Raw genomic sequence first — 288,358 nt, forward strand, 5'->3', positions numbered from 1 at the left:
CACCTGGGAAGCCCTGAATAAAGGTAGATTGAACAAGTAAATAGATGATGAAATTCTGTCTTTTAATATGCTGTGGAAGGATATTTAACATGGGAAAGGAGTCATAAACATATTATTGGGTGAAAAAACAAGGTTATGAAATAGTGAATACAGTCCAGTTATTAGGAAAAAATATTGTTATGCACAGAAAGAAGTGGGGGGGTACTTTCCTGGTGGTCCAGTGACTAAGACTCAACTCCTAAAGCAAGGGGCCTGGGTTCAATCCCTGGCCAGGGAACTAGATACCACAAGCTGCAATTAAAGATACTGCTTGCTCCAACTAAGACCCAGCACAGCCAAATAAATAATAAACACATAAATATTTTTTACAAGATTTGTATGTAAATGCCAGTTTACGAATAATTTATTTAAAAAGAAAGAAGTGGGGATGGATTTACTTATATAAACACTTATTTTTAAAAAAATATTTATTTTTATACCAAAACATTAAGAATAATAAGGTCAGGATGATAGATTAACTAGCAATTTTTAGTTTCTTTTTTTGTTTATATACATAAGGTTGTTTTTTTTTAATCACAGTGAATATGTGTTAATAATTTTTGGAATAAGACAAAAAGCCCTACAAAGTTTGTTACCTTCTTATAGTTATGAGCTTGACAGACCAAAACATCAAGCTGGAAAAACAGGCTTGCATTCAGAGTCAAACTGTGATTTTTCAGTAATGAAACAAACTAACTGAATATCAGTCCTTGGGTTTCAGGTGATGATAATCTCACCTAGAGCCAACAGTACAATATGACTGCTAAAAAAGTTAATATAATCTTTTAACCCTTATGTCTCTTGCATTGGCAGACAGGTTCTTTACCACTATGGCCAGCTGGGAAGCCTGTTATATCAGTTACATTGCTGCTAAACTTTTATAAAACACAGAACTCTTCTACACATCAAATTGGGTTCCAAAGTGGTTTCATTTTCAAACCCAAAAGAGATTGTTTAATTTTATATTTTGTTAGTGACACCTTTGGGTTTATTGTTTAAAATCATTTTTACATGTTATCTCATTTGATCCTCATAACAACAAACTTTGGGGAAGATAAGGTATATTTGCTATTTTCATTTCACAGATGAGAAAATTGAGGCTTAGAGAGTATATGTGACTTGTCATGAGTCAGAAATCCAGTTAGCAAACATGAGAATGGAAACCTAGATCCCCAAACTCCCAGAAGAAAGCTCTATGCTGTGAAAGTAATGAATATAGTAGGCACCATTTCACATTCATTTTAGCAACTTCAAAGTTTATATTTTGGTAAAAATCACAATTTCACGAGGAAGCAAATTTATCTATTAACCGTGAGAACCACGTCTCTTGGAATTATCAGTTTGGGGACCATGAGAAATAACCAAAACACTGGGTTCCACTGGTAGCAGTATAATTTAATCTGGTCAAGGTCAAGGACACTTCACAAACAAGCTTTAGTAAAGTGATGGCTAATTTATCCTCCCTTCTCACAGTATAGAAGGTCAGATCTGGGAGTCTGGGTCTGGGCTTTGTCCTTTTGGGTCTGGATCACAGCAGACAGGAATGAAGTTGAAGGTCCTGATGGGGAAAGAAACCTGAGTGGCCATCCCCAGTGTGGCCTTGAGGCTACCCTCATTCTCTATGCTGAGTGTCTCTATCTCAAATGCTTTTTTTTTTTTTTTTAATTTATCATAGTTGATTTACAGTGTTGTGTTAGTTTTAGGAGTACAGCCAAGTGATTCTGTTATACATATATTCATTTTCAGATTCTTTTCTCACATAAGTTATCACAGAAGACTGAGTAGGTTCCCCTGTGCTCTACAGTAGGTCCTTGTAGATTATCTACCTTATATACAGTAGAGTGTGTATATTAATCCCAAGCTCCTGATTTATCCCTCCCTCCCACCCTACCATTTCCCTTTGGTAACCATAAATTTGTTTTTGATAACTATAAGTCTGTTTCTGTTCTGTAAACAAGTTCATTTGTGTCATTTTTTCCAATTAGATTCCACATAGGAGTGAGGTCAGATGATATTTATCCTTCTCAATCTGAGTTACTTCTCTCTGTATGCTGCTGCTGCTAAGTCGCTTCAGTTGTGTCTGACTCTGTGCGACCCCTTAGACGGCAGCCCACCACGCTCCCCCATCCCTGGGATTCTCCAGGCAAGAACACTGGAGTGGGTTGCCATTTCCCTCTCCAATGCATGAAAGTGAAAAATGAAAGTGAAGTCGCTCAGTCATGCCCGACTCTTAGCGACCCCGTGGACTGCAGCGCACCAGGCTCCTCCATCCATGGGATTCTCCAGGCAAGAGTACTGGAGTGGGTTGCCATTGTGATCTCTAAATTCACCCAAATGCTTCTGAACTAGCATTTTTCCCACTCCCTCCCAGTTGTAATCTGATTAGAATGGAGAATGTCATCCTCTGTCCATCTCTGCCCCGTCAGCAGGTAAAGAAGATGACAATGGAACCATCATCATTATGGTGATGCTTTAAACATACATTCCCTTCTGTTAAAACAATATTAAAAATGTCAACATTAATGTAGCAAGATAGACATACCCTGTCTAATGAGAAAGCAAGCAAAGTTGGTTTTGTGCGACTTTTAAAAGTGTTGGTGTTCTCTGAATCAGAAACATGGGAGTTTAAAAGGTATTAGGCATAGTTTTGGATAAAGAAAGTGAGACAAAACTAATTTTCAGACTTACTGCTGTTGAGGTAATGAAAACAAAGTCCTTTTGAACTTGTTTGTTGACTGCCACATTTTTCAGAAGCTTCCATTTACAACCTGCCCACAAATTTTAAACCTGCCCACAAACCTGTTAGTTTTGCTCCCAATAATTTCAAGTTCTTTCAGGACTGGTTTTGTTTGAGACTAAAGTAAACTGACACTGTTTCCACTGTTTCCTCATCTATTTCCCATGAAGTGACCCAACCAGTCCATCCTAAAGGAGATCAGTCCTGGGTGTTCATTGGAAGGACTGATGCTAAAGCTGAAACTCCAATACTTTGGCCACCTGATGCGAAGAGTTGATTCATTGGAAAAGACTCTGAAGCTGGGAGGGATTGGGGGCAGGAGGAGAAGGGGACGACAGAGGATGAGGTGGCTGGATGGCATCACTGACTCGATGGACATGAGTTTGGGTGAACTCCAGGAGTTGGTGATGGACAGAGAGGCCTGGTGTGCTGTGATTCATGGGGTTGCAAAGAGTTGGACACGACTGAGCGACCGAACTGAACTGAACTGAAGGTAAACTGTCTGGATGCGCACCGAAAGTTTTAAACAGAAGAGGGCACTAAGTCAGAGAGTTTCCAACACCAAGCTCACGAGAAATGTGAGAGAAAGAGAGAGCGAGAGGGAGGAGAGGGCAGCGCTGGCAGGGGGCAAACACGTGGAGGAGGAGGAGGAGAAAATTGAAGCAGAAGAAGAGAGGCACGATGGATTGATGAGGATGCAGAATCAAACCCAACTGCAACTGCAAGTCAGGAAGGACGTAAATATTCATGCGACTTCTCTCAGGCTGCAAAGCAACTGGGATTTGGTGCAAGGCATGCAGCTTGAGATTTTGTGTGTAGCACTCTGAAGAAAAGAGTGTAGCTTGAGAGGAATGAAAAGAGATAGTGTGCTGCATCTAAATGCTACATGTGAACAAAGGAAATAAATCACTGAAAAGATTCTGTCAGTGTATTCCCTGTGTTTACATGGAAAAAGGCCAGGTGATGATGAAACACATAGTTTTTGGTCTTACTGCCAGTATTAAAAAAATTTTTTTAACATGGAAGTATTTCTGTAAATTTTATTAAGTTCTATCCTAGAAGGAAAAGTACTATACTGTTTTTTGTCCACGCTGGAACATTCCTTTACAAATGTTTTGGGTAAATTATTGACAGAAGTGTCAGAGGATTTCACTTTTCTGGTTGAACCTAAAAAGAAAAACTTCACAAAATGATGGCTTTGGAACAGATTTGGGACTAATACAGTTCAAGACAAATATTCCAGTATTCCATCATAAGAATAATTTCTTATTTTTTAGATTGGAAACTTTCCCTTCCTGGGAGAATTGCCCACATTGTCCCTCCCCTCCCTCTCTCCGGGATGTGCAGACAAGGGTTAACCAAGCTCTTCCTGCTGTAAGAAAAGCCGTCCATCAAAAACATAGTGCCAGTTATGAGTACAATTTTCAGTGTTTCAGAAGCCACGGGGAAAAAAGCAAAAAAGACAGGTGAAACTATCTTGGTATATTTAACTCAATATATCCAAAATATTATCAAGTCAATATGTTGTCAATTAAAAAAACTGTTATTGAGCTATTTTACTTTTTTGGCATGTCTTTGAAATCCAGAGTGGTTTACACTTACAGCATGTGTCGATTTTGACAAGCCACAACGAAAGTGCTCAAAGGCCTCAGGTGGCTAGTGGCTACTAGACCGAATAGTGCAGATCTGGAACATATTAGGTTTTGGTCATGAAAAAAAGAAAACAACAACGAATCAGTGAAGCGGCAAATCTAATAATGCATCTAAAAGATGCACTGCCATCTATAATTTTAAGCATAATTTAAAATTTAACATTTTTTACATGTACCACTTAACTATTAAAATAATTTGTTGAACAGTTTTAAAATACCAAATATCCTTTTCACTCAGAATGTTTACATAATGTTTCCCCTCCTGTGGGTATTAAGAACAGAAAGGAAAATTTCAATGTGAAAGTTTTTTTTTTTTCATTTTCAACAAAATTATTAAACTACTTAAAAATATATTTATTATTTTTAAATCATGAATTAATTAATTTAATTAATTAATTTTTGGCTGAGCAGGGTTTCCGTTGTGGCCGCGGGCTTTCACCAGTTGCTGCAAGCAGAGGCTGCTCTCCCTTGCGCTGCACAGGTCTCTCGCAATATAGTGGGGTCTCTTGTTATGGAGCAAAAGCTGGAGGGCTTACTGGTGTCAGTAGTTGCAGCTCCTGGACTCCAGAGCATGGGCTCGGGAGCGGCACACAGGCTTAGCAGCTCCACAGCACATGGGATATTCCCAGACCAGGGGTAGAACCTGTGTCCTCTGCATTGGCAAGCAGGTTCTTATCCACTGGACCACCAGGGAAGTCTTATTTATTTTCATTTGTTTGGCTGTGCTGCGTCTCAGTCTTGGCATGCAGGATCTTTAGTTGTAGCATGTGGGATCTAGTTCCCCGACCAGGAATGTAACCCAGGTCTCCTGCATTGGGAGCATGGAGTCTTAGCCACTGGACCACCAGGGAAGTCCCCGAAACCAATTTTGAAACACAAACTTGAGGAGCCATTTCCCCACCACCTAAGAATCTCATAGACACAAAACTCAAAAACACTAAAGGCAAAGTCTAAGAGACTGGCATCTGAGGAACAGTAGCTGCTTTTTTTTTTTTTTTTTTAGTAGCTGCTTTGTAGCCTAAACACAGAAGTCAAGGGGAAAATTTATAAGCAATTTATGTTAGTTTTGTAAATACTATAATAATATTTTAGTTATATTGATGATGCTATTATGGATCTTACATTTCTCCATAAAGATCAACAGAATGCTGCAAATTTTCTTTCACTGAGATGGTTTCCTCTATTTTTCTTAAGTAATGAAATACAAATGGAACTAGGATATTCAAAATAAAATAACTCAATCCAGGAAATACATATTTTTTAAATTTTATTTTTCATTTCATCTACAATTTTACATTCAGAATTGTATATGAATAATGTGGTATTGATTTTAATTGGAAAAACTTTTTAACTTAACTTTCCTAAAACTTTAATCTGTCTGAATCCTCTCTACAGTTGTGGCGCATGGGCTTAGCTCCTCTGTGGCATGTGGGATAATTTTTGCTGCCTCATGTTGCTCTGTGCAGAAGACTATGTTTTTAATGAATTCTTTTAACTTATAATAGTGAAGTAAAATAAGAAATTATTTAGCATGCTTGTTTACTGAGGACACTTTGGTAGCTGCTTCCTCCACCCCAACCCCAATCCTTTACTTCGGGTACAAACTCAGGTCAGCATCAGAGTCTTCTCCCATAGTTATTCCACAGGTGGGATCCCTGGGTTAAATATGGTCTCCCACTGTCTCAGTTGGCTTAGAATAACCAACATCTAAATACCAAAAAGGTCAACTAAAAAACCAAATGTTCATCTATCTGCTTGTCTTTGCTGCCATTTTAACATGGGTCTTTTTTTTTTTTTTAAAAAAAAGATGTTCTTTAGATACTGGCTAGTTCATGGATTTACTTTCTTTGTCACTATTCATTTTTATATTTGTTACTTCACAGAGTTAAAGATGTTTTATTTTCACTAAAAATTCCCCTCAAAAAAAGAGAGAAGGGCATCCTACTCTCCCTTTAGGAGTTTCTTTACCTTCCACTCAGATCTACTTGCATAAATCCCACATTCAGTGAAACAATAAGGTGTAAATGTCTACTACAAAAGATAGCAAGTGCTTCTTTCCTTTTGCAGGTCTTTCCTCCCTCCTTTTTCTTTTAAAAATTTATTCTGTATTTTTTTCCAGTTTTATTGAAATATAATTGACATATATTATTGTTGTTCAGTTGCCCAGTTGTGTCCAACTCTTGGTGACCCCACGTGCTGCAGCATACATATAACCCTGTATAATTTTATTTATTTACGTATGTATCTATTTGGCTGTGCCGGGTCTTTGTTGCGGCATGCAGGACCTTCAGTCTTCATTGTGGCACGCCCAAATTTCTAGTTGCTGCCTGTGTGATCTAATTACCTGACCAGAGATGGAATCTGGGCCCCCTGGGCCTGGAATCTTAGCCACTGGACCACCAGGGAAGTCCCTAACATTGTATAATTTTAAGATGTATTAAATAACGATGTATACATGTATCAAATCATTATTAGGCACCCTCATCCATCCTGATCATGAATTGACATAAAGATCCTGGAGCTGGGACAGGGATACGGGCGGCTGCATCGTGCTTTGTTGTTGTTCAGTCATTAAGTCGTGTCCAACTCTCTGCCACCCCATGGACTGCACCACACCAGGCTTCCCTGTCCTCCACTATCTCCCAGAGTTTGCTCAAACTCATGTCCACTGAGTCAGCGATGCCATCCAACCATCTCATCCTCTGCCGCCCCTTCTCCTTTTGTCTTCAGTATTTCCCAGCAAGCATCAGGGTCTTTTCCAATGTGTCAACTCTTCACACCAGGTGGCCAAAGTACTGGAGCTTCAGCTTCTGCAACAGTCCTTCCAATGAAGATTCTGGTTGATTATTAGTGGCTAGACAAGGGCATTTTTGGAATTTTATGTATGGGAAGAAGACTGTAATAGCATAGAGGTGGGAGAGGCAGCAGTCAAAGAATATAGTGAACAATTTTTTCCTTTCAACTTTTTTTTTATTCTTCTGGAAATAGCACTCAAGTTATTTATTCGTCTACTTTCTATCTATGAGGCCCATGGATATGTGAGGATGTGAGCCTGAAGCCCATAGTATTTCTCATGTAGCAGATAACTTGAGAGAATAAACCCAGACAAGAGAAGCAGAGAAGCAAGATGGAGAGGGAGCATCCTGAAAGTGAGAAGTTTTGTTCCTGTTGTCCTTCCCTGTCCTACGGTTTAGATATGTGAGCCAATAAATTCATTGCCATATTTGGCTAAGCTGGTTCAAGTTAGTTTCTGTCATGTGTCATTGGTAGCCTAGCTAATTCAATGGGTGAAATGAAAAGTTTTTTCTCCTTATGCCTTTTTTCCCCAAAGCTGCAATGATAGTTCTACAACTTTCACCTCTGATTCACTCTCAGCACAGGCTATTCATACCATACTGAGAATGATCTTCACAATCCATGGAGGCTGCAGTCCATGGGGTCGCTGAGGGTTGGACACAACTGAGTGACTTCACTTTCACTTTTCACTTTCGTGCATTGGAGAAGGAAATGGCAACCCACTCCAGTGTTCTTGTCTGGAGAATCCCAGGGACGGGGGAGCCTGGTGGGCTGCCGTCTATGGGGTCACACAGAGTTGGACATGACTGAAGTGACTTAGCAGCAGGAGCAGCAGAAGTCAATTTACTTTATAATTTTAAAAGGCATGGATTTATCCTCTTAGTGTTTTAAAATTTTTAAAATGGTCATGTGTTATTTTTATAATAAGAAAAATGGTTAACTTTGTTCTAAAAAATTAAGTCTTCAGATAAGAAATGATAAAATCCGTATTTCTGTTTGAGGACCCCTAATTTCTGGATAAGTGTTACAGTAAAGCAATCTCCATTTTAAAGTATTTTCCCACATTTGGGTCAAAATTGTTAACACAGAAAGGAAGTTCCCTTATCATTTATTTTGGCTCTCATAGTGAAGGTGGTCTGCCTGGTTTTGTAGGCAAAATGCTCTACTGTTTTACTTAAAAGTACTTAAAAATGTTTAGCTCTTATTTTCCCTTTGCTTAAAATTTTTGTTTAAAGATTCATAATTTTGTAAATAAGCTACCTTTATCTTACTACTAGTAATGTAAACCAGGTGGGATTGGGGCCTCCCTACCCTAGTGCTAGCACTCTCATAATTTATAGACTGTGAGAGTCTGGATCCTGCCTTGAGAGTTCTGTGAATCCCAGGAAGCTCTTGCTCCCTCAGGGTTCCTTGGGTTTCTACCTTAGGTAAAGATGGCTATTAGGAGCACTCTCTTCAGTTTTCCTGGTGGTGCAGAGGTTAAAGCGTCTGCCTGCAATGTGGGAGATCTGGGTTCAATCCCTGGGTCAGAAAGATCCTCTGGAGAAGAAAATGGCAACCTACTCCAGTATTCTTGCCTGGAGAATCCCATGGACGGAGGAGCTTGGTGGGCTACAGTGCACGGGTCGCAAAGAGTCGGACACGACTGAGCGACTCTAATCGTTCATCTTATTATCTCCAGTTTTCCAATCAGTCCCTTAGCTGACAAGTACTTTGTGATGTTAATAACTTTTCCCAGGATGTGTGAGACTGCTGGAAGGATGAATTTCAGAGGGCGGGGCTAGCTTTCCATCTTCCTCAACAGCTCCACCTCCCCTCTCCTCCCCCTCCCTCTCCAGTGCAATCCCTTTCCTTTCCTTGCTCTAGGCTGGGCAGTGAGTCCTCTCACTGAGGTCTCAGCTTCCAAGCAGGCTAACCGTGGAATTTTCCCAACAGAGGAGAGTCTCATTCAGTAAGAGAAAAGATCACACCAGTTGCTAGGAAAAGAACATTTTCCCATTTGTTAAACTAAGAGGAGTATTTGACACCTACCTGGGTCAACAGAGCTCTATCTGGCTGACACCTCTGCATCTCGTCGACGGGAAAGGTTATTTCAAGATGCTGCTGTCTGACAGTCTCCCAGTCTCCATGTGGTCCCTTTGAAAGATGTGAGCTGTAAAAAGTGAAAACCTTCCTAAACAAGTACATGTGAAGAAAAATGTATCTCTGACAGTGGAGTATTTTATTTTTAAAATTAATTTTTATTGGAATTTAGTTGATTTACAATGTTGTGTTAGTTTCTGCTGTACAGCAAAGTGAATCAGTTATACACATACATATATCGACAATGGAGACTTTCAACTAATAGACTATGATGTCTTTTAACTAAGTCTTCTAGTAACGTTAACTTCCAAAGCTTCAGGTTTATTATTTGCCACATTTTTGAGGTCAGTTGGTATTATTATCTTTATTTAAAAGACAGGAGATCTAAGATACAAAAAGATTTGTAATCAGTTACAAACACATGATTATATATTTCTTGGTGTCCTGGCATCATTTCCAAGGTGGTTTCAAACCACAGATGGTGAATTATGAGCTTTAAAGATCAGTTTTTACAGTACAAATGTCCTTAGTAAAACTCAGAGAAGCCAAAGTCAACATTTACCCCCAAGTAATTCACATTCCAACGCTGGTACTTGAATAACTCCTTATTCAGGAAGTTATTCAGCGCCACCTGGGGGAGTTCTTACAATGAAGAACTTTCCTGAAAATGGTAAAGACAGTTTAAGAGTGCAGAAAAGTTATTCAGGTATTCATGAATATACATTTCTTTTATTTCTTTATGAACCTGTAAAAATCAAATCAATGCAACTCAGTAATTTGGAAGGGGGCAACATTATCTGATTTTCGACTATTTTTTGAGTGACTCATAAGTACCAGGCACTATTTTGAGTCACTGCAAGGACATAAAGTTGTGTAAGATAATGTCCCTGTCCCCAGGAAACTTTCAATAGGGAGGCCATGGTAGTGAAGTGATAATAGTAATAATAACTAACCATTATAGAGTACTTGTTCTATCATAGGCACCCTTGTAAGTGCTTCTCATCTAAAGCTTTTACAAGTAGAAAAAGAGAGAGAGATAAATAATAATAATAGGTAATATTTCCAGAGAATAGACTTGCGGTTGCCAGGCAGGAAGTGAGTAGAGGAGAGGAGGATTGGGAGATAGGGATTAGCAGATGCCAACTAGTATATATAGGATGGATAAGCAACAAGGTCCTACTGTATAGCATAGGGAACTATAGGCAGTGACCTCTGATGAGCCATAATGGGAAAGATTATGAAAAGAATATATATGTATAACTGAGTCATTTGTTGTACAACAGAAATTAAACACAACATCTAAGCCAACTATACTTCAGTAAAATTTTTTTTTTTAATTTAAAAATAGGTAATATTTATTGAGCACTAATACATGCCATGCAAAAAGCAAAATGGCTGTCTGAGGAGGCCTTACAAATAGCTGTGAAAAGAATAGAAGTGAACAGCAAAGGAGAAAAGGAAAGATACAAGCATCTGAATGCAGACTTTCAAAGAATAGCAAGGAGAGATAAGAAAGCCTTCCTCAGCGATCAATGCAAAGAAATAGAGGAAAAGAACAGAATGGGAAAGACTAGAGATCTCTTCAAGAAAATTAGAGATACCAGGGGAACATTTCATGCAAAGATGGGCTCGATAAAGGACAGAAATGGTATGGACTTAACAGAAGCAGAAGACATTGAGAGGTGGCAAGAATACACAGAAGAACTATACGAAAAAGATCTTCAAGACCAAGATAATCACAATGGTGTGATCACTCATCTAGAGCCAGACATCCTGGAATGTGAAGTCAAGTGGGCCTTAGAAAGCATCACTACGAACAAAGCTAGTGGAGGTGATGGAATTCCAGTTGAGCTATTTCAAATCCTGAAAGATGATGCTATGAAAGTGCTGCACTCAATATGCCAGCAAAGTTGGAAAACTCAGCAGTGGCCACAGGACTGGAAAAGGTTAGTTTTCATTCCAATTCCAAAGAAAGGCAATGCCAAAGAATGCTCAAACTACCGCACAATTGCACTCATCTCACACGCTAGTAAAGTAATGCTCAACATTCTCCAAGCCAGGCTTCAGCAATACGTGAACCGTAAACTTCCAGATGTTCAAGCTGGTTTTAGAAAAGGCAGAGGAACCAGAGATCAAATTGCCAACATCCGCTGGATCATGGAAAAGCAAGAGAGTTCCAGAAAAACATCTATTTCTGCTTTCTTGACTATGCCAAAGCCTTTGACTGTGTGGATCACAATCAACTGTGGAAAATTCTGAAAGAGATGAGAATACCAGACCACCTGACCTGCCTCTTGAGAGACCTATATGCAGGTCAGGAAGCAACAGTTAGAACTGGACATGGAACAACAGACTGGTTCCAAATAAGAAAAGGAGTACGTCAAGGCTGTATATTGTTACCCTGCTTATTTAACTTCTATGCAGAGTACATCATGAGAAACACTGGACTGGAAGAAGCACAAGCTGGAATCAAGACTGCCAAGAGAAATACCAATAACCTCAGATATGCAGATGACACCACCCTTATGGCAGAAAGTGAAGAGGAACTAAAAAGCCTCTTGATGAAAGTGAAAGAGGAGAGTGAAAATGTTGGCTTAAAGCTCAACGTTCAGAAAACAAAGATCATGGCATCTGGTCCCATCACTTCATGGGAAACAGATGAGGAAACAGTGGAAACAGTGTCAGACTTTATTTTGGGGGGCTCCAAAATCAGTGCAGATGGTGATTGCAGCCATGAAATTAAAAGACCCTTACTCCTTGGAAGGAAAGTCATGACCAACCTAGACAGCATATTAAAAAGCAGAGACATTACTTTGCCAACAAAGATCCATCTAGTCAAGGCTATGGTTTTTCCAGTGGTCATGTATGGATGTGAGAGTTGGACTATGAAGAAAGCTGAGCACCGAAGAATTAATGCTTTTGAACTGCGGTGTTGGAAAAGACTCTTGAGAGTCCCTTGGACTGCAAGGAGATCCAACCAGTCCATTCTAAAGGAGATCAGTCCCGAATGTTCATTGGAAGGACTGATGCTAAAGCTGAAACTCCAATACTTTGGCCACCTGATGCGAAGAGTTGATTCATTGGAAAAGACCCTGATGCTGGGAGGAATTGGGGGCAGGAGGAGAAGGGGACGACAGAGGATGAGATGGCTGGATGGCATCACCGACTCGTTGGACATGAGTTTGAGTGAACTCTGGGAGTTGGTGATGGACAGGGAGGCCTGGTGTGCTGTGATTCATGGGGTCTCAAAGAGTTGGACACGACTGAGCGACTGAACTGAACTGAACACATACCAAGACTTTCCTAAGTGCTTTACATATATTAGTTCATCTAATTTTCATTTACAGCCTAGAAGGTAAATAGTATTATTTTACAAGTTAGCTAATTTAACCGTTACAAGTTCATTAATTTAATTAGGCCTTATTACTCTCCCTTTTTGCAGATGTAAACAGAGGTGTAGAGAAAGTGATTAATTAACATGGCCATGGTTACATATTAGTAAGGGGTGGAGCCAGGAATCAAAATACTATCACGGGCGCATTTAATTTACATGAATTCAACCGTAGGAACTGAGGCTATGAGAAGAATTTAAGTAGGAAGGGCAGTCCGTCTTCTCCTTCTACTCAGCTGTCACTTGCTTTGGAGGGAGTACGTTATGGGAGATGAAGAATTGTGCTGCTGGGCTTCTGTGACTCTCACAGCATGGACATTTCGCCAAGCCAAAGGTGATCCCTGGTGGCTCAGACAGTAAAGAATCTGTCTGCAGTGCAGAAGCCCCAGGTTCCATCCCTAGGTCAGGAAGATACCCTGAGAAGAGAATGGCTACCCACTCCAGTATTCTTGCCTGGAGAATCCCATGGACAGAGAAGCCTGGGGGGCTACAGTTCATGGGGTCGCAAACGCAAAGAGTCGGACACGACTGAGCGACTAACACCCACAGTGCATATAGCAGGGTTCTTCCTTGCAGGGCAGCTCACCTCGTCTGGGCTGTAGCCATGGATGTCTTCCGATTAAGCTCAAAGAGAGTGCTGTTGATCTCAGGAGAACAGTTATTAATCTCTAAATTGTCACCTTCTTATGAAATTTTGAGAGATTTTTTGCACTATAACTTTTTTTTGTCCTTGCTCACTGACTTTGGAGCCTGCCTCCTGAGTAAGATGGAAGGTGGGCTTCCCCAGTGGCTCAGTGATAAAGAATCAGCCTGCAATACAGGAGACCCAAGCTCGATCTCTAGGTCCGGAAGATCCCCTGGAGGAGGGTATGGCAACCCATTCCAGTATTCTTGCCTGGAGAATTCCCCTATGGACAGAGAATCCTGGTGGGCTGCTGTCCATAGAGTTGCAAAGAGTTGGACAGGACTGAAGTGGCTGAGCGTGCACACAAGATGTAAGACTGCTGTATACAGTGACAATAAACTAAGGACAAATACTGCGTCACTGAGGAGTTAAGAACCAACAAAAGCTACAGGGAGTCAAAGTGGGGCAAAAATCCTATTTACCTAGGGGAATAGAGATTTGTTGTGAACTCATGAAAAACTTCATAAATTGAGAGGATATTTGAGGCAGACCCTGAAGGATCTGTAGCTCTGGCAGCCAGAGCAGGAGAGAAGCGAAGTGTAGAGGAGGATCCTGAGTGAAGGCAGAGGGGTGTGATCCTGAGCGGCCTGCTCTGCCCGGGCCATGCCTCCACCAAGGGAGGTGGTGGGAAGTTGGCCTGGAGAGATGCCATAGGTTCTTACACAGAGGCCGCTGTAGGGGAGAGAAGTTTTCCTCTACCCTTAGGGTACCTGGCTGGGTCTGAGAAGTAAACCGACAAAGCAAGATTGACAGGGGAAAAGCATACACACTTATTTAATATAAATTTTACAGGACATGAGAGTTTTCATACAGAAATGAAGACCGAAAGAAACAGACCAGTATCCTTTTAGGCTATGTTGGATGAAGAGTAGGCTTCCCTGGTGGCTCAGACAGTAAAAAAACTACCTGCGATGCAGGGGACTTGGGTTTGATCCCTGGTTGGGAAGATCCCCCAGAGAAGGGAAGAACTACCCACTCCAGTATTCTTGCCTGGGAAATCCCATGGACAGAGGAGGCTGGCAGGCTGCTATCCATGGGGTCACAAAGAACTGGACAGGACTGAGTGACTAACACTTCCACTTTTGGATGAAGAGTGGACAGTTGAGGAGTATGTTCAGTTAAGGAATGAGAGGTAACTGTAAGAAACTAGGGGAAAGTTAGCAAGGCCTCTGGTTATCATTCCTCTTGGTGTCCCTTTGTCTTTGGAGATAAGGATGCTCCCTTCCTGGGGACAGAGAGGTCACATTTCACAGGAGAGTTTTAGGGTCTGTTTCAGGAAAGAAGGGGTGGGGGAAGAAGAGTCAGAGTGACCTTGCTTCTCCTATTTAATCAAACTCGTTCAGTTTAAAATATTCAGTACGCCAAGGTGCCATATTTTGGGACAGTGTGTTCTGAACCTCACCATCCTCAATGCCAAGTTGAGCAGTTTGTACTCAGAGGTTCTGAGCAACGACATTATCAGGACTATGCTATAGGGAGATTTATCTGGCAGGGATGTATAAAACCAACTGGAATTGGGAATAGTATTAAGCATACTAGTTACAGGTTTAATACAATAATCTGGGAAAAACAGAATAGAGTCTTGTAGGAAATATTTTGGTTTGCAAAAAATGGAAACCAACTTGATGTAGCCTAAGCTGAAAAGGAGAGTATTATAAGGGAACTGGCACATTTGGGCAGGTGGAGAGCTGGGCCTAAGGTTAATAAACTTTAAGTTCAGTGCTTCTTAAATGACTGCTAAGGAGAACCTGGAATGAGTCCCACCAACGTGCTCACATGGTCGAGTGTTTTGTAAAATTTGTTAAAGTAAGACTTTTCAACCGCAGTTGGTTCAGATCTGTCTTCTTTCTCTACTCACTCATTCCTGTAGTCTGCGCCAGCCATTTCTGACTATTTTTTCTCTTGGGAGAGTGCTGGAAATCTGCCTCCACACCTTACCTGAAGCTGCGGACTACTTCAGTATTTTGCTACAGTTATATGTTCTTTTTTCAGGTTCACGTGTCAGATGAACCATCACTAATCCTTAGATGGAGCATTTAAACACACATGCCAACTCATTTCACTTTAGGCTCTCCATATAATAGGCCAGTTTCTCCACTGTCAAACTGTTCAAGCCTTGCAACATAGGTACAATGATAAGCTGAGGATTCTAAAAATATGTATTATGAAGATTCAGAAGAGAAACTCATATACAAATGAGTGGTAAAATATTTATTCAAAAGATTCATAAAGCTTGAATGTGTATTTTACTGTAATTTGAAAAGGCATTTTGGAATATTTGAAGAGAATAAATAAGAACTAGATTCCTGATTTGAATAGATATGAAGAGTACCTTCTTATCATTTTAAATTTAAATTTGAAAATTATTGAATTTGTCTATTTTAGATAAATATACTTATTTAGGTAAAAATTAAAGGACTATGAGATAAAAGTGATAAAGATGATGGTTACATCAAAAATAGAAATTTGAGATCATAATTTCAAAACATTTCAAAGCAAACATTCAAAGGAAAAGATAAATTGAAAATAAGTAATGAGGAAGTTTTGGATTATACCAGAGTTGACAGGAATGACTCATAGGAATAAACTGGCAAAATATGTAAGTACATGGCTGATTTGACATTAAAAAGTGACATCCATAGAGATAACATGATTCGTCATCACTACTCTCTGAACATCAAATAGCAACTAATTTCTTTTGTCTAAGAGGCATTAAAAATTTTTTTTAGTTAAGTATATTTGATTTAAAATGTTGAACTAATTTCTGCTGTATAGCAAAGTGACTAACTTGTACACATATTTATTATTTTTCATATTCTTTTCCATTATGAATACAGGATATTGAATATAGTTTCTTGTGCTATACAGTAAGAACTTGTTGTTTATGCATCCTATACATACCAGTTTTCAAATACTGTTTTCTAAGTCAAATAATATCTAAGATTAGTAACAGTGTAAGAAAACTGGAATAAACTAAAATCTTACTTCTATATGAAAGAAACGTGATAGAAATTCCTGCAAATTGAAAACTTTCGTAAAATGTATATATTATCAATAATAAGTTATAACGCTAACAGAAACATTTCTAAAGCATCAGCAATATAAACCAAATTTTAATATTCTAAGCTAGAGGGAAAAAATGATCTTTCATTCTTTCCATGAAACTAATACTGCAAAATCATCATAAGAAGAAAGAAGAGAGTATATAGCCAATGAATGTAGGAACATTATTTTATTGGCATATCAAGTAGTTAATTAAAAAATAGAGTATATTTTAATTTTCTTTCTCCATTCAGGCAACCAAATAACAATGCAGACATTGTAAGCGGACCCTGGAATTCTCTAGCAGAATGTAAGCCCTTTTAGGTTTGTTGAATTGTGAACTGGGCTCCTTCACCTACTTTAAATCACAGGAGAGCACAGGATCCAGAGAAGCCGGCCGGACCTGTCGCCTTCAGTCTTGGAGATGACGCAGAGGAGGAGCAGGAGGAAGCTGAGCAGAGTGTTGACAGCAGGGAATCTGGAGCCAATCTGCTTAGTTTTCCTGCCTGGCCCCACTACTCACTTGCTGCTGGTCTTGGAAAAATTGTTCTACACCTTCAGTTGCCCCAGTTTCATAATCTGCAAAATGATAACACCTTCCTGATTGTGTTGTTATGAGGATTAAAAAAAGCTTAAAAGAAAATACACATTTGATCTACACTACTAGGATGGTGCTAAATTTCAAAAGCATTTTGTTGGTATTTAGGACTCTGACCAGGGCTTCCCAGGTGGCTCAGTGGTAAAGAATCTGCCTGCCAATGCAGGAGTCACAGGTTTGGTCCTATGGTTGGGAACATCCCCTGGAGTAGGAAATGGCAACTCACTCCAGTATTCTTGCCTGGAAAATTCCATGGACAGAGGAGCCTGGCGGGGTGCCAGTCCACAAGGGTTACAAAAGAGTCAACCACAACGGAGCACACACACAGGATTCTGACCACATATGAGTACAGATATTATCAATTACTATACCAATTCATAGAGAGCTGAATATTAATTTGAACCATAGAACTATTTTTGTTTCCCTTTCTCCTTTACAAAATGAGAGTGTCCAGTCTTTCATATACACTCACAGTATTTTAGAACTCTCCCCTTCCCATTTATTCCATTCTTTTCTGTCTGGCATTCACATTTTAATTATGGTTGTCCTGTGACCTTTTATCCTCCATATTGATTGGATTCTTATCCTGGCCTTAAATTTCCCTCTTTCTTTTTGCTTAGCAGTCAGTGTCATAAGCAGATAATGGAAAGTCTACTCAGACACAATGAGACAGACAGGAAGAACAGGATACAGGAGCCACAGGGCAGAGTACAGAGAAGATGTTGGCAACCAGAGGAAAAGGGAGTATCTGGAGAGGCAGATAGGGAACACAGCCAGAAACATTCAACTGTCTGTAGCAGTGCCTGCTGCGTTAGGCAGAACAGGGATGCCAAACAGAGGTGAGTAGGGCTGCAAGGGCAGTGCCCTATGAATTTGGGTGAAATAGGACAGGAGGCTGCTGCCAAGGCTGAAGCAGAGGGCAATACTTTTTATCGTTGATGTTTGGATAAGAACAGCTGAAACAAGGCTGCATTTTAGGGGTATTCAGTGTTAGTGGTTGAGAATACAGGCTCTGGAGGAGTAAATCTCCAACTCCACTATCTACTGCATAACGTTATAAATTTTTTTTTTTTTAATGTTTTCGCCACACAGCAGGCAGGATCTTAGTTGCATTCCCTGCAATGGAAGCACAGAGTCTTAAACACATAGTAGAGGGAAGTCCCTCTACTATGTAACTTTGAAGAAGTGGCTTAATCTCTCATACCTTCAACATGAACTGTAGTATGGGATAATTATACAGAGTTCATAAGATTAATGAACACAAAGTATCCAGGTGTATGTATACTAATAGGGGCCAATATTATTGCTATTATTATATCTATCTAAAAATATTACATATAATAATAATATTATTGTAATCGTTGTTATTTACTACTAATATGATGCTACCCATTCTGATTAGCTGACCAGTAGGAAAAACCACCAGAGAAGAAAGTAAATAAATATTGGGAAAAACATGGCTTTTGGTATGCTTTTGTAATCTTCAGGGTGATCCAGGAAATGAATGGAAAGAAAAATTTCTACTAATTCATTTTATATTAGTAGCATGAAAGAAACAGCTAAGTGTCCTTGAAAACTAGTCAGCCTGAAGATATGGCAATTTATTGCAAATCTTTCTCCACGGAAGATATTTATCTTTGTGTTTTAATTAACTACTATAGCATTTATCCTGAATTTTATTAAGAAATCAATTTCATTAAGAAACTTTGCTTGCTTGCTTTGCTTCAGTTGTGTCTGACTCTTTGCAACCCTGTGGACTGTAGCCCACCAGACTCCTCTGTCCATGGGATTCTCCAGGCAAGAGTACTGGAGTAGGTTGCCATTTCTAACTCCACGGGATCTTCCCGACTCAAGAATCAAACCCACGTCTCTTGTGTCTTCTACATTGGCAGGCAGGTTCTTTACCACTAGCACCACCTGGGAAGTGCTAAATCAGAAACTTTAAAGATTAAATATAATCCTAAATCACTAATAAAATATCTTCATATACATTTCATTTAAACTTTTAATTATATGGGTTTCCCTAGTGGCTCAGATAGTAAAGAAACTGCCTGTAATGCAGGAGACCTGGGTTCAGTCCCTGGGTTGGGAAGATCCCCTGGAGAAGGGAATGGCAATCCACTCCAGTATACTTGCCTGGAGAATTCCATAGAATTATTTAACTTAATAATAAAGATAAGGAGGCAAAATCTGCTTAAAAAATTATTTTTAACACTGAAAATATTAGAAATCCTAATCAGAATAAAGTGTTCAGTTCAGTTCAGTTGCTCAGTCATGTCCAACTCTTTGAGACCCCATGAATCACAGCACGCCAGGCCTCCCTGTCCATCACCAACTCCCAGAGTTCACTCAACTCAAACTCATGTCCATCGAGTCAGGGATGCCATCCAGCCATCCCATCCTCTGTCGTCCCCTTCTCCTGCCCCCAATCCTTCCTAGCATCAGAATCTTTTCCAATGAGTCAACTCTTTGCATGAGGTGGCCAAAGTATTGGAGTTTCAGATTTAGCATCAGTCCTTCCAAAGAACACCCAGGGCTGATCTCCTTTAAAATGGACTGGTTGGATCTCCTTGCAGTCCAAGGGACCCTCAAGAGTCTTCTCCAACACCACAGTTCAAAAGCATCAATTCTTCGGTGCTCAGATTTCTTCACAGTCCAACTCTCACATCCATACATGACCACTGGAAAAACCATAGCCTTGACTAGATGGATCCTTGTTGGCAAAGTAATGTCTCTGCTTTTGAATATGCTATCTAGGTTGGTCATAACATTCCTTCCAAGGAGTAAGCGTCTTTTAATTTCATGGCTGCAGTCACCATCTACAGTGATTTTGGAGCCCCTCAAAATAAAGTCTGACACTGTTTCCCCATCTATTTCCCATGAAGTGATGGGACCATCATGCCATGATCTTCATTTTCTGAATGTTGAGCTTTAAGCCAATGTTTTCACTCTCCTCTTTCACTTTCATCAAGAGGCTTTTAGTTCCTCTTCACTTTCTGCCATAAGGGTGGTGTCATCTGCATATCTGAGGTTATTGGTATTTCTCCTGGCAATCTTGATTCCAGCTTGTGCTTCTTCCAGTCCAATGTTTCTCATGATGTACTCTGCATAGAAGTTAAATAAGCAGGGTGACAATATACAGCCTTGACGTACTCCATTTCCTATTTGGAACCAGTCTGTTGTTCCATGTCCAGTTCTAACTGTTGCTTCCTGACCTGCATATAGGTCTCTCAAGAGGCAGGTCAGGTGGTCTGGTATTTCCATCTCTTTCAGAATTTTCCACAGTTGATTGTGATCCACACAGTCAAAGGCTTTGGCATAGTCAAGAAAGCAGAAATAGATGTTTTTCTGGAACTCTCTTGCTTTTTCCATGATCCAGCGGATGTTGGCAATTTGATCTCTGGTTCCTCTGCCTTTTCTAAAACCAGCTTGAACATCTGGAAGTTTACGGTTCATGTATTGCTGAAGCCTGGCTTGGAGAATGTTGAGCATTACTCTACTAGCGTGTGAGATGAGTGCAATTGTGCGGTAGTTTGAGCATTTCTTTCTTTGGGATTAGAATGAAAAGTGACCTTTTCCAGTCCTGTGGCCACTGCTGAGTTTTCCAACTTTGCTGGCATATTGAGTGCAGCACTTTCATAGCATCATCTTTCAGGATTTGAAATAGCTCAACTGGAATTCCATCACCTCCACTAGCTTTGTTCGTAGTGATGCTTTCTAAGGCCCACTTGACTTCACATTCCAGGATGTCTGGCTCTAGATGAGTGATCACACCATCGTGATTATCTGAGTCGTGAAGACTGTTAGGTCCATACCATTTCTGTCCTTTATCGAGCCCATCTTTGCATGAAATGTTCCCTTGGTATCTCTAATTTTTTTTGAAGAGATCTCTAGTCTTTCCCATTCTGTTCTTTTCCTCTATTTCTTTGCATTGATCGCTGAGGAAGGCTTTCTTATCTCTCCTTGCTATTCTTTGGAAGTCTGCATTCAGATGCTTGTATCTTTCCTTTTCTCCTTTGCTGTTCACTTCTATTCTTTTCACAGCTATTTGTAAGGCCTCCCCAGACAGCCATTTTGCTGTTTTGCATTTCTTTTCCATGGGGATGGTCTTGATTCCTGAATAAAGTGTAATCCATGCTAAATACTTCCAATATTTTTAAAAAATAATAAAATATTCTTTGAAAGTCATTTATACGTGGTTAGAATAAATACAATGCTTCCAACTAAAGCACTATTTTAAAGTAAAGACTGCTTTGTAAGTATATCAAGAACTCAAATTATGAAACGGCTTTACGTACTTATTTTACAAGAAAACTTTACATGGTAAAATTACACATGCAACTCAGGAGGATTTGGCATCCATTCTATATTAAAAACTTTATACTTTCTGCTTATCTGGTTGCATTTGATGGTACAAATTTCATTCTTAAGAACTATTTCATTGGATTATGGAAACTTTACATGTTCGTCCAAAATTATTTTGGTTTTCATCATTCTCACAGGCAGGCCTATTATAACTTGATTAACATACAATGTTTAAGTGAGTCTGACTTATAAAAGGCAAGATGGTATCTAAAACAAAACATGAGTTTGGGAATTGGGTTTCTTTACTGACACAGAATATGGGAGAGATATGAATAATTTTCTTTGGAGACGCCCAGAAAGGGGTGGTGGGAGGGATGGATACAGTAACTCACCAACAAGGTAGGTTAACATCATAGTATAACTGCACAGTTGCCCAGAACCACTTACTCTTTAAAGAGACAAAAGAAGAGATTTTTTTGGCTGTTTTATAAAGTTTAGATAGTTGCTGGTAACTTGTGATTTGCCCACCTGCAATGAGGGAATCCAACAAGTTAAAAACATATGTCAGTCACTCAAAATTCACAACTGTGTCAGGGCCTTGTGATACCCAGCTTCCAACATGGCCCTAGTGTTATGTCCTTGTGTAGTGGTCTGTATGACCAGCAGAATACTGGTTAGAATAGGCAGCATGGCATTCCTTTGTTCTCTTGGATTACTCACTTTGAAAGGGAATAGAGCCTTATTTAGCCAACTATAACTCAATAGTGCTGAAGGATTTGCCCCAAAAAGAGAATGTTCAATTTGGGAGGGACAAATTATTTACAGGCTACCACTTGGAGAATTTAGTCTTGTCCTTCATTCCTCATGTTGATTACCACTTCCAGCCTTAAAACAGGTGCTAAGGGGTCCTTCTTGCATTTATCATTCTGATATAAAAGTGATGATAACCTCTTCTCTTATTTTGCCTGTCATACTGAAGACAGGCTGAGTAGTCTAAGATGATCTTAAAAAGAGATTTTCTTAGCGAAAACAAAAGGGAAAGAGAGAAAACAAAATTATTCTACCTAATATACATATAATCTTAATAATGTTTGGTCTCTATATATACAGACCAAATCTGTTCCTAACTTAGAAATCAGGGCTTGTTGCATACTCCTTATTATGCCATGTTATGGTCATGGAGATACAGTAGTACTGAATATTAATTCCTTACAAATATAAAAAATGGACAATAGTGAACTTGTACTCAGGCACTTAAGTCCTATCCAACTCTGTGACCTCATGGACTGTAGCCCACCAGGCTCCTCTGTCCCTGGGATTCTCCAGGCAAGAACACTAGAGTGGGTTGCCATTGCCTTCTAAGTTATAGGCTATTTTACAGGAAATAGGGCATTAGAAATATTGCCCTAGAAAGGATGCTGTTTATAGTATTCTGTTTAATGTGTATGAAAGATTTGAATGTTATAGGGACAAGTCGCTCAGTCGTGTCTGACTCTTTGCGACCCTATGGACCATACAGTCCATGGAATTCTCCCGGCCAGAATACTGGAGTGGGTAGCCCTCTCCAGGTGATCTTCCCAACCAGGGATCGAACCCAGGGGTCTCCCGCATTGCAGGCAGAGTCTTTACCAGCTGAGCCACAAGGGAAGCCCTTGAATGGGCTTTATAAGGCTTTATAAATTCTTTAATTTAGAAAAGTGGCAAGAGTCGCTATGTTTTAAAACTCAGGAATCTAAAAAACTTCATCAGAGTTCAGAGGATCTCTGACTGACCCTATTTGCTATACAGATTTCCCCTGTTTAAAAGCAAAAATCTCTTAAGAAAAAAGTACCCAGAGTTGCTTTTTCAGATAGAAAGAATCCCCTCACAACCCTCTTGGCTTCCCAGTAAATATACAGGCATTATTAGCTTTAAAAAAAGAGAAGATCATTAAATTCCTCGCTCTTCAGAGACTTCTACCAGAGGGCCTCCTGTGATTCTTTGAAGTTTGAGCCTTACTGTAGCGTTATTTCCACGGTTCCCACGTTACTTTCAAGAACAGCCATCTCTTATAATCCTCAGCGTTTTTCCTTCGTTCAGGAGTGACGGTGGAGCCTCAAAAAGAAAGCGACTGGAGCCGGGAAACGAACCTGCTGAACACTGTGCCGGGTCCATCGGAGTGCGGCTGCAGGAGCCCGGGAGGGGACCAGAATCGGTCCCCACGCGCACTGGGAGTCTCGGTTCTTTGTTGAATAAATACAAGAAAATGCGGCGGCGGCCAAGTGTGTTGATGGGGGAATAGGTTGAGGCGTTTATATGCATAACTGTGCGTAAGAAAGATCATTAATGAGGCGCTACAAACGCAGGACAACCCTGGGCACCGTGTCATTGGCTTTTGTGTACTTGGAGGCGCGTGAGTGCCCTGCTCAGAGATTCCTCTTTGTGTGAAAGGGGGGAAACCAGAAGCTTGCAGCTACAACTGGGTTTTCATTTCCTTTCGAATTCGCAGGCACTCAAATACTCCCGCACCAACACTCTCCCACATTCCCGCACCGCCAATCCTCGGACTTCAGTTACTTGTCCGTCCGTCGCCGACCGAGCGAGGAGCGACAATGGCTCGGGGTGGACACCCGCAGCTCCCCGGGGCCAGAGCCAGGGGACGGCTCGCCGCGCTCCGCAGCTGCGCGCTGAGCCCTGCCGCCCGCCCGTCAGCAAACGCGAGCACCAACCGTCGCGCGGCCCGGCCGTTGGGCGGGTGGTAATTTCTGGGAATGGGGCGGGGTCCGCGGGGTACAAGGCCGGGCGTTGCAGGCTAGCGGGAGGAGGAAGAGCGGGCTGCGCGGAGGGGCGCGGGCAGGGAGGGGCGTGGCTCCACGAGCGTCACGGGCCGGGGAGGCACTCGGGGCGGGGCCGGTGGCGCACTCCTGCCCGCCCGCGCCCCCGCCTTCCACTTAGTCCCGGCTTCGGAGTGGAGATGCGAGAGACCCGGGCTAGGAGTTTCCACAACCTACAGTCCTCAGTGACTGTCAGGCTGCCCGAGGGCCGAGCAGTCCCTGGAGGAGAAGGGAGGGAGTCCAGAGCTTGGGGATGGGGTGACAGCCCGGGCCCGCGGGGGCCCTCCGAGAGGGGCAAGGGTGTATGAGTGCCGTCTGGGCCGGCGGCCGCTGCAGGTGCACGCGCGGCCCCGCTGCCCCCCACGCGCCAGCCCGCGTTTGGGAGCCCCCGCGCCAGTCCCGGGCCCGGGTCGGAGTCGGGAACATGCTGGCGACGCGCCGAGCAGGAAGCGGGACAAGTGGCGAGAGTCTTTACCTGAGAAGGCGGGTTTTGGAGAAGTTGGGGGGCTACAGGGCGGGCGAGATTCGAGACGGCCACGGAAGCATGTTGGGCGGGCTGGTGCGGGCCGAGGGCGGCGAGGCCCCGCGGGGTATAAATAGCCGGCCCGGGTTTGACAGGCGCGGCGGTGACTGGCGGTGCCGCCGCACCCCCCTCCCCGCCGCCGCGTGGGGAGGGGAGGAGCGCTCGGAGCGGGCGGGGTGGGGGAGGCGGACTCGAGTGTCCTGGTGGCGGCGGCAGGAGGCCGAGGGGGAGGAGCCGAGGCGGGGGGTGGAGGGCGGGGGCCACCATTGCTCCCCGCGCCGGGCTCAGTGTCGCCGCCGTCGCCTCGGCGGTTGGGGGGTCGGTGGAGCGGCGAGGACGGGGGGCTCTGCGCGGGGCGGCGCGCCGCTGTTTTGTCTCCTCCTCTCCCAGTGGAGCGGCTCGGGCAGCCGGGGAGGCCCCGGCTCCCTCCGGACGCCTGGCCAACGGCGGCGGCGGCGGCGGCTACTCCGCGGCCCTGCCGGGAGGGAAAGCGACGCGGCGGTCTTCCCGGGCGACGCGGAGAGCAGGTAAGAGCGCGGGCCGCCGAGGCTGGTGGGAGGGAGGGAGGGCGGAGGGTGCGGCGAGAAAGCCTTGCCGTCCCGAGTGCCACCGCCTCCCTCCGCGCCCCCGCCCGGCGCCTGTGTTGTTTGCTCCGGGGTTAGCGGAGGGTTTTCCGGAGGCTGTGGCGGTGACACCGGCCGGGAGCTGGGAAAGGGGGCTGAGTGCCCGGGGGCAACGGTCGGGGAGCTGGACTTGGAGAAAGGGGAAGGCGCGCGGCGCGCCGCCCGCGAGGAGCGCGGGGCGCGGAGCGGGGCTGAGGGAAGAGGTTACAGACCCCGGCGGGGGGGATGGGCCGCGCGCAGCTGGTCTCGCTGTGTTTACATCGCCGCGCGAGTCACCTCTGCCGAGAAGCGGACTGAACTGACCCGCCTTAGCCCGCGAGGAGGCCAGGGCGGGGGTCCGGCCCTAGAGGAAACGCGTCCTGGGAGGGTCGGGTAAGGCGGGAGGCGGCGGCCGGCGCCGGGGCAGGGCGGCGAGTCCGGGGCGGGACCTGGGCGGCTGCGGCCGCGTGGGGTGGCGTGGACGGCTAGAGAGCAGTTTCCTCCGCCGTCGGGCCTCCTAGTCGCCTCTTACCTTTCCTGCTCTCTGCTGCTAGCTGGCACGGCAGGTTGTACGCGGTCATTCTTTTATTCTCACTCCACACCGGCCCCCTGCTGCCACTTCCCCCTGTTCCCGCGGGAGTGGGGAGGCTGGGCTCTGACAGGAATCTGTTTTTTAAACAAAACAAAAACGGGCTCTGTAACATGCGCGTCCAGTGACCGCCTTATGGAGCCTCTCTTCGCGAAGCTGGCCCTCCGGGACCATGTTCCTGGGTATTGGAGGGTGGGGTGGGGGGACGCGGCAGGAGGACGGTGAAGGCTTGGCTAGGGCTGGAACTGACTGCCTGAGCAGCTTTGCGAGCTGGCAGCCGAGTCCCCTCTCTACTTGGGCATTTTTATTCCATGTCAGTAGAGGACAGAGAAAATACCCCATTACCCCGAGAGTAATCTAGATTGAACAGTTTCTAACGTTCCTCATGTGCCAGCATCCTGGGCTCTTTTTTTTGTAGGAGCTAGCTACGCTGCAGAATAGGCTTTAAGTTCATCGTACTTCATGAAAGAAGAAAGAGGCAAACACTTTATTGTACAACTATGAATTTCACCCCCTATCTTGTGTTCGTCAACATTTATTTCAACTGTATGGTTTAAATTTTAATCCGCTGATGATAGAAGAGTAATCTGGTGTTTAGTAATCAGATTTGCCTTTCTTTTTAACTGTGAGTCTGTATCGTGAAGTAAATTATGCACTTTGTCTAGTGCTGTGGTCACAGAATAGTGTCAGCATGCACAGAATAATGTCTACTTTACCAAGATAGGATTGGATATTTGAGTTTCAGAATTTCTTCTTTTCTTCAGAAGGTAGAATGACTTTATATAAGGCTGGAAGCTAATTACATTTAAAGGGGTTTAGGAGTAAGGTTTAAATATGATATAATAGTTTACAAAGTGAGTTTATATGAGTATTACTGAGATACCTTCTAAAAACATGAAGTAGAAAATTCATATATCTTGGGCATTTGAAATTGGACAATTTAATGTCAGTATTTTTTTAAACTTAGTGACTTGAACTAATTGCTTTGATAAATCATTACTTTTCATTTCAGACATATATATACTCATTTACAAAATAATCACAGTAGGTTGGAAAGAATTTGTAACTTTGAGATTTTTCTATCCCGAGCAGTTAGATTGAAACTGTGGCTGTGGTAGGCCCTTTCAGTGTTGATGGCTTTACCTGCTCACAGATTGTACACCAAGGTTTATTGTCGTTGATGATGATAACAGCTTTATTGAGATATAATTAACTTACCATTCAATTCACCAATTTAAAGTGTACAGTTCAGTGGTTTTTAATATATTCACAGAGTTGTGAAACTATCACCATAATCAATTTTAAAACATTTTCATTATCCCCAAAAAGGAACCTCATACCCATCAACTGTTACTCTCCATTTTCCTCGAAAACCCTCAGTCTTAGGCAAGCACTAATTACTTTCTGTCTCTATTCTGGACAAATTGTATAAATGGAATCTTACAATGTGTAATCTTTCATAACTGCTCTCTTTAACTTAGCATAATGCTTTCAGAGTTCATTTATGTTGTAGCATGTGTCATTTCATTTCATTTTTATTGCTGAGTAATATTCCATTGTATGGATGGATATACCACATATTATTTATCCGTTGATTAGTTGATGAACATTAGATTTTCTACTTTTTAGCTATTACAAGTAATGCTGCAGTGCACATTTTTGTACAAGTTTTTGTGTGGATATGTTTTCATTTCTCCTGAGTATATACAGTTTTTTTTAAAAATTAGTTTTTTGAGTTATTTAATACCCCAGATTAATTCTGGATGCAAAATTTAATAATTTGTTAGTAAATATATTGAGTTGTTAAATTATCACCACAAGCCAATTTTAGAACATTTTATTACTTCTAAAATTTGTTTCTAGTCTTTTTGCAGTTAACCCTTATTCTCACTCCTGGCCCCAGTTGACTACTGATTTGTATTTTGTTTCTATAGATTTTCCTTTTCTGGATATTTCATATAAATGGAAACATAGAATATGTAGTCTTTTTCATCTGGCTTCTTAACATGTTTTGAGGATTCATCCATATTGTAGCATGCATCAATATTTTGTTTTCTTTTTATTGCTGAATAGTATTTTGATGTATGGATATACCATATTTTGTTTATCTGTTGACCAGTTGATGGGCATTTGGATTGTTTCCAGGTTTTGACTGTTAAAAATTATGAAGCTTGAAAGTTTAAGTCTTTAGTGTGGTTTCATTCTCTTGGATAGATGCCTAGGAATAGAATTTCTGGGTCATCTAACTTTTTGAGAAACTGCCAAACTGTTTTTGAAAGTGGCCTTACATTTTATATTCCTATCAGCAGTGTACAAGAGTTAAAATTTTTTCACAACTTTGCCAACACTTGTTATTGTCCTTTTTGTTATAGCCATTGTACTATGAAATGTTTAACTCTTTGTGATTTTAAGTGGCATTTTTCCTAAAGATGCGAGGTGTTAAGCATTTTTTCATATGGTATTCATATATCCATTTAGGTGGAAAAAGCCATTCAGATCTTTTGCCCATTGTTGTATTATTCTTGACTTGAAAGAGTTTTTAATAACATTCTGGATGCAAGTCCTTTCTTAGATACATGATTTACAAATATTTTCTCCTAGTCTGTGGCTATTCTCTCTTTCTCTGTTTTTTAATTGGAGTCTTTTGGAGCACCAAAGTTTTAATTTCCCAGTTTTTCTTTTGTAGATCATGCTTTTGTTGTTTTAAGGATTCTACCTCATCCAAGAGCTTAAGGATTTCTTTTTTTGTTTTCTTTTAGATATTTTATAGATTTTGCTCTTAGATTTATGATCTATTTTGAGTTAATTTTTGAGTATGGTATGAAATAAGGGTCTAAATTCACCTGTTGTATATGGGAAGATCCCCTGGAGGAGGAAATGGCAATGCACTCCAATATTCTTGCCTGGAGAATCCTTTGGACCAGAGGAATCTGGTGGGCTATGGTCCATAGGGTCACAAAGAGGTGGACATGACTGAAGTGACTTAGCACGCACATAATGGGTTGTCTTAACACCATTCATTGAAAAGATTGTCATTTCTCCATTGCTTGTAAATGTAAAGATTTCATTCTGGACTTGCAGTTCTGTTTATCTGTATGTCTGTCCTTGTGCTAGTACCACTCTGTCTCTTTTGCTGTGCATTATGGTAGTTTATGAAACCAAGTAGTGTAAATCCTTAAATTCTGTTATTTTAAAAAAATTGTGGCTATTCTGGGTTACATGTAAAATTTGAAAAATTGACTTGTCATTGTCTGCAAAAAGTGTTTTGGAATTTTGATGGGGAATGCATTGAATCTGTAGATCAGATTGGGATGAATTGCTGCCTTATAATATTCAGTTTTTAAATACAGGAACATGAAATTTTCTTTTTATTTATTGATCTTTAATTTTTCTAAGTGATGTTTTAAAATCTTCAGTGTACAAATGTTTTACTTAAAAAAATTATTGTAAGAACACTTAAAATGAGATCTATTCTCTTGATTTAACAAAATTTATATTTAATTTTGGCTATGCTGGATTTTTGTTCTTGCTTGGACTTTTCTCCAGTTGAAGCGAGTGGGGCCTACTCTCGTTACAGTGCTCGGACTTCCCACTGCCGTGGCCTCTCTCGTTGCTTAGGCACAAGCTGTAGGAAGCATGGGCTTTTGTAGTTTTGGTTCCTCGGCTCTATAGCACTGGCTCAGTAGTTGTGGCCCATGGACTTAGTTGATCCGCAGCATGTGGCATCTTCCTGGACCAGGGATCTGGTGTTCCCTGACCAGGGTGTCTTCTGCATTGGCAGGTGGATTCTTGAACACTGAGCCACCAGGGAATCCTTTCTTTATTTTTTAAGAATACAGTACACTGTTGCTAACTGTGACGAAATGTTGTATAACAGATTTCTCTGTTTGATAGAGGGTTCCTTTTTAATTCTGTTTTATTCAGAATTTTTTTTTTTTATCAAATTTTACTGAAGTTTAGCAAATGTGTTTTCTGCATCTCTTAACATGACAAACTGTTGTAGTTGCTCAAGGTGATCCTGGTTTTAGTACTGGAACTCCTGCTTCTTGGGAAACTCTTAGTCTCAGACAAAACAGAACGGTTGGTCACTTTAATGTCTGAGATTATCATGTGGTTTCTGTCCTTTATTCTATTAATATAGAGTTTTATATTAATTGATTTTTAACAGTTAAACCAGCCTTGTATTCCTGAGGTAAATCCCACTTGATCCTGGTATATAATTCTTATTATATGCTGCTGGATTTACTTTGCTAATGTTTATTGAACGTTTTTGTGTCTGTACTTACAGAAGATACTGGTCTGAAGTTTTCTTGTGATCTCTTTGGATTTTGTAATGTAATAATACATTTTAGTCCCAGAATAAATTGAGAATTGTTCCCTCTTCTGTTTCCTTTGAGTTTGTGAAGGATTGGTGGTATTACCTCCTTAAATATATTCATAGAATTCATCAGTGAAATATTCTGGGCCTAGATTTTTCTTTTTGGAAAATTCTTAAACTACTAATTCAGTTTCTTCACTGGACCTATTCAGATTTTTTTGGTAAGTTTTGTGTTGCTAGTTTTGGTAATTGTGTTTCTAGGGATGTGTCTATTTCATCTAAGCTATTTAATATTTTTGGCATGTACTTTGTAATAGTCCTATATATGCTTTTAATTTTGCAAGCATGGGAGTGATGTCTTTGTTTCATTTCTAATTTTAGTAGCATGTTTCTACTTTCTTTTTTACTTAGTCATTTTAGGAGAAGATTTGTCAGTTTCGTTTTCAAAGGAAAAACGTTTTTCTGTTTCTACTTCACTGATTTCCATTTTAATCTTTATAATTTCATCCCTTCTATTTGCTTTATATTTAATTTGCTTTTCTTTTTCTAGTTTCCTAAGGTAGAAGCTTAGGTTATTGATCTGAGATCTCCTTTTCTGATACAGGCATATAAAACTATACATTTCCTTCCAAACACTCTTAGCAACCATATGTTTTTAGATGTTCTGCTTTTTAAAATTTTAATTCATACTTTCTCATTTCTTTTGTGATATCTTCTTTGAGCCATGGTTATTTAGAAATGTATTATTTAATTTTCAGTTATTTGGGGATTCCCTAAATTTCATTATTGTTAATTTCTAGTTTAATTCCCCTGTAGTAAGAGAACATCCTTTGTATTTTTTCTCATTTTACATTTATTAAACATCTTTATGACCTAGTAGGTATTCTATTCTGAATAATGTTCTATATGCACTAGAAAGGTATTCTGCTATTGTTGGGTGGAATGTTTTATAGGTATCAGGTCAAGTTGGTTTTCTGTTGTGACTTTCTGTCTAGCTTTTCTGTTAATTATTGAGAGTGAGATATTAAAATCTATTATTATTGAAGTGTCTTTTTTTCCTTTCAGTTATGTTAATTTTTGCTTCATATTTTTGGAACTGGTGTTAGATATGATATATGGATATAATAATACACATACATACATTTTATAGGAGTCTTTTATCTGGTGTTAGTGTGGCTGCTCCAACTCTCTTATGTTTACTGTTTGCACTGTACAGCTTTTTCTGTCTTTTTACTTTTGTTTTGAATCTAAAGTGTATCTTACAAACAGCATATAGTTAAAATGCTTATTTAAAAAAGTTAATGTGACCACTTCTGCCTTTTGATTGGAGAATTCATAATCTTTTCACATTTAATGTTATCATTGAGAGTCAGGTTTTGCTAGTTATTTTCCATATGTCTCATTTCTTTCTTATTTCTTTCTTTGGCCTCTACTGCCTATTCTGGAGTTAATAGTTATCTTCCAGGCTATCATTTTAATTCCTTTGTTAGTTTTTTAACTGGATTTTTAAAAGTTATTTTCGTAGGTTGCTTTAGGGATTACAGTGTGTATCTTAATTTATCAGTTTGCTTCAGAATTGACTGATTTAATTATAGTAAAATACAAAAACTTTGCTCTATTTTTTTTCCTGTCCTGTCAATATTGTCATACATATTAAATTTTTATGTTTTAGGAGCCCAACAATACAATTTTACAATATTTTAATGTAATTGCATGTTTTTAAAAATAGTTAAGAGAAGAAAACATTTAAACAGTTTTTTAAAATACCACATATTTACTGTTTATGTGTTCTTTATTTCTTTTTATGTATTGATTTATGGGCTGATTATTTCCTTTCAATCTCATGGACTTCCTTTTGGATTTCTTGGAAGGAAAGTTTGTTACTAATGAATTATCTTAGTCTTTGTTTCTTGGGCTTATTTTTATTTTGCCTTTATTTTTGAAGAGTACTTTTCCTGGATATAGAATTCTTTGCTGCATTTTTTTTTCCTTTTAGCATCTTGAATATGTCATCTTCTGCTTTCTGGCCTCCATTGTTTCTGATGAGTAGTTTTTCTTTTTTGTGCTTTCAAGATTTTCTGTTCTTAGAGGTTTTACAGTGATATGTCTGGGTGTGGATCTCTTTGTGTATTTGGATTCAGAAAACTTAAATGTGGTGGTTAACATTTTTAAAACATTCGGTAAGTTTTATCTATAATTTCTTCACATACTTTTTCTATTCTTTCTTCTGTCTCCTTTTTTCCTAGGACTCTCATTACATGTATGTTGGCATGCTTCATGGTATTCTTAAATCTCTGAGGATCTGTTCATTTGAAGATTTTAAAAATTATTTTCTCTTCTTCATAATTGGTGCGCTTCCTTGGTGGCTCAGATTGTAAAGAATCCGCCTGCAAGGCGGGAGACCTGGGTTTGATCCCTGGGTTGGGAATATCCCCTGGAGGAGGGCATGGCAACCCACTCCAGTATTCTTGCCTGGAGAATCCCTGTCGGCCGAGGAACTTAGTACATGGCTACAGTCCATAGGATCGCAAAGAGTCGGTCACCACTGAGCAACTTTAACACTCATTGATATAGCTTCAAGTACATTGGCTGTTTCTTCTGTCATCTCCAATCCACTTTTGAACTCGGCTAGTGAATTTAAAATTTTGGTTCTTTCTCTTTTTTTCCCCCTGCACCAAGTGGCTTTTGGGATCTTAGTTCCCCCTACCAGAGCCCTTGGCAGTGAAAGCTTTGTGTCCTAACTGCTGGATATCTAGGGAATTTCCCCAAATTTTGGTTCTTAATATTTTTCCACTCTAGAATTATTAACACTTTGTAACTCCAGGATTTCCATTTATTCTTTTTAAAAAAAATAATATCTGTATGTTTATTGAGATTGCCTATTTTATGAGTTATAGTTGTCATACTTTCCTTTAATTTTTTTAAACATGGTTTTTTTGTTTGGAGATGAAATTAAATTTTAGGTAGAAGATGATAGCTCAGCTGTGTTAAATACTAAAATGAAGTTTATTTCTAAATTATATTCAATATTTTAATCTGTATTTCATGATATACATAAAAGTATATTACTCATAAATGCTAAATTTCATCTGATAGTTTCTTTTTAAACATAATTAACAATTTACTTACAGTGCTATTGTTTACTGATAAGTAGGATCAGTGTACAGTTTGAAAGACATGTTATTAATTCTGAAACCTTAGTTCATTCTCTGAACTGCTTATATAATATAAATTCTACATGTTTATTTGTATTTCTTGCTGCTTAATTCTCTCACAGTCGGTGCTAATGCGTAGAAAAAAGCAGAAGAAGCCTAAGAGAGCAATATAATGTGTTAGAATGGTTATAAAATATAAAAATCTTTATATGAGCCTGCACATTTAGTAGTATAGTATTTATTCATTTTAGTTCCTTGAGAGATTATAGTAAATAAGATAAATGTAGTACTTGTTTTCATGGAACTTTATATTCTGTTAGAGGAGACATAGGTTAAACATATTAACAAGATAATTTTAGAGAATGATAAATACAGTGAACAAATAAAATAGGGTAAAGTGAAAGTCGCTAAGTTGTGTCTGACTCTTTGCTACCCCACGGACTATGTGGTCCATGGAATTCTCCAGGCCAGAATACTGGAGTGGGTAACCTTTCCCTTCTCCAGGGGATCTTCCCAACCCATGGAGTGAACCCAGGTCTCCCTCATTGCAGGCAAATTCTTTACCAACTGAGCCACAAGGGAAGCCCAAAATAGGGTAATGTGATCTCAAATAGAGAATGATGAGGCAGCGACATGGAAATGTGATATAATTTTGGTGGGAGGGGAGCCGTGAAGAAAATGTCTCTCAGAAGAGGTGGTATTTGAAGTGAGATCTGCATGATGGGTGAGGAGGATTCAGTCTGTTCATGATCTGGAAGAGTTTTGTAGCCTAGAGAATAGGAGGTGCAGAATAAGCTTGGAGTGTTACAAGAGCAGGGCGAGTGTGGCTGGAGTTCAGCAAGCCAGTGAAAGAGAAATTAAGGGATGAATGAGATCAGAGAGGTGGGGTGGGCTTCCGCTGGGTTATCTTTATAAAGACCATGTTAGAGTTTAGATTTTTTTCCAAGTGTGGAGGGAAAACAGTGGAAAAATATTTCAGTGACTTACATTTTTAACTCAGGAGTTAATTTACAGGCTAAAGCCTGAAGCCAACTGATGCAAAGAGCCGACTCATTAGAAAAGACCCTGGTGCTAGGAAAGATTGAAGGCAGGAGGAGAAGGGGATGACAGATGATGAGATGGTTAGATGTCATCACTGACTCGATGGACTTGAGTTTGAGCCAGTTCCGGGAGTTGGTGATGGACAGGGAAGCCTGGCATGGGTTGCAAAGAGTTGGACACAACTGAGCAACTGAACTGAACTGATATGGTTTTATTCTTTTTAGCAACTTCTGAGTGTGAGTAAATTTCTGACGGGTTTTCTATAAATGATTTTAGCTTTATAAAGGATAGAAGGGAAAGTAGCTTTTCCCCTGTTTCTTCCTTGAAATTAGCTGGAAAATACAACAAAAAAATCAATATCTGTAAAGCTTTGAATTTGTAGTACAGTTGTAGCAGTGGCAAAGATTCTTGCCTAGAAATTAGAATTCCAGGTGCAATGGAGAAGATGATATTTAGCCCTTCAAGTTAAAATAAGCACACATTTGTTCATAAGTAGTTCAGGCCTCAAAGTGAGAGACTGGGTGCACTTTTCTCCCTAGATACTTCTGCAGGGCCCTTTTTATTTAATACTATGAGAAAGTTTATATTCTGGTTCCAGGTATAATACATACCCATGTCTTAATTAAGATAGAAAGCCTATGCCTGAAAAGCTTTGTTTGTTACTAATACAGAGTTGCAGGCCATCGCTTCTTTCTAAAAGAAAAAACAGAAAGCTCAACCCTAGAGAGAGCGAAGAAGAGCTTCTCATGCTGTCAGTTTCTCCCTGAGGCCTGCAGAACTAATGTGAGAAAATTTGTGAGTTAAGTAATTAATTCCCTCCTTGTACCACTCCCCCTTTTTTTGGGGGAAAAGGGAGAAACATATATGCTTATATAGATATGATATATATAATTCCCATTTAGCATATTTGAACCTTTCTGATTAGCCTATGTTATGGGCCAATAAGTAAGTAGGTAGAGAAATCTCCCAGGGTGGGGTGGGAGAGGTTCTGTGTGATTCTTTCACAGTTTTAATGTTAAAAACAGTTGTATAATCATGAGGCAGAAAAACTTAAAGAGCATAGACTCTGGATCCAGACTGCTTAGGTTGAAATTCTGACTCTCCATTTGTTTGTTGTTTGACCTTGAATAAGTTCCTTTAGAAAAAAAACAAACTCCTGGTGCTTTAGTTTCCCCAGATGTAAAATGGGGAATTATATTTGTTTTGTAGGATTGTGTAGATTTACTGGATGAATACATATAGCAAGTTTAGAATAATGCTGGCATGGAGTAAGCGCTCTATAAATGTTAACTACTATTATCCCTTCGTTGTTTGGAAGAAGAAAAAATACTCTTAAGCTAGGCTGGTTATTGACTTTCTTTTAGGATAAATTCACAGTAATGAATTCATATCCTGTTGAATCAGAATATTAAAAAGGTTGTTGTAAAGAGCAGTTCTTTGCTTTCTTTTAAATCACAAAAGTGAAGAAGTTGGCAAAGGCTTTAGAATGATCTGTACTAGGGTCTCTCCTTCCCAGTTTGCTTTGCTGAATAGAGCATAAGTAGATTTGAGGTTTCTTCATGACTGGGAATCTGCCGTACATTCAGATCACCGCTAGCTTCAGCTTCCCATAAAGCAGTTGCTTGACTACCTTAATCCAGTTGAAACAAGTCTTTTAAGTATCTCCTTTTGGATGTGCAAGAGCTAGAGTGACCAGGCTTAAGACTTTTTAAACATCTGCCCAGTGGTCATGGGATAAGCCAGTGACCTTTTTTTCTTAAATTTTGCTGTGCCAGGTCTTAGATGCAGCACATGGGTGGGATCTTGTTTCCTGACCAGGGATCCAACCCTAGCCCCTGGTTTGGGAGCACGGAGTCTTAGCCACTGGACCGCCAGGGAAGTCCCAAGCCAGTGACTTTTGATTGTTACCCTTTCCCTAACCAAATATCCAAATATATATTCTTTTATCTGGTTCTTGCTTGATTTGGAAATATCCTTATTCATAGACTATATGTGGCTGAACATTTATTTCCACCATTATAGTATTTCTTACGGATAGTTTGTGAAGTAAGAATAGAAATGAATATTCATTTAAGTTTAGGGTTACTGATTAATGATCAAAGCTTTGGGGACTTCCCTAGCAGTCCAGTACTTAAGGCTCCACCCTTCTACTGCTGGGGGCTCAGGTTCCATGCATACCTCTTGGTGCAGCAGGAAAAAAAATCAGACCTTCGTTGCTTATCTGCATCCTCAAGATAGGTTGGATTCTAAGATGTGCTTTATGTGATCACTTCCTCCCTTATTATGCTTATTTCCTTATTATTGTCCTGGAATTTAAGCATGTGTGAAATGGTAATAGAGATTAGGAGGAAAAAATATTAAAGGAGTATAGCTAGGCAGCAGTATCAATTTTAGCTCCAGCGGTAACTGTGGGCAGCCAAGTCAGGTTGATTTTATCTTGCTGTTTCTTTGCTCATCAGTTCTTTAAATAACTCTAATGTTTGATTATTTGGAGTATTTTTAGATGATAATTCTTTCCTAGATTTTCACCATCCTAAAATAAATTGAACAAACCAACATTTGTTAGATTACGCCCAGAAACCTGGCCGTTGTAGTTCTTTGGTTGATGAAGAAACCAACCGAAACATGCAAGAAAAGCATCAAAATACCTTAAACAGAACTTGGATGATGTCACAAATTACCTAAGTTCACTTCTTATCTGTGTGTGATTCTGTGTCTTTTTCTGTGTGTGAAAACTCAGGGCCATGAGTAAACATGGGTTTTAAGATATTGTTATCCATGGTACAGGACTCTTGAAATGCAGAATTGTTTTTATGCTTGCCAAGTTATCTTACTTGATTTTCCAGTTAGCCTCTTCAATCTATTTCTTCTTCTATAAAATGAGCTCTAAGATCTCTTTCAGTAATTTAATAGTTTCTTTTATCTTGTGAATTTCTGACATCCAATTTATAATATCTAGATGACGCACCTTGCCCTAAAGTAAGTCCCATGACAATGACCTCTTGCTGCCCAGATAATTTCCAACCCTGACTTATGGGCCCAAATATTTGTAAACTATATACTTCTTACACTTAGTTCCATTTGCAGAAGGGGATTCTTCTTTCCTTAAAAGATTCATTAGTTTACTTTTTATCCCTTTAAAATGTTGTACTGATTTTTGTTTTAACAAATAACATTGAACATCTCAGTTTTGTATGAGGAGCAGTTAGGTTTTAGGTATAATCATCTATTCTGTTACTGCTTTATTCTTAATATGAAGCTTTGGCAGTATGATACAACTCTGATTAATGCTGTCAAAGAGATAATAATAAGGTCACATTCATTCAGTATTCATAGTGTGCCAGGTACTTTATATAAAGGCTTAAAAGAACTGAACACACTGACTTCCTAGAATTGTTTCACCATCTTTTTATGGATGAGAATATTGAAATTTAAAGAGAGAAATAACTGTCCAAGGTCATATAGAGGTGAGGCCAATAGTACAAATTCTTGTTGAGTACCTACTGTATTCTGGGAATACAGTGGCCAACAGGCTCTTAAGTTGCACATGCTCTTAAACATAAAGAATTCTGTTAAAATAGTCATCATTAATATGGGGATAATTATTCCTATTTCATATAGTTATTATAAGAATGAAAGACAATGCATAAAAATGTGTGATTTAGTAACAAAGAAATAAAAAAAAACATATTGATACTGCTGAGCCTGTCATTATATTAGCATGATAAACTACATATATAATTTCCGTCAGACTTGGTAGATAATTAAAAAAATAGAACAATGAAATATGAATCAAAACTATTTTAGGAATTGAGTTCCAAATTTAAAAGAATTAATTTTACCAATAAAATGGCAAAGAACAGTTAAGGGTTTTTTGGGGGGGAACTAGTTGTGAGTTAAACTGTACATAAGTTTAGATTATCAAGCTGCAGTTTTTTTTATGATGATGATAATGTTAATACTGTATAAGAATGTCTCTTTAATGGGTTAAATTCAAATTTATAGCATTGTCCTCTCCTTTTAAAGTCTAGTTTACTAACATTTAATTACATGTAGTGAAATTCATCCTTATATTTCCATGGTTTTGACAGATATTTGTATCATTATGTAGTCACCACCTCAGTAAAGATGTGTGAACAGTGCTATCACCCCCAAAAGTTCGTTGTGCCCTTTAAGATCAACTCCTTCCCACTGATCTGTTTCCTGTTCCTCTAGGACCTTTTCTTGAGTGTCATATAGATGAAATTGCCCTTCCTCTTACTGACCTGTTAGGCTGTTTAGATATAGTTGCTGCACTAGCAAGTAAGATAACTGTGATACTCTGCTGCTACAACTTTGTTACAAATTAGGGATTGCTTTAAGAAGCAACTAAATCAGAAAAAAGTGACACAGCCTGTTTGAAAATTGGAAAAAGAAGTTTGTCAATGGTTTAGTATTAATAAATGTTATTTAGTTTACCCAACATATTTAAAAGGAATCAGTTCATGTGAATGGACTTCACATTTTATTTATTTATTTATTTTTGACTTCACATTTTAGATGTTGTCATTATTGTCAGTTACTCAGTCGTGTCTGACTCTGTGCCGCATGCTGAACTGCAGCATGCCAGCCTTCCCTGTCCTTCACCATCTCCTGGAGTTTGCTCAGACTCATATCCATTGAGTCACTGATGCCATCCAACCATCTTATCCTTTCTCACTCCCTTCTCCTCCTACACTGTAGATGGGAAACTAATAAAATCAGTTTTAAACCTCTCCTTTGACAAACCTCAGTTATACAAAATTCAGTTTGTTTGCTCAGTTGTGTCCGACTCTGCAACCCCATGGACTGCAGCACGCCAGGCCTCCCTGTCCATCAGCAACTCCTGGAACTTACTCAAACTCATGTCCATTGAGTCAGTGATGGCATCCAGCCATCTCATGCTCTGTCGTCCCCTTCTGCTTCAATCTTTCCCAGCATCAGGGCCTTTTCAAATGAGTCAGTTCTTTGCATCAGGCGGCCAAATGTTGGAGCTTTAGCTTCAGCATCAGTCCTTCTAATGAATATTCAGGACTGATTTCCTTTATGATTGACTGCTTTGATCTCCTTGCAGTCCAAGGGACTCTGAAGAGTCTTCTCCAACACTGCGGTCCAAACCATCAGTTCTTCGGTGCTCAACTAACTTTATAGTCCAGCTCTCACATCCATACATGACTACTGGAAAAACCACAGCTTAGATGGACCTTTATTGGCAAAGTAATGTCTCTGCTTTTTAATGAGCTGTCTAGGTTGGTCATAGCTTTTCTTCCAAGGAGCAAGCATCTTTTAATTTCATGATTGCAGTCACCATCTGGAGTGATTTTGGAGCCCAAGAAAATAAAGTCTGTCACTGTTTCCATTGTTTCCCCATCTATTTGCCATGAAGTAATGGGACCAGATTCCATGATCTTAGTTTTTTGAATGCTGAGTTTTAAGCCAGCTTTTTCATTTTCTTCTTTCACTTTCATCAAGAGGCTCTTCAGTGGTGTCATCTGCATATCTGAGATTATTGATATTTCTCCCGCAATCTTGATTCCAGCTTGTGCTTCATCAGTTTGTCCACAATTAGATAAATTATCCATGATTCATAACATGGAATCATTTACCCAGTCGTTGTTTATTGTGATCACACATGAGTCCATCATTCAGATGAGAACTAGAACTTTTTTTTTTTCTTTTTGGTCACACTGGTGTGGGTAGCTGTTCCCTTCTCCAAGGAATGTTCCCAACCCAGAGATCGAACCTTGCAGGAGGGATCTTAGTTCCCTGACCAGAAATTGAATTTGAGCCCCAGCAGTGAATGCCAGATCCTAACCACTGGGACTGCCAGAGAATTCCTGAGAATTAGAACTTTGACAAGAATTTACATAACATTTATCTGTGTGTGCCTTAATATATTTAAAAATCTTTAATAGATTTTGGTTGTGTATATTTCTTATTAATTAGTAGGAATTCTCCTTTCCCCCCATTTTGGAGGGAGGGGAATTGCTTTACCTAGTCTCTTGTCTTTCAGTTTTGTTTTTGGATTCGATTAAGAATTTAAAAAAAAAATTTGTGTAGTCATGTTTAGTAATTCTTTGTTTCTTGCTTTCCATGTATTTAGTAATTTTTCCTTAAATGTGAATTCATAAAGATATTCTCTATTTCCTTCTAATTTGAAAAAAAATTATATATTTAGGTCTTTAGTATACTTGTAATTTATTTCGTGAGTGGTGAGAGGTGGTAATTTAATTTTTGTCTTGTATGGATAATCACTTGCCCCAGCGTCATTTAATAGTCTTTTTTCTTTCCCCATTGATTTTAACACTGCCTCTTTGTAATTGTTTCCAATATGCATGTGTCTTTTTCTGACCTCTATATTCTGTTACATTGTTATATTTGGTTATGTCTACACCACTACTTACTGTCTGATTACTAGACTAGACTCCGTAGGACAGTTCTTTTCCAGGGGCTTTGTTCACTTTTGCCAGTTTCTCTTGTGTATACTTTCCCCCTCTTAACTATCTTTGCAAGTTTTTTGTGAAACCCTCTTGGGATTTTTGACTGGAAATATATTGAATTTGTTGGGCTTCCCTGGTAGCTCAGCTGGTAAAGAATCCGCCTGCAATGCAGGAGATCCTGGTTTGATTCGTGGGTTGGGGAAGATCCCGCTGGAAGGAATAGACTACCCATTCCAGTATTCTTGGGCTTTCCTGGTAGCTCAGATGGTAAAGAATCTGCCTATAATGCAGGAGACCTGGGTTTGACCTCTGGGTTGGGAACATTCACTGGAGAAGGGAACAGCTACACACTCCAGTATTCTGGCCTGGAGAATTCCATGGACTATATATATATATATAGTCCATGGGGTCGCAAAGAGTCAGACATGACAGAGCGATTTTCACATATTGAATTTATTAGATGAATTTGTTGAGCATTGATATCTTTAAGATATTGAGCTTACCTATCCAAGACTGCCAGGGAATTCCCAAGACTTCTTTAATCTCTTTCAATAGATTTATTTATTTTCTCCATAGAAGTCTTTGTTAGGTTGAGTCTTAGATATCTTTGTGCAGCTGGTGGGATTTTAGTTGCTGGACCAGAGATTGAACCCAGGATGTGGCAATGAAAGCGCTGATTCCTAACTGCTGAAATTCCATAACTGCCAGTGAATTCCTAAGTCTTAGGTATCTTATATTTTTGTAGTTATTGTAAATTATATCCTTTTTAAAAATTACATTTGCTGTTTGTTGCTGGTTTATAGAAAAGACACTTGATTTTTATATATTGATCTGTATCCACACAAATTGCAAACCCTCTTCTAATATCCAAAGGTTCTTTTGGATTTTCTACAGTATGTAGAGAGTTTTATTGTTTATAAACAATGATAGCTTCATTTTCTCCTTTCCATTTCTTATGCCTTTTAATTTTTCCTTATCAAACTCTTCTGGTCAGGATTGCTAGTGTGGTTTTGAATTGAAGTGGCAATTGTAGGTATGTTTGTTCTGTTCCCAATATTGGGGGAAAGTTTTAAATATTTTGCCATTGTGTCTTGGCAGCTTTTTTCTTTTGATTAAAAAATTTTATCAAGTGATGTTTATTGTATCTACCAAGATGATGTATTAATTATTACTGCATAACAGATTACCTGCAACGTGTGTTGATGGGGATGTGGAGAAATTAGAACCTTCATACATACTGATGAGAATGTGAAATGATGTCATTTGGCATTTTCTCAAAATGTTAAGCATAAAGTTACTATGTGTTCCAACAGTTCCACTCCTGGGTATATACCAAGAGAAAAGAAAACATGTCTACACAAAAACTTGTACATGAATTTTTATAGCAGCGTAATAGTTAAAAAGTAGAAACAATTTTGTACCAGTTGATGAATGGATATAGAAAATGTGATACATCTCTGCAATGGAATCTTATTCAGCAATAAAAGAATTGAAATAGTAATACATGTTACAAATAGATGAATACTGAAAATATAGTAACTGAAAAAGTCAGTCACAAAAGTTCACATATTTAAAATTCTATTTATATGAAGTGGCCAGAAAAAGCAAATCTCTAGAGATAAAAGTAGGTTAGTCTTGCCAAGGATTAGGGGTTGGGGAAGGATGGGGAGGGACTGCTAATAGACATGAGGTTTTTTTGAGAGGGAATGCTAAAGATGTTCTAAAATTAGATTGTGGTAATTATTGCACCACTTCATTAATGCACTATAAACTTTGGAGTTATATGTTGTAAGTTGGTGAACTGTATGGTATGTAGGTGTTAGTGTTAGTCACTCAGTCGCATCTTGCTCTTGCAGCCCCATGGACTGTAGCCCATCAGGCTCCTCTGTCCATGGAATTCTCCAGGCAAGAATACTGGAGTGGATAGCCATTCCCTTTTCTAGGAGATCTTCCCGACTCAGGGATCGAACCTGAGTCTCCTGCATTACAGGCAGATTCTTTACCCTCTGAGCCATTAGAAAGCCCATGATATGTGAGTTGTATCTCAATAAAACTTTTTCAAAAGGTAAGTACATATGTAGTTTTGTTAGGTATTGCCAAATTTCCCTCCCAAAGTGTGCCAATTTGCATTCCCATGCATTTACAGTGTGTAGCACAGTTTTACCAACAGATTATCGTTACACTTTAAATTTTTGCCAATCTGACAGATGAGAGAAATGGTTTTCAATTTTTAAAAAATTTGCATTTTTCTGAGTGAATTTGAACATCTTTTCTTATGTTTATTTATTTATTTAATTTTTTTTAACTTTACAGTATTGTATTGGTTTTGCCATACATCAACATGAATCCGCCAGGAGTATACACGTGTTCTCAATCCTGAACCCCCCTCCCACCTTTTCTTATGATTAAGGGCTGTTTTTATATTTGGTTTTGTGAATTGTGTGTTTTTCATATTTCTCTCTTTGTTTTTTGGTCCTTAATTTTCTTATTTTATTGTTGTTCAGTCATTAAGTCGACTCTTTGCGACCCCATGGACTGCAGCATGCCAGGCTTCCCTGTCCTTCACTATCTCCGAAGTTTGCTCAAACTCATGTCCATCGAGTTGGTGATGCCATTCAACCATCTCATCCTCTGTCGCCCCCTTCTCCTCTTGCCCTCAGTTTTTCCCAGCATCAGGGTCTTTTCCATTGAGTCAGCTTTTTGCATCTGGTAGCCAAATTATTGGAGCTTCAGCTTCAGTATCAGTCCTTTCAGTGAATATTCAGGGTTGATTTCCTTTAGGATTGACTGGTGTGATCTCCTTGCTGTCCAAGGGACTTTCAAGAGTCTTCATCAGCACCACAGTTTGAAAGCATCAGTTCTTTGATGCTTAGCCTTCTTTATATGGTCCAGCTCTCACATCCATACATGACTGCTGGAAAAACCATAGCTTTGACTATACGGACCCTTGTTGGCAAACTAATGTCTCTGCTTTTTAATATACTCTCTAGATAATGTCAGCTTTTCTTCCAAGGACTAAGCTTTTAATTTCATGAAAGCAGTTACTGTCTGCAGTGATTTGGAGCCAAGAAAGATAGTCTGTCACTCTTTCCATATTTTCGCCGTCTATTTGCCATGAAGTGATAGGACCAGATGCCATGATCTTAGTTTTTTGAATGTTGAGTTTTAAGCCAGCTTTTTCATTCTCTTTCACCCTCATCAAGAAGCTCTTTAGTTCCTTTTTGCTTTCTGCCATTAGAGTGGTATCATCTGCATATCTGAAAAAATGAAAGTGAAAGTCACTCAGTCAAGTCCGACTCTTTGCGACCCCATTGACTACACAGTCCATGGAATTCTCCAGGCCAGAATACTGGAGTGGGTAGCCTTTCCCTTCTCCAGGGTGTCTTCCCAACCTAGGGATCGAACCCAGGTCTCCCACATTGCAAGCAGATTCATATCTGAGGTTGTTGATAAAAAAATTCTCTCTTTTAGTAGTCTTTGGTGATATAGTATCCTATTTCCATGTTTTTGTATTTTATATAAATAAAATCATACACATAAACTGTTTTGGGGGAGAATGTGATCTGTATTCTAAGCAATTCAATTATAGTCTGAGGTGAATTTTTTCTGAGTGATATTTAGGTTTGCTATCATTTCTCAGAGTTTTTTTAATCCAGAGAGTTCAGTTAGTATTCATTATTCAAAGATGTTTCTCTTATTGTTATGCCAACTTCCACCCCTTCCCAAGCCAAATGGGGACTCTCTAATGAATTCTCTCTTGAATCTTCCCACCCCCCAGGGCTGATTGGGTGTTCCTTTTTTAAATGTTTGCACTGTACTTTGTAGTTTCCTTACATTTACGTTAATGTAATTGCTCTTAAGTTTTTCGCCTTACCATGCTCTAAGGAGTCCTAGCTTTATATTTTTGTGTTCTCAGCATAGTGCTGTATTTGGTATGTGGTTAAGTGCTTAATAAATGTTGCTGAGAGAACTGGTATAGTAGAGAGAAGAAAGAGGTGATGTTATTATAGGGGAAACGTTGTCCTTGGGGGACAGGTAGAGTTTGAATAACCAGAGAAGAGGGCATTCCTTGTGAGAGAAGGGAACCAGCAAAAGGATAGGGACGGGAATGAGCTTGGTCTGTGTAGTGAACAGTGAAGATATTTGTCTTATTGGGACATGTTTGTTTATCATTGTATTCACCACATCTTTTCTGTGTATCTGCTGCATGAAACCCCTGGTTTAGTTGGTATAAATCACAGATTTTTAAAACCTGAATACACAGGTGTTTAAACTTGGTGCTTTGAGAAAGTAGTAAGAAGATAATGTTAAGATGGGAAAGAGAAGCAAGGAGCTCTGAAGAAGGGCGTTAAGTGTTGGGCTTGATACGGTTCATCGGAGGTGGTGGATGATCTGCTGGAAACTGTTATTTTCCTGATGTTTTTGTGAGGAAGGTATATAATGTGGATTGGGGGAAGAGAATTACAGAGAATATTAATCCCTTTGGTGATGCGGGTGCTTTAAAGCTGAGACCTGTTAAGACAGCTAGGAATAGGCCAAATGGGCAAACAGAGGAAGGATGTTGAGAGAAGAAATAGAGAGCTGTAAACAACTGTGGTATTACTATACAAAATGGAGGGAGTAAAAAGGGAAGAGGAGGCTGGACAAGGGAGCATGGATTAGGTTTGTGACTTCCATACCGGAGCATATCAGAATGAACATTTCATAACTTCTGAGAAAGAGATCTAGGCCTCTTGCTTGTTACTAAATTAGTATGCTTGCAAAGATCAAAACCTCATCTTGTAGGTGTTGATGAACTGTGGAAGAATTTTGAGAGGGGCTTGACATTATTCCATCTTGGGTTACCTTGCTGGTGTGGTTAGATGGACTGGAAAGGAGGGGAGATTAGAGGCAAATTCTGAGGCTCTTACAACTTCAAAAAGATGATAAGGACCTCAGCTAGGGCAGAGCATATGAGATTATAGAGAAGAGTCAAGAGTGAAAGAGGATGATGATGATGATGCAAAAAAGAAGCCACAGATGACTTTAGCATCTGTTTATTAGGCAACTTGTGTAGGCAATAGTGTGGTTTACGGAGCTAAGCACAGTAGGAGAGGTCATACTTTGGGGGAGGTAGCAGAGAAAAATTTAGTTTGGGACATATTGGGTTTCTCTCACTTTTATTCATCCCACTTAATGGCTAGTCCAAGTGCTCTGATTGATTTCTCTGGAGTCATTCTTGACTCTTCTCTTTCATTCACACTCGATATCCAGTTTGCTATCCAATTTTGCTTCTTTTATCTACAAAAATTTCTGAAAGCTCACTGTTGACTCACTACCGCTCGGTCCTCGTCACTGTCACTTCCCACCTGATTGTGATATTAGCTTCCGCACTGATGTGTGCTTCTGCCTTGTCCTCCTGCCTGCTCTCAGTCCAGCATCTGGTGAGTGATCCTTTTAATAATCAGGGCGTCTCTCTGCATAAAATCCTCCTTCTCCCTGGATAAAAGTCGAAATCCTCGGAGAGGGTTTCCCTTTTCCCATCGTCCCTTTCTCTTTCCTCTCTGTCATCATCTTCTGTCTTCCTTTTACTCACTTCACTCCAGCTCTATTGCTGATATTTGAACTACTCAGGCTTATTCCCTCTTTAATATCTTGAATTTTTCCTTTCCTTTCACTGGGGAGCTCCCCTGAGTTCTGCCAGTCATTGGCACAGCTCATTCCTACTTCCTGAGTTTTCACTCATGTGTCACTTTTTCAGTGAATTCTTCCTTGATCACCCAGTTTGAAATTGCAACCCTCTTCCTTGCTGAATATTCTCTCCCTTTGGCTCATTTGTCTCCTTAGCCTTTATCACCATCTGCACATGTGTAATACATATTTTGCTTATTTTCTTCTCTCCACACTGGAATTTAAGATGCATAAGAATAAGGACTTGTGCTTAAAAAATATATACATTTATTGTTTATTGTACTGGGTCTTCGTTACTGCACAGGCTTTTCTCTAGTTGCAGCGAGTGGGGGCTGCCCTCTTAGTTTTGTGCGGCTTTCTCACTGTGGTGGCTTCTCTTGTTGCAAAGCGCAGGCTCTAGGGGGCCTCAGTAGTTGCAGCGTGTGAACTCAGTAGTTGCGGCTCCCAGGGCTCTAGGGCACAGCTTCAGTAGTTGCGGCGCACAGACTTAGCTCTGTGGCTTGTGGGAGCTTCCTGGATCAGGAATTGAACCCTTGTCTCCTGCATTGACAGGTGGATTCTTTACCACTCAGCTACCAGGGAAGTCCAGGACTTTTGCTTTATTCACCACTGTAACTCTAACTGGAAACTACTAGTACATAAAAGGTGCTCAATTAATATTTATTGATTGGTTGAATTAATTAATGTAGTCCTTGGGATATCCTGGAATAGATGCTTGCTGTTTAAGTTTGCAGGGAAGTGTAGGCAAGAAAATATCTAGTAGACAAACTGGCGCCCATAACATGGTTTAGACTGGAAGAGAGACTTGAGTGAAGCCAGGGCAGTGTCTAGGATAGTTTAGAGAGAGTGTGAAGATCTGAAGAGGACTAGGGAGGGATGGCATCCTGGAAATCCCTGCCAGGACTGACTAGAGAGTTACTCTGTCCTTAGAGTTATCCAGGCGGGAACCCTAGTCTGGACCTTGTGCTTTATTTTTTTTAACATTTTATTTCTTTAATTAATTTATTTTAACTTTACAATATTGTATTGGTTTTGCCATACATCAACATGAATCCGCCACGGGTGTCCACGTGTTCCCCATCCTGAACCCCGCTCCCTCCTCCCTCCCCGTGCCATCCCTCTGGGTCATCCCAGTGCACCAGCCCCAAGCATCCTGTATCATGTATCGAACCTGGACTGGCGATTAGTTTCTTACATGATAGTATACATGTTTCAATGCCATTCTTCCAAATCATCCCACCCTCTCCCTCTCCCACAGAGTCCAAAAGACTATTCTTTACATCTGTGTCTCTTTTGCTGTCTCGCATACAGGGTCATCATTGCCATCTTTCTAAATTCCATATATATGCATTAGTATACTGTATTGGTGTTTTTCTTTCTGGGTTACTTCACTCTGTATAATCGGCTCCAGTTTCATCCATCTCATTAGAACTGATTCAAATGTATTCTTTTTAATGGCTGAGTAATAAATACTCCATTGTGTATATGTACCATAGCTTTCTTATCCATTTGTCTGCTGATGGGCATCTAGGTTGCTTCCATGTCCTGGCTATTATAAACAGTGCTGCGATGAACATTGGGGTACATGTGTCTCTTTCAATTCTGGTTTCCTCGTTGTGTATGCCCAGCAGTGGGATTGCTGGGTCATAAGGCAGTTCTATTTCCAGGTTTTTAAGGAGTCTCCACACTGTTCTCCATAGTGGCTGTACTAGTTTGCATTCCCAGCAACAGTGTAAGAGGGTTCCCTTTTCTCCATACCCTCTCCAGCATTTATTGCTTATAGACTTTTGGATTGCAGCCATTCTGACTGGCCCTTGTGCTTTAGAGGTTCTCATCTGACCTTTTTCCTGATAGGATTAAGATTTTGAGGGACTAGTCCATCTGGAACCCATATCTAGATGAAGCTAAGAGTATTTGCATCCCCAAATTCCCTGTCCACATGGTCCTACACAGGTCTCTTCCCTGATTCTCTCCTCTTAGACTGTACCACATGTGTGTATCTCTGGCCTAAGGGATGGCCAAGTGGCAGCTGTTTGCAGGCATGTAGGCAGATGTTAGACATGTTGCTGGGATGTCCACATGTATATATATGAGGCTCCTTGTAGCATGGAGTGGAACCAAAGATGGGATGAGAAAAAGGCAGGCTGCAGGGCAGTGGGGAGTATGGTCTTCCCATTCTCCATCCTCTTCCCCCAATTGATGTTGAGTCAGAATGCCAAATCAGAACTTAGCCTTTTAAGCTTTTATAAAAAGTATATATGTCAAGATAGTGGGATAGAATAAAATTTACTAGCTTGTTAGTTTGGTTTATAGCTTTAAAATATTTAGGCACATGGTATATGGGCTTACATTTGTACTCTTAAAGCTCCTTGAAAACTAGGGGTGGGTCTGCAACAGGAAATTGAAAAAGAGTGTCTGGAGCGGGAGAGGATAAATTCAAGGCAGTTTGAAGGAGGGAATGAAAAACAGTGTCAGATGTTTCAAAGACATTAAGTCCTATGAAGACAGAAATGTATCCTTTGGATTTGATAACCAGAATTTAATAAAAATTTCACTTGGTGGTGATGGATACTAAACTTCTGCAGAAGGAACACCTGAGAAATCAGAAAGTGGAGGCACAGTTTAAATGATTTTTTTTTTTTTTTTAAGTAGAACTGTATCTGAGAAAGGAAGGAACTAGAGGGCTATGCAGGGTCATGGAGGAGTCATGTTTACGATGAAAGGGTTTTGACTTTTCTGGCAGTCCAGTGGTTAAGACTCCATGCTCTTACTGTAGGGGCATGGATTAGATTCCTGGTCGGAGAACTAGGATCCCATATGTTGTGTGGCATGGCCAAGAAATTAAAAAAAAAATAAATAAAGATGAGAGAGTCTTATAAATATTTGGACGTTGAGGAAAGGAAGCCAGTGTTAAGAAAGAAAAATAAGGAAAAAGAAGGAATAATTGATGGAATAAGGCCTAAAATCCAGTGCATCGGTCAGTAGATCAGCTTTAGAAAGCGGAAGGGCTATTTGAGGAGGCTTGGAGTGTTTGGATTTGTGTGAATGCTAACTTTTGAAGAGCAAAAAAGTGAATGGGAGGAAAGTTTAACAGGCAATAATATATTAATGTTGTTCAATGGCAGTTTTCTGGGTTAGTCTTTTAATTTAAAAATTTGTTTAAATTATTTTTTTATTGAAATTAGTCTTTTTAAACTTAATTTAATACTCCTGGAGTTCTGGAGTTATACTTGCAGCCATGTGTTAAAATCCTCCTATTGGCTGATTGAAATATAGCCCATAATGTGGAGTATAGGCTATGTATGTGGGAATCTGTTGTTATTCAATAATTGTCATTTGGTGATGACTTAAAACTTTAAGTCTGATAAAAAACTTTTGATTCTTCAGTAGTTTAGGAATAATTTATTATGTTCATTATAAAATGTGTGCCGTCAGGCTTGGAGATGATTTGTTGTAGTAAGTACATATTGTCTGAATCACATCTATTTTGAGTAAAATGTTTTAAATAGAATTATATTAATACTATATTTTTTCCCCCACTAGTAGTTCCAGGGAACTGCTGGTTTATATTCTAACTCTTGCCAAATTGTGAAACTAGTGAAGGATGCTTAGACTACTTAACATTCAAATTGTAAGTAAAATTTATTTCTGCTTTTATTATCTGTATGATTAGAAAACAGAAATTGAAAATAATTGTTACCTTATGTGATAATAGTGAGATTCAGTGTGATGAGATTGAGGATTTTTCTTAGTTTTTATTCTTAAGATACAAATATTTCCTATCCCATTTTCTGTTGTTAAGATCAAGAAGAAGACAAGTAGTACTGAATGGGTCTTAGGTAGTGAGGTGAAATTTCTGCTTTTTTTCAGGAATTTTCTATTTGTTGTAGAAGTTTAGGGAAATTTTGTATTATTTTCTTTTCATATTTAATATAGGATATGTTATTAATGGAATGATTAATTAGAAATGATTATTTTCTCTTTAAATATGCTTAGTTTTTCTGTACTCTTAAATTTTTGTGTGGAAAATTCTATCAAGCCCTGTGATTTCTTTGTGCAATATTTAATGTACACAAAAATCAAATAAAATGTAACTTTTTAAGAAATAATCTAATACATAAATCAAGATGATGTACATATTGCTGTTCATCTCCACTAGGGGAAAAAACTTGAGTTATATTTACTTGAAACCATTTGCTATATTGCGTTTTGAATCAATAACAAAAAAGTTATTGAAGAAAGAATGAGAAGGTAATATTAAAGGCATTCCAAGTCATTTCACTACTTTATTTTCAAACTATTGTATTTGAAAGTATAAGTAATTCAAATTACAGACCTTGTAGAGTATACAAAATGTGAACACAGAATGAGCCTGCTACTGTAAGCAAAAGCTAATTCTAATTAGTTATTTATATACATATGTAAACAAACAACATAAACATAAATTCATATGCATAAACAAACCAAATGAGCCAAGGAAGACTGAAATATTTACAAACCAATGCATCTTTTAGTTTGTTAAATAGGTGAATAATTTTAGAAGTTGTCTTGGTCCAGCACATTTTATGTTTTTAGTGCATAAAATTTTTTTAAATTTCAGAAATTTTTACCAAAATATTTCAGGAATAATAGTATATCTTCATAAGGAGAGAAAGTTGTAACATTTTATTTCTTAGAATATAAACATCATAAGATCACCAATGTGCAATAGCTTGGTAAGAACTGCAGACTGTGAACTTGACTGCTCTAAGAGGAATGCTCATAACTGCCCTCTTTTGACACAGAGCTGTTTAAGCCTAGCTCTTTTTTTCTCAGTTTATACAAATGTTAAAAAATTTTATTGCAAAATAGTTTGTGCTGCTTTGTATCCTTGTAGTTTTTAAAAATAATTTTTCAAATTCTTCTTTTTAGGCTCTCTGGTTAATCATCTTAAGAAGACTGGATTTCTGGATATCAACTCTACTCCATCTCTATTGACTTTTAAAACATGATAATGCAAACCTATAACACTGACAATCATCCATGAACCTTTAATTACATTGATTGGTAGCGTTTGAAGCTTCCTCAGGGAGTAAACAATGACATCAGCAGTGGTTGACAGTGGAGGTTCTATTTTGGAGCTTCCCAGCAGTGGAGTAGAAAATCAAGAGGTTAGCCATCCAATGTCTTAAATTTCTTTTTTGTTCATAAAATCAATGCATGAACTAATGAACTTAATGGGAAACAGGTATTTGAGAGTAGAAATGTATAGTGCATGAAACTGTATATCTCTGTCATGTGTCCTCATATGATTGGGTACTAGAAGCTTGAGGGAGGTAGTGCTGGGCCTGAGTTGCCTGAGTTGTTGGAGCTTCAATATATTGGAATGAACTAGGAGGGAAAAAAGAAAGAAGACAATAGTATTAGTTGAGAAATAGATTTAAATCTCTGATAAAATCCATTGTTTTGGATTTTAGAGTATATAGGTAAATATGGTGTCTAAATACCTAAGTTATATTCATCTTACTTTAGAATTTTGTATCTCTTTTTGTTGTTACCTTTGTCTTTTGATTATTCTAATTCATGTGGGAATCCATTGTATTTTAAGTATGTATTATTTATATTTAAGAATTTAATTTAGATAATTTGTAAATCAGAAGAGAAACTCGGTTTTGAAATTTTATACTTGAAGAATTTTGCAATGTTAGTGTATTTGGTTGTTTTTTGTTGTCGTTGTTATTGATAACATTAAAGAATAAGAGATAGGAGTAGAAAGCAACAGTACCTGAAATACATGGACTTTCAGGGCCTGGCTTTTATTCCCACCATTCGGTAAAGACTGACTATTGGGAATTATCTAAATTAAAGTATAATAATACTGTCACAACAATGGTCAAATATTTGGACAGAGATAAGATGGGAAAATGGAGGAAAAAATCTGTTTTTTCTATATTCTATGGAAGATACTGCTGTTATTGGTACTGTTACTGAGATACAAATTAGGATGTCAGGCTGTGTGTTCTGGGTCTGGATTCTTTTTCTAGCTTGCTTTGTGTTTGTTCAGAGGTCTGTTCAGTCCTCTGAGATAGCTATGGGCAAATTCAGTGGGTTTGTTTTCAGTGGACTTGGTAACTGAAATATCCCTGTAGTATTTGAATCTAAAACTGTTTCAAAATCTACTGAGAGAAGCAAAGGTAAAGAACATGTTTTATTCTCATAATCAATTTCTGCTTCCTTCTTGAAGTTTCACTTTCTGTATGATCACTTCCAAGTATGACTCACCCAAGAAATGAGAGACTTGGGATTTCTATCCCCTCCAATACTGTCCAGGACTTGCTTCTTCAAGTACTTTCCTTTTGCCCCATGGTTTTACTCTGTTGATATTAATTCTATGGGGGAAGCTGCTAAGAACAATTGGCAGAATATATTTACCTTGTGGTGACTGGGTACCACCATTATGGGAAAATGAATAGAACACTTTGTTTCTGGAAGACTCTCTATACGTCCCTTCATTTACATAGAACCCCATGTGTTCATGGCTTGACAAACTGTTTGTTACCAAAGAAAGAATCTGACAAATGAAAATAATTTTGTCAAGATATTATTGACTAATGATTTATGCAGTAGTCTTAAAAGGTGGTCATAGGCGTTTTAGGAAGAGTGGCACCAGAAAGGAGGAAACTATTCTCGGAAACTTTTTGTTCACATTATGTCATGTGGATACCTACTTACTTTCATTTCATTTATTCCCTCAACAAACATTAATTGACCTCTTACTGAATGTCAGTTACTTTTTTAGGCGCTGGGGATAAAGTATTTCAGAATGGCTGTGAAGAATAAATCAGGGCTAGAGATAGATAGAGAATTGGTAGGGTATTTTGATTAGAATGGACAAGGAAGGCTTCTCTGAGCAGGTGGCATTTTAGTGTAGACCTAAATAGCATAAGGGATTGAGCTGTAGAAACACCTGGGGAAGAAAATTCCTGGAAGAAATAAAAGCCACTAGTTTCTGTAATATCTCCCAAGTTTTTAAAGTGAGTTTTGGGGATAGTGGTATTTGAAAGATAGAATTTTGTCTTATAAGCTACTATTCAGGAATGTATTTTTAATATATATCTATACTAATACTTTAAAATGTAGGCTGGGGTGGGGAAAAAATGACCTTATTACCTTAGCTTCAGAATCTGAAGAAGAAATAAATGTTTAAAATATGATGGGCAACACATTTTAAATCAATTATAAAATTTTTTTAATTATTAAAAAAGTGGTGGGCATTTGGAGAGTTATTAGTGATATTTAGGCTTTATTTCTTATAATTTTATTCTTGATTATGTTTTATATGAATATTTTATAAAATTAGGATAATTGTTTGTGACAAAGAGCAAAAAAAGTAGACTGTAATCTTATTAATGAGTGTGGATACAAAAACCATAAATAAAATAGTAATACATTTATAAAATAGTCATATATTTAAAAATCCAGTTACCAAATAGGATTTAGATACATAAGGATATCCAATTTTAAGAAAACAAGTAATATATATCCCTACTAATATGACATATGATATAATAGTTAGGATAAAATACTTTATGAAATAGGATTTTTTGAAGTTCAATATCCTTCCTGATAAAAACTATAAAGTGTATATTTCCTTAATATTCTTTTAAAAAATATATAAATCAAGAAGTAGAATCCTATTTAATGGTGAAATACTGGAGTATTTTCTCTGAAATTGGAGAGAAAGTCAGTATGGGCACTACTATTATTTAATATTTTCCTGTAATCAGACAAAATAATGAAAAAAATATATAAATGTTAAAAAGACCAAATTGCTGTTTGTAGATAATATGACTCACCACCTGGGAAAACCAAGGGGAAAATCCATTAGAACTAATAAGAGTACCTAATAGTTTGGTGAGTACAAAATTAACATAAAAATATCTTGCTTTCTTTTAAGGACTGTAATTAGTTAGAAAAAAATCATGGAAATAAACTGTATTTCAGAAAATTAACAAAAACAAATAAAATGTTGAAGAATAAAAGTAAAGATATATAGGACTTGTTTGAAGGAAACTAATTAATGATACTTAAGTAGACTTTAATAAACAAAGATATATTTTGTATTTGGGTAAGAGAAACAGGAATGGTCAGTATTGTGGAGGATGTCAGTCCTCCAATTAATCTATATATTTAATTCCATGTCTATCAGATGTTAGGGCCAGTTGGGGGAAATTGATCATATGGGCCTAAAGATTGTATGGAAGAATAAACAGAGGAGTAGCCAGAGCAGTTTTTGAGAAGGAAATATATATCATGTAGGTCTCATAGAAATGGGGAATTAATGCAGAAAAAATAAAAAAGGATTTAGGTATATTTAAAAAACAAAATGAATGCAAGTTTTAGAGAGCATCTGCTTCCAGACAAAGAAGATTGGGACTTCTTCCACTTCAGGTTGTGATGGAACAACTGAAATTAGATTTGTACTCCAACCATACACAACTAGGAAAATGAATAAAACATATGAGCCCACAGTTTTTATTTGTGCTATGGTCTTGAATGTTCGTGAAACCCTCAAAATTCATATGTTGAATCCAAACTTCCAAAGATGATTATCATTAGGAAGGTATTAGGAAGTAGGGCTTTAGGAATGTGATTAGGTAATGAGGAAGGAACCTTTACAAATGGGGTCAATACTTTTATAAAAGGCTCTAGGGGAAAAAAAGGCTCTAGAGAGACCCCTTGCCCTTTCTGCCATGTAAGGACAAAAGAAGTCTGTGACTTGGAGGAAGGCCCCCACTCAGTCATTCTAGTACTCTGATCTTGGATTTCCAGCCTCCAGAACTGTGAGCAATAAATTTCTGCTTTTTTCAGCCACCTAGTCTGGTATTTGTTATAGTAGCATGAATGGATTAAGACAGTTGGACCACAGATGGTGCAAAACTGTTCTTCCTGAGAAATAATTGCACTGGCTTACTGCTTGGACCTACTTTATGGAAAAACATGGGAAGGAGAAATCCAAACAGAACGTAGACAGTCTCACTGTATTGAGGAAACCAAAATTTGGAATTTGGAGAGGCTAATGCAACTAAAAATGGGAAAACAATGGAATAGATGGGGAAACAATGGAACAGATGAGGAAACAGTAGAAATAATGCAGCTAATAGATGGGGAAACAGTGGAAATAGTGACAGACTTTATTTTTTGGGGCTCCAGAATCACTGCAGATGGTGATTGCAGCCATGAAATTAAAAAACACTTGCTCCTTGGAAGAAAAGCTATGACCAACCTAGACACCCTATTAAAAAGCAGAGGCATTACTTTGCCAACAAAGCTCCATCTAGTCAAAGATATGGTTTTTCCAGTAGTCATCTGTGGATGTGAGAGTTGGACTATAAAGAAAGCTGAGCGCCAAAGAATTGATGGTTTGGACTGGGTGTTGGAGAAGATTTGAGAGTCCCTTGGACTGCAAGGAGATCCAACCAGTTAATCCTGAAGGAAATCAGTCCTGAATATTTATTGGAAGGACTGATGCTGAAGCTGAAACTCCAATCCTTTGGCCACTTGATGTGAAGAACTGACTCATTGAAAGAGACCCTGATGCTGGGAAAGATTGAAGGCAGGAGGATGAGATGGTTGGATGGCATCACCAACTCGATGGACATAAGTCTGAACAAAGCTCTGGAAGTTGGTGATGGACAGGGAAGTCTGGCGTGCTGCAGTCCATGGGGTGGCAAAGAGTCAGACATGACTGAGCAACTGAACTGAACTGAATGCCACTAATTTGAGGGGCAGAGTATCTGAAAGGAAGAAGCTGCCTAGAGGAGGAACTCAGAACTCAGCCTTTGGTTCCCCTAGCTGAATGAGTTCCCAGGTGTAGTAAGAAACTCCATGAAGCCAGGCAAAGGATGATCAGAAAGGTGTAAACTCAGGAACCTACTGAAAAAAATCTACATAGTTCACTCAGGGCTGGAAGATGCTAGAGTTCCAACCAGCTGGAAAAGAGGGTTTTTGTTAACTGCCCAGGGCACTCATTAGAGATTCCAGAAGGGTCATGCCTACATAAGTGGAGCTGAACTAGCTCTGGAATAAAGGGGAGTCCAAACTTGCTCTAGAAAGATTTCAAAATAAGCCTTGAAAATTGATCCACAAATAACATAACTGTCATAGTAAACATTATTAAAATAAGACAGCAATATATAAATTGTACCCAATGATGTAAATTTTACATATGAAATATACAATCATGTAAAATGCAAGGATGCAGGAATAATATAACTTAAAACTTGGAGAACAATTTGTCAATGAAAATAAATAGAAATGATAGATACGTAATTAACAGATAAAATTCCAAAACAGCTATTACAGATATGCTCAAGAAAGATAAAGAGAACATGAATCTCAGAGAAGAGGTGTAAATGACATAAAAGAACCAAGTGAAACTTCTAGAAATGAAATATATCCTAAATGAAAAGAAAAATTCACTGTATAGGATTACAAATAAATTAGGTACTGCATCAGAAAAGACCAGTGAATTTGAAGGATAGAAGCTATATCATTAAGTGCAGAAAGACTGAAAAAAGAAAAAAAGGTGAACAAAAACTTGGTTACCTGTGGGACAATATCATGTTGTCTAACATAATGTAATTGGAATTCCAGAATGAGAGAAGAGAACATAAAAAGCATGTAAAGAAATAATGGCTATAAAATTTCCCAACTTTGATGAAAATAGAAACCCGTAGATCTGAGAAGGGGCTTTCCTGGTAGCTCAGCTGGCAAAGAATCTGCCTGCAATGCAGGAGACCCTGGATTGATTCCTGGGTCAGGAAGATCCTGTGGAGGAAGGGATAGGCTATCCACTCCAGTATTCATGGGCTTCCATGGTGGCTCATACAGTAAAGTATTTGCCTGCAACGCAGGAGACCTGGGTTTGATTCCTGGGTCGGGAAGATCCCCTGGAGGAGGACATGGCAACCTACTCCAGTATTCTTGCCTGGAGAATCCCTGTGGACAGAGGAGCATGGTGGGCTACAGTCCATGGATTCACAGAGACGGACATGACTGAGCAGCTAAGCACAGCACAGATCTGAGAATCTTAAACTCTAAATAGGATAAAGCAGAGAGTAAACAGACTGAGGAACATCATAATAAAGCTGCTGAAAGCAAACTTCAAAAAGAAAATCTTAAAAGCTTCTAGAGAACTTCTGTGGGAGCCACAGGGTTGAGAGGAGTGTGGCCTTCTCTCCCGCCAGGGCCTGTGCTCATTCACATACCAGTACTCCAAAAAGGGGGAGTCATCTGGAAAAATGCCTCTCTTCCTGCTGTGTTCAAGGCTGCCAGCTGACCAGATATTGTGTACTGTACTCACACCAACTTGCATAAAAACAATGGACAGCTCTATGCTGTCAGTGAATTAGCAGGTCATCAAACCAGTTCTGAGTCTTGGGCAACTGGCAGAGCTGTGACTCCATTTCCCAGAGTATGAGGTGGTGGGACTCACTGTTCTGGCCAGGGTGCTTTTGGAAATACATGTTGTGGAGGCCACATGTTTGCGCTAATCAAGGCCTGGTGATGTTGGCACTTTAGACTGAACACAACGCAGAAGTGATACTCTATCTGCTCTGCACTGGCTGCCTCAGCGTTACCAGCGCTGGTTGTGTCATCTTATTGAGGAAGATCCTGAACTTGCTTTGGTGGCTGAAGATAAAGTTGAAGGCTGCAAGAAGATCAAAGAGATTGTTTTGCTTCTGAAGAAACTTAAGGCGTGGAATGATATTAAAAAGATCTGTGCTTCTCAATGAATGAGAACTGGCAAAGGCAAAATGAGAAGCCGTCACTGTATCCAGCACAGGGAACCCTGCATCTTCTTTAACGAGGACAGTGAAGTCATCAAGGGCTTCAGAGACATCCCTGGAATTACTCGGTTTAGTGTAAGCAAAGTCAATATCTGAAACTTGCTCCTGGTAGGCATGCAGGATGTTTCTGCATTTGGACTGAAAGTGCTTTCCACAAGTTAGATGAGCTGTTCGGCACTTGGTGTAAAGAGTAACTGCAAACTCCCCATTCACAAGTTGCTTAATATAGACCTTAAAAAACCCCAGAGATCCAGAGAGTTCTCCAAGCACCACATAGGAAGATTCACTGCAAAGGCTTGAAGAAGAATCCACTGGAAAACTTGAGAATCACATTGAAGCCTCTAAACTCATTCAAAGACCATGTGCCAAAACACCATTCTTCTCCCGACCAATGACCACAAAATTCAGGTGGACAGCAGCAGCATTAGAAGCCAGATCAGATGAAAAGGGGATTCTAGGCAAGAAGTCTGTGGTAGGGAAGAAGGAAAGAAGGCTCTTGGCATTAAGAAGCAGAAGAAGCTTTGAGGGGAAAAAAGGCTGCAGTGATAAAACAACAACAACAACAACAACAAAACAGCAACTGAAAGGAAACCCACAAAAAGGAAGCCCAACGCAGAAGAAAAGTCTGCTGGATAAACTCAAATTCATGTATTCTGCAAAGGTCAAATCATTTTGGACAGTTAATTTTGAGTAAAGACCCAATTAAAGAGGTAGTGAGAAGCATGGGGGGAGGAGGCTTCCAGAGGAAAAAAATTCATTACCTACAGAAGAATGAAGATACGACTGCAGACATCTTTATTAGAATCATGCAAGTCAGAAGATAATGACTTCCTTAAATTTCACAAAACTAAAACTTGTCAACCTACAGTTACATATCCAGTGAAAATGTCCTTCAAAGTGAAGTTTTTCTCCATCCAACAAAAGCTGAGAGCATTTATCACCAACAGATGTGTATGATAAGAAATGTTAAATGAAGATCTTTAGGCAGAAGGAAAATGATACCAAATTAAAGCATATATACATAAACTTATGCATAAAGCATTGAAAAGTGCTAGAGAAATAGTTAATGTGTGGGTAAATATTTTCCAAAATTTGTTTTAAATTTTTAAAAAAGATAATTGTTTAAGAAAAAAATAACTGAATTGTATATATATATATGTATGTATATAATAGCTGAATTATGGGGTTTGCAATGTGAAGAAGCAAAAGAAGTGAATGTATGTCAACAGTAGAACACAGGATGGGAGGCAGTATTGGAAAAATACTACAGTGCTGTAAACTTTTCTCTTTTTTTTGTAAACTTTTATATTAAGCATTGTTGGATATAAACTGTAATGTGTTAGGAAGCCTGTTGTAAGTTCTGTGCTGTGTTGTGCTTAGTTGCTCAGTCATATCCGACTCTTTGTGACCCCATAGACTGTAGCCCACCAGGCTCCTCAGTCCATGGGGTTCTCCAGGCAAGAACACTGGAGTGGTTGCCATGCCCTCCTTCAGGGCATCTCCCCAACCCAGGGATCAAACCCAGATCTCCGACATTGCAGATGGATTCTTTACCATCTGAGCTACCAGGGAAGCCCAAGAATGCTGGAGTGAGTAGCCTATCCCTTCTCCAGGGGAACTTCCCAACCCAGGAACTGAACCAGAGTCTGCTGCATTGCAGATGGATTCTTTACCAGCTGATCATTCAGTGATAAAGAGTCTGACTGCAATGCGGGAGACCTGGGTTCGATCCCTGAATGGGGAAGATCTCCTGGAGGAGGAAATGGCAACCCACTCCAGTATTCTTTCCTGGAAAATTCCATGGACAGAGGAGCCTGACAGGCCATAGTCTGTGGGGTTGCAAAGAGCTGGACAGGACTGAGTGACTTTCACTTCACTTCACTTCTTTACCAGCTGAGCTACCAGGGAAGCCCATTGTAAGATCTAGTGCACCACTAAAAAATAAAAAAATATAGATAGTAAGCCATTACTATGTATAAATTAAATAGAATTAAAATGGATACTAAAAAAATTCTTAATTAAAAACAAGACTGAGAATGAAAGGAACAAGGAATAAATGAAGTAAATAACAGAGCAGTTGGTAGATTTAAACCTTGTTTTATTGATAATATTAAATATAAGTATTCTAAATAGCCCAATTTAAATGAAGATGTTGTTTAAAATGCAGATTAGATTTTTTAAAAAGCCAAATCTGTTAGTTTCATCCAAAGAACTCATTTTTAAGTATAACCACACAGTTTAAAAGTGAAAGTATAGATACAGATGATACCATGCAAATATTAATCATAAAACAAGATGAAGTGGTTTCAGGAAAAGACCAGGGATAAAGATAGACATTTCATAAATGATAAAAGGACCATCTTCTCAAGAAGACTTAACAATCCTAAATGTTTTTGCATTCAACATGAGAGCTTCAAAATACATAAAACATAAACTGATAGAACTGAAAGAATATAAAAATCCACAGTAATAGTCAGAGTTTGCGGCATTCCTCACTCAGTAATTGATAGCTCGATTAGAAAATCAATGAGGATATCAAACACTTGAATAACAGTATGCACTAACTTCACCTAATGGACTTCTGTGAAGCACTGTGCCTGACAGTGTCAGAATACATATTCAAGTGCACATGGACACTAAGCGAAAGTAGATTATATGCTGGGTTGCACATCTCAGTAATTTTAAAAACTTTCAAAGGATCGAAATTATATAGAGAAGTTGTGACCAAAGCAGGATTATATTAGAAATTAACAAAAAAATGTGATTGCAAATTTTTTTGATACTTGCATATTAAATAGTATACTTCTATATTAGTGTAACCCATGGATTAAAGAATAAATCACAAGAGAAAGTAGATGTTCAAACTGAATGAAGATGAAGGCACAGTATATTAAGTTTGAGGGATGAAGCCAAAGCGGTGCTTAGAGGAAAGTTTATAGCTTCATATATTTACACTGGAAAAGGAAAATCAGTCTTAAGGTTTTGCCTCAACAAGCTAGAATATGAAGATCAAATCAAACCCAAAGTAGAAGGAACAAAGTAATAAAAATAAAAACGTAAATCAATGAAGCTGAAAGTGGACAATCTCTAAGACTGCACAAGAAAAAGGCAAAATACACTAATATCAAGAATGAAAGATATATTATGATAGACAGTAAACATTAAGAAGAACTTTAGGCCAATAAGTTTGATAACTTAGATGAAATGGGTCAATTCCTTGAAAGTCATTCCAAAAGGAAAAGCAGGCCTGCATAACCCTCTATCTTTTAAATAAGAAATCTTTTTAAAAGGTATCAACGTCTTTTAAAAAGGTATCTTTTAAGTAAGATATTTAAGTAACCTTTAGATTTGTAGTCAAGGTCTTTCCTGCAAAGAAAACTACAGAGCTAAATGGCTTTCTTGATCTGCTAAATATTTATGGAAGAAGTAATACCCATTTTACACAACTCTTTTAGAAAATAGAGGACAAGAGAATTTTATGAGGTCAGTATTACCCTGATATCAAGACCAGACAGAGATTTTTATAGGAAAAGGAAACTACACATCCATATTCTTTATGAACATAGAATCAAACATTCTTGATAAAAGACTTGCAATCAAATCCCGGGGCATATAAAAGGGATCATATGTCTCAAATGGGATTTATCCCAGGGAGGTAGGTTTAATCAATTAGTGTAATTTTCCGTGTTAACAAAGGAAAATGGAAAAATCATGTGATCGTATCAGTAGCCACTTAAAGCCCATTTGCTAAAAGCCAATACCTGTTATGCAAATTCTGTAAACCAGCAATAAAGGGCAGCTTCTCAGTCTGGTAAGTACATATGTGAAAAACCCACAGTAAACATACTTAATGGAGAAAGAAAATGTTTTCCTTTCAAGGTTGAGAACAAGGCAAGGGTGTCTGCTCTAACCATTGCTATTCAATACTGCACTGGCAGAGTTGGTACAGGACAAGAAAAATGAAAGACTTGCAGATTGGAGAAGAAGAAATAAAACTGTCCCTATTGCTAAATGATGCAATCATATACATAGAAACTCCTGAGAAATCTGTGTAACCGTTAAACTGATAAGTAAATGTAGAATAGGTGTCCATGTAAAAATCAGTTGTATTTATATATTATTGGAAAGTGCAATTCAGAAAGTAAGTTTAAAAAGTAATACTATTTAACAGCACCATAAGACCAAAGGGTGAAGTTTAATGAAATCTGTACATAGAAAACTACAAATTACTGTTGAGACAAATTTAATTCAGTTTAGTCGCTCAGTCGTGTTCAACTCTTTTTGACCCCATGGACTGTAGCATGCCAGACTTCCCTGTCCATCACCAACTGCCAGAGCTTGCTCAAACTCATGTCCATTGAGTTGGTGATGCCATCCAACCATCTCATCCTCTGTCATCCCCTTCTCCTCCTGCCTTCAGTCTTGCCCAGCATCAATGAGTCAGTTCTTCGCATCAGGTGGCCAGAGGATTGGAGTTTCAGCTTCAGCGTCAGTCCTTCCAATGAATATTCAGGACTGATTTCTTTCAGGATTGCCTGGTTGGATCTCCTTGCAGTCCAAGGGACTCTCGAGTCTTCTCCAACACCACAGGTCAAAAGCATCAATTCTTTGGTGCCCAGCTTTCTGTATAGTCCAACTCTCACATCCATACATGACTACTGGAAAACCATATCTTTGACTAGACGGAGCTTTGTTGGCAAAGTAATGCCTCTGCTTTTTAATATGGTGTCTCGGTTGGTCATAGCTTTTCTTCCAAGGAGCAAGTGTCGTTGAATTTCATGGCTGCAATCACCATCTGCAGTGATTTTGGAGCCCCCCAATAAAAGTCTGTCACTGTTTCCATTGTTTCCCCATCTATTTGTCATGAAGTGATGGGACCGGATGCCATGATTTTAGTTTTTTGAATGTTTTGTTTTTAGCCGGCTTTTTCACTCTCCTCTTTCACTTTCATCAAGAGGCTTACTGCCATGAGGGTGTTGTCTTCTGCATATCTGAGGTTATTGATATTTCTTCTGGCAATCTTGATTCCAGCCTGTGCTTCTTCCAGCCCAGCATTTCGCATGATGTACTCTGCACATAAGTTAAATAAGCAGGGTGACAATATACAGCCTTGAGGTACTCCTTTCCCATTTTGGAGCCAGTCTGTTGTTCCATGCCTGGTTCTAACTGCTGCTTCTTGACCTGCATACAGATTTCTCAGGAGGCAGGTAAAGTGGTCTGATAGTCCCATCTCTTTCAGAATTTTCCAGTTTGTTGTGATCCACACAAAGGCTTTGGCATAGTCAGTAAAGCAGAAGTAGATATTTTTCTGGAACTCATTTGCTTTTTCTATGAACCAGTGGCTGTTGGCAATTTGATCTCTGGTTCCTCTGCCTTTTCTAAATCCAGCTTGAACATCTGGAATTTCTTGGTTCATGTACTGTTGAAGCTGGGCTTGAAGAATTTTGAGCATTACTTTGCTAGTGTGTGAGATGAGTGCAATTGTGTGGTAGTTTGAGCATTCTTTGGCATTCCCTTTCTTAGGGATTGGAATGAAAACTGACCTTTTCCAGTCCTGTGGCCACTGCTGAGTTTTCCAAATTTGCTGGCATATTGAGTGCAGCACTTTCACAGCATCATCTTTCAGGATTTGAAATAGCTCAGCTGGAATTCCATCACCTCCAGTAGCTTTGTTCGTAAAAAAAGAGGCCCTCTTGATTTCTCATTATAGGATGTCTGGGTCTAAGTGAGTGATCACACCCTGGTAGTTATCTGGGTCATGAAGGTTTTTTTGTATAGTTCTTCTTTGTATTTTTGCCATCTCTTCTTAATCTCTTCTGCTTCTGTTAGGTCGATACCATTTCTGTCCTTTATTGTGCTCATCTTTGCATGAAATGTTCCCTTGGTATCTCTCATTTTCTTAAGAGATCTCTAGTCTTTTCTGTTCTTCTATTTTCCTCTATTTCTTTGCATTGATCACAGAGGAAAGCTTTCTTATCTCTCCTTGCTCTCCTTGAGAGAAATGAAACACCTGAATAAAGGGAGAATTATAACATAGGTGTGGATCAGAAGATTTATGGTTTAAGAACAGAGTTGAAGGGCTTACCTACCTGATTTAAAGACTTACTGTTAAGATTCAGTAATTGAGATAGTGTGGTGTTGGTATACTGAGAGACCTGTGAATCAGTGGAACATCTCTTAATCCCGTGTAAGACTGATTGATTTTCAGTAATGGTGCTAATGTAATTCAGTGGAGAAAGGATAGTCATTTTAACAGATGAGGTGGAACAAGTATATCCCTATGCAAATAAATGAATTACAGTCCTTTCTTGCATCATACACAATGACTAACTCTAAATGTATTTATAATTAAATATTTAAATAGTGTAAATGGAGAAAAATGAGGAAATTTTCTCAGCCTTAAAACAGGCAGTAATCCCTTAGATTGATTATAAAACACATGAAGTTAAAAAGAAAAAAAAAGATAAAGTTCATTTAAATGAAAAGCTTCTATTCCTTAAAAATATCCCATTAATAAAATGAAAGGGCAGGAATTCCTTGCTGGTCCATTGTTTAGGACTACGGGCTTTCACTGCAGGGGGCTCAGGTTCTATCCCTGGTTGGAACTAAGATCCTTCATGCTGTGTGGTGAGGAGGAGGGAGGGAAAGGCAAACCAAGGACTGGAAAGGAGTTACAATACATAACCTGTATTCAGACTATATAAAAGGACTTATATTCAGATGATATATAATAATAAGTTGGAGGTAATCCATTAAAATTAGAAAAAGATTTGATCAGATAAATATATGAATGGCTAATAAGCACACTTTTAAAATGCCCAATATTGTTAGCTATCAGGGAAACACAGTGAAAACACAAGGAAATACTACTGCATACTTAGAGAATGGTGACAATTGCAGAGCATGTTTGGAGAGGAACTGGAACTGAATCTTTCATACATTACTAGTGGGAATGTAAAACAGTGTGACCACTTTGCAAAATAATTTGACAGTCCTTTTAAAACTAGATGTACAATTACTGTATGATCTGGTAATTTGATTTGTAGGTAAATATGGAATGGAGAGGGAGGGAGGGGAACAGCAAGACATTAATAGGAGTATTGCTGCTATTTAGTCACTAAGTCGTGTCCAACTCTTTGTGACTCCATGGACTGTAGCTTGCCAAGCTTCTCTGTCCATGGGATTTTCCAGGCAAGATTACTGGAGTGGGCTGCCATGCACTTCTCCAGGGGATTGTTCCTGACCCAGAGACTGAGCCTGTGTCTCCTGCTTGGCAGGCAGATTTTTTACCACTGCCCCACCTGGGAAGCCCCAGTAGGAGGGTTACAGCCCTGTGTAGAGAGGTCTGTCAGTACAGTGGGAGTCTCAGCAATAAAAAGAAATGATCTACTGAACATGCAATGACAAGTATAAATCCTAACATTATGCTAACTTAACTCAAATGCAAAAGAGCAAAACTGTTGACTCCATATATATGAAATTTTAGGAAAAGAAAATTTATAGAGATAGAAGATCGGTGATTGCCCACGTGGGTGGAGAAGTAGATGGGGGAGTAGGTGGTGGTATGGTGGTGATTGTGAGAGTTTGACTGGTATGAGGGGTGCAAGGGAGCCTCCTAGGGCGATAGAAGTATTGTTTCTTGATGGTGATGATCGTTACAGGGATTTCTACATTTATAGAAATCCATAAAACTGTACACTTAAAATGGTTGCATTTTATTTACATAAAAATACATTGGTAAAGTTGATTAAAACTAAATAATTTATTTTATTAGTTGAGATATATTATCCTGTAAGTTCTATATTACCGAAACCCCTATAAGTTTTAATATATATATATTTTTTGTAATTGTTATTTTTCCTTTGTTTTTTCATTTTTTCTCTTTTTTTATCATTCTTCTGTTTAAATGGGAAAAAAAAGTATTTTGATTTTTCTTATACAGGATTGTTGTAAAAAACAAATTCAGATACATGGAGAAAATGAAAATTCCTTTTATCTGCTCACCTCTTTTACAGTGTTAGTAGTTTGAGGTATATTCTTCAGATTTTTTAATGCATATGTAAAAGAAATATGTTTATAAATAGAATCATACAGTGGTACTGTTCTGTTAATCATTTCCTCTGATTTATTTATTTATTTATATCATTCTTTGAACCAAACTACAAGTCCTTAAAGTGACAGTTTAGTTTATATGAGATGTATATTGTTGAGGATACAGTAATTGACTCTTAGTATAAAAATGGGCTCTTGCTCTTACTCATCTGTCTTTGTCAAGGAGTTGGATATGTAAACAGGTAATTATAATACAGGATAATGTACAGTGGTGACAATAGGGAAACAACTTTTTCTAGAAGTATTTGGTACGGAAGAATTGATTAGAGGATTGTAGAAGATCCTGTGGAACTGTGTCCTGAGTGGATAAAAAGGATTTGGACAGACAATGGAAGCAAAAAATCATGGAAATTTCACTTTGGGGAACAGTAGACACTGTCTCACAGTTCTACAGGCTAGGAGTTTGAAAACAAGGTTGGCGGAGTTGATTTCTTTCTGAGGGCTCTGAGAGAGAATGTCCTCCGTGCCTCTTTGTTAGCTTTTGGCAGCTTCAGGTGTTCCTTGGCTTGGATGTGGTCTCCCTGTGTCCAGCTCTTTGCAGCCCCAGGTAGTGCAGCCCACCCGGCTCCTCCACCCATGGGATTCTCTAGGCATGGATATAGGAATGGGTAGCCATTCCCTTCTTCAGGGGACCTTCCTGACCCAGGGATTGAACCCAGGTTGCCTGCGTTGCAGGCAAGTTCTTTACCATCTGAGCCATCAGGGAAGCCCATGCTTCTCATGAATCATTGTTATTTAACTGGGTGGAACTGTCGGCAGTCTGTGTTTATAAAGCTGATCAAGAAGCCTGATCAGCATGAAGATTCAACTGTCACTGTATCCAGCTGGTGAAAAAGAATTTTTTTCTAATGTGAAAAAGTTGGACTCATTTCTTGCCTTATACACAGTAAGACATTCAAGGTTAATATTCAATATGTACTTTCTTTTTAAAAATTCACCATATCTTTGTTTTGTAATTTATTTTAAAAATTTGTGCAATATTTTATAAAAAATGAAGAGTATATAAGATATTATGTTTCAATTTAAGAATAACAAAAAGGACATAGTATCTATCATTCAGGTTAGGAAAATAGAAATTATTGGTATTTTTGAACACTAGTGTGCTGTACCTCCTGTCCCCATACCTGTTCCCTGAGGTGCCATGATCCTGACTTAATGTGTTAACAGTCTTTTACTTTTCTTTATAGTTTTATTCTCTCTGGATATCTCCTAGACAACATATTATTTACTTTGAGAAAATGCATAGTGTACTTAGCTTTAGAGTTAGGAAGGGACCGCATTACCATAGTTAATAAAAGCTTCCGGGAGACAGGCTAACTAGTCTGACATCGGATTCACTGAGCTTCCAGAGATTCTACTCAGGTAATCCTTAAGCAGTGTAATGAGTTAGTTTTGGAAACATAAGGCCATCTTGATCAGATACATGGCAGTGCTAGGGTATAGGCTTGGTATTGCAGCCTTCTTCAATAGGTATATGGTCATACAGAAAGAGTGCTGTTGTGCTGTGGTTTATTTTTGGTTTTTGAGTTCTTTGTGGTCTTCCAAAACTTAGGAGTAGATTGAATAAAGCAGAATACATCTGGGAGGTTCTCAGCTGATCCAGGTAGCAAGGGAAGGTGGAGTGAGTAAATAAAGCAAGACAACCCAAATATAAATAAAAATCTGGAATAGGCTTATGGGCATCCTGTCCTTAGGACCAGTGTCAGTGGTCATCTTGGTGATGACAGTTTATCCTGCTCTCTCAGGAGTTACTTTGCTACAACTGAAGTAGTTGCCCTTCAGATCCAGTGCACAGCTGGTGTCCTGGAACCTCTCTTCACAATCCGATCCTCCTAAACATTGGTATTCCCTCTCTCCCATATTAGACCTTCTATATTCTAGGTTATCATCTTTATTAAACTTTTACTTTTTTAGTGGAATACACTCTCCAGTTTCTTCTTGAGAAAAGATGCATGGAAGGTAAACATTTTGAGAGATCTTTTATGTCTGAGAAAATATCTTTACTTTTTCATAAGATGGTTTGGGTGAAGAATTCTAGATTGGAAATAATTCTCCTTTATAGTTTTGAAGAAATGGTTCCATTGTCATCCATCTTCCAGTATGACTGTGGAGAAGACTGAAGTCTGAGTCCTGATTCTTTGTATATGACCTGTATTTTTTTTAAAGAATCTTAATAGAATCCTCTTTTTGTTCCTTAATTGTGATATTTCACAGTGGTGTGCCTCAGTGTAGGTCTCATTCTTTGTTTATACTTAACACTTGGTAGATGTTTTTAAATGGTCACCTCATATCCTTCCATGCTACAAAAATTTCTGAAGTTTTTTTCTTTCTTTCCAGCTTTTTTCCCCCCTTGTTTTCTTTTTCTGAAGCTCCTGTTACTCAGGAGCTTGGTATTGATAGTTGGTTCTCCTGGGCTGATCCTCGAGTAGTGTTCCCGTTTCTCTCCTCTTTTTCCTCTGGTTCCTGGGAGACTGCCTCAGTTTTATCCTCCATGCCTCATTTTAGCTATTGTGTTTTTAATTTCTCAGAACTCTTTATTTTTTTAATGTTCTTTATTAAATTATATTTTGTTCCTGCTTTTTGGATATATCTTCTCTTATTTCTGTGAAGAATATAAATTTATAAATGTATATGTAAGTAAATGGTATGTTTTATGTTAGAGGCTTTTGCTTGGATGACTAGTAATACTTGGCTGTCTGCTCATGGTTAAAAGCGGAGGACTAAGAAGCTGATTGGGAACTCTACTTTGGGTTCAGAATTGATACTAGTAAATGTGCCTATGTACCTCAAAGATGCTCTTGTTTTTCTCTCTCCAGAAAGTAACTCTCCAATCTTCTGCTGAGGTGGGGAAGGGCCGGTTGCCTAGCATCATGGAGGAGGGAGCAGGTCTAGGAATAAAAGTGCTTTTCAAACAACTTTAATGGAATCTTCCTTGTTTTAACCCCCCTCTTCTTTCTCCACCACCTGCTGCTCCTCTATTTCCAGAAGTAATTGGTATTGCCTTCTGTGGATTCTCCAGTGTAAAGTGTGTTGTGTCTCATTTATTTTTTGCTGCCAGGCTATGATTTGGCTTTCCTCGGTCTGCTAAACCACTTATTAATATTCATCCATTCACTATCAGTCTTTCAAGGTTTTGTTGCTCTTATCTCTTCTTATGAGTTTATGTCTAAAAGTCTTTTATTGCATTTTAGTGGGCTTTCATGAGAGAGTGAAATTATATGCATGTTTTTAATTTGCCATCTTAATCCTAAAGCCCTGACTATTTAAAATGTTTACCATATGTCTCACCTTTTGAGACCTGAAAAGATTATTAAAATGAGTCCTTTTCATCTCTTGCTTTGGTTTTTACATTCATATTTATAATACATGAAACTCATTTGAACTCCTTAAGACTATATGAACTCAAGGATTTATAAATGAATTCAGAATTTGTGAATAAAGAGGCTGATTGTTTTTTTAAATTTGCTTTTGTAGGAAAGTGGAAAGGTTTCTGAATATCCAGCAGTGATTGTGGAGCCAGTTCCAAGTGCCAGATTAGAGCAGGGCTATGCAGCCCAGGTTCTGGTTTATGATGATGAGACTTATATGATGCAAGATGTGGCAGAAGAACAAGAAGTTGAGACGGAGAATGTGGAAACAGGTAGACATCTCATAAAATGTTCATTATTTTTAACTTTCTCATTTTGTAAGTGTCAACATAACTATTGCCAGTTGAACAATATACCGAAAAATCTCTTTTTAATGCTATTTAGTATAGCTTGGAAACAAGTGAATCATTTCTTAAGATAGTTTATATATATATATGAAGTTCTACATAATAATTCTTTGAGGTATAACAATCTCATATCATTGACTCTAAAGAAAAATTACAGATCGATAATAAAACTATTTTTGTCATTTTTTTCCTGAGTGAGTGAGTGAGTGAAGTCGCTCAGTCATGTCCGACTCTTTGCGACCCCATGGACTGTAGCCTACCAGGCTCCTCCCTCCATGGGATTCTCCAGGGAAGAGTACTGGAGTGGGTTGCCATTTCCTTCTCCAATTTTTTTCCTGGGAGTGGCAATATTGACTAGTTGTTATTTATTTGTAGACATCAGTAGACCAGTATATGATTTTTCTTAATTAAAAAAATAAAGTATCCTCATTCCACAGCAGATTAGAGTTTTTTTTTTTTTTTTTTAGCCAGTAGCATTAGAGCAGTATCATTTCTTTTTCTCTAGCTCAAAGCGTCTTTGTAGTAGTATATCAAATTCCTCTTTCCTTTTTTGTCTTCTTAGAAATTTTGGTATTTCATTAAGTCTGTGGTGAGATAACTGTATGTTTAGTTGGGCATTGGTATGTATAATTCTTGGAGAAACCTGTTCATTTTTGCCATTGACCCTAAAGAAAAAGGGATTTTTTTTTACCAGAAAGATTATAGTGACAGTTTTATAAAATAAACATTAAAATTTTTTCTTTATTAGTTAATAGGAAAAGAAATCCTTATATTTGGTTTACAATCCTAATAAAAACCTCTAGTACTTTAGATAAATTTCTTTAAATGTAGCAGAATCTCATGATTAAAAATTTTTATTTGATGTCTTTCTGCTTGTTGAAGCCCAGTTGTATTCCCTTAGGACTATTAGCTTCCTCCAGTTTAAACCTGTTCTTCCTCCACAGTTTTATTTTTTGTTGAGCTGAGGGATTGAAACTTACCTCGCTCTTTGGAGGTACAGTGATGACAGCTGTGCTGGCAAACCCTGTGTGCAGTGGTAATCAAGTCATTTTATTAAAACAGATAGCTAACACTTCATAAAGACTTCGTGGCTATAGTCTGGAGTAATGCTTGATTTACAGTGCAAGTGGCAGGAAGATACTTTTTTTTTTTTTTTTTGAGAGTTTGGAGAGTTTTCCAGTCTGAAGCTATAAGTTTAGTGGCAGAGATGAACTTTCCTCTTTAGGAAAAGAAGAGCACTTATAAAAAGTATTATGCAGGATGATATTTTGAAGTAGATATTCTAACTGATTTTATTACAGGGGCATAACTAAGTAGAACTAATGGAACAAGAAAAATGTGATCACTTAAGCTGAATAAAAAACAATAGAACTGATTGAAATTTCTGGAAAATGTTTTGATAAAAAAAAAGAAAAACTATGATTTTGGTAGTAAATTGTAAACTTGGAAAAATGAAAATTACAGTGCCAAATTTATATCAGTAGAAATCTAAATTCATATTAAAACACCAGAGCCCGTTCACCAGATCTTACCGGTTATACAGTTAATGGTCAACAGTTCACTGATTTAAATTAATATGGCAAAAAGAATTCCAAATAGGAAGTGAATATAATCCATTTAAGAGATTTTGTTTTCTTCTTGAACTCTCTGAGGGGTGATGATATAATTTGCATTACAGAGATAAAAGTGATTATTTATAATATCGAAAAAGAGGATATACAAAGTCTGGATAAAAGAACAGTTACTTTAATGGCATTATAAAAGTAGTTTTTGCATACTTGATAATATTTTTTAGATTTATTTTTCTTCAACACTAAAAGGAAACTTTAATAAATAACATATTATTCTGAAACAGACTAAAAGTACTGAAAAGTTCATCTTACATTTTGTTTTTAATTCCATTCTGGCTCATGGATTTTAAAAGACATTTTACTTCTGAAATCCATATTACTTCTAAAAATATAGAATAGGATAGTTTAGCTATTCTTGGCTCTCTTTACAGAACAACACTATAAGATATAACATTCAGATATAACTTTTTTAAAGCAATGCCAAATTCATAATGAAAGCTACTTGCTCATACATCTATAATCAGAACACTCATATTTATTCATCATAAGGCATGCAGAACTTGGAGACTACAATATACTAACTTATTTAAAAATGCCCTGGCTCATAGTAACTTAATAAGATTGTGAGTATACACAGATAAGTTTAAAATCAGTTAATCTGAGCTGAATTATGTTTTTTCTTAAAGACTAAAATGTGTTTTTACATGAATTAAAATCTAAATAAATTTTAATTCTCCTGATATCTAGAACCTACACAGATGAATAAAGGTTGTTATGACTTATTGTAATACATGTTTCCTTTTAGTGGATTTGGATCAGGTTCATTTCTTGTGGTGATAATAAATATTTCATTTAAATCTCAGATATATGTATGTTTTAGAGAAGAAAATAATTGGGAAGGAAAGGAAAGGAATATTTATAAGATGGCTGTAGCAGTTTCTGTTTGGTGAATTGGTAGAGATGAGATCTGTATAGAAAGAGTACCTTTTGCACATCTGGGAAACACTTCTTGGAATGATCCTACATCATCATTTAGATTACATTAGTCTATAAGTGTTCATAATTGTGTTTATTGGTCTGTTATATCAGTTCTCTGCATGTTTTCATTGAAGTTTTTCTTTTATTCCTGTATACCCATACGTACATGTCTGTATGAGAAGCAGTATTTATAGTGTCATCTAGGCAGGAGTACTAAAATCATATAATGATGTACATTTAGCTGTCTTCATTATTTTGTGTATAAAATGATTTCTTATTTTGTTAGTGATAACTGTAGGCTGTCTTGCTTCACATTTTTTATAGACTGAATATCTACATTTCCCTCACAGAGCTTGTGTGTAATAGTAATCTCTTAAGTTATATAGGAAAACCAAATAAATATATTTGAAACTTTAAAAAAGCAGACATATTCATCTAAACCTATAAGTTGCTTTTTGATGATAACTAAAGTTTAGTAATCATAAGGAACTTTTGAGGAATAGTAACAAAGTATGGATGAAGGGTGGTCTCGACTCTGGCAGACTAAAATACCTTTGTCAGTGGCTGCAGACTCCAGCAGTTTTAGGAGGCTGCTGGAGAGACTGATGTGTCGAGTTGGGGGTGGAGAGGCATCTCTTAGATTTCCTACTAAGATGCGGAAACTCAGTTTTTATGTTCACTCTTTAAAAAATATATACGTATATTAATAATATAAATTTTAAAAGGTTGTTATAGATTACCATGTAAAAAGTAATAAGTTTATACCAATATAATCAATAATAAGTTTTCCTAGAAAACTTTTAAGACCTGCCTGAGAAGATTGAGCTGTTTAGCATCTGCTTCTTCATTTTGTACCTTAAACGATATTTACACTCATAACCCTCCACTTCAATTTATGAAAACATATTAGTAAATATTTTGTGTTTGTTACGTGCCAGGGCACTGTGTTCAACATGTTTGTTTCCCACAAGGAGGTAGTAATTTATATTTTGTGAGGATAAGATACATATATTATAAAAAATATAAACCAACATAAAATCAATTGAGCACTATTTATAAATTCAAAGAAATGTTCAGAAGAGGAAAGTTCGATTACAGGATTAGGGAATATTTTAGAGAAAGTAAAGGAGGAAGACAAATGATAGGATTTGGATGAGGTAGCAGGTAGGCGAATGGCATGTAGAATGTGGAAATAGAGTTAACAAATGGGTGGAATGTAGAAATTCAAGATACGTTTAGGAGATACTGAGTAAATAAGATATTAATAGGTTCCATTAAGAATTGTGACTAGTTTGTAATTTGAACTTGTTAGTAATTAAGCATATAAGAAACAGCAAGGTTTGGAGGGTTTTGAGTAGATAATCATAGATGCTTAGTAGTAGATAGAGGATGAATTGTAAAGATGAAGCGGAAAGACTAGCTGTTGTAGTATGAGGCAGGGATGGCTTGAGAAGTACTGAGACAAGGTAGAAGCAATAGGGGGCTTCTCAGGTGGCACTAATGTTAGAGAATCCACCTGCCAGTGTGGGAGACTTAAAGACTTGGGTTCAATTCCTGGTTCAGGAAGATCCCCTTGAGGAGAAAGGGCACCCTACTCCAATATTCTTGCCGAGAGAATCCCATGGACTGCAGAGAGCTGGACATGACTGAGTACCGAGCCCATGCACAGAAGCAGTAGGAACAGAAGGGGCTTATATAAGCAGTACTACTATGTGAGATCTAATCAGGCTTGGCATGATAGATTATGGGAAGAAACAGTTAAGATATTACTCAGTTTTTTTTAACCTTAATAATGATGAAAGTATCATAAAGGAGTCTGGGGAAGGCAGATAAGTTTGACAGTAAGCATGTTGATTTTGATTTGAAGTAGGGCATCTGAGGGGATATATTTAGGTATTTAAAAAGACATGTAAATGTATGGTTAGTGTCCCATCACAAAAGAGAAGGCATATTCAAATTAGGATAATTTAAAGGATGTTTTAATAAATGGATAGTTACAAATATGTCAGCCAGTGTAGGGTGACCATAAGTGATAGCCTGGTACTCCTGAGCTAGCAATAATAGAGTTATTTCTTTCCTTTGGCCCAAGGGCCAGAGGGAAGGGTTACTGGAACCCAGAAGAAGAGAGCCCTGGAAGGAGGGTTACCTGAGAGAATCTGGAACCTTTGGTCAGAGGACATAGCTGACTTGAGGGCAGTGCCACATAGAAGGAGCCCAGGGAAGTCAGCCTCCTGGGACAGAGAACAGAGTGGAGGGTGGGGAATAGATCCATAGAGCAAATGAAAGACTTACCTAGTACAACTGAAGCTTAGTACAGAAAGGTCAAGGAGAGACTAATTGGAGAATCATGCTCATTGAAGCCATAGAGATAAATGAAAGCTCCCAGGGGAGAGGAATTTGAAAGATTTCCTCAGGGCAAGATTTTAAATTCTGCGTTTGTCACTCTGTGATCAAGAACAAAGGACACAGAATTAAGAAATTAACCTTAAGGAATGTTTACATTTTGAAGATGTGAACAAGAGCTAGAGAGTAGTCAGATATGATAGAAAATCCTGGGTGACTAATCTTGAGCTTAATTTTTTTCTTTTAAGCCTTTTAAGTAGCTCTCTTTAGTAGGAAAAGGAAGAATATTGATTGGGTTAGTTAGTCGTGGTTTCAGGTTTCTGCTTTATCACTTACTTGACAATAATTAACCTTTTCAGAGTCTATCTTACTGTCCTAAGATAGGAGTTCAAGGTTGGGAAGATTATATAAAATAAACCTATAAAACTCAGTGCTTGTGATGTAAGTACTCCGTAAGTGTTCCTTAACTTCATTAGCACCTCTCTTTGTGCCTTCAATATGGAGAAGGCCTTCTATACATTGAGACACACATTTGTTCAATGCTTCTCTACTTCTCTGTTGCAGTACTTCCCTTTGCTTTCACTTTGACGTTTTAAAAAGACAGATGTTTTATACCATAAGCCTGTACTTTTTCCTTCTCATTCCTTCCTTAACTTTCTGTGCTCTGGTATCTACATTTACCGTTCTCCTGAAGCTCTTTTGTTTCTCAGATTTCCAAGTCCACTCCTCTACCAAATTCATTGACCCACGGAATTATCCAGAAGTAGAGCCTTTTAAATCTGGCCTTCTGATCTACAGAAACACTGTAGCTATTTCCTTTCTGCCCTCTGCGTGCCTGTGCTATTTATGCTTTTGAGCTTTTGCTCAAATATAGTTTTTTATCAAGAATGTCAAGTATTATTCATACTTTCAGGCCCAGCTACATGCAACTGCCCACACTCCCTCTCCTAATCTGTTAGACCATCTGCATGTAGGCACTTGATCATTTACTTTCTTATACTGTTCTTGTGTGTATACTCCTTCTGGTTTCAAAGTAAGCATACAAGCCCCTTGAATACAGGGCCCATACTTTTATTCTATTTGTTTTATTTAAATATAATATATAATATAGTGTTTAACACATAACTGTTAGGAAATATAGACTGAAGCAAATTGAGTTTTGACTTAGAATTGCAATATAATCAAGAATCATATATGTAAAATCTTAAATGTGTTTTCTTTTTTATATAAGCTATAAAAAGCTATTGGATACTGTTGGGTTATTTAAAGTATAAAAAGGTACTTATCCAAAACATAAATATTGTCATCCAGAATATATCAAAGCCATAATGTTTTCATACTTAGATTAACTTTATCTTAAAAATCACAGTAAGTTTTATTCATTCTTGCTTATATTTTCATCTAACAAAAGCAATACATGCTCACTGGAAAAACTGGAAAGTATTGCAAAGAATAAACAGCGAAAATAACCCATAATCTTACCAGTGAGGGGACAGGAACTACCACTTTTCTAAACTCCCTGCTCATCTTTTTTAATGTATGTTTTAAGCATAATTAGCATCATGTTATATAATGCACATAGACTTATTTATTAATGTTTACTAACAAACATTGACTGAAAGGGATCTGAAAGCTTCCTACTACTCTCTTCTGATTGTTGGAAACAGGACTTTGGTTTTTAACCAGGTATCAAAATATAAAAGGTTGGTCTTACTAGTTAAAGTAATTGTCAAGAGAACTCAGAAAGCTTTTTTTTTGTGATCTACAAAATTGTGTCTAGGATTAGCTGAAAAGATAGATGAATGATAAGAATTTTTATATACTTCAACAGGAAAGTAGTGCTTTTCTTTTTAATAAATGAAAGATTAGCTTTTTTGAAATGGAGTTTTAAAAAATAAAAACCAGATTTCTCTTGAAAAATAAGGAACCAAATTTCGTTTTTGAAGAATCTCAAGACTAGATTGACTTCATGATGAGTTGTGAATAACGTTTGTATTTGTTATACCGTCAGAAATCCTCCCTGTGGCACAAGAGGACTCTTTTAATTAGAAAATATTGTTGCCACAGGGAGGTAGAAGATCGACATGAAAAACTGGGGATCTGAAAAGGAGCCCCTTTCCTAGGATTACCTGAAGGGGAAACAGATTGAGCCAGAAGGAAGACAATGCTGGTAGGTTGGTCTTTAATTTATTAAGAATGTTTACAATTTACATTTAATTATAATTATTTCTACTCCCTCTACCATATTTTTGTTTAAAGGCTGACAGTGGGTCCTCCTTATAGGAGAAAGATTAAAATAGTTATTTTCTTCCTAAATAATTTGCTATCTAAAATTAAATCCCCTGTCTTGTTCCTAATACTTGTTTCTTTTTATGGATAAAACTCTAGAGCTATTTCCTGCCTCCACTTCCTTGGAGTTACTACTGACTGAACATCTTCAAGTCTGTTTCTTTTTTTTTCTTCATGTCTGTTATTTCTGCTACTAATCTATACTTTTTCCTAAAATAACTTTTTGAGAAGTGTTTTCTTTCAGTCATCTATTTTCTTGAGTTTAGCCTGGTCACTAGTTTTCTAAAAAGGTAAAGTGTAAATCTTAAGTTTATTTAGTTTTGATTCTAGAATTGTTTGAGTTACAATTACACTATTATTTAGTTAGAAAGCATTATTAGAGAAAAGTTTTAAATATTTTATTGACAGTGTTTCATTTAATCTCAGATGCCATCAAAAGTAAGAAACATTTTTAGACTGCTGAAAGAAAAAATGCTGGCAATTATAAATTTTAGGATATCATCAATTGTGAAATACACCGATTTCAGAGATTCCAAAATGTGAAAAAATGTCTTAGAATTAATGAACTGTGTTATCATGCAGTTATGAATCTTCCTGAAATTCCCATTATCTGCGAATTAGATATCAAAATATCTGGTTTATGAAAAATGAGATGAGTTGCAGTTGTGGAGATATCTATATATGCTGCTGCTGCTGCTAGGTCGCTTCAGTCGTGTCCGACTCTGTGCAACCCCATAGACGGCAGCCCACCAGGCTCCCCTGTCCCTGGGATTCTCCAGGCAAGAACACTGGAGTGGGTTGCCATTTCCTTCTCCAGTGCATGAAAGTGAAAAGTGAAAGTGAAGTTGCTTGCTCAGTCATGTCTGACTCTTAGCGACCCCATGGACTGCAGCCTATCAGGCTCCTCTGTCCTGGGGATTTTCCAGCCAAGAGTACTGGAGTGGGGCGCCATTGCCTTCTCCCCTATGTATGTTAAGATCTTTAAATTCTTTACTGTCTTTTGAGAGAGGGTATTTAAAGCACCATTTAATTATATTATTTAAAAGTATACAAAATAACCATAAGATACAATTTTAAATTATGGAGAGTATAGAAGATGAAAAAGTATTCTAATATTATGCTTTTACTTAACTCAGGAGGTAGTTCGGGAATTCCCTGGTGGTCCAGTGGTCAGGACTTGGTACTTTCACTGCTAGGGCCCTAGTTGGGGAGCTATGATTCCTCAAGCCACCACAGGGCCAAAAAAAAAAAAAGTAGAATTTTATCATAATTGGCAGTTTTTAATTGAATTTTGTGACTTAGAAAGCTTTTAAACTATCATTTTAGAACAGGATCCTTTAAAGGCTTCTTTAAATAGCCACAGATTTCTAGTGGTCAAAAGCAAAGAATTACCCCATCAATTAATAAAACACAAGGAATGATTTTAAATGGTATTTGTATACTTTTCAAGAAACATCTGTTTTATATAAAAGGTAAGATAAGTATATCCAGACAGTAGATCATTAAAGGATATTTGTTAAGTTTGGGAAACTAGTCGAATTCATTTCTTTGCACTCAGACTTGTTTTTTTAAACACTAATAACTTCCAATTTTATATATAACAATGTGTCTAAGTAATACAGTTTTATTAACTCAGACTGTGGAGAGGGTTAAATGCAGATTATATAAAATTTTAAATGAGTAGCATATAAGGTTACAAGTGTTACAAAGTAGGGATAGCTCAGGTTTCTTAGGCATACAAATAGGAATGCTTTAAAACTGTAGGCAAATCCATTCCTCTCCCAGCTCTTACTGCAGACCTACAGCCTGTCAGGCTCAGAGCTGAAATTCTTGTGATAAGCAGGACCCTGCCTTTGCCCTCACCAGGCTTTCAGCTTTGTGGAAAAGATGAACAGTTAAACACATTGCTGCAATACAATGTGATGAGTTAGTGTTATGGTAGGATTGATGAAAGGTTTAGAGAGCATACAGCAGAGGAATGGCTAGGAGGTCAGAGAATGCCTTCATGAGGAAGTGACATTTAAACAGGTTTGAAAGGTGTGAAGTAACTAGCCATGTAGTGAATAGCATGTCTGAAAGTCTGGAGGAAGGAGAACATAGTGTATTTAATTAGCAGAAAGGTATCCAATATGGCTAGATTATGGTTTATGGCAAGGACAGGGGATTAAAATGAAGCGAAAGAAGTAAAAGCTTAACTGGTGAGGACTCTGAAACCTTTATATCTGTTTTTTGGGCCTTATCTAAAAGGTGGTGGGAAGCTTTATTAAGGGTTTTAAACAAAGTATGTTTTTTATACAAATTTGTTTCCAAAATATTGAGTACTGTAAATGAAAAGTAAAGTAAGACAATAAAAGCATTACCTGAAATAACGACTGAAGTCCTTAGCTCCTCATTCAGTTTCCTAATTTTAAGCTAGTTGACTATTCTTATTCACTTTCCACTAAATTGTCTGCCTCAGCAGATTTGGGCTATAGATGTGCTCATTGCCCGTACTAAGCTAAAAGTTAATAGAGATTAAAGAAGTTAGCACAACTAGCGTTTCTTTTAGGAATCAAGATATGGGTGCTTTGATATAGTGCTGTTTCAGGAGGAAGAATCATTGTCCCTTCTGCACGCCTCATGCCCTGTTGTAAACTTGGGAAAGGGTCTATACATTTTCTCAGATTTGTGAAGGGGCGCATAACTTAAGAACAAGAACACTTTTAACACAACTGTTAACTATTAGCTTTTGCATGATTTTTTAATGTTTTTGTATTGCGGGCCTTTTTGGCCATGTGGTAAAGCCTGTGGACCTTCTCTCATATTTAATGTTTTTAAATATATAAAATACCTAGGAATACCAAGGAACCAAATATATTGAAATATAGCTTTCAGGCTATTTTTAACTGTGATATATTAATACATGTTTCCTTAATAATGTATTAAATAATGAGATTTAATGGCAGATCAAATTTACTGCTATAATTTCAAAGTGGTGATGACCATCAATTATATTTTGAGAAATATGTAATAACTATAATACAATATGAAAATATTTTATGATTTCTGTTGGTCATGAGGTCACAGATAATGTGACTGAAAACTACTGTAGTTTGTACTTCATTTAAAAGTAAGGTGCTAAATTTCAGGTGGATCTGAAAGACAGTTTTCCTCTATCTCATTCATGTCATATTTTAGCTGTCTACCTTATCTTCCTTTTCTTCTCCACATTCTGCACTACTTCTGTTCTCTTTCTTTAATAGCTCATAGTAGGGATCTGAAAGCCACTTTAAATATGTTTCTTATTGAATACAGTTTTGTGATTTCTGCTAAGGAAAAGGAAAAAACCTCTTAACTGTACAGTGGTAGTTTTTCATGCCACTTAATGGCTTGACTTAACTTATTCTAAAAATATTCTAGTGTTTGTACATCAAGTACATTTCTTAAAAGCCTCATCTAATCTTTCTTTACTTTTTTGTTGGTTTGAGATCCCTTCGATTTCCATGAAAAAAATTTCTGTGACTAGTGGTTCTCAAACTTCAGTATTCACCATAATCATCTAGAGTGCTTATTAAAATACAGATCGCTAGGCCTCACCTCCAGGATTTGTGATTCAGTGGGGTGGAATTGAAGAATTTGCATTTTTAACAAGTCCCCAAATGATGTTGATGCTGTTGGCCCAGGATTCATACTTTGAGAACCATTCTCTTGACTGTTGGGAATGATAGCGCTAAAAGAGCTTCTGCCACTGTGAGAACTCAGTTAATACTGTAGTTTCTTACTGTGTTGTATTTTACCCATCACAAAGATTGCTGTTGAGGGTGCTGCTGCTAAGTTGCTTCAGTCGTGTCTGACTCTTTGCAACCCTGTAGACAGCAGCCCACCAGGCTCCCCCGGTCCCTGGGGTTCTCCAGGCAAAAACACTGGAGTGGGTTGCCATTTCCTTCTCCAATGCATGAAAGTGAAAAGTGAAAGTGAAGTCGCTCAGTGGTGTTCGACTCTTAGCGACCCCATGGACTGCAGCCCACCAGGCTCCTCCGCCCATGGGATTTTCCAGGCAAGAGTACTGGAGTGGGGTGCCATTGCCTTCTCCAGCTGTTGAGGGTGAAAACATACTAAAGTTCTTTCAGGTTTGTATGAGATGATGTAGTGCATTACTATTATTAATTAATTCACCAGTAAACATTCATTGAGCATCTGCTATATATCAGGTACTATTTAAAGCATGGGCTTCCCTTGTGGCTCAGCTGGTAAGGAATCCGCCAGCAATGTGGGAGACCTGGGTTCGGTCCTTGGGTTGGGAAGATCCCCTGGAGAAGGGAAAGGCTACCCACTCCAGTATTCTGGCCTGGAGAATTCCATGGACTGCATAGTCCATGGGGTCACAAAGAGTTGAACACGACTGAGTGGCTCTCACTGTTTAAAGCACGGGGTTAGAGCGATAGACAAAAGAGGCAGTGTCTGCATTCAGGCAGTGCTCAGGCTCTAGTGGAGAAAACATGTAAATTCCCCTTAGAGTAAAATTTCTGTATCACAAGGCAGATTACATAAGTTAACAACTCCTGAAATTGTTCTTTACAGTTAGTATTTTCAGTTAAGCTAAAATAATAAATTCATGAACCATTTCTTTTTAAGCAATTGAAGCAACAGGTAAATTCTCCCTTTTCCTCCTCCATATGTCAGTTTTTAAGCATAGTTGTGATACTGGTGAACTAATATCCATCGTGTACAAAGTACCTATTATATGCAAAGTACTCACAGCTCCTAGGGAGTAAGTGATTCAGAGTTGACTATAACATGGTGGCTGGCCTCAAAGATGCTTACCAACTAAGTTGAGAAAATCAAGCATTTGAGGAAATAATAGTATTAAGTAGATAAGCTTGGGGAAAGGTGAGGAAAGACAAAAAATAACCAAGTATAGTAGTTAGTCTGTAAGTTCTAGATTGAATTATTTCTACTGTGGTGGGTCATATTTAAATTTTATCAAAGGGGCATAGTTGACTGTTAAGGCAAAGGGTTTAGGGACAGAGAAGCAAGTCAAATGGAATTAAGCATTTGTCAATCTCACCCTTTAAAAAAAAAAAATCATGGGGAAATACTGCCATCAGAAGCATAAGTGACTTCTTCCCACTCACAAAAAATCAGGGAATGGGGCTAAGAACTCACGGTGTTTGCGGTGCTTAGTTACAATCTGGGAATGGGATTAGGAGATGAGATAGGATTAGTTTTTATTTAAATTTTTTTTTACATTTCTGTAATTTTTTAATTGAGTAAGTATATCAAGGAAAGAAGGAATATAGCTAATTTCCTTTCTTTCTCTTAGACATTATTAAGATGAAGTACAGATTTTTATAATGGGTATCCCATATTCTCCACATTTAAATTCAGCATTTGGTTGTAACTGTTTGATTTCCTTTTACTTTTTAAATCAGCCAAAATATATATCTTACTTAAAAGGAATGAACAATTAAAAATTTTTAATTTGATGAAAATACTTTTCATATGTTTTCTGTAAGACCGAGTCATGATAATAAGTAGTTATCCTCCAGGAGTTTTTTAAGAATATATTTGAACAAAATGAATTATTCGTTAGCCAGAATTTAGAGATTTTCTTATGACTAGATGAGCTTACAAAAGGTAAACCTAGAAAGTTTTACATCGAAAGAAAAGAGTTAGGTCTCTAAAGCAGTTAGCAAAAAAGGAGTTCTTATTATGCATGTTGTTTGATGCGACTTTTAGGAGAATCTGAATCCTGTTTTTGTTTTGTTTTTCCTACCTTTTTTTCCTTCAACTTAATCCTCGTAAAATAAAGACTTAGAATAATAATTTAAAATGCAAAATTGTTTTGAAGAGGGAACCAAGGATTTGGTTGAAGAGGAGAAAGAACTCAAATAGTTAGCACAGTTAGCATCTATTTGGATTTACAGCGGTAAGCTTTAGCCATTTGGTTTGGAAAAAACAAGGCTGGCAGAATAGCATTTGTTTTTAATTTGATTGCTGCATTACATGCCTAACTAGGAGACCCTTAGAAGTTCCAGTTATCTTCTTGAGATAAGACACTGATTATTATGTCTAGGCTTCATCTACAGGCAATATTCTGGGAAGAAAGGCCTTCACACACAAAAAAAGAAAGAACTTTTGGTGAACCTCATCCTTGGGAATAAAAGTAAGGGGCATTCAGTTTACCCTGTCACAAAGGGAGTCAGGAACTATAAATTAAAGACCACTATTATAAGATAATATAACCCTGTGTTTAATTTTGTTGTTACCTTTCATTTTTCAGTAGAATTAGTAGCAAACACTTCAACAAAAAGAATCCATAAATACTTGTTTTTGCTGGCTTCAGGAAATGGGGATGCCAATGAAAACTAGTTAATTCTGCAACTAATCTAAAGGGAAACAGAATCCCCAAAGATAGAATAATTGAAAGGAGAAGAAAGCAAACTGAATTTCCTTTCAAACAAAGAAAAGAACTTGAGGAGTTGCCTTGGCTTTGAGACCATTTGTGGGGTTATTCAAGACTGCCTGTACTGCATGTAGCACTTTTTTTTATGTGGGCTAGAACAAGAAATACAGCCTTGACTGACTATAAAGGAACTTGCCTCTATTAGGGAAAATATATATTTAGAAAAATAGCTCTTTATAATGTAAAGAGTCTTGTGAGGAGACAGCTATTAGCTCCTGTGATGGAAAGTTCATAGTTTAGCTGAACTTGGGAAGATAACTCTCATTTGAGAAGTGTTAAAAAAAAACAAAACAGTGACAGTCATTAAAGCACACACAGTACGGAAGACTTTATTCAAGATTTGGGGCTGGGTATTGTAGGAAGTCATCATTTATACCCTTTCCTCCCTTAACCTCCTAGTCCATTACCAGATCACATCAGTTTTACCACCAAAATATATCATAAATCTAACAATTTCTTTCCAACTTTATTGCTACTAGCCTAGTCCAACCTGTGGTTATTTTTTATATGAGCTATTGTGATGACCTTTGGTCTTCCGGTAGATCTTATTTCCATTCCTGCCCCCAGCCCTAATCAATTCATTCATGTTGATTTAAAAAATAATTTATAAATTGAAATGTGATATTCCCTTCCTGAAAAACCTTTTAGTGGGTTCTGACTGCGCTTGGGATAAATTCCAGCTTCACTTATCTGTTCACTTGGCTGTGTCAGGTCTTGGTTGCACCACTCGGGATCTTCCTTGCATCACGTGAGACCTTTTCTGGTGGTGTGCAGACGCTGGGCTCTGTAATTGTGGCTCTTGGGCTCAGTAGTTGAGGCAGATGGGCTTTGTTGTTCCGGGGCCTGTGGGGTCGTAATTCGCCTACCAGGGATCGAATCCATGTTCCCTGCATTGCAAGGTGGATTCTTAACCACTAGACCACCAGGGAGATCCCAATATTCAGGACTTTTAACATGGCCTTCAAGACACAGAATAGTTTGTCTCCTCTCATCCATCTAGAAACAATAACGACAATAATAGCAACAAAACTCTTAACATTAATATATTTTTACTGTATTGCCAGGAATAGTTCTTAGGGCTTTATATAATAATAGATTTAATACTTTTAGCAACCCTAGGCTGAATAACCTTTCTAAAGCTAGACAGCTATTTAAGTGGTGGAACAATAACTTAAAGTCATGATAAGTCAGATGGTAAGTTAGCTAGGGCTCCAGGGCCCAAGCTCATAAGCATTATACTCTGATGAATTACCCAGTACCCTTACCCCAGACATACACATACACTGTTGTCTTTTCACCTTTCCTTTAAATCAAGCTTTATCTTCCTAGGGTGCTCATACATGCTGCTCTCTTTCTGGAACACATTACTTTGCATTTTTTAGCTTTTAATTCCTGGTCATCTTTCAGATATAGTTTGAAAGTCACTTTCTCAGAGAGAGGACCTTTAGCTGATACTCTTCAGTCTCAGCTGTGACAGTTTTGCTATTTTGTTGGAGACTCCCATTCCTTTTTTCTTTTTTGATTGGCACCTACAGAACTTATGATACAATAAACTCCCATGATAAAGTAGTAAGTAATTCTAAAAAATTCACATCACCGACGTGATTGGAAATATGCCATTGTTGTGAATTTAATAAAATGACCCGAGTCAGTCTGTGTGGATGAGGAAGTGTGTGTGTGGAATTCAGAATAAGGTATCCAAATCAGTCTAAGGTCAGACTTAGGTGGTTTGGTGCCACCTGCTGGTGTTTGTGTTCTCCAGTGACTGCTGTTGGAGAATATAGAGAGCAAGATGGGCGCCACCTCCCAGTTAACATTTATCTGAATCCATGAAGTTTTACTTTTTATGTTTATATTTATTGTTTAATCTTTTCACTCCATGCTTCATAAAGCCAGAGACCATATCTGTTGTGTTTACTGGTATTGCTCAAAGCCAGGCTCCAAGTGGGTTTTGAGTAACATATATTTGTTGATTGAATGAATGAATCAGAAAACGTCATGAACCAGAACAGAATTTCAGAAATTTTGTATTTTATTTAGAAGCTGATAAGTATTGTAGTTTAAACTGATAAGTAATGTAGTTTAATTAGGCTTCATAGATGTACATGGTTGAGAGAAATGAGCCTAGAAAGATAGAGTGGAACCAGATTTTGGTGGCCTTTGAATAAAATAGGAGCTGTGTGAAACATGATCTGAAGAAGGTGAGAAGTGAAAAGAACATTTATTTTAAGTAACTAGAGCATACTAAAATAATAGAAATAGAAAGTATGGCTTCCAAAGTACTAAATTGGGGGGTAGGTTAGGGAATAAATTAAATTTTTAACCAATCTAACAAAAAAGCAACAGAAGAAGGGAGGAAAAAAGTATGGAAATGCAAATCATAGATCCAGATAGTAGAAATAGTCCAAAACATCAATTATATTAAAATTACCAATTGTGATCTTAACATGAGTCTGCTATTTTTAACAGATACACAAAAAATTAAATAAAAACAATGGAAAAACATGTTTATCAGAGAAATACTAACCAAATAAAGCTAATGTACTAAAATAGAATTCAGGGTACAAATTAATTGGGCCAAAGGCTCTTCAGACTGCCAAGAGGAACAGTCCAGAAAATATAATCATCATAAACTTATATGTGTCTAACAACATAGCCTTGTAATATCATTTAAAGTAAAAATGTTTGGGAATTACCTGGTGGTCCAGTGGTTAGGACTCCTTGCTTTCACTGCAGGAAGATCTACTAAGATACCACAAGCTGTGCAAGCTACCACCAAAAAATAAAGTAAAAACTTTAAGCATTGCAAGGCTAAGTCGATGTGTTTACAAAACTGGGATTTTAAAAACACCTCTGTCAAAACTTACAAATTAAGCAGACACAAAATTTAAAATGACATCAAAGAACTGAACCACAGGATTAACAAATTTGATAAACTAGACATATATAGAACATTGTACCTAACTAAATAAAATACAACCTTGTATATTTTTTTCCAGTTATATTCAGGTCAGTTTTTAACTGTCATAGCAAAATCTCAACAATGTCTGGAAACGTCAGTATCATTCAAAATACACTATTTTAAACTTCCCTGGTAGTCCAGTGGTAAAGAATAGTACAGGGCACATGGGTTCAATCCCTGGTCCAGGAAGATCCCTCCAGCAGCAGAGCAACTAAGCCTGTGCACCACAACTACCGAGCAACTTAACAACAACAACAAATAGATTTTAAAATTGCTTAGAAGGTTCATCAGGCTTGCTGTGATACCAGAGCAATGAGACAAAAAAGACCCCATTCGCATAGTTTTAAAAAATTTAATTAGGTACAGGTATATGCAATACCTGTATGAAAATAAGAACTTTACTTTATGGAGGGACATAACTAAATGAAGAGATACAACAACTTCCTTAAGAAACAATGGAAAAACAGACCAAACCGATTTTATTGGTTCCTTTAATCTTTAATCCATAAACACATGGAAAACTGGACATGGTAAAGCTGTTAATTTTTCTCCTCAGTTCAGTTCAGTCGCTCAGTCATGTCCAACTCTTTGCCACCCCGTGAACTGCAGCATGCCAGGCCTCCCTGTCCATCACCAACTCCCGGAGTTCACCCAGACTCATGTCCATCGAGTGGGTGATGCCATCCAGCCATCTCATCCTCTGTCGTCCCCTTCTCCTCCTGCCCCCAATCCCTCCCAGCATCAGTCTTTTCCAATGAGTCAGCTCTTCGCGTGAGATGGCCAAAGTACTGGAGTTTCAGCTTTAGCATCACTCCTTCTAAAGAAATCCCAGGGCTGATCTCCTTCAGAACGGACTGGGTGGATCTCCTTGCGGTCCAAGGGACTCTCAAGAGTCATGTATAAATTCAATACAATTCCAGTCAAAATTCTAAGAGGACCTTTTTTTGGTGGAATTGACAAACTTGTGGATAGAGATCCAAAAGTAGTCTATACTGCAAAAGAACAAAATATGTGGTACTTACCCTCCTATGCATAAAATTATATAAAATTTTTGAATGTGATGTTGGCCCACAGATGAGTGGTTGGGTAGAATAGAAGATTAGAGAGCCCAGAAACGCAGTAAGCATACATTTATGCCTGGTATATAATAGACTGGGCTTACAGAAAGGAAGAATTATTCAATAAATTATATTAGGACAGGTAGCTTTTTATAGAAAAGTAAAATATTAATAGATCCATGTTTCATACTTTATTTTTAATTGACTTGTTTATTCCTCTTTATCACTTTTATTTATGTAAAAATCCAATTTTCCTCCCTCATAGCCATCAAATTTAATTTGATTAATGGGTATTTTTTAGTGTATTAACTGTATATATGGACATGAGTTTGAGTAAACTCAGGGAGATAGTGATGGACAGAGAACCTGGCGTGCTGTAGTCCATGGGGTCGCAAAGAGTTGGACATGACTTAGTGACTGAACAACTGTATATATATCCTGTTGTATAAACTTAAAGTTTATAGAAATGGTATCATGTATCTTAATCTGTTTTTTAGTAAGTCTGTTTTTGCTGTTCTTAGTACCCACTCATGTTGCTTTGTATGTATCCAGTCTGTTGTTTCTAACTGCTGCACAGTTCTCCCTGATAGACATCTGCCACATTTCATTCTCCTGTTTGTGGTTGTCTGTGGATCAGTTGGGAGCTTAATGGCCTAGGATAGTCTCAGCTGGGACAACTCAGCCCTCTTCTCTCTAATCTCCAATCATCTTCTTTTTTATTTCTTAAGATGTTGATCAAGCAACTCTAATATGCTAGAGAGTAGTTATATTAATTGGCATTTCTTTTTTTTTTTGTAATGGATTTTCTCTTAAAATTTTTTTTAATTAGAAAAATTTTTAAATGAGGTGTAGTTAACTTATACATTGTATGTCTCAGATGTACAATAGTGATTCATAATTATTAAAGGTTATGCTATATTTATAGGTATTGTAAAATATTGGCTATGTTTCCTGTGCTTTATAACAGCTTATTTATTTTGTACATAGTAGTTTGTACCTCTTGTAGACCCTTACTCCTGTTTTGCCCCTCCCCCTCTCCATTCTCCACTGGTATGTTTTCTGTTTATCTAAGTCTGTTTCTTTTTGTTAAAATAACTAGTTTAATTATTTTGCATTTCTTACATAAGTGATATACAGTATTTGTCTTTCTCTGACTTATTTCACCAAGCATAATAACATTCCAAGTCCATCCATGTTGTTGCAAATGGCAAAATTTCATTCCTTTTTTGTGGCTGAGGATGGCACACTCCAGTACTCTTGCCTGGAAAATCCCATGGACAGTGGAGCCTGGTAGGCTTCAGTCCATGGGGTCACTAAGAGTCGGACACGACTGAGCGACTTCACTTTGCCTTTTCACTTTCATGCATTGGAGAAGGAGATGGCAACCCACTCCAGTATTCTTGCCTAGAGAATCCCAGGGATGGGGGAGCCTGGTGGGCTGCTGTCTATGGGGTTGCACAGAGTCGGACACGACTGAAGCGACTTAGCAGTAGCAGCAGTATTCGTGTGTTGTGTGTGTGTGTGTGTGTGTGTGTGTGTGTGTTTGTCTCCATAAACACACTGCATGTTCTTTATCCATTTGTAGGTTGATTGATACTTTGAGTGCTTTGTATCTTCACTGTTGTAAATAATGCTTCTGTGAACATGGGGGAGCATGTATCTTTTTGAATTAATGCTTTTGTCTTCTTTGAGTATATACCCAGGAGTGAAATTGCTGGATCATGTGGTAGTTCTAGTTTTACTTTTTTGAGAAACCTCCATAGTGTTTTCCACAGTGGCTGTACCAATTCACATTCTCATTCGCATTCCTGTTTTCCTCCTAAATCTTGAGAGCGTATCTGAAGTTTCAACCTGAAGTTTAGTGTTTGTTGTAGGTTCTAGTATATAATATATTATCAGGTTAAGGAATTTCCATGTAGGACATTGGTTTTGCTTTTGTGTTAGTTTTTCATGGAATCCTATCAGGTGCTTATTCAGCATTCTTTGATAGGTTATGATTTTTCTTCATTAATATGATCAGTTAATTGAAGAATTCTTAGGCATTGAACTCTCCTTGCGTTTGAGGATACATCATTTTGCTCTTGTTTTACTGTTAGTTAAGGGCCTGGGAATGGCACCTCACCCCAGTACTCTTGCCTGGAAAATCCCATGGGCGGAGGAGCCTGGTGGGCTGCAGTCCATGGGGTCGCTAAGGGTCGGACATGACTGAGTGACTTCACTTTCATGCATTGGAGAAGGAAATGGCAATCCACTCCAGTATTCTTGCCTGGAGAATCCCAGGGATGGGGGAGCCTGTTGGGCTGCTGTCTATGGGGTTGCACAGAGTCGGACACAACTGAAGTGACTTAGCAAGGGCCTTTCATAAGTAGTATGGAACTATAATTTCTTGTATTATTTTTATCTAATTTTGGAATCAAGATCACACTAGGCTCATAAAATAATCTAGGTTGCTTTCACTTTTTAAATTTTTCTGCTATAAGATAAGAATTAATTTAAAGTTTTGCTGGAATTTTCTTAAAAGGACATTTAAGCCTGTAATTTTTTTTTGTTTATGTAAAGGAGGTTTAAGACTACATTTTCTTTGCTGCTTATTATTCTATTCAGTTTTTTCCTTATACAACTTACACAGGTTCTTTATACAGTTCATTCAGATTTCAACTTTGTTAGTGTGTAATGTTCATAATCCTGATTTATTATTTTTGTGTTATTATATGTATGGTTATTTCTCCCTTTTTGTTCTTGTATCATATTTGTACCTTCTTTTCTTGGTAACTCTTGCAGAGGTCTATCTGTTTAACCTTTCCAAAACCAATTTTTGATTTTGTGAGTCTTTCTTTTTTCCCGTCTTTATTGCTGAATGTTTAGCTTATTTATTTTTAAATCTTTTCATTTCCTGGTATCTGAGTACTATTTTAGCTGTGTTGCATATAGTTTCACGTGTTTTATTTTTATTGTAATTAATTTCTAAATATTTCTTAACTACTTTATGATTTCCGTTTTATTCTATGGGCTATTTACACTGTAAGTGATAGCACACATTAGTTTGATTGTATCAAAACTTAAAATTTTTGTAGGACAGAGGATACCATAGACCAACTAAAGTCAAGTCAAACAGCAGGCTGGGAGAAGATATTTGGAACACCTGTCTGAATTATTATCTAGTATATACTAGATAATTAGTGTTATTACACTAGATATTAACATTCTACACATAAGTAAGACAGAAAGTGTCGTAGAAAGATGACAAAGGATATGAATAGAAAATTCATAGGAGAAATGTTAATGGGCAGTAAGTATATGAAAAAATGTTTATTCTCAGTACTTATTGAAAAGTGAAAGTGAAGTCGCTCAGTCATGTCCGACTCTTTGCGACCCCATGGGCAGTAGCCTGCACCAGGCTTCTCCATCCATGGGATTTTTCTAGGCAAGAGTACTGGAGTGGGTTGCCATTTCCTTCTCCAGGGAATCTTGCTGACCCAGGGATCGAACCCAGGTCTCCCGCATTGTAGACAGATGCTTTACCATCTGAGCCACCAGGGAAGTCCTTATTAGGTATATGCAAATTAATACAGCAATGAAAATTTTCCCGCCATCCAGCAGATGGCAAACATTTAAAAAGTCTGATTATATTTTGTATTGACAAGAATGGAAGAAAAATGGGAACTCGGACACATTACTAGCAGTATTTTAGACTTAAACTGCTACTTTGGAAAAAGTAACAAATAAATTAAGAATGCACTTACTCTTTGACCTAAAAATTATCCTGCAGGTATGTACTATGGTGAGACTGTAGCATGCATGCTTAAGAAAACATAGATAAGATTCTTTTTTTGCAGCATTGTTTATAAAATAAAAAATGGAAACAACTTTATTTGCCTATCAGTAGATAATTTTTTAACAAAATGGGGTATTTTTATGCCCTGGGATAATCTGAAGTATGTAAAAAGCATAGCTATATCTACTTATAATAACATGGATAGAATATAAATCTTGAATGAAAAAAGCAAATTTTAGAATGGCATATGTAGTATAATGTCACTTATGTATGCAAAGCACGTAAAATAATACTGTATGTCATGCTGTGATATATGCACACACATGTGAACACATAAAAGTATACAAAATATGCTGGAAGAATATACACAGATACTCATGGAGAGATAGAATGCTGAATGAAGACTGGGGATATTCTCAAAGGTGTTATTATCTTCATTTGTAATGTACTGTTTCTTAGGGAGAAACAACACTTTCAAGTATAAATAACAAAATTATAACAGTTTGTTCTGGATGGGAGGGCCATGAACTGTCTGTTTATATATATATATATATATATATGTTTTTTGATAATTTCACATACATTTTAAAATTTCCTCAAAAATTATATGACTTTCTTTTCTAAATTTTTTTTTACTGGAGGATAATTGCTTTACAATATTGTATCAGCTTCTGCCACACACTGGCTTGAATCAGCCACAGGAATACACAGATCCCCTCCGTCCTGAACCCTCTCCCTTCTCCTCCGCACCCCACCCCTCCAGGTTGCCTCGGAGCCCTGGCTGAGCTCCCTGTGTCGCTCAGCAAATGCCCAATTGCTCTCTCTCACACATGGTAGTGTGCATGCTTCTTTGCTATTTTCTCAATTCACCCCACCCTCACATTCCCTCACTGTGTCCGCAAGTCTGTTCTCTATGTCTGTGTCTTCCATACGGATGCGTTAATATATGGTATTGTCTCTCTGACTTACTTCACTGTAATAGACTCTAGGTCCATCCACCTCATTAGGACTGACTCAGATGTGTTCTTTTTTTATAGTTACATAATACTTCATTGTATATATGTACTTCGGTTTCTGTATCCATTCATCTGTCAATGGACCTCTCGGTTGCTTAAGAGATGACTTTTTAAACTAGGAACACAGACAGATGACTCAAGATTTCTAGCCTGGGATGGTGTAATGTTATTGATAGAGGAAACAAAGGAGATTTGCAGGTAAAAGACCTTTAGATACCACTGGGTTATCCAAACAAAGACATTTACCATACAACTGGAAATTAGAACTTAGACCTAAAAAAAAAAAAAAAAAATTAAGTCAAGCCTAGAGATGCTCATTTTTGAGTTAGTTCAGAAATAATATTGAAAGTCATGGTGGTGCGTGGATATTAACTGTCATTCTTCAGAGAGTGGAGAATGAAGAGAGAAGCTGGCTAAGGTTTATGCTTTGGAAGAACAGTCGCATTTGAGGGTTGTGCAGATGTAGGTTAAGTCAACTGAAGAAAATAGGAAAAAAACACGGCCAGACAGTCTATTATTGTGAAAGTCATATGAAGGGAAGAAGGTCAATAATGGACAGTCAAAAATGTCATTTGTTTGAAGAGGTGGAGTCAGGTGAAAACTAAGAGGAGGTCCCTGGGCTTGCTTGGCAGTTAAAAGCTTGAAGGGACTTTTGAAGAACTTTTCAGTGGGTAGGTGCAGAAGATATATTGTAATAGGAGAAGAAATTAGTTAATTTGAATATTCCTTTTAGAATCAAAATAGAATTTGACTTACAGTTGCAGTATATTTTAGTTAACTCCACTGTACATATTATCATAAATATGCCAAACGAATCATTTATAGCTCTTGTACTTTTACAGGAATTGAAAACAATTTCTAGAGTATTCAAGATACATTCCCTAATGATAATAAAGAACCCAAGTCCTTGAAATCAGTTGTTATAAATGTTGTTTAAAATAGATGATTAACCATTTTAACTCACCTTGTATGGTGTCATACACATAAGGCTACTTAATAAATGCTTTTGGAAGACATTTATTTGTCTAACATCCATTAGAAAAGACCAGCTACAATAATCAGTTGATGTGTTGTTCTAGGAGTGGCTGCTAAGGATTAGAAAGTTTTTTGCTTAGTATAAACCGTAAAGTGAAGAATCAGCAGGCTCAAAGAGAGTTTGGCCCAGGGATAGCTTAAGTAAAATGCAGAAAACGTGAATAAAACTAAGCTAGATTATCAGTTTCAAAAATGGTACATTCTGGATCCTTACTCATCATAGGTTTTTATGGTCCATAAATGCATATGTGGAGAAAATTTTATGATAAAATAACTTTTGGGAGTCATAGACCTCCTTGAGAATCTGAATAGTCATAGTTCTTTTCTTCAGAAAAAAATGCTATTTTTGCTAACAAAACATTTTGCTAACAATTTTTCCTTTATGAACCCCCTATCAAAAATTCATACCTTATAAAGGCTTTTATACATGTAAATGTAGGATGTACTCATTACTACTCTAATTTCATATATAGGCAATTTTGTATATCACAGTTGTCTAAGAATTTCATCCTTGGTAGAGGTTCTGTGTGAACTGAGAAGGCTTAATTTTTTTTTGTTGTTTGTTACCTAATTCAGTGCTACCAGATGTACTATAGGCGCCTACAACAGAAAGTGTTGTAGAGAGTGCCTACAATATTTACTTGCTAAAAGTAAGTGCTGGTTAATTATTTGTTGAATAAATGAATGGGTATGTGAATATAATGTGGGTTCAAACATCTTCATTATAGTAATATTTTATAAAATCTAACTATAATATTAAATGAAATGTATCAGTATGATAAATAAAATAGAGAATTAACCACAGTGGTTTAAAAACATATGAAATAGTCTATCTTTTCTCTTTGTAAATCTGTAGACTTGCACACCTGTATGTATTTGTCTGTCTCCCAGTATTGATGAACTGAGCTTTACTTACTGGTCCTAAATCTCTTTATTCCAGTTTGTTGTCCTGATAGATAAATTCTTCTTAAACCTTACTTTTCATGACCCTTTTTTTCCCTGCTAAACATGCCCAACACACCATACCCCAGCTTTGAGTTTCATTGTTAGTTTGGCTGTATCAGAAAAGCTTAGACTGACCCCCTCTTATTGTTCTCCCACCATTCACTGCTCAAAATTTTTTTCAATTTTTTAAAAATTTCTCAGGAACACTCTTAACCATTGCTCTAGCTTTGACATTAAAAAGTAAAACATCAATACTTTATAATTTATAAAATGGTAAAATGGGTTTAACTTTTCATCCGTTTTGTAACTTCTTTATAGAAGATTATTTTGTAGAATTTTTAACCTCTAAATCATAAGCTACCATGTGATTTTGGTTAAATTATTTAACTTCTTGGGGCTTCAGTTTCCTGATGTGTAAAATAGGGCATTGGATAAAGCTGGTGTTTCTCAAATAACCCTACCATTGGTGGTTACAGAGTTACTATCACTAAAATAGGAAGTATTTATCCTTCTCCAAAATTAAAGGATGTTAAAAGTATATGACATTAAATGGATAAAATGTCTCCTTCATTTGATTCCTACCTGTAATTTTTTTAAAGCCTGTTGCCCTTGGTACGTGTATCTAATAGAGCACACAGTTACATATTTGGTTTTAAAGTGTAATATATTTGATTCATGGAAGTCAGGAAAAGAGATCATGATGTTCAGTTCAGGTCCTTAATTTTTGCAAAATCTCTAGGTGATATGGTCTTTTCAACCATAACATTTTATGATTCTCTTTTCTAAATAAAAAATACAAAGGAAATAACCAGAATAAGCTAAAAACATTAAAATCGGTATGGTATAAGACACAATTGTATGTTTACATACCTCTAAAGAATTTTTACCATCTTGGTTATTCCAGGACCGTAAAATCATTCAAATACCCAAGGGTATCTAATTATTTTCAGTTATATTAGACCTGGATTCCTAGGTAGCTCAGTGGTTTAAAAAAAAAAATATGCTTGCCAGTGCCGGAGCTTCACGGGATGTGGGTTTGATCCCTCTGAGAGGAAGATCCCCTGGAGGAGGACATGGCAACCTACTTCAGTATTCTTGCTGGGAAAATTCTATGGGCAGATTAGCCTGGTGGGCTACAGTCCATGGCATCACAAATAGTCGGACAAGACTGAGTACACATACATTCATTTGTTCATTCATTCATATTAGACTTTAATGGTAATGATTATATTTTGATGACTTACTTATTTTTAAAATGGAGAGGCTGGAGGATGAAAGAATTGATGCTCAGACTATACAGACAGACATGGAAAGAACTGCTCAGGACTCTGTAGTTGAAAGTTACAGGTCATTTTAAAACTTTTTCCTTCTTTCTTTAAGCTGTAAAATGTGACAAGTTGGGAGTTGAAACTGCTCCTTTTCTGTGTTAATTATCTTTTGCTGATTAACAAATCATCCCAAATTTAGCAGTTAAAAACAATAAACATTATATTATCTAGTTTTTGAGATTAAGGATTGGAGATTGATTTACCTGCATGGTTCCTAACTCAGGATCTTTCATGAGCATGGAATCACCTGAGGGCTTGATTAGGGTTGGAGGGTTTGTGTCCTAGAGAGTTCAGTCACAGGACCGTTGGCAGGATGCCATTGTTCCTTGTCTAATGGGCCTCTCCACAGAGATGCTTCCTCAGATTGACCCAAAAGCAAGAGATCAAGCACTTTCTAAAGTCACGTATGATCACTTCAGTTCTGTTCTGTTTGTTAGAAGTGAGCCATTAAGTTCAGCCTACACTCAAAGAGAAAGAGGGAAATTATATTCTACCTCTTGAAGGAAGGAATATTAAGGAATTTTCAGAAAAGTAGGTACTAAATGCATCATAACGGATAAACGAGCTTGGGGAGGTGTTTGTGGTGTGGGGCCACCCAAAAGGGAGAGTCATGGTGGAGAGGTCTGACAGAATGTGGTCCACTGGACAAGGGAATGGCAAACCACTTCAGTATTCTTGCCTTGAGAACCCCATGAACAGTATGAAAAGGCAAAATGATAGGATACTGAAAGAGGAACTCCCCAGGTCAAGTAGGTGCCCAATAAGCTACTGGAGATCAGTGGAGAAATAACTCCAGAAAGAATGAAGGGATGGAGCCAAAGCAAAAACAATACCCAGTTGTGGATGTGACTGGTGATAGAAGCAAGGTCCGATGCTGTAAAGAGCAATATTGCATAGGAACCTGGAATGTCAGGTCCATGAATCAAGGCAAATTGGAAGTGGTCAAACAGGAGATGGTAAGAGTGAACATCGACATTCTAGGAATCAGCGAACTAAAATGGACTGGAATGGGTGAATTTAACTCAGATGACCATTATATCTACTACTGCGGGGAGGAATCCCTTAGAAGAAATGGAGTAGCCATCATGGTCAACAAAAGAATCCGAAATGCAGTACTTGGATGCAGTCTCAAAAACGACAGAATGGTCTCCTTTGTTTCCAAGGCAAACCATTCAATATCACGGTAATCCAAGCCTATGCCCCAACCAGTAATGCTGAAGAAGCTGAAGTTGAATGGCTTTATGAAGACCTACAAGACCTTTTAGAACTAACACCCAAAAAAGATGTACTTTTCATTATAGCGGACTGGAAGGCGAAAGTAGGAAGTCAAGAAACACCTGGGGTAACAAATTTGGCCTTGGAATACGGAATGAAGCAGGGCAAAGGCTAATAGAGTTTTGCCAAGGAAATGCACTGGTCATAGCAAACACCCTTTTCCAACAATACAAGAGAAGACTCTACACATGGATATCACCAGATGGTCAACACTGAAATCAGACTGATTATATTATTTGCAGCCAAAGATGGAGAAGCTCTGTACAATCAGCAAAAACAAGACCGGGAGCTGACTGTGGCTCAGATCATGAACTCCTTATTGCCAAATTCAGACTTAAATTGAAGAAAGTGGGGAAAACCACTAGACCATTCAGGTATGACCTAAATCAAATCCCCTATGAGTATACAGTGGAAGTGAGAAATAGATTTAAGGGACTAGATCTGATAGAGTACCTGATGAACTATGGACAAAGGTTCGTGACATTGTACAGGAGAGAAGGGATCAAGACCACCCCATGGAAAAGAAATGCGAAAAAGCAAAATGGCTGTCTGAGGAAGCCTTACACACAGCTGTGAACAGAAAGAAGGGAAGCGAAAAGCAAAGGAGAAAAGGAAAGATATAAGCATCTGAATGCAGAGTTCCAAAGAATAGCAAGGAGAGATAAGAAGGCTTTTCTCAGCGATCAATGCAAAGAAATAGAGGGAAACAACAGAATGGGAAAGACTAGAGATGTCCTCAAAAAAAAATTAGAGCTACCAAGGGAACATTTTATGCAAAGATGGGCTCAATAAAGGACAGAAATGGTCTGGACCTAACAGAAGCAGAAGATACTAAGAAGAGGTGGCAAGAATACACAGAAGAACTGTACAAAAAAGATCTTCACTACCTGGATAATCACAATGGTGTGATCACTCACCTAGAGCCAGTCATCCTGGAATGTGAAGTCAAGTGGGCCTTAGAAAGCATCACTACGAACAAAGCTAGTGGAGGTGATGGAATTCCAGTTGAGCTATTTCAAATCCTGAAAGATGATGCTGTGAAAGTGCTGCCCTCAATATGCCAGCAAATTTGGAAAACTCAGCAGTGGCCACAGGACTGGAAAAGGTCTGTTTTCATTCCAATCCCAAAGAAAGGTAATGCCAAAAAAAAATGTTCAAACTACCGCACAGTTACACTCATCTCACACGCTAGTAATGCTCAAAATTCTCTAAGCTAGGCTTCAGCAATACGTGAATTGTGAAGTTCGAGATGTTCAAGTTGGTTTAGAAAAGGCAGAAGAAACAGAGATCAAATTGCCAACATCCGCTGGATCATCGAAAAAGGAAGGGAGTTCCAGAAAAACATCTATTTCTGCCTTAGAGACTATGCCAAAGCCTTTGACTGTGTGGATCACAGTCAACTGTGGAAAATTCTGAAAGAGATGGGAATACCAGACCACCTGACCTGCCTCCTGAGAAACTTGCATGCAGGTCAGGAAGCAACAGTTAGAACTGGACATGGAACAACAGACTGGTTCCAAATAGGGAAAGGAGAACATCAAGGCTGTATATTGTCACCCTTCTTATTTAACTTCTATGCAGAGGACATCATGAGAAACTCTGGGCTAGAAGAAGCACAAGCTGGAATCAAGATTGCTGGGAGAAATATCAATCACCTCAGATATGCAGATGACACCACCCTTATGGCAGAAAGTGAAGAGGAACTAAAAAGTCTTGTGTTGAAAGTGAAAGAGGAGAGTGAAAAAGTTGGCTTAAAGCTCGGCATTCAGAAAACGAAGATTATGGCATCTAGTCCGATCACTTCATGGGAAATAGATGGGGAAACAGTGGAAACAGTGTCAGACTTAATTTTGGGGGGCTCCAAAATCACTGCAGATGGTGATTGCAGCCATGAAGTTAAAAGACGCTTACTCCTTGGGTTGAAAGTTGTGACCAACCTAGATATTACTTTGCAAACAAAGGTCCATCTAGTCAAAGCTATGGTTTTTCCAGTGGTCATGTATGGATGTGAGAGTTGGGGTGTGAAGAAAGCTCAGCGCTGAAGAATTGATGCTTTTGAACTGTGGTGTTAGAGAAGACTTTAAGAATCCCTTGGACTGCAAGGAGATCCAACCAGTCAGTCCATCCTAAAGGAGATCTGTCCTGGGTGTTCATTGGAAGGAATGATGCTGAAGCTGAAACTCCAATACTTTGTCCATCTGATGTGAAGATTTGACTCATTTGAAAACACCCTGATGCTGGGAGGGATTGGGGGCAGGAGACGAAGGGGACAACAGAGGATGAGATGGCTGGATGGCATCACTGACTCAATGGACGTGAGTTAGAGTGAACTCCGGGAGTTGGTGATGGACAGAGAGGCTTGGCATGCTGCAGTTCATGGGATTGCAAAGAGTCAGACACGACTGAGCGACTGAACTGAACTGAACTGAAGTGTTTGAGAGTAAAGGCTCTGGAGTTTGAGTTCTTGGGTTCAAATCCTGGCTCTGCTTCTGTTGAACACCATGACCTTGCTCAACATTCCTCATCTAAAAATGAGCACAGTGGTAATATCTGTTACAGAAATGTAAAGCAGAATAAGTGAAAAAACTGAAGGTAAAGCACTTACCCTGGTGGCTTTGATTTTAGTAAAAGTTATTATTTACCTTTTTTCCCTACTAGATCATAGCAGTACTTTGATACAGAGGATGTCATTCTGCAATGTTACGAGCAGGATATGAATTTGCTGTAAAGTTTCTATCATGCTAACCTAACTATTCTTACTCTATTTTTAAAATGCTGCCTATGAATACCTGCTTAATCTTTAAGACTTCAGAAATGCAGATGTATGTATGTGAATGTGTATACATACACACATATGCATTATATACACATTTTCACAGTCTGCATGGCTTGAGTGATATTGTATGGAAGAAATGCATTATATTTTAGTCCTGCCACATTTATATTTTAACATTTTACCGTGTTGTTAAAACTTCTTTGAACATGTTTTTAATAAAACAATCCATTGAATTTCTTGGTTATTTCCTCAAGCTAGGCCCTGGAAATGAATTTTCTAGATCAGTATATATTTACCTCTTTAAGACTCTTGATATCTGACAGTCATTGCTTTCTTGAAAATGTGTACCAGTTTATGTTTCCAGCAGCTATAATTTCTAAAATAGTAAAGTGGATTTTAACTTTTCATCCATTTTGTAACTTTGTCTCATCTTGCTTGTTATTCCTATTTTATTGATGGCTTTTGAAAGCCTGGTTATAGGACCAAAACAGAATTGCATTAAACTCTAGGGAATTATGTTTCTATAAGAGCTTTACATATATAGGAATATTTTCTAGCCTTTCTACATAATTTGTATTAATATTTCATAAATATTATATATGTTTATATATTAACTGTGAAGTATCATGCAGAAATAGACACAGCTTCTGTTCCCTTGGAAGTTAAAATATAAGGCAGATATGGGTCTGTATAATTAAGATTCTGTTGTTGTTTAGTAGCTGCGTCATGTCTGACTCTTTTATGACCCCATAGACTGTAGCCCACCAGGCGCCTCTGTCCATGGAATTTCCCAGGCAAGAATACCGGAATGGGTTTCCATTTCCTTCTCCCAGGGATCTTCCCTACCTAGGGATCAAACCCACATCTCCTGTACTGGCAGGCAGTTAATTACTGAGCCACTAGGGAATCCCCTTAATTAAGATATACCCAGAGTAAAATACACAGACACACACTGTTATCTTCCTTAAAAGATATACCTCAAGAAGCAAACAGTAAGATGGAAGTTATGTATGAGGCTTCAAAGTGGCTCCCACAGTGAGAAGATAATTTGTTTCCTTTTGAGCCAAGTCAGACTGTTGCCTCCAGAAAAAATAAACCTTTAGTTTACCTCACTCTCTTCCTTTCAAAACACATTAATATCTGTTGACTGATAAGAGTGGAAATTCGGGTTTGTTTTCAATTTCAGTGTTCTGTCTAAAGCTAGAAATTAGCTCCTTAGTATTCCTTATCATCCTTTCATCTGGAAGCTCTCAGTTTATGATACTGCCTGTAGATGGATGTCCTTATTTTAAATTAACTAGAAATTAAAAACGACCAATCATACAGTTTTTTTGTCCAATAGGTGGCAAGTTTACCTAACTACAGGAAAGAAATCGCTGTTTGGTTTAAGGGAAGGTTGTATTTTGGAAATGGCAGATAGGTTCTTTTTGGGGAGGCTGGGGATTATGGTGGTAGGACTAGGGGAAAGGTCCAAAGGAATCAATGAGTATTTAGAAGAAAAGAAAAAAGTCATGGACTGTGTAATCTACTCTGAAGTTGCACTGACATGTTGGGCAAATATTTGTAAAAGGACACTGTATTAGTACTACCACTGGAAAAAGTTTGTTCTGTAGTTATCAGCATAGTTCATTCAATCTAGATCATAAGAATGATCTTGTTATTAAAAATAAGTAACAAAATTTTCTTTTGTTAATTCAGCAAATACTTTTTGAACACTTATTCCGGAGGGAGGCACTGTTTTATGTTTTGTGTAGAAACTATAGGGCAACTTTTTTTTTTTTAATATTACGAAACTCTGAAACCAAGGAAGCATTTTGTGTGTGTGTGTGTGTGTGTTTAATGAAGCTTCATCTAAGTCATTTTATAGGCTTGATTTCTTGTGTTGTAAGTTTGTAGTCACTGTGGCAATTTAGCTCCTGCTTCTACTATATTTAAATATGTACGTTATTTGTAATAAGGTTAGTTTTATCAAAAAGATCTTTAAAATTAAGTAGATGATGTGAAATACATTTGCTTCAGAATGAACCAAATATAAATATGAGGGTACATAAACTTCATGACTAGCAAACTTGGGGAGGATAATCTAATCTCTCAGACGTTGGCATGTTCTGTTGTTTGTTAATAAACAGTTATCTAGAGTGCTAACACTTCTGTAGAGGGGAAAGGACAAAGTCGGTCCCTGAGAGTAACTGGATGCTCCTTACTTTGTTCAAGGAAAGCTTTTACAATGTTTTCCGGGTATGACTTTTTTTAGTTGGTATTCTTGTTTTAAAACAAGTGCAGCCTTCCAAGTGAACGGGTTACATGTAGCATAAGCGTTGACACGGCCAAACAAGTTAAACAGCTACCTTTATTTACAGCTGCAGGACTAGGATTAGATCTCTTCCAGAAAGAAAATTTGATTAATGACTCTTTTCTAGAGTGGGGACAACTGCAGACTTTTCTTCCGCAGAGCGTGAAATGTGCCTCTTCCTGCCGAGGGGCCTCGTCCTAGCCGCGGCTCCCGGGGCGACTTCCAGCCTCAGGTGTCCCCTTCGGCTGCGGGCCGCGGCCGCTCTCCGGGGCGGGCGTCCGGGACTTCCTGTCTGGGCGCGGGGCGGAAGGATCGCGTTGCCAGCCGAGGCGGCCACCGCCGCCGCCGCCGCCCCTGCCGTTAGGTGGTGGGGTTTCTCAGCCCGGCGGCGGGAGGCGGGCCGGCCTCGGCTTCCTGTCGGAGGACGCGCAAGGATCCGGGCGTCTGAGAGTGTGAGTGCGTGAGTGTGTGTCGGCCACACGGCGTGTGTCTCCGGCCGCGGGTTCCGCCTCCTCCCCTGCCGCCGCTGCTCACGGTGTAAGTCAATGTGAAGCAGCAGCTCCAGCCCCGGGATAAACATGGCGACGTCTCTGCATGAGGGACCCACGAACCAGCTGGATCTGCTCATCCGGGCTGGTAAGGACAGGGGAACTTTACTCCGGTGCATCAGTGTAGCAGGAGAGGGGGTGCACAGGAGGCGGGGTGGCTCCCCTGTAGCGGTCAGTGCAGGGGGGACCATGTCCATCAGTCACTGGGGCGGCCGGGGGAAAGGGGGGTAGTGAATGAAGTAATGGAGGCGACGAATCAGGAAGTGATCACCTTGGAGAGTAACCTGCTTCGAATCCGGCGCTGTCGCTTTAGGGTGGGTTTGTGGAGCAGCGGCGGCAGCTGCCGGGCGGAGCGCTGGCAGCGGGTGCCGGGGAACGGAACCGCAGTTAAGTTGGGGACTCGGGGGCGGACGAGTTGTGCGCTTCACCCCAGTTGCTGAGGAACCAGGAAGTGAGTGAAGCTGTTGTCTCCCGGCAGCGCCTGCCACGCTGTCTGACCCGAGAGGCCGCTACTGCCCGCGGTCGGGGGCGGCCGGCTTCTCGGGTGGACGCTCGCCACTCCCGCCCTGTCCTCCTTTCAGACTTGGTCCACAAATCCTCGACTTCCGCATGGACGAGGCAGCCCCGGGCCATGTCCGGTAGATCGATACGCGCCAAAAAAAAAAAAAAAAAAAAAAAACCCAAAACCTCTGACCCTCGTCTTCACATCTCCACCTTCTGCGGTCTCAGGAGTAACGGTTCTGGAAAGGGTCACTTAATAACGTGGAGCGGCCCGGGGTGGTGTTTCTCTCAAGGGCCCGCCTCCCTTTCCTCGTTTAGTGGGCGGCAGTGGAGAAGTAGGTTTATTCCCCTTCCCTCGTGGGTTGTTTTTTTTAGGGGGGGAGAATAGAAAAGACACGGAATGTATTTTGTACCCCTGCCCCGGAGCGTTGGGGGCGTCAGAGAAGAACGTTTATTTTGGTAAACAGTGGGTGAAGGTGGGGCGGGCGGGAGGGAGTCTTGGCCCTAGGGAAGTCTCCGCAAGGAATTGCCCCCCTTTCCCCTCCCCCCCAAGCCTCCCACCTTAGCGGAAGCGCCTCGGAGAGGACAGAATGGACGGGATTGACAGCCCTCTGGTTCCAATCTGCTCGCTGAGTTGTTCCAAATAAGAACGTTGGTTTCTGGGGGCGGGACTCTGGGCCCGCGCTGGGCCAATGAAGATTGGGCGGGAGTGAAGCTGACAATGTACGCATGGAATTGGAGGGAAGAGGAGTGTAAACACGGAAGTGGCCGCGGGGGTGGGGGATGTGCAGCGCCACTGCTGCAGCGGAAGGGCACGGACTTAAGTTACATAGAAAAAGCAGCTTTACTTAATAGCAGACAGCGCAGTGAGAGTCCTGAATAGGCGTAGCAGTGCTTGAGTACGATTTACTTACTGTAGTGAACATAAATATTCCTTTCCCTGGGTTTTGTTTCATATCGCCATCGATGGGAATTGGAAGATGGGGAATAGTCATCGAAGAGCATTGCTGGGAAAGGTCTTACCGTCTGTTTTCCATCCATTGTTTTTAGGTAGTGAAGTTAGTAGTTTGGTTGGGGAAACTGTTTCAATTCGGTTGGGAGAAATCATAAATGTATATTTAACAGAACTTAATCTTTAAAATGTAATACTGCAGAGCCCCAAAGAAAAATCACAGTGAGTAGTGATGAAAGCACATTTGACAGTTATTTTCTAATTAGAGCAAGATCATAAATATTAGTGAAAAAGGGGCAGAGTACAATGAAAACTTGGTCCCTTTGTGTAAGTTCAGTCTATTAATAATACTGTTTGAATTAAGGGATGGAATTTTTGGCTTTATATTATTGGTACTAACAATACTTTTGTTTAGGTCAGTCTTGTTGATCGTGTACCTTTTCAGAAACGTTCCTAGTGGTTATGAGAACTTTAGGATAGTCCATGCAGTTAGAATTTTTTAAAATACTGTGAAGATAAGAGGGCTTAATTTTGCCAAGAGATCCTTTTTATAAGCTTTTGGCATTATCAAAACCGAATGTGATCTGTAGATATTTTGCTAGGAGTGGATACATACAGTCTAGTTTTAAAAATACAAAAGTTGTATCTTCTTTGGACGAGATTTTTTTTTTTTAAGTGAAATGCTGTTTTCCAGTTCTGCTGCATTTCACAAGTATATACAAATTTTACAAGTGAAGTTTGTGACAATAGTGTTCTGTGAAGAATATATTTTAATACAGTTGTTTTCAAATATTCCCTCAGTCATGTTCATGTAATCTGAAATTCCTTTATAAACTGTTTTAGAAGGAAATTTGAGACAGGTTTGCTAGTTTATCCAAGGTTTATTCATTGAAAAAGTTGGGGAGGAAATGTGACCTGGAAAATGAAGAATCATGGATCTAACTTTTATTGCTGCCAGTTTCCAATAATGTTGGGAGAGTAATGTTAAAAGGGTTTGTATTTGTAAATGGACATAATGATACTTTTATTCCCTTGAGCGAAGTCATAAAGTGTTAGAATTATTCTTCACAAAGCTTTACAGTCTAATTGAGGAGACGGGTGAAAATCTATATAATACATAAATGTTAAATTTAATTACAGTGATTGCTATATGGGTTTATGATAAGTGTAGAATAGAATGATAGTAAGGAAAACTTTTAGAGGAGATAAGCTTTAAACTGAATATTGTTAGCATAACTGTTGTTTCTAAGTAGGTACAAAGCACTTAGAATTACCACTACTATTATATGTTAAGATTTTAGAGGGTATGGTTTTGCTTTTATTTTCCTCCTTTAGAGACTTAACTGTCAACTTTAGCTATCAACTTCAGCTTTAGTTATCAGTGTTTATGTTGTCAGAGGTGTTTGAATGAAGAATGAAGTAAATATAAATACACTTGTTTATTAAAAATAACTTTCATTTTAACATACAAAATACTTCTTTGTAGTAAAGACTTGACATACTTTATTAAAAACTTTCACTGGCAATATGATACATGAGAAAGAGCCTTGACCCTGAGGTCAGGAGATAGGGATCTTCATCCAGCTGTCACTAAACTGCTCTTTAAAGCTTCATTTTCTGTAAGAGAACAGGATTGACTAGGTGATCTCTACTAACTTTTAAAGCTCTAAAACTATAGGCAGCTCAGATATATTTAATGGAAAGTGAAGGTTCTCATTTTCTTGGATTTATTTACACCATGTGAGTGAATTTGTCTAAGGTCATTATGTAATGGCGAGGTTAACTTCTTTCACCAATCTTTGTAACAAACTGGAGCTTGAGGTTGTGTCTGTATGTTGAATAAGACACAAGATATAGTTTATTTAATAATATAGACCCATTTTTAGTCTGTAAGGATAAATAAGTATTCCTTAATATTTATGCAAAAATGTTGTGTACATGTGGTCTTCGTTTTTTTAAGACTGCAAAGAGTTTAAAATAGTCTCCCTTATCATGTACATACATTCCTTGACTTTTTTCTTTTTTCATCTTTTTTTGAGAAATTGAAAATTGGGAAAGTGGAGAATTAGAGAATTGAGAAATAGATTAACCAAAAGTATTATTCTGCTTTAACTGAGCTATTGAAGGGAAGGGGGGAGGGGGAAATTTTTCTGGAAATGCAGCCTAAGTATTTTCCCGGACAGAAGAAATCTGTCTAGTTTGTCAAAATTCATCATGAAATTTGAACTTGAAAATCTAATTTATTATAAACAGGAATACCTAGTATCAACCTTGAAAAGATCATTAATTTGAAAAAAAAATTAGCAGGCAGTGAAAAAATGAGGGCCTGTGTTGAAATAAAATTGGAAGAATGGCATTAATTTTTTAAAAATTTATTTGAAAATGTGTTTAAGAAATTACTCTTTAGAATTCATTGCAGCATTAGTACTAAAATTCATAAAAAATTGAGTTAAAGAGTAAGTTATCAATATGTAAATAGTCATTCCAGGTAGTTCAACATCAATTTCCTTTAGGGACAGATTTAACTGGTGGAAAGGGGCAGGCAGGAGAGTGTTTCTGATTTTTGAAAAGTTAAAAAAAAAAAACCATGTGCAAGTAAGTTGACAAAATACTATTATACTTACGGAAATGGAATCATAATTTTTTGTCCGCACATTGATTTTATGTTTAGAAGCTAAAACTTACAGAAATATGAGGATGGAATTTGGGTGTTTTTAATTATGTTTGATTTTAAATTATACCTGTGGTTCTTAAAAACTGAAATTCCTGGGAGTCTGTCCAGACTCTTTCAGGGGAATCTGTGCAATCAAGTTATTTTCATGATAACGCTAAGACATGTGCCTTTTCACTTTTACGAATGTTCACAGGAGTTTTCTAGAGGCTACATGGCTGGGATGTAACAGATGAAATGAAGCAAGTATGAGAGCCCCAATGTTTTCTACTGTGTATTAAAAAGATTTGCAGAAATGTGAACTAAAGCTACTCTTTAGATTTTTGTTTTTAAGAAAAAGTTACTTTTTATAAAAAATGTAGAAGATTTTTTAGTTTTAATTTCAAATAGGATAAATATCTAAACATGAGACTTACATAAGAGAAATCTTCTTTGTGGTCCTCTCTGTGAGTGTGAAAAGATTCTCTGACCAAAGATGTTTTCAAATAGCTGTACTATAGTTTAATTAGTCTACACTTTCAGTACCATAGTGACTAGCCTTATTTGGTGATTGAGTGTTTGAAATGTGATGGATCAACCAAATTTTCAATTTTATTCAAACATAAAAACTAAAACAGTAGAAAACTTCTTGACCATGTAAATTTCTTTTACATGTTGAAAAGGCAATGTTTTTGAATATACTGGGTTAAATGAAAAGTACTAATATCACTTTCCACTAACTTTTCTCAATTTGGCTGCTGGACATTTAAAAATTACATGTGGCTCTTGTTATCAGACAGCTCTACTTTAGAAAATTATTTTATTCTCTTTCTGTTCTTAACCTTATAATCAAGCTGTAGAAAGTCAAAGGGGCACAGGTGTAAAGATGGAGACCTTTACCTGTTCTCCTTTTCAGTGTGTTCATTTGTGTTCTTTACTCATCTGTTACTGTTACAGTCCTGGGACTTCAGAGAATAAGCTGTGGTAAGTCAGGTGCGGTAGCTGAGTGATGGCCTTGTAAATACTAGTTTATGGTCTTGTAGGAGAATACCACTATCACCTAATGAAGTGTTTTCTAATTTTTTCCTTTGGCTCTCAAACTGCTGTTAATTTTTATTTTTGACTTTTAAAAACATTGTTATGAGCTAGGTCTATTGCCAGCATTCTCTTCTGCAAAGCTGAGAGGTATGTCTCTTGTCAGACTTAATTACCAAGTTTGGTATTTAGTAACAGCTGTTGAGTGAGTCTGGAATCGTCTACCATACAAACACCAGTTGATTAGAAAGCTAGAAATGGAACAAGACTCTTACCAATAGTAAAGGAGGGCATAAGCAAATTTAATTTTGACATTGATTAAAATAGTTTTGAAATTTATTTGATACAGTTAGTTTTTCAAGGAATGTTGACCAGCAACCTAACTACTAGTGGTAACTAGTTGATGTGCCTATCAGATAACTTTTTGCTTCATTGTTTCTATTTTTAAAATGAGTTTTTTTTTTTAAACTCCCATAAATTTAATACATAGGCCTAGAAAAACACCAGTAAATCAAGTTTTAAGTAAGAGATAATAATTCTTAGGTGTCACTTGTAAGTTTGCTTACTTTGATGGCACAACACTGTTTTATTTACCTTAAGAATTGTGCAGAATTTTAGTTGTATTTGAATTATTATTTAGTTATATTTGTATTCAAATTGTATTTGAATTACTGATAAGAATAAAATAGTATTGAAAAGTTTTCAGTTATTACGGAAACTTGAATAGGAAAAATATTTCTTAAATTTCTGTTACCAAAAACTACTTGTTGACTTATGTCAACAAAAGAGTAAAAGGAGATAGTGTTCTCTTTTAACAGAATGGATTAAGTATTCATGGAAACTGTCAAATTATTTTGCATCTTTGTTTTGAAATATTTTACTCCTGTTTATCTTTTCGATACTTTCTGAACTATTTGTATAAGCTTCATGAGGCCAGAGATCTTTCCACACTTGTATCTCAGGTTTGTAGCACAGGGTAGTGACTGTACATAGAGTATAAGATCTGATCATTCGTTCATAGAGAATTTATGCATTTTTAATATTCTTCTTAAATTTGTATGTTTTCTCGTTACTTTACTATGTACATGTACAATATTTTAGGGAAATAATATTTTGAACTTAGAAAGGGGAGGTTGAGGTTGGAAATAAGAGCTAGGAAATTTTCACTGATATAACTAACATGAAATCATGGTTTTGAAAATATACCTTAAGCTATGTAGGAATTCGGGGCAGTATAATATGTAACTGTTTGGAAATTTTGTTTATAACAAAACATTAAAATATCTGGTAAGATTCTGTTGCTGTATTATTATCAAATACTCAGAGCTCTAACTTTAATATGGTAGAGTTTTAGGGTGTGCCTTAATACAATTACATAAGGAATTAGTTTACCCAGGGTAGTTTATTAATAGCACCTCAGACAACAGCTAAATTGCAACACAAGCAGACTTTAAAGAGAATGAAGTTCTTAGAATAAACTTTAAAACCCTGAAACTGCTTCCCAAGGTTCTTTAATACACATGAGTATTGTAGGGAGGAAATTTGGAAAAAAAAAAAAAACAACTTGAGAGTGGTAATACATTTTATACTTACTAATAGTAAGTTTCTTAAAGTTGAGCTAGAAGGACTGATTGAATCCTCTGCTTCAGTGAAGCTGCAGATAAGAGTAAGCAGGGTCACCTAAAGATAGATTTACTTAGAGGTTTGGCTGCCTCTCTGGAACTGTTTAGCTTTGAGCAGATTTCCATAAATGGAAAGAGCAACTGGAGAGACTCGGTACCTTGGTTGAGAGTGTGGATGATGTGCAACAGGTGGTAAAGCAGTCACTGGATTTTTTATAAATGCTCTCCAAATGACTGGTGTTTAAGGCTGAGGCCTTAGCACTTGGTGAATTTTGAAACTAAATGAAAAAATCTTTTTCAAGTAAAAGCTTACTAGAAATAATTTTAAAAGATGGTTATCTTTAGTGTATAGAACTTGTGAATTTATAATGGTTTTATGAAATTTGTATATTTCTTTTAGTCCTTGAGAGGACATCTTGAGAAAGATCTATCAAATTAGAAACTATTAAACATATTTGTGTTTCAGAACCTCTTACAAAGTAGAATTTCAGTATTTCAAATCAGGGTGTGAAATTAATACATCATTAGGATAATGAGTTTGTGCTTGGATTGCTACTTTTCCTGTAAGGTCTGTAGGTTGTCCTTAACTTTAATAAATAAAAGAAATACTTACATACCTACTCTATGAAGAGTCTATGTTAGGAACTGTAACAGATATAAAGATGATTGAGACAGGCCTCCCTTGGGCTTCCCTGGCAGTCGGTGGTTAAGGCTCCATGCTCCCACTGCAGGTGGCATGGGTTTGATTCCTGGTCTGGGAACTAGGATCCTGCATGCCATGCCATGTGGCTCAAAAGCTGGCGGACACGGAGCTAGCCCTCCCTGATCTCATGGAGCTTATACTCACACAGAAATGATAAGAAAGTATCACCATTTATTAAATTCTTAAGGAAATCACTGCATTTAATTCTCAAAACTGTATGAGTTAAGTGATATTACTATTTAGTGAAAGAGGAAACTGGGCCATACAAGGATTTAAATTACTGGCCTTAGGTTACAGAAATAAGTGGCAGAAACTAGAACCAAAGCTTTTTCATAAATAATTTAATCAGCAAAGCATAAAGTAAGTGTTAGAGAAGTTACAAAAAGTGGCAGAATTAGGAAAGGCTTCATGAAGGCCGGGGTTGGGTGGGGGGGGGGGGTGGATAGGAGCACTCTCTTTTGTCTTTCTAAATTTTTTGGGTGAGACCCAGCAAAGGCCAGTGACTTGAAGAAAGCAGATAATTGTGAAGAAAATTTCTAAGTTCTCTGGTGCACTCACCAGGAGGGTTTGTAAGAATTGAACTAATTCATTAAAGTAATTTAGAAATATGAGTCTCTGACCGATTCTGGTAGGTGTTAATCCCCGATTTTAGTAGCAATATGTTAAAATTACAATAGACTTCATAGGATTGTTAATCTACAGCTATCCTCCCCCCCACCCCAAGTTAGTTTTGGCCTAAAATTGATACAGAGTTCAAATTTCAAGAGTCTGTCTGTGTTTTCCTTTGGATAAGATTCAGAAATTTCTAATTAATCTCAATAGTTGCTTTGTAATCAACATTCATTTTATAAATGGCAGGTTTGTTTTAGTTTTTAAATTATTTCTGTAATTTGTATAGACTAATATGTATTAATGGCTTATTTAGAGTTATGAACTAAACATGAACATTTAGTTCAGTAATGTGTTCAATGCATTTTTATTGAGTGGAACTTACTTTCCCTCCAGTGGAAGCATCAGTTCATAGCAGTAATGCACACTGTACAGATAAGACAATTGAAGCTGCTGAAGCCCTGCTTCATATGGAATCTCCTACCTGCTTGAGAGATTCAAGAAGTCCTGGTATGTGAACGGTTCTTTTTTATATTAAAGATATATCATTTCATGTATCTAGAATAACAAAAAATTTTTTTAATCCAAGGGAATTGTTGTTCTCAAAGTCTGTTGTACATAAATATCTATGACAGCAGTAACCTGTCAATGTTCACAAGTCTTAAGTGCTTTAAATACTTAATTTTCAAAATAATTGAATCAGAAGGTGCCCACTGAAGACAGATAAATGTGAAATTGCTGTTTCTGCTATTGTGTCTCATTTCCTTAACTCTGGGTGAATGAAACCTTAAGAGCATGGCTGGAGAATGGCCCATGGAAGCTGTTGCCACCTGTGGCCACATCGTGTCCTTCCTTCAGTGATAAAGGGCAGTAGTTCTGGGACTACTCCCTGGAGGAGAGAGGTGGCAGTGTCCACCTCTCTCTTCACACTCCCTTCAGGCTTCAGGTTTTCCATTGGTTTTGGTCTCTTTTTACAGATTGCCTTTGAGAATCTTTTTGTCCCTAATTTTAATGTCCAAATGTTAATTTGACTTAATATGGTAAGATTGACCCTTCTTTTAGGGATTTACAGTAAATACTAAGATCAACTGTACTTTTTAATGAGAGTAGTAATCCTGTGTGTTATTCAGGGATATGAGAAGAACATTAGTGCCTATTGGTCAGTGTATTAATCCATAGTAGTGTGTATTAATCCATAGTAGTATGTATTAATCCATAGTAGTATGTATTAATCCATAGTAGTATGTATTAATCCATAGTAGTATGTATTAATGGAAATGGAAATGTCATATCCTAGTTACTCAGGCACATTGAAAGGAAGCCAGAGCAACATTATTGTATGTAATAGAATACTAAAAATATGTATGCAGCATTTCAGTGACCCAAAATATTAGGGACTGTTCTGTTAAATAAAAGATTGAAAGATGGTACTCATTTGGCTATAATGAGCAGGTTTTCTTTTCATATTTAAAATGAACTGTAGGAACTTCCCTGGTGGTTCAGGTTAAGACTCAGCCTTCCAGTGCAGAAGGTACAGGTTTGATCCTGGTGGGCAAACTTAAGATCCCACATGCCTCGGGGTGCGGCCAAAAGTTATTTTAAAAAAAGAGAGAGAGAGCCATAAGTGCCTGCTTTCACTGAATACGCTTCTATTATTTTAATGTTATACCAGGTGTATGTTTTACCTTGTTAGAGAATAATGATGAGTAAGTAGAAGGAAAATAATTATTAACTCACTGTTATACTGTTTTATTTTCAACTGTTTTCCCAATTGTCAAAATGATACAGTCTTTTACAATGAACTTGAAAGTATCTAAAGTGTGAAGCAAGGGGGTTGACTCTCATGATCTCCCCCTTTACCCAGAAGATTAACATTTCCTTCAGGTCGAGTTTCTTTGCATCTATTTACTTAACGTACTTTAGATCATATTGTATATTCAACAAATTAACCTCAAGTTCTTACCCTGCTTTGATGAATTCTTAGTAACCTCACCTTTGCTAAAAATTGAATTGTCCATGCTAAGAGGCATTAATGGGGGTGGGAAATTTAAATTTTTCAACTTTTTTTTATAGTGGAAGTGTTTGTCCCTCCTTGTGTATCAACTCCAGAATTTATCCATGCTGCTATGAGGCCAGATGTCATTACAGAAACTGTAGTGGAGGTGTCAACTGAAGAATCTGAACCAATGGATACCTCTCCTATTCCTACATCACCGGATAGCCATGAACCAATGAAAAAGAAAAAAGGTAGGGTGTATTTACAAATTTCTGGGAATTTGGGTGAAATTTTTTCTAGTATCTTTTTTCTCCATCAAGAGAGATGGGAAATATTTGCTATGCTTATAATCAATGTTATACTGATTAGATACTCTCAAAAAATTGAGATTTTTAATTGTGTCTTTTAACATGTTCATAGTGTCTAAGGGAGTTTGTATTTGAGCCCTAAAAGTAGTTGCCCCAAAATGAGATTATAGTAAGAGCTTGATATACCAAAGGGGTCCATGGGGTTGCAGAGTCAGACAGGACTGGGCGACTGAGCAACACAGAAGGAAGATCAGGGCGTCGCTGCCCATCTTTCTACTTTCTGATCCTTTTAGGCACTTGGTTACTTAAAAATATTCTTGACTCTGTTTTTCCTAACCTTATCTTCCTACTCTTTTGTGGACATTAAAATAAAAAGCCCAATTTTCTTCCCCACAATCTTTGGCCTTAAAACACCAAGATTGCCCGTAGGGAATTCTCAGGGGACTAAACTCACCATTGGGTAAAGAGCATTTCCACTTACTCTTTGACTCCTGCTGAAACCTGTGTTCATCTGATCCTGGGGAAATACCCCAGTCCATCTCCAGCATCCTGAGTGGGTTCTTTCTGTTTGAATCAAAGGTAAAACTTGAAAGAAGTGAAATTCTGTGTAAATTCTCACCTAATTCCGCTTTGTTCTCTGCTCTTTCTGCACATTGGGGGAGGCGGGGGTGGATAAAATCAAAGGCAAAAAATAAGGGGGAAAGTTGTATTAGAAATAATGGTATTATCTAATCATTTATTAGGTAGCAGTATTTCAGATTGCTATGATGTTCACAGGTCTGTGCCTCATTGCTGTGAGGGACACAACAGAGAAAAACACAGTTGCCTTCTCTCTTATAGATTATATATGTATTTGAGATAAGGCATGGATGAGAGAATTTAGAAGGAAGAATTACTTTGCGCTGTAAATGTTTAAACAAAAGGCATACATGTAAATAACCCTGTTTACACACTGCCCACTGTAGCCTTTGGCTGGTTGTATCTTATGCAAACTGTTACAAAATACCTAAGAAAATTTTAGATTTACATGAAGAGAGAAAAGACTATGAAAAGCTGGGAGTATTTAGGGAGCCAAGATCTCTAGATAAATAGGTTGATCTGTGTACATGGTGGTATGGTATAAACCAGAAAATAATTTGCCAATTTAATTCTAATCTTATGTATTTGAAAATAGGTGGTCTTAATGAATGACAGTTTAAAAATTACATATAACACTACCAGTTATTCATTTGTGGTTAAGGACATTTGGGACATAGAAAGTTAGGTAGGTTATTTTTAATAGTAGGGCCTTATTTTTATTTCTAGAGCTTTTAATATACTAATGTGCATTATAAATCTCCAAGAGATGATTACGTGCAGTTCTGAAAGTTAATTTGACTGTAGAACCCTTTTCCTACTGATGAATAACCTATTTGTCAAATAACATGATTTGGGACATGCTGCTTTATAAGAAAACAAGCCTTTGGGGACTAACTTTTCTATTAAGGAGTTGGGCTTTTGTGCTTGAATTTAGGAGACAGAGAAGATGTTGGGTCTTATTACTGACTGCATATTTTGTACATATAAATAGTATTTAAATTAAGAAATTAAGCTCTACTTTTAAATAGGATAGTGGTAAACTTAGTTTTAATTTTTGCCAAAACATACTTCTTATTGATTAGAATTACCATAATGAAATCCTAGACTATGATAGCTATGCTTTTTCAAATATACATTAGGGCATTTTAATGTAGCTCTAGATAATCCTTGTTAATGAAGAGTAGAGACATCAGAAACCCCAGGTGTATGGCAATCACCAAATTAGTAATATTATACTTACTATTCCCAGTCTCATTCTTGATACTTCCCTTGCCTGCCAGTGTTCATCCTCCAGTGCTGAGGGTTGAACACAACACATTTCAGAAATACTCCTTCCTTTCTGTAGAGAAGTGTAGCTCTTGCTTTTCTATTCATTGTGGCTGTGGGACTGTCTGAGCGTGGCTTAGGGCAGAAGTGAGTGAGGAGAAACAAAAGGGGACAAACATTTCTTAGACATATAAAGCAATTACTTGGAAGATTTTTTTTTTTCTTTTTAATCTTTATACCTGCACGCTGAGGTGGGGAAATTTATGCTTAAATTCTGGTGGATTGATTGGCTCAGAGCAGTAGAGAGTGTTTAAAATAATATTTTTTACTTTTCCTCATTTGAGCTCAAAGGGCTTCGCAGATTATCAGATCTTCTGCAATAGGTAGGTAAAGCTTTTTCTAACAATTCTGTAGAACAGAAAACAAAAGTTTATACTAGAATGTGTTTCCATTGCTACATTATTGGAAAAGGTTAGCAAATTGAGGCTGTGACCATGTAAATAATAGGTTAGTAGTACCTGACTTGCCATATACATTGATTTTACTATCAACGCAAAGAGGGGTCGCAGAGTCAGACACGACTGAGCGACTGAACCGCTGTAATTTATATTGCAGAAGTGCTTTTAATGTTCCTTTTAAAAGCAGCTTTTATATACACAGTATATTAATCCATAAATTAGTGTCTAGTTTCATAAATAATGTGTTACCAAAAAGCCTGCTATCACGTTTCTGTTATTTTTCCTGTTTTCCATGTATGGTTTCAATATGTTCTTTTTTCAGTTGGCCGTAAACCAAAGACCCAACAGTCGCCAATTTCCAATGGGTCTCCTGACTTAGGTATAAAGAAGAAACCCAGAGAAGGAAAAGGTAATTTGGGGAGGGCTGTTTTGTAGGCGAGATGGATATATTTTTTTCCCCCCAGTCAAGTACATTTGTAGGAAAATTACTTCTAGTACGCACGGTAGTGCTGTCTTGGATTGTAATTCTTAATCAAGGGTGTATGAGCATCACATGGGGAGCTTTTTCAAACTTATCTCTGCCTGGTCCTCACCCAGTGAGATTCTGTAGGCATAGAGAAACTGTAGGGAGTGAAGCTGGGCAAGCATGTGGATTTGGAAAAGGCCCTAAGTGCAGTCTGATGCATACCTGTGTTGTTTTGGATGATGTGTGTATGTTTACACCCATCCTCGTGGAGAGTCAAATGGAGTCACTTACATTTGAGAAGGTTTACAAAACTAAGACTTCATTTCTGATACATACTTTCTTAACTGATAGAAGCAAGGTGAATTTACTTTTCCAACCAACACATTTCAGTCATGTCAGTAGGATGTCTAAACAAAAATTTGACGTATTTAAAAAAAACTGATGTGTATATTGAATTTGTATATTCTCGTTAAAAGCAAAAAAAATAATAAGCCTTCTACATTGTCTGCTCTCTTAATTTGTTGGATTAAGTCTTTAATAAAAAAAATTAAGTCAGTAAATCTACCAAGAAATTTGGTTAGATTTTTAAAAATCCAGTTATGTAAACCTCCATTTACTTAGGAACTGTTATTCAGTTTGGGACAAGTTTAGGATAGTTTTATTTTCTTCTCCGTCTTTGGTTGTTTTACATTCCTAACATCTTAGATTTTATCTTTTAATTTGTATTGAAAACCTTAAAACTTTATTAGTAGTAAGTGTTAGAAATTTGAACTGTAAATATAGTTATTATTGTTTTTATAATTACTCCCATCATTAATGGTATCTCATATTCAAAGACCTTATGTTTACCATGAGAAAAAAATTTTCAGTCAAAATCATCTTTCATTAAAATTTGTTTTGTATTATTAAACCTGAGGCAATATGTTGTGTGAAGATTAAAGTCGTTACAGTCACACCTGGATTAAAAATCCAGTCAGTGCTTCATCTACTACAAGATTATGATGTCTGCATAGGCTCCATGAATACCTTGTCTGATAAAGAAGGCTTCTTGTTATGAATTCTGTTTTCCTTAAAGCCAGAAATAGAATTGTTCATTTTAACTTAGGGATGATAACTGGAGTGAAACTGTTAAGGATAATCTGAAGAATGTCAATGGGTCTAACTATAACTAATTCATTAGACACAGGAGCATTCAGATCCCTACTATGTACAAGGTATTGTCTGTTGTACAAAAATTTCTTCTAGAATGAGTTCTTATAATCTCCAGGTCATAGACAGAATAAAAATCCCCAGCTACACCTCTTGATTCAGTTGAGACTAATGTAGTTGAAAGTTGTGATTTAACACTGAGAGTCTTTAGGTATTGACACTGATGTAATAGGGCTTTGGAGATACAAATGTAATAACATTGTAAAGTTGAAGATTAATCTTTTTTAGGTCAAGAGAATGCACACAGGGCCCAACTATGGGTTAATGGATTTATTGAATTTTCGGGGAAATTACAGGATGAAAATGAAATGCTAGAGGAAGAGCATCAGTGTTTAGATTGAGTAGTGGAAGCCTCCCCACCCCAAGGTTCTTCTCATATAGCTTGTAACTTGGATCTGAATTTTTGACGATAGTAAAGGGTTAGTGAGCAGGAGTCTAGAGATGACCCAGTGGCTCAGTGGTGGCATATGTATTCTAATTTTCTTCTCAGGACTCTCTTCTATTCTTTCATCAGTTTACAAACCGTACCTAGAGGTTTATGGAGGGAATAAAGAAAAACAGCAGCCTGTCTTTAGTCTTCTCATAACACTGCCCACTACTCCTCCCCACCCTTCCAAAAAAAGAAAAGAGTGATGCTCTCTTCTCTTTGGGACTAAGTTCCTTATTTTACCTACCCACATTCCTTCCTTTCCTTCTGGTATGCAAATCTTAGCCATCTTCCAAGACTTAATGTCTTACCAATCCACTTTATTTTCACTCCTGAGATCCCAAACATTATTTTCTGTTGTTTAAAATTGTGCATGGCCTTATGATATAGTTTATATTGTTTCAAAACTGTTATTTATTTCTTGAATTGTTATTCACTAGACAACACAGTTTGACGCTGTACAAATGATTGATAATATAGTCAAGTATTTAATGGCAGACTCTTAGTACATTTGTTCTTTACCAGTAGTAAATTGATTTTTTTATTCAGCTTAAGTAAATACTTGCTTTTAGTTATGTTGATGAATTTTTAATCAGTGTCTATAATTGTTTTCAAAGGAAACACAACCTATTTGTGGGAGTTTCTTTTAGATCTACTTCAAGACAAAAATACTTGTCCTCGATACATTAAGTGGACTCAGAGAGAAAAAGGCATATTCAAGCTTGTGGATTCAAAGGCTGTCTCTAAGCTTTGGGGAAAGCATAAGAACAAGCCAGACATGAATTATGAAACTATGGGACGAGCTTTGAGGTAAGAACACTTACCTATCTCTTAATACTTAATACTGTCTATTAATACTTAAAGTGCATGAGAGTGCTCAGTTGTGTCTTAACTCTTTGCAACCCCATGAACTGTAGCCTGCCAGGCTCCTCTGTCCATGGAATTCTCCAGGCAAGAATATTGGATTAGGTTGCCATTTCTTCCTCCAGGGGATCTTTCTGACCCAGGGATCAAAACCAGGTCTCCTGTGTCTCCTGTAAGGTGGATTCTTTACCACTGAGCCACCTGGGAAACCTGATATTTAAAGAGAAGCTCTTAAAATCTCTTATTATAGCTTTTAATTTTAATTTGGGTGGATTTTCTAGAGGAGCTTCTTGGGTTTGGAGGCAGATGGAGAGAAAGGTTTAGTCTAGATGGCTAAAATTTGAACACTATTGGAAAATCCATTTGTGGAAAATGTGTGCCTTTAAGAAAATTAAACCCAAATATAATATAGTTTCCAAACTGTGAATTTGTTTTTTAGTTCCTGCAAATTTGTTATAATGGATTTATTGTGATACGAAAATTTTAAGTTTTGTCAGTTTGAGGAGCCCACGTAACTTTGTAATGTACACGGCTTATTCTAATTAAGGGAATCTGTAAATGAACATAGTTTATGTGACAGTAGTCACATACGCCACAAATTCATTTTTACTAAGTATGGTTTAGGCAGTTTTTCCACATAATACCAAGTTGCTTTTATAACCTAAGTAAATCAGAACTAAATTGTTACCAGAATCTGTAAAATCCAGTTGTCCCTTAGTAGTATCTGAGGGGTATAGCTCCAGAACCCTCCTTGGATACGAAAAATTCATGCATGATCAAAATCCCTCATATAAAGTGGGGTAGTGTTTGCTTGTAACCCACTTATATCCCCCATATACTTTACATCATCTGTCGATGATATAATACCTAACACAGTATATATGCTATCTAAGTAGTTGCTATCACATGGCAAATCCAAGGTTTGCTGCTTGGAACTCTTGTGGAAATTTTTTCTCTTTGAGCATTTTCAATCTGTGGTTGGTTAAATCCATGGATGAGGAACTCATAGATATGGAGGGCCAACTGTACAATAATATATTCTGTATTTAGGTTAAATGCCTTGCTTTAATAAAAACAGTGAGCTTTTAGCTAATTCACAGATGTCAAGGTTATAGGACATATGGTACCAAGTTCTAATTTCATAGCTACTTCAAATTCTTACCTTTTGAATGGAGTCCCACCTTACCTCTTACTAGAGTAAGTCAGTGTTTCTGTTAGCATCTCTTCACGGTATTTTTGTTTGGGGATTGTGGAGGGGCAAACATAATATACTTGACTTATTTAATACTTTTTCCTTACAGATATTATTACCAAAGGGGTATCCTTGCAAAGGTTGAAGGACAGAGGCTTGTATATCAGTTCAAGGATATGCCCAAAAACATAGTGGTCATAGATGATGACAAAAGTGAAACCTGTAGTGAAGATTTAGCAGCAGCTACGGATGAAAAATCATTAGAACGAGTATCATTGTCTGCAGAAAGTCTCTTAAAAGCAGCAACTTCTGTGCGTGGTGGGAAAAACTCATCTCCTCTAAACTGTTCCAGAGCAGAGAAGGGTGTAGCTAGAGTTGTGAACATCACTCCCCCTGGTCATGACACTTCACCCAGGTCTCCCACTACTACCACATCTGTATCAGCAACAGCAGCCCCAAGGTAAGTGAGGGAAACCAGTAGTTGTCATGTATTTAGTTTTTAGAAAACTCTTTGGCAAAACTGGGACTTTCCTTTTTTTAATATTTGCATTCTAAGAACTGACTCTTTGTCAAGACTTTGAAAAGTGCTTGGTATTTTTAAATGTACTAATTAAAATATTCTTCTTAAAGTAGATGTCTTTTCTTACTTGAATTGATTTTTATGATTTTATAGATGGAATTTAATATAGGCTTTTAAATATATATATAAATATATTCAGCTTATGTTTAAATATATTCATCTCATGTTTTTAAAATACATTCATCTCATGTTACTGCATGCTGTAAACTTCAGAGCTTTTCGGAACATCTGTAAAGTTGGGCCCACTAGTTTTACATATGCTGGATTTGCGTTCATCTTTTTCTCTCTCTCAAAGAGACCTATTTAATAATTGAGCATGGCATATAATCAAAGTTATTTTTTTTAATCAACCAGGACAGTTCGTGTGGCAATGCAAGTACCTGTTGTAATGACATCGTTGGGCCAGAAAATTTCGACTGTGGCAGTTCAGTCAGTTAATGCAGGTGCACCGTTAATAACCAGCTCTAGTCCGACAACAGCAGCCTCTCCAAAGGTAGTTATTCAGACAATCCCTACTGTGATGCCAGCCTCTACTGAAAATGGAGACAAAATCACCATGCAGCCTGCCAAAATTATTACCATCCCAGCCACGCAACTTGCACAGTGTCAACTGCAGACAAAGTCGAATCTGACTGGATCAGGAAGCATTAACATTGTGGGCACCCCACTGGCTGTGAGAGCACTTACCCCCGTTTCAATAGCTCACGGGGCCCCTGTGATGAGACTATCAGTGCCTCCTCAGCAGGGATCTGGCCAGACTCCTCCCCGGGTTATCAGCGCAGTCATAAAAGGGCCAGAGGTTAAATCAGAAGCAGTGGCGAAAAAGCAGGAACATGATGTGAAAACTTTGCAGCTGGTACAAGAAGACAAACCGGCAGATGGAAATAAGACAGTGACCCACGTAGTGGTTGTCAGTGCGCCCTCAGCTCTTGCCCTTCCTGTGACAATGAAAACGGAAGGACTGGTAGCGTGTGAGAAATGAAGCTGCAGTGCTCCCGGGGACGCTAGGGTGTTAGTGCCGGTCCTGATACGAGTGCTTGCAAGGGGGTCATCGACAGAAGTCAGAAGACTTTAAAACACTTCTAATGCATTTAAGAAAACAATCAAACTTACTGGAAATAAATTACCTATCCCATGTTTCAGTGGGAAATGAACTACATATTGAGATGCTGACAGAAAACTGCCTCTTACAGTAGAAACAACTGAACCCGCCAATAAGGAAAAGGACTGAAAGGGACCAAGCAGCTCACTACAATATCAAGTTACACTAAGACTTGGAACACTACCACTGTAAGAGGTTACACAGTTTTCAGTGGGGAGGGATTGGGATGGGTGATCTTGTCGTTACATATAGCAATTTTTGATGCATTTTATATGCATACCAGCAATTATTACTGTGTTCACACAGAACTCACTTAACTGGTGCTATGTGAAAACTGCTAATATAGGTATTTTAGAATGTGAATTGAAGAATGGATCCAAAAGCTTCAGAAAGAGGTTAGCAAAAAAGATCTAGTGCGTTTTTTTTTTTTTTTAAATCATATAGCTTAAGCTGATTTAAAACAAAGGCCTTAGACTAATTTTCGGTTTTCTTTATTGAAATAAGCTAATGGCTTGTTTGTGTAAAGCTTTTTTATTAAAAGAAAAATTTTAAAAATCTTGTACCTAGCACAGTATTGTTATAGAATTTACATGTAACATTTTATATGGTAGTTTAAGTCTGTCAGTTTCTTAATTGTGGACAAATTAACAGTTGGCTCTGGCCTTTTGCTGTAACACGCCTGTTTGTCGCTCACTCAGCCCTGGCATCTGTGCAGACATACCCGTTTCAGTTCTGCTGTCACTCGGAAGTTAAGGCTCAGCATGATTTTTGTCAGGTAACTCTAATACCTGGAGTTTTCTTTCTTCCTTTTTTTTTTTAGTTGAAGTTTAAGAGGGAAAGTACCAGTGTTCAGATTTGAACTATAATAGTTTGTATATTCAACATTTGAAGTATATTCTATTTTGTTGTACTCTTGTTTCAAAGTGTATTCAAGTAGGTTTTCTGAAATATAGAAATGAAATTTACCTTGTGTTTTGGTCTCTGGTGATATTTATAACAATATTCAAAACCTACTATATATAAACATGTTGGTTTAGTTAAGAAGTAATAGAAGTCCTATTTTCCCTTCCCAGCTGCTGCGTGAAGAAATTGTTTTGTTCCATTACATTAATATTTGGCAAATAACCTGCATGTTTCCACTTCCTAATTACTGTCATGTAATTATTATAATGTTCTACTTACCCTAATGAATTTACTATTTTAGTGTTGGCCACACTTAAATAATTTATATTTCAAATCAGACCATTTGTTTCTCAATCAGACCTTTAGTGGGTGAGGAAGAACACATAATACTCTAGCCCTTTTAGAAACTGGCGGGACCAGAGGAACCTCATTTTACATCAAACTAGGTCCTGTAACTCCATATAATAATGCTCTTTCTACTACAAAGAAAAGTTGTCTATTTTTACATCTTTTAGAAATTTAAATAAACTGATGCTTAATATTTGTGGCCTTTAATTGTGCATTTGGTTAGACACTACTTAGGTTGACAGATTTTTATAACAGCTCCCTTTGTAATCATTTATCTTTTCCATAAACATGCTTGATGGTACTTTTTAATAAAATCTCAAAGAAAAACTCATTGATTCTTATCCCTTTTGGGGTTAATCTCAAACTCTGCCTCCTCTTAAAACATTTCCTAAATATTTCATGTTTCAAAATCTGTATCATATGCCTTGACACATAACTTGCATAGCAGTTTCAGTTTTTGAGTTATATCTCACGTAATATTCTTCTAGGGCAAAGAAGTCACATGAAAAAGCATTAGTCATACAGTCGTGTCCAATTCCTTGCGACACCATGGACTGTATAGCCCGCCAGGCTCCTCTGTCCATGGGGTTTTCTAGGCAAGAATAGTGGAGTGCATTGCCATTTTCTTCTCCAGGAGATCTTCCCAACCCAAGGATTGAACTCAGGTCTCCTGCATTGCAGACAGAGTCTTTACCATCTGCGCCACCAGGGAAGCCCAAGAAGTCACATGGAAGATAGCTAATGAGACATATTTTAAATGTGCATTTCTTTTCCACCTATGCTGTATTACTAATCGGTTTTCATTAGGCTAAGCCAAGGCTGCTTGCTCACCTCTACCACTCTACCTTAACATTTTATGGGTCTCTTGCAGAGTGAGTTCACCTAAAGGTCTCGATTTTGTTGACAGTATGTAATGACGAGATTATTTCCTCTGATGGGAACTGTCAGTGGTATGGTTTTTAATTGCAACCCTTCTATTAATCATTATAATTTGTATTTCCATTTTGTGTCCATTGTAACAAAACCACATAGCAATGACTTGATGCCACTACATTTTCCAGTCTGGCCAGGCTTTTGAACAGTGAATCAGCAGTCAGCCCATTTATTCTTTGGGTCATCTTCCAGCAGCAGTTTCAGCCTTTGACCACCATCCTGCTTACCAGCTGGCCAGTATACTTTATAGAGAAAATTGAGGTCTGAGCTGTGAACTCCATTTCTGGACCGCTTGCTGTAAGAGCATCTCCTTATTCCAGCATCCGTCTGAACACCTGCCTTGTACTCAATACCTCCTCCCCTTTCACAATTCCTTGGTTTCTTTGTTCCAATAGCCTGTCATTCTTCAGAAGCTTGCAGTTAATTCTGGCTTAGAAAACGTTCCCGCTGAGGTCTCCAGGAACCCAGTAGTCAAATCCAGCAGATACTTCATTTTTCCACGTGATCGGCCTACTTCTTAAAACTCCCTTTTGTTTTCCTGTGATACCACTCTTCTAGTGTACTTCCTGCCTGACTTTTGTTTTCTGGTCAGCTTTCCCATTTAAAGGTGGTACTTAACCATGGGGTTTTTTCCTTTATAGAATAGTCGTATTTACTATTATGGTTTTGCTTGAATGTAACTGTTCAATAATCTCATCCATGCATATGGTTTTTACTATCAAATCTATTGTCTTAGGCTAGTCTTAAGATGGGTTTAATTTCCTACTGGTTATTTCTTCCTGAATGTCCAATTGAAATCTCTTCTAAAATCTGTCCTCTTAGCTCAATAAATGACACTACCAGCAACCAGTTCCTCTTGCCAGAAGAAACCTGAAGGCCATTCTAGACACTTGACTTCCAGCATCCAATCTGTCACCAAGTCCTATTGACGGTTCATTCTAAATAACTTCCTTTCCCATCCTCCCTACCTTACTGCTTTGTCGTCTCAAGCCTCTCTCTACTGTTTTCCATGCTACCAGTTGAGTTTCTAAAATGAGTATTTTCATCAACTTCTTTGTGACTGCATTAAATTCTTCAGTGCATCTTGTGCTAAAAAGATAAAAAACCCAAAGTCCTTTGATCTGGCATCTGCCTACATTCCCAGGTCTTAACTCTCTTGACTCTCCTATTTTAGGCATCTCCAGGCTATAGACCCATTGACATATATTTTCCCAAATATTTCTGGTATCTGCACCTTTGTTGAGCCATGCCATTGATGGCTTCTCTCTGGACCACTCTCTCTCCACCTGAATTTGAAGTGAAGGTGACAGACAGCAAAATATTTCTGAAAGAGGCTTGGAAGCCATTCAAGGTGAGGGGTAGTCTACTCTGAGTGAACTCTGAGAAAAGATTGAAAAACATCAAGTATATAAAGGGCTAGGAGAGGAAAAGTAATCAGCAAGTGGTGATCAAGGATTGTTCACAGAAAGGCAACAGGATACATGAGGTCACATTTCAAGGTATGGTGGGAACACTATCAAGTGTACCAGGGAGGGCCAAGCAAGTCAGGTCAAAGAAAAAGCCACCAAAATTGATGCAGTGACAATAAAGAGGCAGTTCCATTAGGGGGATGACTGAAACCAGAACGTAAGGGACACAGCACCTGGTTCATTATCAGCCACTCTGACCCCGGTATGCAAATGAGTCAGGTTTAATAATAACAATATTTGGGCTTATAAAGTACCTATCCCGTGATCCTTTAAGCCTCCTGGTCTACTTCATGTGAGGACATCACATACGTGATCTATTTTAGAGCACACTTTGGGGAGGCCAGAGGAGCCCTACCTTCGGTTCCGCAGCCATTCCAGCAACCCTTCCCTTTTCATGGCTTTTCACTGTTCATAGTACAAAGTCCTCCGTACTTGCGGTTCACCTGTCCTTCAGTCCCTCCCTTATCATCCTCCTCCACACTTAGAGCTTGGCCAGTCCTCGTGAGAGTAAGACCCTCTTTCCCCACCTTTGCAAGTACACTGACCTGCCTCCTGAATCACACCAGAAACCTCTGAAACACAAGCGCAGCAGGGAGACTCGCATGCACACTTCGTTTCACTAGGCTGCACTTCGAAGATACTCTGCTTTACAGATGGAAGATCTGTGGCAACGCTGCTGTCAGCGTGTGTCTGTCACCGTCCGTATTCCAACAGCGTTTGCTCAGTTTCACCTTTTTGATAGTATTCAGATTTTAAACCCTCCTCCTTTAGCAAAAAATAAGTCACTGAAGGCTTAGATGATGACTAGAGTTAATATAAGTATTTTTGAATTACGGTACATAGTTTTCTTTTTTTTGGAGATCATATTATTGCACTTAATAGACTAATGTCATGCAAATGTCACTTCTGTGTTCACTGGGACACCAAAAATTCACTGCTTGCTTTATTGAGGTGCTTATTTATTGTAGTGGTCTGGAACCAAACCCCCAATATCTTTGGGTACACTGTATTTGATTTGACGTATATGTACTTCACTTTTTATGTACCTATAGCTATCTTTTTAAACACTGCACTTCAGCAGTAATGCTCTGGGTTCAGGACTTAATAAATAAATGATATATTACAACTTCCAAGTGAGAACTTAGAAAAACATGAATATTTAATGCAAAATGCTTAAAATCTTGCTTATTTTACAAGGTTTTAATGACATGATAAGTGCATGAAAGGTGGGTACTAAACTGTTCTACAGAATCTGCAAATTACTTGGGTTGTAGGACATGAATTCACTGAAACTGGTAACTTTGCTGCATGTTGGAAATCACCTCGGAAGATTTTAAAATACTATTGCCCATGTCACATCCCATATCACTTAAATTATGATGTGTGGAAGGGGGAGCCAGGCATTGGTATTAAAAAAAAAAATCTCAGTGTGATTTCATTGTGCAGCCAGGTTTGGGCACCTCTGTCACAACTTGTACATTTAGACATCTCTTAATCTAAGCTTTTCTAAAACGTTCAGCAGAAAAAGGTAGTTTAGGATATTATATACTTCGTATTTCATTGATTCTAAAGCTGTTTTCTTACATTTTAACGTCTAACTAGGATGAATTTCTTTTAATTCTTGAAAGACTATACTTAGAGTGTACTTAAATGTACTTAAAGAGTACACTACGTCAGTACCTTGTTCTTTAAAAGAAATTAACTTTCAGAAAGCCATATATTAAGTGCCACGAATGCTACCATCGTTAGAAAAAATACTTTTCAATTGCTTCTTGGAGCAGAACCTAAATTTTTAAACATACGTAACTGGGGACACAGATGGTAAATCTCTGATGGCTGCAATTCAGGAGACCTGGGTTCGATCCCTAGAGAAGGGCATGGCAACCCACCCTAGGATTCTTGCCTGGAGAATCCCATGGACAGAGGAGCCTAGCAGGCTACAGTCCATGGGGTTGCACAGAGTCAGACACGACTGAGTGACAAACACAAGGACAAGAATAAGAGATAAATTTTCCTACCAAGGAAGGTTTTCATTTTAGAAAGTGAAGTCACTTGAGATTAAGAAACTGATGTGAATTAAGCTAGGTAGGTACTGCCATACCTGGCAAAACGAAACCTTCAGAGAACTGGATATCCAAACTGTTCCAAAAAGTTTCAAAAATATTTTTGAGCAGTGGCAGCAGTTAACCCAAATTGTCTTGAAGTGTAAATCAGTTTTAATGGTTTTAAGAAACCCAAGAGATTCCCTGGTCTATTCCCTGTATTGTAAATAAACTAAAGTTCAGAAAAACTTGACTCAGTTTTAGTTCAGCTAATCAGTGGCAGACCTAGAGACAGAACTTCTCTGGCCTTAACCTCTTCCCTCCCATCTGCAAAACGGCAGGGCTTGGGGTAGAACAAGCTTAGTGTCTGAATAAGTCTGTCTCACCATGCAGTGATCCCTGCTCTCACAAACTTAAATAGTAAAATGCTGCAGAATTTTGCTGGGTGTTCTCTTCAGGTTTACCAATCTGAGATGTCAGGGGTATCCCTACGTAACCAGCTTTCCGTCATCTCTCCTGACTGGTGTTTTCTCCCTGTGATGCAGGACTCTGCAATTATATTCCAGCATTTTAATGTGGTCTACATCTAGAAGCCTGAATCTGCTCAATGTGGCAGTTTAGACTCTGGTTTAGATTAAAAAAACAAAAAACTTGATAGTTTATATATTGTAAAAACAAATGAAAGTCAACAAAAATAAGCAGATGAAAGAAAGACAATGACATGAAGAAAAAAGCAGGACAGCAAAAGGAAATGGAATACATGCTACAGAATGTCACACAGTAATTAAAATCCAAATGTAAGGTTTGGTTTTGAATGTCTCAGCAGCCAAAGCAAACAGGAATTCATCCTGAGATTTCATCTTGGTTTACCAGTTCAGTTCAGTCGCTCAGTCGTGTCCGACTCTACCAGTAGCAGCCTAGAAACAGCAAGGCTTCTCCTAACATTCTGTCAAGATGAATGGATGCAACTACGTCCTAATGAATAGTTTCTTAGAGGTGAGCTTTCCACAGACATCTGGTCTGTGGAACAAAGGTAGGTCCTGGAGTTGTGGCTGTTGTTTCATCTCTCAAAGGCAGGTATTTCTACTCTACAAATCAGAGTAGGGTTGACATCCTCTCCTGAAATTGAATCACTAACCTACAACCTTCCATCTGTCTGGAGAAACGGGGGTGAAAAAAATCTTGCCACTCCAACAGTCCCTCACCTATTTGGGTCTAAATTTCTATTAACACTCTCTGCCCTTTCAAATGGAAGGATTAAGAGTGGCTTGTTAGGACACGAATACGCTAGGACATCAGGTACAGTGCCTTTTTCGCTTTGAGCCCTAAGCACTAACTTTAACCTTAAATCTTTACTCGATGACTTACCTAAAATTTACAGTATTGTTTTACAAACATCTGACAAATCTGAGATTGACAAGGTAGGTGTGTTGCTACACTCTGGATGAGAAAATTGAGGCCCTAGGGACTGTCACACTGGTCACAGCTAAGTCCTTTTACTTACAGCCCATGCCCTTCTGCAGAATTTGCTTTTATAAGCCCAGCTCCAGACCTCTTGCCATTCCAGTATCCAACCACCCTAGATAAAAGCCTGCCTGTACTGTATTTTTATACATGTCATTTTAAAAAAGTTCAGAGCTCCTTATTCAAGCACATTTTTTGGATGCCTTTCCAATTGAAATCAATCAGCATGTGTTTTTATTTTCTTTTCTAGAATTTAGTCCCACTGGGACTTTGCTCAGCTTATTTGGGCTTTTTAGGCCCAATTATTTTCTAAAATATTTATTTGGCTGTGCCAGGTCCTTCCTTGTGACATACAGGAGCTTTCTTAAGCTGTGGCATGTGGGATCTAGTTCCCTAATCAGGGGTCGAACCTGGGCACCCTGCACTGGGAGCGCAGTCTTAGCCACTGCATCACCAGGGAAGTCCCTAGGCTCCATTTTAAATCAGGAGCAGTTTTTAAGTCATATGCAAAGCTCAGAGCCAAAAATAAGGGACTTAAACGTTACACACACCATTATGCTTTACTCTGTCATCCCTACCACCTTGGAGAATCTCCTGAAATACAGCCATGGAGGAATAAAACAATTCCCTCTCCCTCTGTCCTCAAGAATCTGTACAATTTACCTTCTAAGACTCTAATTATAACCACAGTCAAAATGTCATGGGCTATAAAAGGAAAAGCTGTGCTCAAAAGGGACATAGGCATGGAATAAGAAACTCAGTAATGGAACATATTGATACTTTAGAAATTCAGAATAGAGGTTTGTTATTTGCCATTATGCCTTCAGGTAACTGATGGTCTACAAGGCAGAGCTGTCTACAAGAGTAGAGAAGTAAAAAAGTGCCACCTAGCAAGATTTATAAACTACTAAAAGTTTACATAAAATGCTCACATGACTACATTTTAAATGAAGACAAATACAGACAAAAGCATAGAGAAATATGTGTTTAGCCTACCGCCATGGCAATGCTGAAGGATGACTTGTAATATTTCTAGGAGCCCTTTTGCTCAGAGGCATTCCCACCCGCCCCCACCCTTCTCCCATAGCCTGTTAACATTTGAAATTGAAACACTTTTTTAGCTTTTGTTCTCATCCAGATTTACTTATGATATGGGTGTGATGATTTCAAACTGGTGTGCTTTAGGGTAGGTAAGCCATATTTAATGCCTGTCCAAATCAGGATTCTGCTTCTCAATGTGCAAATTCAGTCACTGCTAAGATCTGAACCAAATGACAGCTCGTACATATGTTCTTCCTCCTTGCCATTCCTTCTGGATATTTTGTGTGTACAATATACACGGAAACCCTTATTTGTTTCAAAAGCACTTCCAATGCAGAATACCTGAAGGAACTATTTTTGGAGACTCCAACCTTGTCACCAAGTGATACCTCACAAACAGCATCAGATGCTGCCTTGAACTACACAGCCACCTTTGTCCACTTTAAAATGAAGGTCTGACTGTCTGGGATTGTGTGGGCACCACATTAACAGTATTAAAAGGCCAAATTTATTCTCAGATTCTCTATGCATTAAAAAAACAAGATATTAAGACACTAGCTTTAAAAGACTATTTATTAATCTTAAATATTTACAACTCATGGGTTAAAATATATTACTCAGTGGGGCTGTTTTGTGGGATTTCATTAGGAAGGAGTTTCACCTTTTATCTTTACCTTTTAACTCTTTTTATTCTGCTTTCTAGATCTTTTAAAACTAGCTACCTGGCTGTCTTATCTCAACCACAGCCTCATGAGCAGACCAGGAATAGTTTCCCATCTCTGAAAAGGTCTTACTGTCCACTACCACATAACAGCTCCTAAATATATCTACTGTGCAAAGCACATTCAATACAATTTGCAGAGTGACTGCAAATGAATACCAAGAGCACTCCAAGGGAATACCGGAAATGAGTAACAGTGACTGATGAAGACTAGCCATGGAACCTCTTCAAGAAACACAATAATGGAAAGCACAGAGGCATAGCAAAGATTTATGAAGAACAGATCATCGAGAACTGGTATTTCCACTTAAATAACAAAAACCCCTCAAGGCTAAGTAGTTCCTTTGTACACTATTATTTTATTAGATTCCAATAAAAACATCTTTAAAGCTTTAAGAAAATTACTATAAATTATTACTCTATAACTTATGTTTTGCATGGTTTTAACATGTTCATGTTATAATTTACTTAATTTTACATGAAGATATAAAAAAATAAATATTGCCATGCATAACTTGATATTAAAAAACACAAATAAATAACTTGAAATGTTGTCTAGAGACACTGTTCCTGCATACTTGTTAATCATAGGAGACTCAAGCAAGTCTACTATTTTAATATAGTATACTCTAACAGAAAAAGCTTCAAAACAAGCCTAATATAATGCCCTTAAATGATCAACATATAATTAATCCTAAGGGAAAGAAAATGCAAAGCAATACTGGAGTGCAAAAACCTTTTTCGCTGTAGGTTTTGAAGAAAAGGTTTTAATGTGAGCTAACGGGGTTCCTTCCCAAGGGCATGCTGGAAACAAAGAAGTGGAAGAAACTGGGAACCCTTCCTCAGTCAACTTACTCTATTTCAGTTTCCTGAAACATCCCTGGTTAAGACTCCTGCGATTAAAAAGACACAGACAAGGATTTATAAATGTCCATCAAGGTTCCTCGTTAAAGCTGAAGTCACACACTAGGGACAGGTGGTCTGAAGGGTAATTGAAGGATGGCAGCCGGTTGGGTCCAATCTGCTCCTCCGTGAGCAGATCCAGGGCTGACCGCACGCTGAGCGCCTGCCTGGAGTACCAGATATAATCGAGCGTGTGCCGGCACTCGCCTGAGGTCCGGATCTTCCAGGTCGTGTACGGAGGTTCCGACTGCCCGTCAGCGCTCAGCAGCTTGTAGGCGCTGTTCAGATTGAGGCTGGAGGAAGCAAAGTGCTTGTAGACCTCCTCTGTGGGCTCTGCGTTGAAGTCTCCACAAACAATCAGGGGAATCTTGGCCCCTTGGGTGATGGCCTGCAGGTTTTGGAGGAGGTCGCAGCCTTGAGCTGATCGAAATCGCTCCCAGCCGGTGCGTGCCTTCAGGTGGGTGACGGCGATGCAGAACTGGCGGCTGGACTCCTTGCACTCCAGGGTCTGGGCAATGGCCACCTGGTTGGTCTTCAGCGTCATGGCCGTCAGCCGGATGTTGGCACTGTTGACCAGCTTGAATCGGTTTTGGAGGAAGAACAAGGCACAGCCGTCGGGTCCATTGTTGTGCTCCACATCCAGACAGGGCGACCAGGGCTTGGGGAAGAAGGTGCCCTGATAGCCCAGTCTACTGAGGAGGGGCTGGAAGGTGTCGAAGTAGTGGTCCACCTCTTGGAGGCACAGGATATCGGGCTGGTAGGCGAGGATCTCTTCCAGGATCAGACACTTCCTTTCTTCCCACTTGAGGGCTTCGATAGGGCACTGGACAAAGTTGTCTTTGCCTTCTCCAAGAGCTGAAATAAAAAAGCCGGTCCGTTGTCAGCTGCTAAATACCTGGGGGTCTCCTTAGGTGTGACGTCACCCAAGACCTTCAGAGTACTTTCTCTGCTTCAGGTGCTCTGGGGGGATTCTCTTACTGCACCGACCTCCAAACTAATTACCTCTTACCATCCACATGAAGCAAGGAACTGACTTTCATATTAAAACTATCTGTCTCTATTCCAGGACAGAAGACATAATAAAGCCACATATTCCAGGACATAAAACATTAAGTTTTAGCTTTAAACAATGTTCTTTGTAGTCTAAGAGATCTAAGCTATGTCAGATGAACTAAATACATTTAACCCAGTACTAGGCCTTTATAGAAACCATAAATGACACCTATTTTAAGTGGGCAGCTTTTACTTATATCTGGGAAAAGAAAAAAATGAATCAAATTATGGAAAGTCGGGGAGTATGCCCTTCTATTCCAGAAAAGGAGGGAAAAATGGTGACCCTGGTTTCTTCTTAAAATTTCAAGAGCTCCATGATCAGCAGCACTGCAGAAAGTTGACTGACATACCTGTTTTTAAATCCAGCAGACCCAGGAAAGGAGTCCTTTCTACCATAACAAGTATCTCAAAGCACAGAGAACAGAGGCAACATCTCTGGCCTCAAATTATAATAAAGGTGTGTTTGGATAAGAATCTGGCCAGAGTATCCAGACCAACCCCCGCCCTCCACATTTCCTGCAGAAGATTCTACCTCGCCCACTCAGTAGACTCAGTTTCTCCTTGGCAAATGCTATCTTAGTGCTGTGGACTGAAAGCTGGAGACAGCAGAAAGTTTCAGGCTAATAAGAGACGGGGGCCTTGAAATCTGGATGTGCTGGGAGACAGAAGCCGTCACTGAACATGCAGTCTACCAACGCGGAAGTAAGAAATACCCCTTAGTCGCTGGATTTATCAGTGAAAACCAGATGACTCCCTTTCCCCACCTCCCCTTGGGAGAGCTCCTCGGGAGCTCTAGCCGCCCCACCCCTCGCCTGACACCTCGCCCCCGCACACGCAGAGGTGCACCGGGCATGCGCAGGTGCACCGGGCATGCGCAGAAGCAGGGAGGCGGTGGCGGTTCGGGCAGATGCAGCAGGCCTACCTTGGGCAAGGATGTTCCACTGCATGACCCTAATGGGAGGGTGGCTGCTGGGGCAATCGGCCGGCAGAGCCACAAAGTCCCTCTGGAACCGCGGGGGCCGGGTGTGCAGGACAGCCCTGCATTCCTCCAGGAGCTCTTTGGGGTCGATGGGCTCCAGGTGCTCTGGGTCAGGGGCCACCAGGTACTCCGGGTGCTGGGACGCCGCGCTGCTGTTGAGTGTCTTGGCGAGAGCACTGTAGAGCCTGCTCGTGCCGTTTCCCATGGGATACACTGCGGGGAAGGAGACACGGTTACACACTTTGCCTTCTCCTGCCTTTCTCCCGTTCTCACTCAGAGAGACCACAAGATAAAGCAGTTAGTGTCCACAGAAGCTGGGGCCGATGTTGCCACGTTCATGGTCTATGGGGTGGATTACAGGAGCTCCCAGGTTCTAGCTTTCTAGAAGGACAACTACTTGAAATACTACAGTTGAAATACCTTGATCTTTATGGGTTATGCTAACCTGAGACTTGTCTTTATAATTTGTAGACACAGTCTTACAAAAGCATGGCTAAGCAAAATCCATATTCCTTTTTCTATGTATTTTAAATGAGAACTTCAAGACCATTTTTGAAGAGCCAAATGTCAGAAAGCCTGGTTACTCCGAGATGGCATTAGAGCAGACTCTTAGTGTGTCATCTACTCAGATCCCTGTTATGGGAAGAATCAGCTGGATTAAATTCATTTCTGATAGAGCTCTGGCTTTCTATAGGATTCTGACAACATCACTGAGCAGTATAGTCTGCAATCTAATCTTAATTGCCAGATTTTTTAAAAATCAGAAAAGAGGCTGGCGGTGGTGGGGGGAGTGATGGGGGTGGGGAGGGTGGGGTATGGTGGTGCAGGAAGCATTGTCTAGATCCATTTCCTGGGGCTTCTGATTCTTATCTAACTGGATAGTAACTAAGGACAACAGAGCACAATCTTCAACAAGTTAACATGAAGAGAGAGGTATCTGTCACCTCACTAGGAGGCAGGTGATTGCTCTTTTAAAGGTCAACCTTGTTTTCTCTTCATCACAGTGTAAGTTAGGCCAGATTCTGCTTGGATCATGGCTAAGATTCCTGGTTTGGAGGAACCTGGATTTCCTGACCTCATCCAAGTCCTTGCCTTCTCTTGAAGGACACAAAAGTCTTTTTAAAACACGTATTTGGCAAGCTGATTGCACCTGATACTAGCAAGCAACTGAATTCACCTTACATAGCAGGTCACAAAGGCAAATTCAAGTGCTCACCCCTAAGACCTAGCCTTAAACATCAAGATCAAGATGCAAGCATGCTCTATCATTCCTTTTCAATGACTATAAAAGTAGCTCCCCAATGAGAAAGTGAGGCAAAGAAACACCAGTTTTCCCAACACACATTTCTGTGTACGTGCAACCGCCTGCAAGCCTGTTCTCACAAAGGCACATGCATGAACACACGCACACACTTGTTTCCTGGATGTCTGACTTGAATATATTCTTTTTTAATCAATTTGCTTGCCTATCTGAGTACATGGGTCCAAAGAAATTTTCTTCTTAGCTGGCAGTACAACTTTGAAAATCTTTCTTCTGTACTTCTTGTTCAGCAAAAAGTGGTAAAAAATTCTACTGTTTTCTTCAAGCATGGTTTCTAGCATCAGCAATAGCCTAAGAGTAGACCAGTCTGTCAGGGCATCATGGCAAACTCACAAGAGCTCCAATATCTGACACCTGTCAGGCTGCAGGCAAATGAGCAGCTTGAAGCTGTTCAGTTTTAACAGGACTGGTCTGCGTCGTCCTGATGACATCACCTTCGCCAAGCTGAGTTTCAGGGTGGTTGCTGTGACAAAAGAGCAAGTACCATGCGAAAATGAATGTGAAAAAGGTTAATTGTGTCCAACAGGAGTTGAAGATTTAAGGAGTTATCCTAAGCCACACTTCCTCCTAAAAACTTTCAATATAAAGTGAACAAGGAACAGTATAATGTGTTAACACAATGAAAGTGCTGGAAGACATGCCCAGAAAGCCAATCAAAATTATATCCTATTATAATATAGGATAATTAAGAAAATGACAAAGTAATCTAAATTAGAAAACTTACAAATGAGGCAATGTGAAGAATTAGTAAAACAGAAAGAAATGAGGAGATAAAGCTTGAGAGACAGTGGCAAATACTATGTACTTATTTAAAGCAAAGATGCAACACATGGATAAAAAGGTTCTCTTAGCAGGAAAACCAATGCATGGAAATGAAACACATATTGATACTAAAAACTATAAATCAAGAAAACTCTTCAGAGTACAAAGTTTCAATCATGCAGGATGAATTAAGTTCTGGAGGTTTAATGTACAGCAAGGCAACTTTTAGTTAAGGATACTGTATCTCATACTTGAAATCCTCTAAGTGATCTTAGATCTTAAGTGATCTCACTGCCCCCTCCACCACCCCCCAGAAACACACACTATGTGAGTGACATGTTAATTAGCTTGATTGAGGTAATTATTTCAAGATGTGTACAAATATCAAACTCAGTACACCTCAAATACACACAATGTTTGCTAAGTATACCTCAATAAAGCTGAAAAAAAGGTCAATGGTTTGAAAGAAAAATTATGAGGTTAAAAAAACATGTATCACAGACAAACACACATACCTGAGACTATCAACCCAGAAGGACCAACACCAACTGGACTGTAAAGAAACAGAAAAAAAATCCCTTGGACTCTAGGCCAGAAACAGCAAGTAACTTAGAAGCCAGAGTGTCAGACTTCAACTGTAATTTTTTTAGACCAGAAGAAAATGATGTTATATATTTGAAACATGTCAGGCTTTATATATATATATATATGACTCATGGTATGTGAGCCAAGAATTTTACATCTAGCGAAACTGAAATACTGACTCTTGGAGCACTTCTTCCAGAAAATACAGCATGGGATGGCCAACCGCAGTCCTTGATCTTCAGAGGTTACATACATGCTCACAAGCACACAATACGTGACAGGATAATTTCTGGCACTCAAAGCCAAAATGTTTACTATTGGGCCCTTCTCAGAAAAGTATTAACCACCCCTGGAAGTAGTGAACAAGCTTTAGACCAAAATGACCAGAGATACTGATATACGAACTGGTGATGCTGTATAAAACAGAGCAAAGCAAATCTAAATGAGATTAAGATAGTACAATATCCACTGGCTATGTGATCCAAGAGTGAGCCAATGAAGATTTCAGTTCAGTTCAGTCAGTCACTCAGTCGTATCTGACTCTTTGCAACCCCATGAATCGCAGCACTCCAGGCCTCCCTGTCCATCACCAACTCCCAGAGTTCACTCAAACTCACGTCCATCGACTTAGTGATGCCATTCAGCCATCTCATCCTCTGTCATCCCCTTCTCCTCCTGCCCCCAATCCCTCCCAGCATCACAGTCTTTTCCAATCAGTCAGCTCTTCGCATGAGGTGGCCAAAGTACTGGAGTTTCAGCTTTACCATCATTCCTTCCAAAGAAATCCCAGGGCTGATCTCCTTCAGAATGGACTGGTTGGATCTCCTTGCAGTCCAAGGGACTCTCAAGAATCTTCTCCAACACCACAGTTCAAAAGCATCAATTCTTCGGTGCTCAGCTTTCTTCACAGTCCAGCTCTCACATCCATACATGACCACTGGAAAAACCATAGCCTTGACTAGACGGACCTCTAGTCAGCAAAGTCATGTCTCTGCTTATGAATATGCTATCTAGGTTGGTCATAACTTTTCTTCCAAGGAGCAAGCACCTCTTAACTTCATGGCTGCAGTCACCATTTGCAGTGATTTTGAAGCCCCCCAAAATAAACTCTGACACCGTTTCCCCATCTATTTCCCATGAAGTGATGGGACCAGATGCCATGATCTTCATTTTCTGAATGTTGAACTTTAAGCCAACTTTTTCACTCTCCTCTTTCACTTTCATCAAGAGGCTTTTAGTTCCTCTTCACTTTCTGCCATAAAGGTGGTGTCATCTGCATATCTGAGGTGATTGATATTCTTCCTGGCAGTCTTGATTCCAGCTTGTGCTTCTTCCAGCCCAGCGTTTCTCATGATGTACTCTGCATAGAAGTTAAATAAGCAGGGTGACAATATACAGCCTTGACGTACTCCTTTTCCTATTCGGAACCAGTCTGTTGTTCCATGTCCAGTTCTTACTGTTGCTTCCTGACTTGCATACAGGTTTCTCAAGAGGCAGGTCAGGTGGTCTGGTATTCCCATCTCTTTCAGAATTTTCCAGTTTATTGTGATCCACACAAAGTGTACTCAAATGAGGATTTAGTACAACCAAAAAAAGAAAAGCTTGGGGTGGGGGTAGGGGTGGGACAGAGCAGGGACCAGAAAGAAGCAAGCATGTTCAATTAAGAATTATTTGGGGACTTCCCCTGTGGTCCAGTGGCTAAGACTCTGAGCTCCCAGTGCAGGGGGCCCAGGTTCGATCCCTGGTCAGGGAGCTAGATCCCACATGCTACAACTAAGACCCAGAGCAGCCAAATAAAAAAATAAAATATTAAAAGAGAATTATTTGCAGTGATCATCATTAGTAATGGTAGAATCAGAATTGTTACTTACTCTAGACTGCTTAACCTGGATATTCTAATTTCATCATTCCCTGTTGTCCTTTTTTGGTTTGGTTTTGGAAATTTATCGGGCTGTTAGCAAACAAAACTCAAGGAAAACACATTCTTATTAAAGCCAGCTCAGCTCAAAAAAAGCTCATTTTGGTCCAATAGTGGATTACTGTATTTTGTCACCTTATTTGTGACTTTTGGGGATTTTCAAAAATTAAATCTACCACCTAAAGACAAAGGCTTTGCAGCAAGAAAGGACACACTGCAATGTGGGCCTCAAAGCCCCAGTTCTAGGCCCAGTTTAAGTGGCTGGATTCTGAGTAAATCCAGAATTGGAGCCGACAAGCTCTGTTGATGACTTGGATGTGGCCAATGAGAGGGCAGTCAAAAAAAGTTTCCAAGATGGGTGGTTGAGCAACTACAAGGATGAAGCTGCCAATACCGGGTAGGAAAACTGGGTAGGGTTTGCAGAAAATAGGAGCTAGGTATGACTGATGTTCAGGAGAGAGGTGCAAACTGGAAACAGGCGGGAGATGTTTATTGACAGAGGAGGACTGAGCTCCGGAGCAGACTACCATGTCTGTTTGCTAACAGGGGACACATTAGAGAAAGAAACCCATCAAGCAGACTTCAGGCGCGACTGCATGAGGGAGCTGACAAGTCCTCCCCAAAAGAATTATAAACCTGAACCAGTGTCAAAACCAGCCATTTCAGTGCTCTGGATGTAGACCAAAGGCACACAACGCACTGGGAAGCCTTTATTTGCAAAAGCTATCGAACCTCAGTCTGTGCTGGTCCTGCCTGGGGCAGGCCTGGCCCCATCTCTCCCTTCAGCTCTGTGGCAGTGACTCCAACTAGATACTGAAGGATGTTAACATCTACCTAGAAAAAAGGCCTAGGCCTTGATGGCTTTCGCTGGTAAACAATACCCATCCCTTCAGAAACTCCCACCTACTGCTTCCCATGTACAGCCTCACTGGAAGACAGTCTGGCAGTGTCTAAAATAAATATAGAACTCATGCCCCTAGGGATTTACCCAAGTGAACTTAAACTTAAGTTCATTCAAAAATATGTATGCAAATGTATATACCCAATTGTATTGATAAATGCCCAAACTGGAAGCAGTCAAAGATGTCCCTCAATGTGCAACCGTATACAACCACACGAAATAGTACACAACAAGAGAGGGGAACAAGTCACAGGTATTTTGTAAGTGGAAGAAGCCAGATCCTAAAAATTACATACTGCACGATCCCACTCATAGGGCATTCTAGAAGGCAAATTATACGGAATGGTTTTCAGAGACTGAGGGAGGGAGCAGCGGGTGACAAGGAACTCTAGGACAGTGGAACCACTCTGTACAGCCCTAGGGTGACGCATACATGACTGTGTTTGTCAAAATCCACTGGCTTAACTATCCCTCACAAAGAGTAAACTTTACTGTGCAAAATTCAAAAGATCAAGAGGGAGGTGGAGGGATCAAGAGGAAATGCAGACTCTGACAAATAAATCTATTACAAATATATGACAAATTCACAGAAGGGGCTTCAGGAAAAAAGGAATGATGTCACCTTGGAAAACAGCTTTTAACTGCTAAAGGAAGTGCACTCAAATTAGCAAAATTGTTCCTCTGGGGGGGTGGGGGTGGGGGGGGGTGGGTGTCAGCAATTCCAAAAATGCTTTACAAATGGATGGTGGGAGTCTGATTTCTGTGAGAGGAAAGCTGCAGATAAATGAGGAAAGGTTTAGAAGGAATCATGTGGTACTGAGGTGGAGTCAGACATACCATCCAGATTTCACGTCCCTTATAGTATACATAGATACATAGACAAAGAGCCATTAGGGATGTCTGAGACACCTTTGGAGAAATGCGGGGCCAAGGGGTTTCCATATTAACACTGAGGCATCCTTTCTGTCTTCGTTTTCAACTGTTATGAAACCGCTGCTTTGTCAGCTTTAACCCAGGCAGTGGACCCAGGCTCCAGAAGGGGCCACTGTGCTCTTCACCATTATTCATTTTTTAAATTGCCTGCTTTACCCTCAATGTCCTTAAGTGAGGCAGCAATAAGTACTTCTGTTAAATTTGGAGCCCTGATGACGTATCTTTAATGCTGCACACAAAATACGCTGCCTTAAGCAACAGCACTCAGGTGAGTGTCTGGACTGCAAAATGAACTCTCCCCTATCTTCATCTCAAAGAACCAACAAACTTCAAATAGTCAATCACATATGGATACAAGGCAGACATTTATCCACTAAAATGTAAGAAGTGAGCCTGTCACTTTAAGGAAAACAACTGACAGTATTTTTGCCCATGAGAAAAATTTCCCAGAGAAAATTGTGGAAAACACATCTGCCATCAGGAGCCTGACAAGTCCCCAATACTTAAAAACTTTTCTGACAAGACTGGTGGTGATAGTTACTAAGGTTATTTCTATATTGTATAACATCTAGAAAAGCCACACAACCTAGTTAACCAACTTCCCAAATAACCAAGAAGATGTTCACTGATATGGTATCAGATTTGATGTTGCAAATAACTATTAATATAAGCTACCATAAAAGACTACCCACAGTCATCGTAAAAGGCTATTAAAATAATTCTCTCCAATTATATAACCAGTGAGAGACTGGATTCGTATCTTTTAACCAAAATATCACAACAGACTGAATGGAGAAGCACCTAGGAGGATATAGACAGCTGTCATGTATTAAGCCAGACTTTCAAATGAAGAGATTTCCAAAAATGTAAATGGTGCCACTCTTTCAACCAGTCTTTTTATTTGGGGGAAAAAATGCTGGTTAAAAAGTAAAAACTCAACAAAAGCCAGGATTATCTGGGTACACATCTGAGAAGCTGCTGGAGTTGACCAACCTTGGGCCCACGGAAACCTCCAAGAGAAAAGCACACCAAACCCTAAAGGACAGACATCACAGGACGGCATCATTGGAACAGCAAGCCTGTGCTGCCACCCACTGGCTATTGTGCTGAATCACCTCAGAAAGGTTTGAAAACTTAATTCAGCAGCTAATTTTCACTGGTCCCCTGAAGACTCCTGAATAAATGTGGTCACCTTCAAAATATTCACAAGACAACCATCGACCTAAAACAGCTTGGATGTTGGGTATGCAATATGTTTATTTAACACTTAATGAATAAATCAATAGATTCACAGTCCCCATGGCTCACAGCTTCATGGATCAAGTTCCAGCGGCTCCCTTTTTCTTACACATGGCCTTCTCGTACTTGAGAAGTAAAAGTGAAGTCGCTCAGTCATGTCCAACTCTTTGCAACCCCGTGGGCTGTAGCCCACCAGCCTCCTCCATCCATGGGATTTTCCAGGCAAGAATACTGGAATGGGTTGCCATTTCCTTCTCCAGGGGATCTTCCCGACCCCAAGGATCAAAGTTGGGTCTCCCGCATTGCAGGCAGATGCTTTACCCTCTTGAGCCACAAGTAAGAACCTTAAGTCACCCTTAAGATAGGGACTATATCTGCCTTGTTTATGGACTCACGGTAGGTTGACTGGTTTCCAGAAATCATGGCTTCTCTTTTCACTAATCAGATCCTGAACAAGTTATTTCTGTGGCTCTGTTTCTTCATCTTGGGATCACCATCACCTACTTCAATGTGTTACTATGAGGGACAAGCCAGTGATGCCATCCAGCCATCTCATCCCCTGTTGTCCCCTTCACCTCCTGCCCCCAGTCCCTCCCAGCATCAGAGTCTTTTCCAATGAGTCAACTCTTCGCATGAGGTGGCCAAAGTACTGGAGTTTCAGCTTTAGCATCATTCCTTCCAAGGAAATCCCAGGGCTGATTGATCTCCTTCAGAATGGACTGGTTGGATCTCCTTGCAGTCCAAGGGACTCGCAAGAGTCTTCTCCAACACCACAGTTCAAAAGCATCAATTCAAGAGCAGCTATTAACATTTGAGAGCCAAGCATGTACCGCACTTATCTTTCCAACAATCCAGCAAAGTAGGTATTGTATTATCCATTTTATAGACGCAGAGACTGACTGCACAATTAGCAAAGGACCTGGCCCTGGGACGGCTGCCCGCACCTTGGACCACTGCTCATCAACTGTCTCTGCCGGTGCTGACCCAGAGTCAGGATGACCAGATGGAGCTGTGCCAGGGGCGCGCATGGCAGTTAACAAAGGTCCAATTTCACCTCGTCCCTCTGCCCAAGTCACCGCCATCAGGGCGTGCACACTGGCACAGCACAAGGTGTACAAAGCGGTGCAATGACCCGCTTTACTGGCACATGGCATTACTAGAGATATCAAGTGAAGGTCATGTCTCCCAACCTAGCGGGTCTATAAATACAAGCTCCTAGACACAGTGACAATCCCAGTGACCTTTCTTTGCTAGGCAGCAGTCAGACACAAGAATACCCCAGTGTGTTCTGGACAAAGCAGAGCTGTCCCTTCAGTCATGCCAGATTCATCTTGAAAATATGGCTAGGGAAAGAGAAATCCCTCCACAATGAATACTTAGCTTAGCGTATTAAAACTGGTGGTTGATTATGAGTGGGCTGGCCAAGCATTTGCGCAAGTCAGACTCTTCCAAGCAAAATGCTAGAAAACTGAAAACTGAAAAGGCAGAAACCTGGTGTGACAGCTGCTCTCCACCAACTAAGACTTCAGGTTTGTGGCACTACCTGGTGTCCATCCTTAACACTCCCAGGAGCTCAAGGGGTGCTCTGGGTTCACAGCTATGAATGAAATACAGAGCTAAGGAGTATGCTGCTATTCCTCCCTGTGGGTCAGAGGTCCACATACATCTCCCAGGGCCCTGTATGAGATGCCTATGGCTGCTTATAGTTTTAAATGGTTGAAAGAAATAAATTGTAATAATATTTCCTGACATGTGAAAATCATCCAAAACTGCAACATCAGTATCCATAAATAAGATTTGTGTATTGTCTTCAGCTACTTCCACACTATAGCAGCCAAGCTGAATAGCTGTAACAAGTATTTAGTCTATTAAGCCCAATATATACTAGCTGGCTCTCTACAGAAAAGTTTGCAGACTCTTGCTTTAGATTATGAGTTGTACAGTCCATTTGTACATACTTCACAAAAATCAACGAAAGACTCAGTCATTTAAAATAGGGAAAAACTAATTTTCATATATAGATTTCCACAACCTTGCTGGAACAATCACAGCACATGTAGGAAAAGGATCATCTTTTTAAAATGTGTGGTGACACTGGCAGCAGTTATCTCCAGTCCAATGACTCATTTTTAAGATGGGAATTGATAAATAATGTACATTATTTATCTGACATGAGGCCAAAAATACATTATTCTCCTTCCTAAGAGCTTTCCGGAATAAAGTACACACATTCATATTTTTCTGAAGACTGAAAGAATATGGGTAAAATCAGACAGGATGCCACCAGCGGGCTTAAGAAACAATTCCAGGAAGACAGAGACAGGTGTGAATTAACAGAGAACCCAGGGTGGAGGGCAATGCAGTACAAACTACCAAAGGTAAATTAAATATGGCTCTTCCCAAGGGAGCTTTGCAGAAACCCAAAGCTAAGTCCACCACGACAGAGGGCAGGAAGAGGCGAAGGGGCCATCATTAGGGTCATTCTCTCAGCAGTGGTGTTTTATTTGGGACAGCTCCCAGTTCTGTCACTTCCCCTCTCAGACAGAAGAGGGTGGCCTCTGCCAGCTGGAGAACAGGCTTCAGAGATGTGGGCCCTGGATGGACGGGAAGGGAGGCAGAGGAGACCAGGTGCTAACCATGGATCTCAGGGATATTTCTGAAGGCGTGGCTGGAGGGGTGAGCTAAGCATTGGAGAATACAGAAGGGAGCCTGCCTGCACCCCCCACCCCCAAATCTCCCCAACTACAGAGAATGCAAACTGCTCTCCCAGGAGGAAAGGTCCGGGGAGAAACAGGCTCACACAACTATACAGGACACAAAGAAAAACTAGGCTTCTATGAAGAAAGGAGCAGAGAATTAGAAAATGTCCAAAAAGTGTAAACAACTGCAAAATAGACATGTTCAAAAAAAATCTCATGAAATATAAAGAGATAAATTCTTTAAAAATGCAAGAGGAGCCACAGAGGGTGGATCCATATGGACAATCTGTCTAGCAGGAGTTTAATAATATGACAACAGGGAATGTGATAAAATAGTGATGAAAATGATAAAATTCAAGAAATAGAAATCTTCCTGGGCTAAAGAATGGTATGTCCTGGCGCTTCCTTGGTGGATCAGTGGTAAAGAATCTGCCTACCAGTGCAGGAGAAACGGGCTCAGTCCCTGATCTGGGAAGATCCCACATGCCGGGGAGCAGCTTAAGCCTGTGCTCAACTATTGAGCCTATGCTCAAGAACCTGGGAGCTGCAACTTCCGAAGAACTTGCACCTGAGGACCATTGCTCCATTTTGCAACAAGAAGCCACCACAATGAGAAGCCCGTGAATTGCGACTAGAGAGTACCCCTTGCTCTCCATAACTAGAGAAAAGGCCACACAGCAATGAAGGCCCAGCACAGCAAAAAAAAAAAAAAAAGAACGGTATGTCCTTAGACTGAATGGGCTCATCTGATGCTAAAACATTTACCCTGACAGAACTTTTGAACACCAAGGACAAACAATCCTCAACTTCTAGAGGATAATGGGTACTGTCAAAGAGATAGAGGTTCTGAGGCAAAATTAACAGATATGTTATTTTTTTTAAAAAAATTATATTTTAAAATTGTCCTGAAAATTTTCCAAATAAAATTTAGAATGAACCACTGGAAAGAGAAATTAATTGTAGAACACGTCTCAGCAAATCTATTTGACCTAGAAAATCTGAAAGATGAACATCTTCAGCAACCCCCCCAGTGAAAAGTAAAACATAAAGGAAACAGAAAACCATCACGTCCAGGGTGTCAGTAGGATATGCGAAAATAACATCCTTGCACCCTGTACTGGATGGACCTGCCCCAGCACTGGACGCTCAGAGTAGGGGACAGGCTGGGAAAAGCAAAGGAAAATGATGCACGAGGCACTTCCTGGACACCCTACTGCAACTTCTCTTTACTGCTCCATGATCCCGGCTCCACGTAACTTCTCAGACTACTGCAGTTCCAAAGGGGAAAAGCAGGTTTAAACCATTCTGCACAATCCCTCAGAATCCAAGAGCCGTCTCTACTGGAGACTAACTTCTGGGGACGCTAGTTAAGAAACTTCTAGCAGGCTTCCAAGCATTTAGCAAAGCAAGTGTCTCACTGGCTGTCTGCCCAGGCTATACATCAGAACTAGCAGATGCTCAAGGCCCACTTGCAGAAACTAAAATTCAGATGATCTGAGAGGGACCCAGCCATTCTTTTGATAGCGTTTTACTGGAAAAAAAAAAAAAAAGTAGTCATCCCTCGGGGATGGGTTCCAGGACTCTCCTTGGATGTCCAAAATCTGGATGCCTAAGCTCCTTTTATATAATGATGTACACCCTTGGTATCTGCATCTGGGGATTCAACCAACCTTGGATGAGGAACCCACCCATGGTGGGGTGGGGAAGAGGGGGGGCTGCATTTTATAAAGACATTTAAATCTGACAGGTATGATTTTTTTCGTAGCCCTCTTTCTCCTGGACATTCCCGCCCACATCCCTGACACTGATGCTGCGTTCTGTGTAGCTGGTAGGTTTCAGGTGCTGCTCTGAGATCACATAGAGACAAGAAGACAGCTGAGATTTTTGCTTGAGGTCATACTCTTTCCTGTAGGAAGGCTGCTCTCCCCACTCTGAAACAGCAAAGCCAGGGACTTCCTGGCTAGGACACTGTGCTCCCAATGCAGGGGGCTGGGTTAGATCCCGGTCCCCAGGAACCAGTTTCCACATGTCTCAACAAAGATCCCATGGACCGCACAGCCAAATATTTTTTAAAAGATAACAAACCCCAAAATTTTCATTGAAGTACAAGTGGGTTTACTATGGAACTAAGCGCCCATGCACATCATCCTTGCATTCAAATGGGATAACCATTCAAGTGGTTAGCAGAGTCCTAGGAATCCTGATCACAGATCTTAATTTCCAATACAATTAGTCATGAGACAATAAAACATTTGGCCTTTTAAGTGTACTGTGTTCAGTAAAACTTATGGATCAGTTGCTATCATGGTTTCTAATTCAAAAGCCCCCAGTAACTCACTGTATTTAAGCTCTTGCCGTTGAATGCTATAGGAAAACAAATAGCCTGTTCTCCTACAAAGAAAATATATTTCTATAGAAGCTTGATAATTACAAGCTGTTGCACTTCTCTCTCATAAGCAGATTACTCACATTGTTAAAGGACATACTAAATAAAACCGCCTCCTCAGATGAGCTGGTATTTGCTTTTAAAATCATACCAAGAAAAAAAAGCAATGTGTTCCAGTGGTAGAGAACAGTATTTCAGCCAACTCTTCATTATCTGAGGAGGTGGCATCTATAAACCCATAGGTGACATCAGACCATGTTTCATCCAGCAGAGTAACTGACAGCTGCTGTTTCTCTACGGGCCGTGTGACCCTTCCGTGAGAAAAGGTCCCCTTTAAATTAGAATAACCCAGCATCTGATGACTGCAAAGGGGCTACACTCACCTTTCCAGTGACATCTGACTGCCACAGGGCCTAAGTTATGAAGGAACTGATTAACAAATAGGGTCAACTTGGGATTTAGCAGCCCCCCCGCCCCCTTACAAAGATTGGAGCTTCCCAGGTGGTGCTAGTGGTAAAGAATCTACCTGTCAATGCAAGACGTCAAGAGGCTTGGGTTTTATCCTTGGGTTGGGAAGATCCCCTGGCTAAGGACATGGCACCCCACTCCAGTATTCCTGTCTGGGAAATCCCATGCACAGAGGAGTCTGGCGGGCTTATGACCCATAGGGTCCCAAAGAGTGAGACATAACTGAAGCGACTCAGCACACATGCACCCCAAAAGATGCTGGGGTGAGCGAATTATAGCTTTCAGTTTCTTGAAGACTTTCTCTAGCCAGATGTCTAAACCTTGAGGCCTGTAATAACAATAATCTGCTTTTTATTTATGTTGTCATTTTGTTAAGTAATGTGGAATTCAGGACCCAGCCATAACAATTCTTTTTATTAAGTCTAGAATAGGACCTATGAATCTTGGGAAACATTTGGCAAAGTACCTCCTCTTTCACCCTGCCACCATCCATGCCTCACACCTTCCACTTTGCTCCTGGCTTTCCCCAAGCAAAATGTTTTTAATCTCTTTCAATCTTAACTGTACTCCAAGGACCAATTCAAATGCCAACCACTTTCTGAAGCCAAAATGATCACTACTGATGGAAGGGACTTCATGCTCTCCAGCACCCTTGTGCCATTTGCAAACCTTTAACTGAAGGAGAATAATAAAAGTTGTTTTATTTCTTTAAACACTCAGGTCTTTGAGCAAAACCCGTCTCTCTGACTGGGCACTAAACTCAGAGGCAGACCATGTCTCACATTCTTTTACCTCCTATAAAGTGGCACCTAGCTCAAATGGTAAAGAATCTGCCTGCAATGCAGGAGGCCAGGGTTCGATTCCTGGGTCAGGAAGATCCTCTGGAGAAGGGAACAGCAATCCACTCCACAGTATTGGTGCCTGGAGAATCCCACGGAAAGAGAAGCCTGGCGGGCTACAGTTCGTGGGGTCGCAAAGAAACACCTCTGAACGACTAACAATAGACAGACCAGAAACAGAAAGACTTTTTGAATGAATGAGTGATCAAAGGATATGCAAATGAATGCATTCACGAGTTTCTCCCAACAAGCAGCTGAAGCCAAAACTGAGCAAAATGCGAAACTGCTCTAGCTCTTGTAGTAGTTTAACAGCCATAATCCTTTCAATTTCTTTCTAAAACTAGGGGATTTCAGGGGACTTCCAGAAATTTCATTAAGCATCTTTCTATGTCAAAGGCCTAAGATCCAACATGTCCTGACCCTTCTTCTGGCTAAGAGCATAGCTCTTATCTGTATTACACAAACTATGTGTATTCCCAAAATGAACCTACTGGCTAACTCTGCTCCAGGACCCGAAGGAAATAGGTTAAGACAAGAGATATGGTGCTACAGAAGACACCAGTTGATTTTCTTTTACTTCTCCCACCTCGAACCCAACAGTATGCCTCTAGAAATTCTCCCATTCTAACAGTTATTTCACAAATGCCAAATTCCTACAGAACTGCAAAGAACATCTCAATGACTGTCAGGTTCATCCTTTTTTTTAAAAAAAAGGACAAGAGTTTAGTCTCCAGTAATCAGTTTAACATCCTAATATTTTTTATTTTTGGTCACGCTGGGTGGCATGCGAGACTTTAGTTCCCTGGCCAAGGGTGGAATCTGTGACCCCTGCAGTGGAAACGCAGTCTTAACTGCTGGCCGCCGGCAAGGTCCCTTCACAAAAAGAAAATCCTAATTTTAAAAAGAATGTCTCAATCTAAACATCAGCCAATAATCTGAATAGAGGCCAATCATCTGAATAGAGTTTAAAATCTTGACTTCAATCACACTTTGGGTGATCATTTTCAGTAAAGAAAGCCACACTGAACATACTCTTTCTACTGCTCTATCTGTTCTGAAGTTAATACAAAACTTGGGAATTCCCTGACAGTCCAGTGTTTAGGGCTCCGCCTTTTCTTTCTCTGCCCTGGGGGTTCAATCCCCGGTGGGGGAATTAAGATCCGGCAACCCGGGTGGGGCGGCGTAAAAGAGAACACAAAACTTTTGGAGCAAAAGGTAGTCGTTTACAATTTCAGATGTCCATACGTCTTAAACAGCAATAAACTTGAGTACGACTAAAATATACCTGCTAGCGTGATGAAACTGCCCACTTTTGAAAGAAAAGCTTTATTAATTTTTACACTATGACTAATTTGTATGTAAATTGTGGCCGCGGTACTGAGGCCTCAGGCAGAAACTTCAGTGGCCTAAAAAGGGAAAATCCACGGAACTTCCCTGCGGGTCCAGTGGTTAAGACTCCACGCTTCCAATGCAAGGAGCGCAGGTTCGATCCCTGGTCAGGGAAATAAGATTCTGCCTGGCGTTTCCTTCCCTGCAACCCAAGTAAAATCCAGAGCACGTGACCTATAGAACAGGTTCTTGGCAAAGAGATGGCATCATCTTTACAAGATCTTAACCCCAGGTATACAGGACGCATAATGATGCAAATATTAAGACCGGAAGGCTCCCCCAAAATTCAAGTAGATGTCCAAAGATTCAATGCGTGTTCATACGTTTTTCAAAACTCATACCACCTAAGCCACGCAGGCCACAGGATCAGGTAAGCGTAACTTCATATACATATTGCATAAAATGTTCCACCATTAGCGCAATAAGTAAAACAATCTGCGGCTTCGGAAGGGGAAAAGATAACGTAGGTCAAGAGGGAGAAATACTAAAACCGCGGCATCAAACGGGAAGGATTAAACGGGAACCTAGCACCGGGCTGCAGCTCTTACCGGACGCGGTGCAAGCCCCAGGCAAGAAAAGGCGAGGGCAGAGCGGCAAAGGAGAGCAGAGACGGCGGCTCAGGGAGAAGAGGAACCGCTTCCCGGTCGCACCCCACCGCCCGGCAGCCCCCGGCTTCCCATTCATTCCCCGCCGTTTCCAGGTGGCGGCCGCCGCGTTCTCCGCCAGGAACGGCGGTGCACTCACCTGTTCGGGAGCACGACCTCGCGACCTCGCGGGCCGCCGAAGCCGCCGCCAGGAGCCGGGGGGACGGGAGCCGCGGGGCGGCCGTGGGCGAGAGGCGGCGCGGCGGCGGCGGCGGGCCGGGCGGGCGGCGCAGGCCGGGCGCGTCCCTCTGCAGCAGGGCGGAGCAGAGCCGCCGCGGGCTCTGATACATGCCGGGCGCCGCCGCCAAAACCGCCGCGGCCCCTCGCGCGCCCCACCGACCTGCGGGCCCCGCCGAGGCGGGCGAGCCCAGCAGACTCTTGGGGCCGTCCGAGCAGAGTCTCCGGGGCTCCTTCTCTACCAGCCGCGGCCCGGGGGAAGGTCGCAGGCAGACGAGCCCGAGACGGCGCGAACGAAGCTGCGGATGCTGTGAAGTGGAGGCGCTGTCTGCCGCGGGCCGGCTGGAGCTGGAGGGTAACTGGCGAGCGCAGCGCGCTGACAAAGCGGGCGCTACCAAGCGAACCAGGGAGGGGGTGTCCATGGGACCTGCGCCCGGCGCGACCTGGCAGGGATTCGTAGAACCGGAGTGATCCTGCTTTGAGATGACGCAGATCTTCAGCTGTTTATAGGGTGGAGGCTGTGGGAGGTCCAAGGTAACAAATACCCCTGAAGGCAGTTTTAAAGAAATGAGCCTCCCCTTCCGCTGGGTGGAGTGGAAACGCCCACAGGCTGGGAGTCCCAAGACCATTCCAGGCTGTGGCCCGGGGGACACGTGTGTGTCCGAGTAAAAGACAGCATCCGTGTACGCGTGTAAGTGAGAATTCGGCAGAGGGTGTCTCTCCCCCACCCTTTCGGCGGGATGTGTTGCGTTAAAACGAAATTAAGCACGATAAAGCCCCTACTGTGTGCGAGGGCGACGCTGAGTAAGACAACGTCCCTTTCCTCAAGAATTATCCTCAGGCAAAGGAAGCCCAATGTGGCAGATCAGACCATAAAGCTGTACAAGGTAGATTAAGATCAGTGCCATAAGTTTATGTAAGTTTGGCGATAGAGGTCGTAACACGCCTGGGTTTTCTAGAAGGCTTATTAGAATAGCCATGACTTGGATTTGCATTTGTGGAATTTGGGAGAAAGTGGTGGTGATTTACGCAGGCGAAAAAGGGAATAAAGCAAAAAGCCCTAGGTATCTTTGCTGCAACATCTCTTACGTAGGATGGAAGTGAAGAAGTAAGGCAGATGCTTGGATAGGTTACACTGCGGAAGGCAGAGATTGTATTAGACTTAATATGGTAGAAAGGGGTGAGCTGTTTGCAGGCTGGGCAAGGATATGTCTTAGGGCCGTGCTGTCATTGGAGGTCAAGTATCTCGGGCGTGTGAAAAGGCAGGAGAGAGTAAACTAGCTGATATGAAAGATATTCTAGACTTGCATCTGGTACTGGAAAAGAATGAATGGAAGAAACTGTCTCAGCTTGGGCAGGAAATGATGACTAACCAGAACAGGAAGTGGGGTGAGTGGGAGAGATGCCCAAGACTCGGTTCCTCTCTGAAAGATTTATGACCTAGAAATGTTTTCTTGTTGGTTTTCCCATGATTTTGCTGAGTCTCCTGTCTTGTGGAATTGGAAGCTTTTCATTACTAAGGATATTCAAAATATTTGTAAGATCAGAGGGTGTGGATGCGTCAGCTGACAAGGTTGGTCATAACTACTGGGAGACACCCTCCTTGGCAAATCGTTAAATCTCTTAGTCTTACTTTCCTTATCTATAGAAAGTCATACCTTAGTCATTAGGTCAAATAAAAGGTGATCAAACTAGTCCATAAAAAGTGTTCTGCCAATATAGCAAAATGTTGAATTAGAATCTAGGGTCTGTGGGAATTCACTCACAGTTCTTTTTCTTTTCCATATGTTTGGAAATATCCATAATAAAGTGTTGAAATTAAAGTGCTCTGAAAAATTAAAAGTACTGTTTGAATATAAACTGTTTAATAAATTATTAAAAGGGATTCAAAGAGCATGGTCTCCTGAAACTGGGTCAGTAGCATTATTTTTGGTATATGCTAAATACTGTATACTTATAAACAATCAGAAAAATATAAATAAAAACTTTATTCACTTCAAATTCATTTAGGGGGCTGGTGGCTAAATCCCCAGGTTGACTGGTAGCCAACCCTGGTGGCTCAACGGTAAAGAGTCCATCTGCCAATGGAGGAGACACAGATTCAATCCTTGGTCCCGGAAGTTGCCAGGGATACAGGGGAGCAACCGAACCCGGGCGCCACAACTATTGAGCCTGTGCTCTGGAGCCTGGGAGCTGCAACTACTGAGCCCGCGTGCCACAACTTCTGAAGCCCTAGTGCCCTAGAGCCTGTGCTCCGCAACAAGAGAAGCCACCGCGATGAGAAGCACAACTCAAGAGTAGCGCGATGAGAAGCCACAACTCGAGAGTAGCCCCTGCTCACTGCAACTAGAGAAAGCCTCGCACAGTGACGAAACCCTCACTGCAGCCAAAAGTAAATAAAAATTTCAAAAATTCATTTAGTAAACATTTGTTGAGTACATATTATGTGTCAGTCTTCACGATAGAGCTAAATAATGAAATGAACAGTTGGCTCACAGGTTGATGGGTGAGACATTGTATAAACAGAAATACTTATAGTCATCTGATAATAAATATAGAATCATGAGTTGAACAAGGTCCTGTGGAAATACAGAAGATGAAGTGCCTCACTGCCTGTAGGAGTCAGGAGAGGCTTTTGAACAAAGTGGATTCTAGGCAGAAAAGGCTTATGGAAGGAAAGGAGGGATTTTCTGGGAACAGCAAGTACCACACTTTGATAAGCCTTGAGTGCAGGGTGCCCGTAAGGGAGTGGCAGGAGATGAGGTGGAAATTGTGAGCAAGAAACAAAGTGTCAAGGGTTTTCCAAGGAATCTGGACTTTATCCGAAGGCTCTGGGGAACCTCTGAAAGACAGGTTCCACTTTCAGGATTGCGTTTTGGAAAGATCATCTGTCAGCAGTGTGGAGGATGGGTGGGAGACCAGGGAAAAAGAAGAACAGTGTGGGGAGGAAGAGGACTTGCTGGTTCAGAAGCTCTGGAGGAGGGCCAGGGTAGGCCCGCTTCTTTAAAAAGAAAACCACAGAGGTGATTCTGATGTACATCTCTGTTTCTCCCGCCACACAACCTCCCAAACCAATAAGCTGGGGGCAGAGATGGTGGGAAAGAGATGAGTTTGAGAACTATGAAGGAGACAGAAACCACAGCATTGAGTATTAAATCTGGGGGGTGAGGGAGGAGAGGACAGAGTCCTTGGTAGATAATGGTAACGAACAAGGAAAACAGGTGGAGATCAGAACTGAGATGTCTCTGTGGAACACCCAGGTGGAGTTACTTTGTAGGCAAATAAACTAAGACTGGGAGTTCATAGAGGAGTCAGAGCCAGACACTTTTGAAAGTCTAGTAGTTAAACTCATGGATAATGAGGTAACTCACAAAAAGTCTTTTGAAGGAGAGGAGAAAATGTTAAGGATTAAATTCCCGTGAAACACATCTTTACCGATGGTTGGAAGGGAAAGAGACTTGAGACCTGGTCAAAGCTGGAAAACAGGAAGATTGGTATCTTGGAAATAAGGGAACCCAAAGCTGCCAGAATAGAACACTGATGAATGCTGCTTAGAGGTCAGGGCAGCAAGTGAATCCTTTGGATTTGACAATTAGAAGGCTCTTCGTGCGAACAGTTATGTGGTGGTGGAAACCAGATTGCGGTGGTCAGTGGGGCTGGAAGGCAGGAGACCCATGAAAGAACAATGCCTTAAGGAACCAGGTGAGTCTTCTTTTTCTCTGAAGACTGGAGGAACCTCAAATGGTAAAGTTGAGGAAAAGGAGCCAAGAAACACAGACATTACAGTTTTTCTCCTGTTGAGACTTTCTGCAGTTGTGCTAGTTCTTTTGTTAACGGCAGCTATATATACACATATACATACACATACACACATACACACAAATACACGTTTATACATATGTGGGCATGAAGAGAAGGGAAATCTCTCTATTCCTCTTCTTATGAGGCCATCTGTCCTATTGGACTAGGAGTCTACCTTTATGACCTCATTTAAGCTTAGTTACCTTCTTGAAAACCTGATCTCCAAACATTATATTAGGAGTTAGGGCTTCAAAATATGAATTTGAAGTGGGTGGGTGGGGGACGCATTTCAGTCTTTAGCACTGTCCAAAGGCTTCCCAGGTGGCACTAGTGATAAAGAATCCCCCTGTCAATGAAGAAGACCCAAGACACGTGGGTTTGATCCCTGGGTCGGGAAGATCCCCTGGAGAAGGGAATGGCACCCCACTCCGCTATTCTGGTCTTGAAATCTCATGGACAGAGGAGCCTGGTGGGCTACAGTCCATGGGGTCCCAGAGAGTTGGACACAACTGAGTGGCTAAGCACATACATACATATATGCACTGTCCAAAACTGGAAATACATCAGTCGATGAGTAGTTGGAAGAAAAAAAAGTAATGAAGGCTCTAATTCTGACACTAGAGATGATTCTTCAGTTTTTAATAACTGAAGTGATATCACCTTTAGCGTATTTTAAAATGCAGAAAAATCCCAGTTGCTTCGGCTCTATTTTTATAATTATTAAAGAACAAAAATTTATTTTAGACTCTGTTGGAGTTTTTTTATAACCCTTTTCTCAGAAGGAAAAAGACCCTGATGCTGAGAGGGATTGGGGGCAGGAGGAGAAGGGGACGATACAGGATGAGATGGTTGGATGGCATCACCGACTCAATGGACATGGGTTTGGGTGGACTCCGGCAGTTGGTGATGGGCAGGGAGGCCTGGCGTGCTGCGGTTCATGGGGTTGCAAAGAGTCGGACATGACTGAGCGACTGAACCGAACTGAACACTGCCAGGTGTCTTTTCAGAGGTCCATCAGGTGTCCTGAACCAGGAGAATGTGGCTCTCAGACCTCTCACTGGGACTGCAAAGATAAGATTGACCTATGCCCTCAGAGGCTTTGCTCTGACAGGCATCACTGGAGCCTGGGCGTTGGTTCTCACAGAAGCGTTCCCAGCCCACTGCTGAGCACACTGGGAACCCTAAGGCAAGCGCTGTGAGACAGAGGACTACTCTGAGGGGCAGATTTGGCTGGAGAACTCCCATGGCCTTAGCAAGCTCCCTCTTTTTTTAATATGTTGAAGGATAATTGCTTTACAATCTTGTGATGGGTTTTGCCATACAACAATGTGATTCAGCCATAAGTATACATATATCCCCACTCTTGAATCTCCCTCCAACCACTCCCCCTAGGTTGTCACAGCACCAGGTTGAGCTCCCAGTTACCAAACTCTCATAACTGCAGGCACCTATGGTCCTGTTACTCCCCAAGCTGGTTTGCCTTTCTGTGGGTGTCGAGCCAATAGACACAACCAAGCCACAGATCAGAAGGAGGATTTATTATTACTTGCAGCAAGTGAGGGGAACACCAGGATCTTTCCCAAAGCAGCGTTGCCCTGAACAGCAGAGTTGGGGAAGTTCTAAGCTAAGGTTTCATGCATATTTACGAAGGGGAGAATTCAGCATAGACCTCAGGCAAAGGTCCACAAGTCCAAGTGATGCCGGAAGGGAGATGCCTTCTAGTACCGAGAGTGGGCCTGTCTGACACTGGCAAATGAATTATTTGAGGAGACAAGTACTGACAAAGAAAGAGACTATTGGGAAGGAGTGCCCTGGGAAGAGGGCAGCAGGGTAAGGGAACTTAGGAGAATTGCTCTGCCATGTGGCTTGCTTTCTAGGGTTTTATGGCTACGGGGTTAGACTCTGGGTTGTCTCTGACTCAGGTCCTTCCTTGTGCCCCACGCATTGCTCAACTGGGATGGATTCCAGTGAGGAGGATTCTGGGAGGTTGGCAGGACATATGGGCGGGGTCTCTTCTGTCATTTTGACTTTCTTCTGGTTGATGGAAGCTTGTTAGTTCTGGTTTCCTTACCAGGACCTTCCTCTCACCCTCTGTCACTCCCTGTTGTAAAATAACTCATGCCAATGGTTACTGTGGTGCCTAGCCAGGGTGGGCAGTTTCGGTCAGTGGTTCCCTTAACACCAGCTTTAGTTGACAGAAGTCAGAAGGGTCAACACTGTCATACTCCCTCCACCTGGGTAAGGGGGCCACAGTTCCTGCAGAACACAAAGATATATTTTTAAGTATATCCCTTGAGGAGGAATTCTGGACTCTGCTTAATCACTGCACTGTTTGACTTGCTTTTTCTTTGTTGCTGAATTCTTTTGTCCTCTTTGGATCATTAATTATTGAGACCTGTTCAAGGGCAAGCATTGTGACCAGGCTTAGATCATAAAATGGTTTAGACCAAAAACAGCTTTCTTATGTCAAGAAAGCCATGCTTGGTCCCCTTTCTCCGGGGACCCCTTTATCTGCTTACACGCCTCCCTTCCCTTCCTTTTTCTTTCTTTCTTTCTCCCTCCCATCCTCTCTCTCTCCCTTTCCTCTTACCCTTCATCGTGCTTAGATGCAGACCATTCTGCAGAATGAGGGCTCTTTCAACCTCCTCCAGGCTACTGCCCTATTTTCACAGGTCTTGCTCTAATAACTCTTTTGCCACTCCGGTACTCTTGCCTAGAAAATCCCATGGGTGAGGAGCCTGGTGCAGGCTACTGTCCATGGGGTCACAAAGAGTCGGACACGACCCGGCGATTTCACCTCATTTCATGTATCAAATGCTAGCCCCCAAATATCACCAATGAGATAAAACTAATTGCTCCCATGGAATGGGGGAGATACCACCACAAGAGAACTCTGTGTCTATTTCAACTCTTTTGGGAAAGGGTCAGAGATTTCCAGGAATTGAACCACTACTCACTTTTTGACTTTTTGTGGTTAGCCTTGGAAATGTCGTGGAACCTGTAGGTATGTCATGTAAATGCTTATGTATTATAGTGAGCATATAATAAGGTTCAAGCTCCATGGGAAGCCAAATCTTCCCCCATCTTGGACTTTGTTCTGACCAGTTTCTGTCATATCCTCAAGGGCTGTGTCATTCTTTTAGAGGTTGTGCCCTGCTCCCTTCGCTCCTATTTCACACCTAGCCCACATTCCTGCAGGGATCTCTGATGATAGTTCTATTCCAATAAGCCTTTTTTCTAAGTTCTTTGGGCAGCTAAAGGAAAGGCAAGGCAAGGAAAGTCGCTCAGTCATGTCCAACTCTTCGGGATCCCATGGACTGTAGCCTACCGGACTCCTCTGTCCATGGGATTTTCCAGGCAATAGTACTGGAGTGAATTGCCATTGCCTTCTCCAGGGGATCTTGCCGACCCAGGGATCGAACCCAGGTCTCCCACATTGTAGGCAGATGCTTTACTATCTGAGCCACCAGGGAAGTCTAAGGGAAAGGTAAAAAGAGACTTCTGTTTCTTAAAATAATCAGCTTACCAGTAAATTATGTATTTAAACAGTGCATTGTATGAACTGTAAACTGTATCTCAATAAAGTGGTTTTTAAAAATCATGCACACACAAAATAATCAGCTTAAATTAATCCTCAGGCCAGAGTGATACATTTTGGGGTGGCAAATTTTGCTCTCCTATAGCAATGAGCTCAGAATAAAAAGTATGTATCTTATTATTTAAAAGATAAATATACCAAGAAAAAGATTGCTTGTTGTTTTAAAATAACATTTATTGTACTACTGAAATCTTCAGAGCTTTAAGAAAAATGATTAGTATAGTTAGAAATTGTGGTTAGCTGATAAGAAACCTGAAATAACTGGCTTAAAACAAGCAGGGGTTTATTTTTTCCATACATAAAATAGCAGAGGGGCTGGCAGTCCAGGGTTGGCATGATGTCTCCACATCACTGGAGATTCTGACTCCAAGCATTTTTCTGCCCTGTCATCCTCTGAGCAGAGATCCCATCCTTAAATTTACCCCATTGTATAAGACAGGGCTGTTGGCGCTATCACGTCTGCATTCTAGGCAGGAAGAAGAAGAAAGGAGGCAAGGAACCACATCAGCTGTTTGTTCCCATTTCAAAGATCTTTTCTAGAAGGACTTCGAACAGTTTCCACAAATATCTTATTAACTATCTGAGCAACCTAGCGGCAAGGGAGATTAGAAATGTGGTCTTCTAGTTGAATATATGGTCTCCAAGAAAGAAAGAGGAATGGAAACCAGGCTGGCAACTAGCTGTTTCTCTTACATATAAGAATGAATGTAGACAACTTTTATATCTGAAGTAGGCGTGCAATAAATGATTCAGGCTTAAACTGTGTCAGGATAAGGAATACCAGAGCATGAGATGGACATGGGGATGTATTTATTTGACATTTCTGTTGCAACCTGCTATTAAATCTTGCCATTGGGACTGACATAATAATGATTAAAAAACCAATCTTTTCCCTATTTCATTTTTTAAATAGGTAAGTTCATAGTCATACGGGAGATTTAAATATATATATATTTATTTATGGCTGCGCTGGGTCTTGGGTGCTGCATGTAGGCTTTCTCTACTTGTGGTGAGCGGGGGCTGCTCTCTAGCTAGTGTGGCGCTTGGGCTTCTCACTCTGGTGGCTCCTCCCCACGGAGTGTGGGCTCCCGGGTGCAGGTTTCCGCAGTTGTGGTACGCGGGCTTAGTTGCCCTACCATATGTGGAATCTTCCTGACCAGGGATGGAACCCGTGTCCCTTGCATAGGCAGGCGGATTCCTAACCACTGAACCACCAGGGAAATCCTTTGTTCTTGGAACAAATGTTTTAATGTCTCCTGTATGCCAGGCAGTGTTTAGATGCTTGAGATATATCAGTAAACCAAGATTCCTGCCCTTGAAGAGCTTGTATTCTAACAGGGTTATATAGACAAGGAACAATAAATAAGTACTTCAGCAGTGATGAAGATGTAACAAAATTTTCAGGTCTTAATCACACTTGGTAGCGCACTCCCAAATGATCGAACTAAAACCGTTGAGTTATAGGTTTGATATCCTCTGTTCAAGGGAAAACAGTCCACGTGTTGGGGGATGACAGCCCTTCACAAGCAGTGGGGCCCTCTTCCAGCGGGATTGTGGGCAGAGGTTGTACAGAGCTTTAGAAAGAGCCAATGGAAACGGGGCGTGATTGGCCTGGAGGTTGGCAATCTCCTTGTAAGTGAGGTGTTTGGGGTAAGTGCAGGCTGACTTAGGTTTAGATTTGCGACGTGTGGGATCACTGGGTTGGCCTCCCTTTTGTGGGTCCCAGTATACAAGTTAAATTTATCACTCTCAGTATGAATATAAATTGGTACAGTTTGCGGGGGAAATGCTATGAAATGGTCATGTCCTCTGATACATTCAGAATCTAATTCAAGGAAGTAACCCTAAATAGCAGAATGCTTTCTGTATAAAGGTAATAATCCTTTTATCTCATTAAAATGGGATAGGGGAAAATGGGAACCAGTCTATCAAAGATAGGATAGTGGTTAAAGACGTCATGACACTGCTACTGGCATTAAATAATAAAAACTACTTGATGACATGGAGATGTGCTTAAAGTGTTAAATGAAGAAAAAACTGTGATGCAAGACACCATCTGGTAGGGGTCTGGATGCCAGGTTCTTTTATAGAACCAGAGAGAAAAGTGGTGAGGAACTGCAGTGAAAAGGCAGAATGGAGAGAGACAAGGAGGAAGTAAGGGCCATCAGTCTTGCAAAATGGAAAGTGTTAATCTCTTCTTTTCACAGGTAGGTAGGGTCAGATTTTCTGTGAGCTGAACAAAGGCGCTTCAGTTTAACAAGCGGAGGGGCATCTGAGGCAGGACATTACGTATGATTATAGTAACAAAAGCAACAAAAAGCAAAGGTTAAAGTCAAAGAAACAGATCCAGCATGGAGTCAGAACTGTCTCTTCCCTGCAACACTGTTTGGGTACATATTACTAACTTTCTTGATTGGTCATCTATAAACTGGTTAAAAATTAGAAGTTAGCACAAACTACTTGATTTACTTGATTCTAATGGGAGTACTAAGTAATCAACCTCCACAAATGCTGAACTCACAGTGTTATGCTTGGGTGGTTTCTCCTTTAGATACAAAGTCCTGACAGTGCTCCTGCTCAGGCATGACCAGCTCTTTGTGACCCTATGTCTTTGTGACGCTGGCAGGTACAGCCTGCCAGGCTTCTCTATCTATAGAAGTTTCCAGGCAAGAATACTGGAGTGGGTTGCCATCTCCTTCTGCAGGGAATTGAACCTGCATGTCTTGCAATTGGCAGATGGATTCTTTACCACTGTGCCACCAGAAGTTTTTTTCATGATTGGCCCTGATAAGTAAATTGAAATCACATCAGATTTTGACTGCTTGGCTCTGTAGAGGTAAACAGAACCAACAGTACTTCTACTGATGGGATTGAAGCTCTTTTAGTGTCACAAGGAAGGACCTTTAGAGATCATCTTCTCAATTTTTTTTACTTACCCCTCATCCAAGGTAAGGAGCAGCGGCTGCTGTGCTTTCCTGGAGCAGCGGTGAAGAGATACCCCACACCCAAGGTAAGAGAAACCCAAGTAAGATGGTAGGTGTTGCAAGAGGGCATCAGAGGGCAGACACACTGAAACTATACTCATAGAAAACTAGTCAATCCAATCACACTAGGACCACAGCCTTGTCTAACTCAGTGAAACTAAGCCATGCCCGCTGAGTGAACTCTGGAGTTGGTGATGGACAGGGAGGTCTGGCGTGCTGCGATTCATGGGGTCACAAAGAGTCAGACACAACTGAGCGACTGAACTGAACTGATTGAGAAAACTGAGACCAATATTGTTAGTTTGGTAATAACTTTTATCAAAAGCTTGGCCTCTGTATACCAGTTTCAAATCAAATCTTGGAGAAAGAGTTTTGGGTAAAGTAGGAAAGAATATCTTTATTTGTCAGGCAGAGGGGGACACAGTGGACTGCTGCCCTGGAAAACTGTGTGTCCCAATCCAAGAAGATTTGATGAGTTTTATAACTATGGTTTGAAGGTGGACTCTCTGATACGATTAGGGTGGGATTAGGGCATGCACTCTCTTAATCAAATGATCTGTTTCCTAATCTTGATGAGTTTCTCTGGTCCCTATAATATTGCCTCAGATGATTTCTTGGCTGCTTCTCAGCAGTGGCCACAGGACTGGAAAAGGTCAGTTTTCATTGTAATTCCAAAGAAAGGCAATGCAAAAGAATGCTCAAACTACTGCACAATTGCACTCATCTCACATGCTAGTAAAGTAATGCTCAAAATTCTCCAAGCCACGCTTCAGCAATATGTGAACCATGAACTCCCTGATGTTCAAGCTGGTTTTAGAAAAGGCAAAGGAACCAGAGATCAAATTGCCAACATCCGCTGGATCATGGAAAAAGCAAGAGAGTTCCAGAAAAACATCTATTTCTGCTTTATTGACTATGCCAAAGCCTTTGACTGTGTGGATCACAATAAACTGGAAAATTCTGAAAGAGATGGGAATACCAGACCACCTGACCTGCCTCTTGAGAAATCTGTATTCAGGTCAGGAAGCAACAGTTAGAACTGGACATGGAACAACAGACTGGTTCCAAATAGGAAAAGGAGTACATCAAGGCTGTGTGTGTATATTGTCACCCTGCTTATTTAACTTCTATGCAGAGTACATCATGAGAAATGCTGGACTGGAAGAAACACAAGCTGGAATCAAGATTGCCGGGAGAAATATCAATCACCTCAGATATGCAGATGACACCACCCTTATGGCAGAAAGTGAAGAGGAACTAAAAAGCCTCTTGATGAAAGTGAAAGAGGAGAGTGAAAAAGTTGGCTTAAAGCTCAACATTCAGAAAACGAAGATCATGGCATCTGGTCCCATCACTTCATGGGAAATAAATTGGGAAACAGTAGAAACAGTGTCAGACTTTATTTTGGGGGGGCTCCAAAATCACTGCAGATGGTGACTGCAGCCATGGAATTAAAAGACACTTACTCCTTGGAAGAAAAGTTATGACCAACCTAGATAGCATATTCAAAAGCAGAGACATTACTTTGCTGACTAAGGTCCATCTAGTCAAGGCTATGGTTTTTCCAGTGGTCATGTATGGATGTGAGAGTTGGACTGTGAAGAAGGCTGAGCGCCAAAGAATTGATGCTTTTGAACTGTGTTGTTGGAGAAGACTCTTGAGAGTCCCTTGGACTGCAAGGAGATCCAACCAGTCCATTCTGAAGGAGATCAGCCCTGGGATTTCTTTGGAAGGAATGATGCTAAAGCTGAAACTCCAGTACTTTGGCCACCTCATGCGAAGAGTTGACTCATTGGAAAAGACTCTGATGCTGGGAGGGATTGGGGGCAGGAGGAGAAGGGGATGACAGAGGATGTGATGCCTGGATGGCATCACTGAGTCGATGGACGTGAGTCTGAGTGAACTCTGGGAGTTGGTGATGGACAGGGAGGCCTGGCGTGCTGTGATTCGTGGGGTCGCAAAGAGTCGGACATGACTGAGCGACTGAACTGAACTGAATCCCTTGGTTAGCAACTGTTTGAATCCGCCCTCAAACAGGAGGAACTCAGGGAAGGTCATGGAGACTGTAGTCTTGCCTACAAGAAATGGGGAAAGAAAGAAAGAAAGAAAGTCTTCCCCACTTGGTTTAATCACTAGGCAGTGATTGGCAGTTAGGTTTCCTGACTTTTTAGGAAACCAAGCCCTTTAGAATCCAACCAGAGCCTTATGATTCAAGATTTAATTCTGCAACACTGGCTATTAAAAAAAAAAAAAAAAGCTGTCTAAGAACCTTGATGGAAAGAGGAAACAGTGAAAAGTTGTTAACTTATTATTTGGACATCTGCTTGAAAATATAAACAAAAAAATATATTGGCTTTCATTTTTAACAACTTTATTGAGCTGTAATTCATATACCGTATAGTTTACCCATTTAAAGTGAACAATTTAGTGCTTTTGAATACATCTGCGGAACTAGGCTTCCCAGGTGGCGCTAGTGGTAAAGATTCGCCTGCCAATGCAAGAGACATAAAGAGACTTGGGTTCAATCCCTGGGTGGGAAAGTTCCCTTGGAGAAGGAAATAGCAACCCATTTCAGTATTCTTGCCTGGAAAATCTCATAGACAGAGAGCCTGGCGGGCTACAGTCCATGGTGCCACCAAGAGTCCGACATGACTGAAGTGATTTAGCAGACACATAGAACTGTGCAACTATCAGGAGAGTCCATTTTAAAACATTTTTATAACCCTGAAAGGAAAATCTGTAGATATTAGCTATCACTCTGCATTTCTCTGCAAATTCCCCATTCCCGGGCAACTGTGGATCCACTGTCAACTACACTTTGGCACTCACCAAGAGCATTGCCAATGACTGAATAGCAAAGGCGTTTGCCATCTGCCTCTATGGGGATTGAACACCATGCTGCTAGAGCTGTTCACATTCAACAACCCTAAGGGAGTTCAGGGTGGAGTGAGGCACTCTGTGCTCCAGGGAATCTGGTGCGACAGCTCTTTAGATAGTTGGATATTTTTAGGAACAGATTTTATGATCTTTGCATCTCCTCATATCTAGAGAAGCAATAAATCCTTTCATGGTGACATCAGAGCCTCATGACTAACAAAACCCTTTTGTAAAATGGGTGCTCCAGTTCAGTTCAGTTCAGTTCAGTCGCTCCGTCGTGTCTGACTCTTAGTGACCCCATGAACTGCAGCACGCCAGGCCTCCCTGTCCATCACCAACTCCCAGAGCCCATACAAACCCTTGTCCACTGAGTTGGTGGTGCCATCTAACCATCTCATCCTCTGTTGTCCCCTTCTCCTCCTGCCCTCAATCTTTCCCAGCATCAGAGTCTTTTCAAATGAGTCAGCTCTTCGCATCAGGTGGCCAAAGTATTGGAGTTTCAGCTTCAGCATCAGTCCTTTCAATGAACACCCAGGACTGATCTCCTTTCGGATGGACTGGTTGGATCTCCTTGCAGTCCAAGGGACTCTCAAGAGTCTTCTCCAACACCATAGTTCAAAAGCATCAATTCTTCGGCGCTCAGCTTTCTTTATAGTCCAACTCTCACATCCATACATGACTGCTGGAAAAACCATAGCCTAGATGGACCTTTGCTGACAAAGTAATGTCTCTGCTTTGTAATATGCTGTCTAGGTTGGTCATAAAATGAGTACTTAATGGTACTGAACTCCACCTTCCCCAAAACTGTATATATTGACCTTCCCCCACTGCGACTTTGGAGCGGAGTTTTGGATATCTCTCAAAGCCATCTGAGATGTTGCCTCCCAGGCTGCAGTCCTCATTTTACCCCAAATAAAGCTTAACTCGAAACTCTCAAGCTGTATATCTTTTTTAGTTGACAGCACTTACTGTTGTTGGGGGGAAGAAAACTTCCTCTATAGTCTAGGTTCTTTGGGCTGGTCTAAGAATTAAATTGTTGCGGGACAAATTAACAGGAGAAAAAGGAAATCAATCTTGAATATTCAATGGAAGAACTGATGCTGAAGCTGCATCTCCAATCCTTTGGCCACCTGATGCGAAGAGCAGACTCATTAGAAAAGACCTTTATGCCAGGAAACACTGAAGGCAGAAGGAGAAGGGGAGGACAGAGGATGAGATGGTTGGATGGCATCACAAACTCAATGGACATGAGTTTGAGCAAGCTCCAAGAGATGGTGAAGGATGAGGAAGCCTGGTGTGCTACAGTCCATGGGGTCGCAGAGTGACAGACTGAACCACAACAACCTACTTGGGAGAAACTCAGAAAAAAACTCAGTAACTTGCCAAAAAGGCCAAAACCCTCACTCTAAGTACCTTTCTCAGCTAAAGATGAAAGAGGATGTTGAGGGTAGGGAAAGTCAGTTATGTGAGACTGCCTGGAAAAGCACAGTAAACAAGAGTGATTTGTGATGCAAATTTAATTCTTTACCTTTTCCACTGGTTTGGTAATCCTCTTTCTGGTACAGGGAGGGACACACCCTTACAAATGGAGATTTCCCTTTCATGTGTAAATATTTCTTACTAAAAGGAAACACCCAGCTTGGTTTTCAGAGCCTATCCCCTGTCTGCTATTTCAGTTTAACACGATTAATATGCCAAAGATATTTCAGGGTGGCCGATTCTCCTCACTTAGTCTGTCTTTATAAATTTACCTGTTATCAACATTTCCATAAGTACAGCAATAATATGTGGGGTTTTTTCAACTTTTTATTTTATATTGGGTGCTGCAGTCCATGGGGTCACAAAGAGTTGGATGCGATTTAGCAACCGAACAACAACAATAGCCAATTAGCAACGCAGTGACAGTTTCAGGTGAACAGTGAAGAGACTCAGCCATACATATACGTGTGCATTCTCTCCCAAGCTTCGCTTCTACCTAAACTGCCTCATAACATTGAGCAGAGTTCCATGCACTATACAGTAGGTCCTCGTTGGTTATCCATTTTATATACAACAGTGTGTACAGGCAACCATGGGCTTCCCTAGTGGCTCAGCTGGTAAAGAATCTGCCTGCAATGCGAGAGAACTGGGTTCGATCCCTGGAATGGTAAGAATCCCCTGGAGAAGGAAACGGTTACCCACTCCAGTATTCTAGTATTCTGGTCGGGAGAATTCCATGGACTGGGTAGTCCATGGGGTCACAAAGAGTTGGACACGACTGAGCAACTTTCACTTTTACAGCCAACCATAAGTTTGTTTCTTAAGTCTGTGAGTCTCTGTTTTATAAGCTCATTTGTATCATTTCTTTTCAGATTCCACATGTAAGGGATATCGTATATTTCTCCTTCTCTGTCTTACTTCACTCATTATGACAGTCCCTAGGTCTATCCCTGTTGCTGCAAATGGCATTGTTTCTTTCTTTTCAATGGCTGAGTAATATTCCATTGTATAAATGTGCCACATTTTCTTTATCCATTCCACTGTCGATGAACATTTAGGTTGCTTACATGTCTTGGCGATTGTAAATAGTGTTGCCGTGAACACTGGGGTGCATAAATCCTTTCAGATCATGTTTTCTCTGGATATATGCCCAGGAGTGGGATTGCAGGGTCATACGGCAGCTCTATTTTTTTTTTTTTTTTTTAAGGAACCTCCATATGGCTCTCCATAGTGACTGTACCAATTTACATTCTCACCAATAGTTTAGGAGGGTAATATGAGATTTTTTTTTTTTCAAATATTAGTGTATTTATTTGGTTGCACTGGGTCTTAGTTGCATCATGTGGGATCTAGTTCCCTAACCAGGGATCAAACTCAGGCCTCCTGAATTGGGAGCACAGAGTCTTAGCCACTGGACCACAAGGGTAATCCCTGGTGGCTTCTTCCACAAAGTATAGTGTTTCCAAGATCCACTGATGCTATAGCATGAATCAGTATTTCATTCCTTTTCATTTCCAAATAATACTGTATTTTATGGATATACCACATTACTTATCCATTAATCAGCTGGCATATTTGAGTGGTTTTTACATTTTTGCTATTATGAATAATGCTGCTGTGAACATTTATGTTTAAGTTTTTTTGTGTGGACATATGATTTCATTTCTCTTGGGTATAAACTTCAGGCTGAAATTGCTAGGTCATATGGTAACTCTTGTGTTTAATCTTTTGAGGGACTGACTCTTTTCCAAACCAGCTACACAATTTTATATTCCTACCTGCAATGAAGGAGGGTTCCGAGTTCTCCCCATAATCACCAGCACTTGTTAATACCTGTTTATAGCCATTCGAGCTAGTAGGTGCAAAATGTTATCTCATTGTGCTTTTGATTTGCGTTACCTAATGATTAATGATGTTTGGAGAAGGGTCTATTCAGATATTTTGCCCATTTACAAAGATTGGATTGGGGAGTTCCCAGGTGGCATAGTGGTTAGGATACCTCTAGGCTTTTACTACCTGTGTCCTGGGGTTCAATCCCTGGTTGGAGAACTGAGGTCCCATGTAGCTTTTTGAGTTGCATCGTACATATTCTGAATAGAAGGTCCTTTTCAGTTATATAATTTGCACATGTTTTCTCCTATTCTGTGGATTATCTTTTCAGTTTCTAGTGTTATTTAATTTTTAAAATTTCTATTTATTTACCTTTTGGCCATCCTGAGGGCCATGTCGCACCTTAGTTCCCCAACCAAAGATGAAACCATGCCCCCTGCTGTGGAAGCATTGGACTGCCAGGGAAGTCCCAGGCTTGTATTACTTAAAGCACAAAAATTTTAAGTTTTCATGAAGTGAAATGTATTTATTTTTTCATCATTTGTCCAATTGATGTCATATGTAAGACATCATATGCCTAACTCATCATTGCCTAACTCAAGGTCACAAAGATTTGCTTCTACATTTTCTTCTAAGAGCCTTGTAGTTTTAGCTCTTATATTTTGCTCTAGAATACATTTTGAGTGAATTTTTGTATATGGTGTTAGGTAAGGGTCCAACTTTAAATTACCTTGGCACTTTTGTTCAAAATTTTTTGACCATGAATAAAAGGGTTTATTTCTGGACTCTCAATTCTATTCCCTTAATTTTTATATTTGTCATTATAGCTAGTATCAGATTCTTGATTATAGTCTTTTTTTTTTTGCTTTCATAACATTAAAAAAATTTTATTGATGTGTAGTTGATTTATTAATACAGTGTTATGTTAGTTTCAGATGTACAGCTAAGTGAATCAGTTGTACATATACATATATCTACTATTTACTTTTCCTTAGATTCTTTTCCCATATTGTTTATTGTTCAGTCGCTTAGTCATGTCCAACTCTTTGTGACCCAATGGACTGCAGTACTCCAGGCTTCCCCAAGTTTATTCAAATTCAAGTCCATTGAGTCTGTGATGCTAACTAACCACCTCATTCTCTGTCACCCTCTTTTCCTCTTTCCTTCAATCTTTCCCAGCATCAGGGTCTTTTCCAATGAGTTGACTCTTTCATCAAGTGGCCAAAATGTTGGACCTTCAGCTTCAGCATTAGTCCTTCCAATGAATTTTCAGGGTTGATTTCCTTTAGGATTGACTGGTTTGATCTTGCTGTCCAAGGGACTCTCAAGAGTCTTCTCCAGCACCACAGTTCAAAAGCATCAGTTCTTCGGCATTCAACCTTCTTTATGGTTTTAACTCTCACATCCATACATGACTGTTCGAAAAACCATAGCTTTGACTATACAGACCTTTGTCGACCATTACAGAATATTGAGTTCCCTGTGCTATCAGCAGGTTCTTAGTTATCTGTTTGGTATCAATATACAGTAGTGTGTATATGTCAGTCCCTTGATTACAGTAGCTTTGTGGTAAGTTTTGAAATTGGAAAGTGTGAGTCTTTTAAATTTGTTCTTTTTCAAGATTGTATTGGGCTGTTCTAGGTCCCTTGAATTTCTGTATGCATTTTAAGTTCAATTCACCAATTTCTGCCAAATAACCAGCTGAGATTTCGATAGGAAACATGTTGAACTGATAAATCACTTTGGGTGGGATTATCATTTTAACAATATAACGTCTTTTGATCAAGGAACATAGGATATCTTTCCATTTGTTTAGGTATTCTTTCATTTCTTTCAGCAATATTTTGTAGTTTTTAGAGCCTAAGGACAGTTTGTTTGTTTGTTTTTTGGAAAGAGCAATGGCGTTGGAATTAGTCAGCTCTGTAGTTAAATCTCAACCACTCAGAAACTGAGTGACGTTGGGAAAGTTACATAATTTCACCAAACTACTTTTTTCATTAGTGTAATTGGAGCTGCCATACCTATTTCATTAGTGTAATTGGAGCTGCCATACCTATTTCATTAGTGTAATTGGAGCTGCCATAACTATTTTACAATTGTTTACAATTGTGAGGTTTAAATGAGATATTGCAAATACCCTCAGCAAAAGCAGTGGTATTCAACACAATTAATTCCTTTTGGAAAATTCCTTTCGGCATTGCATCATCTCATAGTATATTTTCTGATCGATCTATGCCACTGTTTTGTTCTTGTATGGAAGCTTCCAATTTACAGTAAGCTTCCCAATTTACTCGTCTGTTTTCTTCACCATGGGAGCCACTCCAATTTCCTAAAATACTTTGTCCGATTATATTATACTTATGTCAAATAACCTTGAAGTTTCACCCTGTAACTTTGTCTATACAGTCCAAATTTGCTGAAATTCCCAGGTCTCACTCTACCCAGCCAACGTTCTTTTCAGGGTCGTCTTCTCTTTATAGAAATTGGACCAGAGATTCTATGTTGTGTAGCAGGGCAAAGAGAGTTGGCATGTATTTGGGGCTTGCTGTCACAGGCATCTTTTCCTCTATCTTCACAACGATGCAGACAATTGTATAAGGAAGAACATTCTATCCTCGAGGCTTCAGGTTGTATGGATCTGTTGTTAGGCGGAGCTCCTCTGTATTGAGGAAGTAGCAAAATATAGACTGTCTTAGTCATACAGGCAATTGACAGGATTGAAAATATAGAATGTTAAAACCAGTAGTCCATTATTATGGGATTATATGAAATCATGTGTGTGAAACTTGAAAATTTTAAAGCACTATTAGAATTTAAAGAATATTTCATTCAATCAAAAAAAAAAAAAAACACCGAACAAACCAATAATCTAAAGCCAGTCATTCAAAATGTAAACAAATAAGCATAGAATATACTATACTGTGGCTAAATGGTAAAGACTCTGCCTTCAATGCAAGAGAAGAGGGGTCATTCCCTGGGTTGGAAAGATCCCCAGGGGAAGGAAATGATGACCCACTCCAGTATTCGTGCCTGGGTAATCCCATGGACAGTGGAGTCCTTTGGGTGGACTGGTGGACTGTAGTCCTTTGGGTCTCAAAAGAATTGGATACAACTTACCAAAACAACAACAAAAGAACAAACTGTGAATATATAACGTGATAGGATAGAATCTTTTTGGCTAGAGTTATCAGTCTCTAGCTGACAGAATACAAAGCCTACCAGGGCAACCAAAATTGATTTAAATCTCCAGTGTCCTCTTTGAAACCTGTAACAATAAAAAATAAAATGAAATAAAAAATTAAAAGCCTACAACATACCAGCCGATTTAATGACCATGCGGTATCCCTGAAGGTATTTCTTTTGGAAATAAGAAACCAGTTAAGGGACCTCCCTGGCAGGCAGTCCAGTGATTTAAGACTCCTCACTGCCAGTGCAGGGGACATGCGGGTTCAATCCCTGGCTGGAGACTAAGATCCCATATGCTGGCCACAGGGTGTGGCCAGAAAATTAAAAAATAAAAGAAAAAGAAGCCAGTTAAAAAGTTTTTCCTTGGATAGCTCTGTAATGTTAATGCAGTGGACTTAGAGGTGGGTGTGAGCATTTCAGTCCATCATAAAGATTCCACAGAGCCCGCTGTTGATGCAGATCCCCTACTTAATGGACTCTTGTCATAACAAGTCCTCCCCTCAGTAACCTGGTCTCCAGTTTGTCTTGAGCATGCTCACCCAGTTCTGAAACTTGTCCTAACAACATTTTTGCCAAGCTTAACCAGCCATCATTATGTTTTTGCATACCATGAGCTCTGCATCATCAATTTTAAGGTACAAAATACAAGTTTTGTTTTTTTTTTTCCTTTAACATTTTAACACCTTGGAAATGGTCTCTTAAATTCAGTGAAATTCACTATTTATATCCATTAGGTGTGTAAATTCTAACCGATACTTTCCCTAACACCTTTTTGAGATCTCCTTTTCTTTATTCAATAGTAAGAAATCCATAATTTTCCTGCACTATGCTAAATCCTGGTTGGCTGAGTTAGGCCCATCCAGCCTGAGCTTCATTAGTTAACATGGTCATCGTAGAACCTGAGTCCCAGGTCCCAAAGTATACAAGTTCTTTAACTTTTAGGTTGTTCAGAGACATTTTTTTCCTCAATGTCTAAATATTCTGTCCTTACATGTAGCAAAGGCAGTGGTCCCCAATCTTGTTGTTGTTTTTTTTTTGTTGTTGTTGTTTTGGCTTAAATCTGTTTATAAGAGACTGAGCTTGTCAAACCAAGAGGGACCCTGTGGGGCTCCCAGGCACAGAGGCCATTCTGTTCCCCCATTTCTTGTAGGCAAGACTCCAGCCTCCATGACCTTCTCTGAGTTGCAAAGGGCGGATTCGAACAGTTGCTCATCAAGGGAGGAGCAGCCAAGAAACCACCTGAACCCTACTCATAACCTAATCTTGTCAAGTCTCCAGCTTTGAATCATTGTTATAACACCCTTCATCAAATCCTTCAAGGTTGGACACAGTTTTTCGAGGCAGAAGCCTGGTGTGTCTCCTTTTACCTGGCCAAGTAATAAAGCTATCACTTTCCGCTTCACCCAAAACTCTGTCTCTGAGATTTGATATGGCATTGGTGCACAGAGAGGCTAAGCTTTCAGTAACACTATTAGGAAATTAAATTCTGCCTCCCCCCCGCCCCCCGCCTGCCTCTGACATGTCAGCTGCCCCCTCTCCTTTTTCCCTAACAAAACTGTGTGTTAGCACTTAGGCAAGCTAAACAACCTGATTTTTTGCTGGCATTAGTCAATCGATCCCTGAACTACTTGTCTGTGTAAATAACAACCAACTTATTTCATTATAATCAAACTTTGGTGTAGTTTGTGTAGACCCCTGCATCTATACCTTAGACAAAGGAAATATGTTTTTTTGTGTGTGCAACTGAATCTCCTCATTTGCATACCCACCCCTCAGATGTCTGGAACCAATTTGATAGTCCTCCAAGTTGTATTCTTAAACTTTACATTAGCTGGTATAATAATTATCAGGAACACACACTAGAACTGGTAATTCTACCAAAGCTTTATTTAAAACGAATCGCAGCCTTCAAGCAGACACCATAATGGAGTGTTACCAGCCACGAGAATCTCTGAAATGAAAAGTTCCACCCTTGAAAAGTCTATCTGCAGGAGACTTTGTCTGGAAGCTTAGCATCAAAGGAACTGTTGGGTTATAAGTGTAACTGCGAGTTAAGACTGTGTGCCTTCAGGGCCACATAGAATTATTTACATCAGAATTGAGACCCTTCCTTGACAATCAGCAGATTTCCTTAAACCTGTGTAAACTGACTGGGAAATTGTTTTTCGTAGCAGCAAATACAATATTATTACATAGGGATTCTAGTGAAATGGGATTACCAGCCATTTTCAAACATTTTATACTATTAGAATATGTAATCAAAGTTTTGTTGTTGTTTAAATCAGTTGGCGGCCTGTAATATCAATATTATATAAGATGTGAATCCTGTTGGGGCCTTAAACTATAGGTTCCAAGTGGGCACTCTGCAATTGGTGGTAAGACTTGAAAACAGCAATGAATAGAGTCAGCATATAACAAGGAGGAAGAGAGTGTGGTGGGGACAGTGCAGGGCAATGAGGGGCTTCTCAAACTTTTGCTTTATTTAAAGAGACTAGTGCATTGTAAAATTGGTTTCCAGCCTCCTGTTTCGTTATAAAAATCAGTGCAATTTGACCCTCTACACCATGTTTATTGTAAATAAAATTCCTCAATTTAATTTAATTCCTAAATCCTGGAGTGACATGTGTACTGCATAGCTGTGCTTAGTCACTCAGTTTGTGACCCCGTGGACTGTAGCCCACCAGACTCCTCTGTCCACGGGGATTCTCCAGGCAAGAACACTGGAGTGGGTTGCCATGCCCTCCTCCACGGGATCTTCCCAACCCAGGGATCAAACCCAGGTCTCCCTCATTGCAGGCGGATTCTCTGCCACCTGAGCCACCAGGAAAGCCTGTACTGCATAGAGGATGTGCTTTATTTTTCTGTGTGGCTTCAAAGAATCGCCCCGCTCATTTCTGAGGATCAGACTCTTGTGCTGAGTGAACCAGATTAGTAGTGGGTGCTGGAAAGTACAATGGCTCTGGAACGAGAACAGAGGTAAAATTCCAGCTTTAACGTGTGGAAGCGGCATGCATTTGTTGTTGTTCATTCACTATGTTGTGTCCAGCTCTTTTCGACCCCGTGAACTGCAGCACGCCAGGCTTCCCTGTCCTCCACTATCTCTTGGAGTTTGCTCACACTCATGTCCCTTGAGTCCGTGATGCCATCCAGCCTTCTCGTCCTCTGTCGTCACCTTCTCCTCCTGCTCTTAATCTTGCCTGGCATCAGGGTCTTTTCCAATGAGTCAGCTCTTGGCATCAGGTGGCCAAAGTATTGGAGCTTCAGCTTCAGCATCATTCTTTCCAATGAATATTCAGGATTGATTTCCTTTAGGATTGACTGGTTTAATCTCCTTGCAGTCTAAGGGACTCTCAAGACTTTTCTCCAGCACCGCAATTCAAAGGCATCAACTCTCAGCCTTTTTTTAAAAATTTTTAATTAATTATTTTAAATTATTTTATATTGGAGTACAGCAAATTAACAATGTTTTGATAGTTTCAGGTGAACAGTGAAAGGACTCAGCCATACATATACTTTTATCCATTCTCTCCTAAACTCCCCTCCAATCCAGACTGCCACATAGTGAGCCTTCTTAATGGTCCCAACTCTCACATCTGTACATGACTACTGGAAAAACCACAGCTTTGACTATACAGACTTTTCTTAGCAAAGGGATAGCTCTGCTTCTTAATGCGCTGTCTAGATTTGTCATAGCTTTTCTTCCAGGGAGCAAGTGTCTTTTAATTTCGTGGCTGCAGTCACCATCTGCAGTGATTTGGAGCTCAAGAAAATAAAATCTGTCACTGTTTCCACTTTTTCCCCTTCTGCTGCCATGAAATGATGGGCAAACTATTTAACCAGTCTGGGCTTCAGTTTTCTCAGCCATAGAATGGTTTTAACAATGCCTGTTTTTAAATGGCTATGCATTCTCCCCTTCTTCTTGAGCAGTAATACCCTGTGTTTGGCAGGACAGTGTCACCAGTTAAAATATTTCATTTTCTAGCCTTCTTTTCACAGAGATTTAGCCATTTGACTAAATTTGGGTTAAAAAGGTGTAAAAGGAAGTGTCGTATGGTACTTCTGAGAATTCTCCTTAAAACAAGTGTGGGCGCCCGTCTTTCTAACTCTTTGTATGTTTCCTGGAATGTGAGAGTGATGACTGAAACTCTGGAAGCCATTTAGAATCATGAGAATGAGGGTTACCCATTGTGGATGTTGAAATAGAATTGAAAGGAGCCTGCATTCCTGACCACATTATGGAGCTGGCATACCACCCCAGAACTGCCCACCTCTGGTCATTTTTTATGTGAGAGAAAATAAACTTTTATTTTTTTTAAACCCACAATGGAGAAGGGAGGGATAAAGAGGTTTTGTTTTTTTTTTTAATTGAAGTATAGTTGATTTACAATGTTGTGTTAATTTCTGCCATACAACAAAGTAATTCAGTTATAAATGTACATGCATTCTTTTAAATATTCTTTTCCATTATAGTTTATCACAGGATATTGACTATAGCTCCCTGTACTATACAGTAGGATCTTGTTGTTTATCCGTCCTGTATATAATAGTTTGCGTCTCCTAACTGCAATCTCCTACTCCATCCCTCCCCTACCACCCTCCTCCTTGACTTACTTCACTTACTATGATAGTCTCCAGGTCCAGCCATGTTGCTATGAGTGACATTATTTTATTTTTTATAGCTGAGTAGTATTCCATTGTATATATGAACCACATCTTGATAAAGAGTTCTTTATATCGAGCTGAACCTAACAGATTCTGATGGATTCTATGAACAGAGTATAACCTGAAAGATACAATATGTATGTAATATGCATATTATATATAACATAGATATATAATTTTAGTACATTACATATATAATATTAATCAAAGAAGAGAATGTATTTTGTCCAGGCAGGATCTGAAACTCAATAAATAGCTTCTGCAGGGAAGTCCCTAGTATTCCTATAGTTAGGACTCCATGCTTCCACAGTAGGTACAAGCAAATACACATGTACAAGAAAATACATACACACAGGCAGGCATCTTATACACATTACTCTGCATCTTGCTTATATGCCTTAAGGAACCTTGGAGATCTTTTTGTATTTTGTCCTAATGCTATTATTTCACTCCTGCTTTCTTCATCTATGATTATTGTTTCTCGACTGAGCTGTTCCAGAAGTACCCAGATGACCTGTATCAATAGCCAGTCTTAGTTAATCCTACCAAATACATGCTCCATTTTCAACTAATGAACTGGCATTTTGGCTTATACATGGATTTTCTTGTGTGTTTGATTATCTTGAACTTGTCCTCTTTCCCTCTAGATAATAACACTGCCAATTACCATTTCACCCAAGTCTGCTGCTGCTGCTGCTGCTAAGTCGCTTCAGTCGTGTCCGACTCTGTGCAACCCCATAGACGGCAGCCCACCAGGCTCCCCCGTCCCTGAGATTCTCCAGGCAAGAGTGCTGGAGTGGGGTGCCATTGCCTTCTCCTAAGTCTAAAACCTGGTAATTACTCTTGCCAGGTTTGGCAAATAAAAATGAAGGTGCTAGTTAAATCTGAATTTCATATAAACAATGAATAATATTTTAGTTTAAGTGTTAATGTAGGCTTACCTGCCTAACATTTGGGACATACTTATACCACAAAATTACTCATTTTTTGGTCTGAAAATTCAAATTGAGCTGGGAATCCCAGTTATATTTTATCTAGCAGCCTTATCTCCTCAGGATCTCTAAAGGTAGCACAGATTGATATCTAAACTCTAGAACTCTTTCTGGTGTTGGAGAGGAAGACATTTTCCCCTCCCCTTCTAGGTTCCTCTGACCAGTCTAAGAATTAAATTGACCTGAGACAGATTAAAGAAGAAAAAGATTAAAGATTAAAGAAGAAAAATCACACAAAAGCTTAATAACACGTGAACATGGGAGAGACCCAGAAGTACTGAGTAACTCACCAAAGTGGCCAAAGTCCTCATCTCAAATATCGTCACCTGAAGATGAAAGAGGATATTGTGGCTAGTGGTTTCCTCACAGTTGAGGAAGACGATTCATTTGGAGGTGGAAAAGCAAATGTTTGCTGGGTCCTGCGGAGACAATAGGGCACAGAATAGATGCTGGACTCTGGGCCCTGTTTCCCCTGCAACGCCTAGCCCATCTTCTTGGCAGATCTCTCTGGCGGTAACTCCATTGTGTGAACAGGCCCCCTAAATTCTTTTAGACCGTTAGTGGGAAGGCCAAGGTTCTCCCTGAGTCTTTGAGGCCTTGATTATTTCCATCCATAATTAATTTGCATGCCAGAGAGACATTTTGTGGAGGTGAATTTTGCTCTCCTGCAGTACCATTTGGCCTACCAGCTTCCCAGCATTTCTCAGTCTCCCCAGGAGGTACATAGAGCCAAGGGACTAAGTTCTTTCATGGAATGGGAGGGACATATGCTACCTCATAAGCCTTGTCGAAAAAATATCCCATATGCTTTCCTTTATGTTCCATCTTCCCTCCTCTCAAAAGGTGAATTGGCCTTTACAGTGATGGCCAGAGTTGACTTGAAAAGCAGTATATTAAAGATGGTGGAGACTCAGCCTGGATCCCTGAATAACTGAGAATCAGAGCCTTTGCCAACTTGGAATTGATGTTGAAAGCTCAGCCTCTGTGCACCAGTGCCAAATCAAATCTTGGAGACAGAGTTTTGAGTGAAATAGTAAAGAATAGCTTTATTGCTTTGCCAGGCAAAGGGGAACACAGCAGGCTCCTGGCCCTGAAAAACTGTGTGTCCTAACCTGGGAGGGTTTGGAGAGGAGTTTTATAGCAACGGCTCAAGGGCGGGGTTGCTGATGAGGAGTAGGGTGTGTGTAGGGTCTCAAGGTGTGAAGAGCTTCCTTTAATCTGAAATGAAGAACGCTAACATCTTCCATTTATTGGGAGTTTTAGTTCTCTGGTGCCTCAGAGGGTAAAGCGTCTGCCTACAATATGGGAGACCTGGGTTCAATCCCTAGGTCGGGAAGATCCCCTGGAGAAGGAAATGGCAACCCACTCCAGTACTCATGCCTGGAAAATCCCATGGACGGAGAAGCATGGTAGGCTACAGTCCATGGGGTCGCAAAGAGTCAGACACGATGGAGCGACTTCGTTTTCTTTAGTTCTCTAAAGACCTCAAAGATAGTGTTCTGTGTATTCCTTGAGGCACAACCAGGACCCTGCCCCAGAGTTGCACTGTTGGTTCTAGGCTTTTCCTGTCTGTCTCTGAATCCCTTCCATTCCCTGATTAGCAGCTCTCTGAAAGGCTTCCATGCCCAGGAGCCGCATAGGTTCCTGCTCGGTTTCAGCAAAGACTATGGTACTCAGCCATGGATTTTAGATTGTAATGATATTAATTGTCTTTGGGGTTTTGTTTATCTACCTATAAACTGGACTGGAACCTGAATTTTTCTATTCAAATATTTGGCTATAATTCTTCAAACTAATATTTCCAATTTTTCTCCCACTGTTGACTTGGAATCTTTGAGAACTAAGTTCATTTCCATTCAGTCGCTCAGTCGTGTCCGACTCTTTGTGACCCCAGGAATTGCAGCACGCCAGGCCTCCCTGTCCATCACCAACTCCTGGAGTTCACCCAAAGGGTGCATCGAGTTGGTGATACCATCCAACCATCTCATCCTCTGTCGTCCCATTCTCCTGCCCCTAACCTCTCCCAGCATCAAGGTCTTTTCCAATGAGTCAACTCTTTGCATGAGGTGGCCAAAGTATTGGAGTTTCAGCCTCAGCATCAGTCCTTCCAATGAACACCCGGGACCAGTCTTCTTTAGGATGGACTGGCTGGATCTCCTTGCAGTCCAAAGGACTCTCAAGAGTCTTTTCCAGCACCACAGTTCAGAAGCATCAATTCTTCGGCACTCAGCTTTCTTCACAGTCCAACTCTCACGTCCATACATGACCACTGGAAAACCATAGCCTTGACTAGATGGACCTTTGTTGGCAAAGTAATATCTCTGCTTTTTAATATGCTATCTAGGTTGGTCATAACTTTCCTTCCAAGGAGTAAGCGTCTTTTAATTTCATGGCTGCAGTCACCATCTACAGTGATTTTGGAGCCCCCAAAAATGAAGTCTGCCACTGTTTCCCCATCTATTTGCCATGAAGTAATGGGACCAGATGCCATGATCTTCATTTTCTGAATGTTGAGCTTTAAGCCAACTTTTCACTCTCCTCTTTCACTTGCATCAAGAGGCTTTTTAGTTCCTCTTCACTTTCTACCATAAAGGTGGTGTCATCTGCATATCTGAGGTGATTGATATTTCTGCCAGCAATCTTGATTTCAGCTTGTGCTTCTTCCAGCCCAGAGTTTCTCATGATGTACTCTGCATAGAAGTTAAATAAGCAGGGTGACAATATACAGCCTTGACGTACTCCTTTTCCTATTTGGAACCAGTCTGTTGTTTCATGTCCAGTTCTAACTGTTGCTTCCAGACCTGCATACAGATTTCTCAAGAGGCAGGTCAGGTGGTCTGGTATTCCCATCTCTTGAAGAATTTCCCACAGTTTATTGTGATCCACACAGTCAAAGGCTTTGGCATAGTCAATAAGGCAGAAATAAATATGTTTCTGGAACTCTCTTGTTTTCTCGATGATCCAGTGGGTGTTGGCAATTTGATCTCTGGTTCCTCTGCCTTTCCTAAAACCAGCTTGAACATCTGGAAGTTTATGGTTCACGTATTGCTGAAGCCTGGCTTGGAGAATTTGAGCATTACTTTACTAGCATGTGAGATGAGTGCAATTGTGTGGTAGTCTGAGCATTCTTTGGCATTGCCTTTCTTTGGGATTGGAATGAAAACTGACCTTTTCCAGTCCTGTGGCCACTGCTGAGTTTTCCAAATTTGCTGGCATATTGAGTGCAGCACTTTCACAGCATCATCTTTCTGGATTTGAAATAGCTCGACTGGAATGCCATCACTTCCACTAACTTTATTTGTAGTGATGCTTACTAAGGCCCACTTGACTTCACATTCCAGGATGACTGGCTCTAGGTGAGTGATCACACCATCGTGACTACCTGGGTCGTGAAGATCTTTTTTGTACAGTTCTTCTGTGTATTCTTACCATCTCTTCTTAATGTCTTCTGCTTTTGTTAGGTCCATACCATTTCTGTCCTTTATTGAGCCGATATTTCCATGAATTGTTCCCTTGGTATCTCTAATTTTCTTGTTTTCCCATTCTGTTGTTTTCCTCTATTTCTTTGCATTGATCACTGAGGAAGACTTTCTTATCTCTCCTTGCTATTCTTTGGAACTCTGCATTCAAACGGGAATATCTTTCCGTTTCTCCTTTGCTTTTCGCTTCTCTTCTTTTCACCGCTATTTGTAAGGCCTCCTCAGACAGCCATTTTGCTTTCTTGCATTTCTTTTCCATGGTCTTGCTCCCTGTCTCCTGGATTTAAGAGACTAGATCTGATAGACAGAGTACCTGATGAACTATGTACTCTGTCTATCAGATCTAGTCCCTTAAATCTATTTCTCACTTCCACTGTATAATCATAAGGGATTTGATTTAGGTCATACTTCAATGGTCTAGTGATTTTCCCTACTTTCTTCAATTTAAGTCTGAATTTGGCAATAAGGAGTTCATGATCTGAGCCACAGTCAGCTCCCAGTCTTGTTTTTGCTGACTGTATAGAGCTTCTCCATCTTTGGTTGCAAAGAATATAATCAATCTGATTTCGGTGTTGACCATCTGGTTATGTTCATGTATAGAGTCTTCTCTTGTGTTGTTGGAAGAGGGTGTTTGCTATGACCAGTGAGTTCTCTTGGCAAAACTCTATTAGCCTTTGCCCTGCTTCATTCCATACTCCAAGGCTAAATTTGCCTGTTACTCCAGGTGTTTCTTGACTTCCTACTTTTGCCTTCCAGTCCCCTATAATGAAAAGGACATCTTTTTTGGGGTGTTAGTTCTAAAAGTTCTTGTAGATCTTCACAGAACCATTCAACTTCAGCTTCTTTACCATTACTGGTTGGGGCATAGGCTTGGATCACCGTGATACTGAATGGTTTGTCTTGGAAACAAACAGAGATCATTCTGTCATTTTTGAGATTGCATCCAAGTACTGCATTTTGGACTCTTTTGTTGACCATGATGGCTACTCCATTTCTTCTAAGGGATTCCTGCCCACAGTAGTAGATATAATGGTCATCTGAGTTAAATTCACCCATTCCAGTCCATTTTAGTTCACTGGTTCCTAGAATGTCGATGTTCACTCTTGCCATCTCTTGTTTGATCACTTCCAATTTGCCTTGATTCATGGACCTGACATTCCAGGTTCCTATGCAATATTGCTCTTTACAGCATCGGACCTTGCTTCTATCACCAGTCACATCCACAACTGGGTATTGTTTTTGCTTTGGCTCCTTCCCTTCATTCTTTCTGGAGTTATTTTCCCACTCAGCTCCAGTAGCATACTGGGCACCTACTGACCTGGGGAGTTCCTCTTTCGGTATCCTATCATTTTACCTTTTCATACTGTTCACGGGGTTCTCAAGGCAAGAATAGTGAAGTGGTCTGCCATTCCCTTGTCCAGTGGACCGCATTCTGTCAGACCTCTCCACCATGACCCGTGCATCTTGGGTGGCCCCACATGGCATGGCTTAGTTTCATTGAGTTAGACAGGGCTGTGGTCCATGTGATCAGATTGGCGAGTTTTCTGTGAGTATGGTTTCGGTGTGTCTGACCTCTGATGCCTTCTTGCAACACTTACCATCTCACTTGGGTTTCTCTTTTTTTTTTCCGTGGGGGGCGGGGAAGGGGGGGTGGTTTTTCTTGCCTTGGACTTGGGGTATCTTTTCACAGCTGCTCCAGCAAAGCCCAGCCACTGCTCCTTACCTTGGATGAGGTCACCCCTCCTGACCTTGAACGTGGAGTAGCTCCTCTCCGCCCTTTTTGAGAACTAAAGCGGTCCCTTTTTTGAAGCCCTGCAAACTGAAGCAGAATAGCTGATATACATTTAAGAGAGATCACCACAATGTAAGAGAGACTGGCTGATCACAGTCTTTAGCATGGGACTGTTGCTATGCACTGTGACCTTCATACCCACACCACCCCCCCTCTTACTAGGCAACAGTTATGGTCCTGCTCAGCTATTGGTTGGCCCTGCAGTGGGCTCCTCCCCCATGTGACCAACTGTCACTGAGTGACTGTTAGTGGTCCTGCTCTGCCATTGGTTCGTGCTGCAGTGGGCCCCTCCCATGAGTGACCAACTGTCAGTGAGCAACTGTTGGTGGGGTATTCATCCAAGGATCCAAAGAGTGGTGGCCCTCAGGTGGAGAGTGAGGTAAGAGGCAGATCCTGGGCCCCAGGTCAGCAGGTGATACGGGGGTCCTGGGGAACAGGCTGGGGGCTATGCCTGTAGGGCTCCAGAACTCTCATCAGGGCCCCCCGACTGGTGAGATCTAGCCTTGAGGCGGCCGTGAACCTCTCCCCTCTCCCCAGCTCTGTGACCTAATGGCAGCAGCGGCAGCTGCCTCAGAGATAGTATGCGGAACCTTCCTCCCACCCATGTTTGGGTGGCCTGGGGAGCCAGAAGGCTAGTTGGGTCCTGGGCGCCTGGCTTCCTCAGCGATGAAAGCTGGACAAGATCTGGGGACCTGTCCCTAAGGGAGCCACCAACTGAGATCTGTTTCCTCTTAGCCAGGACTGGACCTTGGAGGGTGAGGATTGAGCCTTGGGACCTTGCCCTTCCTTGTCGGAACAGAGAAGATTTGTTTGGTGGAGATTTATAGGGACTTCGTTACCTGACTATGACCTGACCTCAAGAACAAAGGGTCTGACACCAAGAAGTTTACAACAGCCAACCACACCCCTTCCTCACCTTTCTAAGAATGGGCTTTGCTGAAAGCTTTCGGTAGTTTGGGCCATCTCCTTCCATAGTCCTGCAATAAACCTTTCTCTGTTCCATACTACAATGTTTTGATATTGTTTGACCTCACTGTGCCTTGGGCACACAAACGTGTGTTTTGGTAACAATAGCTCAGGTTTAGATGATTTGTCTGTTGATAGAAAGTCTACCTGCACATCAGTGACATCATCAGAGATATTGCAACCTGCAAAGCTGGCAGCTCTCAGGACTCAGACACTGAGTTTATAATTTGCTCCAGCTACTAACCTTTGTTTTCCTTTTGTCGCCATAGAAATGCCTTGTAGTAAATACTGGACTTCTCGAATAATATAGGACTAATTTTAAGAGTCCGCAACATCACCACTTCCTGAAATGAGACACAACTGTTTAGCTGAATTGACCTATTTTTAGGACTGAGTAACTGGTTCAAAAAAGATATGGAGTAATGTATCAACTTAGCTTCTAAACTGTGAAACTTCTTGGAGAAGTTTCAAAGGCAGGACTGTAGCGGAACAGGATTTGCTGCCCCAAAATATGTCTCTTTAGAATATTTTAAGTTGGTTATTTTCCAAGAAACAGCAGATATGGAAAAAAATGTGAAAATCAAGTAGGACTTAACCTTTCGATTCATGGGGTCGTGAAGAGTCGGACACAACTGAGCGACTGAACTGAACTGAACTGAACTGAAGAGATATTTACAAAATTTCTGTAAGAGAAATACCCAGTTGTAAAGGTGTCTCCCTGGATGTACCAAGAAGAGGAGGATGACCAAATCTCTAAACACTCTCATGAATGGAGCAGACAAAGACTTGATTTCTGTGTAAGAACTTTAACCCTTATTTACTGTGCTTTTGCTGGTAACCCCCTGCCCATGCCTGACCCTCCCATCTTTTTTCTTTAGCAAGGATGGTACTCAAGGTATAGGCTTCAGCCATTTGGGCAAGTTACTCAGTTTTCCTGGGTCTCTCTCATCTTATTAAAATTCTGTTTCATTTTCTACTGTTAATGTGTCTCATGTCAATTTAATTTTTAGACCAACCGGAAGAACCTTTTTTTTTAAATTTTTTTTATTTTTAGTTTTTATTTTTTAAATTTTAAAATCTTTAATTCTTACATGCATTCCCAAACATGAACACCCCTCCCACCTCCCTCCCCATAACATCTCTCTGGGTCATCCCCATGCACCAGCCCCAAGCATGCTGCATCCTGCGTCAGACATAGACTGGCGATTCAATTCTTACATGATAGTATACATGTTAGAATGCCATTCTCCCAAATCATCCCACCCTCTCCCTCTCCCTCTGAGTCCAAAAGTCCGTTATACACATCTGTGTCTCTTTCCCTGTCTTGCATACAGGGTCGTCATTGCCATCTTCCTAAATTCCATATATATGTGTTAGTATACTGTATTGGTGTTTTTCTTTCTGGCTTACTTCACTCTGTATAATCGGCAAGTGTAGAAGAAATTTTCTTCCTCCCTGCAGAAGATAAGCTGTTGTCTTAGAAATAATATTGTTTTCTCTTTTTATTATAAGTAATACATGAATTTGTTCTTACTTTAAGCCATTAAGTCAGGGAATTCTCTGATGATCTAGTGGTTAGGAGTCTGTGCTTTCACTGCCAACGGCGTGTGTTCAATCCCTTGTTGGGGAGCTAAGATCCTGCAAGTCACACAGCAGGGCCAAAAACTAAGTACATAAGTTTAAAAAAGAAAAAAGAATATTTTTTTAAAAAGCAAAAAAAAAAGACATTAAATCATTCACACTACTGAAGAGCAGCTTCACTTCTAGTTCCTCTTATAAGCAGGTGGGTTGGGGAAGGTCCCCAGAGAAGATGAACCAGGCATGGCTTCCTTGACGTAAGAGAAGCCATTTTGAACTAAGTCATTTTGTGATCTAAGGCTGGCCACAAGGCTTTCCCTTGGACAGGCTTCAGTAATCAATGATCTTAAGGGAACAAAGGAATGCAGAAACAGCGGAAGGGCAGTCAAACTATAGTGCAGTGATAAAGCAGGCTCTTAGTTCCTTCTCAAGGGATAGATGTAATAATACATCTTTGAGTTCTAGCAGGCGCTGTGGCCACCCTGTCCAAGTGGAGGGTGGAATGATGTTTATCTTCCTGACTTGAATCAACTAAAGCTTGGACTCCTGGATGTTTGCCCCAGTTCTATGCTGACTTCTTTTCTGCTCAAACCCCGTCATGAATATGCACATACTCTTAACACTTGCCCAATTTTGCTATTCAGAGAGAGACTGCTTTGGGAAGGATCCCCGGTGTTCTCCTTACTTGCTGTAAGTAATAATAAATCCTTCCTTCTCCCAATCTTTGGCTTGGTTGATCTATTGTCTCAACACCCACCATGAACCAGTTTTCAGGTAACACTACCCTCCTCCCCCAGGTAATTCTTACTAACAGTTTCCTCAGAAGGAGCCTGCCTAAGACCCCTAGGAGGAACTTGAGCTGCAGTGCTTGGGCCAGCAAAACAGAAGGGAGAAGAGGTGCCTGAGATGGGAAAAGCCCTAGGCTTGCTAGCTATAGAAAGATCGCTTTTTGCTTTTGGAGAGCAGTCATCTTTATTATGGCTGTTCTTTACTTACATTCTTTCCCCTAGAATATACAATGTTTGAGAAACACAGGTAATTTCCCCTGATACTCATTATTTCTAGACTAGGTTTAATCGCAGCCCTCTGGGTACAACACAAAAGAAATTTCTTAGCATCTCTGCATGCCAGTTATATCATGGATTCCTGAGGCAACACTTGGTAGAGATTTAGCAAACAGCTGCTCCTTTCTAGACCACCTGAAAGATGTGGGTACCAGATATTATGTATTCTAATTTCAAATGGTAAATTCATCCTGAATTATTATTATTTTTTTATCCCGAGGGTAGGACAGAGACACCTTAATTGTAATTCTTATCACACTGAGTATTTGCTAAGAATACTAAATGAATTGCAGTATACTTGTTTTCCCACAAGATGGTATACACTGGGCATCTCAGTTTCATGGTCGCTAACTGATTGGGGCAGAGGGTAAAGGGGTCTTTAAGCACTCGTTCTTGTCTGTTCCATGACGCTTATATTGACCACTGCCTAATCTAGGCACGCTTCTAAGTGCTGGGCATGTTACCCAGGAAACTAGGTGCACCACTTTGTGGGTGTCGAGCCAAAAGACATAATCAAACCAAAATAGGAGAGAAGGAAGGATTTATAATTTGCAGCGAGTAGGAGAACACTGGGGACCTTTTTCAAAGCTAGTGTCTCCCTGAACAGCAAAATTGGGAAGTTTTAAGCTAAGGGTACATGCATGTTAACGATGGGACTTGAATAGAGGAGAATTCAGCATTGAACTGGGGCAAAGGTCCAGGAGTCCAGACTTTCATTGACTGAAGTCAGGAAGGTCAAAAAAGTTCAGTATCACCATCCCTTAAGTTCAAGTTGACCTGGTGGTGGAGTGTTTGAGGGACATTTAAATTCTGCAAAACAGCTAGTCTTTACAATTGAAACAGAACAGGGAGTCTTGGCACAGGGTCTGTTATCTCTGCTACTGTTACTTCCCTGGCCTGAAAATTTGTTTGTTGTTCCCATAAGATCATTATTACTTAAAAAAAAAAAAAGCTCATTGATTACTGAGACCTGTTCCAGGGCAAGTATTGTAGTCAGGGTTAGATCACAAAATGGCTTAGTCAAAAATGGCTTTTCTTATGTTAAGAAAGCTGTGCCTGCAACAAAGGAAAATATAAGCAAGGTGAAAAGACAGCCTTCTGAATGGGAGAAAATAATAGCAAATGGAGCAACTGACAAACAACTAATCTCAAAAATATACAAGCAACTTCTGCAGCTCAATTCCAGAAAAATAAACGACCCAATCAAAAAATGGGCCAAAGAACTAAATAGACATTTCTCCAAAGAAGACATACGGATGGCTAACAAACACATGAAAAGATGCTCAACATCACTCATTATTAGAGAAATGCAAATCAAAACCACAATGAGGTATCACTTCACACCAGTCAGAATGGCTGCGATCCAAAAATCTGCAAGCAATAAATGCTGGAGAGGGTGTGGAGAAAAGGGAACCCTCCTACACTGTTGGTGGGAATGCAAACTAGTACAGCCACTATGGAGAACAGTGTGGAGATTCCTTAAAAATTTGCAAATAGAACTACCTTATGACCCAGCAATCCCACTGCTGGGCATACACACCGAGGAAACCAGAATTGAAAGGGACACATGTACCCCAATGTTCATCGCAGCACTGTTTATAATAGCCAGGACATGGAAACAACCTAGATGTCCATCAGCAGATGAATGGATAAGAAAGCTGTGGTACATATACGCAATGGAGTATTACTCAGCCGTTAAAAAGAATTCATTTGAATCAGTTCTGATGAGATGGATGAAACTGGAGCTGATTATACAGAGTGAAGTCAGCCAGAAAGGAAAACACCAATACAGTATACTAACACATATATATGGAATTTAGAAAGATGGCAATGACGACCCTGTATGCAAGACAGGAAAAAAGACACAGATGTGTATAACGGACTTTTGGACTCAGAGGGAGAGGGAGAGGGTGGGATGATTTGGGGGAATGGCATTCTAACATGTATACTATGATGTAAGAATCGAATCGCCAGTCTATGTCTGATGCAGGATACAGCATGCTTGGGGCTGGTGCATGGGGATTGACCCAGAGAGATGTTATGGGGAGGGAGGTGGGAGGGGTGTTCATGTTTGGGAACTCATGTAAGAATTAAAGATTTTAAAATTAAAAAAAAAAAAAAAGCTGTGCCTGGTTCTTTTTCTCCTGTCCTCTACCCCAGTGGACCCCAGCTTTTTTTGGCATTAGGGATCAGTTTCATAAAAAACAATTTTTTCACAGACCTGTGTGTGGGGGAGATGGTTTCAGGATGATTCAAGTGCATTACGCTCACTGTGTACTTTGCCTCTATTATTATTGCATTGTAATATATAATGAAATAATTACACAACTCACCATAATGTAGAATCAGTGAGAGCCCTGAGCTTGTTTTCCTGCAGCTAGAGTGGTTATGAATATAGATGATGCCTCACTCATTTGCCACTGTCCACTTTCTGCTATGCAGCCCTTTCCTAACGGGCCATGGATGGGCACCAATTTGTGGCCTGGGGGTTGGGGACCCCTGCTCTACCCTCTCTACTTAAAGGCATACAACAGTGAGTGACACGGACAGGGGTGCCCTGATGGAGCTTACATTCTAGTTGAGGGAGAAGACAGATAATAGGCCAGCAAAATAAATAGAATAATTATGCAATGTGGTCAGTGTTATGAAGGAAGTAAATGAAACAGCGTGATAGAGCGTAAGTAATAACTGAATTGAAACTGAAGGATGAGGAAGAGCCCCTCTCTGGGAAGAACTGGGGAAGGAATGGCCAGGGTAATGGCCTTGAATTGGAAATAATCATTTGATGATGTTCAGGTACAAAAGGAGCCAGTGTGACAGGAGTCAGATCACAGTTGTCAAAGAATTCGGTTTTTTGTTTTTACTTAAAAATACACAACATGAAAGTTGTGAATTTGGGGAATTCCGTGGCAATCTAGTAGCAAGGACTCCATGCTTTCATTGTTGAGGGTCCAGGTTCAATCCTGGTCGGGGAATTAAAATCACGCAAGCCATATGGAACACCAAAAAAAAAAAAAAAACCAACCTGAAAAAACTAGAGTTATGAGTTTAAGTTTTATTCCAGGTCTTACTAAGGAATATAGCCCAGGAGAGAGCCTCTCAGTAGCTCCCAAAGGAGGAGAAGGTAGAGACTGAGAAGAAGTCAGTTTATATATAATTTCTGGCTAGGAAATATATGTGGTCAAACATATATCTTAGTAAAAGATTACTGCTGTTCTCAAAAACCAGCTCTCTTCATTTAATGATTTTAATGCTTTTCTCTGTATGAGAAAATGCAAGAGTTTGGGTTTATTGAAATTGTTCTTGAGGTATACCTCAATTAAAGGGCCTACTTTTCCAAAACACAGGGTAACTCATCCCGTCATCATCTGAATTTCCTCTTAGTGCAGTGTTGGTCAGTGACTGTAGTGGGTTGGGACTTAATCCTTGTAGAACTGGGTGGTGAGAAATGCTCTGTGTTCTTCTTTGTTTAGTTTTATTCTAAGAACAATGGAAAGCTATTGAAGGGTGAATGCATTGGTGCTAAGTTGCTTCCATTGTGTCTGACTGTTTGAGACCCTCTGGACTGTAGCCCACTAGGCTCCTCTGTCCATGGGATTCTCCAGGCAAGAATACTGGAGCGGGTTGCAGTACCCTCTCCAGGGAATCTCCTGACCCAGGGATTGAACCCAGGTCTCTCGTGTCCTGCATTGGCTGGTTGTTTCCTTGCCACTAGTGCCACCTGGGAAACCCATGAAGTCTTCTGGGATTACTGGGTTTTTCAAACTCCCTTTATACGTTTCCCTTTATACAGACTGAAACAACAATCACAGAAAACTAGCCAATCTGATCACATGGACCACAGCCTTGTCTAACTCAATGAAACTAAGCCATGCCGTGTAGGGCCACCCAAGGTGGACGGGGTTTGGCAGACAGTTCTGACAAAATGTGGTCCACTCGACAAGGGAATGGCAAAACACTTCAGTATTCTTGCCTTGAGAACCCCGTGAACAGTATGAAAAGGCAAAATGATAGGACACTGAAAGAGGAACTCCCCAGGTTGGTAGGTGCCCAACATGCTACTGGAGATGAGTGGAGAAATGACTCCAGAAAGAATGAAGGGAAGGACCCAAAGCAAAAACAATACCCAGCTGTGGATGTTCTGGCGATAGAAGCAAGGTCTGATGCTGTAAAGAGCAATATTGCATAGGAACCTGGAATGTCAAGTCCATGAATCAAGGCAAATTGGAAGTGGTCAAACAAGAGATGGCAAGAGTGAATGTCGACATTCTAGGAATCAGCTAACTAAAATGGACTGGAATGGGTGAATTTAACTCAGATGACCATTATATCTACTACTGTGGGCAGGAATCCCTTAGAAGAAATGGAGTAGCCATCATGGTCAACAAAAGAGTCCAAAATGCAGTACTTGGATGCAATCTCAAAAACAACAGAATGATCTCTGTTTGTTTCCAAGGCAAACCATTCAATATCACGGTAATCCAAGCCTAAGCCCCAACAAGTAATGCTGAAGAAGCTGAAGTTGAACAGTTCTATGAAGACCTACAAGAACTTTTAGAACTAACACCCCAAAAAAGATGTCCTTTTCATTATAGGGGACTGGAATGCAAAAGTAGGAAGTCAAGAAACACCTGGAGTAACAGACAAATTTGGCCTTGAAATATGGAATGAAGCAGGGCAAAGGCTAATAGAGTTTTGCCAAGAGAATGCACTGTTCATAACAAACACCCTCTTCCAACAACAAAAGAGAAGACTCTACACATGGACATCACCAGATGGTCAACACCGAAATCAGACTGATTATATTCTTTGCAGCCAAAGATGGAGAAGCTCTATTACAGTCAGTAAAAACAAGACTGGGAGCTGACTGTGGCTCAGATCATGAACTCCTTATCACCAAATTCAGTCTTAAACTGAAGAAAGTAGGGAAAACCACTAGACCATTCAGGTATGACCTAAATCAAATCCCTTATGATTATACAGTAGAAGTGAGAAATAGATTTAAGGGACTAGATCTGATAGACAGAGTACCTGATGAACTGCGGATGGAGGTTTGTGACATTGTACAGGAGAGAGGGATCAAGACCATTCCCATGGAAAAGAAATGCAAAAAAGCAAAATAGCTGTCTGAGGAGGCCTTACAAATAGCTGTGAAAAGAAGAGAAGTAAAAAGCAAAGGAGAAAAGGAACGATATTCCCATCTGAATGCAGAATTCCAAAGAATAGCAAAGAGAGGTAAGAAAACCTTCCTCAGTGATCAATGCAAAGAAATAGAGGAAAAGAACAGAATGGGAAAGACTAGAGATCTCTTCAAGAAAATCAGGGATACCAAGGGAACATTTCATGCAAAGATGGGCTCAATAAAGGACAGAAATGGTCTGGACCTAACAGAAGCAGAAGATATTAAGAAGAGGTGGCAAGAATACACAGAAGAACTGTACAAAAAAGATCTTCATGACCCAGATAATCATGATGGTGTGATCACTCACCTAGAGCCAGACATCCTGGAATGAGAAGTCAAGCTGGCCTTAGAAAGCATCACTACAAACAAAGCTAGTGGAGGTGATGGAATTCCAGTGAAGCTATTTCAAATCCTGAAAGATGATGTTGTGAAAGTGATGCACTCAATATGTCAGCCAATTTGGAAAACTCAGCAATGGCTACAGGACTGGAAAAGGTAAGTTTTCATTCCAGTCCCAAAGAAAGGCAATGCCAAAGAATGCTCAGACTACCACACAATTGCACTCATCTCACACGCTAGTAAAGTAATGCTCAAAGTTCTCCAAGCCAGGCTTCAGCAATACGCCAACTGTGAGCTTCCAGATGTTCAAGCTGGTTTTAGGAAAGGCAGAGGAACCAGAGATCAAATTGCCAACATCCGCTGGATCATGGAAAAAGCAAAAGAGTTCCAGAAAAAATCTATTTCTGCTTTATTGACTATGCCAAAACCTTTGACTGTGTGGATCATAACAGACTGGAAAATTCTGAAAGAGATGGGAGTACTAGACCACCTTACCTGCCTCTTGAGAAATCTGTATGCAGGTCAGAAAGCAACAGTTAGAACTGGACATGGAACAACAGACTGGTTCCAAATAGGAAAAGGAGTACGTCAAGGCTGTATATTGTCACCCTGCTTATTTAACTTCTATGCAGAGTACATCGTGAGAAACGCTGGGCTGGAAGAAGCACAAGCTGGAATCAAGATTGCTGGCAGAAATATCAATCACCTCAGATATGCAGATGACACCACCCTTATGGCAGAAAGTGAAGAGGAACTAAAAAGCCTCTTGATGCAAGTGAAAGAGGAGAGTGAAAAGTTGGCTTAAAGCTCAATATTCAGAAAACGAAGATCATGGCATCTGGTCCCATCACTTCATGGGAAATAGATGTGGAAACAGTGGAAACAGTGGCAGACTTTATTTTGGGGGGCTCCCAAATCACTGCAGATGGTGACTGCAGCCATGAAATTAAAAGACGCTTGCTCCTTGGAAGAAAAGTTATGACCAACCTAGATAGTATATTCAAAAGCAGAGACATTACTTTGCCAACTAAGGTCCATCTAGTGAAGGGTATGGTTTTTCCTGTGGTCATGTATGGATGTGAGAGTTGTAATGTAAAGAAAGCTGAGCACTGAAGAATTGATGCTTTTGAACTGTGGTGTTCGAGAAGACTCTTGAGAGTCCCTTGGACTGCAAGGTGATCCAACAAGTCCGTATTAAAGGAAATCAGTCCTGAATGTTCATCGGAAGGACTGATGTTGAAGCTGAAACTCCAATACATTGGCCACCTGATGGGAAGAGCTGACTCATTTGAAAAGACCCTGATGCTGGGAAAGATTGAAGGTGGGAGAAGGGGAAGACAGAGGATGAGGTGGTTGAATGGCATCACCGACTCAAGGGACATGAGTTTGAGTAAAGTCCAGGAGTTGGTGATGGACAGGGAGGCCTGGCGTGCTGCAGGCTATGGAGTATCCAAGAGTTGGACACGACTGAGCGACTGAACTGAACTGAGCTGAACTTATATGTTTCTGGATGAAAAGCCTTAGAGGTCATCTTCCTGCTACTTGCTGATTTTTTTTGTTTGTTTGTTTTAGTTAATTTCATCCAGTGTTTTGCTCCTATTTCATTATTCTTTGTCATTCTCATTATCGTGAAGTAACATTTCTTCGGTTCCTGCTGGAGGCTGTACGACTTGGTGGCAGGAGTCCTGTGGGCAGATCTTACACAACTAGGACTTTCCATTAGCCCAGGGAACCCGAAACCCAAACATCTGTCTTATGTTCTTAGATATAAAACACATTTAAAAACTTAAGATATAAAACACAAATGGCTGCTACGTAGAGAAGGGGTTGCAAGGAGCTCTGGGAGGAATGGTCGGAGCATTCTCTATCTACCCAATGACCTCCTAGCTGAAGATCAGTGGGTTCCATGCAAACAGCAGGGGTGAGACTCTGCCCTTTCAGTTCCACTCCTTAAAACCATGGGCTTCTTTTCTTTCTGGGTCCCAGCTCCGTGAGAAAGCGCTGTGTATGTGTGAAGAGGGGTGAGGCATCACAGGAGAATTTGGGCCTGGGGGCCCCAAGGGTGAGGTGTTTTTTCTGAGCTTCTTTTCCAGACTTTGAGGTTCCCTGGGCTAATGGAAAGTCCTAGTCATTTATGATCTGGCCACAGGGCTTGTGACATCAAGCCGTACAGTCTCCTACAGGAACTGAAGAAATGTTACTTCATGATAGTGAGAATGTCAGTGAATAATGAAATAGGAGCAAAACCCCGGATGAAATTACCTAAAAAAAAAAAAAATCAGCTAGTAGTAGGAAGATGACCTCTAAGGCTTTTCATCCGGAAATGTATAAAGGGAGTTTAAAAAGTCATCCCAGAAGACTTCATAGAGTATTTTCTCACACACAGTGTGATACACGAATGTACTTAAATATAAAGTAACTTGCTTTATTGCAGTAAATTTGCAGCAGTATAAGCAAAGATTTTAGGATGAGGATATGATTAATTCATGTTTCTCTAATGTGCCCTTGACACACTATCCAGTTTCTTCATAATGCGACTTTTGATTTTATAAATCTCAAAATATTAATAAACAAGGATAGATTTAATATTTTAAGAAACCTATGATTTATAGAGTATTGAAAACAGAAGTAGAATGTTAGCCATAGTTTCTTTGTTGTCTCATTCTTTTTTCTTTTAAGGAAAATAGATTGAGAGTCAATCCTTGTATTATAAACTAATAAAGTAAAAATTCTTATATATGTATGTATGTGTGTATATATATATATATATATCTATATTTCCCCAACTGTTTTTTTCTTAATTGTGATGGAGTATATGTAACGTAAAGTTTACTATTTTAGCTCTTTTAAATTGGTATATTTTAGTGGCATTCATATTGTTGTGCAAAAATCACCACCATCTATCCCCAGCTGGGTTTTTACTTTGTTTTGTTCTACACTAAGGAAACTATAATGATTTTCAGTAAAATTAGAAAGCGTGAAACTATTCACACTGCTGTGGTATTTGGGACAGGTATTAAAGTTGGATCTTATTTTCCCGGTACTTAAACCTCCAGAGTGTCTAATAAAACCACTTATTTAAAACCAACCTCTTCTAGGCAGCTCCTAGAAAAGAAATACAAATGACAAAACAAAATAAAACATATCAACTCCACCTGTAGTTAAAGAAAAGCAAAAAATAAAAACTTCCACTGCCAAAAAAATTAAACAAATCCTGATTATTTTTCACATAACTTATTGGCAAAGAGGGTAAAAAAAGATAAAACCCAGTGTTTGCAAGGTAATGGTGGAGTAATATATTTTTGTAGAATGTGGTTTGACTGTATGTATCAGAATTTTAAATGAATATACCAGCAATTCTATTTGGAAATAACTCTAAAGAGTCAATCACACATATGTGCTAAATTTTATGCATAAAGATGTTCACTATAGTATTATTTATTAAAATAAAACATCAGAGACAACCTGATCTTTTGTTAATCAATATCAGATTAGGTTAAGAACATTATGATACATTCACACAATAGAATGCCTTGTGGTCATTATAAATGAACAGCATAGATCTATTATGCATTGTTGCATGAAAGAGGCTGTTACTGATGGCATACATAGTATTTCATTTATATAAAAATTCATATTTATGTGTGAATGTGTAAGTGTGTGTGTATAGGTAGATAAGGATAGGTGTCTGAAAGAATCTTCAGGAGAATGTTAAGTATGGTTGGTTAGATTTACATCCTTTTGGGTACTATTGTCTATTAAGTGATTAAAAAAATATTATTATTATTGTTCTGAGAGTTTTCCTTTTTACTATAAGAAAGACAAAAGTTTTCTGCTTTGGAACAAAACATAAATAGATCAGTTAAAAAATAACTAGGATAGGGAGTTCCCTAGTGGCGCAGTGGTTAGGATTCTGGGCTTTCACGGCTGTCTGTGACTTGGGTTCAGTTCTTGTTCAGGAAACTGAGATCCTACAAACTGCATGGCACAGTCAAAAGACAAGCTAGCAAATAAACAAACGAATGCAAATAGTAAGAAACCACCCCCCGCCCCAAACCCAAATAGTATAAAAAGAGAGTAATAGGCATAGCTCTATCATGAGGGCTTCCCAGGGGGCATTAGTGGTAAAGAACCCGCCTGCCAGTGCAGGAGACATAAGAGACGTAGGTTCAGTCCCTGGGTCAGAAAGATCCCCTGGAGGAGGGCATGGCAACCCGCTCCACTGTTCTTGCCTGGAGAGTCCCATGGACAGAGGAGCTGGGTGGTCTACAGTGCATGGGGTTGCAAAGAGTCAGACACGACTGATTACTTAGATGAAACGGGCTCCTCAAAATATAAACTATCGCAACTTATCCAATATGAAATAGAAAATTTTAATGTCCCTGTAAGTATTAAGGAAGTTGAATTTATAATTTAAGAACTCTCAAGAAAGAAATCTTTAAGTTCAGACTGTTTTACTGATGAATTCTACCAAGTATTTTGAAGAATTAATATGAATTCTATGTGATTTCTTCCACAAAATAGAAAGAAACATTTCACAATTCTTTTCATGAAGCTAATATTGCTACTTTACACCAGAACCAAAAAGAGTACAAAGAAAACTACAGACTATATCCCTCAAGAATACTGATGAAAAATTCATTCACAAAATATCAGTAAATAGAATTTAGCAGTATAAACCAAGACTTATGGAATTTATCCCAGAGATGCAAGGCTGGTTCAATATTTGAAAATCGGTCAAATGTTATTTACCATGTTAGCAAGCTAAAGAAAAAAAATCATGCAATTGTATAAATTGATGTAGAAAAGAGCTTTTCATAAAAATGAATTTAATATGCATTCATGATAAAAATTCTCAGTGAAACAGGAATAGAAGAGAACTTTCTTAACTCAAAGAATATCTTAAACCTATAGCCAATGTTATATTTGATGGTGAAAAATTTTGTGCTTTTAGTTTGCTAGGACTGCTATAATAAAGTACCATAGACTGGGTAACTTAAACAACAGAAATTAATTTTCTTGTAATTCTGGAGATTAGAAGTGCAAGATCAAGGTGTCAACAGTGTAGTTTCTCTGAGGCCTTTCTCCTAAGCTCAGAAATGGCTGTCTTTTTCTGATGTCTCACATGGTCTTCTTTCTATAAATCTGTGTCCTAATCTCTTTTTCTGAGGATTAGTATCATACTGGATTAGGACCTACTCTAATGACTTCATTTTTTCTTACTAACCTCTTTAAAGACTTACTCTCCAAATACTGTCATATTCTGAGGTACTGGGGGTAGGACATCAAGGTATGAATTTTCAACCCAGAACCCCCCTAATATCAGGAACAAGTAAAAGATACCCACATTCATCTCTCTCGTTCAGTTGTAATCCTAGAAGTTATAGCCAGGGGCAATAGGGCAAGAAAAGGAAATAAATGGCATGCAGATTCAAAAGAAGAAATTAAACTGTCCCTACTTGCAGATAATGTGATTTTCTAGGTAGGAAATCCCAAGAAATCTACCAGAAAGTTCCTAGAAATAATAAGTGAGTTCAGCAAAGTCACAGGATACAAAATAAACATACCAAACTCAATTGTAATTTTGTATAGCAGCAAGGAACATGTAGACACTGAAATTAAAAATTCAGGGAGCACTTGGGAGTTCCCTAATGGCGCAGTGGTAAGGATTAGGTTCAATCCCTGGTTGGGGGACTAAGATCCTGCAAGCCACATGGCATGGCCCCCCCAAAAAAAAGGAAGCAAGAGAGAAAGGAAAAAAAAAAGTGGTTTTTTGGGTAGCTATAGGCAAGATTATTCCAAAATGAGAAAAGTCAAAAGAACTAGAATAGCAAGCACATTTTTGAAATATATTGGGAGTAATCAGTCTACCCAATTTCAAGACATGAAAATCAGAGCTATCGAAATCAAGACTGCAGTACTGGTGGAAAGATAGACAAGTGATTAATGGAACAGAATAGAGTACCCAGAAATGAGACATACATAAATATGCCTATCCGATTCTGACAAATTGCAAAGGCAGTTCAGAGGAGGAAAGATAGCCTTTTCAACAAATGGTACTGGAGAGTTTAGTTATCCATAGACAAAAAAAAATGAGCCTTGACCTAAGTCTTACACCTTATAAAAAATTAACTCAAGAGGGAGTTCCCTGGGGGTTTAGTGGTTAGGATTTGGTGTTTTCACTGCTGCATGGCTAAAAAAATCGAAAAAACAAACAACCCCCGCTCCCCCATCAAAACCATAAAACTCAAAATAAATTAGATGTAAGAGGTGGGGCTTTCCATGTGTGTGTGAAAGTCACTCAGTCATGTCTGACTCTTTGTGACTATATAGCGGATGGGATTCTCCAGGCCAGAATACTGGAGTGGGTAGCCTTTCCCTTCTCCAGGGGATTTTCCCAACCCAGGGATCAAACCCAGGTCTCCCACATTGTAGGTGGCTTCTTTACCAACTGAGCCACAGGGGAAGCCAGTGGTAAAGAATCTGCCTGCCAGTGCAGGAGATGTAAGAGGCTGTTCCGTTCCTGGGTTAGGAAGATTCCCTGGAGGAGGAAATGACAATCCACTTCCGTATTCTCGCCTGGAAAATCCCATGGACAGAGGAGCCTGGCGAGCTATAGTCCAAGGTGGTCACAAAGTATTGGACATGACTGAGCACACACACAAGTGTAAAAGATAAACATAACATTTTTAGAAAAATTTAGGAGAAACTCTTCAGGATCAAGGGTTAGGCAAAGGGTTCTTAGACTTGACACTAAAAACACAATTGATAGATTGGACTCTATCAAAATTAAACTTTTGTTCTACAGAAGAGTCTGTCAAGGTGATGAAAAGAGAAGCTCAGAGTGGAGAAAATATTTACAGATCATATATCCTACGAAGAACTAGTATCTAGAATACATGAACTCTCAAAATTCAATAGTAGAAAAACAGTTAGAACAGGGACAAAAGTATACAGAAGCATTTTACCAAAGACATACAGATGGCAACTAAACACATGCAAAGATGCTCAAGAGCATTAGCTATCAGGAAAGTGCAAATGAAAATCACAAGGAGATATCATTACATGCTGATCAGAAAGGCAAAAAAAAAAAAAAAAAAGTGGCAGCACTAAATGTTGGCAAGGATGGGGAGAAACTGGATCTCTCATACAGTGTTGTTGGGAATTTAAAATACTACAGGGGCTTCCTTAGTGGCTCAGTGGTAAGGAATCTGTGTGCCAACGAGGGAGACACAGCAGGTGTGGTTCCTGACGACGGAAGATCTCACGTGCCTTGGAGCAACTAAGTCCGTGTGCCACAACCATTGAGTCTATGCTCTAGAACTCAGGTGCTGCAACTTCTGAGCCCACGTGCTGCAGCTCCTGAAGCCCGTGCACCCTAGAACCTGTGCTCCACAACAAGAGAAGCCACCACAGTGAGAAGCCTGCGCATGGCAACCAGAGAGTAGCCCAGGCAGCAACAATGATCCAGCACAGCCAAAAATAAAGAAATAAAATTATTGTTTAAAAAAGGAAAAAAATAATATTGCAGCCACTCTGGAAAATAGCTTGGCAGTTTTTTACAAAACTGAACATGCAACTACCATCAGCTCAGTTCAGTTCAGTCACTCAGTCGTGTCCGACTCTTTGCAACCCCATGAATCACAGCACGCCAGCCCTCCCTGTCCATCACCAACTCCTGGAGTTTCCAACACTCATGTCCTTCAAGTTGGTGATGCCATCCAGCCGTCTCATCCTCTGACGTCCCCTTCTCCTCCTGCCCTCAATTCCTCCCAGCATCAGAGTCTTTTCCAATGACTCTTCGCATGAGGTGGCCAAAGTATTGGAGTTTCCGCTTTAGCATCATTCCTTCCAAAGAACACCCAGGACTAATCTCCTTCAGAACGGACTGGTTGGATCTCCTTGCAGTCCAAGGGACTCTCAAGAGTCTTCTCCAACAACACAGTTCAAAAGCATCAATTCTTCGGCGCTCAGCTTTCTTCACAGTCCAAATCTCACGTCCATACATGACCACTGGAAAAACCATAGCCTTGACTAGACAGACCTTAGTCGGCAAAGTAATGTCTCTGCTTTTGAATATGCTATCTAGGTTGGTTATAACTTTCCTTCCAAGGAGTAAGCGTCGCTTAATTTCATGGCTGCAATCACCATCTGCAGTGATTTTGGAGCCCCCCAAAATGAAGTCTGACACTGTTTCCACTGTTTCCCCATCTGTTTCCCATGAAGTGATGGGACCAGATGCCATGATCTTTGTTTTCTGAATGTTGAGCCTTAAGCCAACTTTTTCACTCTCCTCTTTCATTTTCATCAAGAGGCTTTTTTTAGTTCCTCTTCACTTTCTGCCATATGGGTGGTGTCATCTGTATATCTGAGGTAATTGATATTTCTGCCAGCAATCTTGATTCCAGCTTGTGCTTCTTCCAGCCCAGCGTTTCTCATGATGTACTCTGCATAGAAGTTAAATAAGCAGGGTGACAATATACAGCCTTGACGTACTCCTTTTCCTATTTGGAACCAGTCTGTTGTTCCATGTCCAGTTCTAACTGTTGCTTCCTGACCTGCATACAGATTTCTCAAGAGGCAGGTCAGGTGGTCTGGTATTCCAGTCTCTTTCAGAATTTTCCACAGTTTATTGTGATCCCCACAGTCAAAGGCTTTGGCATAGTCAATAAGGCAGAAATAGATGTTTTTCTGGAACTCTTGCTTTTCAATGATCCAGCGGATGTTGGCAATTTGATCTCTGGTTCCTCTGCCTTTCCTAAAACCAGCTTGAACATCTGGAAGTTTATGGTTCATGTATTGCTGAAGCCTGGCTTGGAGAACTTTGAGCATTACTTTACTAGTGTGTGAGATGAGTGCAATTGTGCGGTAGTTTGAGCATTCTTTGGCATTGCCTTTCTTTGTGTGGGTGCAGAAGGGCTGAGAGGAGCTACTCCATGTTCAAGGTCAGGAGGGGCGGCTGTGAGGAGATACGTCTCGTCCAAGCTAAGAGAAACCCAAGTAAGATGGTAGATGTTGCAAGAGGGCATCAGAGGGCAGACACACATAATCACAGAAAACTAGCCAATCTGATCACAAGAACCACAGCCTTTTCTAACTCAATGAAAGTAAGCCATGCCGTATGGGGCCACCCAAGATGCACGGGTCATGGTGGAGAGGTCTGACAGAATGTGGTCCACTGGACAAGGGAATGGCAGACCACTTCAGTATTCTTCTTGAGAACCGCATGAACAGTATGAAAAGGCAAAATGATAGGATACTGAAAGGGGGACTCCCCAGGTCGGTAGGTGCCCAATATGCTACTGGAGATCAGTGGAGAAATAACTCCAGAAAGAATGAAGGGATGGAGCCAAAGCAAAAACAATACCCAGTTGTGGATGTGACTGGTGATAGAAGCAAGGTCCGATGCTGTAAAGAGCAATATTGCATAGGAACCTGGAATGTCAGGTCCATGAATCAAGGCAAATTGGAAGTGGTCAAACAGGAGATGGCAAGAGTGAACATCGACATTCTAGGAATCAGCGAACTAAAATGGACTGGAATGGGTGAATTTAACTCAGATGGCCATTATATCTACTACTGTGGGCAGGAATCCCTTAGAAGAAATGGAGTAGCCATCATGGCCAACAAAAGAGTCCAAAATGCAGTACTTGGATGCAATCTCAAAAACAACAGAATGTTCTCTGCTCATTTCCAAGGCAAACCATTCAATATCACGGTAATCCAAGCCTATGCCCCAACCAGTCATGCTGAAGAAGCTGAAGTTGAATGGTTCTATGAAGACCTACAAGACCTTTTAGAACTAATACCCCCAAAAAATGTCCTTTTCATTATAGGGGACTGGAATGCAAAAGTAGGAAGTCAAGAAACACCTGGAGTCACAGGCAAATTTGACTTTGGAATACGGAATAAAGCAGGGCAAAGGCTAATAGAGTTTTGCCAAGAAAATGCACTGGTCATAGCAAACACCCTCTTGCAACAACACAAGAGAAAACTTTACACATGGACATCACCAGATGGTCAACACCGAAATCAGACTGATTATATTATTTGCAGCCAAAGATGGAGAAGCTCTATACAGTCAGCAACTACGATACAACTCAGCAATTGCACTTCTGGGCATTTATCCTGGAGAAATGAAAACTTACAAAAACCTGAACATGAATGTTTATAGCAGCTGCATTAGTAATAGCCGAAACTGGGAGACAATCCAGATGTCCTCTAACAGCTCAATGATTAAACAGTGATACAGCCACACCATGGACATTCACTAGCGAAAAGAGAGAACTACTCTATTGGGCATTCCCTGATGTTCCAGTGATTAGGACTCTGTGCTTTCACTGCCATGGGCCCAGGTTCCATCCCTGGTTGGGGAACTAAGATCCCACAGGCTGTATGGCAAGGACCAAAAGGGCGGGAGGGGAAAGAGAGAGCTATAGATACAACAGCTGGATGAATCACTAGAGAGTTAAATCCAAGGAGGCCATATACTCTATAATTCTATTTACATAACACTCTGTAATGACAAACTTATACAAGTGGAAAATAGACTAATGGTAGCCGGGAGGGAGGGGAGTAGATGTGGCTATGTGAGACCACCGTTTGGGGTCCTTGTGGGGATGGAGCTGTTCTGGTGTCAGTGGTGATGGTCTCATTGTCAGCATCCTGGTTGGGATGCTGTAGGATAGTTTTCCATGTTGTAACCCCTGAGGGAAGCTTGGTAAAGGCTCCACAGGATCTCTGTATCATTTCTTACAGCTGCCTATAAATTTATAGTGATCTCTCAAAAAAAAAAAAAAAAAAAAAAGACACCGTCTGCTTGCTCCCTTTCCTGGCATTTGCCTTGAGCTGTTGGACAGGCCTTATTCTTGTTCTCTTCCTGTGCCTCAGCTGTGTCAGCTCACCAGAAAGTTTCTGATGACGCCTCCAATGTGTCAAAGAGGCCTGCCGTTTGTCGGTCATTGCAGGAAGCAACGCAAACATTTCCGTGGCAGATTTCCGTGACTGTCAGTGGTTAAAATTGGCATCAGGGACATGAGTGAATTACAGCATGAATTCCCATGGGAAAATCCTTGAAGGGAAATATCAGGGTCTGGAGCTCTCTGTTATGATCCCTAAAACCTGAGAGGAAGTGAGTGGGGAAGAATTTGATAAACAAGTCGAAGGAGATGGGCAGCATATTCCAGCCTTGCCTTGCGTTTCTCACCTTCTCCCTTGCCCTGCCCCCACTGGAGGATACATCTGTGTTTCAATGGTTGTCCCCTAAATCCATCTTTTCAGTTTGCTCTCGGATTTTTTCTTGTATAGAGTTTGGCTTTTTTTTTTTTTTCCCTTTCCTATCAGTCTTTGAATTTTTAGAGTTAAGGACTACGTGGGCATGTGTATGTGTCTCTAGCTTATCAGTTTTAATAAGCAGAGGGGGAAACAGTGCCAAAATGTTGTGCTAAACGTTTGTTATCTAATTTGCTCAGCAGGGTACATACCATGTTCCCCATTTTCTTCATGAGGAAAGTAAAGCTTAGACAGGTTAATGTGACTCCTCCAAAGGTCAGATAACGTGTAAATGTCAGAGACAGTGTAATAACGCAGGTCTCAGTTCAGTTCAGTTCAGTCGCTCAGTTGTGTCCGACTCTTTGCGACCCCATGAATCACAGGACGCCAGCCCTCCCTGTCCATTACCAACTCCCGGAGTTCACCCAGACTCGCATCCATCGAGTCAGTGATGCCATCCAGCCATCTCATCCTTTGTCGTCACCTTCTCCTCCTGCCCCCAGTCCCTCCCAGCATCAGGGTATTTTCCAATGAGTCAACTCTTCACATGAGGTGGCCAAAAGTACTGGAGTTTCAGCTTTACCATCATTCCCTCCAAAGAAATCCCGGGCTGATCTCCTTCAGAATGGACTGGTTGGATTTCCTTATAGTCCAAGGGACTCTCAAGAGTCTTCTCCAACACCACAGTTCAAAAGCATCAATTCTTTGGCACTCAGCCTTCTTCACAGTCCAACTCTCACATTCATGCATGACCACAGGAAAAACCATAGCCTTGACTAGACAGACCTTAGTCGGCAAAGTAATATCTCTGCTTTTGAATATACTATCTAGGTTGGTCATAACTTTTCTTCCAAGGAGTAAGCGTCTTTTAATTTCATGGCTGCAGTCACCATCTGCAGTGATTTGGGAGCCCCCAAAAATAAAATGTCTGCCACTGTTTCCACTGTTTCCCCATCTATTTCCCATGAAGTGATGGGACCAGATGCCATGATCTTCGTTTTCTGAATGTTGAGCCTTAAGCCAACTTTTTCACTCTCCTCTTTCACTTTCATCAAGAGGCTTTTTAGTTCCTCTTCACTTTCTGCCATAAGGGTGGTGTCATCTGTATATCTGAGGTGATTGATATTTCTGCCAGCAATCTTGATTCCAGCTTGTGCTTCTTCCAGCCCAGCGTTTCTCATGATGTACTCTGCATAGAAGTTAAATAAGCAGGGTGACAATATACAGCCTTGACGTACTCCTTTTCCTATTTGGAACCAGTCTGTGGTTCCATGTCCAGTTCTAACTGTTGCTTCCTGACCTGCATACAGATTTCTCAAGAGGCAGGTCAGGTGGTCTGGTATTCCAGTCTCTTTCAGAATTTTCCACAGTTTATTGTGATCCCCGCAGTCAAAGGCTTTGGCACAGTCAATAAGGCACAGGTCTACGTGGCTTCAGTTCCCTGTCTGTCTAACTATCTGTCTGTCCATTCATTCATCCATTCATCTCAGTAAAAATCTACATGTCCTATTTGCTGAACTGTCACTTTCACAGGAATGGCATGTTAATTCTGAATTGATTTATTAAGTATTCTCTAAGGTGGCAAAATAGGAATTTTAAAGTAAGTTTCCAGCTCAGATAAATGTTAAAGTAAAAACTGCTTTAGAGTCTTAAGTCATCTCTTTGATGAGGATTGGCCAAATGAAATTCCTCTGCTGACTTGCTTATGTCACTTACACTGACATGCTGTAAATCATAGAATTCTAGTGGAATATACTCAAGTTCCATAAAATGAAATTCTAGTTTACAGATAAGGAACCTAAGTCCTAGAGTTATTAATTTGTTTAACATCGCGCAGTGAGTCAGGATTAAAAGCCCTATCAAGTGTCCCAGCCCAGGGCTCTTTCTAGTTGATAGTGTGTGGCCATTGAAAGAATACTGTGTTTATGTTCCATGCTTCTACCTCTTTTTATGGGAAAAAGCCTTACCTAGTGTCTAAGCTCACATTCTCTGAAATTACCTGGCTCCAGCTCCAGGATATGTAACACGAAACAAACTATTAACTCCTCAAGGCCTTTTTCCTCCTCTGTAAACTGGAACAATAATAGTACCAACCTCAAACTGTGAGAAGCAAATGAAATATTGCCTGTAAGTGCTTAGAACAGAGCCTGGCATACAGTAAACCCCAGATAAGCTTTAACTAGTATTTGAGCAAGGGGTTTGAGAGGATGCCTAGAGAGAGGCTAGGAGCTCATGCAGATGTTTTCTTTCTGAGGTTAGAGCCAGGTGTCTGCCTGTGTCATGCTGCCTCTGACATGCACTGGCTGTCTGACCTTTGGAGAAGTTATGTAACCTGTCTGAGCTTTAATTTCCTCATCTAGAAAATGGGAGAAATAGTACCTACTTTGCCAAGAGGATTAAATAGGAAATGTAAAATGCTTGGCAGACATAATGGCACTCAATAAGAGTTCCTTTTTTCCCTTCTGTTTATTGAAATAGCTGTATAACTGTTGGTCTGAAGTGCTGTCTACTGACTGCCAGGAGGTTGCAGGGTTCAGTCACTAAGGATGTGGTCATAATTTAATCTGGAACAAAAGTAACTCTAAAACTCACTTGTTTAACCTAGAGTTAGACAAATGTAGGGGCACAAGTTTTATGTCAACTGTGCTTTTAGAACATAGCTGATATCCATCTCATAATTCATGTATTGTTTATTGTTTTAAGCCTTCAAGAGAATCAGTTGCAGCCTCCTGGGAAGTGTCAGGCTGTAGAGAAAAGGTCAGAACTTTGGACTCAGAAAACCTTAGGCAGGATGGCTAGGGTGCTGTTTGCTAGCTGAACACAGACCTTGAACGGCTGCTGTGAAGATGAAGCTGTATATAATGTGAAAAAGTAATAATAGCTGATATTTATTGTGCATTTATTATGTGCTACACATCGTTTCAATTAACTCATTTAATTGTCACAACCACCCTATGAAGTGGGTGCAGTCACCACCATTTTGTGGATTAAAAACTTAGGCACCAAGAATTTATGTTACCTGCCCAAGGTTACACAGCTGGTTATGGTGTCTGAATTTAAATCTAAGTATGTGGTCTGAACCCTCAAGCAATTAGCTGCCAAGCTCTATTGCCACCTTGCCATATAATAGATAATAAATAAATATATCCTAGTTCCCCATATTTTCACCTAAGATAGGCTTATTGAATTGCAAACCATTTTCAAAGTATGGGAAAAGTAGAACTTCACTGTCAGTCTGGTGGTTAAGACTCGGTACTTCCACTGCAGGGGCTGCAGTTTCGATTCCTCATTGGAGAACAAAGATCTTACATGCCCTGTGCTGCTACCAAAAAAAGAAAAAACAAAGTAGGGGAAAATAATGTCTCCCTGTATCAGAAGGAGTAAATCCAAGAAATAGTGAATTAAAAATGAGTGTAATTTATTCAATTTAATGATGCCATAGTAAACTCTAGGAGCACAGTAGAATTTTAAATTAGTACTTAATGAAATACATGTTTTTAGTATTTTTATGGAAAAATTTAACACCAAAGCCACTGGAGAAAGAATGATTGAAAAAAGCAGAACAGATTTTTAAAAGTCACAGGAAAGCGAATATTTATGAAGCATCTGCTATATCCCAAAAACCACACTGGATCACTTAACAAGCTGGTTTTGTTTAAAATTCATAGCATTTTCTGAGAGATAGAGATTGTCCTGGTGTCTGATGAGGAAACCGCAGTTCATGGAGGCTCAGAAACTTGCCTAAGCTCACAGATGCAGCAAGTGTTAGAACCAAGATTCAAACCGGTCTCAGCAGAGTCCTCAGCTGATGTAACATGGCCATCTTCCTCAGGACTCCGTCAAGATTCACAAGTCATGAAGTGTCTTTGACTGGAATTCAGGGCCTTTGCAGGGCCTGTTCCCAGAAACCCTTGTTCTTCAGTACAGCTGTTGAACAGATGGGTGTGAGTGGATCTTCTCCTTGGCTCTGAACCTGATAACCCCTCTGCTTGCTACTCTTCTCTGCCCACGACACTGACATTCCATTGCCTTCAGGCCAGATTGGCGTCTATTTATATGAGCCACCAAGGAGGCTCGGACCTTCATTGCAAGCAAGGAGTCAAGGCACCCTAAGCTTTTGCTTCTGGATCATGGGGGAGGGATAATTACCTTTTTTCTTTTTTCCCTTGCCAACCCTGAAGAACTCTAGTCTTAAGCCCAGGGGCTGGAAGGAAAAATGGCAAGAATGGTTTGATTAAAATTTCTGTAACTGGGACCTGTGTATCATGCACAATAATACAAGGGTGGATTTGAGGCCTGAAGAGGCCCCAGCAGCACATTTCTGAAAGTCTAGGGATAGATGAGGAGTCTCAGGAGAGCCAAGAGGACTCAGGTGTAACCACGTGGGGTTCACACCTTGGAAGGTGGGGGCAAGGGGTGTGGTCTCGAGTTGAGTGTGAAGGACCCACACCAGGAAGTAGAGTAGACACAAAGGAGCAGTTTGGATACTGTCACACTGATCCTATTTCTACTCCCAGGCTGGTATGATGGAGAAAGCATGGGTTAGGTTTTGTTATGAGAATACCCTTTATCTCCAGAGACATAACTTATGACCTCTTCATTTAATGGAGGAGTCCATCTCACAGATATTAATTAAGCAGTCACACATGTGTGTGACTGTGATGAGTCCCAGGAAGGAGAAGTACAGGGGACTCCGCTGGTTATAAAGAGGGATCTGACCTGGGGGGGTGAGAATAATAAGGAAAGTCTTCCCTGGGAATGTGATGAGGGGTGGGGGGAGGGTGTTGCAAAGATCCTGAAGCAGATGTGAACAGGTCAAATAAATTACAAACTGTGGGAGGGGAAGAAGACTCACATGTTTCTTCACTGATTTGCATCAAAATGTTTAATTTTTATTTATTTATTTGGCTGTGCCAGGTCTTCGCTGCGGCACGTGGGAGTTGCCGCATGCGAACTCCTGTGAACTCTGTTTCAGCATGTGGGATCTAGTTCCTTGACCAGGGATTAAATCAGGGCCCCTGCATTGAGAGTGCGGAGTCCTAGCCACTGGACCATCAGGGAAGTTCCCCTGATTTGCATTTTAAAACACAGAATTGGATTTGTGAAAGCAGAAGCTAGTTTTCAAAGGGCTTATCTTGTACAGTTGATTGACTTTGCCTTTCAGGGCATGTGGACTGAGGGCATCCAGGACCCTGGACTCTATTTATGCCTCAGTCACTGACAAGTTGCATGGTTTTAAGTAGGTTTCATAACCTCCATTTTTCTACATGTCGAGGAGGGCAGAGAGCGGAGTGGAGTTGGTCTGATGATCTCTGTAATTCCTCCTGGTGCCTAAAAAAAATCAAATAGCAGCTTTTCAAGAGCCGTCTGTTATTCACTTTTAGAGAAAAAGCTTGTTCCTTTCACTTCATAATTCCTCATAAATGTCCAACCTTTCCCTTTGACTCTCAGAAGAGGCCTTGGGAGAACAGAGTTTACTTTGCCATCATGTAAGATTTCATTATTTTATTGAACACAATCATTACTTCGTGCCGGGTCTAGGTGCTGAGAAGAATAGGATGGGTCATCACCCCCACCAGCTCCCCCTAGTCCACTGTCAGCTCCGAAAACAAGCATTATCAGGTAAGTGTAGTATAAAGTGATAAGTGCATTGCTAGAGATATAGAGAAAGCGCTAAAGGAGAATAGGGGAAGACCATCTAATGCACATGTAACAGTAATGGAGTTGGTTATACTTGGAGATAAAAAAAAGCAGGTGTGCACAATGGGTGCTTAATAAATGGATGTAGCTGAACAAATGAGTGAATTGTGTTGCTGTGATTCTAACTTCAAATGGTTCGATGGCTGATTCCAGAGACCCTTGTTACTGCTCTTTCATGCCATAAAAGAAAAAAAAATTAATAGCGGTTGCAATTGTTCTGATTATAAAGAGCCACTGGGCACTGCACACATTCACATGGGTATGTTTACCTGCACTTTATTTTTTTCCTCAACTTTTCATTAGGTGATTGTTTCTACCATTAATCTTTCTTCCCAGAGACGAGAAAGACTGCCTTTGGCCATTTTCATTGTGTTGTGTTAAATCTTAGGGGGCGAACAATGAGTTCAGTGTATATAACACAAGAGACAGCTGGGAGACTAACATCTGGGGTAGAGAAATTCAATAACAGTTTCCTCCCTGAGGATGGGAGCAGGGGGGGTGTTGCGAGCCTGTAAATGTTCAATGCTTAGCTGTGGAGGGAGCAGAGTTGACAGAGCAGAGATTTCCCCCCTCTTTAATTCATCCTGAAAACTCAATGATGTTTGAGGGACTGGAAGCCCTAAGTGCAAAGCATGAGCTTCCGAAGAAAAATGTTACTTTTATGCTGCCCATTAAAACATTTACCTGCTCCATATGCTCCAGCACTTACCGGAGAAAGGTGAATTTGCCCAATGAAAATGGAAAGCTCGTTTCTGAAAAATTGTTTTCCATAAATCTTGCAAATTACTGTGCTCAAATATTCTAGGTTGTAGCCAGAGTTACCCCTGGGGAGTGATTATCAGGGAAATAACCATGAACAGCAATAAGACCCTGCACAGATCTGACGGGGATATGACCTTTCTGTGCAGGAGACATTTGCCTGGGTTGCCAGGAGCTCTGTAATTAATGGGGCACCGGAGAGCCTTCTTCTCTATGAGCCAATAATTAGCCCTCCCGGAGACACACATTCCAAACCATATCCAGGGTGTCATGTTCTGAATGCTGTTCGCTGAGCAGAATCCAGTGAATGTGTGAGGGGCTAAGCTGACTAAACCCCAAAACCCCACCGCTCTTGAGGTCTTTGCTTTTCCCCCAGAGTGGTCCTGCTTGAGGAAAACTAGAGTGATTAAGCAATACTTAGTTTCTACTTTCCTTTTGTGGGGGAGATACATGATTTCAGTAGCAATATATCATGAGTATCAAATATATCGAATGGTTTTGAACCCACAGGTTGTTTTGCTTCCGTTTTACTTGTATGTTTTGGGTGGTTGGTGTGACATGGAGAACACCACCACCCACAGTCAGGGGAGGTGGAAACCTACCTGCAGGGTCGCAGTGCATGGTCGTACAGGTTGTGCCCTGCACAAGGATGCCAGCTGAAGGGGCGAGAGGGGGCCTGAAATCTAGCATGTGTCTTTGGGTACATTAGCACCCAACCATCCTTAATTCTTAACTACACACCATATTGTTTTGTTTTTGTTTGTTCTGTGGCTGTGCCCCATGGCAGGCAGGATCTTGTTTTCCTCAACCAGGGCTCGAACCCATGCTGCCTGCGGAGGCTTAACCTTCCCCACTGGACCAGAAGGGAATTCCTCTACAAACCATATTGAATTTACAAACTAATAGTGTACTGGGCTTTCATGTCCTGGCAATCAGCTTTATAATTAACCAGCTAGCAGTCATTGAAACCTTGGGAGAATATGACAGTTGAAGCAAACCTTTTCAAACCAAAAATTAAGTTTGATACGAGGATATTGTGTGTGATCGGTATTTGCTGGATAAAGAATCATTTAGTCTGGTACACCATATCATGCTTTCCTTCTCCCGTTCAATATGAAAGTCTAATATTTACATAAACAGATGGGATTGTTTATTCATAATCTCAGCATTAGAGTTAACTTCTGGTTAAAAACAAGTTTTGACTACTAGTTGGCAAATTATGACGCTTTAGTGCAGTTAGCAACAATATTTGGCAGTCAAGTGATATTGACTTATCTTCCAGGGAGCCTATGAAGGTCTGGTTCACCTAAAGGCTGCATGGTAACTGATGGTTTAACACCCATCAGTGTGTGCAATTTTGCTGAATCAGTCTTCCTAGGCTAATGCTGTGTCCTTGGTAACGGTGCATTGGAAGCATTGCAGGCTTAGAAGGAGAATTTTTTGGGGGCAGGCCATGCTATGCAGCTTGTGGGATCTTAGTTCCCCCAGCCATGCCTCCTGCGTTGGAAGCGTGGAGTCTTAACCACTGGACCCCCAGAGAAGCCCCTGGAAGGAGAACCTTAACCTCAGCCCTTTCCAGATGAAGGAACTTCAGCATACTAGCTTCTGAACGTCATCTTATTCATTTGTCAGTGCCTGCTTCCTGCAGTTGTTGGATTTAAGTAGAAAAGGTGAAGCGTCCAGCGTGGAGCCTGGAACAACCTCATGGGTTCTCAGTAAATGCTAGTCTCCGCCTTCTCCCTTTAAATCAGTCTTTAATGATTTCTGTATTAGTTTCCTAGGACTGCCTTGACAAAGTACCACAAGTTGGGTAGACAACAGAAATTTATTCTCCCTGTTCTAGAGGGCAGAAGTCTAAGAACAAAATGTTGCAGGGCCGTGCTCCCCCCGGAGCTTCTAGGGGAGAATCCTTCTGCCTCTTGGAGATTCTGGGGACCTCAGATGCTCCATGGCTTGTGACAGCAAAATGCCATGTCATCACAGTTTCCCTCTGTGTCTTCACAAGATGTTCTCTCCGTGTGTCCATGTCCAAATTCCCTTCTTCTATGAGGACACCAGTCACATATTGGATTAGGGCCCATCCTAATAACCTCATCTTAACTTGACTGCATCTGCAAAGACTCTATTTCCAAGTAGGGTCACATTCTCAGGTACCTGGGGCTAGAGTGTCCATATCTTTTTGAAGAACACAATTCAACCTGTAACCATTTCCTATCATCTGTAGGAAAATAATAATCATCTAGTAACTTTATAATTTCTAGAAGGCTTTTGACATCTCTGCCCAGGGAGATAGATAGGGCTTAATATTTTTTGTAAAAGGGGATACGCCCATTAAAACTAGAGTTGTTTTGTTATAAGAGGTGAAGATATCAAATTATGTTTGATGCAAAATTCCCTGGTTTTGCTAATTTACCAGGAGATATAATTTTTAAAAAAATTTATTTAGGATTTTTACCACAACCGTATTTCCATGTTGCAACATAGATTTTGTAATTTTCACACTATTTCCTGGTTGTTGTATATAAGTCTCTAGCCAAGAGTGTCTTGGCTGAATCTAGTTTTCAACTGATGTCTTTCAGCTATACAATATACTATACAATACTGCCAGACCAGTCTTCCCAAATTAGTGCTGTGTTCTTGGAGATTCTGTGATGTAAACAAAGTAAGCATGTTCTCGTGTCAGACAGATCAGAAGTCATGTCTCAGTCCTGTGTCTTTCCAGCTGTGTGAACTTGACATATTAAAAAAAACTGGTAGAACAATATGTAAAATAAACATATATTTATAGGAAAAACGATGCTGGTATCTGCTCAGAAAAAGATCTAGGAGGACTCACACAAAAACCATTAAGCAGGATAAGACCTAAGAAGTGGGGATGAAAATGAATGAGGGTGTGAAGACATTCACAGTTTACTACGTGCACATTAGTATTAACTTTTTTTCTTCAACAAGCATGTATTTTTCCTAGTTTTTAAAGAACCAATTCAAAATAAAAACCCACCTATTTTAAAAGCAGGTAATTATTTGGAAACTAAGGGAATCTGACAGTTTCAATTTACCTACACCAGTTCCTCTCTATTACTTACCAATTGGAAAAGATAATTATGGTATGGAGAAAATGCAATTTGAGAACAGAAATAGAAAAGAAAAAACTTTTTTCTTCTTACTGTTGCCTCTAATTGTAATTTCTTTTTTAAAATTTTGTTTTTTAATTTTTAAAAAAATATACTACTTTTTCTGACATGTACACACTGCTATATTTATTTATTTTGGGGTGTGTTGGGTCTTCGGTTTTACATGTGGAGGAAGAAATGGCAACCTGCTCTAGTATTCTTGCCTGGAAAATCCTGTAGACAGAGGAGCCTGACGGGCTACAGTCCACGGGATCACAAAGAGTCGGACACAACTGAGCAACTAGCAGCCAGTCAGTTCCTCTAGCTGTGGAGAGTGGGGGCTATTCTCTTGTTGCAGTGCCTGGGCTTCTCCTTGCGGTGGCTTCTCTTGCCGGGTGTGGAGCGCAGGCTTCGGTGGTTGCGGCACATGGGCTCACTAGCTGTTGCTGGGGGTCCTGGAGCTCAATAGTTGTGTGGCACACGGGCTTAGTTGCTCCACTGTGTGTGGAACCTTCCCAGGCCAGGGATCGAACCTGTGTCCTTTCCACTGGCAGGTGAATTCTTATCCACTGAGCCACCAGGGAAGTCCTCTAATTGTAATTTCTTCCTAACCCATAATAGCTCCTTCAGGAATCTGGATCTCTTTAATTGTCTTCCTTTACCAGAAAACAAAAATTAAAAAAATAAATATATCCTTTTATTATAATTGTCAGAGAAGTATTTGGAATTTTTGCTTTTGTTGTTGCTGATATTGCTTTAAAATAGGCTTTATTTTTCAGTTGAAACCTGATTTTGCATTGTAAGCAAATATTCTTACTCTTCTAGACTGAATTATTCCCAATCTAAAACATTCTGGAAGGAATATATTCATTAATATTTTCAAAGTGGGACTTCTGTGGTGGCCCAGTGGTAAAGAATCCATCTTGCAACATGGGGCAACTAACTCCGTGCACGGCAACCAAACCTGACATGGACAAAAACAAGAAAAGAACATTTCAAAATGATTGTAAGCATCCTCGAGATAATAGTAGCAATGATCCCTCAGTTATTTTTTCCTACAATTCTCTTCAGCAAATTCTGTTTTCTCAAATAATGCATAGCTCAGCATTACATATTTGTTACCGTTAATATGGCTTTTGAAAAAGCAGTGTATACTGGTTTTGAAAGATGAGGATTCTTCCACTTTTCTTGCCATTCTAACAAACACTTATTAACAAAACTAGATGATGTAGGTAGGAAAGGAAATTATTTTAAAAATGTAATTTCCTTATTTCATTTTCTTCAGTATCATTCTAATGTTATCATTCATTTAATTTCCAGTAGACTTATAGAAAAAGTCTTAGTAAGAGATTATTCCTTTTTGATTTATGTTTTTTTAAAGGCTAAAAAAGATTTTATGAAACGTTTTTTGAGGCTGAAAATGATTGGGTCTGAAAAATTATATTTGATTTATAGCTATGTATTAATATGTTATTAAGATGTGTTTTCAGTAAATATAAAAAGTTTCATCATCAATTATTGATAGTTCAAAACAGATTGGTTAATATTAGTTGAATGCTTGACAGAGAAGAAAACCTGATTCTATTCCAAAGAGTAAAACAAGAACTAAGATCAAGTTGAGAGGTCACTGAGGATATTTCAAAACCATTCATACGTCACCACTAAGAGTACAAAGATGGTTTAAATGACCTTATGTACATATATGGTAGTACCTTGATTTGTGTAATGCTTCTGCCAGTTCTCATTGATCTTTAACTCTACCATCATTATCATCAACTTTTTTTCAATAAGAATTTATTAGTCACCTATGTATACATACATGATAATATGCATAGTTCGTACCTGGAGAAGTTCATATACAGCAACACAAATTGTGGCTATTGGTAAAACATTTGACATTGTGCCTTTCATGAATTATGTAGCATACGTTTGGCTACTCTCTGAGTTTACAGATAAAAGATGATATCCTGTTGATTCTATGTGACTTCAATGGATTGAATGTTGTTGACTGGTTCTCAGGTCCTCTGAATCCTTTGTGACAGCAAGTCCCAAACCTGGCCCATTGGGAGCTCAAGAAATGCTCAAGAAAAGCAGTAGGGAGACAAAAGTATCAAGGGAGTAAATTTAATGCTGGGGCCACCTGCTACAACATCAACTTGAGTACCTGTTTTTTTAAGAAAGGAACAAAACAAAAACATTCTTCACTGTAACTGACATGGCTTTGGGATTTGAAAAAGCAGAATAATTAAATTTTCATTTTAAAATCTTTGAAAATACAGTGGGATAAAAATACCATTTCTTTTTGTATAAGAAAGCTGAGACATTGAAAAATTGAGAAATAGAATTCCAAGGAAAATAATGAAATTTCAACATTAGGAAATCCAGTAATGCAGTTCACATATTAATCAATTGAAGAAGGATAATCAAATGATGACCTCATTAGATGCTGAAGAGACACTTGACAGAATTCAATATGCATTCCTTATTTTAAAAGGAACTATTAATAAGCTTTGATAAAGGCAGAAACTACTGCAAATATCCTAATAATGAGACATTATGAGATGCTCATTAAAGACGGAAACGGGAAAGGAATTCTACAATCATCATGTTATTTTGAATTTTGGTCTCTAACTACATTCAGAAGCATATTCCAAATGAATTGAAAATCCAAGTATAAAAAATTTTACATAAATATACTAAAGAGAGTATAGGAAGTTTTGTTTTTAAAAATATTCTTTGGGCTGGAGATGGTCTTCCAAATAAGTCTCAGAGAGCAAAAGCTATAAATGAAAGATTGACAAATCTGTCCTCAGAAATATCTTTTTAAAGTTCAATTTAATGAGTGATGCATAAACAAAGCTAAACATTCAGCAGAGAGAGAGAGAGGAATGTTTTCACAGAACCACAGAAGAACCATAATATATAAAGAATTCCTTCGAATTCTAAGAAAAAATAAATGAAAAGAAAAATGGGCAAAAGCAGCACCATTTATACATAAATAAAGATAAATGGCCAAGAAACACAAAGAGTTATTTAACCTCACAAAAAGAGTCTGGAAAATACAAATAAAAACAATGATAGTATGTTATTTTCATCCCGTCAAGTAAATGAAAATATGCTCTCACATTCAACTGATAGGAGTGTTCATGTTATAACTATCTTTGGAGAGCAATTTGGCAATGTCTTTCAAAACAGTAATGCCATACACTCTGATTCAGTGATATATGCATTGTATATGTGAATATTTATTGTAGCATTGTTTTCGTTAATGAAAATAGCCCAATTGGGAAATAGATCATTTTATGGTACACTCTATCTATAAGAGAGTGAAGTAACTTTAGCTATACTGACATGGAAGAAGTTTCTGACTTAATATTAAGCAAGTTTCAGAACAATATGTTTGGTACAGTCCAACACACATAATGATTAACACACGTTTCAACACCTGTAAACAGAGCTCAGAACACCTATGTGTGCAAAATAGACACATGTACATAGGAAAAAGCCTGGAAAAACACACTGCAAAAAGTTTTCCAACCTTGCCTGAGAAAGGATTAATATGATGGGGATGAGTCCCACTCCTTAAGCCTCCATGGGGGATGAATAGAGAGATGAATGGAGATTTTGACTTTTTATTCTATCTCTGTAATGTTAGAATTTTGTTAAGGGAAAATTCATATTTGTAGTGTAAAATGTTAATTACTAAAAGAAGCAAATGTAGTTTATATAGTGTAGAGATCGTTGCTGTTTTTCTTAAGCAGGCATTAGAATCAACCAAGGTGTATGAAATTATTTAGGACATTTTATCCATCAGGCAGGAAAAAAATGTTTCCGTGGTAGACAGGGGAGTTATTTTCTCACTGATGACATATTTATTTTCTTTAAACACCAATTAACATAATTTAGAGGAGCCTGGCCTGTTACAGTCCATGGGTTCTCAAAGAGTTAGATACAACTGAAGTGACTTAACACGAAATGTAATTTGCTACTTACTTGGAAAAGCTGCCTTCAACCCTGACTGCTGAAAAGGATATTTGAGGATAAGCAGAACTCAGTTAAATGCAAGGTTTTTCAAATTGGAGATTAAGTATTAAAAAAAAAAACCCAGAACTTTTGGAGGCCTTGTTAATTGGTTGAAGTCAGTTGCTGAGTATGACGGTGAACTTTTCAACACAAGACGTTGAATTCCTCCTGTCTTCCATCTCCTCCTTCTCCTCCTCTCCTTTCTTCGTTTCTCCTTCTTTTCAATAGTTTTGATTGTGGGCAGGTCAGGAAAGAGGGGGAGGGAAATTAAATACGTAATGTAATGATGTTGCAAACAGTTGGGCATGACTTTTAGCGACTGAATGACAACCTCAATGCAGTGATGTGGAGTGGACATGGACCCGTCAGAGGCTGGTCTCACAATATACTGCGTATTTTTGAATTTCTAAGTACCCTTAGGTGCACTACAACTCCATCTATCTCCAGGCAGCCAGCCAGGAGGTAAATGGAAGAATCTGAGGCTAGGTCACAGAGAAAGCGCTTGGCTAAGGAAGAGCCCATGGAGCGTTTCCAGCTGATCGAATGCTAAACTTCAGATAGGAGGTGAAGTGCAGCTGACACATGGCAACAAGAGGCCCGGTAAAACAATACTTGGAATCGGGGGAGTTGCAGAAACTCCATGCTTGCGGATTACCCAGAAAGATTCTTTTCCGAGTCTATTTCAAAAGAGACATTTCAAATTATTTCTCCAGAAGGCATTTTGATTCATCAGAATCAGCGGATTCCCAAACGTGAGAAGGAGCATATCGGTTTCTTCCCAAAGGCCAGAACACTTTCCTGATGATTAGCAAGCCAGTTAACAATGTTTTGTACAATATTTTGTACAAGCCAGTACAATATTTTGTACGAGTGAAATCCTTTTTTGACATAGGTAGTTCACTGTTTCCGGTGTGGAGTTTCTTGTTATTTCTTATGTTTCTTTGTAGGTAGGTAACAAGCTCCCAATAACAGGGAGACAGGCCATCGTCTAGTGTTCCTTGCACTGCTTTGTTCAATAGCACTCGAACATTCATCTCTTTCCTAACTCAAGCTTTATAACACCTCTGTCTCAGTGTGTCTGCTCCCCGGGGCACCCTACTTCCCATACATACAGGATTCTGAAAGTCAGTTTATTACTCTTAGTAGAATCTATTTATAATCCCTCAGGGCTGACAGAGATGTTGAGGTATTGTTAGAACGATATTGAGGTATACATCTTGCTCCTCTCTTGTCAAGTTTTTGGTACGGGTCAATCATTTGCTCAACAGCACATTGATGGCCTTTGGTATCAATCATAGGTCAATTAGCTGGTTTTGGCCACTTCAGCATTTCTAGCACTGTACGTGATGTTGGTTACTATTCCCTCAGCTCCTAGGGGAGGATGTGTTCTGGAATCTGAAACTACAAGGTGTTTCAAAACTCTCTCTTATCTTACCTGTGACTGCATTAAAAAAAAAAAATGTTTGTTTTATTTCAAATGACGTCACTGTGACCAAGGGCTCAAACTTTTGTCTTTGTTCTTTCATTTTTGACTGTCATTTATTTCTCAGGTCTTCTTGCTTAAAATGCTAAGAAATCCCCAAATCTCTTGGTATTTCTAATTTTGCACACATTTCTAAAGCAGTGGGCTCCACTTTCTTTTAATGAAACTTCAATGTTACTTAAAACAAAATTTAATTAGAGGATAATTGTTTTAGAGTGCTGTGTTGATTTCTGCCATACAATATGATTCAGCCACAAGTATACCTAGGCTTCCCAGGTGGCTCAGACAGTAAAGAATCTATCTGAATTGCAGGAGACATGGGTTTGATCCCTGGATTGGGAAGATCCCCTGGAGAAGGAGATGGCTACCCATTCCAGTATTCTTGCCTAGAGAATACCATGGACAGAAGAGCCTGGTGGGCTACAGTCCATGGGGTCGCAAAGAGTTGAATATGATTGAGCAACTAGCACTTATTGTCATTTATCTCCCCTCTGCTTTTGTCATTATACAAATTAACTCCATAGCGAAGTCATTAAAAAAATATTTATTTGTCTGCACCAGGTCTTAGGTGTGCAGTTCCCTGGTCAGGGATGGAAGCTGGGCCCCTCGCATTGGGAGCACAGAGTTGTAGTTTCTGGACCCCCTGGGAAGTCCCTGGGCTCCCACTTTTGTTCCAACTGTTAGCAGTTTTGAGATCCTCAGATTCCTCCTAAAAGAATCCTTGTCTCAGTAAACAGGGACGAGAATTCTAGCAGATGAGCCTTGATTGGGCTGAAATCTCCTGCTTCCATAGAATATGCTTCTGATGTACTAAAACTTTGGAGTGCGAGAGAGAGATTGATATTTGGTTTCCTTTACCGTGAAAGTGTAGGCTTCCGTAGTAGCTCAGACAGTAAAGCATCCGCCTGCAATGTAGGGGACCTAGGTTCAATGCCTGGGTGGGGAATTTCCCCTGGAGAAGGAAATGACAACCCACTCCAGTATCCTTGTCTGGAAAATTCCATGGACAGAGGAACCTGGCAGGCTATAGTCCATGGGGTCGCAAAGAGTCGGACATACACACACATACACACACGCACGCACACACACACACACACACCAAGAAAGTGTAGGAGGGACAAGGGCTGCTTGAATGTGGGCTGCTATGACTTTCTCTGTGATCAGATATGCTTTGTTGAGCAGAACAGAAGGCTCTGACCCATCACCTACTTCCTTCTTGGCTTTGAAAATCACAAGTAAGGCTGAGTTAAGCTAAAGTGTACTCCACTTTGTTGGTTAGAATTCAGTTATACTGGGTGAGACATAAAACAGTTTCAATAACAAACAGACAATAAGATTCATCAGAAACCACAGAAGGTCAGACACAGAGAGTCTAGTTACCCATCAGAGATGACGACCTATAACTGCACAAAAACTTGTACATAGGTGTTCATAGCGGCATTATTGATAATAGTTCCAAAGTGGAAATGACCCAGAATATATCTTTCAGCTGAGGACAGGATAAGGAAAATGTGGTCATCCACACAACAAATATTATACAGCAATAAAAAGAATGAGGGGCCAATGCATGCTATAGTGTAGGTGAACTTTGGGCAGGTTGTGCTGCAGGAAAGAAGGCAGACACAAAGGTCACCATTGTCTGATTCCATTTACATGAAATGTCCAGAACAGGCAAACCCATAGGGGCTGGGGCAAATGAGGGGTGACTACTCATGGGTTGGAGGTTTCTTTTAAGAAAATGTTCTTGAATTAAGTTATAGTGATGTTTTTATAACCATGTTGTTTCTATAACCATATCCTTAAAAACGCTTATTTCTTGAAATCAAATGGATTATATCTCAACAAAATTGTTTTTATTCTTAAAGAAAGTAACAGACCATTTGGAATCAGTGAAAATACAGTGTTGGCAGCAGACGCTTAGATCTGTGTGACAACTGGGAAGCCGAACGTGAACTGCGTTTCCTTCCTGGCAACAACCCCCGCCTACCACCCGGAGACTTATCTTCCTCACATCCTGTGTTTCTTACATCAGAACTATTACTCAGAACTCTCACTGATTCCCCATTGCCTAAAGTATTCTTGATCTCAAACCTATGTGTCCAACCTTGAGGGCCGCATGAATCTTTTGTTCTTGATTGCCTGGTCTCCTCACTTTCTGCCAAACCCTCCCCAGTATTCCTGTTGGCTCACACCATTCTGACAGCGTGCAATATCACCTTACTGGCCTTCACTTTTTCTCTTCTTCAAAGATAACCTAGTACAAACCCCACCATTTTCACTGAGCGGCCAAATCACCCCAAGTGTTCCTTTCCTTAATTCCCCTCTCTTCATTGTCTGTCTCTTTTACTTTTCACAGTACATACACTGCCTGTGCAAAAATGAAAGCGTCGTATTTTCTTGTGTATATATATCCTCTTCTTGCCTTCCCTGCTACTGGGATGAATGGGCTTGGGTTTTGAAGGATCCCTGATCCTCTTCCCAAATCATCACACAATCAAATGATAATCTCTAATATGTTAAAGAGCTCTGGATGACAAAAAATGAAATGGCCTTTATTATTTTGGCCGCTCTGTGCGGTAAGTGGGATCTTAGTTCCCCGACCAGGGATGGAACCTGCACCCAGGAAGTGTAGTATCTTTTTTTTTTTTTTTTTGGAAGTGTAGTATCTTAACCACTGGACCACCAGGGAAGTCCCAATATGGTCTTTGAAAAATATTGTTTCCCTGTCACTTTGCTGTACACTTGAATAAGCATTATAAATTAGCTGTATTTCAATTAAAAATATTATTTTCCTGTTGCTGAAAGAAATACATTTAAGACTAGAGCATTTGAGATATAAAAGTATAGAAGAAAATAAAAATTTGTCCTTAATTTGCCTGCCTTTCCAAAGGTAGCAGGATAATTAGCACTTTCTTATATTAACATTGTATACACACACATACAACCATATATTAATTTTATTTTACTTATTTATTTTAGTAATTTTAAAACTCAGATGAGGAGGTGAGCAGAAAGGCAATTTTTTAATGACTGAATCCAACCTTCTCTGTCAACTCTGACTTTTGCTGACGGAGGAAAAACATTGTCTTTTGGTTAAATATTCACTGAGATTTACAGATCTCCTCGGCCTTTTCTCCTGCTCTTTGCCCATGCTTCCAATTTCTGCGCTAGGCTGGGCTGGTGAAAGGATGGTCTTTACAAAACCAGAGGATGGTCTCCCTGCTCCTCCGCCCCCCTACCCCAAGTTTCCCAGTTTAAGACCTTCTGTAGCTCCCACTGGCCACCAGAAAAGGTTGTCAATCCTTAGCAAGCCTCGTAAGACCTTCATAGTCTAGCTCCAGTCTCCCTTGAATCTCACCTCTTGCTGCTTTTTCTAACGCATTTTGCCTGCTAGACACCACGATATTTACATTTACCTGGACAAAACAAATGCTTTCAAACCTTTGGTTCACTCTGCTTCCTCTGCATAGCACACCCTTTGTAGCCTTCATCACCAAGTGAATATCCTTTGCAATACCCAATTTAAATGTGCCTTCTCTGCGTAATCTCCTTGACTCATTCATGCTGAACTAATCTTTCCCTTAATATATTCTCTTAGCACTGTGTTATTCTTTGGAACTCTGCATTCAGATGCTTATATCTTTCCTTTTCTCCTTTGCTTTTTGCTTCTCTTCTTTTCACAGCTATTTGTAAGGCCTCCCCAGACAGAAATAGAGGAAACCAAGAGAATGGGAAAGACTGGAGATATCTTCAAGAAGATTAGAGACACCAAGGGAACATTTCATGCACAGATGGGCTCAATAAAGGACAGAAATGGTATGGACCTAACAGAAGCAGAAGATATTAAGAAGAGGGGGCAAGAATACACAGAAGAACTGTACAAAAAAGATCTTCAAGATCAAGATATCACGATGGTGTGATCATTCACCTAGAGCCAGACATCCTGGAATGTGAAGTCAAGTGGGCCTTAGAAAGCATCACTATGAACAAAGCTAGTGGAGGTGATGGAATTCCAGTTGAGCTGTTTCAAATCCTGAAAGATGATGCTGTGAAAGTGCTGCACTCGATATGCCAGCAAATTTGGAAAACTCAGCAGTGGCCACAGGACTGGAAAAGGTCCGTTTTCATTGCAACCCCAAAGAAAGGCAATGCCAAAGAATGCTCAAACTACCGCACAATTGTACTGATCTCACACGCTAGTAAAGTAATGCTCAAAATTCTCCAAGCCATACTTCAGCAATACGTGAACTGTGAAATTCCAGATGTTCAAGCTGGTTTTAGAAAAGGCAGAGGAACCAGAGATCAAATTGCCAACATCCACTGGATCATGGAAATAGCAAGAGAGTTCCAGAAAAACATCTATTTCTGCTTTATTGACTATGCCAAAGCCGTTGACTGTGTGGATCACAGTCAACTGTGGACAATTCTGAAAGAGATGGGAATACCAGACCATCTGACCTGCCTCTTGAGAAATCTGTATGCAGGTCAGGAAGCAACAGTTAGAACTGGACATGGAACTACACACTGGTTCCAAATAGGAACAGGAGTACGTCAAGGCTGTATATTGTCACCCTGCTTATTTAACTTCTATGCAGAGTACATCATGAGAAACTCTGGGCTGGAAGAAGCACAAGCTGGAATCAAGATTGCTGGGAGAAATATCAATCACCTCAGATACGCAGATGACACCACCCTTATGGCAGAAAGTGAAGAGGAACTAAAAAGCCTCTTGATGAAAGTGAAAGAGGAGAGTGAAAAAGTTGGCTTAAAGCTCAACATTTAGAAAACTAAGATCATGGCATCTGGTCCCATCACTTCATGGGAAATAGATGGGGAAACAGTGGAAACAGTGTCAGACTTTATTTTGGGGGGCTCCAAAATCACTGCAGATGGTGACTGCAGCCATGAAATTAAAAGACGCTTACTCCTTGGAAGGAAAATTGTGACAAACCTAGATAGCATATTGAAAAGCAGAGACATTACTTTGCCAACAAAGGTCTGTCTAGTCAAGGCTATGGTTTTTCCAGTAGTCATGTATGGATGTGAGAGTTGGTCTGTGAAGAAAGCTGAGTGCCGAAGAATCGATGCTTTTGAACTGTGGTGTTGGAGAAGACTCTTGAGAGTCCCTTGGACTGCAAGGAGATCCACAAGTCTATTCTGAAGGAGATCAACCCTGGGATGTCTTTGGAAGCAATGATGCTAAAGCTGAAACTCCAGTACTTTGGCCACCTCACGCAAAGAGTTGACTCATTGGGAAAGACTCTGATGCTGGGAGGGATTGGGGGCAGGAGGAGAAGGTGACGACAGAGGATGAGATGGCTTAATGGCATCACCAACTCGATGGACGTGAGTCTGAGTGAACTCCGGGAGTTGGTGATGGACAGGGAGGCCTGGCGTGCTGCGATTCATGGGGTTGCAGAGGTGGATACGACTGAGCGACTGAACTGACCTGAACTAGCACTGGGTACCCATGCCTCTATTGCTGCATTTATTACACTGCATCAGAACCTGTTAGTCTGTTCCTGCCTCTGAAATGTGAACTTATTCAGATTTACTTTTATTCTTTTTTTTTTCTTTTTTGCCTTCCAAAGTGGAGTATTATTCCAAGAACACTGAAGGTGCTAAATAATGGTTGACAATAAAATCAAGTAATATTTCTTTAAGTGTTTGTATTAGTTGATTTAAGATTAACAGAACGGGTAAGAAATGCAGGAAATAGTGTGGGATGCCTGGGTGAGGAAATGAAGGCTATGTTGCTTGATAGGGGGTTATTTACAAGCTGGTAATGCAAAAATGACTGTCCTTTAATGATTCCTCACTGAACCTGGACTGCGGAACTCACCAAATCTCCACATAGATGCGACTGACAAGGGGCTGTTACCGCATACTCTAGAGAACTAGTTGTAAAGCAAGAACATGGCATTCCAAATAGTTACATACATTTTCTTAAAATAGAAAATGTACCAGTGTCCACTGACAGATGAAAAAGATGAACAAAGCTTGGGATATGCATGCAGTGAAATATTACTTAGCTTTAATTTGGAAAAAAAACCATCACAAGCTACAATACGGGTGAACCTTGAGGTCGCTATGCTACGTGAAATAAGACTCACAAAAAAGACAGTCACTGTATGATTCCATTTCGATGAGCTACCTAGAGAAGTCAGACTCATAGAGACTGTAGAATGGTGGTTGCCAAGGACCAGGGGGCAAAGGAAGTTATTGTTTAACAGTTTACAGAGCTTTGGTTCTGGAGATGGACAGTGGAGATGGTTGTATAACCTTGCAAATGTACTTTAATCCACTGAACTGTACACTAAACATGGGCTAAAATGGTAAATTTTATTTATGTATTGTTTTACCGTAATTAAAAATTTAAAAAGATTAGAAAATGTAAGAGGATATATGATCTCTTGTTTTGTTTACTATAGGGGAGAATTCTAGATTTTTGTAAAGCCTGAAGCTGACAGAATTTAGGGACCCTTTTTATAGAAAAAGAATGATGACTAAAAAACAAGGTGGAAAAGCAAGTATTTACTTAGAATGAGGACATGAAGGGGTTGTGTAAGGGAGGGTTCCTAAGCTTAAACTTCCTTAGCTTCTGTGAGGATCTGCTTCTGTTGATTGTAAAGGTTCTGTATATTTTCTGACTGTCCTGTGTGCCTTGACCACATGCCAGCTGGGCTGTGCTGAAGAAGGCTTTATTGTGGATTGTACAATGTGGCCTGGAGGATCCCCCCACCTTTACTGGGCTCATTAATGGCTAGATATGGGCAAGATTCAAGTCAATACAATAATCAGCTTCCTCTTCATTTTCCTGAGACAAGTCATGGAGCCTTCAGTCCAGTGTAGACCTATTTTATCTCTGTATCCCAGTGCACTAAGACTTCAGTAAACATAGCTGGGCTGCTCTCCATGTGTGCGGTTAGTGGTTCTACACACGTTCCTTTGGGCGTTTTTCCCTAGCAAGGTTGGTGTTTCGTCTGCTTGTTTTCCGCCGTGCCACAGGGCTGGCAGGATCTTAGTTCTTCGACCAGGGATAGAACCCTGGCCCTTGCAGTGAAAGCACTGAGTCCGAACCACTGGACCATCAGGGGCTTCCCACAGTCAGGGTGTTTAAAGTTGGTCAGCCTTATGGCTCTGGAATAGGGACAATACATGCAAACGTGAAAACCAAGCATTGTCTTTTAGTTTTTCAGTTAATGCCTTCTTGGGAGAAAAAGCAATGCCGAGTGGGTGTGGAGTATTTAACAGGCTCCCTCTGGAAGCAGGGGTCTTGCCCTGTGTACCTTTGAGGGGTGCAGCTCCCCTGCCTAGCGTGGCCCACCCTCTTCTCTGGAGTCCCCAGCCTGCCTGGTGACAGCACCCATCAGTGCCTTAGGAGTCAGCCGCCTTCCAAATCTGCTGGGTTCTCTTTCAGTTGCAAAGAGTTTCCTGGAAAATGACAAAGTAAAAAATGCAGAAGAGGAATTCCTCTGGGAGAGTTTCTGGGGAAAAAACGAAACCCTTTTCCTTACAAAGTCTGAACTGTGGAACTCTCCCCTGCCTCTGACTCATGCTTAATTGTAGCTTAATGGCTGTTCTGCAGAAATATTGTTCTGTTACGCTTATTTTTAGGTTCTGTTTAAACCACGAGACATAAGTAATGAGAAATAATTATTTTGAAATAATAGGAAAGGTCATGATGTAATTTTTATATTTAATTCAAAGAACATGGCAAGAAATGAAATAGAGTGGTTTGAGTTAAAGCGATTTTTCAAAAATCAGATTTTCTAAATTATCCTTGGTCTCAGCTACTCTGGGTTGTAGATGAATAAATCCCTCAACTAATGAATGATAAGGCTAGAAGTCTGGGCTCTTGAAAAGAAATGACTGTTTTATCTAATTATAGGAGCAATGCATATACATTAGGAGAACATTTCTGTCTACAGAAAAAAAATGAAAAAAGGAATTCCAAAGAAAAATGCCCTATAATTTTACATTTCAGATATAATCTCCATAGACTTTTGGGTTAATGTTTCAGTGTATTTTCCTTTAGGGTTTGATATAGGCAATAATTTTTTTCTAAAAATGTGCAATTTGGAGATTTAGAGACTGTGCTAAATAGACTGCATTTAAGAATTTAACATTCAGAGTTGTGAATATTTTTAGCAATCCATGACATGTAGAAACACAATTTTGCTGACAGGTTTGTGAGTAGGAATGAGTCAACTGGCTGGTGAGTCACAGAGTGGCTACCAGGTGCCCCCACCACAATTTGGCTTTGCTGTTCTCTGTGGGAGAAGAGCACCTAACTGTCTAGTTAGTTGCTTCAGTCATGTCCAGCTCTTTGTGACCCTATAGACTCTAGCCCAGAAGGCTCCTCTGTCCATGGGATTCTCCAGGCAAGAATACTAGAGTGGGTTGCCATGCCCTCCTCCAGGGGATCTTCCTGACTCAGGGATTGAGCCTGTGTCTCTTGCATTGGCAGGCGGATTCTTTACCACTAGCACGCCACCTGGGAAGCCCAACAGTGCTTAGTACCTCCCAGTACACACTCTCCCCTTCTTCATTGGTTAGCTGTTTTGTTGTCCAAGTAAAAGAAGACAGTACTAATTTCCTTTGTAAATATGTGACTCAATTTTGGCCAATGAAATGTAAACGGAAGTATACACAACTCCTGAGAGGTATTGTTTTTCCATTTCTCCTGAGTAGAATACAATTGCTAGGGCTGGAACTCAGCGGCCACCTTGAACCCTAAGGATAGGCACCTCAATTTACGGAAAGCTGACTAAGAAAGTATGCTGGTCACTGGATTTTTTAGAGCTACTATACTGGTCTTTGCTGCCCACCCCTAGATGTCTTTTCTATGAAAGAGAAATACATTTCTCTCTTAAGCGAACGTACAAAAAAAAAAAAGTGTGTATTTATTGTTATTGTTGTTTGTTTTTGTATTCAGCTAAACTTAGTCATAATGGACACAGGCTTGTTTACTATCATTTACCTAGTGTGGGAATATGTGGCAACATGAAGAAGAAGTGACCTCATTGTGGAGAACAGAGCCAGGAGGCGTTCTGGTCTTGGTTTAATGTCTATTCTTGTCTGTTCCTGCCTTATGTTGTCTCCTGAGACCCAGGGCCTGCAAACACAGCTCATAAAAAAATGGGCCTTGTTCTGTGTTTCTGTGGTGAGATGGGCTTGGAGTGGGGTAAGGAGTCCCTCCAGCCTCGCGTGAAGGCCTGGACTGGCCAGGGAGGAGTAGAGGACAAGAGCAGCCAGAGGCAAATTCGTCCTCCACAGAGGGGGGGATTTACGCAATTATTCTTAAGGAATGTGCAGGGACACCCAGGGTTCTCTGAGACCCTTTCAAAGAGTCTATGAGGTCAAAACTATTGTCACAATGCTACAAATATGTGGTAGTAACAGGGCTTCCCCGGTGGCTTGGCAGTAAGGAGTCGCCTGGAGGAGGGTATGACAACCCACTCTGGTATTCTTGCTTGGAAAATTCCATGGACAGAGGAGCCCAGAGGGCTGAAGTCCACGGGGTTATGTAAAGGAGTCGGACACGACTGACACAACTTAGCACGCACTGATATGCTGTATACCTTTTCTGAAATCTCTGAGAACTTACTGATATGTTGTATACCTTTTCTGAAATCTCTGAGAACTGCTGTTCTAGGATCGCCCTAAAGAGAGCTTGTCTCAGCCACGCTGACTCCCATCTCTGTACCTTATGGCAGCCCTAGCAAATAAGTACAGTGGCTTTTCCTGACACCCTGGAAAGGGCTGCAGGGGCGAGGAAGGAGGCAGGTGTGCTCATCACAGAGCCTCTGTCCACTCTTTCAGTCAGTTCAGTTCGGTTCAGTAGCTCAGTCTTGTCCGACTCTTTGCAAGCCCATGAATCACAGCACGCCAGGCCTCCCTGTCCATCACCAACTCCCGGAGTTCACCCAAACTGATGTCATCAAGTCGGTGATGCCATCCAGCCATCTCATCCTCTGTTGTCCCCTCTTCCTCCTGCCCCCAGTCCCTCCCAGCATCAGAGTCTTTTCCAATGACTCTTCGGATGAGGTGGCCAAAGTATTGGAGTTTCAGCTTCAACATCAGTCCTTCCAATGAACACCCAGGACTGATCTCCTTTAGGATGGACTGGTTGGATCTCCTTGCAGTCCAAGGGACTCTCAAGAGTCTTCTCAGTTCAAAAGCACAGTTCAAAAGCATCAATTCTTCAGTGCTCAGCTTTCTTTACAGTCCAAATCTCACGTCCGTACATGACCACTGGAAAAACCATAGCCTTGACTAGACGGACCTTTGTTGGCAAAGTAATGTCTCTGCTTTTCAATATGCTATCTAGGTTGGTCATAACTTTCCTTCCAAGGAGTAAGCGTCTTTTAATTTCATGGCTACAATCACCATCTGCACTGATTTTGGAGCCCCCCAAAATAAAGTCTGACACTGTTTCCACTGTTTCCCCATCTATTTCCCATGAAGTGATGGGACCAGATGCCATGATCTTAGTTTTCTAAATGTTGAGCTTTAAGCCAACTTTTTCACTCTCCTCTTTCACTTTCATCAAGAGGCTTTTTAGTTCCTCTTCACTTTCTGCCATAAGGGTGGTGTCATCTGCATATCTGAGGTGATTGATATTTCTCCCAGCAATCTTGATTCCAGCTTGTGCTTCTTCCAGTCCAGCATTTCTCATGATGTGCTCTGCATAGAAGTTAAATAAGCAGGGTGACAATATACAGCCTTGACGTACTCCTTTTCCTATTTGGAACCAGTCTGTTGTTCCATGTCCAGTTCTTACTGTTGCTTCCTGACTTGCATACAGGTTTCTCAAGAGGCAGGTCAGGTGGTCTGGTATTCCCATCTCTTTCAGAATTCTCCACACCTTTAGGGCTTGTTTACTTCACCCCTCCTGATGGCTGCAACTCCTCCTCAATTGAAAAATTTAAGCTGTCAGCTCTCCAGAGTTTGAAAAAAGTTCTAAACAATTAAATGGGCAGAACTTACAGGAGTTATTTTGCTGTGTGTTGTGCTCAGCCGTGTTCAAATGTTTGTGGTCCCATGGAACGTAGCCTGCCAGGCTTCTCTGTCCATGGGATCTTCCAGGCAAGAATACTGGAGTGGGTTGCCATGCCTTACTCCAGGGAAAGGAGTTATTTTATGTGAGAATAAATAGGGCTCTAAGAGGAATTCTCCACCTCCCTCAGTTTACAGATAAGGTGCTGTAACTGTCCCAGACTGGGCTGTAGTAACTGACCAGAGCGTCACTTCCCAGTGAAGAGGCAGAACAGAAGCTCTGCTGTTGAGCACCTCACACCATCTGTTTTCAAGCCCTCCAGGCCCCCAAGGAGAGATCTGAAGTGTGTCTGGGGTAGAAGAAGAAGCCGGAATCCTGGGAATACTTTTTCCTGTCCATCCCCGTTGTTCTCCCTCTCTTCCCACAGTTCCTCCCGACTGGAATAAGCGAGGATGGCAAAGATGGAAAGGATGGAATGTCTCATCCTTCCCAGGAGGGCAGGGGGCCCCAGGGCTGAATCAGTGTCATCAACACTCTTAGTTTGCCTGGCTTTCAGGAGTTTGCTCCTAAAACTGGGACAGTCTTGGGCAAGCTGGGATTGAAGGAGTTAACCTGGGTTTAGCTCTCTCAGGCCCACGGGCTTTCTTTCACTTAATACACACTGAGAGGAACCCTGTGATGTGTCGAATTGAACTTGGGTTTGTGGTTTTTCTGAAGATATTGAAGAAATCTTCTTTTTAGCTTTGTTGTTCTCAGGCAGGGGAATTCCCATCTCCCTATGTGGCATTTGGAGAAGATTGGTAGCATTTTTTTTAAACTGCACCCCTATCTGCAGCATGCTCTTGGAATTTAGTGAGGTGGGGAAATCCCCGTGATAGTCCCCACGATGAATCATCATCTCACATAAAAGGCAAGCGATGACCCATGATTGCCAGAGCAGGATTGCCTAGACTTGTATTTCAAGCTCAGAGTGTTGCTAAAGAGGCTGAATCCCTTTTCCCTCTTGCTATGGGGCTTTAAGTCTCAGTGATGTCCCCTGGGATGAGGAGACTTCTGGAGCTTATAATTTAAAGAATGAAATTACATGTAGAGGTAGACTATTTGCAAAACATTACCTCCTTGCAAAACATTACCTCCTTACAAAACAAAGCCTTTGTGATTCGTGAAAAGGGATTCGGAGCATGAAATGGACATCTCCCAGGGGACAAAAGTCTAGGACAAGAACAATGTAAACTACTAGAAAGTAAGGATGAAGCAGAATGAATCTCTTAGCCATCGGGGTCAGGGTTATAACCAACTCCTCCCCGAGGAGGGACTAGAGGTTGAGTCCAGAAACTTCCCTGTAATCCTTACAAATCATTGTATATCTATGTACACAGTGTTCATTACAGTGCAAATCCATTTGTCATCCTCATAAAATTCCAACTTAGGGGAAACATTCCGATAGTGTAACATAACGCTGCTTGAACAGGGCAAGCTTAGCATCAAGATTTTGAAGGTTACCAGTGCGGAGAAAGGGCTTCCCTGGTGGCTCAGTGGGTAAAGAATCTGCCTGCAGTGCAGGAGATGCAGGAGACACAGGTTTGATACCTGGATTGGGAAGATCCCCTGGAGTGGGGCACGGCAACCCACTTCAGTATTCTTGCCTGGAGAACTGTAATGGACAGAGGAGCCTGGCAGGCTACAGTCCACTGGGTCGCACACAGTCAGACATGACTGAGCAGCTGAGCACACAGTGGGGAGAGGGAAGAGGAAAGGAGAAAAACAGGGGTAGGGGTTAAGAGGTGCAGACTATTATGTATAAAATAGATTAGCTGAGAGCACAGGGGATATAGCCAATATTTTATAATAACTACATATAGGATATAAACTTTACAAATTGTGAATCACTATGTTATATGCCTGAAACTTACATAAATATTGTATGTCAACTATACCTCAATTTAAAACATTTATGGTTTTTCCAGTGGTCAAGAATGGATGTGAGAGCTGGACTATAAAGAAAGCTGAGTGCTGAAGAACTGATGCTTTTGAACTGTGGTGTTGGAGAAGACTCTTGAGAGTCCCTTGGACTGCAAGGAGATCCAACCAGTCCATTCTAAAGGAGATCAGTCCTGGGTGTTCATAGGAAGGACTGATGCTAAAGCTGAAACTCCAGTACTTTGGTTACCTCATGCAAAGAGTTGACTCACTGGAAAAGACCCTGATGCTGGGAGGGATTGGGGGCAGGAGGAGAAGGGGACGACAGAGGATGAGATGCCTGGATGGCATCACCGACTCGATGGATGTGAGTTTGAGTGAACTCTGGGAGTTGGTGATGGACAGGGATGCCTGGCGTGGTGTGATTCATGGGGTCGCAAAGAGTCGGACACGACTGAGCGACTGAACTGAACTAAACTGAAAACATCTTAAAAAAGGATTCGGAAGCTCAGAGTGGCAAAATGGATAAGAATCACCCCTGTTGGAGTGGTGTCCTCTCGAGGGGTTTGTTTTTCCCTGCTTAGGATGCTCTGTAGTATAGAAATAGAAGAGCCCCTGCAACAAAGCCAGCTCAAAATGCTCTCCAGGTCACACTGAGGCTGTTTTCGGCTTGTCATGTGATTGTTATAATGCTGACTTGATAATCTTTTTGGAATATTTTTATCCATGAACTCTCTAATATTTATTGAACACCTGCTGCAACCCCCTTCTAGCCTGTTTTCTTTTACGACAGAGGCAGGAAAGCTGGAAATGTTTCCCAGACTCACTTGTGACTGGGATTTCGGGTTCCACCAAGCGCAACCACATGGCTGGCTTTCCTGGGGCAGCTGGGTTATGTCCACTGTCCTGGCATAGTTATTAATTCACTCTCACGGGTCTCACTGGGACTTGAGGAGGGTGACTCTGTCCCTGGGCAGAAGCATCAACTTTTCCAGGGCAGCGGTGGCAGTTTCTGATGTGTTGTAGGTGTTGAGTGACCGCAGTGGGGCAGTGCTGTTTGCGCTGCGTCAGGCCTGGCGACTGGTTGGACGTTTCCCCAGGTGCTCTGTTTCTGCCTCTGTAACATCTAAACCCATTTCCCTGGGAAAATGTCCAAATGTTCCCCAATAGTCTTGGACAAATGCCTGGTCTTCTTGGGAAGTCTGTCAGATTCCTACTAGATTTTATCTGTATCGTAAATTCCAATATACACAAATTTCCACTTCTTTTTAGCTTTGAAATAGGGATGCTTTTTACAATCAGTGACATATTATAGTCATAGTGTAATTAGTTGCGTTATATCTTAGTGCTTTACATAATAATGACGTGCCTTACAAATTAGCACCTTACTTACCTTTAAGGAAAAACTCTAACAGACACCATATCGTCGTCTATTTTGGTCCGCTTGGGCTGCCATAACAAGACACCATAAACTGGGTGGCCTAAAAAACAGCTTATTTCCCACAGTTCTGGAGGCTGGAAATCCAAGATCAAAATTTTAGGTGGTTTGGTTTCTGGTGAAAAAGTTCTTCCTGGCTTGCAGACAGCTGCCATCTAGCTGTGCTCTCATTTGACCTATCTTCATGTGTGTGTCCAGAGAGAGAGAGGGACGGAGACAGAGAAAAAGGGAGAGATGGGAGAGGGGAGAGGGGAGAGGGGAGAGGCTGCACTTGCACAGGGTAGGAAGCAGTTCTGAGTGTTCTCTGCTGTCTCTTTTCACAAAGGACGCTAATCCTGTGCGAACAGGACCCCACCCCTAAGACCTTATTTACCCTTAATCACTTCTTTAGAGGCCTCACCTCCAAATACAGCCATGCTTGTGGGTTAGGGCTTCAACACATGAATTTTGAGGGGACACAAACACTGAGCCCATTTGTTGTTCAGTCACTCAATTATGACTGACTCTTTGCAACCCCATGGACTGCAGCATGCCAGGCCTCCCTGTCCATCACCAACTCCCGAAACTTGCTGAAACTCATGTCCATGGAGTCGGTGATGCCATCCAACCATCTCATCCTCTGTCATCCCCTTTTCCTCCTGCCTTCAATCTTTCCTAGCATAAAGGTCTTTTCTAATGACTTGGCTGTTTGCATTAGGTGGCCGAAGTATCGGAGATTCAGCTTGAGCATCAGTTCTTCCATTGAATATTCAGGATTGACTTTCTTTAGGGTTGAACGGTTTCATCTTCTTGCAGTCCAAGAGGCTCTCAAGAGTCTTCTCCAACACTACATTTCAAAAGCATCAATTCTTTGGCACTCAGCTTTCTTTATGGTCTAACTCTCACATCCATACATGACTACTAGAAGAACCATAGCTTTGACTAGATGGACTTTGTTGGCAAAGTAATGTTTCTGCGTTTTAATATGCTGTCTAGGTTGGTCATAGCTTTTCTTCCAAGGAGCAAGTGTCTTAATTTCATGGCTGCAGTCACCATTTGCAGTGATTTTGGAGCCCCCCAAAATAAAGTCTGCCACTGTTTCCACTGTTTCCCCATCTATTTTGCACGAAGTGATGGTACTGGATGACATGATCATAGTTTTCTGAATGTTGAGTTTTAATCCAGATTTTCCACTCTCCTCTTTCACTTTCATCAAGAGGCTCTTTAGTTCCTCTTCACTTGCTGCCATAAGGGTGGTGTCATCTGCATATCTGAGGTTATTGATATTTCTCCCGGCAATCTTGATTCCAGCTTATGCTTCGTCCAGCCTGGCATTTTACATGATGTACTCTGCATGGAAGTTAAATAAACAGGGTGACAATATATACCCTGGACGTACTCCTTTCCCAATTTTGAACCAGTCCATTGTTCCAAGTCTGGTTCTAACTGTTGCTTCCTGACCTGCATACAGGTTTCTCAGGAGGCAGATGAGATGGTCTGGTATTCCTATCTCTTGAAGAATTTTCCACAGTTTGTTGTGATCCACACAGTCAAGGGATTTAGTGTAGTCAATGAAGCAGAAGTAGATGTTTTTCTGGAACTCTCTTGCTTTTTCTATGATCCAATGAATGTTAACAATTTGATTTCTTGTTCCTCTGCCTTTTCTAAATCCAGCTTGAACATCTGGAAGTTCTCAGTTCACATACTGTTGAAGACTAGCTTGGAGAATTTTCAGCATTACTTTGCTAGCAGGTGAAATGAGTGTAATTTTGTGGTAGTTTGAACATTCTGTGACACTGCTTTTCTTTGGGATTGGAATGAAAACCGACCTTTTCCAGTCTTGTGGCCACTGCTGAGTTTCCCAAATTTGCTTGCATATTGAGTGCAGCACTTTCACAGGATCATCTTTTAGAATTTGAAATAGCTCAGCTGGAATTTCATCACCTCCACTAGCTTTGTTCCTGGTGATGCTTCCTAAGGCCCATGGAATTGACTTCACATTCCAGGATGTCTGGCTCTAGGTTGGTGATCACACACCATCATGGTTATCTGAGTCATTAAGATCCTTTTTGTATGTTTGAATCAGGTAGAGTAGATTGTGTTGTTTGTAACTGAGAATCCTGAACAATATAGAATGCAAATAAAGAAGGAACCTAAGATAAGATGGCTGGAGTTAATGTAAGTAAGTCCTTGGTCACTTTTTTCCTTTCTAAAATTCTACCTGGTTTTAAAAAAGGTTGCGTGAATCCTGGCTATCTAGCAGAGAATAAGGGGCATTCTGCAATGCCTGATAGTTTCTTAAAAACTTGTATATCCTATCCCCTTCCAGAGTGGCCTAAGCTTTTCCCTGTCACTTACCTTCCTCACTTTTATTATACTTGAATTTCTCCCCATTTCTCCCTTTTTTAAATCATAAAAGAAACTCTTAGAAGACCTAATTATAAAGTAGCATTGTGGGCTTTCAGAAAATTTGCTTTTCCACAGTATGGTCCAGGACCAAGCAGATATGTGTAAATCAAGTCATTCTGGAATATCCTTATCATCACCACCCTTATCATCATCACTGTTGTCACCAAAAGTACATAAGTGTGCCTGTGACTATTGTGGCTGGTATCTGTCAGCAATCCTTACTGTTCCTTTTCTTGATGTATCTCTTGAATTTGACTCTTTCTATCTAGACTGGTGCTATCCTGGCTGGGAACTCGGGGTCTCTCACCTGGATAATTGCAACATTCTCCCTGCATTTAGCTTTGTGCTTGCCTTTCCAGTCAACTGTCCTTACAGTAATCATGGTCTCTCAGGTATCTTAGGAGTTTTGGGTCTTGGAAGTTGTGGCTGAGCAAAGCAGGGACTGAGGTGCTTCTGAGAAGAGGTAGTAGACATTTTCCTTACCTAGGCATTCATTTATATTTATTGTTTTACTCAGGGCTGGACAAATTCTCCCAAGAAACCAAACCAAACCAGGACTGAACCTTGTCCAGCCTTGTCAGGAAGTTCGGACATGAACCAGATTGTAGGAAAGGTACTGGTGCACACACGGATACGCACACTCGTATGCACACACTGAATTAGAGTTCCTGATAGGAAATCCGGTACAGTGAGCCATCCTGCGGTCAAGGACTAAGCATTTAATTTGGATAATGGCTCCACCTGCAAGCCTTACCCGGTGACATGTATGAGTTCTGGGGAAAGAACTGAATGTATTATTTAGGGTAAAACTAGCCCATTGTAATAAAGAGGTTCACAACAAACAAGTGGATTAAAAGAAGATGGGAGTTTATCTCTTTGTTAGCCACAGTCCAAGGTGAGCCCTGCTCTGTAAATTCATTCAGGGATTCAGGTACCCCAGTTTTCTCTTCTCTCTCCTAAATCCTGAATTCCAATTACATGATTGGAACTGTGTCACAATTAGTCAATATTCTAACTGGAGGGCAGATGAGACTGGGTGGAGGGAATAGGGAATACATTACAATATTCTGAGGCCTGGACCTGAAAGTGGCATATATCATTTATGCCCAAATTCCACTGGTGAGAAGTCATATGGCTTCATCTGCCTGTAAGGAGGACTGGGAAATGTAATTCCTAGGTAGGGGGCTATATATATATATATATATGCACCTATAACTCTGCTATTTTGGCAGATGGAGAGGATGGGCTTTGGGGGACAACTCTGATGCACTGGGTATATAAGAATTAGTAGGATTATAATGTCTTGGGATCTGGGTGGTTTTGCTGTTGGACAATCTTGCATTGAAATTTCTCTCTCTTTGGAGGGGACCTCCTGGTTCTCGTGCCCAGGACCAAGGTGGTTGTGGTTACAGCAGATCTCTTTTTATGGTTCTAGAGTCTTCCCTTGAAGAATATGTGTGGGCTCCTTCACCATCAGTCATGGTGGTAGTAAAGCTACCACCAGGATTGATTGAAAAACTCATGTAAACAACCCTGGAGGGTTTTTGGAAATATATAGGAAGAGGAACTCTGGGAAAAGACTGGACTTCCTGTTACTCAAGCAGTGACTACTCAGAGTATTAAGACCTGGGGTAATTATTCAAATGTGGCCTCATTCATGCTCTTAGGCAAATGAAGCCTGGGAAGTCTATTCACAGACTTATGTTATTATTATTATTTTGCATAGGAAAAACCTTGCTGTCTACCCTTGTTGCTAGGATCAAGTGCAAACTCTTTCACATAATATTCAAGGCTTCTCACCTTCTCAAGGCTGATTCCTACCACCTCTTCACATCTGATCTTTCCTTACCACCCTCCAAGCCCTGGGTGGAGTGTATTAATTCCACTTCTCCAGGTGTGACAAGTATTTTCATGCCCCTGTGCCTTGCTCCTACTGTTTCAGGTGCCTGGAATGCCCTTCCTGTACAGGACTAGTCTTACTCATCCTTTAAGTCTCATAGCAACTAGTAATAATGATGACAGTGAATAATTAAGCCCTTGTTATATGCCTATCGCTGTTCTAAGCACTTTACATGGTTTGAAGTGAAGCGAATGTTGCTCAGTCATGTCCAACTCTCAGTGACCCCATGGACTATACAGTCCATGGAATTCTCTAGGCTGGAATACTGGAGTCGGTAGCCGTTCCCTTCTCCAGCCAGCCAACCCAGGGATAAAACACAGGTCTCCTTCTCCAGCAGATCTTCCTGACCCAGGAATCGAACTGGGGTCTCCTGCATTGCAGGAGGATTTTTTACCAGCTGAGCTACCACGGAAGGCATTTTTTACATCTTAAATGATTTAATCTCTTTTAATTTTCACAACAGGTATGAGATAAGTACTAATATTATCCTTATTTTACCACTGAAGAAACAAGGGCATATGGAAGTCACTTAGAAGAGTTCCCTCAAATCACTGCAGATGGTGACTGCAGCCATGAAATTAAAAGATGCTTGCTCTTTGGAAGAAAAGTTATGACCAACCTAGACAGCATATTAAAAAGCAGAGATATTGCTTTGCCAACAAGGGTCCATTTAGTCAAAGCTATGGTTTTTCCAGTAGTCATGTATGGATGTGATAGTTGGACTATAAAGAAAGCTGAGTGCCAAAGAATTGATGCTTTTGAACTGTGGTGTTGGAGAAGACTCTTGAGAGTCCCTAGGACTGCAAGGAGATCCAACCAGTCCATCCATTATCAGTCCTGAATGTTCACTGGAAGGACTGGTGTTGAAGCTGAAACTCCAATACTTTGGCCGCATGATGCGAAGAACTGACTCCTTTGAAAAGACCCTGATGCTGGGGAAAGATTGAAGGCGGGAGGAAAAGGGGATGACAGAGGATGAGATGGGTGGATGGCATCACCGGCTCAATGGACATGAGTTTGAGTAAACCCTGGGAGTTGGTGATGGACAGGGAGGCCTGGCGTGCTGCAGTCCATGGGGTCGCGAAAAGTTGGACATGACTGAGTGACTGAACTGGACTGAACTAGAGGAGTTCCCTGGTGGCCCAGTGCTTAGGACCCAGTGCTTTCAGTGCTGTGGCTAGGGTTCAGTCCCAGGTGGGGGAACTAAGATCCTGCAAGCTAGGTGGGGGTGGTGGGTGGGGGAAGGAGGAAGTCACTTAGCAAATGAGTGTCAGAGCCAAAATTTGAACCCAGGAGATGACTCCAGAATTGAACTCATGATCAATATGTTGCATGAAGTTTCCCCACCCCTGAGCCCACACCAGTTAACCTTTACCGTGCTTCCATGAACCAAAACTGGATTAAAGGTATTTGTTTTCTATCTTTGCAGTCTGCTTTTCGGTACACTCTCTAACATTTAGTAGAAGTTAACAAACGTATGATGGTTAGTTTTAGGTGTTAACTAGGTTGGCCTATAGCACCAGTTATTCAATCAAAGGCTAATCTAGGTGTTGCTGTGAAGGAATCTTGTAGATATGATTAACGTGGACAACTCATTGACTTCATTTTTTTCTTCCAGTTTTATTGTGATATAATTGTCATAAAACACTGCATAAGTTTAAGGTGGATAAATATAATTAACACTGCCATTTGTATCATGTGAAAAATTTTTTTCCCTCTTTTTAATTTTATACCTAAGTGAGATGACACATGCTCACTATACTTACTGTGATAATCATTTCCTGGTGTATGTCAATCAAATCACTGCGCAGTATACCTTAAACTTACACAGTTCTGTATGTCAGTTATATCTCAATAACACTGAAAGAAGAGAAAAAAGTTCAGGATGAACAGAATATATATATAGAAGTACTAGAATATATATATATATATTCTTTTTCCTTATGGTTTATCACAGGATATTGAATATAGTTCCCTGTGTTATACAGTAGGACCTTATTGTTTATCAGTTCTATATATAATAGTTTCCATTTGCTAATCCCAAACTCCGGATCCGTGATTCTAGTACTTACTTACCTTATAACTGGAAGTTTATAGTTTATAGTACCTTTTGACTGCCTTCATTCAGTTTCCCCCCTCCACTCCTCTGATAACCGCAAGTCTGATCTCTTTTTCTATGAGTTTGTTTGTTTTCTGAAGTATTGACATAATTGAACTACAACATTATGTTAGTTCCTGTTACACAACATAGTAAATTTTTCCTTTACATTTCAAAATGGTCATGAAAATAAGTCTGGATATAATATGTCACTATACAAAGATATCACTTACTTGTTGATTATATTTCCCAAACTACATTTCATCCCTGTGACTCATTTATTTTCCAATTGGAAGTTTATACCTTTTAATTTCCCTCTCCCATTTCTTTCCTCCCCCTGCCTCCCTCTTCTTGTAACCACCTGTTTGTTCTCTGTAACTATAACTGTTTCTATTGCATTACGTTCACTTTTTTTTTTTAGATTCCATATATAAATGAAATCATACAGCATTTGTCTTTGTCTGACTTATTTCACTTAGTGTAATACCCGTCTTGATCCATCCATGTTGTTGCAAATGACAAGATTTCATTCTTTTTTATGGCTGAGTAACATTCCAATGTATGTATATACCATCTTTTCTTTAATCCATCCATCTGAGTGCTTGGGTTGCTTCCATAATTTGGCTATTGTAAATAATGCTGCTATGAACATAGGAATGCAGATATCTTTTCTAATTAGTAGCTTTGTTTTCTTTGTATAAATACCCAGGAATGGAATTACTGGATCATATGGCTATTTTTTAACTTTTTGAGGAATCTCCATACTTTTCTCCATAGTGGCTGCACCAATTTACATTCGCACCAACAGTATATGAGGGTTGCCTTTTCTCCACATCCTGGCCAACACTTGCTATTTGTTGTCTTTTTGATCATAACCATTCTAACAGGTATGACGTGATATTTCATTGCGGTTTTAATTTGCATTTCCCTGATGGTTAGTGATGTGGGGTATCTTTTCATGTTCACAATCAGTTGACTTTTAGGATATTGTCCTTGATATCTGATGGGCCTAATTTAATGAGATGAAAGTCTTTAAGAGTAAACCTGGTGTTTCCATGAGGACTGTAGTGAATTTCTAGCCTACTGGCTTGCTCTCTGGATTTGTGACTTGCCTGGCCAGTCCCCACAATTTTTTCAGCCAAGTCTTTGCAATAAATCTCTGTCTGTGTCTCTTTCTCTGTAGGCTGGTTTATAAAATGTTAATATCATCATTGTTTCTTCAGTTCTAAATCCACTCTTGACCTCCTCTGTGATATGCTTTAGTATTTTTCAGGATTCCCAAAGGTTTTAAGATGACTACGTTTGGGCATGCTTTGAGTTTTCTCCTGGATCACATGTTCTGCAAGAACTAAGGGTTTCTTTTGCATCATCCGCAAAACCCCAAACTAATTGTCCTTTCAACAGAAATGAACTTAGCTATGAGGCAAATAGGCCTTAAAGCTTCGGGGCCACTCCCTTGTATGGACTGTTCCAGGCTCTGAGAGATTCCTAGTGATGTGTTCACATGAAACTCTGTTTTTCATAACACTTGTAAGAGGAAGCTATTGAAAGAAGTGAATTTGGAAAGGATTTTGCAATATTTTAATACTTTTGAGAAATTACAGATTTGATTTGGATCTACATAAAGGATATCTACTTTAGTATTAAATATTTTTATTAAAGAAAGAAGAGAATTATGAGAAAAAAATGGAACATGAAACAAAGAGTGATTAAGAGGAATGGCAAAATCAGAAAGTTTTCAGATATCAAGGAGTGGAACTGTAATAAAAATTTTCAAATCGTGTCTAAGGTGGTAGTACACTGGGAGGGAGAAGTAAATTTTGAATAAAAAAAATGAATAAGGACTTAGATCATTTGATAACACTACTGATGAAGAAGAGCAAATCACATGAACACATTAGGAAAAGATTTACATTTTTTGTTTATCTGATATAATATAAAATTCCTAGTATGGGTATTGCTGACAAACTACTTAATGAAATGTCGATGAGTCAGTTAGTATTTAAGACTAGCTACTTCTCAAGAAAACCTGAAATGCCCTGAAATTTTACATCTCATTTATGAAAGAAAGTGGTTTGAGGTGCTTTCAATGTTAACAATTCTAAACATTTCACATGGCTTCAATAATGAGCTGTGAAGCTAAAAGAAATCTTTCTAAGCTCTTAATAAAAACACATTTTTATCAGTTATAGTGGAGGAAGAACTGAATTATCTTTTTATTCTTTCTACAGAAAGTTTTAATAAAATCTCATGATAATGAAGAGGCAAAGGATATGTAACCAAAAAAAAAAAAATGTAACAGAAAATGTATTTTAGAAGTGTGTCAGGGGAATTCTTTGGTGGTCTAATGGTTAGGACACAGTGCTTTCACTGCCTGGAGCCCGGGTTTGATCCCTGGTTAGGGAACTAAAGCCCTACAAGCTATGTGGCGTGGCCAAAAAAGTTTAATTAATTAGTAAATTATTTTGCTATTTTGGTGATGATGGTTTTGAACTGATTTAAAATATTTATAATTTTTTGAGATTTCTTTTTTGGTACCAAATAGATATTATTTTCATATTAGTAATATTTTAATTTTAAAATTCTTTTTCTTACAGAAGAGTCTCCAAATGTAAACCCGTTGGGCTTCCTAAAACTTGCTTTTCAACTTTCTTTACCTTTTCCCCCTCTCTTATCTTTTGCCTTCTCCCCTCCAAAAACTAGAGATTAAATTTCTGGGGTTCCAGAGAGTAAGATGACATGCAGAGAGCCACAAGATAACCTCACAGCAGGCTTAGTTCAAGCATGCCTCTCAGTAGAATGACAAATTATTATATGTCCTGAATCTTTGGAGCTGCTGAATGTAGCTAGCACCTCAGATGTTGAGTAAATTACAAGAAGTTAGCATAGAGGCTTTGCCCTTGGGGAAATTTACCTGGACTTTGGAAAGGTTATCAGTTGTTGTAGTCAGTCCAAGGCTAATTTTAGATTTTGGGATCTCTCAAAGACCCTTATTTTGTTATTTGGATACCAGCTTTCAAATGTCCTATTTCACTACCTCAAAGGGCCTTTTATCTTTTGAAACTGGAGAATACACGTCAAATAGATGTGACAGGGGCCAGCTTTGGTCAATAATTCTCCCTTCGAGAGAGAGCTTCTTGAGAACAGGGAATTATTTATAATGTTAGGAAGATCCCCTGGAGAAAGAAATGGCAACCCACTCTGGTATTCTTGCCTGGGAAATCCCATGGACAGAGGAGCCTGGTGGGCTATAGTCCATGGGGTCGCAAAAGAGTCAGATATGACTCAGGGACTAAACAACAGCAACCAATCTGTACTTGAGCAAGCAGATATGGTCCAGTCATGGGTGACGATGTGTCTAGAAAGAGTTTTGCCTCATTGGCGGAACAGATAAGGCCAAGGATGACCATCTCCTCTGTGAAGAAATGTTCAAGTTCTTCCTGTGGAGTATCTTTGTCTTTAAACTTAGAGATGGGGAGTGGGCATGGGGGAGGAAACTTCCCTGTAGATTGCTTGCTGTCGGTGATAAATGTTAACAGCAGACACCTGGGCTCTGCAAGGACCTTGACGGTAATGTAGCTGGCTTTACTTCTTTTAATTGTCAGAGGGCCAGCAAACTTTATGCTTTGCTTTGTGGGCTCTGTGGCTCAGAGAAGGCAGGCATGCATCCCTGATAAAGAGCAGTGATATAAGGCACCAGGAATCCTATGGAAATTTCTCCATCAGCATGTGAGGGCCGGTCCAGGATGACACAAGTTAACATCATCTTCTGTTTCTCCTCTGTGTTTTACCTTGCAAGGAGGTCAGAATGCACTACTTGCTGTTCAAAAAAAGCAGAACTGTGCTCAGAACTGCTCATGATCTGTAATTTTGCTCCGGGGTTTCCTTGGTCTGGAATGCCCTTTTTTCCCATTTGCATGCGTCAAAATTTTTTTTAATGATTTGATCCTCTCAACCAAATCGCTTCCTTCTATGGGATCGCCTCCTCTGTTGAGTCCTTATATCAGCACCTCATGTACCTTTTGAGTAAGGCACTTCCTTTCTTTTGCCCACACAGGCATGGCACAGACCTGACACACGAGAGGCATTTGCACAAGTGAGTGACATTCATTGGCAGCGCTTTAGGTTTGAACTATCTACCTGCCCAGCTCAGAAAATTTCCCTTGATGAAAAGTTACTACTATTCAAGGGCAGCTGATCATCATTGATCCCTTTCACTTTTACTTTAAAGTGAAAATTACTTTTCTGACCTCAGGGAAAAGCCATATTTCATCTCTAAGGTGTTATGACCCTACCTTGTCCCATAAAAATTGCGTTCAGGACCAGCATGTTTTTTTTTTAGACAAAATGTGCCTTAAAACACCCCAGATTTCATAAATAGCCAAAGAGAAAAGAATCGCTTTCCTAATTTCAGATCTTCTTGGAAATTTCACACTACCAGCCTTGCGTTTCCATCTTACAGTTATTATTGTATTGGAACGGAAACATTTAAAAATTATGGTTTGGGGATTCCTGTTGGTTCAGTGCTCCCAATGCAGGCCAGAGAATCTGTTCTCCCAATGTAGGGGTCCCGGGTTCAATCTCTGGTCAGGGAACTAGAGCCCATTTGCAGCAACTAAAGATCTCACATGCTGCAAATAAGAGCTGGCACAGCCAGATACATAAATATTAAATAAATAAAAGTTATGGCCTGGGACTTCCCTGGTGGTCCAGTGGTTAAAACTCCATACTTCCACCTCAGGGGGCACGAGTTCGAACCCTGGGGAAGGAACCAAGATCCCTCATACCACAGGGCGTCACCAAAAAAAAAAGTTACAGTTATAAACCTAGATCTTAGGCTCTTAACCCAAACGTATGAATTTCAAATTCTTCTATTGCCCACTAGATGTCACTCTCTACCCAGTGAATTTCAGAGTAAGCCTTGTGAGTTAATTAGAAAAGAAAGCTCTTTGGAAAAGAGTTTGTGAAGTGGTTGCAAAACATATTTTCAATTACTTTCAAATAGGACATTTCCCCCCACAGTCTGCAAAAGGCACTCATTATTTCTTTGGTAAAAAGAAGCCCTTTAAAACTCATTAGAGGAAAGAGGAGTGAAGTTGGTGGCTGTCTTTTCTTTTCTCAGCCCTGTGGCTCGGGGATTTGTGCAGGTGCGCAGCTGGGCTGAAATCCGACTTGCTCTGAAATGATTTCCCCAGAAAAGGACAGAGCTGAAGATGTGTCTGCATGTGAATCTGTTTTTAGAGATGTAGGGAGTTCCCCGACCCAGACTTCTCAACGCTCCCTGAGAAAAAGATCCTTAGAGTGTGAAGGAAGTGTAATTGACTTAGTTTCATTTTCGGGATTTAAATGCTGTTTTCCATCATGAAATGTATGTGTGGTCCTTTTATTTGGATGGCCAAGGTGAAGGAAACTTAAAGAATTAACTTTGTGTAAAGGACATTCTCCTTTTTTTCTTTCCTCTTGTTTTAAAAAAATTTTGAAATATAATTGACTTATGATAGGAAGTTGTTTTTGTTCAGATTTTTAGGCTGAAACAGTGTTTAGTGGGTGATTGGCACACCCTCCTTTATTCCAGAAGGCTGACTACAGGAAAATTCTCTCAAACTGGATAACAAGGTAAGTTAGTGTGGCACTGCTTTGTTTAAATTCTCTCATGAATTTTACACCATTAGGTGCCCCATAAATCACAAAACTCCTTTACAGCTTCAAAACTGCCAAGGGAAATAGGGAGCATATTGGTGGTTTGCTGGTGATATTGGCTTTGGGTGTATGAGCTGGCTGGGGTTCCAGAACTGTATTTCATTTTAAGTAACGTAAACATTTCACATTTTTTTTGGCCATGAACCATGTGGGATGTTAGTTCCCTGACCAGGGATCCAACCCGCAACCGAAACATGTGGTCTTAACTATTAATATTTTAGATATTAAAGTAATTCACATCCCCATCATTTCCAAAACAACTGTATTCCCCAAATGACAAAAATGAAGTATAGGCCTGAAATTTCAAGAGTGAACTGACTTGCTCTTTACTTCCTAGAAGTCTGTGGGTCAATACGCTGGAACCTAGAGCACATCTAGCAAAGATTTGCAGCACATTTGAGTGATATGTGCCATCATTTTGCCAGAACGCTGAGCTCTGGTTTGCATACATACACACAAAAAGGGTTGGGAGGTTTTACCGAAAGTATCATGCTTATTAAATTTTTATGTGTATGAGCTTGGAATTTAATAGAATATTCAAATAGGTCTCAGTCTTGGGTGTGACTGGGTGACTTGTGGCTGTCCTCAAACCATTATTTCTAAACCATAGTTTGACCTCATTTGGCTGGGATGTCAGAATGTGACATACTCAGTTTTCATGTGTACGTGTCTGTGCGTGATGATGTTTTGAGGCAATTCGTGGTTTGAGTTTCAATGAGACTGGGTTTGAATTACACCTAAAATTTTCCTTCCCAAATTCCAACTTGCCATAACTTGAGATTCCTCAAAGCAGGAGAAATGCATAAGGTAAATTGGATTCATTCATTCTACAAATATTTAGAAAGTGATTACTATCTCTTAATAAAGAGCTTTTTCTTGTCATAAAAGTAGTACATGTACACTGTAGGAATTTGGAAAGTAGAGATAGGCACACAGAAGTAAGCGTCTGCCTACAACGTGGGAGACCTGGGTTCGATCCCTGGGTTGGGAAGATCTCCTGGAGAAGGAAATGGCAACCCACTCCAGTATTCTTGCCTGGAAAATCCCACGGACGGAGGAACCTGGTAGGCTACAGTCCATGGGGTCGCAAAGAGTTGGACACGACTGAGCGACTTACCTTACCTTACCCTGTCTATAGTTCTACCATCCAGAGATTTCAGCATTCATATTTTGGTTGATTTTTTTTTTGATATTTGGTTGATATATTTCTAGTTTTATTATCTATCTTTCTAAACTGTAATCATGTTGTATATAACATTTTATAGATTTCCTCTTTCTCATTTTTCCTTATTATTGAATATTCTTCTACCACATAATTTTTTATTGAAGTATAGTTGATTTACAATACTGTGTTAGTGTCAGGCATACCACAAAGTAATTCAGTTATATAAATATATATAACCCATTATAGGTTATTATAAGATATTGAATATAGTTCCCTGTGCTATAAATACTTGCTGTTTATCTCTCTTACATGTGATGGTGTGTATCTGTTAATCCCATACTGCCAGTTTACCCCTCCTCCACTCCTCCCTTCCCACAAGCTTATTTGCTATGTCTGTGAGTCTGTTCCTGTTTTGTAAATAAATTCATTTGTACTATTTTTTAGATTCCACATATAAGTGACATAATATTTGTCTTTATCTGAGTTCACTTAGTGTGATAGTCTAGGTCTATCTGATGCAAACGGCAGTATTCCACTCTTTTTTATGGCTGCATAGTATTCCATTCTTTTTTACGGCTGCATAGTATTCCATCGTGTATAGGTACCACATCTTTATTCATTGATCTGTTGATGGACACTTAGGTTGTTTCCATATTTTGGTTATTGTTCCACAACATACTTTTTGATGGCATAAAGGTGTTTTTGTCATTTGGAAAGTTTTAAAACAGTTTTCAGGGTTGGACAATCTCATAGCTTTCACATCATGTATATTCATGGTGAGCTCTTTAGGACAAAACTGTAAGTGGAAGTTTTAGGGTCAATGGCATGAACATTTTTAGGACTCTTCCATCTTGCAAATTACCTTATCTTTAAAGAAGCCAGTTTACATTTACTACTGCCACTGCTACACAGAAATTCCTGGGTCTTTGCACTGTTGCCTTAGAAGTGTTTTTATTATGATTTCCAATGCTTTCCCCTCCTTTGTTAGTAAAAAGCAAGCAGGTGTTTTAAGGCTTAACATTAGCCTTAAAATAAATGTCTTAGCATATTAGTAAAGAAGTTTTTATGTTAGATTAAACCAAGAGCAAATAAATAATAAAAATAATAGTGTTACATCTCTGACTTTGTGCATTTATTACAGCATAACAGTTTCATTTTAATTACTGGTGATAAATACTTCATGCTCTACTAATAAACGTTATGCAGTATATCTTCAAAAATGCAATAAAATCTTCGTTGGGTGAGAATTCACTACAGTTCTTGGCCTCTAACTCTGTGTTGAAAAGGATAAAACTGCCATCTTTCCTGGTGAGAATTATTGGGAAGACTGATAAGGAAGTGAAACTTAGCAAGGTCCTGAAATAATTACAGCTGTCAGGAGGAAACTGGGAAAACACACCTGCGCATTAATGGAGCACTAATATTTGGTCAGATCAGTGCTTTTTTTAAAAATAAAGCATTAAACACAATGCTTAAGAGATAAATGAAAAAGTTAAAGAAGCAGCTAGTTTAGAAGTAAAACCGTCTTAGTGCATGGCTACATTTGAAAATGTATTGTTGAATAGATAAGTTAGTCATGAACTTGTACCTGGGGAGCTTTGACCTATCGTTCTCAGTAAAGTTGGCAAAATTGGGCCATAATACATCAACAAAGAAAATATTTAGGTTCTTGTCTTCATTCTTGCTGATTCTGGGGATATTCATGGGAATGAAGAAGAAATTCCTTCTTATTCCTTTTTTGAAATTTTCTTACTCTTCTCTTTTTCCTAGCTTATACTGGGAGAAATCAAAATGGAAAGAGCTTTTCGTGTGTTTTTTTTTTTTTCTGATTAACAAAAGAATGCATACTCACTGTGAAAAAAATTATACAACCTAAAAAATAAAGGAAAAAAATCACTACCCAAATATGATTTCTGCTAGCATTTAATAAACATCATCCCAGGCAGCTGAGTTTCTTTTCTTAAAAGACACAAAAGTTTATACAAGTGAAATATTTGTTTTGACCATTTTGAGGTTCAGATGTATAGATCCGCAGCCTCATTTTTAATGGCTACTTGGTATTCTGTTGTAGAGATTGGAAGTGTTTTTTGGTTTATTCGCTAAGTCGTGTCTGACTCTCTGTGACCCCACGGACTGCAGCCCTCCAGGCTCCTCTATCCATGGGATTCTCCAGGCAAGAATACTGGAGTGGGTTGCCATGCCCTCCTCCAGGGGATCTTCCCAACCCAGGGATGGAAACTGCATCTCCTGGGTCTCCTGCATTGGCAGGCGGGTTCTTTACCACTAGCACCAGAGATGTGCAGTAGATGATTTTAATTTATTATCTTAACATTTGAATTTCTAACAATTATAAGAAAGATACATACTTCCAAATTTTTTTTCTTGAAATTGCAAAAGCGTGTAAAATTCTCATTTATTTTCTCTTTTCTCTAGTTAATGCCATCTCTCAAGGTGGTCCTAAAATATGATCTCCTCCAGAAATATTTATGAGAATATGTGTAGCTTTTATGTATACATTTTTCTTCAGTTGGAATAACTTTATGTTCTATAATGTGCTTTTAAAAAATTTCATAATACACTGTGTACATTTTCCACATATATGTTACATTTATACAGATAAACTGTATCTAATTCTTTTTTAACATTTGTATATGCAGTGTGGATATACCATAGTTGATTACACTTATACCCCATAGATACATATTTAAATTATTTTAATTTTTAGATATGCTATAGTGCTGTAGTGAACAATCTTGCATATTCATATATATAATGTCTATTATCTCTTTTGTAGATTCCTGACAATGTTATTGCTAAATCAAAGGCATTCTTATTTAATATTGATTTGTGCAGTTAACTCTTTCAGTTACATTTCACTTCAAGCCTATACCAGTTGTTGGTATTTCATTTTTATCTTTTCTAACTTTCTGGGTATAAATTTGTATGTCATTGTTATTTTTGTTTGCATTTCTTTTATTCGTGAATTTTAAAACATTTCACAATGCTTATTTTTGGTCATGTGAAGTTCTTTCTTGATGTGCTTATTTGTGTCCTAATCTCATGTTTTATTGGAATGTTTATCTCTCTTATTATTTTGTAAGGGCTTTTAAAATATTAAGGAAATTATTATTTTTCTGTCATAAATATTGTTAGTAATTTTCAATCTGTTTGTCAACTGCCTTTACATTCTGGGTGCTTAAAAAAAACATGCAGAAGTTCTAAAAGTGCGATGCAATTAGGAACTCAAACCAGCTTTTTCCAGTCCACGGAGAAGTCTGACTTGATACGATACATTCTACTGACACTCTCTCCCTCTTGCTTTGTGAGTAAGGAAAGGGAGGAAGGAGCACCCTTTCTGTGTCATCATTTTCAGTGTGGCTGGCTAATACACGGATGTAACAAGTTGAAAAGGATTTGATAAGATTTCTTGGTTGTTCTTGTTGCTGACGACACTATTGACTTCTTTCAGGTCAAGCTGGTTTGAATGAAAAGTGCGTTCTCCTTTTTTGGGGAGTGCGGGGTTGCTGTCAAGGCACTACTAACTCAGCTGTGCTGTAACACGGAGTCCTGTTAGATTCCCATGAATCGTGGGAACACTGGAGCTCTATGCAGGGGTCCTTGCAAATGGTGCATGCTAGCGGGCTGTGAGGAGTGATGTAAACCCTTATGTATGCATATCTCTCTGCTTCTCGTGTTCCATTGTACTTCAATTACAAAACACAAGTTCAAAGATAAAATTATTAGGAACTGTAAGATGGCAACAATGAAGCATAAAATCATCCTGAAGCCCTTTTGATCTGGGGTTCCTGTGTGATTGTTCAGGTTACAGCCCATGAAGCTGGCCCTTTGGGGACCCCATACTAATTCCTGCTGGAGTCGGTCTGGGCAGTGGTTTAGAGATCCAGGCTGCTGGGGAGAAGAAAGGGACTTTGACTCTGTCAGCTGCTGAGAAGAAAGACTGGAGATGCTTGGCATGGTCTCATATCTGCAAAGAATATTGCCCCCTCTGCAACCCAACTCCTCCTCCCCAACATGCACACATATTTCCAACTCGCTAAGATTAGAAAAGACTCTGATGCTGGGAGGGACTGGGGGCAGGAGGAGAAGGGGACGACAGAAGATGAGATGGCTGGATGGCATCACTGGACGTGGGTCTGAGTGAATTCCGGGAGTTGGTGATGGACAGGGAGGCCTGGCGTGCTGCGATTCATGGGGTCACAAAGAGTCGGACACGACTGAGCGACTGAACTGAACTGAAGATATTTAACTCAATGCACCATTTGCTCATTTGAGCAGTGTCTGTAGGGGGCAGTGAAGGGTGAGGGCAGCAGGTCATGAGCCCCAGCTTGTTCTCATAGGAATAGTGCTGAACCCCATGCTCACTAGCCCACAGGGGAAAAAAAAAAAAAACAATTAGAGAATTTTGTCAGCACACCAGGAAAATAACCTTTCTTCCTAAAAACACACTGGCTTCCCGGCAGAGCGGCTGTCTTTATTCTACCCTAGATACAACTGCATCCCAATGACTGGTGAGGGACCCTTTATACAAGTTTGTGAAATGCTTGAAGACACGTCCAGAAAAAAAGACACCGTGCAAGCAAGCATAAGGCACTATTATTACTTGCTGGAAAGTATGTGTTTTGTTACCCAACATTCTCCCCTGGTGACACATAGATCAACATGGCTTATTATAAGCAAGGCCACGTGTGGCCTCTCATAGACCCATCACTGGCCTGTAGAGGCTCCTAGTTTCAGTGACTTTCCAAATTGGAGCGAAACCATCCATAAAAGTGCCGAGAAGCAAGCACTGAGGCAAGGGGGATTTGAGTATTCGTTTTTTCCCCTACCGACAAGCGAAGACTCTTAATACCCTAATCCATCAGATCTCCCAGACAGAAGCCACAAATCTTTTTTGTTTTGTTCAGCATATTGGCGCAGTGACAAGCTGATATTACCCTCTGTCGAGAATCTCTCTCGTAATCTCACCAAGTCTCAACAAGTTCACAACAAGGGCTGCGGCGGATAACCGTGGAATGCAGGTGATTGTTTATTTATGGATTTACCTTGTTATATACCAGTCTATACCCAAGGCCTTTCAGCAGAACTTCATAAAAAGTAATAGTAACTGACATTCATCACACACTGAGCTTCTCTTTCCATTTCCTGTTTCTTTAATAGATCCCTATAGAAGGTGCAGAAGAAAGCTCAGGCTATTGTCAGAGAGTCGTATTCCTTCACTCTCTCCAAGCTCATCAAACATTCTTTGGTTGCTGCTTGCTAGAGTGAACTGTATTTTTGAAAGCATGACATGGGTCTCGTTTATACCCACCATTTTCCTTGACCTCACGTCATTTTAATCCATTCCCAGCATTCACGATTCTCCTGAAAGTGTCTTATGAACCAGAGAGGGAGGCAAGGGGACGTAGTAACACCTTCTTGCACTCAGCATCATTGCTCGGGAAATTTGGAAGTACTTACCAGTATAAACATCCTCTGTTTCTCTGATAAAAATAATGAAAAGTGCTTGGGTTTAGGATGATAAGCTCTGTAAATTCTGATCAGGGTGGACAGATACATTTATGGGAAGAAAGTTTCTTTGTATAAATATCTCCAGCTCCTTTCCCCTGGGGAGACTTCATCTCTTTCTTCTCCCTCTCCGTCTCTTCCTCTTTTTTTTTCTTGTTTTCCTTTGAAAATATTTTGAAATATTTCACAATAGAAAAATACGTTGAAAATCGATGCTTTGATCATTCAGTTTGCTTCCACGCGACAACAGAGCAGTCTTCGAAGTGCTTGAAAGTTCTCAAATACCAAGTCCCTTCCTTGGCTTTGGCTATATTCAGGGTTCAGATTTATTCATTCCTTTCAAAACGGTCACATATGTGTGTGCGTGTGTGTGCTAAGTCACTTCAGTCCTGTCTAACTCTTTGTGACCCTGTGGACTGCAGCCTGCCAGACTCCTCTGTCCATGGGATTCTCCAGGCAAGAGTACTGCAGTGGGTTGCCGTGCCTTCCTCCAGGGGATCTTCCGGACCCAGGGATTGAACCCACATCTCACGTCTCTTGCATTGGCAGGCAGATTCTTTACCACTAGTGCCACCTGGCAAGTCCATATGTGTGTATCCAGATATAAATGGAAAGGAAGGTGGAGCTGGAGTGGGGGGATGGGAAGCTTTATGCCTCAAGTCTTCCAAGAAAACTACCTCTTCTTTCCCCTCGCTGCCCTTCAAACTGTTCTAAGGTTTCTCTTTGCATTTTCCATAATAGCCTCAGTGTGGCTCAACCATTACACTTGCCCTTTCTTTTTGTTTGTAACTAAATGTATTACCTGGCATTACCAGCGCAACAGACTTGTTCCAAATAAGAAAAGGAGTGCGTCAAGGCTATATATTGTCACCCTGCTTATTTAACTTAAATGCAGAGTACATCATGAGAAACGCTGGGCTGGAGGAAGTACAAGCTGGAATCAAGATTGCCAGGAGAAATATCAATCACCTCAGATATGCAGATGACACCACCCTTATGGCAGAAAGTGAAGAGGAACTAAAGAGTCTCTTCTTGAAAGTGAAAGAGGAGAGTGAAAAAGTTGGCTTAAAGCTCAACGTTCAGAAAACGAAGATCACGGCATCTGGTCCCATCACTTCATGGCAAATAGTGGGGAAACAGCAGAAACAGTGTCAGAGTTTATTTTGGGGGGCTCCAAAATCACTGCAGATGGTGATTGCAGCCATGAAATTAAAAGACACTTACTCCTTGGAAGGAAAGTTATGACCAACCTAGACAGCGTATTAAAAAGCAGAGACGTTACTTTGCCAACAAAGGTCCGTCTAGTCAAGGCTATGGTTTTTCAGAGTTGGACTGTGAAGAAAGCTGAGCGCCAAAGAATTGATGCTTTCGAACTGTGGTGTTGGAGAAGACTCTTGCGAGTCCCTTGGACTGCAAGGAGATCCAACCAGTCCATCCTAAAGGAGATCAGTCCTGGGTGTTCTTTGGAAGGACTGAGGTTGACGCGGAAATTCCAGTACTTTGGCCACCTGATGCTAAGAGCTGACTCATTTGAAAAGGCCCTGATGCTGGGAAAGATTGAGGGCAGGAGGAGAAGGGGACGACAGAGGATGAGATGGCTGGATGGCATCACTGACTCGATGGACATGGGTTTGGGTGGACTCTGGGAGTTGGTGATGGACAGGGAGGCCTGGCATGGTGTGATTCATGGGGTCGCAAAGAGTCGGACACGACTGAGCGACTGAACTGAACTGAACCAGCATAATTAATAATCCTTGTTAAAATTTAATGGAAAGATTAGAAAGAAATATTTCAATGGTAGTGATATTATAAAATCATCACAATTAATTTAGAGATAATTTCCAATTTAGAGTACTTTACATACTCCATTTTTCGTTCTGTTAGGTGGAACAGATAGAAATCAGTATTGGCTGGGAGAGCTCCTGTAGAAAGCAATTTGGTCAAAAAAATAAGTGTGCCTGCTTTGCTGGTATAGAGAGAATACACTTGCTGCAGACATTTGGATGCAAATGGAAATAATTGGAGGGAATGACCGGATCCACAGGCTAATTACGACTTTCTCTTGTCTGCACCTGTAAAAAATGTACTATCAGGCTCTGCTGCTATCTTTTGAATGTCTGGGTTCTGGACGATAAGGTCAAAATTGGTTTTGACTTTATCACTGGAACAGTCTATCCCTTGCATTTTAGTGCTTAACCATTGAGATGAATTTTGGATCTTGGATGTGTATTAAATTCCCAATAATCAATTTGGAGCTCGTTAGAAATTCTATTTGTGTTTTCTCCGTGTGGCATGTCTCTTTAGGTGCTTTCAAGTGTGTCCCTTGGGTTCATCACTGGTGTCTCCTTGCACTGGTTTCAGCTTTTGGCGGGGGGCCGGTGGCGGGGGGAAGCTACACGTCTCAGTAGAGCACCTGGTCCTCTAGCCTCTGCTGGATGTGAACCCTTGTGGGTGCTTCCCCAAAGAGCCTTGATCAGTCCTTATGTCGCTACCTCTTTCTGTTAGAAAAGATTTGTTAACACCTACTCTTTGTCAGATTTTGGACTAGGAATTAGGGACCAAGAGAAAAAGATAGACTTGGATTTTTGGACTCTTGAAATTCTCAAATTTTCATATCTGTCACTGGTGAGGATATAAGTTTATTTATAATCAAGATGACATTTTCCCCCTCCCTCTCATGATTTGTTATGTGAGTGCACAGGGCGAAAAACAGGAAAATTTAAACAGGTGATTGCAAAAAAAAAAAAAAAAACTATATGAACATCCTGGGGCTTCGATACCGTTTGTAAAATTGTGCCAACTTTCAAAATACACAGATTTATAAATTTAAGCTTTTAGCATTTTGTGTTACTCTGAATGGATGATGTGAATAACTACTTTGTATTTAAAAAATACACTTTAAAAAAAAGTTCTTTTCTATTCCCAAACATCTTCCCCTAAAGTGAATTTTATCTATGTCCCATGGCCATATATGACACCAACTATTTTTGTGCCAGTAACTGTGAAAGGAAAAATCAAAATAGAGTTGGTATTGCTAAGACAGTTCTCTAAAATGAAGCTGAGAGGCCACTGAAAAAGTGTGACTTATGCATGTCTCAGCCTGGATGGAATCTGACCTTTTAATGCCAGAAACTTGAGATACTTATCTTACACTTGCCCTAAAATAACTCATGACAGCCAACCCTTAAGGACAAATATTTCTTTTCCTGTGTCACAGTACAGCCTCGTGACGTTTGCCTCTATAATCTCCTGACTCTTTCTCTTCTCCAGAAACTTGGTGTTACCCAAATCTATCTCTGCCGAATTGCAGTTCTTAAGACCACAAATAAAAGCTCTTTGTTTTTTGCAGCCTTGATACTGATGATCATTTGACGTTACAAATAGAGACTAAGTTTTATTACTTAGATAATTAATCTAGGTGTTCTCTTCCTAGAAGGTGAAGACACTGTTTTTCATATTTGAGAATTTAGAGCCTAGCATTGTACTTGGAACACAGTAAGGATTCAGTACATGTTTGCTGGATAAACAGAGGCAGGCAAGATTTAGGAAGCTTAAAAATGAGACAACCCTTTTCTCTTTTTTAAAAAATCAATTAGTTTATTTTAGAGGCTAATTACAGTATTGTGGTGGCTTTTGCCATACATCTATATGAATCAGCCACCGGTGTACAGTGTCCCCACATCCTGAACCCTCTCCCACCTCCCTCCCCACGCCATCCCTCTGGTGTTTGGAATGAAAATAGAAACCTAAGCGTGCCTCATACACATTACATCTTTCTTGCACCTCTACTTATGTTAAGTACTTAAATGTACATGACATTTATGGATGCTCATATTTAATTTCATGAGGAAAGAAGCATCAGTTTGTTTTACAAACAAGGAAACTGAAGCTTAGGCAGCTTATGGGACATCTTCAAATCACTTAGCCTGGCAGAGCCACCGCTGGTCAGAAGAGTAACTTCAAATTTCATACTCATAACTACTGAAAAGTACTGGTTCTTACAGACTAACCGTCCCAGTGCTTTGGTTTATGCAAACCTGCTGGTAGGGTCCCTTGGAAACGCCCCAACCTTCAGGATGCTGAGGCTGCGAATATTAGTGTTGGGAGGGAAAATGTCAAGATGAGAGTCTTCCTTGAAAGTCATATTTAATTTGAGGAAAGGAATAATTTGATGAAATTTCTAACTTTATTTATAGTTAGGGCTTTTCTTTTTCCCCAACATTTGGTAATAAGTCTCTTTGGATTCAAACATAAATCTCTAACGAGTTATTTGGAAAGGAAAGTATGCCTTATTTCAGGAGGACAGACAACACGGGGGGTGAGGAGGAGGTGTGAAAGCTTTCTTTTTTAATATTTATTTATTTTTTATTTATTTGACTGCACCAGGTCTTAGTTGTTGCATGAAAACTCTTAGCTGAAGGCTTTCTTGTGCTTGTATGCAGGATCGATGTCAAGTCTTTAAAATTCGGGTTTTAGGATAAAACCTCCCATTCATTTGGGAGTTTCTGCTTCTTTCTTTGCCTAAGAAAGTTTTATTTAGTGAGTTTTATTTAGTTATTCATTTATTTAGAAGTTATAGCATATCTTCCTGAAACTCTGGATGGTAGATATGCTTGCCCTTCCAAAGCAGGGGCTCCCCTAGGCACACACTGATGCGTGTGTGTGTGTGTGTGTGTGTGTGTGTGTGTGTGTGTGTGTATCCAAGCAGGCTCAGTCCTATTAGATTCTGCGACCCCATGGACTGTAGCCTGCCAGGCTCCTCTGGCCATGGAATTTACTAGGCAAGAATACTGGACTGGGTTGTCATTCCTTACCTCAGGGGATCTTCTGGACCCAGGGATCGAACCCACGTCTCTTGCACCTCCTGCGTTGGTAGGTGGATTCTTTACTACTGTGCCAACATACTGAGGCTTCCTTTCAAATCCAGATTCAGAGGATTTTCTTCTTGGGGAAAGAGCTCCCTCCCCGCTGCACCTGTGCTTTTGACTTTGAATCGCTCAAGGTGAAGGGCAGTAATTAGCATGCTTACTTAAAGCAGGTCTGGCTTATTATCTCAATTCAGAATGGGGTGGGAGGACGTTTCCTCCCTACCCTGTTTGACTTGAGAAGGACAGCGTAGGATGGATGTCATCTGCTCCATGATATAAGGAAGAGAGACTAATAAAAGGCATTAAAAACATCTTTTCCCTTATTTCATTCGACTCCTTGTGTCTGTCACAGACCCTGCTGGACTGACAGAACGTTACACAAATAACTCTCCTTCTTAAGCAGCGACGAGGCAGCAGTAGGCATTTTTTCATTTAGAGTCTATCAAATGAGAATTGATAAAGTCATCACAGAACAACTGTAGTTTGACCCTGACCTGACAAAAGAGATCGAAAATGTCTCGTGTGGAGAGAAGCGAGGGGGTTGGGCACATCACTGGCTCAGAGAGAAGCTGCCAGTCGGCTACGGGCTGACACCAGGCACTCCGCCGAGTGTGTTTAATAACTGAAAAGTAAATAATGAAAGGGCAGTCAATAAACAATTGTGGTTTAATAAATTATTCATTTCAACCATACTTCCAGTGCGTGCCCAGAGAAGGGAGAACGTCGGGATGTTTTCTTCCCGTCCTCTCAATGTGCTCTGAACTTGTGCGGATGCCGAGCTGTTCACACTCTGGACAGCAGAGGGCGCTCGTGTTACATCAAAAAAGGGAGGCTGCGGTGCCTGCGTTTAGGAGGGGAAAGATGTTAAGAGATAGGAGAATTGAAAAGAGGTGGAAAGGAAGATAGAAAAGAAGTGGATAGGCACGGAAATGCAAAAACGTATTTTTCACCGGGAGCTCAAATTCAACGCTGTCTGAAGCCAGGCACAAGGAAATAAATAGAAAACAAGTTCCATAATTCCTTGGTTAAAATAACTTCTTTATTTGGAAATCCTAGGAGGACAGATTTGGAACCGTTCAGGCAAGAGTGAGGAGATATTTGAAAAATCCAACAGATCTATTTCCGTCTTGAAAAGCGAACTCTGATTTGCAGGAAATGCTCCCAGGAGTCCAGCGCTTCTTTGGGACCTCGCTGCCAGCCAACAATCAAAAACGCTGTATGGCTGCTGAGGGGCCCTAGGCCGTTTGGAACTAAAACCGACTACGCTTTAAAGTGTGCCCTGCATGCAGATGAGTCCCGAATATCATCAAACTCTGCGTTCCTTCTCCGTTTTCACGGCGCTGTGCAATAACCTTATTTTATTTATGAAACGGTGTTGCATGAGGCAAAACTCCTGTTGTAGGGCGAGAAAGGCCGTTGTACTCCCTGGATATTTACTGTCTACCTAAGGTGAGGAGGTTTAATCTGTCCTCTGCACTCATGCAGATGCTAAAACGCACGGTATTTATTTATAATAACTGGCGAGGCAGCCCACAGGGAAGTCTCATCTTGTTTGTAATCAATCCCAGTGCCAGGCTGTTGTTGCGGCACAATCAGACTTTGTATTAAGTGACAAATTGGCTTCGCCTTCTCATTCCGACTGTCATTTTTCTTCGGTGGGGATCCATCATCTCTGTTGCCAGCCTTGGAGTGTGTACCACACACAGACACACGCAAATGCCTCCCCTGTGAGTGCCTCTCTCTCCCCGGGGCCTGCAAACAGATCCAATTTCTTCTTACCACTGCGATGAGCACTGAGATGTTGAAGGGAGCAGGCAGAGTGGATGAGCATCAGTGATGGTGGTGAGTTAGGCCTCGCTGCATCCGGTGAAGTGGGTTATTGAACTGATATTGGTATTCTTTGATTGATTGGTTTCACTTAGGAGTCTGCTGGGAAAGCGGATGTCTCAGTCCTCAAGACTGAAGTAAGCTGGACTATTTAGAAGGAGACTTTTTCAGTGCCCTGCTCTAGGCCCTGCGAATACTCATTCTCTTGGAAATCACACTTCACAGATGTAGAAAATTCAGGGTGAAAGGTGTGGCTGCCCGTTCCCTTTCTCCCCTGCTGAGCCCACCTCCCAGTCACTAGCTCCCTCTATCAATGCAGGTTTCCCTTCAGAAGGGTGCTTTGTTTTAATTTTAGGTACAGGCTTCTGCCACTTTGTGGCAGACAGACTCTTAAGTGGTCCCTTCATAACCCCGACTTCCTGGTTGGTTCAGATCCCACCTTTTCTTCAGTGTGGGTAGAATCTGTGACTTTCATCTAACCAATGCACTCTGGCAGACGTGACAGGATGTTGAGTCTGCGTGTATGTGATTACACAGTCCTGTTGCATAGGATTGTAGCTCCCATCCTGCTGAAGTCTCTCTCTCTCCTTGACTGGCTTTGAAGAAACAAGAAGTCATGCAGGGTAACCTCACACGGTAAGGAGATGCGGATGGCCTATAGAATCTGATGGCCACCTTCAACTGACGGCCAGCAAAAGACAAAAGCCCACAGTCCTGCCACCATAAGGAGCTGCATTTTGCCAGTAACCTAAGTGAGACTGAAAGCAGAGTCTTTCCCAGCTGAGTCTCAGATGAGACAGTAGTCCCAGTCAACACCTTGGCTGTAGCCTTCCGAAACCCTAAGCAGAAGACCCATCTAAGCTGTGCTCACTCTCCCGAGCCACAGAAAATCTGAGATTACAAATGTATGTTTTTTTTTAAGCTACTTCGTCTGTGGTAGCTTGATTACACAGTAACAGTGCTCGTCGCTCAGTCGTGTCCAACTATTTGTGACCCCGTGGACTGCAACCTTCCAGGCTCCTCTGTTGATGGGATTATCCAGACAGCACTTGTCTTTGGAGTGGGTTGCTGTTTCCTCCTCCAGGGGATCTTCCCGACCCGAGGATCAAACTCGAGTTTCCTGTGCCTCCTGCATTGGCAGGCAGATTCCTTACCACTGAGCCACCTGGGAAGCTCACATAGTAATAAATAACACACAGTAATAAATAACTATGTCCCCTCTTTTCTCCTTCTCTGTCCCATAGACCTGTAGAAAACTGAACTATTTCTTCAGTGAGTTGAATGAGTTTTCCTGGTACGTCGGTATCAACTTAAAGGTCTTAATGGCAAATTTACTGGACTGTCTGGACTAAGACTTTCTATCTATTTGGAATAAATCTGAAAAGTGAAAATGAAAGTTGCTCAGTCGTGTCTGACTCTTTGTGACCCCATGGACTATCAGTTCAGTTCAGTCACTCAGTTGAGTCCGACTCTTTGCGACCCCATGAATCTCAGCACACCAGGCCTCCCTGTCCATCACCAACTCCCGGAGTTCGCTCAGACTCATGTCCATCGAGTCCGTGATGCCATCCAGCCATCTCATCCTCGGTGGTCCCCTTCTCCTCCTGCCCCCAATCCCTCCCAGCATCAGAGTCTTTTCCAATGAGTCAACTCTTCGCATGAGGTGGCCAAAGTACTGGAGTTTCAGCTTGAGCATCATTCCTTCCAAAGAAATCCCAGGGCTGATCTCCTTCAGAATGGACTGGTTGGATCTTCTTGCAGTCCAACGGACTCTCAAGAGTCTTCCCCAACACCACAGTCCAAAAGCATCAATTCTTCGGCGCTCAGCTTTCTTCACAGTCCAACTCTCACATCCATACATGACCACAGGAAAAACCAGAGCCTTGACTAGATGGACCTTAGTCGGCAAAGTGATGTCTCTGCTTTTGAGTATGCAATCTAGGTTGGTCATAACTTTTCTTCCAAGAAGTAAGCGTCTTTTAATTTCATGGCTGCAATCACCATCTGCAGTGATTTTGGAGCCCCCCAAAATAAGGTCTGACACTGTTTCCACTGTTTGCCCATCTATTTCCCATGAAGTGATGGGACCAGATGCCATGATCTTAGTTTTCTAAATGTTGAGCTTTAAGCCAACTTTTTCACTCTCCACTTTCACTTTCATCAAGAGGCTTTTTAGTTCCTCCTCACTTCCTGTACAGTCCATGAAGTTCTCTAGGCCAGAACACTGGAGTGGATAGCTTCTCCCTTCTCCAGGGGATCTTCCCAATCCAGGGATCGAACCCAGGTCTCCCGCATTGCAGGCGGATTCTTTACCAGCTGAGCCACCAGGGAAGCCCAATAAATCTGAAAGACAGGTACAGAGTGAAGATAAACTGTGATGACATTGAACTTACATAGCTAACTGTCACCAGTTTCAGTCCTGAGTCTGGTTATAAATTAGACTAGGATTGTTTGGTTAGATAAAGGAAGAGGCTCCCACGGAGCAGGCAGCGAAGGGGTAACATGCAGGACGGGTGCCCTTGGCCCTTCTGGAGAGTTTACATGTTCAGTGATGGACATATTTTGAAGTTGAGAGTCTGGGTTGATGCCAGAGGGAAGCGCAGGAGTGGATTATTTGCTGGAGAGAGAATAGCAATGAAGACAATCCATAGCAATGGAGGCAAGCAAAGAGAGAAATGGTGAGTAACTCTAATCAGTTAAGACTGTGTGAAGAAGAGATGACTAGTTGGCAGCGAGGTTGCTGGGAGTGGAGCACAGGGGCTCCCCATGGCTGTCACACCCTGCACCCTGAAGACGAGTTCTTCAAGGTGGGGCAAGCCCTGCAGGGGCACCCTGCCTTGGCGCAGAACACTCTTCTGTCCTGGAGAGCTCTCACCACCGACATATCATCCGGTTCCCATTAGTCCTTCAGGTTCAGCCAGACGCTAACACTCTCATAAATCTTCCATAGCTGTTCTTGATTCCAAGCCCCAGAAATTCCCTCAGATTCTTTCATCCGATAAAGAAATGTTATTGGCCCATGCCGCTGAGTTGTCTGTAGGTAAACTGGGCTTTGTGTGAGGTTGATCCAAAGGTGTCATCATCATGAAATCGACAGGATGCTAGCTATGTTTTTTTTTTTTAAATTTTTTATTTTAAAGTTCTGTTTTCCTCTGGCTTTCCTCATGATAACAAAAGTGACTTTAATTCACACTTTCCAGAGGAATAGAGAAGAACTTTATCCCAGACATCCAAGAAAAGTCATGAGTCACTCTGGTGGCTGTGCCTGGGCTTTGGTGCTCATTTCTGAGTCTGTCATTTTGACCAGGGGCTTGGAGGGTCCTCACAGGTGTGAACCATGCCTGAGGCTCGTCCCTGGGATGGGATTGGCTCTCCTAGAGCCACATGGATTCCTAAACAGAAACCAGTATTCACCCAACCTTTGTTAGCTCTCGCCCATAAGCAACGGCACCCCGGAGAAGGCAATGGCACCCCACTCCAGTACTCTTGCCTGGAAAATCCCATGGACCGAGGAGCCTGGTAGGCTGCGTCCATGGGGTCGCTAGGAGCCGGACAGGACTGAGCGACTTCACTTTCACTTTTCACTTTCATGCATTGGAGAAGGAAATGGCAACCCACTCCAGTGTTCTTGCCTGGAGAACCCCAGGGACGGGGGAGCCTGGTGGGCTGCCGTCTATGGGGTCGCACAGAGTCGGACACGACTGAAGCGACTTAGCAGCAGCAGCAGCATCCTTGTTTACCTACCTCTGAAATAAAAATATGTGTTGCATATATGAGTGAATGGTTCTGGCAAGTTAGTATCCTTCCTGTTTTTAGCCTTTCCTTGGTAAAATTAGTATGTTTGTTTCCAATTTTGATCCTTTCGCATTTCATGTGTGGATTGTAGGCCCTTCCTGATTAAAGTCTATGCTTATTGAAGTCATGGACTACACCGAACTCTTGAAATATTTACCCTAAAGCACCATAACCAGTGGGTACAGAGCAGATTAAGTGAACTGTGGCCTTGCAGACCAGCCTCACAAATCTCCATCCGTGATTCCTTCGTTGCTTTAGAATTTTTATGATGAAAAACGAATCTGATGGAACTCAAACATCATCTTTGATCTTTTATGCGAAGCTCAGTAAAACATATTGAGACAACTGAAATCTCATTTTTGTACCTTTTCTGAACAAACAACTCTTTTAACAGTTCTTTTTAAAATAATAAGAGAGAGGATGGGGTGGTGACTAACCTCTCGGGTTCTGGACGGAACTTGGTCCAGGTTTCGGCTTCACCGCTTCATGGCTGTGTGCTGCGGCACGCGTGGTCCTCTGTGCTGCAGCATTCTCACGTGTAAAACGGGAAGGTAATAATAGCTCCGTGGACAAAGCCTGTGAAAGGGGAGCTCCCTAAAAGGAAATGGATAGTCCCCAAAATATAAGAAAGCATTTGGGACTTACTCATAATAAGAGAAAATGAAAGCTACAAAGAGAGGGCATATTTTTCACCTGTCAGATTGGGTGGGCCCAGGCTTTGACAATCCCTCTTTTGTCAAGGATGATGGGGAAATAGGAACCCTCATATATTGCTAGGACTCGTCACTGGAGTTCCTACAGAGGGCAAGTGGCCTACTTTTGGGAATTTATCATACAGATTTATTGGCACACTTATGAAATGGTATATGTTCAATCTTCTTCACTACAGGATTTTTCTTAATGGCAAAAGATTGGAAAACCATCCAATTGTTTATCAACATGGAACTGGTTAGATCAATTACAACACATTGATAAAACAGAATGTTAGGCAATTCTATACTGTGGCAAAAAAGGAAAGTCTCTATGTATTGGCATGGAAATACTGAAAAATCTTTGGTTAAATGGAAAAAAAAATAGGTGCAGAATAGGATGTAGAATGCATGATTTTTGTGAAAAACACGGAGGAAAAAATACCTAATGGTTTGTGTTAATGTTTGCATAAAGGAACTCTGTAAAAATTCGATAAAGTGGTTATCTTTTCAGAGAACTGATTGAAGATGGGAGACAGATAATCACTCTGCACCTCTGAAGATTGATTTTTAAAACCTATAAATCTTTTACCTGTTCAGAAAAATTGGAAAAACGTCCAAGCATTTCCAGGGTTTTCCCCTCTTGCCCATCTTGGAAGTGGTGGTTGAACATGCTGTAGCCTCACTGATCATTTCTGTAGCACGCCTGCTGGCTCTTGCCTCAGCCTGGAGCTGCTGCTGCTGCTGCTAAGTCGCTTAAGTCGTGTCCGACTCTGTGCGACCCCAGAGACAGCAGCCCACCAGGCTCCCCAGTCCCTGGGATTAAAAAGCAGATGCCTGGACTTTGGGGTCAGTCAAATCTGGATTCCAGCTTTGTCTGTACTGCTGACTGGTTGTGTGGTCCAGGGCAAGTTATGTCACCTCTCTGAGCTCTGTCACCTGGAAAACGAGGAGACACCGAGCTTGGCAAGTATGAAGAAGGAGTCAGATGTGAGGGACCTGCTTAGCACGGTGCATGGAAGTTACTAAGTGCTCCTTGAATGGTGGCTTGTGCTGGGCTGTAAACGCCCGGGTGTCAGGGCTTGTTGTTTTGTTGGGATTTTCTCCCACCAGATCAGTCCTGCACATACTTTGTGCAGAGTCACACACAGAGCGTCTATGAACATGACCTGCGGATGGTGACTCTCTTGTTTCCTAAGGGATGGCAGGGAGATGGGTCTTTTTTTTCTTTTCAAAGAAGATTCCCACCCCCCCCAATGTATTTATTTATCTTTGGCCCCTCAGCATGTGAGATCTTAGTTCCCAACCAGGGGTCAAACCCACACCCCCTGCACAGCATCTTAACCACTGGACCACTGGGGAAGCCCTGAGACAGGTATTCTTGATCTTAACTCATAATTAAAATGGGCTGGAACATGAGGGTAGAAATAGCTGCCTCTTTTTCCCAAGTCATGTCCTGCGTCTGTCAGGAGCAATACCTCAGTGACCTGAGCACTCAGGGGCTCCCCGTGGGTCGGGCTCTCCGAGGACTCAGGTGGAGCAGGTCAGAGGCTGAGCAGGTGAGCCTCAGGTGGGTTTAACTATTCTACAGATGCAGTCGAGTCCTTCAGCCGATCTTGTCAGCTTGACCATTAGAGCAAAGTCTGAACTAGACTACTTCTTTTTAAAAAAATTCATTTTATTCTGTTTTATTTTAATTAGTGGATAATTACTTTACAATATTGTGATGGTTTTTTGCCACATGTCAACGTGAATCAGCCATAGGTATATATATGTCCTCTCCATTTAGAACCTCCGTCACACCTCCCACCCCATCCCACCCTCCAGGTTGTCATGGAGCCCCAGTTTAATTTCAACATTTTAGATTTAGCCGAGGCCATACTCTGTTCTGGCTCACCTAAATGAAAACCATTTGAGATATTTAACCTGAAGATCTAAGCGCATAGACTTTCAGACAGGAGTGGACTGTAGGTCACACAAGGATGTAGCTAATCAGCCGGATCCATGTGTGAGAGAAGCACCGCTGGAGCAGCCACATCCTCGAGCGGGGAGGACGGAAGCAGCCAATCTAACTGCATCCTGGCCCCTGTGTGCATGTAGGGCACGGATCAGGGGTGTCGCCAGGCTGGCAAGATGACTCTGTGACTGGGAGTCAGAGCTCGTGACCTCTTTCCCCTTAATCTGAGGTGTATGACCTTTTATAAATATAAAACATAACCGGATCTGTGATTTTTACCATTTGTTAGATTGAGATACTGATGACAGAGGATGTCATACAGATGATGAAAAAGCTTTAGCATTTATTTAAAAACTAAGCTCAGGTATTTATTTTTGGCCGTGTAGGGCCTGCCATGCTGCGTGGGCTTTCCTCTCGTTGTGCCGAGGGCTGGCTCATCTCTAGCTGCGGCGTGAGGGCTTCTCCCTGCCTCTCTTGCTGTGGGGCACGGGCTCCAGGGGGCACGAGCCTCAGTAGTGTGGCTCCCGGGCACAGGAGCACAGGCTCAGTAGTCGTGATGCATAGGCCCAGCTGCTCTGAGGCGCGTGGGATCTTCCCGGACCAGGGCTCAAACCCGTGTTTCCTGCATTGGCAGGTGGATTCTTTACCACCGAGCCACCAGGGGAGCCTCTGAAGAATCTTAGATTGGAGAACTTTAACACTTAAAAAAGGTACTGCTGAGGTGCTCTGATGTCGTAATATCAAGAAATTGCTAAACCTCCTTCGTGTTGGAAATAACTCTTGTTTCTTTTGCTGAGATAGCTAGTGCACGTCCACCCAGTAGATGAAAACAAGTGAAAGCAACTCAGGCTATTACACGCTGCACAGCTCATGCATCAGGCTGGGACCCCCTTCCTTCCTTCCTTCGTGGTAAACAGCAGCTGTGTGTCCTGCAAACAGTGGATCCTCCCAATCATGTATTAACCCCCAACTCTGCCCCTGCCCTCCCCAGTGCCCTCCATGGCGGGGGTGAAGGTGATGGCCCCCTGCAGCCACTCACGCAGAGGCGTAGGGGAGACTGCTCCAAGTCGTGACCACAACTTCAGAGACCCCTCTGCAGTGCTCCCCCTGTGGCCGTGTGAGTGGCCAAGTGCACTCAGATGGAAGAGGAGCAAAGGCTTTAAAGAATTTGGGGCCTCAGAGAGTATCCTCGCCTTGCTCCCACCCCTGACTCTGCCCATGCAGAAGCTCTCTCACCCTTTTAACAGCACTCTGAGTGTGCCGCGCGCTCTTTCAGTGCGCTGGCAAGTGGAGTAGGCAGGCCCACAGCTCTATCTCCGAATGCTTGGCCATGCTCAGCTGGGCATTGTGCTTGAAGGAGCTATTAGCTTCCAGGCACTTCTGGAGAGGCACCCTTCCTCACTTCCATCGCTGACTCAGAAAGGGCAAAACGCCTGCCAAGAGATCCCAGGCTCAGTACTTGGGTTGCTCGTGTCATTTCCTGCCATGTTCATCCGGTCCTCTCTGTGTACTTTGCCAGCTAGAACAAAACAGCGCTGCTATGGAAACTGCAAACACCAGGCAATCCTGGCCCCTGCACTTGGCAGCCCAGCCGAGAGAGAGATAATGGCTTTTGTTGTTATCTATTGGATGCTGATGCTCAGTCGGTTGTACCCTCAGGCCCTAACTAGGGACACACTGACACTGCGCCATCAGCTTCTCTCGTAAACCTCCGCAGCCTCCGCAGCCTCGGGATGCAGCGATGCAGGTCTGAGATAAGCAGTGCAGCCATTATTCCGGTGACAACCTGGGGCTTTACGCTTCCCTGACAGCTTCTGTGGTTTCCTCACTCAGGTGACCTAGAACTCTCAAAATAATCTACCCAATTCTGTAATTTACCCAGCTCAACTGATTGGCAAATCTTCTGTCCTGGTGTTCTTTCTTTTTCCCCCCAATACTAATAAATACATTCTCCTGGGGACAGTTGTGACTCAGAGGCAGTGTGTCAACCCAGCAGGAACAACCCATGGCACTCAGAACAGGTGACTGGATGTTTTCCTCCCCAGAATAAACACAAGTCCCAGCCCTCTAAACACATTTGTTATGAAAGTCCAAAGATTATCAAAACTTCTCTGTTAGCTGCAACATTTAATAAGAGTCAGTTTACTATGTCTGACGTTAATTGTGATGATGTGGGGAGAAGAGGAGTCCCAGAGACTAAATGATGGAATGTGGGAGCCCCTGGGTAGCCAGGTTCAATCAAACACAGCCTGGCAGGGAGTGGGTGTGGACAAACACAGCTGTGTTTAGACTGCACCGATGTCTTCGTCTATTTTCCCAACATTTGTGCTTTGAAAACAGCTTTCTGCTTGAAATGCAGCCACTCTTGTGCTCAGAGCTCATGTGTGTGGTAGGAAAAAGTTTTTCCATTTCTATTTCTGAGATTCTCAGGAATTGGCTTTCTTGTACTCTTAAAGCAATGTTTTTTTTTTTTTTTTCCTCCTCCTGGCAACACCCGTTTTCTCTGGTTTCAAACTGCTCTATTCTGGAAGAGATAATCGTGGAAAATCTTCTGACCCATTTGCTTGCAAATGCTTTTCTTTGGTAAGAAATATTTGATATTCTTAAAGCTCTTGCCACGTAAAGTAAGGTGATTTTCGAATTCTATTTGATCCTTCTAAAAGCTAGCTAGCCTTGTTCTCAGAAAAATTGTAGTACAGGCATACACACACAAAATAGTTCTAATTCTTGACATTATTTCACATTTGTAGGCCGTGGATATTTGGATGAAAGGGGGGGCTCAGTGTGAGACTATAATAACTAATGGCCCTCTTCTTTCTTTCTCCAGAGAGGATAGAGCAAGGGCAGTCCCTAGCTAAGCATTTAATGGAGTCTTTGCATTTGCATATAGTAATTTTAATAATTTTAAAGGTTGAGCAGAACTTGGTGCATGTAAGGAAGATATAATCTACACACACACACACATCTTGACACACACACACACACACATATATGACTTATCAGTGGGTTGGATTCTTATTTCCAGCTGACCACTGGGACACAATTTGATTTGAATTTGGGCGTGGGGAGGACTGGTGATGAGTAACAGATATGGGTCTCCATAATTACATAGGATATTAACTTCACTGCGAGAGAGGCAGTCTTGCAAACTGTTAACCCAAACAATAAGTTATTTTTGCCAGCAAAATAGGTTTATTTGAGAGCAGCAGAAGATTCCAGTTTGGAACATGCCACCGTGGCATATGAACGACACGCCCATCCGGTAAAGCAACGGAGAGGAAACTCTTTAATAGAGGAGAAGGGAAAGTTGGGAGGGCCTGTTATACACAAAATGTCAATTAGAGGAAACTGGGAGTTCAAAGCATAGTGATTTTTTGTATTGGCTGAGTTTTTGTATTGGCTGAGCTGTGACAGTCTCTCATCGACTGATGTTGCCAGGCAAGGGGGAATTTTCTCTTCCTCCTGCTGGCGATAGTGGGGTCACTTCCTACCAAAGATACAAGACATGTCTTTTTCTGTTGGAATCTGTATGTGTGTGAGTGGTACGTCTGCGAGAGCGCCCCTTTCTGGACTCCTGACTCCAGTTTACTGATGTTTCCCTTTATTAATTTTCACATTCCCCCCTTAAACGAAGATCTTTCTCATAAAGCATTGCTGATCAAGAGTCAGGTTTTAGGGTTTTTTTTTCTTTCTTTCTTTTAAAACAAGTACGCAGTGGCCTTTTTGTCCTTCAGGGGACGTTTTCTGGGTGTTGCGACTCATGTCGGAGGTAAAGTACTCAGACTGGAAAACTCCTGTGATCACATTTGAGTAACAAGGAGGCGTAGGAGGGAAAACTTTTAGGCATTTCCTACCTGCAGTCCGTGTCTCAGAATTGTGGACACAGCAAGAGCGCCCTCAAAACTGAAGGAATTAAACAAGTGCTTTATGAAGACAGTGCAGGCATAGACATGAAGTAATGAAGCAGTATTGTTCTCAAAAGAAACCGTTTGGAACCAAATGTTGTATCAATAATAGAGCCTGTAGTTTGCAAGGTCCGAAACTATAAATTTGGATAATAATCCACAGTCAATTTTTGATCTAGATGAAAGAGAGACTTCTGTGAATTCTAAACCTTCCAGCAGGCCTGGTCTGGATATCTTGGGAAAGCTGTCTCATCCAATGTCTTCTGCTTCAATTCTGGGAAACCTTTGCCTTCGGGTCACAGAAGGTGTGAGGTGAATGCGCAAATCTGTTCCCTGGAGTTTGGCAGTACGAGTGTTGGTTAGCAGCACCTGATAGGGGCCTTTCCAGTGAGACTGGAGAGTCTTCTTGGAATCTCTTCCAACAGAGAACATCTCCAGGTTGAAAGGTGTGATGCCGAAGGCTTTTATATCCCGAGAGCTCACTGTGGAAAGATTGCTTGGCCAGGGCATGATTATTTTTAGTGGAAGCAGTTAGGTCTTTAAAATATTGAAGTATATCTCCTTTTATCAGCTGTGGATCAAAAGAAGCAGGGCTGGGTTCATTGGGTACCCTGTGACTATTTCCAAGGGTGAGAGTTTATGAGGTCTCAAAGAGGTGGATCTGAAATTTAGAAGGACCAATGGCAGTTCTTTTGGCCAGGGTATTTGAAGGGTCTCTATGATTGCCAACTGAGATTTAATAGTGCTGATAGTACATTTAACTAACCCTGAGGATTGAGGATGGTACTCACAGTGAAAGTGTAAAACTGGCCAGTCAGACTTGTACCCGAGCAGCAAAGCGTTCCCCAATCACTATGAAATTCAAGAGGGGTTCTCCAGGTAAGAATAATCTTTTTAACTAAATATTAACCACAGAAGAGGAAACATTTGGTTCTAAATTAACTAAAGCTGGAGTGGGCCTCGTTCCCCCTTCCATCCTGGGGCCCTTACGATTAAAAGAGAGTGATCCCTGTTCAGCCATTAATAAACATGGGGTCAAAGGCAACCCTAACGGAACTAACATCTGCAGGAAGACCAGAATTTTCTTTAAAGATAATCTGAACTCAGTTATAGTGGTTGTGAACAGGTTCATCAGATTTTTGTATGCAAGCCTGAATTTTGTTCCCAGCAACAGACTTAGGAAAGGCTGCTGCAGTTGCTCGGTGGAGGGTTTTCAGCAAATGCTCAGGCCTTTTGTCAACTTAGGGGTTTGCTTTCTAATCCCCTCCAGGATGTCTCCATAGGGCTAGTTTCATTCAACGTTTGGCTTGACCCTCACCAACACACATATGGATATAGATCTGAGGAAATAAGTTGGTAGGTTTGGATACCTCTGTTAAATTCTTTAGCAAACCTATGGGGTTACTCAGTTACTTTCGGAAACGCTAACTATGGCTCAAATTCAGCCTTAGGTCAGGGAACATAAGAAGTTTGTTTATCTGGATTTTATCTAGGGTTTTTCTGGATCCTCCGAAGATTCCACATAAAAGGGGAAGGTTCTGATAGGGCAGAAAGAGGAGGAAGATGGCCCTGTCTGAGACACAGAACCTGGGGGGGGGCAAACGTGGGACTTCAGAAGCCCTTTGTCTTATTTAGTGGTTGATTTGTTTCAATTAATTTGATTATTGAATTTTGCAGAATGCAATTTTAGATTCCTGGTAATGTTTGGAAGCCTCCAAATACCCACTCGAATAAGCGTCAAGTTTAGATTCGATGATTTCAGAATCATGGCTGTCTCATATAGCCACGGAGTAAGACTAGCCCCTGGCAGAAGGGTTTCTGAAGGGTAGATGAAGAGCCTGACTCTGCAGAATTATGTGTGAGCTTACTGCTGTGCTGTGCCCCCACTTAGGCCCTGGCTTCTCAGTGGCTCATCCCAGTGATGGTTTACTCCTCACTCACAGCCCACACTCGTGGTGTATGGGCAGCCCTCCTCCATCTGGTAACCACACCGTCTGGAACAGGAGGTCTACAAAAATTCAAGAGCCAGAGATGAAGAGTGAAAGTGTTAGTCGCTCAGTTGTGTCCGACTCTTTGTGACTCCATGGACTGTAGCCCACTGGGCCCCTCTGTCCATGGGATTCTCAGGGCAAGAATACTGGAGTGGGTAGCCATGACCTTCTCCAGGGGATCCTCCCAACTCGGGAATCGAACCTGCGTCTCTTGCATTGCAGGCAGATTTTTCACCATCTGAGCCACCGGGGAAGCTCAAGAAGGGAGAGGGGGAGTTTATGACCAGGTCTGGAAATGGCAAACATTATTTTCAATCCTGTCCCATCGTCCAGAACTCGACATAGGTCTTAACGTAACTTCAAGGTAGGTTGAGAATGGAGTCTTCCTGTGGGCCAGGAAGAGGAAAATGAAACAAGATTGGGCAACAGCTAGCATTGCCCCTGCTGCAGAGGTTAAGGAAAGACATGCTTTTGAAGGGAAGACAGACCTGAGGGCCGAAGAGCAGGGTTAGGAAGTGGATGTGCCCCTCGCTGAGCAGGAGTGACCTCTCTCCCTCGACCGTGGGGCACATCGTCTTTGGCACAGAGCTTTCTGTTCTCTTCCAATGTATGTTGCTGCTGCTGCTGCTAAGTCGCTTCAGTCGTGTCCGACTCTTTGCAGCCCCGTGGACTTCACTTTAATTCTCTCAGCCTTTTAGGGGAAGCTGCTACGCATCCCTCTGTGGCCTCAGGTTGAGTGATGCAGAGAAGAAAGGGAAAGCACTGTAAAAGGAAGTGCTGGCTGCCCGCGGCCTCTCTGGAAGCAGCGGCAGGTATCTGAAGTCTGTGTCCAGGAGTCCCAGGCAGGGACCAACCACAAAGTCAGTGGTGACCTGCAGGTCCCACAGCAGGGAGCACGCCCAGTAGAGAGCTCAGGAGGGAGGAGACTGATGCCTCCCCTTTGTCAATGTCTACCAGAGCAAGCAGACCTCTGTAAGGGGGCATGCTGACTGCTTGTGTTCTGCTTCACCGTAAAAGCAAGCTCAAAGCCCAGGTCTTAACAGGGGCTTCCTTGGTAGCTCAGATGGTAAAGAATCCGCTTGCAATGCAGGAGACCCGGGTTGGATCCCTGGGTCAGGAAGATCCCCTGCAGGAGGGCATGGCAGCCCATTCCAGTTTTCTTGCCTGGAGAATCCCATGGACAGGGGAGTCTGGTGGGCTACATCCCATGGGGTCACAAAGAGTTGGACATGACTGAGCAGCTAACACTTCAGATGGATTAGTGCTATTGATTGAGCGCCTATACAGCCAGGCACTGCTTGGCTGAACACTTTACAACCTCATCTTCACAGCGACCTGAAAGGTAGAGGGAACTATCCCCACTTTACAGGTGAGGAAATGGAGGCTAAGAGAAGTTATTTAGCCCAAGGTCACAGAGCTAGTGAGTAGTAGAGCTGAGAGTGTAACCCAAGTCTGTTTGATTCTAAAGCTAGTCTGATAGTTTCCTGACTAGCAGTGAGTTAGTTGTAGTTAACCTACCTCAGGGGATCCTCAGAAAACAGCCCTCTGTCCGTGTCTGAATCTGTAGACTCTATTTCAGCATCTCAAGAAGCTTGGGGCTACTTTTGGGACTGCAGTTGGAATCAAAAGTCCTCCTTTGTGACGTGTCTTCGAGCCTGGATGTCCTAAAATTCTGGGACGGCTTAGACAGGAAGAGTTCTAGCCTGTTCAGGAGTTTGTATCACTTCTTGATGTGTATTGTATTTGATAGTGTCCTGGAGCTTCTGGCCTAAAACACATGAGAGGAAGAAAAAATATATAATACATCCATACATAAATTACCTAGACAACGTAATTCAGTTACTGTTTAAACTTATATGCCTACATATATGGCTGTGTGTGTGTCTGTGTGTGTTTATCTGTATGATAGCAGAGATCATGTCCTGGAGATTCTGGCCTAAAACAGATGAAAGAAAGAAAAAAGAAGGCGAGAAACAGAGAAAGAGGGAAGAAAAGAAGGAATACGTAATATGTGTGTATACTAAGTCATTTCAGTCACGTCTGACTCTTTGCAATCCTCGGGTCTGTAGCCCGCCAAGCTCCTCTGTCCATAAGATTCTCCAGGCAAGAATACTGGAGTGGTTTGTCACGCTCTCCTCCAGGGGATCTTCCCGACCCGAGGATCGAACTCACGTCTCTTACGTCTCCTGCATTTGCAGGCGGGTTCTTTACCACTAGCCCTATGAATACATAAGTTACCTAAACAACTTGCTTCAGTTAATATTTAAGTTTGCTGCTGCTGCTAAGTCACTTCAGTAGTGTCCAACTCTGCGAGACCCCAGAGATGGCAGCCCACCAGGCTCCCCTGTCCCTGGGATTCTCCAGGCAAGAACACTGGAGTGGGTTGCCATTTCCTTCTCCAATGCATGAAAGTGAAAAGTGAAAGTGAAGTCGCTCAGTCCTGTCCAGCTCCTAGCGACCCCATGGACTGCAGCCTACCAGGCTCCTCGGGCCATGGGATTTTCCAGGCAAGAGTACTGGAGTGGGGTGCCACTGCCTTCTCCGATATTTAAGCTTATATGCCTATATATCTGGCTCTGTACATAAGGCTTCCTAGGTGGTGCTAGTGGTAAAGAACCCATCTGCCAATGCAGGGACGCTCAATGCCTGGGTTGGACAGACCCCCTGAAGAAGGAAATGGCAGCTCACTCCAGTATTCTTGCCTGGATATATATATATTTATATATATACATATACATACACACACACACAAATGCATACATACACATATATATAAATACAGATTTATATCAGTATATATATATACACACACACACAAATGCATACATACACATATATAAATACAGATTTATATCAGTATATATATATATACACACACGTTCACTCATGTTTAGATTATATTTTTTACAAAAATGATATTCAACTCTATTTCTGTAGCAGCTTTTGAGCTCTCTTCCTTGAACGTGTTGGTGCTGGTAGAGATGCTGAGTGTCAGTATTCTGGAGTGAGTTGAGGTCATGGTCAGCCATTCAGAAGATACGACATAGGTTGAGAAGCAAAGTGAGAAGTGAGGAGGAGGCTCAGCTCGGGGGCCAGGGACGGCCAGACGGCGCTGCCGGCCCACCTGCGTGCAGTGCGACAGCAGTCGGACTCTTAAAGGGGGTAAAGCATGGATTTATAGACTCAGTAGCTTAAGGCGATGATGCCTTGCAATTACTTGGGATAATATGAGTAATTTTCTTTCTTTGAGAGTTGTGGTTCTACCAGAGTCTCTTTCATTTGAAAAAGCCAAAATTTTGCCCGGGCATGAGTCCTGAGGATGAGTCCAGAGCTGGCCGTATTCTTATTTTCAGACACAGAGATGGCTGCTGGCAAAGACGGAGCTGGTGCCCACCCTCCTCTGTCTTCCCCGCTTCCTTCTTTAGTTTCAGATCTTGTGTCTCTTGAACACCCAGGCTTGTAAAGTCAGATATTCAGCAGTAAAATTCATCTCTTTGGCCGTGTCTCTGAGGAGAGCCTATCAGAGGAATGCACAAGGCCTCAGTGGTTTATGAATGGATACAAATCAATGAGTAGATTCAACCAACATGCCTGAGGTTGGAGCTCAGTGAAAATATCAAGTTTTTCAGAGTTTCCTCCAAGTACAACATTAAAATGACCTCATTTCTGGCTGTGAGTTTAGTGCTTTTGCTTTTTAAATGAAGACGTCAAGATGTTCCATTAGTTAAGTCAAGATGCATTACCTAAAATATGCTGTTTTCTAGCTGAGGATGGGGGAGGGATGTGGGGGAATGAGGGAACAGAGTGGGTGTTGGGAGTCAGAGAATATCCCTGACAGTTAAAGTGGAATCAATACCCATTTCTTCTTGGGACGCAAGTGCATCGTTTAATCTCTGGACATGGGCAGATCCCAGGCATTCCAATTAACAATCCTTTTTTTTTTTTTTTTTTATATATAGAGTGTAATAAGGTAAACACTGTATATTTGAAAAGAGAGAGACAAAAAAGAAAAACCATGAAATAAAATGTAAAAGGCAGAAATCCTGTTGCCCTAAGGCTAGTTAGGTGCTTTTATTCAAAACAAAGGATAAGGTAACCACAATATCCAAAGTCTAAAAGGAGGTTGCTTTCAGAGAGTCACCAGCTTGTGAGAGGCTGCTAGGGACCAGAGAGGGAAGTGGTGAGTCAGGGGCTGGGATCCCTGGCCCCAGAACTTCTCTGGAAGCTGTCAGGAGGACTCATTAGCTCACTGGGACCTGCTATTCCAAGGGCAATAATCCTAATTTGTGGATACCCACTAAATGCCGGTGACTTTAGTGACCTCTAATCCTTGTATAGTGACCTCTATACCCTGTGAGATGGGTATTATTTTCATCATTTCATAAGGAAGGTTATGGAGGCTCAGAGAAGTTAAGAAATCTGCCTACACAATTAACACCAACGGAGCCTTTATGCACCGGTTCAAATTGTAGGCACTTAGTATGCAGTTTAATCTTCACTCCATCGCTGTGATTTTGCGTGTGTGTGTGTGTGTTAGTCTCTCAGTCATTCCCAACTCTATGCAGCCCCGTCGACTGTAACCTGCCAGACTCCTCTGTCCATGGAATTCTCCAGGCAAGAATACTGGAGTGGGTTGCCATTCCCTTCTCCAGGGGATCTTGACCCAGGGATCAAACCCGCATCTCTTGCACTGTAGACAGATTCTTTACCATCTGAGCCACCAGGGAGGTCCGTCCCTGTGATTAGGCCACTCTTATTCTCTCCATTTCGCAGATGAGAAAATTGAGGCACTAGATGTAAAGGGGCTCATCCGAAATCTTGTGGTTGGTAAATGGGAGGGCAGGGATTCAAACCAGCCTTTTTTATTTTTCCTTCCTCACCATGTGGCAGCTCTAGAAGCTGAGAGAGGGAATACCCTGGTGGTCCAATGGTTAGGACTTGGTGCTTTCACTGTTGAGGGTCCAGGTTCAATCCCTGCTCAGGGAGCTAATATCCCGCAAGCCATGTGGTATGGTGGGAAAAAAAAGAAGTGAAAAAGAAGCTGAGTGATCCTACAAACCTCATGAAATTCAGAAAATAATGAACTATTTTTATTAATTTATTTTGTAGGATACTTTTATTTTTTCCCCCTACATTTTTGGCAGCACTTTTTGATTGAGTCTTTATATAACAATAATTTTGTAATATCAATTCCTATTGTGGCAACAGAAAGATAATTCATTCCTTCTTTTAGCTTGAGTGATCAAACCTTTTTTTCTAAAAAATTAGAGTTGAGAATGCATGAATCATGTGATGTCACACATAGACAAACTTGTTTAGTACAGCTATAGAATTTTGGCTTCTGATAAAGGAATTATGATACATTCTGTTTTGCACAGTTCTTGAGAAAAATATCCACTGCATTTATAATTGTATACCATGCACTTTTGCATCTATTCCTGACAGAAAGTTTTCTTTTGAGTTGCCTTCAAGCGAATTGAATCTTCCAGTTACAGTTTTACATGTCTGAAGACTAAAATAATTTCCCACAGACTAGCTTCTGGTTCCCTACATTTCAAATCTTGTTTCTCTTTTGCAACCCACATAGTTTCAGTTCCGGGTGTTATAGCGCAGGTGACAATACGTTCTGGTTTATTTGGGTCAGTCCCAGTTCATAGCTGCTGTCTTGGAGTAATTACTAACAGGGCCCTTTTTGTTTGCCCCCTCAAAAGTGTCCTGGTGGGGAGGAAGGAGTTAAATCAGCTCATTTGTGATCTTTGGGTCCTCTAACTCCTGGGGGAATGCTTTTGGAAAAGAAAGGAAGTGGCCTGGTGTTATGTGCCTGTAAACATGCTCTTGGGCTTCCCTGGTGGTTCAGTGCTGAAGTAGCCACCTGCAATGCAGAAGAGCTGAGTTCAGTCCCTGGGTCAGGAAGATCCCCTGGAGAAGGACATGGCTACCTATTTCAGTATTCTGGCGTGGGAAATCCCTTGGACAGAGGAGTCTGGCAGGCTAAGTAGTCCTTGGGGTTGCAAGAGTAGGATACAATTTAGAAACTAAACCACCACCGAATACGCTCTTAACCGGACCTCCTGGTTCAGTTCAGTTCAGTTGTGTCCGACTCTTTGAGACCCCATGAATCTCAGCACGCCAGGCCTCCCTGTCCATCACCATCTCCCGGAGTTCACTCAGACTCACGTCCATCGAGTCCATGATGCCATCCAGCCATCTCATCCTCTGTCGTCCCCTTCTCCTTCTGCCCCCAATCCCTCCCAGCATCAGAGTCTTTTCCAATGACTCAACTCTTCTCATGAGGTGGCCAGAGTACTGGAGCTTCAGCTTTAGCATCATTCCTTCCAAAGAAATCCCCCCCCCCACCCCCCAAAAAAAAAGAAAAGAAAAAAAAAAAGAAATCCCAGGGCTGATCTCCTTCAGAATGGACTGGTTGGATATCCTTGCAGTCTTTGGAATTGGAATGAAAACTGACCTTTTCCAGTCCTGTGGCCACTGCTGAGTTTTCCAAATTTGCTGGCATATTGAGGGCAGCACTTTCACAGCATCATCTTTCAGGATTTGAAAGAGCTCAACTGGAATTCCATCACCTCCACTAGCTTTGTTCGTAGTGACGCTTTCTAAGGCCCACTTGACTTCACATTCCAAGATGTCTGGCTCTAGATTAGTGATCACATCATCATGATTATCTGGGTCATGAAGATCTTTTTTGTACAGTTCTTCCGTGTATTCTTGCCACCTCTTCTGAATCTCTTCTGCTTCTGTTAGGTCCATACCATTTCTGTCCTTGTTTAGCCCATCTTTGCATGAAATGTTCCCTTGGTATCTCTAATTTTCCTGAAGAGATCTCTAGTCTTCCCATTCTGTTCTTTTCCTCTATTTCTTTGCATTGATCTCTGAAGAAGGCTTACTTATCTCTTCTTGCTATTCTCTGGAACTCTGCATTCAGAGGCTTATATCTTTCCTTTTCTCCTTTGCTTTTCACCTCTCTTCTTTTCACAGCTATTTCCAATGATATTTGATAAGAAAGTCCTTACTTATGGAGTGTTCTTAGTTGGATAACCTTCATTTAGGGTTACTTAGGGTCAACAAACCTGGATGTTATAGATTTATAAGGCGTGATTCCTGAAGAAGATCATGTTATCTATACAATTACCCGAGTATAAAAATGAGGATGTTTCATGACCTAAAATCCCCTTGATGTGTAAGCCGACACATCAGCCTCATCTAGAGACCCCCATATATCATCATTCTGTCCTGAGGGCATGTGTCTGATACAGAAGGGAAGGACCTGGGGTGTCAGCTAGGGCATCACCCTGCTTTACCTATGCCTCCTGATTCCTTGTATCCTTAAAATTACTAGTACAGGTTGATTTGGGGTAAAGTCTTGGATTTGTGTGAGTATAATTTGACAACCTGATCCTTTAGGCTAGCTCACTTGGTTTGAACAAGAGATTACAGGGCATCCTAGCCCTCCAACCATCACATGTTTTTGTGACCTCTAGCTCTGTATCTTTGTGTCATGAGATGGGGCATGTTGGCATAGAAGGAATTTTTCTAGAATCCTACTGATCACTAGACACAGAGAGGACCAATAACTTCTTGGGTGGTGCTGATATTGCTATTCTGATATTGCTATGTTTTGAGAACCAGCAGTTTAAAACCGTCAATTGGGCTCTCTGGGTCCCAGTCCCATTTGGGGGTTTTTTTACTCTGATGACAGTCTGGGAACGTTTGAAACCTCACTTTCCAAATACTGCTTATGGTTGCTTCTGGGTCTTGTCTTTTAGTACTTAAGCACAAATCTATTTGATTCCACAGAACCACTGAATTACCAGTTTTCTAGTCCTAGCCTCTCTCAATGTCTTTTAGCATCATTTAAGTCAGAGACATTTAATTTCCAGGGGCCCCAGTTGGAACAAGCACTTGACAGACACGCAGCAAACTTCTGCTATTTAGAAACACTGATTGTACCACAAGGCTGTTGAAGACATAGAGGACCCAAGAAAAAGCACCCTTTTCCCCACAGCCCTGTTGTTCAGCATAGCATTTTGGAGAAACTATAAGGAAATTACTGATGTCAAGATCTAGTAATAAAATGCTAACCGCATAGAGATACCCCGAAGAGGATATAAAGTTTCTCTCATGATCCAGTTCCTAGTGAGAAATTAAAGTTCAACAATCAAATCTTGAAATTTCAAGTCCAAGTATGTTAAATCCAAGGGATATAAAACTAGAAATATATATCTGTCACCCTTGAGTTAAACATTCTGATGTTAAATTGGAGACAAATCATTGTCTCCCGTTTCTAATTCTGCTGAGTCACTGGAACCCCCATTCCACCCCAGCACACATACCAAGTACAATCCAGTTCCAGAGGCACCACCTCTGCTGAGACCTTCTTCACGGTTCAGAGCTTCAGCTGAAGGCCACGTGGACTACACCTTTTGTAACCGAGCAGGACCCTATGGGGCCTTCCCAGGAGAGACCCCTCCTCCACAGTCTCTGCTGAAGTGCCTCTCTGAAGTACCTAGATAACAGTATCTGGTGCCCATTTCCTGAGTTATTTCACAGATGCTGAAACCCCCTCCAAATGTGAGAAATTAAGTGCTGGAGGATCATGGGCATGTAGCCCCCAGACTTTCTGGCGCCCATGGATTGATAACATTAACCCCTGTGACGCTGCCTTGTCACCTCACCATCAATCAGAGAATTATGCACGAGCTGATCACACACGCTGGGATGCCTCTCCTTCACTTTGCCTTTAAGAATGTTTATGCTGAAACCCTTCGGGTGAATTTGGGTTTTCTCAGCATGAGCTGTCACAAGTCACTGGTTCTCCTTGGTGCCGTACAATAAGTACTGCACTTTCCTTCACCACAGTTGATTGGCTAAACTGCACGGGGGCGAGTGGACCGAAGTTCGCTTGGTGACACTTTTCCTAGTGGCCCATTTGCCCTGGCTAAAATCTGGGGGTCTCTGTGTAAGGCCAGAGTGGAGAAAACATTTCCTTGAAGCCATCATGCAGGCAGCCTTCCTCTCATGGAAGCAGTCACTTGCTTGAGGATGAAGCCACCTTAACTGGCAGGAGGGGTAAAAAGGTTTCCCTATGAACACAGACCAGTGGGCTCTCATGTGCTGCAGAGGCCCACAGATCTGATCCACCCCTAGAGATTCTGGTGAGGATTTGAGGCAGAATCTAAGAATTACCATTTCAACAAGCACCTTGATTCTGACGAAAGCTGTGCCTATTGCATTTGATTGTAAATCCCTGGAATGTGTTCCATGGATTTTATAGTTAATCGTGTGGCATCTGGAACTTATTAGGCACTGAATGAGTATTTGTGTACTGAGTAAAACACCCTGAATCTGAAAGGTGAGACGGGATGGCAGAGAGTCTGAGGAAGAATTCGATACTGATAGTTCTTCTGCAGCTTGGTCAAGGGCGAGGGATTCTTCTCCTTTTTAGAAGGTATTTGTATTTGTTCTTGGGTTTCAGGTTTTGATAGAAGTGGGACTGGCAAACAGGGGAGGGGGAGGGACATTATAAAGTCAATTCCTTCTAAAATTGAAGCCATTGTGTGATGTTTTGGGGAGCTCCAGTCCTTTATGTCTCAGTGTAGAAAGAATTCAGTGAGAGGTGAAGTGATAGATCAGTGATATATCAGGTTAGGACCTTGTGAGGTTTACAGCTGGGCGAGCAAGAGGATGCTGCCCCTGAGAACTTAGTGGGCTACTGGTTTATAAGCAAAGGACAAGTGGAGAGGGAGGAAAGACCACATTCTTCCTCATTCTCGAGTAGACGTCATGCTTTCATCATCAACTCCTCCTCCAGGTTGGGCAGGGGACTTTTCTGGTCCCCGCATGGTCAAGCCAGAACTGCAAAACCTATTTCCAGTCTGTGTACAATGAGCATCTTTCCATCCTAGGGATCAGTAACTTATTGAGCTCCCTGGGCAGGATGTGGGTCTCACGCCACCGTTGTTCTACTGTTTTGAGGTGCGTCTTGTGCTTCTGTTGTGCAGTTTTGTTGCTAAACAAGCCTGCTTGATTTTGTGGTTAAGCAACCTGGTTTCTTGAGTAATCATTAACTTATGGGGTCTCCCATATTTTTTCTACTTACGATCCCCTAGTGGGATTAATTACTTAATTACCTACTTTGTCCTTTGGCTCTGTCCCTATCAAAACCGCTGGGACTGTTTATGTATATCATATCACTATATTGCATATTTGAAATGTGTTATAATTTTATCTGTCAATTGTACCTCAATAAAACAGAAAAGAATTACTGGGACTGCGGGGCTCTAAGGCATGTCTGGCTGTCAATGAATATCACTTTCTATGCACACTAGTGCCGGTAAATAGTCAGATAGAACCTGCCTTGGATGCAGAATATAGTTTACTGTCTCTATACTGCTTTTTTTTTTTTTTAACTTTATATTTTCTACTGGGGTATAGCTAATTCACAATGTGTGACAGTTTCAGGAGAACAGCAAAAGGACTCAGCCATACATAGACATGTATCCATTCTCCCCCAAACTCCCCTCGCATCCAGGTTGTCACATAACATTGAGCAGAGTTTCATGCGCTATACAGTAGGTCCTTGTTGGTTATCCGTTTTAAATGGCATCCCTTATATGTGGAATCTGAAAAGAACTGATACAAATGAACTTAGTTACAAAACAAAGAGACTCATAAACTTAGAGTCAACTTACGATTGCTGGGGGGAAGGGTGAGGGGAAGGATAGTAGGGAGTTTGGGGTGGAATTGTGCACACTTCTATACTGCTTTATAATCCTAATATTGTGTAGCAACTTCTGATTTTAGCTCCAGCTTGACTTCCTACTCTGTTGTTAGTTCTTATCACTTACACTCTGATTTAAAAAAAAACTTAGGTATTCCGTGCAAAATTCTTTTCTCACTGAAGTTCCTTGCTTCCTGTTCTTCTCTGTTCTTTCTCTCTACACCTGTCCTGCACATCTCTAAATAGACAGTTACATCTCCGCAGTCAATTTGATTCTCTAAGAAATCACTGAAAATCCTTCGATTAAGGAACTTAGCCAGCAGCAATCCATATAGAATGAATTTTCAACTCTTAGGTGCTCATACTATGTATTTTTTCAGAAAGTCACAGATTTTGCTTAACTTGACCTAGCAAGGAGTCCTCAAACGTGGGCTAAGGCATGTTTCCCTACTGGTAGGAAAGCTGTCACCAGGCTTAACGAAGATAAGAAGTAGTTATGTAGCAAAACGTGACCTGAGTTGCTTGGCCCTCGGGTGTCGTGGATGTTGATAAGGTAATCCTGTTGCCTGTGAGAGAGTGTGAGACAGCACATGGGCCCCCAGCTGCCGTCTCAGGAGGATCAGGTGAGGTTCCCCACAGCTCCCCCAGCTTTGCATGCTGGGCCACCTGCAGATGAGGCTGGTGCCTCCACTGTAAAATGGGCCACAGTGCAATCAATCACACTGCCCCCTTTATTTCTGACTCACGTGATGAGAAGAAAACCTGAATTCTAAGAAGTTTTAGATACTGCATTCTTTGGAAACATTCTAAAACTTTTCTTTTTCCACCTGTGAAACAAAAAGCAGCACTAAAAATAACTCTAGGTGCTGCCAATGTCAATTAGGACACAGTCTCTAGCCCCTTAGCTCCAGAGTAAACAGATGTGTATCTTGTGCCTTGGCCAATCACAGAAGCTGGTTCTCAGCCACTGTACTCATCTGCTCTCTCTGTTGGTCTCCTGCACCTCTATGCAAACCACAACCCAGGAGTAGTTCGTTTTCACCCAAAAAATTGTTTCCCACCTTCCAATCTGCATTTATTTGCCCAGAAATGATCTCACTCTGTCCCTTCACTAGTGGGTCTAAGCATTAGCCTGCATCTCAGAGTCACCCAGGTTTGCTGAAACACAGCCCACTGGGCCCACCCCACTGGGTTTCTGATTCAGTAGGTTTGGATTGAGGGGTCTGAGAATTTGTGATGAACAGGGAGGCCTGGCATGCTGCGATTCATGGAGTTGCAAAGAGTCAGACACGACTGAGCGACTGAAATGAACTGAACTGAACTGAACTGAATACATCCTCAAGTGATGCTGATGCTCTTACTGGTACAGGGACCATGCTTTGAGAACCACTGCCCTAAACCAGTTTTATTGATTCGGATGAACTACTAGAATGGCTTAAATTTAAATGGCATCAGATTAGGCATTAGGTGAAGATGATGTTTAATTAAATTCAATTAAATAAATTAGATCAATTTAAAATGCCATCAGATAAACTGAGATACCATTGGGTCACTTTAAAATACCATCAGTCACAGATGATAATACACTCACAGATCCTTTGAAAAGGGGCAAAAATATCAAGAGCAAGTGAGAGTTTTGAGAACTTCTTGCTTCCATAAGTTCTTCAAAAACATATGGGAAGATATGCAGGCACATTTGTGTGTTGTCTAAGTACACCAGAACATAGTAAGGTTATGGTGCATTATTTTATCAGCTCAGCTAAATTATGGGTTGGAACATAGCCCTCACAGCCTGATATAGGGCTAAGATGCTGATAAGGCAGAGGTTAGTCCCTTCTCTTAAATCAGAAAATGGTTATTGAGGTTCTGTTATGTGCATGAATTGGATTAAACATAGGTGCAGAAGTTAGATGATAAGATAAGGTTCTAAGAGCTTGCAATCTAGTATGTAAGATTGGCACCCCACTCCAGCACTCTTGCCTGGAAAATCCCAGGGATGGAGGAGCCTGGTGGGCTGCAGTCCATGGGATCGCGAAGAGCTGGACACGACTGAGCGACTTCACTTTCACGTTTCACTCTCCTGCATTGGAGAAGGAAATGGCAACCCACTCCAGTGTTCTTGCCTGGAGAATCCCAGGGACAGGGGAGCCTGGTGGGCTGCCGTCTATGGGGTTGCACAGAGTCGGACACAACTGAAGAGACTCAGCAGCAGCAGCAGCAGCATAGCATTAGGCATTGAAAAATGCCACAAGAGAAATGCACATGTATTATTTTGGATGTTCAGAGCAGGAAAAGTTCATGGGAAGCTGGGGCTGAGGAATGAAGAATGAGAAAAGGTGTAAAAGAAGACTTTTGAGGGAACAGTGAACCTCCTAGGTCAGGGATGAGGCAGGGGGCTGTCTGAGTACTTGAGGACACGGACAGCCTGGGCAGGTAGGTGGTCACTGCGTGACTGTGGGTGCCTGACTTGAAAAATGAGTGTGAGTGTGACTTAGGTAGGTGGGAAAGGGTGAGAGTCTTCAGAAGAATGGGACATTTTGAGGGGAAGAGTGAGAAAGATGAAAGATATAATTTCAAGTGTGAAACGCTTGCTTGAGGAATTTATTTCAAAGGCTTGGCAGGGGGGAGGGTACTTACTGGTGTTTTTTGAAATGGGGGAACTATCTGGTAAATAAGAAGGATGAATTGTGCCAGGTGAGAGTAACGGGGTACCTTCAATGAACAAATTTGCACATGTGCTAGGCTCTGTGCTGAGTACCTCAAGGGGAGTACCTTTAAACCCCACAACAACTCTGACAGGTGAGTACATTATTGTTCCCATTATGAGGACACAGAGGCCTAGAAACCGAAAGGGAGTTGCCCATGGTGTCCTAACTAGTCACTGGTGGGGAAGTAATGTGAGCCCGCAGAAGGGTGATGGGGCAGGAGTCCTCAGTAGCGGACATGCTCTGGAGACATAACCACGGCAGAGATGGTGTCTGGAAGGCTGGGCAATACACCATTGTGAGGGAAGAGGGCACAGGACAAGTCAAAGGTGACTCAGGTTTTGAGGCTGAACAGCTTGGGGAATAGTATTACCATCGCTGTGGTTTCCGGTCCGGATAATATTAGCATTGTAGAGAAGATTCATTGCTTTTAAAAAGGAAAGGGGAAAACAAAAAGGAAGAGAGACTCTCAGCTGGGAAGGATATGAAGAGAGGGAGTGCTATTAGGCGAAGGGCCCCCTGCTGTGTGATGTTGCCCAGTGTGTGAGGCGCACAGATGTAGCGTGCTCTGTGATCCTGCTTTCAGCACCAGCAACGCTCCCAGTCTTCCCACCTTTCTTCCAGTCTACCCCTGTTTGTTGTCATTGTTTAGTCACTCGGTCAAGTCCGAATCTTTTGCGACCCCATGGACTGTGGCCCGCTAGGCTCCTCTGTCCATGGGATTGTCCAGGCAAGAATACTGGTGTGGGCTTCAGGGAATCTTCCTGACCCAGGGATCAAGCCCATGTCTCCAGAATCGGCAGGCAGATTCTTGACCAGTGAGCCACCAGGGAAGGTTCACTATGAATTTATAATTGCCAATGGTCTGCGATTCTTTGCATCTCTTTTCTTGGAGGTACAGTCTGTTTCCCCATCCTTTGTATTTGGGCTGTCTTTGACCATGATTAATGTTGTTGAAGTGATGTTGTTCCAGTTCTAATCTTCCTCTTTGCTCCCTGGACATGTGCCCACCATGCTGGGAGCCCGTAGCGAGCCCGCTGATGGAGACCCTGGGGAGCTGAGCTGAACCCAGCATCAGCAGAGTCTCCAGACATGTTAGCAAGGCCATCCCAGACCACCTAGCCTCACCTGAGCCATGTCACAACTAAAGTACCACCCCACCAACCTTTAGAATTGAGAGCAAATGAATGACTGTTGTTTCAAGATACCGAACTTAAAAAAAAATTATATATATATATATATATATATATATATATATATAGGCTGTGCCGCATGGCTGATGGGATGTTAGTTCCTCAACCAGGGATTGAACCCAGGCTTTCTGCAGTGAGAGTGTGGCGTCCTAACCACTGGACTGGCAGGGAATCTCCACCACCACCTTTTGGAGTGGTCTGTTAAGTAGCAAACTCTGATTCACCATGTTACTTGATGGACCCCTCAACACTATTCTCAACTGTGGATTTTGCAGCCATATCAGACCCAAAGGACTCGAGACTCAAGGTGTTATTCTGTCACTCCAGTCTATCACTTCCCAGCCCTATTAAAAAACTATTTATTTATTAATATTTATGTTTATTTTTGGTTGCGCTGGGCCCTCGTTGCTGCACAAGGGTTTGCTCTAGTTGCGATGAGTGGGGGCTACTCTGTGGTTGCGGTGTCCAGGCTTCTCATTGTGATGGTCTCTCTGGTTGCAGAGCGCAGACTCGGTGCAGGGCTTCTGTGGCTCATCAGCTGCAGAGCGCAGGCTTAGTACTTGTGGCACACAGGCTTGGTTGCTCCATAGCTTGTGGGATCTTCCCAGACCAGGAATCAAACCCATGTCCCCTGAATTGGAAGGCAGATTCTTATCCGCCGTACCACCAGAGAAGTCTGATTTCTTCATATTTTTAAAACAGAACAAAAAAGAAGCCTGACTTAGTTTGTGGATTCAATGATAGATCTGGGGAAAATTTCTCCAAATCTAATTGTTAAACAATGACACCACTTTAACTAATCTTGAAAAGAAAATTCCTCATAAGTGATAATTATTGTTGTCTATATCAGTGATTTCCAATCTTTAATGAGCATAAATATAACCTCATATTCTTGGGCCTCTTCTCAGCGATGTGATTCAGTAGGTTTAGGAGCATATTAAACTTAGGGGTGCATATATATATATATATATATATATATATATATGTATTTATATTGGCCGCACCGGGTCTTAGTTTTACAACAAGGGATCGTCACTGTGGCTGCGGGCTCTTAGCTGCAGTATGTGGGCGCTATTAATAGTTCCGTGACCAGGGATCGAACCCAGGCCCCCTGCAGTGGGAGCATGTAGTCTTAACCCTCTGGACCACAAGGGAAGTCTCTTGGGAGTATACATTGATAATAAGGGCCCAGGATAGTTATGAGGCATGCCCTTCACTGATGGCACTTTGGAAATATTGGCCTAAATATTAAAGATTGATTCTAAAATAGTACACCCCCTTTCTGGCCTTGCTCTGTGACCAGCCCATAATTACAGGTCATTGGAAACAATCCCTGGAATAGGCCAGCTGGTAAACAAATATCAGGATATTGAGAATGCCGATCTCCCATACTCATGCCATGTAGATGTTCAGATTTACTACGTGCAATACCCTCTGTTTTCTTCTAAGTGAGGTATATTGAGGGAATTAGTAGAATGAGAGCCCTGTTTTGTAGATATCTTCTTTAACTTTCATCAGTCGCTGACATTCTCATTCCTACTTACCAAGGAGGCTTGAAAAGTTACACAGCAGGTAGGGGGCAAAATTAATTGGTGTCTGGATTTTCTTAGGTCTGTCTCCCTTTCTTCAGTGTCATTCTTGATACCTGTGGTTTGGATGAGAAGCTTCAAAATGTGTATCAAAGACAGAGAAAGATGGGGATGAGGGAGAAAATGAGAGAGAGAGAGAGAGCACAAAAGAGAGAGAGAAAGAGAGAGAGAAAGAGAGAGGTAGTTATACTGGGTGAAAAAAAAAAAGGTAGGGGAGGGTTTGTAAGTTTATGAAAAAGTAATGTTTACCACTATTCCTTCTTTTTCAAAATTTCAAGTTTCAGGAAAATCTGTGTGGGGTATGGAGAGGAAGTTAGCTGTTGTAGTCTTGTTTCTTCTTGGATTCCTCATGAGTTTGAAAGTGAATTAGAACTCGAAGGAGTGACCCTGTTCTTTGTCTGAGTTTGCATGGCGCCAGTTTCCATACTTCATGCCTGACCAGTTTCACCACTGGATAAATCAGGAGTGATTTATCCTGAAAGAAATAGCCATCATTGAAGTGAGGAGAGAGTTAGGAATCTTTAGAAGAGTGACTAATTGTCCTCATGGCCAAGAGGGGCTCTTTAAACTCACCTTTTCACTCATTTCCCCACTTGGTTATACAGAACTTTTTTCCCCTTCTGTGATGAGTTTTTAAAAAAGTTTTAACAGGCTCTGTTGTTGGAACGTAAAGCAAACGCAAGGAGGACATTCCCCAGGGAAAATGCCCTGATTTTTCTCCATGGTAGAGGGATCAGAATGTGTGAGTGAAAACAGGGAGGAACAAGAGAGGAACTCATTGATTGGAGTGCAGGGCTCTCCTACAATGTCAAATCACATTCGTACTATTTCTAGGCAATTTCAGAATAACTGGCAACTTTTGTTCATTCAAACACCCATTCAGTGTAGTAAAGCAAAAATCAATCCATCTGATTGATTGAGTTAGCCTGTCATTTGACTAAAACCATGGTGTTTCATCCTGAGAAGTGGTGGTCTTAGGGGGCAATAAAAAACTCCAAGTCAGAATCTACCATAGAAATTACCCTTTTTTTTTCTTTAAAATACATGATTAGGACCTCCCCAGAAGTCCAGTGGCTAAGACTGCTTGCTCCCAAACTGGGGTGCCTGGGTTCGATCCCTGGTAAGGGAACTAGATCCCACATGCCACAGCTAAGCCCTGGTGCAGACAAATAAATGAATAAATAAATAAGAAAAGACAGATGCTCAGGCTTCTTCCCATAGTTTTGGATATGCCTTTGGAGTTCTGAAAAGGCACCGAGATCATTCTGACAGGCTTCCCGACCCTTGTTGAGAACCTTTGAGTTAAATAGCCATGTTTAGGTAATTTGAAAGGTTTAAAATAGTCCCCTGGCCTCAGTAGTTTTAATTAAAAAAAAAAAGAGTGAACCGATGGTTGATTTTCTAAAAGCGGAAACAAGAATAGTATTACAGTTGTCGTAAATGATTGGAAGGATAATTTCTTTTTTGGGGGAGTTGGGGGCTAGAGCTACAGTAAGACACGGACACCAGCAGCACAAACGTGAACCCCTGCTTCGTCGGAATCCGCTTTCAGCCTGGCTCTGACAGTGCGGGGCTTCCTCCTTTGAATGTTTGTCTTATGATCAACCAGCCTCCTCCGCAGAACAGACAGTCCTCTGCACGACAAGGCTCTGTGCCATCGAGGGATTTACTGATGGCTAAGCTGCGTTATGAACAGAGATTTATGATCAACTTCCCAGTCAATTAAAATTTCAGATATGACTAAGGCAGAATTCAATTAAGGTTAATTGGGGCTTCTGAAAACTGCTTTTCCAAAGGGAAACTGTGATGGGATTGTGACTCCTAGTGGGTTTCGATCAGTTTTAAATAACTTTCCAGGCCTTTCTTTTCTTGGCACACAACGCCTCTTCTCCCTGCCGCCCGGCTCCTGTATTATCATTCGATTCAGATGTTGATTTTTCTGTCATAAGTTATCATGGTGACTTATTTGATTTCGGCTTTGTCTTTTTCTTAAAAAACAAAAAACCCAGAAAAACAAAACAAGATTCCCAAGGCTCTCAGCAGACCAGAACCCTTAACAAAATCGCAACCTGCACTGGGCGGAAACCACAGTGGTATGACATGAAAGAAATATAGTCATTTGGAGGGTTGTGACAACATTTCAGAAGCAATTATCCAAACTGGAAAAATAACCCATCTCTTTTCCTTTGTCATTAAGGTGGATGAAAAGGTTCCCAAACATTGTCAATGATGGGGGGAAATAAAGCCGGGGGGTGGTGGTGGGGGGGGGGTTGGAAAACAGGTGCAGGCAAGAATTACAATGCAAGTCAGGCTTTCCATTCTACCCGAAATTTTATTTTCTTGTCGTCAAGGGCTATTGTGACAGTTCTTAGCACAGTTGATTGAACTGGGAAAACACATGGGACGGGGCCTTCGTCACCGAATGCAGAACATGTATTCTGTAGCTCACAGAGCAATCTGGAGCAAGGGGTGAATAATAATTTCAGCAGTTTGTTTTCTCAGAATTTCCAACCTATTGTTCATCACTGGAAATTAATAACATCGAGCTAAAGAGACATTTCCTTTCTGAACAGAAGAAATGAGTGTGTGAGTAGGGGAGAGACATGGTAACTGCTCAGATGTTTCGTTGTTTGAGAATTCTCCCATCTAGCAGACCTAAGCATTTGCCATCGCAGCTAGGAGCCAGTCAGATGTTGCCTCCTTCTCGAATTAGCGACTCTTCCCGAGTTTCACACCCCCATGCCTCTCCTGGCACTCCTACTCACTGGGGCACTCATACTGGGGACCAGTTCATCCAGAGAGTGACTTTGGAAATAGCCTTGCTTAGGAGAACAAGGGAGGGATGTAGATGAGGCAAGTCGTAAAGGCTGTTGATTCATGTAATTTTCTTTGTGCATTTCAGCTGATGGTCAAACTGTGCTGTGGACAGCCTGTGACAGGTGAAGATATCTACAAGGCCGCTGTAGGTGGCAATGAACAGGTCCATGTAGTGTCAGCTGTTTCAAATGAGCTCCTTCCCAATGTCTTTTATTTGAACATGAGGGTGGTGTTCAGATTGCTTCTGCTCCCCCGCCTTGAAGGAAGGACCGACATTGGAATTGTTTTCTAGGGATGGTGATGGTCCAACTGGCATAGCTTTCTCACCCACTACTTTTATCTGTGGATGAAGCACAACTGATAGGAAGGAATCACATCCTTATCTTTGCCGATGTCCTCTTCCCTCTCTTTTTAAAAGGCAGACTAGAAAAGTAGAGGCTGGAAAAAGGAGAGGTTCTAGCATTGTAGAGAGGTTAAGGGGAAAAGTTTCTGTAATCAGAAATCTGGGGTGTAATTATATGATCGCCAGAAGAAAGACACGTGCAGGTGGAATAAGTCTCCCGAGTAAGATTACTAATGAATTCTCTCTGTTCCTTATGGAAAAGAGCCACATTTGTAAAATTAAAAGTCAATGCCTCTTTGATGAGAGGATTTGCAGGCTCTGCTGTCCTTTGTTTCAAATATTGTGTGCTTGGAAAGAAGAGCAAGGAAGCGAAACCTCTAGTCAAGGGCATTGGAGCAGAGCTGGCAGCTGGCTGCACCCCTGCCCCAAAATCTCAGGGCTGTAGGAGCCTTATTCAGAAAGGACTTGATCGGTGCTGTGTGCATGGCTGTTCTGAAGAATATGGCCTTGTCTAGACAATAGCAGAGTCCCCAGTCAATTCAGAGGAGAAAAACAGAGGAGCTATACCAGTCTTCTGGCATGGTGCAGCCCAGACGAGTGGCTGACTGGGTTTTCACCCTCATCCCTATGTGTGGGAGCCACGCTAGTTTGTGGGTGTGTGTTCCAGCCGACACAGAGTGCAGGGGCAGCAGCCACCAAGTGTCACAGTGCATGGGGCTGTTGTCTAGCTGGTGGGGGGAGTCTCCACTGGAAAACACAGATTTTGAGAGGAGACCAAGATACAGATCCTTCCTAGACCCTCCAGGTTACCTGAAATTCAGCCTTTGTAGCTACTCTTTTGTTCACATTAATAAATGCCGCCGATTGGCAGTCATCTTAGCAAACCACAAGGAGGGCTGGGGGGTGGTGTTGCGGGGTGCGTGGGGCAATTGTTGGCTGCAGCCAACCCCTACAGCCGGAGAGAGCCAGTTGTTCAATTTCCTGGAAATCTGTGAGCTGGTTGTTAAACCCAAGTGTCATTATTAAGAATTAAATTATGGGAACATGACTCAATAAATTATTATTAGAAACAAAGATCAGACTCAGTACTCACCCTTTCCTGATTATTTTTACTACATTTAGCCACAGTTTGTGCTCTGAGGTTCTTTGCATCTGTTAAATCTGTGGGGTGGAGATGCTGGATGTGCCGCTGTCCAGCTCTTTCAGCAACGCCCCAGTTGGT

At 40.5% G+C, this 288,358-nt stretch overlaps 2 protein-coding genes and 1 pseudogene across 19 annotated transcripts; 2 read left to right on the forward strand and 1 right to left on the reverse strand.

Annotated features, from left to right (window-relative positions):
* Positions 1-24,949: 24,949 nt before the first annotated feature.
* ELF2 (E74 like ETS transcription factor 2) lies at positions 24,950-122,888 on the forward strand. Of its 17 annotated transcripts, none has more exons than XM_027956268.3 (11): positions 24,950-25,190; positions 50,040-50,127; positions 51,408-51,646; positions 69,914-70,079; positions 111,260-111,373; positions 112,937-113,110; positions 115,357-115,395; positions 115,793-115,879; positions 118,190-118,382; positions 119,738-120,088; positions 120,563-122,888. In XM_027956268.3, exons 3-11 carry the CDS (start codon positions 51,575-51,577, stop codon positions 121,188-121,190), a joined length of 1,824 nt encoding a protein of 607 aa, XP_027812069.2. In that variant the 5' UTR covers positions 24,950-25,190; positions 50,040-50,127; positions 51,408-51,574; the 3' UTR covers positions 121,191-122,888. The 17 variants fall into 17 exon arrangements, with proteins under 17 accessions (XP_027812069.2, XP_027812070.2, XP_060256980.1 ...); XM_027956269.3 differs by having other exon boundaries at positions 112,973-113,110; XM_060400997.1 differs by having other exon boundaries at positions 50,043-50,127.
* On the forward strand, positions 53,299-61,382 carry LOC106991679 (large ribosomal subunit protein uL4-like; annotated as a pseudogene).
* A 7,177-nt stretch (positions 122,889-130,065) lies between the features above and the next one.
* Positions 130,066-149,777, reverse strand: NOCT (nocturnin). 2 transcript variants are annotated; one of them, XM_015101513.3, is made up of 3 exons: positions 149,351-149,777; positions 133,110-133,379; positions 130,066-131,989 (listed from the first exon to the last, which is right to left on the reverse strand). In XM_015101513.3, the coding sequence occupies exons 1-3, from the start codon at positions 149,538-149,540 to the stop codon at positions 131,166-131,168; spliced, it is 1,284 nt and encodes a 427-aa protein (XP_014956999.3). In that variant the 5' UTR covers positions 149,541-149,777; the 3' UTR covers positions 130,066-131,165. The 2 variants fall into 2 exon arrangements, with proteins under 2 accessions (XP_014956999.3, XP_060256987.1); XM_060401004.1 differs by lacking the exon at positions 149,351-149,777 and adding an exon at positions 134,821-135,169.
* Between the last annotated feature and the right edge of the window lie 138,581 nt (positions 149,778-288,358).

Source organism: Ovis aries, chromosome 17 (genome assembly GCF_016772045.2).
Source record: "Ovis aries strain OAR_USU_Benz2616 breed Rambouillet chromosome 17, ARS-UI_Ramb_v3.0, whole genome shotgun sequence".
NCBI classification, from domain to species: domain Eukaryota; kingdom Metazoa; phylum Chordata; class Mammalia; order Artiodactyla; family Bovidae; genus Ovis; species Ovis aries.

What these genes read in the sequence shown, in the direction of transcription:
- ELF2 (XM_027956268.3), top strand. Translation starts at nt 51,575, where the DNA reads ATGACATCAGCAGTGGTTGACAGTGGAGGTTCTATTTTGGAGCTTCCC. An exon ending in GTGGAGTAGAAAATCAAGAG is followed by an intron (nt 51,647 to 69,913) that starts GTTAGCCATCCA and finishes TTGCTTTTGTAG; the next exon opens with GAAAGTGGAAAGGTTTCTGA. An exon ending in ACTATGGGACGAGCTTTGAG is followed by an intron (nt 118,383 to 119,737) that starts GTAAGAACACTT and finishes TTTTCCTTACAG; the next exon opens with ATATTATTACCAAAGGGGTA.
- NOCT (XM_015101513.3), bottom strand. Translation starts at nt 149,540, where the DNA reads ATGTATCAGAGCCCGCGGCGGCTCTGCTCCGCCCTGCTGCAGAGGGAC. An exon ending in GAGGTCGTGCTCCCGAACAG is followed by an intron (nt 133,380 to 149,350) that starts GTGAGTGCACCG and finishes CCTTCCCCGCAG; the next exon opens with TGTATCCCATGGGAAACGGC. An exon ending in GTGGAACATCCTTGCCCAAG is followed by an intron (nt 131,990 to 133,109) that starts GTAGGCCTGCTG and finishes TTTTTATTTCAG; the next exon opens with CTCTTGGAGAAGGCAAAGAC.